The sequence below is a fragment of the Phyllobates terribilis genome, unplaced genomic scaffold (genome assembly GCF_046119375.1).
Source record: "Phyllobates terribilis strain yellow unplaced genomic scaffold, ASM4611937v1 Scaffold_5__5_contigs__length_657084704, whole genome shotgun sequence".
Classification (NCBI taxonomy): domain Eukaryota; kingdom Metazoa; phylum Chordata; class Amphibia; order Anura; family Dendrobatidae; genus Phyllobates; species Phyllobates terribilis.
The window spans coordinates 196,708,615-196,981,085 of record NW_027362765.1 but is presented as its reverse complement, the minus strand read 5'-3'; the positions used below and the strand labels follow the sequence as shown (position 1 = coordinate 196,981,085).

Here is a 272,471-nt window from a genome sequence, read left to right as displayed (position 1 = left end):
CCTGATCCTGTGCTCTCGCAGGATATAAGAGATAACAGAAGTGTCTGGCAGCAGTTCACCCCCCTTCTCCTATTGGAATAAGCATGCATGCTCAGCCTACCAAGCATGCATGTTTGTGGTAGAGTCTGGGCAGCTGACAGCTATTTTATGTGTATGGCCAGCATCCAAACTTCCCACATAGGTATAATATGTGTTTTAAAAATATGAAGACGGTATTTAATCTGTGGGATTGCAAAAATTTAGTTTGCAGCCTAAATTTTCTGGCCAAGGCAAAGTGACTTATCCCATGGTATACAAGCACCATGCCCTGCCAGCTCCCCCCCTGCACTTGCCATTAATGTTCTATCTATGCAGAATGTGGTAAATCTTAATTTAAGTGGATTATAATGATTAAGACAGGAGGGTTGAAACGCGTCAGCAAGTTTTTTGCTGTCTTGCCATCACAATATTTTAAATGAATTTTTAATAAAGAAGATTCATTTTATCGGCTTTCTAATTGGACTATATTATCTGATAGATATTGAATATTATTGACTGCCACATATTTACCCATAACACCATATTGGTAATCACTATCACATTGATATAAGTATAGGAGAGGCAATGGTTCTGGTTGCACCTGGTCCCTGTCGTCTGGGTGTCTAGAAGGTTCCTTTACCCCATTGAGGTTAGTGTCTCTTATGATTTGGGGAGGCCTGTTATATATTTTGCATCGGGTCCATATTACACCTCTGTATACTAATATACCTTTTGTATACATTAATTTCCTTTATTCTGCTTAGCAGCTAGGAATTAGACACAAGCCAGTTGTAAAATCATCCAGATGTGTCCATGGATTGCCGGGGAAGCATTGGGGACATTATATTCCCCATTGGCTTCCCTGTTGTATTACCAAATCATTCATGCACAAGAAGAGCAATTCTGATAATAGACATGTATTATACAATTCCTGTGTGTACAGTTCTCTCATAAAGTATATAGGTGAACTAAGTATAGGTGAACTATAGAGGTCAGTAGTGGGGACGGACTTCCTGGACCATCAGTGACTACCCACATTGGAAAGCTACATAGTCTCTCTTTCTGAAGCACTTAGTATAAGGACAGCTCATTGATTTCAAGGACACTGTGTAATGCTTCATTCATCCTGTGGAGGTACTGTAGGATAATTCTGCACTTGCTGGCAGATTCACTATGCTGGTTACATCTAATCCCTGTGGGAAGTCCCAACAAAAATTTAGTGGAAACATTTTATCATAATTTTAATAAAAAAAATGAATGTCTAAGTGGACAACCCCTTTAAGCACAATAACAGTATCATTTTCTTCTATAATTGTGACCAGTGCTTTAGTGTCTATTTCTAGGGGTTAGTGATACTGTTCTGTGGCCGTGACTTCTGTCTTGCAGGGTGATCCATGTAACTGAGGTGCTTTGTGGCTCTGATAAAGCAGAGACCACTAAGGAAATGTGCACACAATGTCATTTTCAGGTGGATTCTGCTCCTGAAAAAGTGTTAACTAACTGCTTAAATCAATGAACATAAGCATTTCTATGTAAACATGGCTTTCTGTTCTCACGTTCAGTCTTTTGAATGTCTTTTAACCACCTCAGATTTCTAAAGCCACCAAGCTGTTAAAACGAGGGACCTGATCATTCTTCATGAGTTTTCAGCTAGGAAGACAATCTGTGCTTTATAATGGAAGTCAATGGGAAGTCTCAAAAGGTGCCAGGAAAGTGCCAGGGTATCTTTTTAAGTGTGCAAAAAAACACTAGAAAGTTTCTTCATTATTCAATGGAGTTAAAAAAAAATAAATGGGAAAATAGCAGTAAAAAAGTCGCCCCCAAAACTACCGGAAAATGCTAAAAAAAACAACTGGTGGCCAAGATCATCAAAGGTGCACTCAGGAAATGAGCAAAAATATATAAAAATTATGATTCAGGAAAAAAGATGCCAGTGTTTCCTGAAGTGTCTTCTTCTTGGAGATCTCTTCCTGAAGTGTCTTCTTGGAGATCTCCATAGGTTTGTCTGCCTGAAAAAGATGTGGTGTGCTTAAGATTGCTTATTTCTATCTGTGGAAATACAAGCCTTATCGTCAGATCACAAAAATCATGAAGGCAACTGAGGCAAGGGATAAAAATATAAAATAAAAGGAGAGAGAGAACAGTGGGAGACAAGTACTGAGTGCTTGACAGATGGATGTGCATTAATCAAATGCTTGGGTAAACAGATGAATGTTAAGTCTGCTTTTTTTAAGTATTTCCAGTGAGGAGGCCTCTCGGACTGTAGAGAAGAGGGAAATCAGGTGTAAGAGAGTAAGGCTCGGGCCCATATGAAGACAACTCACCTTGATTGCAGGAGTCATCATTACAAGTGAAGGACCTTGTTTCAGAATTATCAAGGTTGTCCGGTTTCTAAGCAAAATTTACCAGTGGCAGGGGTGTTTTGGAAATGATAAAATCTGTATTCTCACTACTTTAACCTATATGGAGACAATCCAGGCAGCTCCGATGGTCTCCACCTGGACACTATTTGATGATGTCCATTTCTTTGGTCCCCTGCTCTATTTGGTCTGCGATTGATCCAAGTGGTCAAGTGATCAGAATATTGATTCATTGGATGTGCCTCTAATAACATGATAATCCAGTCACCCGGCCCTGCAAGGCTGATTTTTGTATAGGGGTATTTAAATCACTGGAGTAATCCTCATTTTCAACGTCTGACAAGTAGACAGACAGGCATTCCTTATACATGGTAATAAAGCAGCAAGCAAGAATTGTAGTGTAGGTGGATGGAGCAAAAGTTAAGGCTGACAAGGTAAAGTGGACTTTATTACTCAGCCATAGGGTACTGTGGGAATTATTTCTTTAAATAGGAACTTTCAGCAATTTTTGCCTTAGAAATCTGCACATAGTAGCAGAAAAAAAAAACATTTGTACTTAGCTCATATGACATTTTTTACATGTTTTAGATACTTTTTCCCACTCTCTGTGCAAGACAATTTGGCTTTGTGTTAAATGGGGCATGGCCATGACTGTGCACCAAATTTTTGGAACAAATTTCTGACGCAAAGTAAGCCAACTGATAGATGTGTAGACATAGACCATACAATTTAAATATGCACCCATTTTAGCAAAATGTGTGAGCCATTTAGAGAAATCTGCCACATTTTAAAACTGTCTAAAAAAATTAAGACAGTTTAGTAAAGGAGCCCTATTGTCTTCTGATACGGAGCTGTCCATGGTCCTGAATTTAAAAAAATAGGGAAAGCAAGCATTGAACGTATGTCTGTATATACAGTATATCTCTTACATCTATACAGCTGTGTTTGGGTCCTTGATTTTCTAGCAACAATTCTGCTGTTCTGATGACGACCATGACACAATAAGTAAGAAATTGTTATAACCACCACGTAGCAATAAACTTCTTGAATGTGGTTTTGAGCACCTTGTGGGGTGCAGTTTTTAGAATGGTGTCACTTTTAGGTATTTTCTGTCATAAAGGCCCCTCAAAGTCACTTCAAATGTGATGTGGTCCCTAGAAAAATGTTTTTCTAAATTTTGTTGGAAAAATGAGAAATTGCTGGTCAACTTTTAACCCTTATAACTTCCTAATAAAAAGTTTTGGTTCCAAAATTGTGGTGATGTAAAGTAGACATGTGGGAAATGTTATTTAGTAACTATTGTGTGACAAATTTCTCTGATTTAAGGGCATGAAAATTAAAAGTTTGAAAATTGCCAAATGTTCTAAATTTTTGCCAAATTTCCGATTTTTTCACAAAGTAAAGCAAGTGATATCGAAGAAATTTTACCACTATCATGAAGTACAATAGTCTCAGAATCAGGGGGATCCATTGAAGTGTTCTAGAGTTATTACCTCATAAAGTGACAGTGGTCAGAATTGTAAAAATTGGCCTGGTCATTAACGTGCAAACCACCCTTGGGGGCAAAGAGGTTAAAGGGGTTGACTGCTAATAATTGCAGGTGTGGCTCCTTGGACTTTTGCCAATTAGCAGACATCACCTGGAGAAGTTTTGTTTCATCAGCTTTCACTATTCCTTGGTGTATTAGGTTGTCATGGCATCACAGTCTCATGCCTCATGGTGCAGCGTAGGACACTGCCTGTGTATTCGGGTAGGAGACTACTGTAGACTGCTTCATTGTTCTTGGTTTCCTAGAGATACTTTACAAACCCAACTCTGCCACATTGCTAGGTAACCCTGCCAAGCCGCTGGCAGCTGTGCCTAGGACTTTGTTACTAACCCAGCCTTGCTGTATCACTATGTAAGGGTGTGACACAGACTGTCGTGTACCTGCCCATGAAGACAACAAATTGTATAGTGTGAACTATGACATGCGTAAAGTGAAATGTGTAGAGTGTAATTTAACTAATGTATAGTGATATAGGTGCTGATGCTGCTGTGTGGGTACTGAAAGGTAACTCCTAAGGTAACTCTGGTACAGCTCAGGTTTAGGGAGAGTGTAGGACACAGTTTAAAGCATAGGTTAGAGTTTAGGGCCCAAAACAGTGACAAATAGAGCAAGATAGGTAGTGGTGGGCCTTAATAGTGAGCGTTAGTGAGAGTTAGTGAAAGTGTATGACATAGTTAAATATTAGGAACCAGCCCAGTATGGGAGGCAGAGAGGTCAAGTAAAAAGTGGAACTACTTCCTGGTTTGGCTAGGTAGAGTAAGTGTGAGGTTAGTGTGAAGATCAAATTCAAGGTGCAATGGTCTGGAGGAATTAGGAGTACATATTGTTCTGACAGCATGAGGTCGTACCAAATTTCCTGCGGACCTTCCTGCAACGTCCAGGGCCTATAGCCCAAACTAGGCACTGAGAGTGTGCCTTAATCCCTTCCACAGAGAGGAAGCCGGATGGGGAACCGTGTGAGGGAAACGTAAGGGATCTCGGGAATGCTGTGGTGCTGGATGAGGAGTACCTTCGGCTAACAGGAGTTGTTAAAGTAGGGACAGTCTAAGCTGTACATAAGCGGATGTTTGAAATGTATGGTGTTGATGAAAATGGAACCGCAGAGTGCTGTGCACTATACTGCGTGTTAAGGATTGATGTACTTGAACTGTCCAGTAAAGTTGAAACTTGTTAAAATGACCAGAGTGTCCCCTGATGTGTGTGCAGTTGATCCTGGAACCAAGGAGGTGGATGCAGTGGAGACCTCTGGCCTACAAGTGAGTGCAAAGCAAACTTCACAGCACAACACATACAGACTGGAACACTGCGCGTTTGTAAAGTGCCAGGGCGTGGAGGAGCAGCAGCTCTTCCACGGCTACCGCCCTGGGTACCTTACAACTACATAACTTGTTATACTACTGGTAAATTCTGCCTTTGACTCTGTTACAAACCCAGCTCTGATATATCTCTGCATAAAATTGCTACACTACTGGCCAGGTCTGCATTTGACTCTATGACAAACTAAGCTCTATTATATCACTGAGTTACCTCTGTCGTATTGCTGCCAGTGCTGAGTCTCCATTGCATCCTTGTAGATTACAACACTGTTACTCCTGTTGCCTTAATCTCAAATCTCCTCATCGGTGGCTCTTCCTGTTGCCACCCTGTCACAACAGTTTCCATTGTTTCATTTGGATCTTATTCACCTGGACCAAGGGATTTTAGCATCCACCTCACCAGATGAGACATAACATCTGCTCTAATTTAAAAAGGATATCCCCTCTATAGCATTCATTTACCCTATTAGGCTGTATGAATATTGGTTGGCTTGACACGACAACGCCTTTAAAAACATTTATTTTATATCCAGTATATGAAAATAATATCTCTTATGTTCTGCATGCATAATCTCCAACATAAGCTAAGCATACAGTATAAATCCTAAGAAACTGTCCTTAGAAAGAGATAATAGAGCCATTGTATGCAGCACAAAGGAGCGCACACAAGGTGACCGCACAAAACAAATGACCCACAGACAAAAACACAGGACTAAAATATAGATAAAGCGTTAATTAGACCCGCTGTTAAATTGACGGCCTTTGATTTAATTACAGGAAGGAAACTCGGCAGTATCCCTGATTAAATAAGACGTATAAAATAGGAACACCTAGTGCAAACATCAAAGTGCTGGAGATCCGATAAGATGGGAGACACATTTATGGAATCAACATCTTTTCTCGCATTTAACAAAATAGGTCAAACTGCAGAGACAGTATTTTTAGCATTTCAGTTAGAATCTTTTATCTACATCTACTTCCACTATAATTTTTTAGCAAATTAAAGTATTTATAACCTTTTTTTCTGTATTAAAAGGTCCTGAAAATGTGATAAAAGACATTCAAAATCGCAGGTATCTATATTTAATGTGCCAAAGATCTGAGCTCATCCATCTGCTTGTGTGTTAAGAACAGATTATAGCATGTCACCGGTGTTCAGCAGTTCACCCGGTTGGAAAGGATAATGCAGTTTTAGTTGTCTCAGACTGCGGTGTGTCTGGATATGATAATACTACATTACACACAAAGGTGGTACACATGGTCTGTATTCCTGTGTCATACTGTATATGCCTTTGTCTGGCCTTGGCTGTCAGTAAATCCAATCCCATGAGACCCTGACAAACAACAGATATCAATGGTGAGCAATGCATCAGTGATTGGCTGCAGCGGTCACATGTCCATACAATTTAAACAGGATATACAGAGATGGTCTGCATGCTTGGAAACTGGAAAGGGACAGGGACAGTGCCATAAGAGGAATGGCGAGCGATCTATGGGTGAGTAAATGTTTGTGTCATATTTACAACATGTGGGGCATGTTTTAGAAAAATATGTGGTGGACTAACCCTTTAATCAACATTTAGAATCAGTATTGCTTAAAGGGAATCTGTCACCAGGTTTTGGGCACTTCATCTGAGAGCAGCATGATGTAGACACAGAGACTCTGATTCCAATGATAAGCCACTTACTGGGCTGTTTTATCAGCAGGAGATTATCACTAGGGTACAAGAAAAACTTGCTGCTAGGAAGTCCTCCATATTCATGAGCTCTGTATAACCCTGCCTCCACCATTGATTGGCAGCTTTCTGCCTATGTACAGTGAGCACTGAAAGCGGCCAATCAGTAATGTGGGTGGGGTTATACAGAGCTCAGTATTTAGAGCACTGCTTGATCCGCAGCAGAAAAAACAGGGATTTTTTCAAAACTGCAGCAAGCAGCCCATTAATGGATACATACACTGACGAGCAAAAGGGTAACAATGTTTTGAACTTTTGACTTTCAGGCTCCATATCTCACCATCCACTACTGCTTCGAACGTGAGACTATCATCATTTTATAGACAATCATCTTGGCTATCTCATACATACATTTGACTGTAACTATTTAGCATATGATTAGATTTGCAGATTCTTGTCATGTCACTGCATTGTTACTGTTTTGCTCCTAAAAATCAAAATTTTAATATTTATTATTTTATTAGTATATTGTAAATCCACCTTTGGCTTTCAACACTGCCCGAATCCTTCTGGGCATGCTGTCAAACAGATTCAAACATGTCTCGACCGGAATCTGATCCTAGGTCTCTTCTACACGTTCCAAAAGTGGGTGCATACTGGTCGACTCACTTGGGCATATATACAGCTTTTTCTTCAATTCTGCCCAGTGCTTGATTGGGTTGAGGTCTGGAGACTGTGGGGGCCAATCCAGAACCTGTACTTCATTGTCATTTAATCATTTCTTTGCCAATCTCGACGTAAGCTTAGGGTCTTTGTCCTACTGCAACACTATGTCGTCCTTTTCGTACCCATAGTACTCAAGTGTAGAAGTAAGTAACTCGTCTTGTAAGATACTCACATATAGCTCAGCATTGAGACCACCATCGATCCTGATCGGGTATCCAACGACTTTGGCTGTGAAACAACCCCATATCATCAGGCTTCCTCCACTGAACTTGACAGTTCCTTCAATTTCTCTGTCCGTTAGCCCCTTTTTCCCTTGTTTCTTCAGACCCATTTACACCCATCAGAGCCTACTCTATTGACTTTCATTTCATCGCTCCAAATCACCCGTTTCTAATCTTCTGTCCACTTTTCATACTTTTTTGCAAACTTGAGCCGACGCTTCTTATGACATTATTGAAGTTGAGTCTTTTTCACATTTTTTCAAGCCACCATTCCAGCCTTGAGTAATATGTGTCGCACAGTGCTTGCATGGATGTCTGTGATCTCACTATTACGAAGAATACGAGCCACCTCCGCTGCTGTGTTTGTCTCACCAGAACTGATAGACCTTGTGATGAGGTGACTTATTGACTCCGATATTTTACCTGGACGTCCACCTCTTGGCTTTTGAATGGATGGACGGACTTATTTTGTATTCTTCCAACTGTTACGGCAATCACATGATGCAATTTGGCAATTTTCTTGACTGAGAGACAATTATCAAAGAGGAGGATGATGCTGTTTCTCTTTTCTTCATGGCTGCTCCTCGATTCCAACCAGTGACCTTTCGCTTAGGAATCAACTAGTAACACACTGAGCTATTAGAGAATGTGAGAATAGGTTGTATTTTGTAGTATACAGGAAAAAAAGATTTTTCCACCACCAGACGCAAAACAGTAATAATGCAGTGACATGACAAGAATCTGCATAACTAATTATATGCTAAATAGTTGCAAGTGAATTTTATGTATTAGATAGCCAAGATGATTGTCTATAAAATGATGGTAGTCTCATGTTCAAAACAGTAGTAGATGGTGAGATATGGAACCTGAAAGTGAAAAGTTCAAAACATTGTTAAACTTTTGCTCGCCAGTGTATTATACAGGTGCATCTCACAAAATTAGAATATCATCAAAAAGTTAATTTATTTCAGTTCTTCAATACAAAAAATGAAACTCATATATTATATAGTCATTACAAACAGAGTGATCTATTTCAAGTGTTTATTTCTGTTAATGTTGATGATTATGGCTTACAGCCAATGAAAACACAAAATTCATTATCTCAGTAAATTAGAATAATTAACAAAAAACACCTGCAAAGGCTTCCTAAGCATTTAAAAAGGTCCCTTAGTCTGTTTCAATAGGTTCCACAATCATGGGGAAGACTGCTGACTTGACAGATGTCCAGAAGGCAGTTATTGACACACTCCGCAAGGAGGGTAAGCCACAAAAGGTCATTGCTAAAGAAGCTGGCTGTTCACAGAATGCTGTATCCAAGCATAATAATGGAACTTTTTGATGATAATCTCATTTTGTGAAAAGCACCTGTAAATGTCTAATAAGGGTCCAACCTTGCACCTTCACAATACCATAACAAGGGTCCCCTAACCCTGCCCACCTGGTGAAATGGTCTCTGTATATGGCGTCATTTGCCCAGTTTTCTCCATTCACTTCAATGAGAGTTCCTTTTCTAAGACTGGATACAGTCTTCTTCCCAGCTAAGATCAGGACTTGGTATGTACGAGTTTACAGTCGTATTTTCATTCATTTGGAAATAACTATTATCTTGAATATGGTGAGTAATTAAAGCAGAAAGTTTATGATAAAGTTGTATTATTATTTAATTGACAAACTAATTAAGTTTTATCAACATTATAATACAAAATCCCTTTGAATAATATTTGCAGGATTTATTTTGAATGATTTGTAGAGGTCCAATGAATATTCTGATCATGAAGATGTATCTACCTCTTCTTAACCCCTTCACGACATGTAGCGGGTCTGCTGAAGACCCCTGTGCTTGTCAATACAGAACTCCCGTGAAACTCAGCCTATAGCCGGGCTTCAAAGGCGACCATGACTTTCACTATATGCAGCAATATCTTGCCATTGCTGTATATTGCACATTTGATCAGATGATTGCAGGTTATAGTCCCATAAGGAGACTAATAAGAACAGTGAAAAGTAAAAAAAAGTTTAAAAAAATATAAAAAAAACTAAAAAAAAACATAACAGTTCAAATCATACCTTTTTTTTAAAAATAAAGAAAAATGAAAGAATACACATATGGTATATAGTATCACCACATTCAGAAAAGTGTGATCTATCAAAATATAAATATAATTAACCCGATCAGTAAATACTGTAAACAGAAAAAATTCAAGAACGCCAAAATTAAGTTTTTTTGATCGCTGCAATACCACAAAAGATGTAACAAGTGAAAAAAATCATCACAAAATGTGATTTTCTGTTTTTATTTTTAGATTGTGTCTCTCACAGTTGTAGTGTACCTACGATAAAAATTACACACCTCTCCATTGTTTGTAGGTGGGAAAAAATTGCAAAATCGTCAGTGTACTTATTTTCCCCACTGTAGATAGCTGGATATGGGGTAAACCGATTATTACTAAACCATTAATAAAAAAAAACACACACAATAAAATACTTTATTTAAATAAACTCTCCCTGACACTTTCCCTGGTTCACCAATTTATTATAAAAAAAGTTCCCACGTAGGCCCGACGTGGTCCAGCGCTTCCCACAACCTATATGTGCCCTACACAGGTACAGTACAGACCAAAAGTTTGGACACACCTTCTCATTTAAAGATTTTTCTGTATTTTCATGACTATGAAAATTGTACATTCACACTGAAGGCATCAAAACTATGAATTAACACATGTGGAATTATATACTTAACAAAAAAGTGTGAAACAACTGAAAATATGTCTTATATTCTAGGTTCTTCAAAGTAGCCACCTTTTGCTTTGATGACTGCTTTGCACACTCTTGGCATTCTCTTGATGAGCTTCAAGAGGTAGTCACCGGAAATGGTCTTCCAACAATCTTGAAGGAGTTCCCAGAGATGCTTAGCACTTGTTGGCTCTTTTGCCTTCACTCTGCGGTCCAGTTCACCCCAAACCACCTCGATAGGGTTCAGGTCTGGTGACTGTGGAGGCCAGGTCATCTGGCGTAGCCCCCCATCACTCTCCTTCTTGGTCAAATAGCCCTTACACAGCCTGGAGGTGTGTTTGGGGTCATTGTCCTGTTGAAAAATAAATGAAAAGGTTAGACCTCTCTCTGGGTCTGTAGCAGTGCCAGTCGAATGAGACAAATGAACACAAGCCAACACACCTGATTAATGGGGCTCACTGGGCCCACATTTTGAATAGATGCTTATTTTTACCAACACCCCTCCCCCTTCCTCTTCTAGGGATTATTTGTTGTCTCCACTCTGAATACAGATGTTTTTTAGAATTCTCTAGACTGGAAAATAAGCAACAAGACTGCACTAAATGTGAACTAAATATCTACTGTCTCCTTATTAAGATAATAAATGGCCCTTTTTATTGTCCCCTTAGCATAATGTAATTTTATGGTAATTAAGAAATTTAGACAGATAATTTGCTTTACATGTAAGTGTGACACACAGTCATTTGGGCCTCCTTCAGGCTGTGTGCCCACGATGCGTTTTTTAAGCGTTTCCGCAGCGGCAATTCTGCTGCAGAAACGCTTAAAAAACGCTTGGTAGAAGGTCTGCCATGTTCCCCAATGATAATCCGCATGTGCTGTGCACATGCTGCGGAAATTTCCGCTGTGGATTATCATTGCGGAAAAAAACGCAGCACTACAAATTATTTTGCGGAAGTGCTGCGTTTTCGCCGCTATTGACTTGCATTAGAACGCTTGGATTCCGCATCAGTGCATCTGTACATGCGCATTCCATGATTTCCAATGTGCGGATGGTACCCAGGTCTAGAGAAGAGGAGACTCTCCTCCGGACCCGGGTACCATAGAAACTGTAAAAAAAGAATAAAATAAAAAATAAATGTTATATTTACCTTCTGACGGCCCCCGCTGCACTCGTCCTCCCATGCCGGCAGATCGCGATGGACTGAAGGACCTGCGCTGACGTCATAGTCATGTGACGGCAGGTCCTTCAGTGCAGTGTACCGCGATCTGCCGGCAGCCAGGACGGAGCGAAGCAAGACACCAGGGGCCATCGGAAGGTAAGTATAGATTCATTTTTTTATTTTTAACCATTCTTTAAGGTCACACTATATAAATCCATGCCGGTTGCATGGTTTTATATAGTGTGACCAAGTTGTCAAGCACTTTCCAAGTGATGCTAAAATCGATTGGAAAGCGCTTGAAAACCCGCATGCGGAAATGCATGTGAAGAACGCTTCACATCCGCTTGTCCCTGGCAGGAAAAACGCATGTACAATCCGCATGTACAATCCACATGTACAATCCGCATGCGTTTTTTTCTGCCAAGGAGATACAGAAACGCTCAGGAAAAATCCGGAGCATTTCTGCATCGTGGGCACTTAGCCTCACACACAGTTTTTGCAAACTGGACACATGATGTAAGATGTAATGGTGTCTGCAGAGCAGAATAAAACATAAGTTAATTTTCGTTAAGTCTATGTGGGCTTTATCAGATAGTTTTCACTGGGGGCATGTACTTCTTCACCCTGTGTGACATTACCCAATCATAAGCAGCAACACACAGGAGAAACAGACCACATGCTTCAATAGTTTAAAGCAAGTTTCTCACTGTGAGGCATATAATGACAGACAGTGAGATCTCACTACAGAGCAATTACAGGTTGCTGTGAGTATAGCAGACATGAGTGTGATTACTGTCACCTTTGAGCTTTCATCTGCAAATAGTCAGTGTGAAGAAAGGGGCAGTACAGCAGAGGTGACAGTACTATGAAAGGAGAAATGTTGATAGAAGGGTTTTTAATGAGGCACAGTTAAACTCACCTGTACTGCCCCAACTCCCACACAGACTGCCAGGAGATGAAAGCTCAAAAGTGTCAGTGATGACACTCAGGTCTGTTGTGCTCACAGCAACATGTAATCGCTCTGTAGTGAGAGCAGGGCTATCTGTCATTTTATGTCTGACACAGGAGAAAAACTTTTCTGTGCTATTGTGGGGGCATATTCTTTTTTTCTCCAATGTGTTGCTGCCTGCTTATGATTGCTCACTCCAAACTGGTTGAAAAAGTACATGCCTCTAGTGAAAACTCACTGCTAAAGGCCACTTGATCTTAATGAAAGTTAATTTATTAGGTGCTAAATACTTTGACTATAAATATATCAGTGCAACGGAGAGGCAAAATTAAAAAAAATAAAAATTGTTTTATTCTGCTCTGCAGCCACTATTTCATCGTGTCCAGTTCAACATGAAAAATGTAGTGAAAGGTCATCTTTAAGCATCTTTGAGATATGTGCAAACAACATCTTTTTCATGAGAATTCAGTCTGATAAATTGCTGCAAAAAAAATAAAAACGATATTGCTGAACACATGTTCAGTCTTTTATCACTTCTTTTAACCACTTCAAGATTCAGAAAACCTGAAGTGGTTAAAAGAAGTGGCATGTTCATTCTTTGGTAGCCGTTGGGTAGTTATAGTTCAAATTAGAGAAAAAAAGAGCCACGCCACAAAAACTACAGCAAAACTGACAGCCAAGCTTCCTCACGAAGATGAGCATTGACTTTTTCCTGAAGCGCCTCTGCCTAGGAAAACGTCGGTGTGCCGGTTTCCTAAAGATGCCATATGCACATATCCTTATAGCATTTTTACGAGGGCTTTTGGTGAGGTTTTTTATTTTGTGAAACTTAATACACGTATTCATTTCTAGCATTTGTCAAGTCCTATACAGAAGTCTATCAGAAAAATGTAAAAAAAACCCCAGAATATAATGAATTTTAAAGAAAAAAAAAATCACAAATGACAAAAATGCTACAAACATACAAAAAGCATAAATGCGTTCTATGTATTCTTTTCAAAAATTAACTGTAGATTTAAAGCATACTTGAAGTTTCCAAAACAGGGCTAGCATTGGTGTACATGTGGAATAAAATTATTTCTGACCTTTACTTTACTTGAATCCTGCATTTTTCACCAGTTTTTCCCTCTGTAGACTTTATCTCTAATTTTCAGATTCTTCTGTACTAGTGGGTGGTGAATAGCTGCCATAATGTTTCCTATACACTATACACACAGATAAGAATTCCTGCTCATAGTTCTATTTTTAGGACATGCTAAGAAGCTGCAAGATTGAAGGCATCATCTAGCAGTACTGAGCAGTGTAGCTGTGAATCCACTTCTGGAAAAAGCTAAATCACTCACTAACTTCACCATGATCTGCCAATTTCTGCCTCTGCTTGTTATCTCCCCGCTTGCTGCTGCTCATTTCTCCTCCCCTTTACCTGCCCATAGAGTTTAATTGGCTGTGTCATCTGTCCATCCTGCTTTGACCAAGATGGGATTGAGCTGATATTTTGATTGGATTGTGATTTCAGGCAGCAGGGTGAGGGTAACAAATGGCTCATAAGTGGAGAAAGAAGCAGATTTCTCTGGTAAGATATAATTGCAAAGCTTCTTATGATTTCTTGTTCTATTGATTAGTGACAAGTTTGTTGACACAATAGTATAGTGTTACTATAAGCCTGACACTATGAATATTGGGCATGATCACAAGTAGTGGCCATAGTATTCAAGGGTGGATCTTACATCAGAAGCTTCGCTAGATAAATATTAATTTCTTACCTCACCAATTTATATTCCACATCTAAGCATTCAGGGTCATATTATATTCTACTATATACAGTACTGTAGTCTCCTACATTGCTGAATTAAATTTTAGTACCAATGTGAGTACTGGTTGTGACCACACGTAGTTTAGAAGGAGTGGCCACAGTACTCAGGGGTGGGACTTGCATCAGTAGCTCTGCTGGATACATCTACTTTCCTTACTTAGGGCCCATACCAATGTATTCCACATCTAATCATTTAGGGTCAAAATCTGCTTCATTAAATACATAAGAGAAGTACACATTCAGTACTGTTGTCTGCTAGGTTGTTGAATTAAATGTTAGTATTAATATGAGTATTGGGTGTGACGACAAGACGTTTAGAAGGAGTGGCCATACTACTCAGGAGTGGGACTTGCACCAGAAGCTTTCAATTCTGCAGTCTTCTACGTTTCTGAATTAAATGTTAGAGCCAATATCGACCCAGTTGTACATTATCTCTGAGAGAAATTGTCGAAAAAATTGCAATATTTATGCAGCTATGCTGGCAGTCTCCCACCAGGTCACAGTTTTCATTCTTGTTCTACATATCCTGAATGTACAGAGAACAGTTTTTCTTTAGCTGATTTTCCAGGGTATTTTTGTTTTCTCTCTTTGCTTTCCAAATTTGCTGCTTTGAAATATTGTCTTTGTGAAACACGGATGAAACGTTGCCAGCTTTTCCCTTCACAAAGAAGGCACAATAGGCAGGAAATACTTGGACTCTCATATATCATCAGTGTTACCAAACACAATGAATACAGTACATGCAGGGTCGACGGCGTGATAATCTGACTTATCTTAATTGAAGTGTCATATTTGGTTTGTAGTGGGATAAAACAAGGGCTCTATAGGCGACTGTAAACTGAAGGCAATAATTTTTCTCTAGATAATAAGCAAACGACTTTACTAGGCTATAAATCCTGATGTATATATAGAATATGAATCTAAAATTCTAGTCCTGTCATTGATATGCGTATCATACTCTGGATCAATGTGTGGTGAGAAAACAAGGGACATGTTAGAAGGAATTTGAAGCTGTGAACTGAGATATAAAGATTCAGTGAAGTTTAGTTTAATTGCCATCACATAACAGAGCATATTTTCTTGCAGTCCCATGTAAAGCCATAGAACCCACAATGTGACCTCATTTTAGGTTCCTCCATATGACATCCACAGCTCTGCTGTATCTCAGTCACATACTCTGGATCAATGTGTGGTGAGTAGTGTTGAGCATTCCGATACTGAAATATCGGGTATCGGCCGATATTCACTGTATCGGAATTCCGATACTTAATTCCGATACTTTTATAATATCGAATACCGGAATCGGAAGTTCCCATAATGCCTGCGCTCTGCAGTGTCTCTGAAGGATGACAAGCTGGATGGCAGCGCTCAGCTGCGATCCAGCTTGTCATCAGAATGCCATCCCAGCGTGGGAGAATTCTCCTGATTGTTTAAAAGCCGGCGCGCGGTAAAAAGCCGCCGGCTTTTAAACAATCACGCAGCCCCATACTGCTTCCCCGCAGCCTCCCACCCCGATCCTCCGCTCCCCTCGCCACCTCCCATCCCGATCGTAAATTAGGACCGGGCGGGGAGCGCAGCACCAAGGAGCGAAGGACCCGGGCAGGGAAGCCGGCAGTGAAAAGACTTCACCGCCGGCTTTCCCGTTCTGTGCTGCGCTTTCCCGCCGGTTATTTCAAATGAACAGCTGAGGTATCAGGTGATGCCGATCAGCTGTTCATTTGAAGTAGCCGCGGTGCCCTCAGAGGGTTCATGTGAGTTCATGCTTGACTGCATTGCATGAACTCACATGAACTTTCCCACGGCCGCACAGGTCAGCCACACCTCCCAGACCCGTCATGATTAGTGTGTGCGGGGTGTGTGTGCGGGTGTGTGTGCGGGGTGTGTGTGTGCGGGTGTGTGTGCGGGTGTGTGTGCGGGCAGACATAGGCCGATGTGACACTACTACTCCCATCGGCCTATGTCTGTCCCCCGTCCACTCCTGCCAGCAGGATCAGCTCGATGGGAGCAGTAGTTCCCATCAGCCTGATCCTGCTATTTAAATTGCCCTACTGTGTCCCCAATAAATGTTAGATACATGTCATTGGTGGCCAGTGGTTACCTAAAAGAAATTAGTTCATACATTACCTGTCCCCGCCGATCGCCACCTAAAATAAAGTAAAAAATAAAAAACTACACCTATACTCACCAAGACACCTAATTCCCCGAAGCCATCGATCTCCTGTAATAAAATATAAAATAATAAACCACAACCTTATCCTTACCCCTCCGTAGCAGTCCACGAGTGTCCCACGAAGATCTCCAGTTCAGAGCAGCCACATAGAATGTGACCGCTCTGAACCGCTGCCGCCGCTAGAATGACGGGGCCGTAAGGGTTCACCGGAGTTCAGGCAGCGCTGCTCCGGTTAGCTCCTTTACGGCACTGCTGTATCGTGAGAAATTCCCACGGTACAGCACTGCCGTAAAGGAGGTCTCCGGAGCTGCGCTGCCTGAATGCACTCCGGTGACCTCAGTCAGTGGCTCCCGCTGCCGGGAGCGGACGTGTTCCCGGCAGCGTGAGCTTACAGCAGCCATGCACAGCTGTCACCATCTCCAGATGTGACAGCTGTGCATGGGAGATCAGCGCAGGAACGTGGACAGGTAACTATTTTTTTTTTAGTAAACTAAGAATTAAATAAAATGGTGTTTTATTTCAAATAAATTATTTTTTTCTGGGTGTAGTGTGTTTTTTCTTTTTAACACTTTGTAGGTTAGTAATGGGGGTGTCATATAGACGGCCATCATTACTAACCTGGGCTTCATGGCAGCTGGCGCTGACATGAACCCCACCACTATTACCCCCTGCCACCGCACCAGGGCAGCGTGGAAGAGCGAGGCTAAGTGCCAGAATTGGCGCATCCTATGGATGCGCCATTTCTGGGGCGGCTGACGGCTGGTGTTTCTAGCCTGGGAGGGGGCCAATATTCATGGCACCCTTCCTGAGCTATTAATATCAGCCCCCAGCTGTCTGCCTAGCCTTTGCTAGCTATTAAAATAGAGGGGACCCCACGTCATTTTTTTTGGGGGGGTCCCCCATTTTAATAGCTAGTAAAGGCTAGGTATTCAGCTGGGGGCTGATATTAGTAGCCTGGGAAGCTCCGTGGGTTTTACCCCCTTCCCAGGCTTCAAACATCTGCCCCAGCCGTCTGCTTAACCTCCGCTAGAGACTAAAATTATGGGGGATCCCACGCCATTTTTTTTTAAAATAAATCCTTTATTTTAACACTAAATGACATTTGAGGACTTAATAAAGATGCAGTCCCTAAATTATTATTTATTTTTTAATAAATTTTTCCCAAAACTTTTGACGTGGGCTTCGCCATATTTTTGTATGCCAGCCAGGTACAGCATCCAGCTTCTATGAACGCGCCATTTTCTGGGGCGGCCGCGGACTGCAATTTTCAGCGGGGGGGGGGAGGGCAGAAAGCTTGGGCCTCCCTGCGCTGCAGATTCCATCCCCCAGCTGCCTAGTTGTACCTGGCTGGACACAAAAATAGGGAGAAGCTCCACGTTTTTTTTTTTTAATTATTTCATGAAATTCATGGAATAATTAAGAAAAAAAGGGCTTCCCTATATTGTTGTGTCCGGCAAGGTACAAATATACAAATAGGCAGCTGGTGGTTGGGGGCAGCCAGTTCCTGCCTGCTGTACCTGGCTGGACACAAATATAGTGTGAAGCCCCACGTCAATTTTTTTTTAATTATTTCAGGAAATTCATGAAATAATTAAAAAAAAATTATGTGGGGCTTCGCCCTATAATTGTGTCCAGCCAGGTACAGCAGGCAGGAACGGGCTGCCCCCAACCACCAGCTGCCTATTTGTACCTAGCCGGACACAACAATATAGGGAAGCCCTTTTTTTCTTAATTATTCCATGAATTTCATGAAATAATTAAAAAAAAAATGTGTGGCGCTTCGCCCTATTTTTGTGTCCAGCCAGGTACAACTAGGCAGCTGGGGGCTGGAATCTGCAGCGCAGGGAGACCCAAGCTTTCTGCCCCCCCCCTCCCCCCGCTGAAAATTGCAGTCCGCAGCCACCCCGGAAAATAGCGCGTTCATAGAAGCTGGATGCTGTACCTGGCTGGCATACAAAAATATGGCGAAGCCCACGTCAAAAGTTTTGGGAAAAATTAATTAAAAAATAAATAATAATTTAGGGACTGCATCTTTATTAACTCCTCAAATGTCATTTAGTGTTAAAATAAAGGACTTAGTTTAAAAAAAATTGACGTGGGGCTTCGCCCTATATTTGTGTCCAGCCAGGTACAGCAGGCAGGAACAGGCTGCCCCCAACCACCAGCTGCCTATTTGTACCTGGCCGGACACAACAATATAGGGAAGCCCTTTTTTAAAAAAATTATTTCATGAAATAATTAAAAAAAAATTGACGTGGGGCTTCGCACTATATTTGTGTCCAGCCAGGTACAGCAGGCAGGAATGGGCTGCCCCCAACCACCAGCTGCCTATTTGTACCTGGTTGGACACAACAATATAGGGAAGCCCTTTTTTTCTTAATTATTCCATGAATTTCATGAAATAATTAAAAAAAAAAATGCGTGGGGCTTCGCCCTATTTTTGTGCCCAGCCAGATACAACTAGGCAGCTGGGGGCTGGAATCCGCAGCGCAGGGAGACCCAAGCTTTCTGGGCCACCCCCGCTGCAAATTGCAGTCCGCAGCCGCCCCAGAAAATGGCGCGTTCATAGAAGCGCCATCTTCTGGCGCTGTACCCAACTCATCCAGGGCCCTGGTGCGGTGGCTCACTGGGTAATAAAGGGGTTAAGGCCAGCTTGGCATTATCAGCTGGCCCTAAGCCCAAAATTCATGGGGTCACGCCAATATTAGACATGACCACCATGAATTTCTAGTAAAGTATTTAAAAAAACACAACACCCAGAAAAAAGTCCTTTAATTGAAATAAACACACAATTCTTTATTGTTCTAAATTAAACCATACTTACCACCACGCCCATTCCAGCTGAAGCCAACGATCTCCTGCAATAAAAGTAAAATAATAAAGCAACCTCATCCTTACCTTTCCATGGCTCCCACGACAGCTTCAGCTCTGCTACATCGAGATGACAGGCTGGACCGCAGCAGAACGCTGCCATCCATCCTGTCATCCCGCAGACACTGAGAAGCGCAGGCATACTTCCACTCCTCAGTGTCTGGCTGTGACGGCATCCAGATGAGCCGAGGTCATGTCCAATGAACTCCGCTCACTTCATGTACGTCACTGACAGCGTGGGAAAATTCTCCTGCACTCAGCACTTCAGCGTGAGAATTTTCCCACGCTGTCAGTGACGTGCATGAGGTGAGCTGAGTTCATTGGACATGACCTCACCTCATGTATGTCACTGACAGCGTGGGAGAATTCTCACGCTGAAGCGCTGAGTGCAGGAGAATTTTCCCACGCTGTCAGTGACGTGCATGAGGTGAGCTGAGTTCATTGGACATGAACTCGGCTCATCTGGATGACGTCACAGAGAGACACTGAGGAGCGCAAGCATGCCTGCGCTTCTCAGTGTCTGCGGGATGACAGGCTGGATGGCAGCGTTCTGCTGCGGTCCAGCCTGTCATCTCGATGTAGCAGAGCTGGAGCTGTCCTGGGAACCATGGAAAGGTAAGGATGAGGTTGCTTTATTATTTTTCTTTTATTGCAGGAGATCGTTGGCTTCAGCTGGAATGGGCGTGATGGTAAGTATGGTTTAATTTAGAACAATAAAGAATTGTGTCTTTATTTCAATTAAAGGACTTTACTCTGGGTGTTTGTGTTTTCTTTTAACTTTGACTATGGGGTTAGTAATGGGGGTGTCTTATAGACGCCTCTCCATTACTAACCTGGGCTTGATGTCAGCTGGCATTATAAGCTGACATCAACCCCAACCCTATTACCCCCTGCCACCGCACCAGGGCAGCGTGGAAGAGCGAGGCTAAGTGCCAGAATTGGCGCATCCTATGGATGCGCCATTTCTGGGGCGGCTGACGGCTGGTGTTTCTAGCCTGGGAGGGGGCCAATATTCATGGCACCCTTCCTGGGCTATTAATATCAGCCCCCAGCTGTCTGCCTAGCCTGTGCTAGCTATTAAATTAGGGGGGACCCCACGTCATTTTTTTTGGGGGGTCCCCCATTTTAATAGCTAGTAAAGGCTAGGTATTCAGCTGGGGGCTGATATTAGTAGCCTGGGAAGCTCCGTGGGTATTACCCCCTTCCCAGGCTTCAAACATTTGCCCCAGCCGTCTGCTTAACCTCCGCTAGAGCCTAAAATTAAGGGGAACCCCACGCCAATTTTTTTTTAAATAAATCCTTTATTTTAACACTAAATGACAAGTACAGTAATCAACACTGTCACTGTACTTCATATATATGTGACTGACATGTTTCTATCTATCTAATCTATGTGTGATTCTCTATTCCTTCTATTCTAAATTGTCGGGTACAGATGCTGAATTGCCGGCCGGCTTTCTTAAAGAGACGGTGCATGAAAACACTATTATTTTTTTAAATAAATCCTTTACACTAAATGACAAGTTCTGTAAGCAACACTGTCACTGTACTTCTTATATATGTGACTGACATGTTTCTATCTATCTAATCTATGTGTGAAGCTCTATTCTGTCTGTTATAAATTGTCGGGTACAGATGCTGAATTGCCGGCCGGCTTTTTTAAAGAGACGGTGCACGAAAACACTAATATTTTTTTTAATAAATCCTTTACACTAAATGACAAGTACAGTAAGCAACACTGTCACTGTACTTCATATATATGTGACTGACATGTTTCTATCTAATCTATGTGTGAAGCTCTATTCTTTCTGTTGTAAATTGTCGGGTACCGGTGAATGCCGCTGATGAATTGCCGGCTTTTCATGTCATTCTACATTATTCTTAGTTGTTTTACTTCATGTAGAATTAACCTACAAGGAAAGAAAGGGTTTATTTTCATTCCGATATTTGTGTCCCATTGACTTGCATTGGTTTCCGGTATCGGAATCGGCGATATCCGATACTTTTTGGGTATCGGCCCGATCCAATCCGATACGATATTTCCTGATATCGGAAGGTATCGCTCAACACTAGTCGTGTCTAACCAACATGTTGGAGTTCTAGGTGGAGGTAAGTGCAAATCTGGATGTTGATAATGGGGCTCATGTGATTTATCTGGACTTTGCAAAGGTATTTGATACTGTACCACATAACAGCCTTATACTGAAGCTACAGAAGCAAGGACTTGGGGGAACTATAAGCAGATGGGTAAGGAATTGGATAAATGATAGGAAACAAAGATTCGTCATAAATGGTACATTCTCTAAATAGGACATAGTCAGCAGTGGGCACCGCAGGGATCTGTGCTAGGGCCGATTCTTTTTAACCTCTATATTAATGACCTTGGGGATGGGATTGAGAGTAAAGTGTCAATCTTTGCCGATGACACCAAACTATGTAGGATATTAAAATCTGATCTTGATATTACGATATTACGATATTAGTGGTGAGTAGTGTTGAGCGATACCTTCCGATATCAGGAAATATCGTATCGGATTGGATCGGGCCGATACCCAAAAAGTATCGGATATCGCCGATTCCGATACCGGAAACCAATGCAAGTCAATGGGACACAAATATCGGAATGAAAATAAACCCTTTCTTTCCTTGTAGGTTAATTCTACATGAAGTAAAACAACTAAGAATAATGTAGAATGACATGAAAAGCCGGCAATTCATCAGCGGCATTCACCGGTACCCGACAATTTACAACAGAAAGAATAGAGCTTCACACATAGATTAGATAGATAGAAACATGTCAGTCACATATATATGAAGTACAGTGACAGTGTTGCTTACTGTACTTGTCATTTAGTGTAAAGGATTTATTAAAAAAAATATTAGTGTTTTCGTGCACCGTCTCTTTAAAAAAGCCGGCCGGCAATTCAGCATCTGTACCCGACAATTTATAACAGACAGAATAGAGCTTCACACATAGATTAGATAGATAGAAACATGTCAGTCACATATATAAGAAGTACAGTGACAGTGTTGCTTACAGAACTTGTCATTTAGTGTAAAGGATTTATTTAAAAAAATAATAGTGTTTTCATGCACCGTCTCTTTAAGAAAGCCGGCCGGCAATTCAGCATCTGTACCCGACAATTTAGAATAGAAGGAATAGAGAATCACACATAGATTAGATAGATAGAAACATGTCAGTCACATATATATGAAGTACAGTGACAGTGTTGATTACTGTACTTGTCATTTAGTGTTAAAATAAAGGATTTATTTAAAAAAAAATTGGCGTGGGGTTCCCCTTAATTTTAGGCTCTAGCGGAGGTTAAGCAGACGGCTGGGGCAAATGTTTGAAGCCTGGGAAGGGGGTAATACCCACGGAGCTTCCCAGGCTACTAATATCAGCCCCCAGCTGAATACCTAGCCTTTACTAGCTATTAAAATGGGGGACCCCCCAAAAAAAATGACGTGGGGTCCCCCCTAATTTAATAGCTAGCACAGGCTAGGCAGACAGCTGGGGGCTGATATTAATAGCCCAGGAAGGGTGCCATGAATATTGGCCCCCTCCCAGGCTAGAAACACCAGCCGTCAGCCGCCCCAGAAATGGCGCATCCATAGGATGCGCCAATTCTGGCACTTAGCCTCGCTCTTCCACGCTGCCCTGGTGCGGTGGCAGGGGGTAATAGGGTTGGGGTTGATGTCAGCTTATAATGCCAGCTGACATCAAGCCCAGGTTAGTAATGGAGAGGCGTCTATAAGACACCCCCATTACTAACCCCATAGTCAAAGTTAAAAGAAAACACAAACACCCAGAGTAAAGTCCTTTAATTGAAATAAAGACACAATTCTTTATTGTTCTAAATTAAACCATACTTACCATCACGCCCATTCCAGCTGAAGCCAACGATCTCCTGCAATAAAAGAAAAATAATAAAGCAACCTCATCCTTACCTTTCCATGGTTCCCAGGACAGCTCCAGCTCTGCTACATCGAGATGACAGGCTGGACCGCAGCAGAACGCTGCCATCCAGCCTGTCATCCCGCAGACACTGAGAAGCGCAGGCATGCTTGCGCTCCTCAGTGTCTCTCTGTGACGTCATCCAGATGAGCCGAGTTCATGTCCAATGAACTCAGCTCACCTCATGCACGTCACTGACAGCGTGGGAAAATTCTCCTGCACTCAGCGCTTCAGCGTGAGAATTCTCCCACGCTGTCAGTGACATACATGAGGTGAGGTCATGTCCAATGAACTCAGCTCACCTCATGCACGTCACTGACAGCGTGGGAAAATTCTCACGCTGAAGTGCTGAGTGCAGGAGAATTTTCCCACGCTGTCAGTGACGTACATGAAGTGAGCGGAGTTCATTGGACATGACCTCTGCTCATCTGGATGCCGTCACAGCCAGACACTGAGGAGTGGAAGTATGCCTGCGCTTCTCAGTGTCTGCGGGATGACAGGATGGATGGCAGCGTTCTGCTGCGGTCCAGCCTGTCATCTCGATGTAGCAGAGCTGAAGCTGTCGTGGGAGCCATGGAAAGGTAAGGATGAGGTTGCTTTATTATTTTACTTTTATTGCAGGAGATCGTTGGCTTCAGCTGGAATGGGCGTGGTGGTAAGTATGGTTTAATTTAGAACAATAAAGAATTGTGTGTTTATTTCAATTAAAGGACTTTTTTCTGGGTGTTGTGTTTTTTTAAATACTTTACTAGAAATTCATGGTGGTCATGTCTAATATTGGCGTGACCCCATGAATTTTGGGCTTAGGGCCAGCTGATAATGCCAAGCTGGCCTTAACCCCTTTATTACCCAGTGAGCCACCGCACCAGGGCCCTGGATGAGTTGGGTACAGCGCCAGAAGATGGCGCTTCTATGAACGCGCCATTTTCTGGGGCGGCTGCGGACTGCAATTTGCAGCGGGGGTGGCCCAGAAAGCTTGGGTCTCCCTGCGCTGCGGATTCCAGCCCCCAGCTGCCTAGTTGTATCTGGCTGGGCACAAAAATAGGGCGAAGCCCCACGCATTTTTTTTTTTAATTATTTCATGAAATTCATGGAATAATTAAGAAAAAAAGGGCTTCCCTATATTGTTGTGTCCAACCAGGTACAAATAGGCAGCTGGTGGTTGGGGGCAGCCCATTCCTGCCTGCTGTACCTGGCTGGACACAAATATAGTGCGAAGCCCCACGTCAATTTTTTTTAAATTATTTCATGAAATAATTTTTTTAAAAAAGGGCTTCCCTATATTGTTGTGTCCGGCCAGGTACAAATAGGCAGCTGGTGGTTGGGGGCAGCCTGTTCCTGCCTGCTGTACCTGGCTGGACACAAATATAGGGCGAAGCCCCACGTCAATTTTTTTTAAACTAAGTCCTTTATTTTAACACTAAATGACATTTGAGGAGTTAATAAAGATGCAGTCCCTAAATTATTATTTATTTTTTAATTAATTTTTCCCAAAACTTTTGACGTGGGCTTCGCCATATTTTTGTATGCCAGCCAGGTACAGCATCCAGCTTCTATGAACGCGCTATTTTCCGGGGTGGCTGCGGACTGCAATTTTCAGCGGGGGGAGGGGGGGGGGCAGAAAGCTTGGGTCTCCCTGCGCTGCAGATTCCAGCCCCCAGCTGCCTAGTTGTACCTGGCTGGACACAAAAATAGGGCGAAGCGCCACACATTTTTTTTTTAATTATTTCATGAAATTCATGGAATAATTAAGAAAAAAAGGGCTTCCCTATATTGTTGTGTCCGGCTAGGTACAAATAGGCAGCTGGTGGTTGGGGGCAGCCCGTTCCTGCCTGCTGTACCTGGCTGGACACAATTATAGGGCGAAGCCCCACATAATTTTTTTTTAATTATTTCATGAATTTCCTGAAATAATTAAAAAAAAATTGACGTGGGGCTTCACACTATATTTGTGTCCAGCCAGGTACAGCAGGCAGGAACTGGCTGCCCCCAACCACCAGCTGCCTATTTGTATATTTGTACCTTGCCGGACACAACAATATAGGGAAGCCCTTTTTTTCTTAATTATTCCATGAATTTCATGAAATAATTAAAAAAAAAAAAACGTGGAGCTTCTCCCTATTTTTGTGTCCAGCCAGGTACAACTAGGCAGCTGGGGGATGGAATCTGCAGCGCAGGGAGGCCCAAGCTTTCTGCCCTCCCCCCCCCCGCTGAAAATTGCAGTCCGCGGCCGCCCCAGAAAATGGCGCGTTCATAGAAGCTGGATGCTGTACCTGGCTGGCATACAAAAATATGGCGAAGCCCACGTCAAAAGTTTTGGGAAAAATTTATTAAAAAATAAATAATAATTTAGGGACTGCATCTTTATTAAGTCCTCAAATGTCATTTAGTGTTAAAATAAAGGATTTATTTTAAAAAAAAATGGCGTGGGATCCCCCATAATTTTAGTCTCTAGCGGAGGTTAAGCAGACGGCTGGGGCAGATGTTTGAAGCCTGGGAAGGGGGTAAAACCCACGGAGCTTCCCAGGCTACTAATATCAGCCCCCAGCTGAATACCTAGCCTTTACTAGCTATTAAAATGGGGGACCCCCCCAAAAAAAATGACGTGGGGTCCCCTCTATTTTAATAGCTAGCAAAGGCTAGGCAGACAGCTGGGGGCTGATATTAATAGCTCAGGAAGGGTGCCATGAATATTGGCCCCCTCCCAGGCTAGAAACACCAGCCGTCAGCCGCCCCAGAAATGGCGCATCCATAGGATGCGCCAATTCTGGCACTTAGCCTCGCTCTTCCACGCTGCCCTGGTGCGGTGGCAGGGGGTAATAGTGGTGGGGTTCATGTCAGCGCCAGCTGCCATGAAGCCCAGGTTAGTAATGATGGCCGTCTATATGACACCCCCATTACTAACCTACAAAGTGTTAAAAAGAAAAAACACACTACACCCAGAAAAAAATAATTTATTTGAAATAAAACACCATTTTATTTAATTCTTAGTTTACTAAAAAAAAAATAGTTACCTGTCCACGTTCCTGCGCTGATCTCCCATGCACAGCTGTCACATCTGGAGATGGTGACAGCTGTGCATGGCTGCTGTAAGCTCACGCTGCCGGGAACACGTCCGCTCCCGGCAGCGGGAGCCACTGACTGAGGTCACCGGAGTGCATTCAGGCAGCGCAGCTCCGGAGACCTCCTTTACGGCAGTGCTGTACCGTGGGAATTTCTCACGATACAGCAGTGCCGTAAAGGAGCTAACCGGAGCAGCGCTGCCTGAACTCCGGTGAACCCTTACGGCCCCGTCATTCTAGCGGCGGCAGCGGTTCAGAGCGGTCACATTCTATGTGGCTGCTCTGAACTGGAGATCTTCGTGGGACACTCGTGGACTGCTACGGAGGGGTAAGGATAAGGTTGTGGTTTATTATTTTATATTTTATTACAGGAGATCGATGGCTTCGGGGAATTAGGTGTCTTGGTGAGTATAGGTGTAGTTTTTTATTTTTTACTTTATTTTAGGTGGCGATCGGCGGGGACAGGTAATGTATGAACTAATTTCTTTTAGGTAACCACTGGCCACCAATGACATGTATCTAACATTTATTGGGGACACAGTAGGGCAATTTAAATAGCAGGATCAGGCTGATGGGAACTACTGCTCCCATCGAGCTGATCCTGCTGGCAGGAGTGGACGGGGGACAGACATAGGCCGATGGGAGTAGTAGTGTCACATCGGCCTATGTCTGCCCGCACACACACCCGCACACACACCCGCACACACACACCCCGCACACATCGCACACACACCCCGCACACACACACACCCCGCACACACTAATCATGACGGGTCCGGGAGGTGAGGCTGACCTGTGCGGCCGTGGGAAAGTTCATGTGAGTTCATGCAATGCAGTCAAGCATGAACTCACATGAACCCTCTGAGGGCACCGCGGCTACTTCAAATGAACAGCTGATCGGCATCACCTGATACCTCAGCTGTTCATTTGAAATAACCGGCGGGAAAGCGCAGCACAGAACGGGAAAGCCGGCGGTGAAGTCTTTTCACTGCCGGCTTCCCTGCCCGGGTCCTTCGCTCCTTGGTGCTGCGCTCCCCGCCCGGTCCTAATTTACGATCGGGATGGGAGGTGGCGAGGGGAGCGGAGGATCGGGGTGGGAGGCTGCGGGGAAGCAGTATGGGGCTGCGTGATTGTTTAAAAGCCGGCGGCTTTTTACCGCGCGCCGGCTTTTAAACAATCAGGAGAATTCTCCCACGCTGGGATGGCATTCTGATGACAAGCTGGATCGCAGCTGAGCGCTGCCATCCAGCTTGTCATCCTTCAGAGACACTGCAGAGCGCAGGCATTATGGGAACTTCCGATTCCGGTATTCGATATTATAAAAGTATCGGAATTAAGTATCGGAATTCCGATACAGTGAATATCGGCCGATACCCGATATTTCAGTATCGGAATGCTCAACACTAGTGGTGAGAAAACAAAGGACATGTTAGAAGGAATTTGAAGCTGTGAACTGGGATATAAAGATTCAGTGTTTAGTTTCATTGGCATCACATAACAGAGCATATTTTCTTGCAGTCCTATGTAAAGCCATAGAACCCCCATTGTGACCTCATTCTAGGTTCCGCCATGACATCCACAGCTCTGCCGTATCTCAGTCACCTAATATAAATCAAATTGTTGACAAGCCTATCTTACGGAAACCCAGCCTGGCTGTTTTCCTATACATTCACACCATGCTGACACTGACTTCAGAGTATGATTAATATGTGACATACCATCTGCATTCTCTAATTAATAACTAAGTATTCTTAGAAATCATAGATCACAAATCCTCCATAATTACAATCCATTAATCATCATTTGTGGGGAAAAAAAAATTCTTTATGTCCTGGTACCAAAGAGCTTTGGTGCAGCGTGAAATATAGAAGGGGTGTAAAAAAGTATTCTCAATTCTCTATACAGGGATACAGAGATAGGGATATCTTCTCTATATGTATAGTACATGTTGGGAGGACTTGTGCTATGAGTACAGTGTGTCCTATTCTGCCATTTGAATGAAGGCATCTTTGCCAGTGTCCCATCCCCCATTCAAAAATTAATTGAGTGGTGGATCGCATGATTGTTCATTACTCCATTCAAATTGGGGTCCAGTTCTTGGGATCACTGGTGGTCCAGGCAGTTGGGCTCTGAGCAATCGGGAAGTTATGTCCTATCTCAAGTTATCTCCTATTCATGGATGCTATGGATAGGGAATAACTTAAAAACTTGAGACAACCCTTTAATGGTTATCTCCTAGAAACCACAGAAATTAGATACTTAAGCTTCACGTTGTGAATGCTGCTTAACACTCTGGGAGCGTTATGGGAGTATAGTAAGTAGCCCAGGTCCATCACTTACTTAATTAATGAATCTTGATAAAGGATAAAGTGAAAATGTCGCCAGATTTCACAACACAAACTGCATATACTATTATATAGATCTCTCAGACGTGGTGAGACTTGTGTACTTACTTTGAAACTCCATGCCCGAATGCAAGAAAAAAAAAGGATAAAGTCGGTTCACCATTGGGGTGTGGTGCAATCTTTGCCTTTCTCGAATTTGGCCAGAGTAGCCTTGTTCATGAATCAGAAAATAACAGGAATGATCCAGCATATCACACTCTAAACTTGAATGAAACATAGCTTTTATTGAGCCATTAAAAATGCTGCTACCACCTTAATACAATTCTTGGTGCACTACAAGGATCTTGACCTACGCGTTTCGACGTGCAGTCTTAGTCATGGTCTGTCCGACTTGAGGGCTAGAGAGCATATAAAGGTAAGTTGTAATTAGAGCCAATAGTTTCCATGTGCTGACTAGCCTCTGAGGGCAGTATAATTAGCATATACAGAAGTGAAGAAAAAAACAAACAATCATTAGTAACACATATACATTGCTATCCTCTAAAATCAATATTATTAGCATATATATAGAAAAGGGTCATAAAAACATTTGTAATACATACATAATATTAATATAAAAAAAGCAATATAAAATGTCCAACCTATAAGCAAAATTATTATTAATATTGTAATATCAAATATTGTCTAAGATTAAGTCTAAAAGGTACTCGAGTTATTAACATAAATATCCAATACGATTCTCTGTTTAATAATTTTCGTCTGTGGTCTCCCCCCGGATAGGTCTACTCTATACACTTTCTCACTACCCTGAAATTTAAGTGCCGAGACCTCTCCTTTATGAAGCGTCCGAAAATGTTTTGATACCCTGAGACATTTGTAGCTAAGGGATTGGCCGTATCTGATATATGTCTTCTAATCCGTAGTTTTAATGGGTCTGTAGTACAACCAATATATTGGATCCTACATGCGGTGCATTCAAGGTATGTAACCCAGGGCATGCTGCAATTAATGAAATCGTGTATTTTATGCATGCGGTTACTATGTAGAGAGGAAAAAGTCTCCTTTTTGACTGCGTGTGTACTCGCTTTACAGCGGTTCGCTCCGCATTTAAAAAAACACTGAGATTTAACCAGGTACTAGACTCAGAATACCTGTGCTCTTCACTCTGGAAAAGGCTGGGGACCAAAGTAGTACCTAGCATCGGTGCTTTCTTTGCCACAAACCGGATATCTTTGGTAAGTATTTTATTAAGACCCGGATCCTGATGTAACATTGGTAACGTAAACGAAATATTCCATATGGAGAATTAAATAGGACCAGACGAAATTGTATAGATGATATTACGTTTGAGTTAGAGGCCTGTAAAGTCTTTGATAGACTGGCTAAGAGGGATTGGAATCTCAAAAAAGCATATAAAACGGTATCTAATTTACGTAAGAATCTTCTTAAAAATAAGAGGCGAAAAAAAGCTTTAAGATGTGAAACCTCAAGTGTTACATACTCCACAACTTATAGCCTGCAGTATAATAAAATTGTGCCCATTGTAAGGAAATATATCCCAATGTTACATCAGGACATTTGCTTCGGTATTTTGGCCTAAACAATGATGCAGTGTAATTTGTCTTGAAGTTGTATTTACCTAATTTTAATACTTTCTTAGATGTTGTTTTCATGTGCTAATACATACAACCATAGAATTAAAAGAGGGTGTACTTATTTTTCTCATACAGTAGAAGTGACATACTGTATTGTTTGATATAAGTAATATGAATTGTCATTAATTGTGGTTCAGAAGCAACATGTGGCTCTTGTGCATCTGATATATGGTACCTTCAGATAATTCACTAGTAGTATTACGGGTCATGTCATGATTTCATAGCAAAACAGAAATGCTGTATTAGGGTCAAAACTATAAAAATAGTATAAGAGCCATATATTGCTGTTATATCTTTAAAAGGGCTGATCATTAATGGGCAACACCTTATTGATATCTCCAAGGTGCTATACTTACCAATTGGACTAGTGTTCCTCCTTCTCCACTCTCAGCCCTTTGTCCCCTGCCAGTCGCTTGACATAATGCCATGTGATCACTGCAGCCAATCAATGGGCCTGATTCCATCTATGACAATATCATCTGAGTGGAAGAACAGTTTTTCTTCCGCTTGGATGGAAATGTGAAGGCTCTAGCTGAGACTATAGAGGACCCAGGGCTGAGACTGGAGGAAAGGCGCCAGTCTGAGAGGTAAGTATAGAGTTTTTTTACATTCATGCAGCATGCTGGGGTCATTAATTAAGGGGTCATCCAATAGACAACAACGTCTTTAATGCCAGCACCAGTTGTCAAATTTGAATATGGCTATTGGGTGTCATTTTTGTAAAGTAGACTATCGTAATTATTTTTTTTATTGACCATCCTGCCTTTGGCTCTGAAATTACCGAAAGCAGGCAAATGTGGGGTTTGGCTGTTTTCATCAATGACACAGGCTGCAAACCTAAGTACAGCTCCAATCAGACTTCACCTAGCCAGAGCATTGTACCTGGGAAAAAATGAGATAACTGGGGTAACAATGGGAGGTTCACTGCAGGTGGACTTCCACTAATCCATTAAATAGGTGATAAATACTTTGGTCTGTAATACCCTTTTAACTATTAGTAACAATATAATTATCCATTATAAGTTATTTATCTCCAAACCTCTGGCTTCAAAGCAAAATTAGCAAATTAAAAAAAAAACACTCAACATAGCTAGTGTACCGTTTTTCTAATCTGAATTAAAAATTCTGCTGCAACAGCACAAAGCATAACCAATTAAAATAGCAATTTCTAAATGCTCAACGGTCTTTTAATCTTAACGATAATTATGTAGAGTACTAAAGAAACACAAGCAAACAGCTTACGGCTACTGTGTAATCTAAATTGAGATATACAGTATTTGGGGTCCCTAAAATGTGTATGAAGAAGTAGTTGTTCAGCATTGCCACCTTCTAAATGCACTGTACATTTACTTTAGGCATCATACACACACTGGAGTCATTGAACCAGTATGGTGACACATGGAGCCCATACACGTCTCGCCGTGTGGCTAAGCAGTACTGTACAGCCACATATGGGATATTGCAACGTTAAGCAGTCATTGCGTGACAAATTTTGGTGCCATTTTACCCATTTCCCTGTGTAAAAATATAAAATCTGGGGCTAAAACTATTTTTTTTGTGGCAAAAATGTAATTATTTTTTTGTCACCGCCCTATAGTATAAAATTATTTGACACAACTGGGGTGTCAATATGATCATTTCACCCTTAGATGAATTCATTGAGAGGTGTAGTTTCTAAAATGAGGTCACTTATTGGAGGTTCTACTATTCTGGCACCTCAGGGGCTCTGCCAATGTGTCATGACACCCTTTAACCAGTCCAGCAAAATCTGCACTACAATATGGTGCTCATTACCATCTGAGCTTTGCACTGTGCCTCAAAAGTCGTTTTTGACCACGTATGGGGTATTGGCACAATCAGGAGAAATTGCATAACAAATTATGCCATTAATTTTCTCCTATTATCCCTTCTGAAAATTGAAAACTTGGGGCCAAAATAACATTTTAATGGAAAAATTGTAATTTTCCATTGACTATGCCCAATGCTATAAAATTTTACAAATCGCCTGAAGGGTAAAAATGCTCAGCTCATTCCTAGATGAATTCATCAAGAGGTGTTGTTTCCAACTTGTGGGGGTTTCTGCTGTTTTGGCATGTCAGGGGCTCTTCTAATATGGCATGGCATCCGCAATCTATTCCTGCCAAAATTGCGCTCCAGAATTCAATTGGCACTCCTTCCTTTCCGAACCCTGCCATGTGATCAAACAGTAGTTTTTCACCACATATGGAGTTTTGGTGTACTCAGGAGAAATTGCACAACAAATGCATGGTCCATGAAAAATTGGTGCTGAAGCAACATTTTTGTTGGAAAAATGTATTTTTTCATTTTCATGACTCAAAGTTACAAAATTCTGTGACGCACCTGGGTGTTCAAGGGGTTCGCCACACCTCTAGATAGGTTCCCTGAGGTGTGTAGTTTCCAAAATGGAGTCATTTGTGGGTGAGTTTCCACTGTTTAGGCATGTCAGTAGCTCTGCAAATCTGACATCCATTATCTATTCCAGCCAGTTTTGCACTCCAAAAGTCAAATGGCGCTCCTTCCGTTCCTATCCCTGCCATGCGCCCAAACAGTAGTTTTCCACCACATATGGGGTATCGACGTACTCAGGAGAAATTGTGCAACAAATTATGTGGTTCATTTTCTTCTGTTACCCTTGTAAAAATCCAAAATTTGGGGAAAAATTAAAATGGTCATTTTTTTCTTCTACATTGCTCTAAGTCCTGTAAAGCACCAAAAGGGTTAATGAACTTCTTGAATGTGGTTTTGAGCACTTTGAGGAGTGTAGTTTTTAAAATGGTGTCACTTTTGGGTATTTTTTTTGTCACATAGGCCCCTCAAAGTCACTTCAAACATGATATGGTCCCTAAAAAATGTTTTTGTAAATTTTGTTGGAAAAATTAGAAATTTCTGGTAAACTTTTAACCCTTCTAACTTCCTAACAAAATAAAATTATGTTTCAAAAATGATGCTGATATAAAGTAGACATATGTGAAATGTTGTTTATAAACTAATTTGTACAGCATGACTAACTGGTTTAAGGATATAAAAAATTGAGTATTTGAAAATCGCTACATTTTCCCAAAATTCTGATATTTTACAAATTTCAATCCAAATTTACCACTAACATAAAGTACAATATGTCACAAAAAAAACAATCTCAGAATCACTGGGATTTGTTTAAACATTCCTGAATTATTGCCACATAAAGTGACACTGGTCAGAATTGTAAAATTTGGTCTGGCCAGTAAGAGTGACCATATATGTTAGATGGCTATTGTCCAAGACCAAAAACTATTCCGCTCAATCACTCCATGTATGAACAATTTATGCAGATAATGCATGTGTTTCACAAAAGTAGGTTGATGAACAACCATTATGCAAACGATAATGTGGTGAACAATCGTTCTTTCGACAAAGGTATAAACATCGTAATCTATATTGGCCAGTATAGTCATTGAAACTGTCTACACATAGTTAAAGACACAGGACATAAAATATAATGAATAATTCTGAGAAAGTTCTGGAACTGTTCTTTCAGAAAGCTCTTTCGTGGACTATAGAGCTGGAGATGACTGTCTGTCATTGGTTTGTTATAATGATCAAAATGTGTTAATTTTCAGCTGCCAAAAGATAATTTTAGTAGAAAATGACCATTTTGATCAATTTAGATTATTATGTATAGAAACATTGTAGGATCTGGCATCGGCTTATCTTCCCTGAGAACAAAAGAATCAGACATATTGAAATATAACTGCCCTATCGTTCTCTCCCCAGATGGCCAGCTTATCAGGTGGGAAAAGGAAAAATGTATTTCCTGCGCTGCTGGTGAGGATCCAAATGAAGAAGCAATGAGACATGGATAATAGCAATGTAGTTTATTTTTTACGCATTTTCAAGTAATCCAACTTCTTCATCAACCCATGTTTCGTTTTCCCACCTGATATTACATTGGTTATTGTAACCTATGGTGCTGTAGCATTTCCATGCCATTTTAGTGTTGTGTTTTACACAAGTCAACCAGGTGAGCATAACCACTATGACCTTCCCTGTTATCCAGTTAAAACACTATTGCCCTATCTTGTTCTTTAGCCTAGTTACTCCTCAGATGGCTAGTTTTTCACATATGGTTGTCACATACTGTATGGAATTTCTATCATGACCTGTTTGATTTTTTGCGATGATCAGAACATTGTCTTTTGAAGAGGTCCAGGGAAATTTTTAGATATTAGAACTGGATTCCCTGTTAAGATATTTCAAGTTGCATCCAGAGTAAACAATTAATAATTTATGATTAGGGCAGGGGTCGGGGCCCTTTTTTCTGCCAGGGGCCATTTGGATGGAGTTTTATAACCTCGTTCGGGGGTCGTACAAAATTATCAACTTGAAATTTATAACAAGTGATCAACATTTTAATTAACTCACCACTAGTATGATGTCTGGAGCGCATTTCTTTGGTGTGATGGATGATGTTGCTACTCGCAACTAATTTTCCAGGTTTGCATCGGTCTGGAGTGCAGTCAACTCTCTGCGATGAATTTTGAAAAGAACTCACAGCAGTAAGTTCTGAACACAGATATATATTACTGTAAAGCTCTGCTCACAGTGGGAAATTCATTACTTTTCACGTTACATTTATAGAACTCAAGCAGTGGGAAGTCTGCAGTATACATCATATAGGAGTCACTGAGTCTGCTCTATATGCTTCACATAGGAGACATAATGCTGCAGTATATCCATCACATAAGAGACACCAGGGCTGCAGCATATACAGGAGATACTAGGGTTGGTGCAAGTATACCACATAGGAGACACAGGTGCAGGTGCATTTTCATTACACAGGAGATGCTGAGATTGGAGCATGTACATCACATAGGATACACTGGTTTGGGGAATATACATCACAGGAGAGGCTGGGGCATATGCATCACAGGAGAAGCTGGGGCATATACAGTACATCACAGGAGTTGCTGGGGCATATACATCACAGGAGATGCTGGGGCATATACATCACAGGAGACGCTGGGGCATATACATCACAGCTGTCTTCATCGTTGTTTGGGACTAGAGCACAGAGCGTGCTGACTCCGCCCACATAGTATGTCCTGACACTAGCACTGGCCAGCGTAAGGGTGTAATCTTTTACTGCACTTGCTGCAGCATTCAGTAGTGAATATTGTGTGCGCGTGATCCTAGTGTCAGAAGCAAGGTCGGCAAAGCGCATCCCCGGCCAGCAAGCACTGAAATCCCCATCCTAGCACTGCAGCCTCCAGGAATCTACCTGGGGGCCAGAGAAAAGGATGTCACCAGCTAAAAACTGCCTTCGGGCTAGAGGTTCCCCACCCCTGCTTTAGGTATAGAATCATTGAGCACAGGGCTTCCCAGCTGAGAGCATCTATAATTTGGATTATTTAAAGATAAAATTTGGTGGAGAAAATCTTCACTTTATAACCTGTCTATAAAAGATATACGGTATATGAAAGATACAAAACAATTGATTGTACAGTACTTAGGGACTGCCACTTATTATTCACCGATTTATAGCTCAAACAAGTGTAAAAGGTGGGACAATTTCATTCTACATTGCTTGCTATCATGGCATTTCTGGTGAGTGGAAGCCCTGCACATAGTTGCACCAAAAATTGGAGGGGTCGATAGGCCAAACATTAGATGGGGCTCTCCCTTCCTTGATGCTACAGCTTGAGGTACTTTCTTTAAAATGTATGCATACGTGGTCTGTGCTAGTGCTAATCGTATGGAGATATTTGCCCTCTATGTCATACAAAGGTAATAACAGAATAATTCCAACAATTCTACACTACAATTGCATTTTCCCTTTAACTATAACAGTGAAAATAGATTTTCCTTGAGAACAACGCAATGTCTAGTCAGGAGTGGGCGATAACTCTTGTGGCAATGTGATTTAGTGAAGAGGACACATTTCAGGACATTGAAAGTCTTATTTCAATAAAATGATGTGTTTAAAAAGCCAAAGAACAGGAAATGATTAAAGATTAGTGATGAGCGAGCATGCTAGCTACTGCTCGGTGCTCTCCCGAGCATCTCACTGCTCGAGATGCTCGGCACTCGCCAAGTATTTCCGGGTTGCTCGGGAGGGAACTCGGGTCCCCTCCCTGCATGTTTGGCGCTCTTTAGAGAGCCAATGAACATGCAGGGATTGCCTGCCATGCATTATAATTCCGTAGCCATGTTGGTTGTGGGTATTACAGTGATTGGCTGGCCGCACAGCGTCATCAGGTCTATATCAGACCTGGCGCTGCCATGCTCATCACAGTCACTCCGGATCAGACAGTGTAGGGAGGGCTGCTGCTACGTCAGGGAGAGATTTGATTGTGTATTAGGTAGTGTAGGGAGAAAAAACGTACATACACATATCCATCTTAACAAACAGTCCTTCTGAGGACTAATCCATCTGCAGAGATATCAGGCAGGCAGGGTGTATAGGCAGGCAGTGTATATAGTAGACTGCAGTGCATATAGCACAAGAGGCTCCATTCCAATTCTGCCTCCTGCTGCTGTTAAATATTTCTATACAAAGGTCCAGGTCTCAGGGGCCAGGAAAACTTAATCCTCATTATTTGCTTAAAAGCAATCCAGAGAACACCGTTTTTCTGCGCCATTTGCTTGTGTAGGGAGAGGTGCTGCTGTGTCAGGGACAGATTTGCTTGTGTATTAGGTAGTGTAGGGAGATAAACCGTACATTACACATATCCATCTTAACAAACAGTCCTTCTGAGGACTAATCCATCTGCAGAGATATCAGGCAGGGTGTATAGGCAGGCAGTGTATATAGCAGACTGCAGTGCATATGGCACAAGAGGGTCCATTCCAATTCTGCCTTCTGCTGCTGTTAGATATTTCTATACAAAGGCCCAGGTCTCAGGGGCCAGGAATACTTTTCTTTGGATCTTAATCCTCATTATTTGCTTAAAAAGCAATCCAGAGAACACCATTTTTTCTGCGCCATTTGCCTCCATTAAAAATTTCCTTTAGTGTGTCATTGAAGCAATTCACCGCAGTTTGCTGTTCAAACTACTTACCTACAGGCCAGGTATTTAAAACTCTGTTTTCTCCGTCACACGGATCACATATACGTTGTCAGAAAATACTGCAATTTCTGGCCTCCATTAAAAATTTCCTTTAGTGTGTCATTGAAGCAATTCACCGCAGTTTGCTGTTCAAACTACTTACCTACAGGCCAGGTATTTAAAACTCTGTTTTCTCCATCACACAGATCACATATACATTGTCAGAAAATATTGCCATTTCTGACCTCCATTAAAAATTTCTTTCAGTGTGTCAGTGAAGCAATTCACCGCAGTTTGCTGTTCAAACTACTTACCTACAGGCCAGGTATTTAAAACTGTTTTCTCCATCACACGGATCACATATAAGTTCGCTCCAAACTCAGTCATTTGTAGTGAGGGTGGAAGATACTGTCCTCCATTTAAAATGGGCAAGGCACGGGGAACTGGACGTGATGGTAATGGTGCATGCAGAGGCCGAGGACAAGACCGTGGGCAAGCCGAAATTGTGCCACAACACCCACATCTTCTCGCCTGACCTTCCTGTCCCAATTTCTAGGGGACCGTAGCACACCACTATTGAACCCAGAGCAGTGTCAAAAGGTTGTTGGTTGGATAGCGGATAATGCTTCCAGTCACTTAGCCGCCACCACCACCACCCTGTCTTCCACACGGTCAAGTATCAGTAGCCGTGAGTCTGGACTGCATATTCCTCACCCTGATCCTCCTTCCTCCCACCATGCCAAGTACCCAGAGACAACTGATCCTACACTTGGACACTCTGAAGAGCTGTTCACTTTTCCATTTATAGATTCGGGCCTCTCGCCCGGTCCACTTGAAGCAAGGCAAGAGGAGATTGCGTGTAGCGATGCCAAAATATTTGAGCAGCGACGGTCACACGAAGGCGACGGTGGGAAAGTGTCACAAGAGGTGGACGATGATGAGACACAATTGCCAGAAAGTCAGGAGGAGGACCAGGGTGCGGAAGTGGAAGACGAGGTGGTGGATGATATAGTAACTGACCCAACCTGGCAGGAGGACAGCAGCACACAGGGGGAGGGAGGCAGAGCACCCCAACAGGCAGGAAGAAGCAGTGTGATGGCCGCAGACAGAAGGCAGGCAACCGTTCCCCGTAACACCAACATTAAGGAAGTTGCCAGTACAACTGTTAGGTCTTCCCAAGTCTGGTTGTTTTTTAAAGACTCTGCCGATAAACCCAAAAAGGCCATTTGCACCACCTGCCAGGCCAGAATCAGCAGCGGTGGCAAAACGACCAGCCTAACCACCACCAGCATGATCAGGCACATGGCAGCAAAGCACTCGACTTTGTGGGCCGAACCCTAGGGTCCAGGAACAGTGTCTGCGGGTGGCACCATTGCTTTTTCCGCTGTTGTGCATGCAAGCCAATCCCTTTTCTATGGTGCATGCGAAGACGCCTCCTGCCCTACTCCTGTCATTGCACACTCTCAAGTAGCAGCATCAGGAAGCACATCCATGTCCTTGTTCAGTTGTCCATACCCCAGTCCTTGGAACGCAAGCGCAAATATGCAGCCAACGCCCCACAGGCCACACTACTAAATTCTCACATTTCACAACTTCTTGCGCTCGAAATGTTGCCTTTTAGGCTTGTGGAGACGGAAGCATTCCGCAACCTGATGGCGGCCGCCGGCCCTCGGTACTCGGTCCCCAGCCGCCACTATTTCTCCCGGTGTGCCGTCCCCGCATTACACACGCACGTGTCCCAAAACATTAGCCAGGCTCTCAACAACGCAGTTACCGGTTAAGTCCACCTAACCACGGACACGTGGACAAGTGTTTGTGGGCAGGGACGGTACATCTCACTGACGGCACACTGGGTTAACATAGTGGAATCCGGGACCCAGCCGGACCTTGGGACGGAACACGTCCTCCCGACGCCAAGGATTGCGGGCCCTAGATCAATCAGGGTTGCCCCCATGGTCTACAGCTCCTGCACCTCATCCTCCTCCGCCTCCTCCTCCTCTAAAGCCTCCATCTCCGAAATGACCACATCAGTCACAAGCTGGAAGCACTGCAGCACTGCCTCGGCCAAGCGGCAACAGGCTGTGCTGAAGCTAATAGGCTTAGCTGAAAAACCGCACAATGCTGAAGAGTTGAGGACAGCTCTGAAAGAGCAGGCAGATCTGTGGCTCACACCGCTGAACCTACAGTCAGGCATGGTCGTGTGTGACAATGGCCGGAACCTGGTGGCGGCTCTGAGGCGAGGCGAGCTCACACACGTACCATGCCTGGCCCATGTGCTTAACCTCGTGGTTCAGCGGTTTCTCAAATCCTACCCGTAGCTGCTGGATCTGCTTGTTAAAGTACGCCGCCTGTGTGCCCATTTTAGAAAGTGAGCTACAGCTTCCGCCGCCCTTGCCGTGCTTCAGCAGCGTTTGCAGCTTCCGGCTCACAGACTGGTGTGTGATGTCCCCACGGGTTGGAACTCTACACTGCAGATGTTGGGAAGGATTTGTGAGAAGAGGGCAGTTGTTGAGTACCAGCATCAACAAGGCCGTCGGTATTCAGTTCAGACTCCACACATAAGACCTCAGGAGTGGACATGGATGTCAGACATATCTACCATCCTCCAAAACTTTGAGGACTCCACCAAGATGGTGAGCGACGATGACGCCATAATTAGCGTGACCATCTCGCTTCTCTGTCGTCTGAAACGCTCTCTGCTCACAATCAAAGAGGATGCATTGCAGGCGGAGCACAATGAGATGGAGCAAGGAACCATACAGGGTGATTACACACAGCCAAGCCTTGTCTCATCCCAAAGTGAATTGGGTGACAATGAGGAAGAGGAGGAGGAGGAGGAAGGACAGGAGCTAGTTTCATGCACTATAGACGATACTACCTGCACAGCTGTCATACCGTCTATTCAGCGTGGATGGCCAGAGGATAGAGAGGAGGAGGAGGAGGAGAGCATGGTCAGTCATCCTCTTGGTGAGGACACAGAAGTCTTGCCTGTTAGTAGTCTGGCACGCATGGCTAAGTTTATGTTACGCTGCCTTTCCCATGACCCTCACGTTCTCAAAATTTTGGGTGACAGTCATTACTGGTTGGTGACACTTCTAGTCCATGCTACAAAGAGAACTTTCTATCTCTTATTCCTGAGGTGGACAGGTCTACAAAAATGGGGCTGTACCAGAAGGCCCTTGTTGCGGAACTATTAAAGAAATTCCCATCTGAAAACGCTGGTGGCAAATGGCACACTTATTTGGACAACCAAGGAGTACAGGCGAGAGAGACACAACTTCAATCCAGCAGAGGCAGGGCAACACTGTCAAAGTTCTGGGAGAGTTTTCTCAGACTCTCCCATCGCACAGGCCCTGAGGCGCGGGATACTTTCACAAGGAGTGCAAAGTTTGGGAAGATGCTGAGGGAGTACCTTACCGACCTTACCAATGTCCTCCGTGTTTCCTCTGTGCCTTATAATTATTGGGTATCCAAGCTGGATACGTGGAATGAACTGGCTCTCTATGCCTTGGGGGTCCTGGCCTGCCCTGCCGCCAGCGTTTTATCAGAGCGGGTTTTTAGTGCCGCTGGTGGAATTATAACTGATAAGTGCTTTGAGCCAGACTTCTCAACACCACCGAATGATAGCAGCATAACATAAACTCAAATCCAGTGTCTTTTCTTGGGAGGTGTATTCCCATGAACCTTTTCACACCCACACATGGGTATACGCTTCCTGATTTTGGCTATTTGCTCTTGTCCTCCTCCTCCTCATCCTCCACCACCATATCACCAGGGTGACTGTGGTCCGTGATGCAACATAATTTTTTTAAAGGGTGTTTATGATGCCCATAAAAAAAAAAAAATGTATACAGTATGTTCATGTATACCCCCCAGGGGTAAATGTTTGTCAGCCCATATACTTAGTGCATGGGCATTACAAGTATAGGAGCCCGCTCCTTTCTAATGGGAACATTTTTTTATGAGGCCCTCCTCCACGTCTCTTCCAAGGGTCATTGAAGTGCCTCCAAATTTTTGGCAGCCCTTGCATTCACTGCATAGGCCAGTACTATGGGAGACTCTCTCCTTTCTAATGGGAATTTGTCGTTACTGTGGCCCTGCTCTATGTGTCTTTAAATTCTTAGTGGGTTTTTTCCTAAAATTGGTCAGTCGTTGGACTCCCTGCATACCCTGTAACTGTACAGCAGATCCGCTCCTTTCTAATGGGAACATGTCGTACTTTGTTACTGTGGCCCTGCTCTATGTGTCTTTAAATTCTTAGTGGGGTTTTTCCTAAAATTGGTCAGCTGTTGGACTCACTGTATACCCCATAACTGTATAGCAGACCCTCTCCTTTCTAATGGGAATTTGTCGTTACTGTGGCCCTGCTCTATGTGTCTTTAATTTCTTAGTGGGGTTTTTCCTAAAATTGGTCAGCCGTTGGACTCATTGCATACCTTATAACTGTATAGCAGACCCTCTCCTTTCTAATGGGAACATGTCGCACTTGTTACTGTGGCCCTGCTCTGTGTGTCTTTAAATTCTTAGTGGGGTATTTCCTAAAATTGGTCAGCTGTTGGACTCACTGCATACCCTATAACTGTATAGCAGACTGTCTCCTTTCTAATGGGAACATGTCGTACCTTGTTACTGTGGCCCTGCTCCGTGTGTCTTTAAATTCTTAGTGGGGTTTTTCCTAAAATTGATCACTCGTTGGACTCACTGCATACCCTATAACTGTATAGCAGACCCTCTCCTTTCTAATGGGAACATGTCGTACCTTGTTACTGTGACCCTGCTCCGTGCGTCTTTAAATTCTTAATGTGATTTTTCCTAAAATTGGTCAGCCGTTGGACTCACTGCATACCCTATAACTGTATAGCAGACCCTCTCCTTTCTATTGGGAACATGTCGTACCTTGTTACTGTGGCCCTGCTCTGTGTGTCTTTAAATTCTTAGTGGGTTTTTTCCTAAATTTGATCAGCCGTTGGACTCACTGCATACCCTATAACTGTATAGCAGACTCTCTCCTTTCTAAATGGAATTTGTCATTACTGTGGCCCTGCTCTATGTGTCTTTAAATTCTTAGTGGGGTTTTTCCATATTTTGGCAGCCCTTGCAGTCACAGCATGGGCATTACCACCCGCTCCTTTATAATGGGAACATTTTTTTTACTGAGACCCTCCTCTATGTCTCTTCAAAGATGTATTGGGTTGCGTTTAAATTTTTGGCAGCCCTTGCAGTCACTGGATACGCAATAACATTATAGGAGACCCACTTGTTAATAATGGGAACAACAAAGCATAGCGGGCTGATTGCTCTCTAACAATAGCGAGGGCCGACTGCTGGCCTTTTAAGAATAGTAAAGGCCGTCTGATGGCCCTATAAAAATAGGCTTTATGACTCTCAGAGTCCTTCCATCATAAATAAAACAGGATGCGTCTGATGATGTGTCACACACAACATTGCCAGCTAAGGATGTAAAATGTTAAAATGACATTTCCCGGTGAATGCATTTGTCTTAAAAAATAACGTAAAAAAAACAAAACAATAGGATCTTTCTTTAGTATAAAAAACAGCGTCACCAATTTAACCTCAATGTAATCACATTGCTCAGCTCATGCACCTCCTCCTCCATCTCCGAAATGACTACATCAGTCACAAGCTGACAGCACTGCAGCACTTCCTTGGCCAAGCGGCAACAGGCTTAATGCTTAATTGACAAACCACCCAGCGCTGCAGAGTTGTTGAAAGCTGTAACACAGCAGCCTGATCTGTGGCTCTCACCGCTGAGCATACAGCCAGGCATGGTCGTATGTGACAATGGACTGAACCTGGTGACGGAGAAATGACACCCAGAGTAGATACGATTTCCCTCTATGCCAGTCCTTTCACCGAGCTAAAGAATATGGCTGTGGTGAAATACAACTTCGCAAAAAAAGCTTTGGACTGGCTCCGTACCGTTCCTGACCACATTCACCTGTCCACCTGCTTGTGGTTAGGCTGTCCTTCCCAGTAAGTGCAATGGGGAGGACACGGGTAATGTTGTGGGACCTGTGCTTGTAGAAGGCGGAGACGACATCGGGAGGAAACACTGGCGGCTGGGGACAGAGTATGGGACAGAGTATGGACACCCGGCCGCCGCCGACATGAGGTTGTGAAAAGCTTCCGCCTCCACGAGCTTAAAAGGCCACATTTCAAGTGCAAGCAGCTGTCAAAAATTTGGCAATATAGTATTGCAGCCTGTGGGTGGGTGGGTGGCTGCCTCCTGCTCCATACTTGTGCTTGCAGTCCAAGGAATGGGGTAGGGACAACTTAACTCTACAGTGGGACAAGGATGTGGACGGTGATTGTTGTAAGTCTGCAACGACAGGTGCATGGTGGGAGGCATCTTCGCATGCGCCAAGGATCACTTATGATGGGCATGTCTTTTCAGCACTGTATGCATGTGTCTGATGATGTGTCACACACCACATGGCCAGATAAGGCTATAAAATGTTAAAATGACATTTCCTGGTGAATGCATTTACCTTGGTTGAAATCAATGCAAAAGTGCAAAAACGCATCAAAAACGCCAAGTTGTGGAGGAGTATTTTTGTTTTTGGTTATTTATTTTGCCTTATATACAAGTCATTACCCTGGAAAGGATGTTCCTTAATATATTTCCCAGGAAAATTCATTTTGGTTTCGTTTTTGTATGTTTTATTGTGAGTTCGTAAAAGTGGTGTAATACTCTGAACACGTTGCTGACAGCAGTGATCTGGGAGTCAGAGATGCTTCCAGGGGTCTTCCCCATGCTGTTCCCATGTCATTTGAGCACTGTTCCCATCGATTTGGGCAATTTTTAGGCCCTCTGCAGACCGTCAGGGGGAGCCGCCTGAAAAATGCTCGAGTTTCCCATAGACTTACATTGGGCTCGTTGCTCGGGTCAAGCTCCCGAGTATTCCAATTTTCTCGACCCGAGCAACGAGTACCCGAGCATTTTAGTGCTCGCTCATCACTATTAGAGATCACTTGCAAAGTGGACAAACCTAAAGATGTTTGTTTTCAAGTGGAAGAAGAAGATGAGTGGGTGCATGTATAGGAACAAAATGTAAAAATATAGAGGACTACTAGCAATGATAAAGAGCTCACCTTTTTAATGACCCCTCGTTCCCCAAGTCATAGGTCACTTATTTCTTATATCTTTATATACATACACAATGTGCGAAATGATTTGGCAATTTGTATTTTTGCTGATTAACTTTATTATTGAACAACTATAGTGCTGTTGGTCAATCCAAAATGTCAATAAACCTGAAGCCTGAATATTGAAGAAATAAAAATGAGGTTTTGTCTTTCTTAGGAGATAATCTATGTGTGCCGAATTATTGGGCAACTAAATGAAAAACGTAAATTTTTCCATCTCGATTTTTATTTTCATTTGGTAATGTGAGAATAGTGACCAAACAAGTCAAATGTACAAAAATACATGTCTGACATTTCACAAAAATGTAAGTGACCAATATAACCTCCCTTCTTTTAAATAATAGTCATTAGCCTTTCATCCATGGAGTCAGTTTCTTAATCTGTTGACTATCAACTTTTTGGGCAGAACCAACCACAGCCTCCCAGTCACAGTTCAGAGAGATGTACTATTTTCTTTCACCAGAAATCTCCCTCTTACACCCTATTGGGAACCTGTGAGCCCTTAAGTCAGATGAGGAAGGGGCCACGTCATTGTTCTTTCATCATTAAAGCCTTTACTACCAGCCAAGCAGTGGAGGACTTCGATGCATGCGATGGAGCATTGTCTTGCATGAAAATCATGGTTTTCTTGAAAGGTGCAAGCTTCTTCTTGTACCACTGCTTGACGAAAGTGTCTTCAAAAACTGGCAACAGGTTTGGGAGTTGATTTTGAGTCCATCACCAACAAACCCATAGCACTCCAATTTACTGGCATCTGAGTTGAAGTGGGGGGGTTTGTGCCCATTACTGATCCTCTCATTTCATCAGTCATACATTCAACACTTCACTGGATCTGTTGTCATAGCATACATATAAGCTATTAGGCATCGGGCTGTTGCTGGATTCGAAATGGATCCAAAACCTTCTGTGGTCTCCCATTGCAGTCCAGCCAGGGCTGATGCTGCTCAGCATCATCATCAGCCCCAACACCTAGCTGGTCCATGAGATGTACAGATTGTCTCTTGGGTATTTGTGCCTAGCAATGTTAAGCATAGGTTGCGGAGGGAGACAGGGCTGTTGGGGTCTAAGTCCAGGATTCTCGGCACTGAGCATGCCCGTGACCTGGCGGACCATGATTGGTGGTTTGGCAACCACCTGACCCGATGACCTGGCACCGCCTGATTGGTCCACGGGTGGCATCACCAATGGTGCGACGGTCGGCAGGGCTTAGTCTTTAAAAGGCCCGCCCACAAACATGGCGGCGCGCTCTGATCATTGAGCAGTATGCTGTTGTGTGGACGACTGTGTTCCACGTGTAGTTTCCATAGGCAGGTGTAGTGTAAATAGGCAGGTAGCTTCGTCTAGCAGTCTGGCTCTGCCAAGGGGGTCGCCTAACACCCCGAGCAGCCTGCAGACGTCCTATCCACGGTTATCGCCTGTCAGCCACGTGGAGTAGTATCCTTCAGTCTGGTAGCACGCCGGCTGGAGGCACGTGTACCCGTCGGCGTAGTCACACACGCATCCTAGCGCCGCCAGTGTAGTCCCTGTGCTGTAACAGGACTACAGATAGTTTTTTACCGCATATCTCTCGTGCTGCTAACGGAGATAGTGCGAATTCCTATACCCGTTCCAGTGTGCTGTAACACGGAGGGGATTGATATTCTGTTAGTTTTTTCCTTCACACCCAGAAGGAGTTCGGCAGCAGTCCAGCAGGCTGCATCGCGGACCCCGGGTTCGGTTGCGTTCCATTATAATAAAGTTGTCTGCAACCGTCCCCTTAACAGTATCAGAGCGCCAGGGTCTTGCCGAACATGGCTGACAATCAGCAACTGCAGCGCTATATACAGCAGCTTGAGGCCAGACTTAGGACTCTGGAACAAGCTGATCCGGTAGCTGATATCACTGCAGTAGCTACCCAGGCGGCTTCTCAAGCAGCCAATCTGGTTAACTCGGCTGTGATAAATGCTGCGACAGCTGCAACTGCCCCATTACCCCATTTTGCTCTCCTGGAAAAATTTTCTGGGGGCAGTAAATCCTGCAGGGGTTTTATTAATTTATGCTCCATTCACTTGGAGATGATGGAGGCATGGTTCCCCTCCGAAAGAGCCAAAGTGGGTTATGTCATCTCGTTACTCTCCCACAGGGCTCTGGAGTGGGCTACTCCTCTGTGGAAGCGCAATGACCCGGTAGTGGCTAATGCGGGTCTCTTTCTCAAAGCCCTAAAGAGTGTATTCCTTGGTCCTCAGGTCACGCATGATACGGCTCTTAATCATCTTGCGCTTATCCAGGGTTCGGCCACCGCAAGCCACTATGCCATCCAATTCAGAACCTTAGCGGCTGAATTGGATTGGTCTGAGAAGTCTTTAATCCTGGTGTTCTGGAAGGGTCTGGCTGGGCATATTAAAAATGCTCTATCTGCTAGAGAGATTCCAACCTCCCTGGAGGAGTTAATATCTCTCGCTAACCGAATAGATTTGCGTCATGCAGAACACAAGTTAGAGCTGGAGGTCTCCAGACCTCAGTATCGGTTGGCACCATCCTTCTCTAGACCCATTTCCAAACCCGAGACTCCCGACCCGGAGCCTGAGGCTATGGATATATCCCGAACTGAGTCTAGCTCTTCTCGTTCCCGACCTGCACATCTCTTGGAGTCCCCCTTTAATAAGGGTTCCAAGAAGTCGGGTAAACGAGTGTGTCTAACCACTGTTGGAAGAGGTGTGTTAGATTCTAGGGCTTCTTCCTCCAAATTATTGTATAAGGTGTCCTTGTCCTTCAGAGCAACTGCGGTTACTGCCAAGGCGTGGGTGGATTCTGGCGCCGACGGCAATTTTTTGGCATCTACGTTTGCCCAGAGGCATGCCATCCCTATAGAGTTACTGCCAAGACCAATGAACATTAGGGTAGTCGACGGTTCACTCCTGGACACACAAATCACCCATCAGTTGATTCCCCTCACCATGTAATTTCCTCAGGGTCACCGGGAGGTTATCTCCTTTCTTATTATTCCCGGGGGATTAGATGAGGTGTTATTGGGTCTTCCATGGTTACGTTGTCACACTCCACACACTGACTGGAATACGGGGAGAATTTGTTCCTCGAGTTAGAATTGTGTGTCTCAGTGTATGGTTACAGTCACCCGGAGGGTAGTCTCTGACCCTTCTACCGATGTGGCTCCCGGCACAGATCCTCTGTCTGTCCCCGAGACCCAGGTCTTGTTAGATTATGTCAAAAAGAACCAGGTTCCTTCAGGGAGGACATTTGTTCCTCCTAATCTACAAAATGAGGTGCTTTCCTGGGTTCATGCCCCTAAGATCGGAGCCCATCTTGGGGTCAAACGTACCACAAAGTCCCTTCAACGGTCCTATTGGTGGCCCCGGTGGCGCCAGGACGTTAAGGAATATGTTCTTGCGTGTGCCTTCTGTGCGAGAGATAAATCTCCCCGTCAAAGTCCCGCTGGCTTTGTCCACCCGTTACCCGTGGCGGACTCCACAGATAGAGAGTCGGCTGACACTCTTCTTCGTCTTGCTCCCGTATTCTACCCGGGCGACAGAGTGTGGCTCTTGGCTCGCAATACTAGATTATGCGGGAGATCTGCTAAGTTTGCTCCTCGATTTATTGGCCCATTCAAACTTTTGGCCCAGGTAAACTCTGTAATGTACCGGTTACAGTTACCACGACACCTGAGGAGTCACGACTAGTGTTGAGCGAACATGCTCGACACTGCTCGGTACTCGCCCGAGCATCACGCTACTCGGGATGTTCGGCGAGCACCGAGCATTTCCGGGTTACTCGGGCGGGAGCTCGGGTCTCCGCCCTGCATGTTTGGCGCTCTTTACAGAGCCAATGAACATGCAGGGATTGCCAGCCAGTCACTGTAATGCTGCAGCCATGTTGGTTGTGGGCATTACAGTGATTGGCTGGCCGCACAGCGTCACCTCGAGTATTTAAAACGGGGCGCCGCCATCTTGGACACAGTCGCTCCGGCTTAGACAGTGTAGGGACAGCGCTGCTGATTTAGGGAGAGATTTAAACTGCGAAATAGTTAGTGTAGGGTCTGTAAAGGCTGCCAGAACAAACAAACAGTCCTTTTCAGGACTAATATCCATCCCAGATACCAGGCAGGCAGACTGTATAGGAGACACAGTGGTTATACCAGCAAACGCTGCATTACAGTCCTGTGTGCTCCTGTTGCTGAAATTGCTGGACTTAGCACCAGGTGTCGGGGGCCAGGAAAAATCCTTTTTTTTCCATCTAAATCCTCCTTTTTTTTTCCTCCTTCACACTGTACAAATACCCGTCTTATTAACCTTTTGGTGTGTCCCCCCCCCCAAAAAAAAAGCATGTCTCTGATTTTTTAGACACAAATATAACTGTTGAAAATAGTCTGGTGTAGGCTAGAGAAACAGAAGTGTTGTTTTGCACTTCCACGGTTCAAACCTCTGTATTATCTATTTTGGGCCATTTGTATCTAAAAAAAAAAACAGTTTGAGTGTGTCGCTCACTGTTCAGCCGCAAATATCTCTATTTAAAAAAGTGTGGTATACCCCAGTAAACAATAACTGTGGTTTTGCCATCCCACGGTAAAAAATCTATTATTCAGCTTTTGGTAGTTTTTTCCGTAAAGATAAACAGTAGTTTCTCCTGACTGTTGTGACACAAAAATATATCTGTTGAAAATAGTCTTGTGTAGGCCCGACATCCCAATGTGGTTTCGCAGTTCCACGGGTCAAATCGCTGTACTATCCAGTTTTGGGCCTTTGGTATCTAAAAAAAAAGCAGTTTGAGTGTGTCGCTCACTGTTCAGCCGCAAATATCTCTATTTAAAAAAGTGTGGTATACCCCAGTAAACAATAACTGTGGTTTTCCTCTTCCACGGTTCTAATCTACTCTTTATTACCCTTTTTCCATTGATAGTGCAAGTGTAAGCTATTTTACTTCATTTACAATGGGCAAGGCGCGTGGCAAGGGACGTGGAAGTGGACGTTCTGGTGATGGTTCGTGCAGAGGACGGGGCCGTGGCCAAGGTGAAAATGTGCCACAACCAACAGCCACATCTTCTCGCTCCCACTTCTTGACCGAATTACTAGGGAAGCACAGAACAACACCAGTATTGAGAACTGATCAGTGTGAACAGGTTATTAATTGGATAGCAGACAATACTTCCAGTTACCTGGGCACCACCACCTCCGATCTGTCTTCCACACGGTCAACTCTTAGTAGCCGTGAGTCTCGACCGCATACTCCTCCTCACCCTGATGTTCCTTCCTCCCACCATGCCGAGTGTCGTCAGACAGCAAGTGATCCCACACTTGGACACTCTGAAGAGCTGTTCACTGGTCCATTTCCATATTTGGGCCCCTCGCCTGATACGCTTGAAGTGGTGGAAGAGGAGATCCCATGTTGCGATGCCCAAATATTTGAACAGCCACAGCCACAGGAAGTCGACGTTGGCAATCTATCACAAGAGGTGGACGATGACGAGACACAATTGCCAGGAAGTGAGGAGGAGGATCGTGGTGCGCAAGTGGAAGAGGAGGAGGTGGTGGATGATCTAGTAACTGACCCAACGTGGAAGGAGGACATGCAGAGTGAGGCCAGCAGCACACAGGGGGAGGGAGGCAGAGTACCCCAACAGGCAGGAAGAAGCAGTGTGGTGCCGCAGACAGAAGGCAGGCAACCGTTCCCCGTAACACCAACACGAGGGACATTGCCAGTACAAGCGGTAGGTCTTCCAGAGTCTGGAATTTTTTTAAAGACTCTGCTGATAACCCCAAAAAGGCTATATGTTCCACCTGCAATGCCAGCATCAGCAGGGGTGACAAAACTACCAGCCTGACCACCACCAGCATGATCAGGCACATGGCAGCAAAGCACCCAAATTTGTGGGGCGAAACCCAGGGTCCACGACCAGTGTCAGCGGGTGTCACCACTGCTTCTTCCACTGTTGTGCGTGCAATAGAACCCCCTGTTGTGTGTGCAAGGCAATCCCCTGTCCATACTGCATGTAAAGATGCCCCCTCCTCTCAGTCTTCACTTGTTATGGCAGTTTCTCAAGAAACAGCATCAACGTCCACATCCACGTCCCACCGCAGCGTTCAATTGTCCATATCCCAGACCTGTGAACGAAAGCGGAAATTCGCAGCTAACGCCCCACAGGCCACAGTCCTAAATTCGCACATTTCACGACTGCTTGCATTGGAAATGCTGCCTTTTAGGCTGGTGGAGACGGAATCCTTCCGCAATCTTATGGCGGTGGCCGTCCCTCGGTACTCGGTCCCCAACCGACACTATTTTGCCCGGTGTGCCATCCCCGCACTACACAAGCACGTGTCCCAAAGCATCTGCCGTGCCCTCAACAACGCAGCTACTGGGAGAGTCCACCTGACAACGGACACGTGGACAAGTGCTTGTGGCCAGGGACGATACATCTCTCTGACGGCACACTGGGTAAACATAGTGGAGGCCGGGACCCAGTCGGACCTTGGGACGGAACACATCCTCCCCACACCAAGGATTGCGGGCCCTATGTCAGTCAGAGTTGCCCCCACAGTGTACAGCTCCTGCGCATCCTCCTCCTCCTCCTCCTCATGTTCAGCCTCCATCTCAGATATCACCACATCAGTTACAAGCTGGAAGCATTGCAGTACTGCCTCCGCCAAGCGGCAACAGGCTGTGCTGAAACTCATAAGCTTAGGTGATAAACCTCACACTGCTTGTGAGTTGTGGACAGCTGTGAAAGAGCAGTCAGATCTGTGGCTGAGACCGCTGAACCTACATCCTGGCATGGTCGTGTGTGACAATGGCCGTAACCTGGTGGCGGCTCTGAGGCGAGGTGAGATCACACACGTACCATGCCTGGCTCATGTGCTTAACCTCGTGGTTCAGCGGTTTCTTAAATCGTACCCCGAGTTGCCAGATCTGCTCGTGAAAGTACGCCGCCTGTCAGCTCATTTTCGCAAGTTGGCTACAGCTTCCGCCGCCCTTGCTGTGTTGCAGCAGCGTTTGCAGCTTCCGGCACACCGGCAGGTGTGTGATGTCCCCACACGTTGGAACTCTACCCTCCACATGTTGCAAAGGATTTGTGAGCAGAAGAGAGCAGTTGTGGAGTACCAGCTGCAACAAGGCCGTCGATATTCAGGTCAGACTCCACACATAAGACCTCAGGAGTGGACCTGGATGTCTGACATATGTACCATCCTGACAAACTTTGAGGAGGCCACCAAGATGGTGAGTGGCAATGACGCCATCATTAGTGTCAGCATCCCACTTGTCTGTCTTTTGCAACGCTCTCTGCAGAGAATTAAAGAGGAGGCATTGCAGCCAGAGTATGATGAGATGGATCAAGAAGCCGTAGCGGGTGATTACACACAGCCCAGCCTCATCTCATCCCAACGTGCATTGGGGGATAATGAGGGAGAGGAGGAGGAGGAGGAGGAGGAGGAAGAACAGGAGCTGCTATCATGCGTTGTAGACGGTAGTACCTGTACAAGTGTCATACCGTCGGTTCAGCGTGGGTGGCCTGAGGACAGGGGGGAGGAGGAAGAGGAGGAGGAGGAGGAGAGCATGGTCAGTCGTCATCTTGGTGAGGACACGGAAATCTTGCCCGTTACCAGTCTGGCACGCATGGCTGACTTTATGTTACGCTGCCTTAACCGTGAGCCTCGCGTTGTCAAAATGTTGGGTGACAGTCATTACTGGTTGGTGACACTTGTAGACCCCCGCTACAAGGAGAACTTTCACTCTTTTATTCCTGAGGTGGAGAGGTCTACAAAAATGGGGCAATACCAGAAGGCCCTTGCTGCAGAACTCTTAAAAAAATTCCCATCTGAACACGCTAGCGGCAGAGGTCACAGTTCGTTGCCCAACCAAGGCGTACAGGCGAGAGAGATGCAACTCCAATCCAGCAGAGGCAGGGGAACACTGTCAACGTTCTGGGACAGTTTTCTGACACCCGCCCAGCTTACAGGCCCTGAGACGCGGAGTACTCTCACAAGGAGTGGAAAGTTTCAAAAGATGGTGAGGGAGTACCATGCCGATCGTACCAGCGTCCTCCGTGATTCCTCTGTGCCTTTTAATTATTGGGTATCCAAGCTGGACACTTGGAATGAATTCTCTCTGTACGCCTTGGAGGTCCTGGCCTGCCCTGCCGCTAGCGTGTTATCGGAGCGTGTTTTTAGTGCCGCTGGGGGAATTATAACTGATAAGCGCACTCGCCTGTCAACTGACAATGCTGACAAGCTGACCCTTATCAAAATGAACAAGGGCTGGATTGGGCCAGACTTCTCATCACCACCAAATGACAGCAGAGTAACATAAAGTCAAATCCACTGTGTTATTTCGGGAGGTGTATTCACATGCACCGCTTCACACCCACACATGGGTATACGCTTCCTCGTTTCGGCTGTTTAATCTTCTTCTCCTTATCCTCAGCCTCCACCACCACTATACCACCAGGGTGCCAGCATTGTAAGTTCCTCCAGCCTTATTTTTGGCAGCTTTTGCTTGCAAGGCATAAGCAAATACTATGGGACACTCACTCCCCAATAATGGGACTTATGTTTGTAATATGCTGTACTGCATGGCTCTTGTAAGGGGCATTGCAAGTTGCTCCGTCCTAATTTTTGGCAGCTTTTGCTGGGAAAGCATAAGCAAATACTCTGGGACACCCACTCCCCAATAATGGGACTTATGTTTGTAATATGCTGTACTGCATGGCTCTTGTAAGGGGCATTGCAAGTTGCTCCATCCTAATTTTTGGCAGCTTTTGCTTGGAAAGCATAAGCAAATACTATGGGACACCCACTCCCCAATAATGGGACTTATGTTTGTAATATGCTGTACTGCATGGCTCTTGTAAGGGGCATTGCAAGTTGCTCTGTCCTAATTTTTGGCAGCTTTTGCTGGGAAAGCATAAGCAAATACTATGGGACACCCACTCCCCAATAATGGGACTTATGTTTGTAATATGCTGTACTGCATGGCTCTTGTAAGGGGCATTGCAAGTTGCTCGGTCCTAATTTTTGGCAGCTTTTGCTGGGAAACCATAAGCAAATACTATGGGACACCCACTCCCCAATAATGGGACTTATGTTTGTAATATGCTGTACTGCATGGCTCTTGTAAGGGGCATTGCAAGTTGCTCCGTCCTAATTTTTGGCAGCTTTTGCTGGGAAAGCATAAGCAAATACTATGGGACACCCACTCCCCAATAATGGGACTTATGTTTGTAATATGCTGTACTGCATGGCTCTTGTAAGGGGCATTGCAAGTTGCTCCGTCCTAATTTTTGGCAGCTTTTGCTGGGAAAGCATAAGCAAATACTATGGGACACCCACTCCCCAATAATGGGACTTATGTTTGTAATATGCTGTACTGCATGGCTCTTGTAAGGGGCATTGCAAGTTGCTCCGTCCTAATTTTTGGCAGCTTTTGCTGGGAAAGCATAAGCAAATACTATGGGACACCCACTCCCCAATAATGGGACTTATGTTTGTAATATGCTGTACTGCATGGCTCTTGTAAGGGGCATTGCAAGTTGCTCCGTCCTAATTTTTGGCAGCTTTTGCTGGGAAAGCATAAGCAAATACTATGGGACACCCACTCCCCAATAATGGGACTTATGTTTGTAATATGCTGTACTGCATGGCTCTTGTAAGGGGCATTGCAAGTTGCTCCGTCCTAATTTTTGGCAGCTTTTGCTGGGAAAGCATAAGCAAATACTATGGGACTCCCACTCCCCAATAATGGGACTTATGTTTGTAATATGCTGTACTGCATGGCTCTTGTAAGGGGCATTGCAAGTTGCTCCGTCCTAATTTTTGGCAGCTTTTGCTGGGAAAGCATAAGCAAATACCATGGGACACCCACTCCCCAATAATGGGACTTATGTTTGTAATATGCTGTACTGCATGGCTCTTGTAAGGGGCATTGCAAGTTGCTCCGTCCTAATTTTTGGCAGCTTTTGCTTGGCAAAGCATAAGCAAATACTATGGGACACCCACTCCCCAATAATGGGACTTATGTTTGTAATATGCTGTACTGCATGGCTCTTGTAAGGGGCATTGCAAGTTGCTCCGTCCTAATTTTTGGCAGCTTTTGCTGGGAAAGCATAAGCAAATACTATGGGACACCCACTCCCCAATAATGGGACTTAAGTTTGTAATATGCTGTACTGCATGGCTGTTGTAAGGGGCATTGCAAGTTGCTCCGTCCTAATTTTTGGCAGCTTTTGCTGGGAAACTATAAGCAAATACTATGGGACACCCACTCCCCAATAATGGGACTTATGTTTGTAATATGCTGTACTGCATGTGACGCGCCCCCTGGGCCGTGTGTACACGTGTGTGGGATACCCGGTGCCGGGTCTCTGGGGTCTGTTGTCTCCGTGGCGGTGACCCGGTCCCGTGGCTCAGGCTGGTCAAACCAGTGGCAGTCTTTCTTAGGTTTTGAGGTTAATTGTCCGACTGCGCCACCCGTGGATTGCGGTCAGGGAGTACCACCGCTGCGAGGCAGACCGCTGAGGCTGGTGTTGTGTGCGCAGCATAGAATGGGATAACTCCCCTCGGGAGGAGTATAGCCTCAGGGCAGTGAGTGTGGATGATTGGGGTGATGGTGCACGAGCGCAGCAGGAATGACTCAGAGTCTTTGCAGTGCAGTTCAGGGTCTTTACTGATGATTATAAGGTAGACCCTCCCGGAAGTACTGGCTAGCATAAGAGGCCTGGTCAGTCTGTGAGCAAGCAGGAGTTCCCCTGGCCAGGTGAAGTTGTAGGCCTCCCCGTCTGTCTGCACTCTTCCTGGCTACCTTGCTGTAAGCGGGTAGAAGTAGCCCACGTCCCTGAGTGTACCGTGTAGTGCTCACCCATATGGCTGGTGACTTGGGGCCTTCTGTTAGCCTCCGCTCCACGACGGCGGTGCTGGTCCCTTGCTTGTGACTGAGCCTCCGGGCTTCTATGGCCAGAGGACCTGAAATCCCCTGCCGGCTGGTTTCTGCTGCTGGATATATAAGTCCTCACAGCTTCGGACTCCTGTGTCCGGTTCCTATTGTCTTCTGCCAGGGCGAGCTCTGCTCAGCTTCCAGCCCCTGGTCTTTAGCTCCTAGCTCCTACAGAGCTCCTTGCTGTTACTTTCCCTTGCTCTCACTCTGACTCTGACTGTTCTCTGACTCATTCAACCCCGCCCCAGATCCAGTTTATAAGGGCAGAATTCTCCCCTCCCAGGATTGGGGCAGGAGGATGTTGCATGTTTAAGGGATCCTGACCAGGAAACCTCCCACTTGCTCTCCGACGTAATATCTCTATTACTGTGGTGACCAGACCCCTGGGGTGCCACACATGGCTCTTGTAAGGGGCATTGCAGTTCCTCATAATTTTTGGAAGCCTTCCATTCACTGCTTAGGCCAACAGTGCACGGGAGACCCAGTTGCTATAAATGGAAAAAAAGGTTTAGTTAACGCCCTCTGACCTCCATGTCATTTCCAAGGGGCATTGGAGTGGCTCGAAATTTTTGGTAGGCATTGCACTCACTGTATGCCCTATAACTGTGTAGCCGAACCGTTCCTTTTGTTACAGAAACATATCCTACAAGACGTATCTGGTTGACTGGCCTGATATTGATGTGAATGGTCCCTGTTCCTCCTGCTCTTTCTCCTTTGCCACTACCTCATCCATCATTTATCACCTGAAGCTTTGTTTTAACGGGAGTCATAGAACTTGGATAGTAGCAGGAAAACATCCAGCAATCCTCGGAGGAGGTAGGATATGCGCCAAAACGCTGACCACCTCTGGCCTAGCCGCTACTACATACATGCGCTTGCATTACAACAAAACAAAGCAGATGCTAACTTCTATCATCCTCATCATGCTCCTCACCTTGGCACTCTCAACTCCCCTGATGGAGAAGCCGGGGCCCACCGGAGGAGTCTGATAGTCCGGTGGGCTCGGCCAATGCTGCCCTAAAGCAGGCCAGGCTAAGAAAAGTGTGGGAAAGGTTACCGGGACAAATAGGGGTGGCTGGGGACCGAGTATGGACACCCGGCCACCCCCTGGAGGCTGGGGAGCAAGCGGGGACACCCGGCCACCAGGCGGCTGGGGACTGAGTATGGATACCAGGCCGCCGACACAGCCATGGCGTGGTGGCCAGATTCCGCCTCCACATGCCTAAAAGGCCCAATTTCAAGTTCAAGCAAGCAAGCAGTATGGTATTGCAGCCTGGGGGTGGGTGGCAGGCTGCATACTTGAGCTTATATTGCAAGGAATGGGGGAGGTACAATTGAACACTGCCCTGGGACTAGAACTTGCATGGGGATAGTTGCAAGTCTGCATCTTCTGATGCGGTAAGGATCACTTATGATGGGCACACTTTTAGACAGTGACCTGGGAGTCAGAGATGCTTCCAGGGGTCTTCCCCATGCTGTTCCCTTGTCTTTTCAGCACTTTATGCATGTGTCACACAGCACATGGCCAGATAAGGTTGTAAAATGTTAAAATGACATTTCACGGTGAATGCATTTGTCATAGTTGAAAGCAATACAAAAGTGCATAAAAAATGCTACTTGTGAACATAGCCGAAGGTGTGGAGGAGTATTTTGGTTTTTGGTCATTTATTTTAACTTATACACAAGTCTTTACCCTGGAAAGGATGTTCCTTAACATATTTCACAGGAAAAAAGTTTCACTTTCGTTTTTGAAAGTTTTATTGTGAGCCTGTAAAAGTGGCTTAATACCTCTGACCACGTTGTTGACAGCAGTGACCTGGGGGTCAGGAATGCTTCCTGGAGCGATCCCCATGCTGTCCCCATGTCATTTGAGCACTATCGTTTTGGGCACTTGTTAGGTTTTTAAAAGACTGCCGGGGTGCCACCGCAAAAATGCTCGAGTCTCCCATAGACTAACATTGGGCTCTTTGCTCGGGTCGAGCACCCGAGTATCACGGCGAGCTCGGCCCGAGCTTCGAGCACCCGAGCATTTTAGTGCTCGCTCAACACTAGTCACGACACTTTCCATGTGTTGCTCCTTAGACCCGTTCACCTGTCAAAACTCGCTGAATCCCAACCTGCTACAGACACCAGGGGTGATAATCTCAAGCTGCAGGCTATTATGGGGTCTAAGATGGTTCGTGGGAAAAAAGGGTACCCTGTACACCGGAGGGATCACAGATCTGAGGATCTTCACTGTGAACCAGTGGACCACATTCATGCTCCCTTGCTCATTGAGGAAAATGAGCATCAAGTGGAGGGGGATAATGTTAGGTGTCGGGCTGTTGCTGGATTCGAAATGGATGCAGAACCTTCTGTGGTCTCCCATTGCTGTCCAGCCAGGGCTGATGCTGCTCAGCATCATCATCAGCCCCAACACCTAGCTGGTCCATGAGATGTACAGATTGTCTCTTGGGTATTTGTGCCTAGCAATGTTAAGCATAGGTTGCAGAGGGAGACAGGGCTGTTGGGGTCTAAGTCCAGGATTCTCGGCACTGAGCATGCCCGTGACCTGGCGGACCATGATTGGTGGTTTGGCAACCACCTGACCCGGTGACCTGGCACCGCCTGATTGGTCCACGGGTGGCGTCACCAATGGTGCGACGGTCGGCAGGGCTTAGTCTTTAAAAGGCCCGCCCACAAACATGGCGGCGCGCTCTGATCATTGAGCAGTATGCTGTTGTGTGGACGACTGTGTTCCACGTGTAGTTTCCATAGGCAGGTTTAGTGGAACTAGGCAGGTAGCTTCGTCTAGCAGTCTGGCTCTGCCAAGGGGGTCGCCTAACACCCCGAGCAGCCTGCAGACGTCCTATCCACGGTTATCGCCTGTCAGCCACGTGGAGTAGTACCCTTCAGTCTGGTAGCACGCCGGCTGGAGGCACGAGTACCCGTCGGCGTAGTCACACACGCATCCTAGCGCCGCCAGTGTAGTCCCTGTGCTGTTACAGGACTACAGATAGTTTTTTACCGCATATCTCTCGTGCTGCTAAAGGAGTTAGTGCGAATTCCTATACCCGTTCCAGTGTGCTGTAACACGGAGGGGATTGATATTCTGTTAGTTTTTTCCTTCACACCCAGAAGGAGTTCGGCAGCAGTCCAGCAGGCTCCATCGCGGACCCCGGGTTCGGTTGCGTTCCATTATAATAAAGTTGTCTGCAACCGTCCCCTTAACATAAACACACAGCATAGTACATCATAATTAGGGATGAGCGGACTCATTGATGTTCGGGTTCGTCGGGTTCAGTCGAACTGTAGTCCAAAGTTTGGTTCGGGCACCAGAACGTGACCCTGAACCAATAGAAGCCAATGGGGACCCAAACTTTTGTGCTGTAAAATGGTGGTAGTAAATTGTATGGGGCTGCAAAAGGAAGCAAAATGGGGGTAAGAGCAGGACAATTGCCCTGCAAAAAAATGTGGATAGGGAATTGACTTAAAATAACATAAAATAGTAATAATAATAATAATAATCTTGAACCAGGAGGCCAAAGTCCAAGTGGAAGAGGAGTTGGAGATAGACATGGCAGTGTAGGTGAGAGGCAGAAGAGGAGGTAGCCAACGCTGTTTCTGTGGGGTTTTTTTTTTTTTTTTTATATGGAAATTACCTAAAATAACATAGAATAAAGAAAATTAAAAAGGATAATCTTGAACCAGGAGGCGGAGGTCCAAATGGAGGAGGAAGTTGAGGAGGAGGTGGACGTGGCGGTGTAGGTGGAAGAGACAGAAGAGGAGGTAGCCAATACTGTTTTTGTGGGGGGTTTTTTGTTTTGGAAAATGAATTAAAATAACAAAGAAAAAAAAGTAAAAAGTAATAATCTGAAACCAGGAGTTGGAGGTCCAAGTGGAGGAGGAGGTAGAAGTGGAGGTGGCAGCGTAGATGGAAGAGGCGGAGGAGGAGGTACCCAACACTGTTTTTGTGTTTTTTTGTTTGTTTTTGTTTGTTTAGGGAAATGACTTAAAATAACAAAGGATAGAAAATAAATAATAATCTTGAACCAGGTGGTGAAGGACTAAGTGGAGGAGGTGGTTGAGGAGGATGTGGAGGTATGGAGGTAGACGTGTCAGTGTAGATGGAAGAAGAAGAGGAGGAGGTAGCCAACACTGTTTTTGTGTGTTTTTACTTTTTTTTGTTGTTGATTTCTTTTAATTTGGGGAGGCCCCAAAACATTGGGAATGGCAAATAGAAGGAATAAATTGTGGTGGAATAACACAGACAAGTCCTATGGGATCCGCGCTTGGTTCATTTTAATGAATGTGAGTTTGCTCATGTTGGCTGTGGACAGGCGGATGCTCTTGTCTGTGATCACACTTCCTGCCATGCTAAACACATTTTCCCACAGTACAGTTGCCATAGGGAAGGCCAGCACCTCCAAGGCGTAAAGTGAAAGCTCAGGCCATGTGTCCAGTTTGGAGACATAATAGTTAAATGGGCAGACCCATATTTCAGTGTGTGGAGACGTGTGGACTCGTATTCTTCCAACATGTTGTTGAAATGCTGACTCCTGCTAATATGGACCGTATCAGATGAACATTGAGACACAACCAGGATATCATCATTTGTGAGGCAGATATAGGAGGTAATTTGGTGATCTGGCTCACGGACATATATGTTCGAGAGACTAAACGCCAATTGAATAATTCCTCATGTTATCAGAAACTACCTTCTGACAGCACTTCCTTCATTAACACTAGACTGGATGAATTGCTCCGCACTGCATTCCAATTGAACATACTTAACAAAAAGGAATTGGATTTTCTCACAAACCCGCCATTAGTGATGAGCAAGCACTAAAATGCTCGGGTACTCATTGCTCGGGTTGAGCAAATTGGAATGCTCGAGTGCTCGATCTGAGCTACAAGCCCGATGTAAGTCTATGGGAAACTCGAGCATTTTACCGACACCACTCCTCCCTGAAGGTCTGCAGAGGGTCTAAAAATTGCCCAAATCAATGGGAACAGTGTTCAAAAGACCCCTGGAAGCATCTCTGACTCCCAGGTCACTGCTATCAACAATGTTGTCAGAGTATTATGCCATTTTTACGGACTCACAATAAAACATAAAAAAACAAAACCAAAATGGATTTTCCTGAGAAAAATGTTAAGGAACATTCTTTCCAGGGTAATGACTTGTATATAAGGCAAAATAAATAACCAAAAACAAAAGTGCTCCTCCACACCTTGAGCTATGTTCACACATAGCATTTTTGATGCATTTTTGCACTTTTGCATTAGTAAATGTAATTTTAACATTTTACTACTTTATCTGGCCATTTGGTGTGTGAGACATGATCAGACACATCCTGTTTCATTTATGAAGGAGGGACTCTGAAAGTCACAAATCCTATTTTTATAGGACCATCAGGCGGCCTTTACTATTCTTAAAGGGCCAGCAGTCGGCCCTCACAATTGTTAGAGAGCCATCAGCCGGCCATGATTTGTTATTCCCATTATTAAAGAGTGGGTCTCCTATCCTATACTGTTATTGCATATGCAGTGACTGCAAAGGCTGCCAAAAATTTGGACGCAACCCAATACCCCTTTGAAGAGACATAGAGGAGGGCCTCAGTAAAAAAAAATGTTCCCATTAGAAAGGAGTGGGTCTCCTATAGTGGTAATGCCCATGCAGTGACTGCAAGGGCTGCCTAAATTTGTGAAATACCCCAGTACCAATTTGAAGACACATAGAGGTGGGCCTCAGTAACGACATGTTCCCATTAGAAAGGAGCGGTTCTGCTATACAGTTATTGCGTATGTAGTGAGTACAACGGCTGCCTAAATTTGGGAAAAACCCCAATACCAATTTAAAGACACATAGAGGTGGGCCTCAGTAATGACATGTTCCTATTAGAAAGGAGCTGGTCTCTTATACTGTTCTTGCATATGCAGTGACTGCAACGGCTGCCAAAAATGTGGACGCACTCCAATGCCCCTTGCAAGAAAAGTAGAGGAGGGCCTCATGAAAAAAATGTTACCATTATTAGGAAGTGGGTCTCCCATACTGTTATTGCCTATACAGTGAATGGAAGGGCTGCCAAAAATTTGGACGCAATCCAATGCCCCTTGGAAGAGAGGTGTAGAGGTGAGCGTTATGAAAAAAAATGTCCCATTATTAGGAAGTGGGTCTCCCATACTGTTATTGTCTATGCAATGAATGCAAGGGCTGCCAAAAATTTGGACGTACTCCAATGCCCCTTAGAAGAGAGATGTAGAGGAGTGCCTTATGTTTTTTTTTTTTCCTATTATTAGGAAGTGGTTCTCCCATACTGTTATTGCCTATGCAGTAAATGCAAGGGCTGCCAAAAATTTGGAGGCACTCCAATACCCCTTACAAGAGACGTAGAGGAGGGCCTCATGAAAAAAAATGTTCCCATTATTAGGAAGTGGGTCTCCCATACTGTTATTGCCTATGCACTGAATGCAAGGGCTGCCAAAAATTTGGAGGCTCTCCAATGCCCCTTGCAAGAGACGTGGATATCGTGATATGGTAGATATGATGGTAATATAGTGGTGGAGAATAGGGATGAGAAGAAGGAGGAGGACAAAAGCAAATAGACAAAATCAGGAAGCGTATACCCATGTCTGGGTATGAAGAGGTGCATGGGAATAGACCTCCCAAAAAAAAAGACACTGTATTTGAGTTTATGTTACGCTGCTATCGTTTGGTGGTGTTGAAAAGTCTGGCCCAATCCAGCCCTTGTTCATTTTTATAAGAGTCAGCCTGTCAGCATTTTCAGTTGACAGGCGGATGCGCCTATCAGTTATAATTCCCCCGGCGGCACTAAAAACCTGCTCAGACAAAACACTAGCGGTCAGGGCAGGCCAGGACCTCCAAGGCGTAGAGAGCCAGTTCATACCACGTGTCCAGTTTGGATACCCAATAATTATAAGGCACAGAGGAATCACGGAGGACTTTGGTATGGTTGGCAAGGTACTCCTTCAGCATCTTCCCAAACTCTTCCCTTCTTGTGAGACTACCCCCGCATTAGTGCTTGTGCGATGGTAGGGTTTAAGAAAACTGTCCCAGAACTTTGACAGTGTTCCCCTGCCTCTGCTGAATTGGATTTGTGTCTCTCTCATTTGTACTCCTTGGTTGTCCACCGAACTGTGACCTCTGATGCCAGCATTTGCTGATGGGAATTTTTTAAATAATTCTTCAGCAAGGGCTTCCTGGAACTGCCCCATTTTAGCAGACCTGTCCGGCACAGGAATAAGAGATAGAAAGTTCTCCTTGTAGTGTGGGTCTAGAAGTGTCACCAACCAGTAATGACTGTCACTTAAAATTTGGACAACGCGACGGTCACGGGAATGGCAGTGTAACATAAACTCAGCCATGTGTGCCAGACTGCTAATAGGCAAGACTGCCGTGTCCTCACCAAGAGGACGATTGACCATGTTCTCTTCCTCATCCTCCTCCTCCCTCTCCTCAGACTATCCATGCTGAACAGATGGTATGACAATTGTGTGGGTAGTACTGTCTATAACGCAGGAAAATAGCTCCTGTTCTTCCTCCTCCTCCTCCTCTTCCTCATTATCACCCAATCCACGTTGGGATGAGATGAGGCTGGGCTGTATGGAATCACCATGTATGGTTCCTTGCTCTATCTTATCGTGTTCCGCCTGCAATGCCTCCTCTTTAGAGGATAGAGAAGCGGGATGGTGATGCTAATTATGGCGTCATCGCCGCTCACCATCTTGTTTGAGTCCTCAAAGTTTTGGAGGACGGCACAGATGTCTGACATCCATGCCCACTCCTGAGGTCTTATTTGTGGAGGCTGACCTGAATACCAATGGCCGTTTTGATGCTGGTAGTCAATAATTGCCCTCTGCTGCTCACAAATCCTTCCCAACATCTGCAACGTTGAGTTCCAACGCGTGGGGACATCGCAAACCAGTCTGTGAGCTGGAAGCTGCAAATGCTGCTGAAGCACGGCAAGGGCGGCGGAAGCTGTAGCTGACTTTCTAAAATTGGCACACACGCTGCGTACTTTGACAAGCAGATCTGACAGATCGGGGTAAGTTTTGAGAAACCGCTGGACCACGAGGTTAAGCACGTGGGCCAGGCATGGTACATGAGTGAGCTCGCCTCGCTTCAGAGCCGCCACCAGGTTCCGGCCATTGTCACACATGACCATGCCTAGCTGTAGATTCAGTGGTGTCATCCACAGAACTCTTCAGCGTTGTGCGGTTTGTCACCTAAGCATATTAGCTTCAGCACAACCTGTTGCCGATTGGGCGAGGCAGTAGTGCTGCAGTGCTTTCAGATTGTGATGGGTGTGGTCATTTCGGACATGAAGGCTGAAGAGGAGGAGGAGGTGCAGGAGCTGTAGAATGTGGGGGCAACCCTGATTGACCCAGGGTCCACAATCCTCGGCGTCAGGAAGACGTGTTCCGTCCCAAGGTCCGACTGGGTCCCGGCTTCCACTATATTATCCCAGTGTGCCATCAGTGGGATGTACCGTCCCTGCCCACAAGCACTTGTCCACGTGTCCGTGGTTAGGTGAACCTTCTCAGTAACTGCGTTGTTGAGGGCACGGCTAATGTTATGGGACAAGTGCTTGTGCAATGTGGGGACGGCACACTGAGAAATAGTGGCGGCTGAGGACTGAGTACCGAGAGATGGCCGCCTCCATCAGATTGCGGAAAGCTTCCGTCTTCACGAGCCTAAAAGGCAACATTTCAAGCGCAAGCATTCACGATATGTGTGAGTTTAGTAGTGTGGCCTGTGGGGCGTTGGCTGCGTATTTGCGCTTGCATTCCAAGGACTGGGGTAGGGACAACTGAACGCTGCGCTGGGACAAGGACGTGAACGTGGTTGCTGATGGTGCTAGTTGAGAGTGTGCAACGACAGGTGCAGGGCGGGAGACATCTTCGCATCCGCCATGGACAGGGGATTGACATGCACGCACAACAGAGGATCAAGCAGTGGTGTCACCCGCAAACATTGTTGCTGGACCCTGGGGTTCGGCCCACTTAGTTGGGTGCTTTGCTGCCATGTGCCTGATCATGCTGGTGGTGGTCAGGTTGCTAGTTTTGTTACCCCTGCTGATGCTGGTCTGGCAGATGGTTCAAATGGCCTTTTTGGGGTTATCTGCAGAGTATTTAAAAAACAACCAGACTCGGGAAGACCTAACAGTTGTACTTGCAACGTCCGTTGTGTTGGTGTTCCGGGGAACAGTTGCCCGCCTTGTGTCTGTTGCCACCACACTGTTTGTTCCTGCCTATTGTGGTGCTACGCCTCCCTCCCCCTGTGTGCTGCTGTCCTCGCTTTGTATGTCACCTTGCCAGGTTGAGTCAGTGACTTCATCGTCCACTACCTCGTCTTCCACTTCCGCATCCTGATCCTCCTCCTGACTTTCTGGCAATTGTGTCTCATCATCATCCACCTCTTGTGACAGTAATTGCACTTTCCCACCATTGCCTGCGTGTGACTGGGGCTGCTCAAATATTTGGGCATCGCTACACGCGTTCTCCTCTTGCCCCGCTTGAAGCTTGCTGGGCGAGAGACCCGAATCTACAAATGGAAAAGTGAACAGCTCTTTGGAGTGTCAAATTGTGGAATCAGTAGTCTCTGGGCACTCGGCATGGTGGAAAGAAGGTAGATCAGGGTGAGGAATATGCGGTCCAGACTCAGGGCTACTGAAACTTGACCATGTGGGCATAGGCGGATTATAATGAGGGCAATCCGGGCTACCGCCCGGGGCCTCGGGCCTCCATGGGGCCCGGGACTCCAGGGTGTCTATGGCCGGATTGTCCTCATTATATGTATGGCGCTGCAGCACATACTGGCAGACAGTGGCAGGGGGGCCCCCGGACCGCTCCTCCAGCAGCGGCGTACGGACGCTGCTTCTTCTCCGGCCAGGCCAGCACTGCAGCAGTTAACTTCCCTGTGTGCTGGCCCGGTCACATCACTGCTAGGAGACACGGCCCTGTGCGCAGCCTTGTCTCCTAGCTGTGATGTCACGCAGTGCGCGCCCGGCCTGCAGTGCTGCACCGGAGAGGACTGGAGCCGAGCCAGGGGATGGTGAGTCTGTGTGTGTCTGTGTGTGTGTGTGTCTGTGTGTGAGAGTGTGTGTGTGTGAGAGAGTGTGTATGTGTGAGAGTGAGTGTGTGTATGTGTGATTGAGTGTGTGCAGGCAGATATCATTGTGTGATGTCTGTTTATATGTATTTTTGTGTTTCAAATGTGTTTATGCGTGTATGTATATGTCTGTATATGTTTGTGTGTGCGTGACTGCGTGCGGCCTCCCGCTGTCTCTGGGGGGTCGCCGTGCGGCCTCCTGCTGTGTATAGATGGTGCTGTGCGGCCTCCTGCTGTGTATAGATGGTGCTGTGCGGCCTCCTGCTGTGTATAGATGGCGCTGTGCGGCCTCCTGCTGTGTATATGACTCGCCCCCTGGGCCGTGGGGTTCCCGGAACCGGGCTTCTGTATGATGCTGGGGGTAGTAGTGGCAACCCGATCCCGTGGCTCAGGGTGGTCAGACCAAATTGTGGCAGTCTATTTATCAGTGTTTTGGAATGTTCGACTACGCCACCCGTGGATTGCGGTCAGGGATGACCGCCGCTGCAAGGCAGACCGCTGAGGCTGGTGTTGGTGTGCAGCACTGGGGTAGGATAACTCCCCACGGGAAGAGTGTAGCCTCAGGGCAGAGTAGGTGAATGCTGGGGGTGATAGTGCAGGCCGCAATAGTAAGAGTTCAGAGTCAGCTTCAAACAGTCCAGGGTCTTTATTGCAGATGTTATTACTGATCCAACTGGAGTACCGCTTAGGAATGGGTCTGGGTATCTGAGAGCATTCGGGCGAGCCCCACTGGTCAGGGTGAGTGTGTAGGCCTACCGTTCTCTCTATGCTCTTGCTGACTATCCCCCTTTTCGTCGTGTAATAGCCCATGTCCCTGAGCTGGCCGTGTACTTCGCCTGTATGGCTTGTGACTCGGGCCTTGGGTACCTTTTGCTTCTCCTTGCTGTACTGGTCCCTCTGTGTGGCGGAGCCTCCAGGCTTCTTAGGCCAAGGGACCTGAAATCCTTCGCGGGTTGGTTCTCTGCTGCTGGGCTTGCAACCCTGACAGCCTCGGACCCCAATGTCCGGTTGTGTACTTTTCTCAGCCAGGACCGGCTCTCGTCGCCTCTGTCCCTGGCTCGCAGTCTCTCCTCTGCCTCACGGACTCCTCAGCTGCTGCTGACCTGTCCCTCTTCTCTGAGAACCCTTCTGGACACTTCAGAAGTGGGTTCTGGTCTCTCTAACCTTGCCCCAGTTCCAGCTTTTATAGGGGCAGCCTGCTCCCCCTACTGGCCTGGGACAGGAGGTGCTGCATGCTAATGGTCCCTGACCAGGGAACCTCCCTCCTGCTCTCAGACACAGACTTTAATATTTGTGGCATCCAGGCCTGGGGTGACACATATAGATGGCACTGTGCGGCCTCCTGCTGTGTATAGATGGCACTGTGCGGCCTCCTGCTGTGTATAGATGGTGCTGTGCGGCCTCCTGCTGTGTATAGATGGCGCTGTGTGGCCTCCTGCTGTGTATAGATGGCGCTGTGCGGCCTCCTGCTGTGTATAGATGGCGCTGTGCGGCTTCCTGCTGTGCATAGATGGCTACGTGCGGCCTCCTGCTGTGTATAGATGGCTACGTGCGGCCTCCCGCTGTGTATAGATAGCGCCGTGCGGCCTCCCGCTGTGTATAGATGGCGCCGTGCGGCCTCCTGCTGTGTATAGATGGCTACGTGCGGCCACCCGCTGTGTATAGATGGCTACGTGCGGCCTCCCGCTGTGTATAGATAGCGCCGTGCAGATGCAGTGATGTGGATTACATGCGTTCCAATGCAAGTCAATGGCGGCGAAAACGACGAACTTCCGCAAAATAATTGGTTGTGCTGTGGATTTTTACACAATGATAGTACACAGCGGAAATTTCCGCAGCATGTGCACAGCACATGCGGATTATCATTGGGGAACATGGCAGACCTTCTACCAAGCGTTCTTTAAGCGTTGCTGCAGCGGAATTGCTTTAAAAAACGCATAGTGGGCACACAGCCTAAAAAAAATTATTATAATTAATATTGTGCCAAATTAATTTCACGTGAACTATCACATGATCTATCACAGGGGATCATGTGACATGTGATACATCAGGTGTGTGTGTGTGTGGGGGGGGGGGCCGCGCCTTCTAAACTGCCCGGGGCCCTTGCTACTCTTAATCCACCCCTGCATGTGGGAGACAGGGTGGTGGCAAAGTGACTGGAAGCATTATCTGTTATCCAACCAGCAACCTTTTGACACTGCTCTGGGTTCAATAGTGGTGTGCTGCAGTCACCTAGTAATTGGGACAGGAAGGTCAGGCGCCAAGATGTGGGTGTTTGTTGTGGCGCAATTTCAGCTGTCCACAGCCTCAGCCTCGGCCTCTACATGCACCATCACATCCACTTCCCCATCCCTTGCCACGCGCCTTGCCCATTTTAAATGGAGGATAATATTTTCCACGTTCACTACAAATGGCTGGATTTGTACCACAGTTATGTGTGATACGTCTGACGGACACCCACGGTTTTAAATAGCAGCCCTGCAGTTGAATATTCCTGGCAGCGACCACGTGTGAATAGCTTCACTGACATACAGCTACAAACTGTAAATGGTGGACATTATTTTCCACATTCACTACAAATAGCTGGATTTGTACTGCAGTTTTATGTGATATATGTGACGGACACCCACGGTTTTAAATAGCGCGCTTGTAGTTTACTTTTCTTCACAGCGATTTCGTGTGAATAGCTTCACTGACATACTGATGCAAAACTCTAAATGGAGGACATTATTTTCCACGTCCACTACAAATTTCTGGATTTTTATTGCTGTAATATGCAATCACGTCGGATGATGGAAAAGGCTGGCTGTATTCTGCAGTGCTAACAAGCAAATGGAGCACTAAAATCGTATACTCTGGATTGCATTTTAAGCAAATAATCAGGATTAAGATAAAAAAATTAGCCCTGGCCCCTGATATCTGGGGCTATGTCTACGGATATCTGTAACATCAGGAACAGACAGAATGTGCAATGGACCCTCTTGTGCTGTATACACTGCCACAAACCCTGCCTGCCTAACTCCTGCTATCACCACTGAAGATATGCAGCTGGATTAGTTCTCAGAAGGACTGTTAGTTCAGATGGATACATAGATATGTTGTGGAATACCTATACTAACTAATAAACAAGCAAATCTCTCTCTCACTCCGCATCAGCTCTCCCTACTCTGCCTGTTTCCGGGTTAGACTGTGACGAGCATAGGGGCACCAGGTCTTATATAGACCCGATGATGCTATGCGGCCAGCCAATCACTGTAATGCCACAACCAACATGGCTACGACATTACAGTGCGTGGCAGGCAATCCCTGCATATTCATTGGCTCTCTAAAGAGCACCAAACATGCAGGACGGAGACCCAAGCTACCACCTGAGCAACCCGGAAATACTCGCCGAGCGCCAAGCATGTCGAGCAGTGAGATGCTCGGGCGACTACCGAGCAGTGGCGAGTATACTCGCTCATCACTGCTCACCTTTTATAATCTAGACAGTCATTCTGTCCCAAACAGTCTAAATGGTGCTTCATCAGTGAAAATAACTTAGCAGGAAGTACAGTACAGGGATTGGACTGCAGAGGACTGGAGTTAAGTTATTTTCTCTAATGAAGCTCTCTTTAGACTATTTAGGACATTTGGAAGAATGATTTTCTGGAGAAGAAAAGGGGAGCATGACCATGAGTACTGTGTCATCATGTTAACAGTAAAGCGTCCTGAGATCATTCATGTGTCAAGTTGCTTTTTATCCAAGGGAGTGGGCTCACTCACAGTTTTGCTTAAGATTAAGAACACTGTTCATTCACTTAATTGCATTTTCTTAAATAATAAAAAAACAAACACTGCTGTCTTTGCAAGTGTTCTTACTTTGCAGCATTTTTTCCACATCTGCCTAAAACTCCTGAACAGTGCTTTATATATCCTCTTACCCTTTTTTTGATGCATCACTAGCAGCGGCCCATTTGCTGCAAACTGTGTGTGTAATTTCTAAGAATAAGCTTTAATAACCGGAAAATAAAATAAAATTGGTTTTCGTATTATAACATATGTTTACTAGTAAATAGAATATAGAAAATCATATTAACTTCATTATTTTACACAATATAAGCCTAACATTTATTAAATAGAGAAAATTAAATGTGTCTGGAATGGTTAAGGAAAACTGAAATACTATGTAGATCCACTCAAGTATAGTTTCCGTGAATTCGTCGCAAGACTTAATGACAACCCGATTGGTCTACTATTTACATCGGAAGTGAATAGAACAAAATTGGCCTTTTTAGATGTATTGGTTCACAGAGAGGCTAATGGCGAATTAAGGACAGAAACCTTTAGAAAACCAACAGCAACTAATACCCTCCTGAGATGGGAAAGCAATCATCCAGTCCCACTCAAAAGAGGTATCCCAAAGGGTCAATTTTTAAGGCTCAGGAGGAATTGCTCTGATGTTAATGACTATGAAAGACAAGCTTGGGACTTGAGAAACAGATTTCTAGATAGAGGATACCCTAAAAAGGTTCTGAATCAGGCCTATAGAGAGTCTTTGGTGAGAGAGAGAAGTGAGCTATTGGTTCCAAAATCCAAACATCAAGAAGAGTCTACAATTAGATTCATAACACGATTCTGTAATAAATCTCAACAGGTCAAACAGATTTTTAAGAAACATTGGGGTATCCTTCGTATGGATGAGGACGTTGGAGATAAATTGGCCTCACAACCACAAATTACCTATCGTAGAGGGAGGTCCCTTAGGGATCGTCTCGTCCATAGTCATTTTATGTCTGAGCGTAGTCCCACATGGTTGGATCGAGGGGTTTCTGGCTGCTATCGGTGTAATAACTGCAAGGCATGTTCTGCCATGACCCAGGGTAATACTTTCAGGAGCTTTGTCAAGGGGAGGGAGTTCAAGATTAGGGAACTCATAAATTGTCGATCGAAGGGAGTGATATACAAAGCGACTTGTATATGCAAATTGGAATATATTGGGAAGACACGAAGGGAGTTTAAGAAAAGGATATTAGAACACTTACGTGATATAAAAAACAAGAAAGATACCCCAATAGCTAATCATGTAAACACTATGCACCAGGGGGATGCCAATGTCATTAAATTTATGGGCATTGCAAAGGTGACACCTTCGATAAGAGGAGGAAACTGGGATTTACGCATTTTACAAAAGGAAACTCGTTGGATCTTTACCCTGGGCACCACTACCCCACTTGGTATGAATGAGATTCTTTCCTTTGCCCCATTCCTTCCAGAATAGGGACAGAATAGGGTTAAGTAGATAGGGAAAGCCACCGTAGAGTGGGGGCGCCATTTGCGCAGGATTTGTAGGGTGCCAACCTCCACGTAGGTAGGGTAAGCAGATTAGTTATTACTATAGTTGTTTCATTAGGGCCTCCCCCCCTTTTTCTTCTGTTTCTCTTGAGAGGTCCGCTGTGGCTTTGGTGATTGATTAATATATTAATTATTTGTCCCACGGGAACCCCCATGTAACATACCGAAGCATTGCACTTATATGGTCTTTTCTATCTCGATAAAAACCTTTTTAATCCATGATCTATTTGTATAAATTTATGGAGAGAACTGTACGTGTTTACTTAGACAATTAGGCAGTTTTTCTGGTGACTAACAGATAGAGCCTTCTTACACATTATTATTATTTGGGGTATTTGTTTTGATAGAGATGTGGACAACGGAGGGTGGCCTTTTCCCGCTGTTGAAAATCCTTTATCCCACTTAATATGATTGCTGGATCGCATGGGGGAGGAACCTGTGGGTTCCAGCATGGCGTGAGGCGGCACCACGTATTGGTAAGGTGATGCGTGTTTCCTAGCAGCACGCTTGCGTTCCATATCCATGGGAACGCGTGACGTTGACTTCCGGTAACGGGGTATTCTGGGACCGGAAGTGCGTTCCATGCCCATGGTAACGCGTGATGTTTACTTCCGGCAGTGTGGTATTCTGGGACCGGAAACACGTCACGGTCAGCGCGGTAATTATGAAGGAGCGCGGCTTAACGCACGCATATAAAGCAGGGCATAATATGTACCCACTTGAGGCATTAGGATATGATTAAGGAACCAATGCAGGAATGAGGAATGATATACCCTTAATGAAGAGGAACTATATACCCCTGATGAAGGATTGAAACGCGTCGGGATGTTCCGTGGACAAACTGATCACCTATAATGTAAAGGGGGAGCAGACATAAAAAGACCCCGGGTGAGATGTTTCCATGTTCTATGAGGATTTAAATGCCTGGATGGTAATAGAAGGCTCCTCATAGTTCTATTTCTGTATACATACCTACCATTTAATAATGGCTTGTTATGTCTATGGGTATATGCAGATATAGGTATGATCACCGTATATATTGCTATATGGGTATTTGGTGAGATATACCTCGGCTTGGGATGTTCCATGGATTAACTCATCACCTGGAATGTAAAGGGGGAGCAGATATATATAAAAAGACCCCGGGTGAGATGTTTCCATGTTTTATGAGGATTGAGTGCCTGGATGATAATAGAAGGCCCCTCATAGCTCTATTTGATTGTATACTTATTTACCATTTAATAATGGCTGGTTTTGTCTATGGGTATACACAGATATAGGTGTAATCACCGTCTATATTGCTATATGGGCATTTGGTGAGATATACCTTGTTTTTTGCGTATCTGTGGGGTTCTCTTTTTGGACTTCATAGCTTGAATACCTTCATTATTCTTACTTATGCTGGACCTAATAGGGCCTGATATTCTGTCCAGCTATATTGTAGATATTTATATCTTTTTACTTATGATATACCATATGGGCATCATGTTATAAATTTCTTTTTAGACTTTTCATTAATAAAAGTTATATTTTATGTACTTATTTGCTATATCTACCACTCAAGTATAACCCTGCATGTTGGCATACTGGATGTGCTGGCACGATACTGGATAGCGTTTTCTTTCTGCTGCTGTTCTTCGGTGGAATTGTACTGCAAGATGCAGCCATGGTTTACACAGCATACGGTAGGTGTCACTGTTGAACTCCCTTGAACAAATATATTCAAGCATTACAGGAGGGAAATAAAGAATATAGTTATTTTAGATACGTAGCAAAGCAGAAGAAGCTGCCAGAGTATATGCTAAGTGATAGATGAGGCACATTGGCACGTTCAGACACATTGTAGAGAACAGGAATAAAAATGTAAATAAACCAAAATAAACACATAAACATTACTTAGAGATTAATTTTCATGACACAATTTGTCACTTATTTCTATCACTTTTATTTGCTGTGTATTTTACGATGTAGTTAAATCCCAAGGTAAAGTAGAGGGAGTGAGCATTAGAACCGAGTGTCATGACAATATTAATTTAGGCCCAAATATAAATATATTTAACCCCTTTCTGACGTATCCATACGTCAAGGTGGCCTGGTACTTTCTGTCCTTGGCCCTATGGATACGTGTAGGCGATTTTGCGCTCACAGAGGTTGTGGGCGCGCGATCGGCGCCTTGTGTCAGTTGATTCTGACAGCAGATACCCGGCTCTCAATGCCAGGAGCGGTGCCCGCACCACTACCGGTACTTTAAACCCTAAATGCTGCGATCGCAGCATTTAGCAAGCAGGCAGAGGGACAGAAGCCCCTCTGCTCTTGGAACAGAGACCCCACGACGTCATCGCAGGGTCCTGATTGTTGCCTTGGTAACCCGATGTCGTCATGATGACATCTGGGTCATCAGGCACTAGCAACATAGTTAGAGCATGCGCAGTGCATGATGTAACTAACTTGTGTCACGGGTGTGTCAGATCTGACAGAAAGTCATTCTGGATCCGGCTGTAGAAGGTCGCTGCACTTGGCCTTGCAGACACCTTCTTGACCCTTTGACCATCCCTCCCTCTTTAGGACCCAGGGTGAGCTTCACTTTCTGCTGCTAATTAACACACACTTGCTGGACCTTTAAATAACACCCAGTCTCTCCAGAGAATCGTTGGTGAAGGAAGTATTTTCCTCTGTTCAGGCCGGGAGTTCTAGCAGTCAGCTAGTTTCCTCTTGGAGTTCCTTTGTGGATTTTAGCCATGATCTTTCTGGTGTCTTTTCAAAGCTAAGTGTTTCCCCTTTTCTGTTTCCTTTGTTTGTCTTTAGTTGCAGTGGGGCTGACTAGTGCTCGCCCTTCCCACTCCCTACTTAGCGCCTAGCTCTAGGGTCAGTCAGGGATTAGGTATCCCGCTTGGCTATAGGTGAGGAACCTATTTAGGGACAGTAGGGGAGCCAGGGTGTTGTAAGATCTACCTAGGGGTCTCCACTCTCCCTTTCTCTAGCTGCTGGGCTCCCCCTTCCCCCTCTTCCCATCATCGTATGCTGGGTCCGTCCCATATCTTGCATGACAGCCTGCAGGGCTGACAGCTATAAGGCATAGCAGTAATCCTGCATTGCTATGTATTATAACTGTGATCAGACTGCAGAAAGTGAAAGTCCCATTGTGGGACAAAGTGAAAAAGTTAATAAAAAGTTGTAAAAATATTTTACAAAAAACACAAAATAATAATAATAAAAAAAAATGTATTGTACCCATAAATAAATATTATTATAAAAGAAAAAAGAATAATAGTATACATATTTGTTATCGCCGCGTCTGGAACAACCCAACCTATATAACTGCCCCACTAGTTAACCCCTTTAGTGAACACCGTAAAAAAAGAGGCAAAAAGTATGCTTTATCATCATACCGCCAAACATAAAAAGCGATAAAAAAAACAAATGTAAATAAAAATGGTATTGATGAAAATGTCATCTTGTCCCGCAAAAAAACAAGCCACCATACAGCTCCATCAGCAGAAAAAAAAGTTATAGCTCTCAGAATAAAGCGATGCAAAAATAATATTTTTTCTACAAAATAGTTTTTATTGTGTAAAAGCAGCAAAACAAAAAAACGACATAAATGTGGTATTGCTGTTAATCATACTGACCCGAAGAGTAAAGCTGCCTTACCAATTTTACCAAAAAAACAATTCCTGAATTGTTGGTTTTTGTTTATTGTATCTCCCAAAAATCGGAATAGAAAGCAATCAAAAAATGTCCGAAAATGTTACCTATAAAAACATCAACACGGCCCTCAAAAAACAAACCTTCACATGACTCTGTCGGCAGAAATAGGGAAAAATTATAGCTCTCAAAATATGGTGATGGAAAAACTAGTTTTTGCAAAAAAAAAAAGCGTCTTTTAGTGTGTAACAGCAGCCAAACATAAAAACTCTATATAAATCTGGTATTGCTGTAATCGCATCTTCCAGAAGAATAAAATCGCCTAATCACTTATAGCACACGAGGAATGGCGTAAAAAAAATAAATAAAACCAATTCTCACCTGCTGTTGATTTGTTCATTCTGCCTCCCAAAGGTTGCAGTAAAGCGTGGCTCACATTTATCCTGTGCTCTGCGCTGAGCGCTTACACCGGGGTTTTCGTGTAAATCTCTGAAATACGTGATTCAGATGGAAGCCCCGGTGGAAGATTACCTATAATGAGGCAGATGGAGACACTGTGGACGCCGTCTGCCCTGTGATCCGGCTGTGTACATCTTCTTAGGTGTGCATAAAAGCTCCGTCGGCCACAGTTTTGTTCACCTCTGAAAAAAAGGACAAAGCTGAACAGAGGCCAGAAGGAGTCCAGAGTAACTCGGCTGCCTCATTATAGTGAGTGGATCCCTCGGGGTTTCATCTGAATTACGTCACTTGGAGATTTAAATGGAAACCCTGATATCAGTGCTCAGTATAGAGCACAGGATAAATGGGAACATTTTACATAACATTTTGGATCACAATAAAAGCTTCGACTCAATCCACAAAAAGAGCAAGTTGCCACTCAGGTCTGTCATCTGTTAACATAAATATAGGGGGCTTCCATGTTACTAGTAGCACAAAGGCTCTGGAAAAGAGAAATGCCCCTTGCACCCCAAAAGAAATTCAGCAAATTCTGTATTTCAAAATCCAAATGTCACCCTCCCTTCTGAGCCCCAGTGTGCCTAAACCGCATCTTTGGCATTTCTGTAGTCATGAGAGCCTGCCTAATTTACGGGTGCATGTCTCCAGAAGCACGAGCTGGGCATAATGTTTTCCAGAAACAAGCACTGCTGCTTGTTTCTGGAAAACACCCATGTAGTTAAAATCCTCATCACGCCTGTAGATAAATTCCCAAAGAGATATAATTTCCAAAGTGGGGTCAAAAGAGGGGGGATTCTGTTCTTCTAGCACATAGGGGCTCTTTATATGGAGTTTGCAAACTATTCTAGAAAAATCTGCGCTCCAGGAGGCAACTAGCACTCCGTCCCTCCCAAGTCTCGCCGTGTGGCTAAGCAGTGCTGTACAGCCACATATGGGGTATTTCATACATTTAGCAGAAATTGTGTGGCAAATTTTGGTGCTATTTGTACCCATTTCCCAATGTCAAAATGTAAAATCTGGGGCTAAAACAAAACTTTGGTGGTAAAAATTTAATTATTCTTTCTTCACTGCCCAATGGTATAAAATTCTGTGAGGCACATGTGGTGTCAACATGCTCACTGCACGCCTAGATGAATTAATTGAGAGGTGTAGTTTGTAAAACAGGGTCTCTTATGGGGGGTTCTGGAACCTCAGGGGCTCTGCCAATGTGACATGGCACCATCAAACCAGTCCAGCAAACTATGAACTCCAATATGGCGCTCCTTCCCGTCTGAACTTTTTTGACCATATATGGGGTATCGGCATACTCAAGTGAAATTGCTCAGCAAATGTTGGGGTCCATTTTCTCCTGCTATCCTTGTGAAAATAAAAAATTGGGGGCTAGAACAACATTTTTGTGGGAAAAATATATTTTTATTTTATATTATTATTTTTTAATTTTCACAGATCAACATTGTAAAATTCTGTGAAGCACCTGTGGGTTCAAGGTGCTCACTACACATCTAGATAAATTCCTCGAGGAGTCTAGTTTGCAAAATGGGGTCACTTGGGGTTTTCCACTGTTTAGGCACATCAGGGGCTCTCCAAACGTGACATGACACCTGCAGATCATTCCATCAAAGTCTGCATTCCAAACCGCCACTCCTTCTTATCTGAGCTCTGCCGTGTGCCCAAACAGTGGTTTATCCCCACATGTGGGATATATGCTTACTCAAGAGAAATTGCCCAACAAATTTTGGGCTCCACTTTCTTCTGTTACCCTTGTGAAAATAAAAAAATGGTGTGAAAAGAACATTTTTGTGGAAAAATTATTTTTTTATATTTTCACAACTCTATATTATAAACTTCTGTGAAGCATCTGGGGGTTCAAGGTGCTCACCACACATCTAGATAAGTTCCCTGAGGGGTCTAGATTCCAAAATGGTGTCACTTGTGGAGGGGTTTTCACTGTTTAGGCACCTCAGGGACTCTCCAAATGCGACATGGCATCTGCTAATTATTCAAGCAAATTTTGCATTCAGAAAGTCATATGGCGCTCCTTCCCTTCCAGGCCCTGCAGTGCACCCAAATAAAAAAACACAAAATTTGAGCTTGGTTAAGTTGGTATACATGCAGCACATAAATGCATGTTTCACAACGGCCATGAATCAGAAAAACCTACAAGAAGCAAAATGAACATAAACCCTGCTGTAAATAAATAAAAAGCAAGTGCATTTAAACGAAATAGGGTTCTTAGTAACACTGTTTTTGATCAAAAATAGTATATAAGCCATCCCACCATTGACAAGGTGAACGTGTTCGGGACGGGTCCTACACTGTCTAATATTAAAAACCTTACCATGTGTCAAAGTTGACCTCAATCTGTGAATAAGGGCAGACAAAGGACTGCATCCCAAACTGTGAACTTGCATCACTTGCAAGCTAATGCATCACTTAATATTGAGCAGAATTAAGTATGCTGACATCTCCCTATATATCGCTTGAACCTGAGTACAGTCCCTTCTATATATCGTATGAGCCCCCACACAGCGTGTGCCCCACACAGCCTCCCCATATACAGCGTGAGCCCCCACACAACCTCCCCATATACAGCGTGAGCCCCCACAGAGCCTCCCCATATACAGCGTGAGCCCCCACTCCCTCCCCATATACAGTGTGAGCCCCCACACAGCTTCCCCATATACAGATTGAGCCCACACACAGCATTCCCATATACGGCGTGAGCCCCCACACAGCCTCCCCATATACAGCGTGAGCCCCACACAACCTCCCCATATATAGCATGAGCCCCCACACAGCCTTCCCATATACAGCATGAGCCCCCACACAGCCTCCCCATATACAGAGTGAGCCCCACACAGCCTCCCCATATATAGCATGAGCCCCCACACAGCATTCCCATATACAGCGTGAGCCTCCACACAGCGTCTCCATATACAGTGTGAGCCCCCACACAGCCTTCCCATATACAATGTGAGCCCCCACACAGCCTCCCCCATGCTCAGCATGAGAGCCCCACACAGCCTTCCCCATGCTTAGCATGAGAACCCCATAATCTGCCCCATGCTCAGCATAAGAGCCCCATAGCCTGCCCCATGCTCAGCATGAGAGCCCCATGGCACCATAGAGAGCACCATACTCACTTTGCTTCCCCCGGGCCGGCACTATGCCTCTGCCACTGTGTCATGGGTGTGTCAGAGGTGACAGACAGTTGCCCTGCAGTTGATTTCAGGAGATCTCTACGTTTGGCATTACAGACATCTTCTTAGAGTCTGGTTGTCTCTAGGACCCAGCAGCTACCTCCCTCTGGCTAATTAGCTCCCTGGCCTTGGTGTATAAATATGTGGTGTGTCTGAGAGGGAGGTGCTGGCGATATTCATTACTACTTGTGAGGCTTTAGCAAGAGCAGTACTTCGTCCTCTCTGGAGCTTGAGGCCGTGTGAGCATCACCACAGCATCTTGCAGCGGCATGCTATTCCATCCAGTTTGCATTTAGTTGGACCATCATTTAATTTTCAACAGGACAATGACCCCAAACACACCTCCAGGCTGTGTAAGGGCTATTTGACCAAGAAGGAGAGTGATGGGGTGCTACGCCAGATGACCTGGCCTCCACAGTCACCAGACCTGAACCCAATCGAGATGGTTTGGGGTGAGCTGGACCGAGGAGTGAAGGCAAAAGGGCCAACAAGTGCTAAGCATCTCTGGGAACTCCTTCAAGTTTGTTGGAAGACCATTTCCAGTGACTACCTCTTGAAGCTCATCAAGAGAATGCCAAGAGTGTGCAAAGCAGTCATCAAAGCAAAAGGTGGCTACTTTGAAGAACCTAGAATATAAGACATATTTTCAGTTGTTTCACACTTTTTTGTTAAGTATATAATTCCACATGTGTTAATTCATAGTTTTGATGCCTTCAGTGTGAATGTACAATTTTCATAGTCATGAAAATACAGAAAAATCTTTAAATGAGAAGGTGTGTCCAAACTTTTAGTTTGTACTGTATGTCACTTGACAAATGGTAAGGTTTTTAATATTAGAGTTAGGACTGTCCCATAAGGGTTGCCGTGACGTGGCGGGATAGCTTTTACATTATTTTGATCAAAATTATGTTAACTAAATACCCTTTATTATTTATTAGCATTTTTGCACTGTGTGATCTACCCATTTACTTCCAGTTATTTGGGTATTTTTCTTGTCTTTGGTTTTTCTCTGTCTAATGGCCTTGTGTGAACATGCATTTACATTTTGCATGCACATCAATTTACGTTTCAGTTCAGACCTCCAGGTTTCTTTGTAGTTCAGTGTGTTTTAGTGCATATAAAAGGGTGTGGCCGCCCTTTGTCTGAGCTGAGACGCCTATTCTGCCTCAGGTCTATGCTTATACTTGGGATCCAGTCTCTCTGCCCTTGTCCATATGTATGTCACTTGACAAATGGTAAGGTTTTTAATATTAGAGTTAGGACTGTCATAAGGATTGCCGTGACGTGGCGGGATAGCTTTTACATTATTTTGATCAAAATTATGTTAACTAAATACCCTTTATTATTTATTATTATTTTTGCACTTCCAGTTATTTGGGTATTTTTCTTGTCTTTGTTTTTCTCTGTCTAATGGCCTTGTGTGAACATGCATTTACATTTTGCATGCACATCAATTTACGTTTCAGTTCAGACCTCCAGGTTTCAATGTTCACCATCCAACCTGACGCAACTGGAGAGAATCTGCAAGGAAGGATGGCAGAGGATCCCCAAATCCAGGTGTGAAAAACTTGTTGCATCATTCCCAAGAAGACACCTGGCTGTACTAGCTCAAAAGGGTGCTTCTACTCAATAATGAGCAAAGGGTCTGAATACTTATGACCATGTGATATTTCAGTTTTTCTTTTTTAATAAATTTGCAAAAGTTTCTACATTTCTGTTTTTTTCAGTCAAGACGGGGTGCAGAGTGTACATTAATGAGAAAAAAAAATAACTTTTTAGAATTTACCAAATGACTGCAATGAAACAAAGAGTGAAAAATTTAAAGGAGTCTGAATACTTTCCGTACCCACTGTAGCTTGATTGTACTTCTAGGCTCTTTGCTTTGTTTATTATTAGCAGACTGTTTAAACAGCTGAGCATCTTCTAGTTATTGTGTTTTACTCACATGTCTGATTTCTGTTCAGTCTTCTTACTTCTACTGTTTTAATTTTATCCAGTCCAAGTTTTCGAAAAAAAACTTTACTTTTTGTCAGTAATCTTACCAATCGCCTGAGTCTGTAAATTCATAAATTTTCATGTAGATATATGTAAAATATATGTAACATTTTGTAATTCAAAGCTTGCCTATTTTGATTCCTTTTTCGGTTTGGCTCTAATATTTCTTTCAAGCCTACTTAAGACCTCTTGTCCCGGACTGCTGTTTAGGCTTTCTAGGGGTCTGTTTCAGATACACAGTATACACCGGTTGGTATATACAGTGATTAAAATAAGTATTGAACACGTCACCAATTTTCTAAGTAAATATATTTCTAAAGGTACACTTGACATGAAATTATCACCAAATGTTAGTAACAATTCATCCAATCCAATCCAATTTTTAATTCAGTGTTTGAGCCCTTGTGACCTGTCAATAGTAAAATTACTTTCTCATGCGTGGCCTAGACATCATTCTACACAGAATTTAGTAGAATGCCATTGTTTCATTATTGTTTCATTATGTCCAGGTTCTAGACATAAAGCTTCTAAATATATATATGTATATGTATGTACACTGACGAGCAACAGAGTTTCAATGTTTTGAACTTTGACTTTCAAGCTCCGTGTTTCACCATCCACTCCTGCTTCGAACATGAGACTACCATCATTTTATAAACAATCCTCTTGGCTACCTCATACATAAATTTGACTTGCAACTATTTAGCATATGATTAGTTATGCAGATTCTTGTCATATCACTGCATTGTTACTGTTTTGTTCCTAAAAGTCTAAATTTAAATTTTTATTATTTTGTTAGTATTGTGTAAATCCACCTGTCATGACACCTCGTTTATTCTTAATAAAACCAGACGTATTATTCAGTAGGCCCAGGGACATGAGCTATTGTTCATATGAGCCTGAACTCTTGTTGTAGGTTGAATTGATGTTTGTTAATTTGGTGAATGCCTGCTGACTACCTATTGTATCAGTCCCTGCAGCTTGTTGTTCTGCCAACATTAAAGGACTAAATATGCAGGTTAATTGAACACTTGTACAATGAGAGATGACCTCCTCCCACCTCCCCCCAAACCTGTGGATATTAGCCTGAAGGACAACTGTGGGTATAAAAGAGATCTCTCTCCTTCTACAGAGAGGCTCTAATGTACAACAGCCAAGGCGCTGTGGCTACAACCGGAGGAATACAGATTTGATCCACTGGCCATCATGAACCCATGGAGACATTTAGAGAACCGAGCTTGGGGCAATAAGGTCACCTGGTCACATACCTCAATGGATTGTCAGCTTCCTAAGCTTGCTGCTACCTCCTCTTTGGGTGTCCACCAAAAGTGGGGTGCCACTGGATGGGGTAGTTAGCCCTGGAAGCACCCAAAGTCACAGATGTCACAGCGGAAGGGTGAAACTTTGTCATTTGCACCATCTTTTGTATTTGCTGGGACTGTACTATTTGTTGTTGACTGTTGGTGATCCAATAAATTATTACTGTAGTATGTTACCTTCACCCTGTGTTGTCTGAGTAGTATTCTGCCCACAGGAAAGGAGTACGGGCGTTCATTGGCATGAGCACTGGTCCATGCTGTCTTTCTAAAGACAGCCAGGCCAGTGGACGAGAGTACCCACTGACCCTTGGATCCCCACACTTGGTGACAGCTACTCAGCCCGGTTGATCCTATCCGGGAAGCTGCAGGGGACTGGTGTTCGTAGATACAGTCCAAGGGCTCCACAACCAGGGAGGCAGATAGACAGACCCAGCAGACCATAGTTGAGGCATACACAACAGGTTTCGGATGCCACCATGTCCAACCCCACCTGCTGGGCCTTGAAAAGAGGACCAGAGTGAATATGCAGCCTCAACAGGAAACGGCAACTACAAGAGTTGTGCCATCTTCGATAGATTGAATACAGGGCCACCGACATTTGGTCAGATTTGATCCAGGAATTGATCCTTTGGGATGCCCAGAATGTCGTGGAGGATGATGTTTGACAAATAGGAATTGAACTGCCTGCCAAATCAAGGATCCAGTGGCAGTCTGAAAGCAAATACTCAGTCCCAAGCAGCCCAAATCCAGAAGTTGTTGGTTGCATCGGGACCCAGAGCCTCAAGCAGGAGAGGGAGCTTGAGGCGTTGTTCCATCAGTACAGGTGAATCTGTACCATCAAGCTGAAGAATCGCGGGGGAGGAGGTGCCACACCATTCACCTTCATCAGCTTCCAGGATCCACGGGATATGGAGGACGCTGTGAGTGGATGCAATGGATACGAGTTCGGTTCTCATTGATTACTTGTGCAGTTTCACAGGCCAAGCCAGGGACCAAGGGGAGGATATGGAGGACCCCGCAAGAGGAAAGGACCCCTGTCCCAGCGAACTGAATACAGAGTCCTCGTCTTAGGGTCTCCCCCATCAGAGAGTTGGCAGGATCTGAAAGATCATATGAGAAAAGCTGGAGATGTCTGCTATGCTGATGTACACAAGGACAGAATGGGGATTGTGGAGTTTATTCGCAAGGAAGACATGGAATATGCTTTGAGGAAACTGGGTGATACAAAGTTTCGTTCTCATGAAGGTGAAACCTCTTACATTCGTATCTGTGCTGAAAGAAATGCTGATGGACTGTCCCCAACAAGTGGAGAAGGATGATTGGAAGCCTATCACGTCTGGCTAATTAAGAAAGGGGAGTAATGTGATGACGCCAGACATATTATTCAGTAGGCCCAGGGACATGAGCTATTGTTCATATAAGCCTGAATGTTGATTCTTGTTGTAGGTTGAATTGATGTTTGTTAAATTGTTGAATGTTTGCTGACTACCTATTGTATCAGTCCCTACAGCTTATTGTTCTGGTGTACTTGAGGGACAAAGATGCAGGTTAATTGAACAATCAATGTTTGCTAATTTGGTGAATGTCTGCTGACTACCTATTGTATCAGTCTCTGCAGCTTGTTGTTCTGCAAACACTGAAAGACAAAATATGTAGGTTAATTGAATAGTCGAATAATGAGAGATGATCCTCCTCCCACTTCTCCTCAAACCTGTAGATAATGGCCTGAAGGACAGCTATGGGTATAAAAGGGACCTTCTTCTTCTACAGACAGACTCTAGAGGATAGTAGCCAATGCACCATGGCTCTAACCAGAGGCATACAGATTAGATCCACTGCCCATCACAGAACGTACCAAGACATTTGGAGAACCCAGGTTGGGACAACCAGGTCACCTGGCAACATACCTCAATGAATTGTCAGGTTCTTAAGCTTGCCACTACCTGCTCTCTGTGGGTGCCTGCCCAAAGTGGAGTGCCACTGGTTGGGGTAGTTGGCCCTGGAAGCCCCGAAGCCACAGATGTTCTAATTCCTGACGAGTCAGCGGAAGGATGAGACTCTGTCATTTGCACCATCTTGTATATTTGCTGGGACTGTACTATGTGTTATTGTCTCTAGGTCGTTCAATAAAGTATTGCCACACTGTGTTACTTATCCTGTGTTGTCTGAATAGTATTCTTCCCACGGGAAAGGAGGCTAATTAAATACAAAAAATACTTATTTTTTAATTTCTGATTTTCTCCATGAAGCCATGAGTCTAGATATCCCTGAGTATTAGGATAAGAGTTTGGTACTGGGTAAAAGAAAAAATGGCTAACAAATTTGGAGTGGTTCTGAAACTATTAAAGAAGCACTTGTCAGTCTAGATATTCAAATAATGTATGTAATTTATGTATAATGTATAATCCAGATATTGTATCTTTTAGCTGTCATCCCAACTATTATTTACAACAGATGTCTGTAGTATGCTGCATTATAAATAGTAAAGAAATTGTGGGCTGGAAGCTATTTCCCAATTGAACAAACCACAAACCATTGCAGATTGTGAACAACATCTACTCAAGATAACCCTTATTCTCAGGTCTTCATTATCAAATGAGTCATAAGCAACAGATGGAAATGAAAAGTAGTAGAACCGCTATACTGTTCATTGGCAATGATGTCTAACGTTGAATCTTTCATGTGTGGCTTGGATGCTGATAGTAAATACAGATCTAGTGTATTTGGTATGTTTCTAGCAATCAGAGCATGATAAGAATTTTTGTATGCACGGTCCATGTCTTTTTCTACAGCTATGGTTTGTTTCCTCCTGGCCGGATTTGTATGAGCACAGTGCCGCAGTGCTCTATTGCGCAGGTGCCGAGGAGTCACTGTGACTTCCGCTCCAGTGACTTCCGGCGCATAACAAGAAAGTTTTCTGCGGCACTGTGCTCATACAAACCCGGCCGGGAGGAAACACAGCGCGGTGCATGAGCCGGGAGGTGAGGAAGGAAAGCGCACGTCACAGCGCCCTGTGACGTGCGGGGGAGGGAAAATGGTAACTAGGCTGATAGTCGGCGATTTAGGGTAATAATAATGAGATAAGCGGGCGTTAGTTGGCGTCCCCCGGATGCCAAGCCTGTTGAAAACCGTAAAGATAAAACTACTTTTCTCTGCAAGCAGACCTCTGCTTTGGGCCATACAGGTAAGTATATATTTACTTTTCTATAGCCTGTATGGCCATAGTAGCGATCTGATATCTCCCAGGGGGTGACACTACCTTTAATTAGCAGGAGACTGCACTGCAAGAGGGGTTCTGCCTATTTTTGCTCCCAGTTCACAGTCTGAGAGCTTGTAGAATGTGACTGTTTTTGCTCCTTTCACTTGGTGCGGATGCTGTGTGGTGGACATTGTTGACATTCATGAGAACTGGGCTTGTGAACTCATTCCATATCCTTAGGGACGTCATCCAAGCCATTTAAGGTGGGAATAAGACATGGACAACTCCTTGACTAGATGGAAGAACAGTGTTTAGCTTATGACACCTGCAGGCGTTAAACCTCATATTTAACAAAATAACATATTGACTGAAGCTACTAAGGAGAGAACAGTTAGTGGTGGCACTATGGAGGCAAAAACCTTCTGACAGGTTCCCTTTACTAACAATTCCAAAGTATCCCCTACCAAGTCTTTTCCAACATCAACTTAAAGCATTTGCATTCTTAAAACATGAGAAGTGGGATGAGGTTGATAAAAAGAGATGTGATGAATAATTTAGAAGGAAATATTTCAAGGGTCAAGGACTTAAAACATTTGAATACAAACATAGTAAATTGTTCCAGTTTGAACTTGGTACCGTGGCGAGAAGTATCTGATTGTAAACTGACACAAAACAAAGAACCATATCACTAACATTTTGCTTTAAGGTCATGATCTCCACACTGTAGTCAGACGTGGTGTTTTTACACTGAAATTTTCTTTACGTCACTTTAATAAGGTGTTTAATAATGTATGTCATAGACTACATGCTTTAATAGTTAATGTGGCTTAGCACCACTTATATTAGACAGTGTTAATAGCAACCATCGGAAGCAAACAAATAAAAGTGTAGATGAATCAGTATTTCAGGAACAGCTGGAGGCCATCTTGCTATGCACATTTTATAGCCATTTTTATTTCGCCAATATTGTTATATAGAATTTACTATTATCATCTATGATGATAAATTGACGAGTAGACTGTGAGACATGTAAAAAAACAAACAAAAAAACCTGAGAATTACATAATCATAAAAATATTCTTTTTTATGCAGTTCCTTTTATTTTACTCATGGAGAATTGTGGCTCCAGGCGCTAATCTTCATGTAACAGCAGGTTTTTATGCCACTCATTTGTTCTGCATATAAAAAGTAAAATGGTATAAATGTGTGATACAATAAAACACACAAATGCATGTAATAACTTCTGTGCTATACCTATATAACAGTGTGTGTCAATGGACATATTTAAAGTGGATATGTCATCAGATTTGACTATACTAATTGCATACATTATTAAATCATTTCAGAATGGCTGTATAATCTTGATATCAAAAGGAATCTAGCTCTAAAAAGAAATAGGTCATGAGTTAAAATTCATTCAGTCTCCGCCCACCCATTCTGACTGACAGCAGCAGCTTGTACTGAGCAGTGTGAGATCTCAGCAGGGAGGAGGGACACTGAGGAGCTTTCAACCAGACTGCTGTAGGTGGGTGAAAATAAGTTTAAACTTCCATAAAGGATAAAAAAGCTATTCTGACATGGATTTTCAAAGTAAATACAGTATCCACATCAGGTCTAGGAGATCTATTTAGTACTGTATGCAGTTTGTTTTGTGAAATTTGGTGACTACCACTCTCATGAGACAGAAACACACACACCTACCATTACTTATGAATTATTAAAGAGGCTTAGAAGGCAAACATTGGAAAAACACAGAACTTCAGTTAGGCCTTGGTTGGCATCAAATCCAGGTCTAGTTGCGAGGCATTAGTTTCAACCACTGAGCCAGCATGCTGCAATGTGTCACCTGAGTAGCATTGGCACAAGACACTTAAATGAAAGCACTGAAAATAAATCCTAAAACTGCAGTATAGCATGGCAGGTAGTTTATGCCAGTTTTTACTGGTCATGGTTAGCACAAACTTCAACTGTGACTTCATACAGTACAGTATAGAATCCCTGGAATGATGGCAAAACTTTTTAGGAAATAAAGTTTTTGACCCAGAGATTCTCTTACTCTTTTCTTACTGCGGATCACCACCTGCTGGGTTAATAGCATGCTATATTGGCAATTATGTCAATGAGATGGAATAAAACTAAACTGTACATGTGGACAACACTGGGTAAGTAAGGGCTAAACAGGTGTCTTCTACATTCATGCAGTGTGCTGACTAGTGACATGTTCTAGTTTTCTTTCTATTGGTTAATAGTCATGAAACACACAAATGTCATACCTTGGTCAGAGCATGGTGAGAAGACGTGTGCTGCAGGAATTTTCTTGTAGCCTAGATTGAAGTAAGAAAACACAAGATCCATTGAAAACCACTTCCTACCAAACTATCAGACAGCACTAAAATTTTGCTTTTCTTCAGAGTGTATTGAGTTTGACATATTAATGCATGTTTTTGTGAGCTAGCCAGGAAAATTCTAATATTAAACAAATCGAACCGAGCTGAAGTTGGACTTATTATATCCCTTAATAACAATGACAAATTGTCTTTCCAAGTTGCTTCTGTCTCTGATCATTCTCTGTTGCAAATGCGGATTTATGGCGTAATGCATGATTATGTGTAGTTGTTTTCATGGAAGTTGCCCAAAGAAGAATTTTACCATTTGTGCATGGATTTTAAACAATTTCATAAAATAACATTATAACACGCCATCAAATACCAGAATAGATCAGCTGATATTTAACTACCACAAATTAACCTCCACATCCTTAAGGCTGCATTCACATCATGTTCTGCTGCCAACTGAACACTACATTGGGGTGTCCATCTGCATAACCCAAAAAAAAACAGTATGCATATGTAGCACCCTGAGGACTCGGCTGCTACAGGGGTATTGCACCTCACTCCAGAGGTGTGGTATTCCACTCCCGGGTAAGGATGGAGTGTGGGACTGAGCTCAGACAGCTGCATGCACTGCACTCATCCCATTTCCGGGGGACAGAACTACGGTACTCCCACCAGTTAGATGTGCAGGTACGACAGCGTCTGTCCCTGGCTGGAGTGGGAGGGGGGGAGGAACATCCCAGTAGTGTAGGGGCAGATAGGGGAGGGACTCTGGGCATAGAGGTAGGAGCCCATTGGGTGCTAGTCACCTGGGCTCACACATAGAGGGAGTATATATGGTGGGCACCATCTTAGGACAGGGTCAGTCAGACTGAGGAGGAGCAGAGCAGAGGAGCTCAGCCAGGAGGGCTGACAGGGAGCTGTGGCTCCGGCTGGGCCCAGCTCCAGGGCCAGGCCTGTAGTGGAGAGAAGGAGGAAGAAAGGCCCAGAGACACAAGACAAGAGGGAACCCTGAGATCCCAGAAGTAAACCAAAAGGGTGAGGGGTTGGCAGAAACGGGTACCGGAACCCTAACTGGCAGAGGCTAATGATCCTTAGCCAGGAACCGGAGGTCGTGGTTAAGTTTTGCCACGACCCTCACCACATCCACCAGGAAGGCACACCACGAATAGGGTCAGGAAAGCCAGAGAAGGTTTTACCACCAAGAGGCCCGAGGGAGCCGGACAAAGGTGGATCCCTGGTGGGAACGGCCAGCAGAGAGAGAGAGAGAAGGGAGCTCAGGACCACGCTCTGGACTGCCTGGGAGTTGGCCGAGTCCCACACCTGGTGGACGCAGCACGGCTCGGGTGGTCACTCAAGGCCGGAGTGACCGGAGCAACACCTGTGAGTAAAAACCCTGAAACTGCATCACCTGTCTCTGAGCTTCCTTGCTGCACCATCACAACCACCAACTTCCACATCTGCTGCCCTGAGGCCATACCCCTCCCATTGGGGGTTATACCATCCTTGCTGCACAAACCTACCACCGGCCTCAGCGGTCTGCTCTGCAGCGGCGGCCTCCTAGCCGCAATCAACGGGTGGCGTAGTCGACACTCAAACAACATCTACAAAGACTGCCACACACTTAGTTTGACCACCCTGGGCACGGACCGGGTCACCGCCACAAGGACTACTACCCCTATCCAGATCCGGCTCCGGGTGTCCCTTGAACATGGCCCAGGGGGCGCGTCAACTGTGGCGTAGTCGGCAGGATTACGTGCCCGCAACCACCGGGTACTGCGTGCCTGAAGAAAAGTTCATATTTACCGTAAGAAGAAGTCTCCCGCCGGTTCCGGAGGGTCCCCGCCATCGGACGCCATCTCGGGTCGTTTCCCGCCGTTTGCCCATCTGCAGCCTTTTCCCGCCATCCACGGAGTTTCCCGCCATTAGGAGACGATTCCCGCCATCTGAGACGATTTCCCGCCCTGGCAGAGCGGACGCCATTATGGGCGTGCCAGAGGGTGGCAAGAGGCCACCTCCCATCGTGGGCCAGGTCCAGGAATGGCGCCAAAAGCGGAAACCGCCCCCACCAGCAGAGACTGCAATGGTAGAAATGTCCATCAGCGTGAGAGGGCTGCCCCTGGAACTGACAATCACCAAGTTGCCCCAGGACCGCCCTCAGGATGGGCGGATCAGGAACAAAAGAGAGAGGATGGGTGCAGCCTGGAGGAGTCTGGAGAGAACGCACCCGGAGATGGAGGGAGAGTCAGGCAGCACCGACCCGATGGTCAGGAGCCTGCTGCAGGCCGCCACCCCAGAAGGCCTGGTGGAGATCCTGGCACAGCTCCCCAAAGATCGGGAGCATGCACAGACCGCGCTGCAGGGCTTGGCTCGGAAGATGGCCCGAGTGCAGCAAGAAGTACTGGCCGAGTGGAGCAGAGAAATGGCCCTGCAGGCTGGAACCCGCCAGCATAGGACGCCATCCGCAACGAGGAGCACGCCTGCCTCTGAGGATGGTGCAGGAGGGACGAAGGCCGGAGACGACGCCGTGGAAGGAGCTGAAGAGATGGAAGCAGGTAAAGGGGGCGTCATCACCCCGAGCCCAGAAGCCGTAAGCCTGCCCCAGCTCCCCGTCGCAGAGCCCGAAGTCCCACTGATCGTTCCTGTTGCTACACCGCCACCGCTCCAAACTAGGCCTCAAGCGGCAGGAGCCGCGGCCACGCCCCCTGTGACGTCACACGCCTTGACCCTGAGCGCGGCCAAGCAGGAAACGCCACCGGCCTGGTCGCAAGGCCTGGTGCATCCGGGCGCCGCTACCACCACCGCGCCCTCAACCTCCACTGTGCTACCCTTGGGTGAAGACCTGTTCACGCAACATACTTGCCCGGATGGGCAGCCCTTTGAGTGGCCACCGGAGTACCTCAATCTCCGACTCCGGAAGGAAAGACCCCTATGTGAGCCCCTGATCCCGGCTCCGGCGCCCGCCAAGATCACACCACTCCCGTTGGAGGAGGCGCAGTTAGAATGGGACCCCACCGGCGAAAACCTCATGGGGTTCACCCAGGAGACCCGGGCGGCCGCAGCCCAGCGTGTGGAGTGCTGCCGTCAGCAGCTGGAGGTCTTTCAGAGGGAACGGCGAGAGAGGCGGATCCGCGAGGAGCGGCTGCAGGTCCAGAGCGCGGAGCAGAAAAGCCGGACCCGGCGAGACCGCCGTGCGGCCCACGGTCCCCGCGCCACCGGGACTGTCATCAAGTTCCAACTGGAGCACGGTTGGGGCTTTATCAGGGATCACAGAACCCCCGGCGACGTCTTTGTCACCCGCAGGGATGTCGAGTCTCATCTGCCGGAGGGACACCGTGGTCGTGACCTTTACCTGGGTGACGAGGTCACCTTCACCCGGCATCAGTGTGCCAAAGGACCGTACGCCCTTCATGTGCACCGATTGACGGAAGAAGAGCTGCGGTATGGAGGAGAACAAGAGGACCCGGACGGGTCTGAAAATTACCTTCAGGAAGGAGCAGGAGGGCATCGTTACCACTGAACGGTAAAGAGAACTGTATAAAGTTACCCTTCGGGGTATGAGAACTGTTACAAGAACTGTTATGTGAATTGCTGCTAAGTGAAGTGTGGTCCCTGTTGGGACTAGTGTGAACTGTTACCTGTGTGCCCCTTTTCCCCACAGGCTGAGGACTGTGAGCAGCCATCCCTTTTCCCCACAGGCTGAGGACTGTGAGCAGCCATCCCTTTTCCCCACAGGCTGAGGACTGTGAGCAGCCATCCCTTTTCCCCACTGACCGAGGACTGAGAGCGGTCGTTCTTTCCCTCTACCTGGCCGAGGACTGAGAGCGGCCATAACCTGTACATAGTTGCGCTTCCCAAGGCGCCCCCTACCGGTTTTATAGGAAAACTGCTGTTTTCTTCTAGTGACTGTGGCCCTTTACCTGGTCACAATTTGCACAGTGGCCAGAAGCTTAAGAACATTTTATATGAAAAGTTTTATATCAAAAGTTATATTGCTAAAATAATATATGAGAAGTTACCTGTCATATTATATGTGTTTATAATGTTTTATATGTTAGTGTATGTTTTAAAAAGTTTGTATGTTTTGGTATGTTTTTATTCTTTTACAGCCCGAGGATGTGCTGTGATTTACCAGGGGGGAATGTAGCACCCTGAGGACTCGGCTGCTACAGGGGTATTGCACCTCACTCCAGAGGTGTGGTATTCCACTCCCGGGTAAGGATGGAGTGTGGGACTGAGCTCAGACAGCTGCATGCACTACACTCATCCCATTTCCGGGGGACAGAACTACGGTACTCCCACCAGTTAGATGTGCAGGTACGACAGCGTCTGTCCCTGGCTGGAGTGGGAGGGGGGGAGGAACATCCCAGTAGTGTAGGGGCAGATAGGGGAGGGACTCTGGGCATAGAGGTAGGAGCCCATTGGGTGCTAGTCACCTGGGCTCACACATAGAGGGAGTATATATGGTGGGCACCATCTTAGGACAGGGTCAGTCAGACTGAGGAGGAGCAGAGCAGAGGAGCTCAGCCAGGAGGGCTGACAGGGAGCTGTGGCTCCGGCTGGGCCCAGCTCCAGGGCCAGGCCTGTAGTGGAGAGAAGGAGGAAGAAAGGCCCAGAGACACAAGACAAGAGGGAACCCTGAGATCCCAGAAGTAAACCAAAAGGGTGAAGGGTTGGCAGAAATGGGTACCGGAACCCTAACTGGCAGAGGCTAATGATCCTTAGCCAGGAACCGGAGGTCGTGGTTAAGTTTTGCCACGACCCTCACCACATCCACCAGGAAGGCACACCACGAATAGGGTCAGGAAAGCCAGAGAAGGTTTTACCACCAAGAGGCCCGAGGGAGCCGGACAAAGGTGGATCCCTGGTGGGAACGGCCAGCAGAGAGAGAGAGAGAAGGGAGCTCAGGACCACGCTCTGGATTGCCTGGGAGTTGGCCGAGTCCCACACCTGGTGGACGCAGCACGGCTCGGGTGGTCACTCAAGGCCGGAGTGACCGGAGCAACACCTGTGAGTAAAAACCCTGAAACTGCATCACCTGTCTCTGAGCTTCCTTGCTGCACCATCACAACCACCAACTTCCACATCTGCTGCCCTGAGGCCATACCCCTCCCGTTGGGGGTTATACTATCCTTGCTGCACAAACCTACCACCGGCCTCAGCGGTCTGCTCTGCAGCGGCGGCATCCTAGCCGCAATCAACGGGTGGCGTAGTCGACACTCAAACAACATCTACAAAGACTGCCACACACTTAGTTTGACCACCCTGGGCACGGACCGGGTCACCGCCACAAGGACTACTACCCCTATCCAGATCCGGCTCCGGGTGTCCCTTGAACATGGCCCAGGGGGCGCGTCAACTGTGGCGTAGTCGGCAGGATTACGTGCCCGCAACCACCGGGTACTGCGTGCCTGAAGAAAAGTTCATATTTACCGTAAGAAGAAGTCTCCTGCCGGTTCCAGAGGGTCCCCGCCATCGGACGCCATCTCGGGTCGTTTCCCGCCGTTTGCCCGCCATCTGCAGCCTTTTCCCGCCATCCACGGAGTTTCCCGCCATTAGGAGACGATTCCCGCCATCTGAGACGATTTCCCGCCCTGGCAGAGCGGACGCCATTATGGGCGTGCCAGAGGGTGGCAAGAGGCCACCTCCCATCGTGGGCCAGGTCCAGGAATGGCGCCAAAAGCGGAAACCGCCCCCACCAGCAGAGACTGCAATGGTAGAAATGTCCATCAGCGTGAGAGGGCTGCCCCTGGAACTGACAATCACCAAGTTGCCCCAGGACCGCCCTCAGGATGGGCGGATCAGGAACAAAAGAGAGAGGATGGGTGCAGCCTGGAGGAGTCTGGAGAGAACGCACCCGGAGATGGAGGGAGAGTCAGGCAGCACCGACCCGATGGTCAGGAGCCTGCTGCAGGCCGCCACCCCAGAAGGCCTCGTGGAGATCCTGGCACAGCTCCCCAAAGATCGGGAGCATGCACAGACCGCGCTGGAGGGCTTGGCTCGGAAGATGGCCCGAGTGCAGCAAGAAGTACTGGCCGAGTGGAGCAGAGAAATGGCCCTGCAGGCTGGAACCCGCCAGCATAGGACGCCACCCGCAACGAGGAGCACGCCTGCCTCTGAGGATGGTGCAGGAGGGACGAAGGCCGGAGACGACGCCGTGGAAGGAGCTGAAGAGATGGAAGCAGGTAAAGGGGACGTCATCACCCCGAGCCCAGAAGCCGTAAGCCTGCCCCAGCTCCCCGTCGCAGAGCCCGAAGTCCCACTGATCGTTCCTGTTGCTACACCGCCACCGCTCCAAACTAGGCCTCAAGCGGCAGGAGCCGCGGCCACGCCCCCTGTGATGTCACACGCCTTGACCCTGAGCGCGGCCAAGCAGGAAACGCCACCGGCCTGGTCGCAAGGCCTGGTGCATCCGGGCGCCGCTACCACCACCGCGCCCTCAACCTCCACTGTGCTACCCTTGGGTGAAGACCTGTTCACGCAACATACTTGCCCGGATGGGCAGCCCTTTGAGTGGCCACCGGAGTACCTCAATCTCCGACTCCGGAAGGAAAGACCCCTATGTGAGCCCCTGATCCCGGCTCCGGCGCCCGCCAAGATCACCCCACTCCCGTTGGAGGAGGCGCAGTTAGAATGGGACCCCACCGGCGAAAACCTCATGGGGTTCACCCAGGAGACCCGGGCGGCCGCAGCCCAGCGTGCGGAGTGCTGCCGTCAGCAGCTGGAGGTCTTTCAGAGGGAACGGCGAGAGAGGCGGATCCGCGAGGAGCGGCTGCAGGTCCAGAGCGCGGAGCAGAAAAGCCGGACCCGGCGAGACCGCCGTGTGGCCCACGGTCCCCGCGCCACCGGGACTGTCATCAAGTTCCAACTGGAGCACGGTTGGGGCTTTATCAGGTATCACAGAACCCCCGGCGACGTCTTTGTCACCCGCAGGGATGTCGAGTCTCATCTGCCGGAGGGACACCGTGGTCGTGACCTTTACCTGGGTGACGAGGTCACCTTCACCCGGCATCAGTGTGCCAAAGGACCGTACGCCCTTCATGTGCACCGATTGACGGAAGAAGAGCTGCGGTATGGAGGAGAACAAGAGGACCCGGACGGGTCTGAAAATTACCTTCAGGAAGGAGCAGGAGGGCATCGTTACCACTGAACGGTAAAGAGAACTGTATAAAGTTACCCGTCGGGGTATGAGAACTGTTACAAGAACTGTTATGTGAATTGCTGCTAAGTGAAGTGTGGTCCCCGTTGGGACTAGTGTGAACTGTTACCTGTGTGCCCCTTTTCCCCACAGGCTGAGGACTGTGAGCAGCCATCCCTTTTCCCCACAGGCTGAGGACTGTGAGCAGCCATCCCTTTTCCCCACAGGCTGAGGACTGTGAGCAGCCATCCCTTTTCCCCACTGACCGAGGACTGAGAGCGGTCGTTCTTTCCCTCTACCTGGCCGAGGACTGAGAGCGGCCATAACCTGTACATAGTTGCGCTTCCCAAGGCGCCCCCTACCGGTTTTATAGGAAAACTGCTGTTTTCTTCTAGTGACTGTGGCCCTTTACCTGGTCACAATTTGCACAGTGGCCAGAAGCTTAAGAACATTTTATATGAAAAGTTTTATATCAAAAGTTATATTGCTAAAATAATATATGAGAAGTTACCTGTCATATTATATGTGTTTATAATGTTTTATATGTTAGTGTATGTTTTAAAAAGTTTGTATGTTTTGGTATGTTTTTATTCTTTTACAGCCCGAGGATGTGCTGTGATTTACCAGGGGGGAATGTAGCACCCTGAGGACTCGGCTGCTACAGGGGTATTGCACCTCACTCCAGAGGTGTGGTATTCCACTCCCGGGTAAGGATGGAGTGTGGGACTGAGCTCAGACAGCTGCATGCACTACACTCATCCCATTTCCGGGGGACAGAACTACGGTACTCCCACCAGTTAGATGTGCAGGTATGACAGCGTCTGTCCCTGGCTGGAGTGGGAGGGGGGGAGGAACATCCCAGTAGTGTAGGGGCAGATAGGGGAGGGACTCTGGGCATAGAGGTAGGAGCCCATTGGGTGCTAGTCACCTGGGCTCACACATAGAGGGAGTATATATGGTGGGCACCATCTTAGGACAGGGTCAGTCAGACTGAGGAGGAGCAGAGCAGAGGAGCTCAGCCAGGAGGGCTGACAGGGAGCTGTGGCTCCGGCTGGGCCCAGCTCCAGGGCCAGGCCTGTAGTGGAGAGAAGGAGGAAGAAAGGCCCAGAGACACAAGACAAGAGGGAACCCTGAGATCCCAGAAGTAAACCAAAAGGGTGAAGGGTTGGCAGAAACGGGTACCAGAACCCTAACTGGCAGAGGCTAATGATCCTTAGCCAGGAACCGGAGGTCGTGGTTAAGTTTTGCCACGACCCTCACCACATCCACCAGGAAGGCACACCACGAATAGGGTCAGGAAAGCCAGAGAAAGTTTTACCACCAAGAGGCCCGAGGGAGCCGGACAAAGGTGGATCCCTGGTGGGAACGGCCAGCAGAGAGAGAGAGAGAAGGGAGCTCAGGACCACGCTCTGGATTGCCTGGGAGTTGGCCGAGTCCCACACCTGGTGGACGCAGCACGGCTCGGGTGGTCACTCAAGGCCGGAGTGACCGGAGCAACACCTGTGAGTAAAAACCCTGAAACTGCATCACCTGTCTCTGAGCTTCCTTGCTGCACCATCACAACCACCAACTTCCACATCTGCTGCCCTGAGGCCATACCCCTCCCGTTGGGGGTTATACCATCCTTGCTGCACAAACCTACCACCGGCCTCAGCGGTCTGCTCTGCAGCGGCGGCATCCTAGCCGCAATCAACGGGTGGCGTAGTCGACACTCAAACAACATCTACAAAGACTGCCACACACTTAGTTTGACCACCCTGGGCACGGACCGGGTCACCGCCACAAGGACTACTACCCCTATCCAGATCCGGCTCCGGGTGTCCCTTGAACATGGCCCAGGGGGCGCGTCAACTGTGGCGTAGTCGGCAGGATTACGTGCCCGCAACCACCGGGTACTGCGTGCCTGAAGAAAAGTTCATATTTACCGTAAGAAGTCTCCCGCCGGTTCCAGAGGGTCCCCGCCATCGGACGCCATCTCGGGTCGTTTCCCGCCGTTTGCCCGCCATCTGCAGCCTTTTCCCACCATCCACGGAGTTTCCCGCCATTAGGAGACGATTCCCGCCATCTGAGACGATTTCCCGCCCTGGCAGAGCGGACGCCATTATGGGCGTGCCAGAGGGTGGCAAGAGGCCACCTCCCATCGTGGGCCAGGTCCAGGAATGGCGCCAAAAGCGGAAACCGCCCCCACCAGCAGAGACTGCAATGGTAGAAATGTCCATCAGCGTGAGAGGGCTGCCCCTGGAACTGACAATCACCAAGTTGCCCCAGGACCGCCCTCAGGATGGGCGGATCAGGAACAAAAGAGAGAGGATGGGTGCAGCCTGGAGGAGTCTGGAGAGAACGCACCCGGAGATGGAAGGAGAGTCAGGCAGCACCGACCCGATGGTCAGGAGCCTGCTGCAGGCCGCCACCCCAGAAGGCCTGGTGGAGATCCTGGCACAGCTCCCCAAAGATCGGGAGCATGCACAGACCGCGCTGGAGGGCTTGGCTCGGAAGATGGCCCGAGTGCAGCAAGAAGTACTGGCCAAGTGGAGCAGAGAAATGGCCCTGCAGGCTGGAACCCGCCAGCATAGGACGCCACCCGCAACGAGGAGCACGCCTGCCTCTGAGGATGGTGCAGGAGGGACGAAGGCCGGAGACGACGCCGTGGAAGGAGCTGAAGAGATGGAAGCAGGTAAAGGGGACGTCATCACCCCGAGCCCAGAAGCCGTAAGCCTGCCCCAGCTCCCCGTCGCAGAGCCCGAAGTCCCACTGATCGTTCCTGTTGCTACACCGCCACCGCTCCAAACTAGGCCTCAAGCGGCAGGAGCCGCGGCCACGCCCCCTGTGACGTCACACGCCTTGACCCTGAGCGCGGCCAAGCAGGAAACGCCACCGGCCTGGTCGCAAGGCCTGGTGCATCCGGGCGCCGCTACCACCACCGCGCCCTCAACCTCCACTGTGCTACCCTTGGGTGAAGACCTGTTCACGCAACATACTTGCCCGGATGGGCAGCCCTTTGAGTGGCCACCGGAGTACCTCAATCTCCGACTCCGGAAGGAAAGACCCCTATGTGAGCCCCTGATCCCGGCTCTGGCGCCCGCCAAGATCACCCCACTCCCGTTGGAGGAGGCGCAGTTAGAATGGGACCCCACCGGCGAAAACCTCATGGGGTTCACCCAGGAGACCCGGGCGGCCGCAGCCCAGCGTGCGGAGTGCTGCCGTCAGCAGCTGGAGGTCTTTCAGAGGGAACGGCGAGAGAGGCGGATCCGCGAGGAGCGGCTGCAGGTCCAGAGCGCGGAGCAGAAAAGCCGGACCCGGCGAGAACGCCGTGCGGCCCACGGTCCCCGCGCCACCGGGACTGTCATCAAGTTCCAACTGGAGCACGGTTGGGGCTTTATCAGGGATCACAGAACCCCCGGCGACGTCTTTGTCACCCGCAGGGATGTCGAGTCTCATCTGCCGGAGGGACACCGTGGTCGTGACCTTTACCTGGGTGACGAGGTCACCTTCACCCGGCATCAGTGTGCCAAAGGACCGTACGCCCTTCATGTGCACCGATTGACGGAAGAAGAGCTGCGGTATGGAGGAGAACAAGAGGACCCGGACGGGTCTGAAAATTACATTCAGGAAGGAGCAGGAGGGCATCGTTACCACTGAACGGTAAAGAGAACTGTATAAAGTTACCCGTCGGGGTATGAGAACTGTTACAAGAACTGTTATGTGAATTGCTGCTAAGTGAAGTGTGGTCCCCGTTGGGACTAGTGTGAACTGTTACCTGTGTGCCCCTTTTCCCCACAGGCTGAGGACTGTGAGCAGCCATCCCTTTTCCCCACAGGCTGAGGACTGTGAGCAGCCATCCCTTTTCCCCACAGGCTGAGGACTGTGAGCAGCCATGCCTTTTCCCCACTGACCGAGGACTGAGAGCGGTCGTTCTTTCCCTCTACCTGGCCGAGGACTGAGAGCGGCCATAACCTGTACATAGTTGCGCTTCCCAAGGCGCCCCCTACCAGTTTTATAGGAAAACTGCTGTTTTCTTCTAGTGACTGTGGCCCTTTACCTGGTCACAATTTGCACAGTGGCCAGAAGCTTAAGAACATTTTATATGAAAAGTTTTATATCAAAAGTTATATTGCTAAAATAATATATGAGAAGTTACCTGTCATATTATATGTGTTTATAATGTTTTATATGTTAGTGTATGTTTTAAAAAGTTTGTATGTTTTGGTATGTTTTTATTCTTTTACAGCCCGAGGACGTGCTGTGATTTACCAGGGGGGAATGTAGCACCCTGAGGACTCGGCTGCTACAGGGGTATTGCACCTCACTCCAGAGGTGTGGTATTCCACTCCCGGGTAAGGATGGAGTGTGGGACTGAGCTCAGACAGCTGCATGCACTACACTCATCCCATTTCCGGGGGACAGAACTACGGTACTCCCACCAGTTAGATGTGCAGGTATGACAGCGTCTGTCCCTGGCTGGAGTGGGAGGGGGGGAGGAACATCCCAGTAGTGTAGGGGCAGATAGGGGAGGGACTCTGGGCATAGAGGTAGGAGCCCATTGGGTGCTAGTCACCTGGGCTCACACATAGAGGGAGTATATATGGTGGGCACCATCTTAGGACAGGGTCAGTCAGACTGAGGAGGAGCAGAGCAGAGGAGCTCAGCCAGGAGGGCTGACAGGGAGCTGTGGCTCCGGCTGGGCCCAGCTCCAGGGCCAGGCCTGTAGTGGAGAGAAGGAGGAAGAAAGGCCCAGAGACACAAGACAAGAGGGAACCCTGAGATCCCAGAAGTAAACCAAAAGGGTGAAGGGTTGGCAGAAATGGGTACCGGAACCCTAACTGGCAGAGGCTAATGATCCTTAGCCAGGAACCGGAGGTCGTGGTTAAGTTTTGCCACGACCCTCACCACATCCACCAGGAAGGCACACCACGAATAGGGTCAGGAAAGCCAGAGAAGGTTTTACCACCAAGAGGCCCGAGGGAGCCGGACAAAGGTGGATCCCTGGTGGGAACGGCCAGCAGAGAGAGAGAGAGAAGGGAGCTCAGGACCACGCTCTGGATTGCCTGGGAGTTGGCCGAGTCCCACACTTGGTGGACGCAGCACGGCTCGGGTGGTCACTCAAGGCCGGAGTGACCGGAGCAACACCTGTGAGTAAAAACCCTGAAACTGCATCACCTGTCTCTGAGCTTCCTTGCTGCACCATCACAACCACCAACTTCCACATCTGCTGCCCTGAGGCCATACCCCTCCCGTTGGGGGTTATACCATCCTTGCTGCACAAACCTACCACCGGCCTCAGCAGTCTGCTCTGCAGCGGCGGCATCCTAGCCGCAATCAACGGGTGGCGTAGTCGACACTCAAACAACATCTACAAAGACTGCCACACACTTAGTTTGACCACCCTGGGCACGGACCGGGTCACCGCCACAAGGACTACTACCCCTATCCAGATCCGGCTCCGGGTGTCCCTTGAACATGGCCCAGGGGGCGCGTCACATACATTTCTCCACCATCAGTCTACCACGCTATTGTGTCCGGAAAGGTTAAATGGTGTACAAAATTCATATTTTAGACGCTGCTTATCTCATTCAAGTATATGGCTACGTTGGGGAAATGTCTGAATCTCATTTTTCAGCTTCTGAGACAGAAGCCCCCAAAGGAGTATTAATATAATTGCATTGTATATATGCCTAAATGTGTGAACAGATAATTTTTTAAAAATGTCTGTATAGCAGGGGATGTGAAAAACGAAATAACTTATACTCATAGTGAATCCCCAGTGGATCCAGCACCACCTCTATTGTGGTCCCATCAGACTTTGTTAGCTGTTCTCCACCGATGATGTTTCAACATCCCGCATGTACTGTAACTGCTGCAGCAATTAGTGGCCTCAGTGGTCACATGCTGATCTCGCTACCTTCCCAGCTGAGTCCAGTAATTGGTGATCGGCGTTAAAATGGAGGTAGTAGGAATGTCATTATTGCAGAACATCTAACAAAGACTAAGGGAACCAATAGATTGGTGGCATTGGAGTGCTGAAGGATTTACCTGATGAGTTATATTGTTATTTTATCACATCCCCTGATAGATGGCCACTTTTAAAAAGTCTCGATCAATGCCTTTAACGCTTTCAATCTGACTTGCAGGTGATTGTATACCACCGGGATAAGCCATCACCTGCTTATTGTCAAGGAATCTAAAGAATTGGGGCTGTGTTGTAATACCAAGCTCCAGGGCATTGCTGAACGGGTTATGATAATTATGAGAAGCCATGAAGATGAATGGACAGCAAAGAAACCTATCTTTCTAATCACAATCTGCATTTCACGATACAGACCTTTACGGATCTCTGGAAAATTAATCACTGGTCTAACTATTAGTAAATAAGAGTTATAGATGCAAACCATTAGTATTGTCCCTATCATGTAGTCTAACAGATAGTCCTAAGGTACCATTCCTCCCCAGCCTGTTGGGTTCATGTGCAGCAGCACAGGTTTCAAATGCGTCATATCCACCCCTAAAGCTAGAGAACTATTATACTATTGGTCATATATGGTCTCATCTGATTGAATAATACTACAGTAATTTGTCATGATTTGCTGAGGTGGGATCTAAATCTGCAAATCAACACAACCCAAATCAAGTCTTTGGTTGTTGGGACCAGAGATGCTAGTGGTTAAAATCAATACATGCTACCAGTCCTAATAATGATCACTAACTACCATTATTTGGTCTCCAGATTGAGGTCTGGTCGAGGGTTATGATGACCCCACAGGTCTGATGAGCATTCTACATCAACTAAGGAATGTGCTCTTCAGACCTGTGGGGTCATCACAACCCTGGACCAGACCTCAATCACAGGATAATAAAACTTTCACATTCCTTATCTACAGGTGCTTCTCAATAAATTAGAATATCATCAAAAAGTTAATTAATTTCAGTTCTTCAATACAAAACGTGAAGCTTATGTATTATATAGAGTAATTACAAACAAAGTGATTTATTTCAAGTATTTATTCCTGTTAATGTTGATGATTATGGCTTACAGCCAAAAAAACACAAAAGTCATTATCTTAGTAAATTAGAATACTTTAGAACAAGAGCTTGAAAAATGTTTTTAAAATCGGAAATGTTGGCCTACTGAAATGTATGTTCAGTAAATGCTCTCAATACTTGGTCAGGGCTCCTTTTGCATCAATTACTGCATCAATATGGCGTGGCATTGAGGCGATCAGCTGTGGCACTGCTGAGGTGTTATGGAAGCCCAGGTTGCTTTGGTAGCAGCCTTCAGCTCGTCTGTATTGTTGGGTCTGGTGTCTCTCATCTTCCTCTTGACAATACCCCAGAGATTCTCTATGGGGTTAAGGTCAGGCGAGTTTCTTGGCCAATCCAGCACAGTGATACTGTTGTTTTTAAACCAGGTATTGGTACTTTTGGCAGTGTGGACAGGTGCCAAGTCCTGCTGGAGAATGAAATATCTATCTCCAAAAAGCTTGTCAGCAGAGGGAAGCATGAAGTGCTCTAAAATTTCCTGGTAGACGACTGCGCTGACTTTGGTCTTGATAAAACACAGTGGATCTACACCAGCAGATGACATGGCTCCCCAAACCATCACTGATTGTGGAAACTTCACACTAGACCTCAAGCAGCTTAGATTGTGTGCCTCTCCACTCTTCCTCCAGACTCTGGGACCTTGATTTCCAAATGAAATGCAAAATTTACTTTCATCTGTAAAAACAACACCTTGGACCACTGAGCAACAGTCCAGATCTTTTTTTCCTTGGCCCAGGTAAGACGCTTCTGGCGTTGTCTATTGGTCATGAGTGGCTTGACACAAGGAATGCGACACTTGTAGCCCATGTCCTGGATACGTCTGTGTGTGATGGCTCTTGAAGCTATGACTCCAGCAGCAGTCCTCTCCTTGTGAATCTCTGCCAAATTTTTGAATAGTCTTTTCTTAAGAATCCTTTCAAGGCTGCGGTTATCTCGGTTGCTTGTGCACCTTTTCCTTCCACACTTTTTCCTTCCACTCAACTTTCCATTAATATGGTTGGATACAGCACTCTGTGAACAGCTAGCTTCTTTAGCAATGACCTTTTGTGGCTTACTCTCCTCGTGGAGTGTGTCAATGACTACCTTCTGGACATCTGTCAAGTCAGTAGTCTTCCCCATGATTGTGGAGCCTACTGAAACAGACTAAGGGACCTTTTTAAATGCATCAGAAGCCTTTGCAGGTGTTTTTTGTTAATTATTCTAATTTACTGAGATAATGACTTTTGTGTTTTCAGTGGCTGTAAGCCATAATCATCAACATTAACAGAAATAAACACTTGAAATAGATCACTCTGTTTGTAATGACTCTATATAATATATGAGTTTCACTTTTTGAATTGAAGAGCTGAAATAAATTAACTTTTTGATGATATTCTAAATTAGTGAGAAGCATTTGTATGTGTTTATCTTGCTCCAATAGTAACAGCTCTGCTTTACATAACTTGTCTCATCTATTGCATTATTTCTGTGTCTTGCTGTGTATAAATATGTGACTCTTCAGATTTTGTGGTATATTAGCCTGATGAAGAAACCTGAGTAGTTTTGAAAGCTTGCAGTTTGTTACCATCTTTTCAGTTAGCCATTAAAAGGTATCAACAACTGAGGACTCTCAAATCTAAATATTTTTTTAATATAAGGAGAAATTCTGTTACAAGTGAGCTTCATATCCAGCATTTAAGGAACTATTCTAGCAATTCTACCAGATTTATTGACTTCAAAGAATAACACTAAACAAGACACCCATGAGTACTCATTAGAGATCTCATCCTCTGCTTATCAGAGAGTGAACAGATGGGAGTGATGCTTTTGTTGTTTTGTATGGACGATGTTGCATGAAAGGTGTTGTATGCAGCTCATTGTACCAAGTGACACTGGCCCAGAAAGTACTGATTAATTATAACAAAACTACTAATGATGCAGTTTCAAGATGCCTCTTGATATGTGCAGTTCAGTAGCAATATGATTCATCATGGTCTGAACCTCATTCCTGTGATGTTCCTAGGTCATTGGGGGCATCTCCCATAGGTACTGTTAGCTCCATTTATAACACTATTTCAATACATATATGAAATCACCTTCCATTCACGTTCCCATTTCTTGTGATCATAGTATGGCTTGCTATCCAGAATCTTCTTGTGTATTGCCTGGTTCTCTGCTGTAATCCTTACAATTTCTCCGTTCCGTCTGTTGCTATTAATACTGTGAAAGAGAAAGAAGTGAAAAAAAATCAATAATCATCCATATTCCTTTCTTGACAGGGCGATTTTCCATTTTTTGCGCTTTTATTTTTTCCTCCTTTCTTCCAAGAGCCATTTTAATTTTTCTGTATGAGGGCTTGTTTTTTTGCAGGACGAGTTGTTGTTTTGATTGACACCATTTATTTTATCATTCAATGCATTGGAAAACGGTAAACAAAAATTTGGTGAAAAAAAATGCAGAAAAAAACCCGCAATTGATTTTTGGGGTTTGTTTTTATGGCATTCACAATGCTGTAAAAATGACTTTGTGATATGATTAAGTAAGTACAATTAGAGATACCAATTTTTTTTTAAGTGGTGAAAAAAATTGGGAAATTTGTAAAGATAAAATTAGTTTGTCACCATTTTCCAAGACCAGGACTGTGGAGTCGGTAAGCCAAACCTCCAACTCCGACTCCTCAATTTCCATGACACTGACTCCACGACTCCACGACTCCGACTCCTTCATACATGGCTCATATTTAAGTGATAAATTTACTGCAGCACAGATTCATCTCAGCTAAAAGTCTAGACCCTTAGATCAGGAATAGGACAGACATTTATAGGACATTTCATGACTTTCCCAAATTCTTATGAAAAAATATTCCACACAAACTGCATTGAACTACTGTACCCCATTTATTATATATTTTAGGAGTCTGAGTCGGTCCATTTTATACCGACTTCGACACCACCAAAATGGGCTCTGACTCCGACTCCACAGCCCTGCTAAGAACTGTGTGAGGGCTTGTTTTTGTGTGTGGAAAACTGACATTTTCAAAGATACAACTTTGGGGTGGATATGACATTTTGATCGCTTCTTATTGCATTTTTTGGCTGAGTTTCCATGACCAAAAAAAAGCAATTCTCACTTTTCCATTTTTTTTTTCTTAACGGCGTTTACCGATCAGGTTAATACATTTGATATTTTTGATTCAGGGATACCAAATATGTTAATTTTTAAGATTTTTACATTTTTTTAATGACTGAAAATAGTGGTGCTTCGAATTTAAATATTTAATTTATTAGTTTTTTCATTATTTTTTTTATTTTTTAGTCTCCTTAGGATCTTGAATCTGCGCTTATAAGTCTGCTTGTACTATATACTGCAATACTAATGTATTGCAATATACAGTGGGTACGGAAAGTATTCAGACCCCTTTAAATTTTTCACTCTTTGTTTCATTGCTGCCATTTTAAAAAGTTCATTTTTTTTCTCATTACACTCTGCGCCCCATCTTGACTGAAAAAAAACAGAAATGTAGAAACTTTTGCAAATTTATTAAAAAAGAAAAAATTAAACATCACATGGTCATAAGTATTCAGACCCTTTGCTCAGACACTCATATTTAAGTCACATGCTGTCCATTTCCTTGTGATCCTTGGAGTCCAGCTGTGTTTAATTAAACTTATAGGATTTGATTTGGAAAGGCACACACCTGTCTATATAAGACCTCACAGCTCACAGTGCATGTCAGACCAAATGAGAATCATGAGCTCAAAGGAACTGCCCAAGGAGCTCAGAGAATTGTGGCAAGGCACAGATCTGGCCAAGGTTACAAAAGAATTTCTGCAGTACTCAAGGTTTCTAAGAGCACAGTGGCCTCCATAATCCTTAAATGGAAGACGTTTGTGACCACCAGAAGTCTTCCTAGACCTGGCCGTCCAGCCAAACTGAGCAATAGTGGGAGAAGAGCCTTGGTGAGAGAGGTAGAGAAGAACCCCAAGATCACTGTGGCTGAGCTCCAGAGATGCAGTAGGGAGATGGGAGAAAGTACCACAAAGTCAACCATCACTGCAGCCCTCTAACTGTCGGGCCTTTGTGGCAGAGTGGCCCAACGGAAGTCTCTCCTCAGTGCAAGACATATGAAAGCCCGCATAGAGTTTGCTCAAAAATACACAAAGGACTCCCAGACTATGAGACATAAGATTCTCTGGTCTGATGAGACAAAGATAGAACTTTTTGGCTTTTAAGCGGTATGTGTGGAGAAAACCAGGCACTTCTCATCACCTGCCCAATACAATCCCAACAGTGAAACATGGTGGTGGCAGCATCATGCTATGGGGGTGTTTTTCAGCTGCAGGGACAGAATGAATGAATTGCAATTGAAGGAAACATGAATGTGGCCAAGTACAGAGATATCCGGGATGAAAACCTCTTCTAGAGTGCTGTGGACCTCAGACTTGGCTGATGGTTCACCTTCCAACAAGACAATGACCCTAAGCACACAGCTAAAATAACAAAGCAGTGGCTTCAAAACAACCCTGTGACCATTCTTGACTGGCCCAGCCAGAGCCCTGACCTAAACCCAATTGAGCATCTCTGAAGAGACCTGAAAATGGCTGTTCACCAACGTTCACCATCCAACCTAACGGAACTGGAGAGAATCTGCAAGGAAGAATGGCAGAGGATCCCCAAATCTAGGTGTGAAAAACTTGTTGCATCATTCCCAAGAAGACTCATGGCTGTACTAGCTCAAAAGGGTGTTTCTACTCAATACTGAGCAAAGGGTCTGAATACTTATGACCATGTAATATTTCAGTTTTTCTTTTTTAATAAATTTGCAAAAATTTCCCACATTTGTGTTTTTTTTCAGTCAAGAGTGCAGAGTGTACTTTAATGAGAAAAAATTAACTTTTTAGAATTTACCAAATGGCTGCAATGAAACAAAGAGTGAAAAATTTAAAGGGGTCTGAATACTTTCCGTACCCACTATATAATAAAAATTGCAGTCTCCTATGAAGTCCAGTCATAGTATGGTCTTCACAGGAGCACCATCATGGCAGGCACGGGGGAATTCAGCAGTCCCCTAAAACAAGGATATAAAACTCTATAAACTAGGTCTACAAAATCAGTACCCTGAGAGACGTGCGAGAAACAGGAGTTTAACGTCTTAGTGACCAATAGACGTCTTTTTACTGACCTGCGGTATAAGAGACTAGCGTTCCCCGGCAGGTGACAATCCTGTAGTTGTCACCTGTACGTTATAGCTGACAACTTGCTGTATCAGCCACGATCAGTGTTAGCACCGACCATGGACATTTAACCCCTTAGATTCTGCTGTCAATAGTGACTACAGAATCTAAATAATTAACTGAGTGTCGGGGCTCCCACTTTAACCTCATCGACACTCTGAGATCTTGATTGTGTGGTCCTGATGTTTGCGATGACTATTCATGGCCAAATAACGGCCTTAGAATCTGCCTGCTATAACGGCCTGTTCATAAGTTATCAAACTTTAGGTGGTAAAAATAAACTTTTTCATTCTTGTCATGCCACTTTCCATTACTTCCTGAAAAGAACCAGAAGGGTTAAACAACTGCCTGAAAGCAATTTTAAATATGTTGAGGGGTGCGGTTTTTATAATGGTATGACTTTTGGGTGGTTTCCCACATAAAGGACCCCCAAAGTCACTTCAAAGCTAAACAGGTACCTATAAAAACAAGTTTTGTAAATGTCCTTGAAAAAATGAAAAATTACTGCTACATTTTTAAACCTTCTAAAATGCTAACAAAATAAAGCAACACTTTACCAATGGTGCTGATGTAAAGCAGACATGAGGGAAATGTTATTTCTTAATGTTTTTGTGTGGTATGACAATTGGGATTAAAGGGATAGTCATTCAAAGTTTGAAAATTGCAATTTTTAAAACTTTTTTTTTCAAATTTCAGATATTTTTATAAATAAATGCAAAACATATCAACCTAAATTTAAATTCTGCGAAACGCGCGTTGAGGCCACTACCTGTCTGCCCCCACCCTGGTTCTTACAACCCAATCTTTTGTGATAAGGTAAAATAATTTATTGTGTTTACTCTGGCGTTGCCACATGACAATTATATGTAGATGTCACCTTACCCTGCTTGTGCTACCTGCACTGCACTTTAGTGCAATGAGAGTTGATTCTGTGTTTCAGGTTGATGGGCCGGTTTATTCTCATTGCTGTCATTTTTCTTTTTTGAGTTTTTTTTTTGTAACGTTAACAATTGTATTGTAATATAATAAATGTATTTTTATATACCAGTTAAACTCCCATTTCCCGCATGTCTCTCATAGTACTTTGGAGTTGGTATGCCCTTATGTACCACGGCACTACGATGTGCCTCATACGTTTTCTGTATGCTGTGGTTTGGGGCGCGTTTGTATTAAAAATCAGTACCCTGAAGCAAGTATATTATCATTACAGGAAAGATGACAGGTTGTTTCTGTCGTTTACCTTTTATGACGTTTATGATCCTGATGCTGCCATCTTAATTATCATTGCGGCCTCTCAACGTAACAGTGTTGTATGTTTTTCTAAGGCTACGTTCATTTCATATTTTAGCCACACGTCAGTGGATTCTGTCTGATTCCCTTAAAAACGGGATTCAGGTATACCCGCTGACTTTAATAAAGCAGACAGAGAGACTTTATTCTCTGTGTAACCTAATTTTCAGCAGTGTCTGACTTTTTGAGGTGGGGACAAAAGCGCAGTTGACCACGCTTTTGTGCATGACTCAAAAATGGACACTGCTAAAAATGAGGTTAGACAGAGCACAAAGTGACTCCAACTGCATTATAAAAGTCAATGGCTCTGTCACCTCATTGGCAGATATGGCTGAATCCCATTTTTCAGGGCTTCAGATGGACACCTCGACAGAGTCACTCATGCGTGGCTACAACGTGATGTGAACCCATCCTAAACCATTCCTAGGTATTAAAACTTTGGAAAACTATGACAGCGTGGCTCTTTAGTATAATTTTCCTTTACATGCTCAATAGGTCTAATACAGCCCTTTTATTCTTAATGAATATATATGTTCCCAATGCCCTTTAAAAAAGGGGAGATAGTTTTTCCAATATTGAAGAACTGGCATAGACATAAAGTAACAAAAACACCAGGTGATAAAGTGCATAACATTAAGATGTACCACCCCCGTGGACTGACTATAGGAACAGTGTCCACATCAATAGCTCCCCTTTGTTTTTAAATTCTTAATTCAATTTTGCTTGTAACTTTTATATTGACCTCTGAAAAGTTTATCCCTCAAGGTTTTACACCTTCTAGTTGACACAAATAGCAGGAGTTTTACCCGTTCAGCCAAATCCTCGTCCGCTTCGATTATATGCCAATATTTACAGATATTATTTGTAATATTATCCGCTTTGGATCTATATTTAAGTAAAAAAAATTTAAGGGAAAAAATAATCTCTTATTTTTTTATTTTTTTTTACCCCTTGAACACAATAAAAAGTTGAAATCCTGATTAATCAAACTGGTAAAGGCTTTGGAGATAACTGTTTCACTATAGTATCTGCGACATGTGCATTATTGATCCTTCTGATCCTAAGGAACTGTCCAAAAGGGACTGAATATAGTCCGAGTGCTATCTGTCCTCCCTCCTTTTTATTCCTGTTTTGCAATTTCAGTAAAATAATGGAGAGAATTATTAGTATTGGATGAGTGCAATGGGACTGCCTTTAAATTGTATTAAATCACATTTCCATGAGCATACTACAGATACTTCTTATTTAAAAGCGACAGTTTCACAGATTTAATGAGCTTGGCTAGCCAATGTATGAACATGGCAATTGTGCCAATAACATGATAGTACAAATAGCAATTGACCATTAGACAACCATTACAAGGAGAAGTTGGGTCAGTGGTGGAGCTTTTTGATGTTCTAAAACCCTTGACTTGGGCATCAAAATGACTTTGAAAAAAAACACTGTCAACTGCATTACACCAAATGTGTTGTCATATATTGGGCATAATTATCTATTACTACATATATAGCGCTCAGCATAAATGTGTACAACCCTTTTGAAAAGTTAAATTTCAATCAATATCTCACTGAACACAAGAACAATTTCCAAAATTTTGACAAGATTTAGTTTTTATAGAACATTTTTTAACCTATAACAAATGCAAGGTTAAAAAATATAACTTTCATTAGAAAATGTTCAGTTTTACTCAAATTAGTTGATGCAAAAATGAATGCACCCCACATCAAAAAGTACTACATCTATAATTGTCTATTTCCTTCTTTTTTGTAATGACAGCACCAATTCTTCTAGGCATAGAGTGAACAAGTTGGCGACATCTTACAAAATCTATCTTTTTCTATTCTTCAAGAATGTCCTCTTTTAGAGCCTGGATGCTGGATGACCTCAACTTGTTTCTTCAGAATTCCACATAGCTGTTCCATTGGGTTCAGATCAGGAAACATACTTGGCCACTGAATCACTTTCACCCTGTTCTTCTGCAGCAGTGGCTTTAGATGTTTGTTTTGGATCCTTGTCATGTTGGAAAGTGCACGACTACCACGAACACGGAGTTATGGTAGCACCTTTTCTCTTTCAATATAAGTCAGTACATCTATTAATTCATGATACCATCAATGAAATGTAGCTCCCCAACACCAGGAGCACTTATGCAAACCCACATAAGGACACTACCAACACCATGTTTCACTATAGACACCATGCAATTTTCTTTGTACTCCTCACATTTGCAACACCATATAGTTTTGAAGTCATCAGTTCCAAAAACACTCATCTTGGTCTCATCACTCCAGAGTATAGCATCCCAGTAGCCTTCAGATTTTTCAGCATGGACCCTGGCAAATTTTAGGCATTTTGTGCAAGGGCTTTAGGAGAGGCTTTCTTCGTGGATGACACCCATGCATGCCATTTCTTTGCAGTGTACGCTGTATTGTGTCATGGAAGACACTCACTCTGATTTGGCTTTCTATTTCTTTAGCTAACTGCATTGCACTTGCATATCGATTTTCTTCAACCCTTTTCATAAGAAGATGCTCCTATTTAGGTGTTAACTTTCGTTGTCGGCCTGGATGTCTCTGTGAGATGGTTGCAGTTCCTTCTTTGTTAAATTTTTGTAGCTCTTTTGCTACATTATCCTGACTGAAAATTAAAGCTTTGCTGATCTTTTTGTAGCCTTCACCTTTTTTGTATAAAGAAATTATTTCTTTCTCAGGTCTTGTGACATTTCTCTTCCATATGGTGCCATTGCTGGCAGCTTGGAATGTGAAGGGATTTCTTTGTTAAGTAACGCCCTTTTATAGTTAACTGTCTGCTGAACTTCTGTTTAATGAATAATTAGACTTACCTGTGGTTGAATTCTTGTTAATTAGAATTTTGTAGTCTAAACTTTAGTTTTGCTCTAATGACTTCCATTGGGGTGTACTCGTTTTTGGAGCATGGTCTTGAACTGAATTTGTGAGGAAAATTACTTTTTTAGGTGTGCAAAATAACAAATTTTGTTTGCAATCAATGGCCCACATTTGTGGGAGTATTTTGTAATATGGAGTCCCATAGAAATTGTTGATTCTGAAAAGAAACTAAATGTTTTCTGACAAATCTGTGGGGGGGTGCGGGACTCATTTATGCTGATCAACCTGTTTTTCTAACCATTGATTCAGGAGCCATATGTAGCTTCTACTGCATGTTGTTCACCAGTTCTTGGCAGCTGCAGATATTGTTGTGCACAAGTGCCACCAGTACCATTTTAAAGTGAGCTATGACTTAGAAAAAGTGGAATATCTATCATAACCTACAATACAGCAGACCTGTCTTGTGACAGATCCACATTAAAAAGACAGAACATAAATGGAACAATGATCATCCATATATCACATCTGAAAAAGTTCACACAGTCCCTGGTCAGTCTTCTTTTTCAAGTGAATCAAATACTTTTCAAGAGACATAGCTTTCCCAATAATTGCTGATTACCACTCATAGCATCTTACAAAAGCACAGCACTTAGCAATCGCAGTTTATTGTATTCTTCATCATAGATGTGTTCTTGCCCCTAGGAAAGTACAATTTCCCAGCACTGTTAGGAGAGCCATCAGTAGAGAAAAGAAAAAAATGAAAGGCAAAGTAGCTCACACCAGCCAAACCAGAGACTAATCTGTAGACAGCGCTGTTTGATGTTCTTGCCCCTCATCAGTACAGAGCAGTATGCTGGTTAGCTAAGTTTCACACTACACTTTTGTAACTATTGGAATTTTTATATTCTAAACAAAAAAACCTGATCTGTTGTAAAACTGATGCAGATGGAAGTAATATAAAAAGAATGTCAATAGATCACGTGACTTGTTTTTTGGGCGGAAAAAACATGAAAAATCTCAATAATGGATGCAAACGTATGACAGTATGTTTGCAACTGTCTTCCATAGACTGCAATGTTATAAAAACTGATCTGTCTTTTCATCCGTATTTTAAAGGATGAAAATGCGCTGCAGATTGTGTTTTTGCATCCTGTAAAAAATCAGATTGAATCAGATAAGTACATGTTACCCAAACTGAAAAAATTATAAACTGATACCCATTTGACAAATGATTTTACTATTGTACTCTATGGAAATACATGACGTATCCATTTGAGTACGTATTTTTGCTTTACAAATGGTCAAATACACCACAAAAATGTGACCTGAACTAGACATTAAAGCGATTGTCCACTACTCGGACAACCCCTTCTCAATCCGTATGTTTCAACCTTTATAAAATAATAACACTTTAAATCACCACCGGGGCTGGCACAGTTCCAGCACTGTCGGCACTGGCTCTCTTGGTGATCGCATAACAGTATGACGTCATGCGAATTCTGCAGCCAATCGACGGCTGCTTCACTCTCCTCACCTTTGGACGTATCACATAAATCCGGAGGAAGATAGAGCAGCAGTGCTTTGTCCGAAGGTGGGAAGAGTGAAGCGGCCGCTAATTAGTGATGTCACACTGTTATGCGACAACCCCTTTAATGAGATGCTTTAGATGCAGCTCAGGGATGATATTGACTATCACTGAAGAGACCCAACTCACTATGAAAACTTATTTTCAAGGTAATACTCCATTGGAAATATAATATGCAAAGTATAAGCCAAACCAGAGACCAATCTGTAGACAGCACTGTTTAAGGTTTCTTGCCCCTCATCAGTACAGAACCAGTATTCCCCCTGAGCCCCAGCTAAGGCATCATATTTAGTCAACCAGTACCCTGCACTGTACTGATGAAGGACAAAAACCCTAAAACAGTGCTTTCTGTACATGGGTCTCTGGTTTGGTTAGCATGTGCTACTTTGCATATTCTTTTTCCAGTGGAGTGTGGCCTTGAAAATAGATCGAGTTGGACCTGTTTATTCAGGTCCAGTATCCCTTTAAGTTAAAAAAAACCACCGGAGAAATCCATTAAGGCTTTATAAGTCTGTAGTGTATTGTGTGAATAAGTAAAATGAGATGGAGGCTGTGATGATGCAAAGATGCTGAAAACTAATTTACTAGGATCAGGGGTGTAGATGTAGGTGTTGCAGAGCAGGCATATCTGACAGAACCAAAACAGGGCCCATAGCCACCTACAGTATATATGTACCATGTATGGTTAGTATTGGGGCCCTATAGAGAGATCTCAGGTAAGAGAAGCTGAGATGCTGATTTTCCAGTAGTAGTAGAAGAGATAGTAATCCTTTTCTATGTTAGAAATTGCTATTAGAAGAAAACTTATTTTTAAAGTGTTAGCAATGAATACCTTCATTTAAGATTTAGATATATTTCATCAATCTCTGCTCTTTTATCACAAAATCAGAAGTTCTGTAGTTATTTCTCTCTCGACAAGAACTGCTCCCATACGGGGATGTTAGTGGGCCATGTGACTGAAGGAGTTTGGCTATGTTTTGAGGTGCTCCAAATTGCACTCCTTAAACCCAGCCTCCTAAGCAAGGTCTTCCATAGCACTTATGTTTCGGCTTCCCTAGGTCTCTGCCCACCTTGTCCCCTCCTTGTTGTTCTGGCATCGCCCCTGAGCAATATCATTTAATGCTGACAAGTAATGCTATGTAGCCCAGGACACATAGAGGAGATCCTATTCATTACCGAACAGGCAGCTCCTGCCACCCGTCATCTGCGTCAAGTGTTACAGTTGTCTGTGGTTTGTTTCCACTCCTTGCTAAGAAAGGATGGTATCACCTTAGGGTCATTCCCCTTCTCTCCTTCCCTAATGTTGTGATGCCTATTGAATGTAGGTGTCTTTGTTATACTTTCAGCAGACTCCATCATGCAGATTACACCCTTGAAGCTTATGTTCGACAAGTCAATAGAAGAAAAACAAAGCGCAATCTGTGCACATTAGCAAACATGTAATGTTCTTGTACGGGCCGCTGTGCCCTGTAATGTGGAGATAAAAGAGGCAATCTAGCGGTTTGCGGCACATGACAGATAGATGTAAGAAATCTAATTATAATATTGTGGAAAAAAATCTAATCTCCATTATGTGAAGAATTTACCAGAACAGAATCTCATCTGAAGTCAGATTCCAATGCTTTGGCTTCTGGATACTTTGATAAATTATAATGGAAAACTACTACAGCAAAGAACACTAAGCTGAGTACTCTTTTATATCTAATGATCTACTTTTATCTGTTTCCTGATACTAAACTCTGACTTGTTAGCATCAAGATTTTTGATTTTTGAATGACCATTAGGGTCCAATCGATGGGTCAGTGGCACAGTAATGTCACAGTGACATCCAAACTATTGTAGTTGTGCCCCAGCCCATTTAACTGAATGAGGTTCAGCCGGCCAAAACTGCAGTGCCAGGCACAGTCACATTCATGTAGATTTCACTCACTGTGCCTAGTACTGGAATAAAAGGACTAATGTTGGAGTTAGGTTGTTCCTTTTTTTTCCCTCCGGGAAATGTATGAATAAATTGGCAACAAAGCAATAATATACCCCATGTGATGGAAGTGTAAACTTATGGACAATGTCCAACAGTACTAAAAGGCTATGTGTCCACGATGCAGATTTGAAGCAGAAATTTCCTGAGCATTTCTGCATCTCCTTGGCAGAATAAACACATGCAGATTTTACCTGCATTTTTTAGCGTTTTTACATGCGTTTATGCATGCGTTTTTTTTCAAGCGTTTTTCCAAGAGATTTTGAGCATCACTTGGAAAAGAGCTTGACAAGTTGGTCACACATTATAAATCTATGCAACTGGCATGGATTTATATTGTGTGACCAACTTATGAGGAGATTTCTGCTTCAAATCATGCATCTAGTGTAAACAAAAAGAATTAAAAAGTAAAAAGAAAGAAAAAACCTTATACTCACCTCTCCGGCGGCCCCTGGACTCCTCCCGGCGGCGATCCTCTCTCCTCGGCGTCCCGCGTCATGCGACCATCAGCTGATTAAATGACGTCACCGCAGGTCCTGCCAGTACACCGCGGGTCGCCAAGGAGAGAGGATCGCCGCCAGGAGGAGACCGGGGGTCGCTGGAGAGGTGAGTATGAATATTTTTTACTTTATAATTCTTTTTTAACTTGCAGGTACAATGGTACCTGGGTCGGATGAGAGTCTCCTCTTCTCCCAACCCAGGTACCATCCGCGCATTGAACCGCATAACATCCGCATGTATACATTTCGGATGTTATGCGGTTCAATGCAAGTCAATGGGCGCGATTTCGGGGCGAAATTGGTTGTGCTGCGGATTTTTCCGCAATGATAATACGCAGCGGAAATTTCCGCAGCATGTGCACAGCACATGCGGATTATCATTGGGAAACATGGCAGACATCTTAACAAGCGATTTTAATGCGTTTCCGTGGTGGAAATGCCACCGCGGAAACGCATTAAATCTGCATCGTGGGCACACAGCCAAAGTGTTAAAATGTGTAGACACATATGTCAAAGGGAATAGTAGTACCTAAATATCAATTTATGTATACATTTCAAGGAGGAATGATGCAAATAGAGCAGAAATGAAATTTCATAGGAAATAAGAGTTTACAGATAAGCTAAGAAAGCTGAAAGCTCCTGTCAGTAGGATCAATCCTCCTAAGCCGTCTATATGGGCATGCAGGTGTTAGGAAGCTGAATAAAATGATACTTTGATATCTGCGATCCAATGTCTCATTCTAGAGATATCTGTATTTTTCTTATATGTAATTGAGCTGTTCAGAACTATGGGACAGACACTGATCTGCATGAGAATCTGCCTTCAGAGATCGTTATAAATGAAAGGGGGAGTTACCTGTGTGATGTGTGAGATATGTAACTAAATGTAACTAAGGCTGCGTTCACACACTGCGTATTTTCGCGCGCTTTTTTGCGTGCGCTTTTTCAAAATACGCAATGTGCCTTGTGTCTGCCAGCAAAGTGAATGGGAAATTCACTTTGCCGTTCAGACACTGTGTAATTTTACGCAGCGCGAAAGCGCAGCTGCGTAAAGAATTGACATGTCAATTCTTTACGCAGCTGCGTCCTGCGCATTCTCCTATTGTGCCCATTATAAGCGATGGAATTACGCAGCGGTGTTCACACACTGCGTAATTCCAGCGCTTTTTTATTGAGGCGCAGGAGAAACTATGGATACTCACCTATCCGATGGATGGGAGAGGCGTCCACTCCGGTCCCGCGGCTTCCAGCATCTGCCGGAGAACCGTTCAGCTGACTGTAGCTTACCGGCTTCCGGTCAGCTGATTTACAAGCCGGTCAGCTGACAGTCAGCTGATCGCTTCACGGCAGATGCTGGAAACCGCGGGACGGGAGCGGACGCCTCTCCCATCCATTGGATAGGTGAATATCCATAGTTTTTTTCTTTTAAAGCAGTGTATGTACTGCAGCCAGAAGCTGTCTGTACATACACTGCTAGGGGGACACTCACACACACGACACATAGACACAGACAGGACACACAGACACATACATTACATTACATACAGGTGTCCATGCTCCTCACACTTCATTTCTCCTGCACCTGCGTAAAAAAACGCAGGAAAAAACGCAGTGTGTGAATGGAGGTGCAGTTTTTACCTGCGTAAAAAAACGCAGGTAAAAACTGCAGGAAAATACGTGCGCGTAAAAAATACGCAATGTGTGAGCGCAGCCTAACACAGAACAGTAGAACTGAACTTTGTCCCATAGCAAACAGGTTAGAAGCTGCAGCTCTTACAGCTCTGCTGTATTGCAACAATATTGCAACCTTGTCTGCCTGTGAGATGGAAGCTGAAGCAGAGAGGAACCAGCAGATGTGTCAGGTATAATCACACACAGCTCTGCAGTGAGATCAGGAGAGCAGAGAGCGGCCATTACACATCACACTGGTAACCATTACACATCACACTGGTAATGCCTCTTTTCATTGAACGTAATCTCTGAAGGCAGATTCTCATGGAGATCAGTGTCTGGCCCATAATCCTGAACAGCTACTGTACATATAAGAAAAATGTGTATTTCTCTGGAATAAGACATTGGATTGCAGATATCAAGGTGTAATTTTATTTAGCTTCCTATGTCCTGAGTGCCAATATACACTGTGTTCCAAATTATTATGCAAATAATATTTTCTCAGATTTTCCCAAATTACCTATATGAATTGCAGTCATTGTAATTTTCCAGTCAAATAACTATTAGAGTACAATTGAAAGGTTTTAGTACAAACTGCCTATGATAACAGTATATTTTAAAAAAAATAAAACACTCAAAATGCATGTTCCAAATTATTATGCACAGCAGAGTTTTCAACCTTTTCATTTTAATAAAGAAAAAAATGGTCATTTTTGAAATTATAAGCATTAGCAGGTTATTACAAACTGAAATCAAACAGTTTTCAACTCAAAACTTTATTCTAGGTGATGTAACATTTGCACATAGGACCCCTTGTTCGAAAGGAGATTCTGAACTCTCTCATTCATTGAATTTGTCAGGTTTTGGATGGTTTCTGCTTTAATTGTTTTGCATGAGGACAGAATACCCTCCCAGAGCTGTTGCTTAGCTGTGAACTGCCTCCTGCCATCATAGACACTCCTTTTGATGATGCTCCAGAGGTTCTCAATGGGGTTGAGGTCAGGGGAGCATGGGGGCCACACCATAAGTTTGTCCCCTTTTATGCCCACAGCAGCCAGAGATGCAGATGTGTTATGTGCAGCATGAGACGGGGCATTATCATGCATGAAATGATCTCGATGGTCCAGATGGATGGAGTGGAGGATGGCTGTTTGATGGACACCCCATGCAAACACGGCTACGACGCCAACAAGGAGGAGGTGGAGTAATGTTTTGGGCTGGAATCATGGGGAGAGAGATTGTCAGCCCTTTTAGGATCCCTGAAGGGGTAAAGATGAACTCCATAATGTATGTTGAGTTTCTCAAACAGCACTTCCTTCCATGGTTCAAGAAGAAGAACCGTGCATTCCGCAGCAAGATCATTTTCATGCATGATAATGCCCCGTCTCATGCTGCACATAATACATCTGCATCTCTGGCTGATATGGGCATAAAAGGGGACAAACTTATGGTGTGACCCCCATGCTCCCCTGACCTCAACCCCATTGAGAACCTCTGGAGCATCATCAAAAGGAGTGTCTATGATGGCGGGAAGCAGTTCACATCTAAGCAACAGCTCTGGGAGGGTATTCTGTCCTTATGCAAAACAATTGAAGCAGAAACCATCCAAAACCTGACAAATTCAATGAATGAGAGAGTTCAGAAGCTCCTTTTGAACAAGGGGTCCTATTTGCAAATGTTACATCACCTAGAATAAAGTTTTGAGTTGAAAACTGTTTGATTTCAGTTTGTAATAACCTGCTAATGCTTATAATTTCAAAAATGACCATTTTTTTGTTCTTTATTAAAATGAAAAGGTTGAAAACTCTGCTGTGCATAATAATTTGGAACATGCATTTTGAGTGCAGTTTGAGTGTTTTATTTTTTTAAATATATACTGTTGTCATAGGCAGTTTGTACAAAAACCTTTCAATTGTACTCTAATAGTTATTTGACTGGAAAATTACAATGACTGCAATTCATATAGGTAATTTGGGAAAATCTGAGAAAATATTATTTGCATAATAATTTGGAACACAGTGCACAGTGGGGAAAATAAGTATTTGATACACTGCCGATTTTGCAAGTTTTCCCACCTACAAAGGTCTGTCATTTTTATCGTAAGCACACTTCAACTGTGAGAGACAGAATCTTAAAAAATCCAGAAAATCATATTGTATGATTTTTACATAATTAATGTGCATTTTATTGCATGAAATAAGTATTTGATACAAAAGAAAAACAGAACTTAATATTTGTTACAGAAACCTTTGTTTGCAATTACAGAGGTCAGAAGTTTCCTGTAGTTCTTGACCAAGTTTGCACATAATGCAGCAGATATTTTGGCCCAGTCCTAAATACAGATATTCTCCAGATCTTTCAAGTTTCAGGGCTGTTGCTGGGCAACATTGAGTTTCAGTTCCCTCCAAAGATTTTCTATTGGGTTCAGGTCTGGAGACTGGCTAGGCAACTCCAGGACCTTGAAATGCTTTTTACGGAGCTACTCCTTAGTTGCCCTGGCTGTGTGTTTTGGATCATTGTCATGCTAGAAGACCCAGCCACGCCCCATCTTCAATGCTCTTACTGAGGGAAGGAGGTTGTCGGGCAAAATCTCGCGATACATGACCCCTTCCATCCTTCCTTCAATATGGTGCAGTCGTCCTGTCCCCTTTGCAGAAACACCCCCCCAAATTATGATGTTTCCCCCACCATGCTTCATGGTTAGGATGGTTTTCTTGGGTTTGTACTCATTAGTGATGAGCGAGTGTGCTCGTTTAACCCTTTCACCAAGCACGCTAGTGTGCTTCCTGAGTATCTTCGGTGTTCTCTTATATTATGTTCCAGTCCCTGCGTCTCCATGATTTATGGCTGTTAGACAGCTTCAACACATGCAGGAATTGCCTGTTTGTTAGGGAATCCTCACAAGTGTTGAAGCTGTCTAACAGCCATAAATCATGCAGACGCATGGACTGGAACATAATATATGAGCAAGCCAAAGATACTCGGAAAGCACTTGAGCGTGCTCGGTGAAAGAGTTAAACGAGCACACTTGCTCATCACTAGTACTCATCCTTCTTCCTCCAAGCACGGCGAGTGCATTTGATACCAAAAAGTTCTATTTTGGTGTCATTTGACCACATGATCTCCCATACCTTCTCTGGATTATTCAGATGATCATTGGCGAACTTTATACAGGCCTGAACATGTCCTGGCGTGAGCGGGAGAACCTTGCGTGCCCTGCAGGATTTTAATCCATGACGGTGTAGTGTATTACTAACGGTAATATTTCAGATTGTGATCCCAGCTTTCTTCAGGTCATGGACCAGGTCCTCCCATGTAGTTCTGGACTGTTTCCTGACCTTTCTCAGAATCATCCTTAACCCACGAGGCGAGATCTTGCATGGAGCCCCAGACCAAGGAAGATTAACAATCATCTTTGTGTTTCTTTGTTCCAACAGTTGTTGCCTTCTTACCAAGCTGCTTGCCTATTGTTCTGTAGCCCATCCCAGGCTTGTGCAGGTCTAAAATTTTTTCCCTGGTGCCGTTAGACAGTGCTTTGGTCTTGGCCGTCATGGAGAGGTTGGAGTGTGATTGAGTGTGTGGACAGGTGTCTTTTATACAGGTAACAAGTTCAAACAGGTACAATTAATACAGGTAATGAGTGCAGGGTAGAAGGGCTTCTTAAAGAAAAACTAACAGGTCTGTGAGAGCCAGAATTCTTGCTGGTTGGTAGGTGAGCAAATACTTATTTCATGCAATAAAATGCAAATTAATTATGTAAAAATCATACAATGTGATTTTCTGGATTTTTTTTTTAAGATTCTGTTTCTCACAGTCGAAGTGTACGATACAAATTACATACTTCTCCATTCTTTGTAGGTGGGAAAACTTGCAAAATCGTCAGTGTATCAAATACTTATTTTCCCCACTGTAGATGGGAATAGTTGTGTTGATTCTACTGAAAGATACCTTTTAAATGGAACCTGTCATGTTTAAAAATAAGTTTAAAAATAAGTCTGATCTGCCAACATCACATTATAGAGCAGGAGGAGCTGAGCAGATTATTGTTTGGGATCTTTTATTTTATATTTTAAATCCCTACTCATTGGTAGCTCAGAGGTCCAGTGGGCAGTCATATCAGTTAATGACAGCCTGCCATGTAAATGTATGCAATCAAATACAGATGTCAGTCACTGATTAGGACCACTCACTGGACCTCTGAGTTAAAACTAGGCAGAATTTAAATAAATAAAATAAGTTATATAAAATAATTTCCAAATAAGCTATGTCTCAGTCTACTTGGGTCCCTCTGCTTTATTTTAAAATAGAATACTGGACAGCTTTCCATGGGGACATATTCCCTATAGCTATGGTGGCGCAGGTATTTGGGGTGAATTCTATGCTTCATATTAAAATTGTTACAGACACAGTAGTCTTTCCAAACTTTATGATAATACAATATTTGATATAATTTGCTAGAATGCTGTCCTTGACAGCAACAAATGAAAGTGAAGAGAAATGATCAAAATGCATTTGCATGGCAGAAACTGCAAATTGGTCCCCACGCAATCCTGTGACATTCACTTTATTCTAATCAATACAAAGAATGGATTTTTTACATGACATTTTTATCCACTTATATTGATTGTTTTCTGTATAAGCTGCCACTGTGTAGTCATTCTGGTAAAGCTATATCTGCTCAGAGATTTATTTTAGGGGACAAGCTAATCTATTAGTGTTAGATAGTCCAAATTTGATGTGCAAAATTATATTTTTACATTTTGGATGATAATTACATAAACCTACCAAAGTTTTAAATGGTTAAGGATAGAAGTTTTGTCCCTCCAGGCATAAAATCTGATTGGACCTAAAATCGAGCATATAAAGATGCAACTACACACTTAATGATGACCATCTGACAACAAGCAAGTACTGCCACGGGTTAATCTAAAATAAGATTTATTAAAATGGCCTACAGCTGCTACAGACTACAGCTGCTATGCAACTTATTAGTGATGAGCGAACGTGCTTGCCACTGCTCGGTACTCGCCCGAGCATCGCGGTGCTCGACAAGCTCGGCGCTCGTCGAGTATTTCCGGGTTTGCTCAGGCGGGAACTCGGGTTCCCTCCCTGCATGTTTGGTGCTTTTAGAGAGCCAATGAAAATGCAGGGATGGCCTGCCACTCACTGTAATGCCGTAGCCATGTTGGTTGTGGGCATTACAGTGATTGGATGGCCGCACAGAGTCATCAGGTCTATATAAGACCTGACGCCGCTATGCTTGTCACAGTCTACTCCGGAATCAGGCAGAGTAGGGAGAGGTGCTGCTGCGTCAGGGAGAGATTTGCTTGTTTATAGTTAAAACAGGTATTCCACAACATATATATATATCCAACTGAACTAACAGTCCTTCTGAGGACTAACTAGGCAGGAGTTAGGAAGGCAGGCAGGGTATGTGGCAGACTGCGGTACATATAGTGCAAGAGGGTCCATTGAACATCCTGTTAGTATAGGTATTCCACAACATATATATATATATCCATCTGAGCTAACAGTCCTTCTGAGGACTAATCCAGCTGAATATAATCAGTGCTAGGCAGGAGTTAGGAAGGCAGGCAGTGTGTGTGGCAGACTGCAGTGCATATAGCGCAAGAGGGTCCATTGAATGTCCTGTCTGCTGCTACTGTAATAATTACAGATATTTGTAGACATAGCCCCAGATATCAGGGGCCAGGGCAATATATTTTTATCTTAATCCTGGTTATTTGCTTAAAAAGCAATCTAGAGTATACCATTTTCTGCTCTATTTGCTTGTTAGCACTGCAGAAAACAGCCAGATCTGTTCCATATTTCAGCAATAAAAATCCAGAAATTTGAACTGGACATGGAAAATATAGGTCTTCTTTTCCATTCTGTTGCAGTGTGTCGGTCAAGCTATTCACACTAGATGTCTGTGAAGAATAGTATTAGTAAATTACAGGCCAGCTATTTAAAACCGTGGTTCTCTGTCAGACATATCACCTATAAGACTGCTACAAAATCAGACATTTCTTCCATTTCCATTCTGTTGCAGTGTGTCGGTCAAGCTATTCACACTAGGTGTCTGTGAAGAATAGTATTAGTAAATTACAGGCCTGCTATTTAAAACTGTGGTTCTCTGTCAGACATATCACCTATAAAACTGTTCCAAAATCAGACATTTCTTCCACTTCCATTCTGTTGCAGTGTGTCGGTCAAGCTATTCACACTAGGTTTCTGTGTAGAATAATATTAGTAAATTACAGGCCTGCTATTTAAAATCGTGGTTCTCTGTCAGACGTATCACATATAACTGCGTTCCAAAATCAGCCATTTCTCGTGAACACCTCCTCCATTTATAATGGTCAAGGTGCATGGCAAGGGATGGGGAATTGAATGTGATGGTGCATGCAGAGGCCGAGGACGTGGCCGTGGGCAAGCTGAAATTGTGCCACAACAAACACCCATATCTTGTCTCTCGACCTTAGTGTCCCAATTACTAGGGGACCGCAGTACACCACTATTGAACCCAGAGCAATGTCAAAAGGTTGTTGGTTGGATAGCAGATAATGCTTCCAGTCACTTTGCCACCACCACCACCCTGTCTTCCACACAGTCAAGTCTGAGGAGCCCTGAGTCTGGACCGCATATTCCTCACCCTGATCCTCCTTCCTCCCACCATGCTGAGTGCCTGGAGACAACTGATCCCACACTTGGACACTCAGAAGAGCTGTTCACTATTCCATTTGCAGATTCAGGCCTCTCGCCCGGCCAGCTTCAAGTGAGTCAAGAGGAGAACGCATGTGATGATGATGAGACACAATTGCCAGAAAGTCAGGAGAAGGACCAGCGTGTGGAAGTGGAAGACGAGATGGTGGATGATATAGTAACTGACCCAACCTGGCAGGGGGACTTACAGAACGAGGATAGCAGCACACAGGGGAAGGGAGGCGTAGCACCCAACAGGCAGGAAGAAGCAGTGTGATGGCCGCAGACACAAGGCGGGAAAGCGTTCTTCGTAACGCCAACACAATGGAAGTTGCAGTACAACTGTTAGGTCTTCCCGAGTCTGGTTATTTTTTAAAGACTCTGCAGATAACCCCAAAAAGGCCATTTGCACCACCTGCCAGGCCAGCATCAGCAGGGATAGTAAAACTAGCAGCCTGACCACCACCAGCGTAGTAACATAGTAACATAGTTTTTAAGGTTGAAGGAAGACTAAGTCCATCTAGTTCAACCCATAGCCTAACATGTTGATCCAGAGGAAGGCAAAAAAAAACGCATGTGGCAAACACCAAGCTCCACATTGGGGAAAAAAATTCCTTCCTGACTCCATATGACAATCAGACTAGTTCCCTGGATCAACGTCCTATCAAGGAATCTAGTATATATAACCTGTATTATTATACTTTTCAAGAAAGGCATCCATGCCCTTCTTAAATTTTAGTAGTGAATCACTCATTACAACATCATGCGGCAGAGAGTTCCATAGTTTCACTGCTCTTACAGTAAAGAATCCGCGTCTGTGATTATGATTAAACCTTCTTTCCTCCAGACGTAGAAGATGCCCCCTTGTCCCCGTCTCAGGCCTCAGAGTAAAAAGATCAGTAGAAAGGTCTTTGTACTGTCCCCTCATATACTTGTACATAGTAATAAGATCACCCCTAAGCCTTCGTTTTTCCAAAGTAAATAATCCCAAGTGTAATAACCTGTCTTGGTATTGCAGACCCCAGTCCTCTAATAACCTTGGTCGCTCTTCTCTGCACCCTCTCTAGTTCAGCTATGTCTTTCTTATACACCGGAGACCAGAACTGTACACAGTATTCTAAGTGTGGTCGCACTAATGACTTGTATAGAGGTAAAATTATGTTCTCCTCATGAGCATCTATGCCTCTTTTAATGCATCCCATTATTTTATTTGCCTTTGAAGCAGCTGCCCGACACTGGCCACCAAACGTAAACTTGTCTTCCACCAATACACCCAGGTCTTTTTCAGTGACAGTTTTGCCCAGTATTTTACAATTAAGCATATAATTATACATTTTATTTCCTCTACCCAAGTGCATCACCTTACATTTATCCCCATTAAAGCTCATTTGCCATTTATTAGCCCAAGCTACTAGTTTACATAGATCCTCCTGTAATATAAAATTGTCCTCCTCTATTTTGATTACCTTGCAGAGTTTAGTGTAATCTGCAAATATTGAAATACTACTGTGTATGCTTACTACAAGGTCATTAATAAATATGTTAAAAAGAAGCGGGCCCTATAACCATTGTTCTCATTTTATGCATCAACCTTTTGTGAGGAACCGTATCAAAAGCTTTTGAAAAGTCCATATACACAACATCCACTGCATTTCCTTGGCCCAGTCCAGAACTTGCCTCCTCATAAAAGCTAATCAGATTAGTTTGACAGGAATGGTCCCTCGTAAACCCATGTTGATATTGGGTCATGAGGTTATTCTTCTTCAGATACTCTAGTATAGCATCTCTTAGGAAACCCTCCAGGATTTTACCCACAGTAGAGGTTAAGCTTACTGGCCTATAATTTCCAAGTTCGGTTTTTGTCCCCTTTTTGAATATTGGCACCACATTTGCTATACACCAGTCCTGTGGTACATATCCTGTTATTATGGAATCTTTAAAGATTAAAAATAATGGTCTATCTATGACGTTACTTAATTCCTGCAGTACTCGCGGGTGTATCCCATCCGGGCCCGGGTATTTGTCAACTTTAGGGATTTTTAGACGCCTCCGTACTTCCTGCTGGGTTAAGCAAGTAACATTTAATGGAGAATTTTTGTCATCACTAATCATGTTTTCTGTCATGCCATTTTCTTGTGTAAATACTGTTGAAAAAAAAATCATTTAGCATATTGGCTTTTTCCTCATCTTCATCCACCATTTCACCCAGACTATTTTTAAGGGGGCCAACACTATCATTTTTTAGTTTTTTACTATTTATGTAGTTAAAGAATATTTTGGGATTATTTTTGCCTTGATTTGGTTTTTACAGAATTTATTTAATTTTCTGTATTTATTTAATGCCTCATCACTACCTACTTGCTTTAGTTCTCTAAATGCTTTCTTTTTGTCACTTATTGCGCCCCTTACAGCTCTATTTAGCCATAGTGGTTTCCTCCCATTTCTAGCATGTTTATTCCCATAGGGTATATATTGTGCACAGGTCCTATTCAGGATGCTAATAAATGTCTCCCATTTGCTTTGTGTAGTTTTATGTCTCAGGATATCGTCCCAGTTTATTGCACTAAGATCATCTCTCAACCGTTGGAAATTTGCCTTCCTAAAGTTTAGTGTCCTTGTAACCCCTCTACTACACATCTTATTAAAGGATAAATGAAAATGTATTATTTTGTGATCACTATTACCCAAGTGACCCCCAACTCGTATATTTGATATGCGGTCTGGCCTGTTGGTTAATATTAGGTCTAGCAGTGCCCCCTTCTTGTTGGGTCCTGAACCAGTTGGGAAAGGTAATTGTCTCTCAAAGTTGTCTAAAACCTATTACCTTTGCTTGAACTACAGGTTTCTGTTCCCCAATGTATTTCAGTGTAGTTGAAGTCCCCCATAATAATGACTTCTCCTTGAGTCACTGCTTCATTTATTTGCTTTCTGAGGATATTCTCCGCTGCTTCCATTATTTTTGGAGACTTATAACAAACCCCTATCAGTAATTTATTATTTTTTTCCCCCTCCCCTTATGTCCACCCACAGGGACTCTACATTTTCATTAGATTCACATATATTCTCACGCAAGATGGGTTTTAAGGATGATTTTACATATAAACACCCCCCCCTTGCTTGTTTGTACGGTCATTTTTGAACAGACTATAGCCCTGTAAATTAACTGCCCAGTCATGGCTCTCGTCCAGCCATGTCTCAGATATCCCCACCATGTCATAATTATTTTCCAACAAAATTAATTCAAATTCCTCCATTTTGTTGGTGAGGCTTCTGGCATTAGTGTACATGCATTTTATGTATCTCTCTGTACCTCTATTCCTTCTTACTATATTGACTCTTCTAACCAAACACCCAATTTCTTTATTTGAGCCCAGGTCACTATCTGCACTATCTTCCCCACCTATAAAATGAATACCCTCCCCCCAATCCCTAGTTTAAACACTCCTCCAACCTTCTAGCCATTTTCTCCCCCAGCACAGCTGCACCCTCCCCATTGAGGTGCAACCCTTCCCTAGCGTAGAATCTGTAGCCAACTGAGAAGTCGGCCCAATTCTCCAGAAATCCAAACCCCTCCTTCCTACACGAGTTCCTGAGCTACTTTTTTATCTCCCTAATCTCCCGTTGCCTCTTTGTCGTGGTACAGGTAGTATTTCAGAGAATACCACCTTGGAAGTCCTTGCTTTAAGCTTGCAGCCTAATTCCCTGAAATCATCTTTAAGGACCTTCCACCTACCTCTAACTTTGTCATTTGTGCCAATGTGCACCATGACCGCAGGGTCCCCACCAGCCCCTCCCAGTAATCTGTCGATCAGCAATGTCACGGACTCGAGCGCCAGGTAGGCAGCACACTGTTCGATGATCCCTGTCTTTGTGACAGATTGCCCTATCTGTTCCCCTAATAATTGAGTCCACCACTACCAGCACCTGCCTGGCCTGCCCTGCTCTCCTATTTCCCCCTTTACTGGAGCTGACACTCCTCCGGCTTTCAGAGGACATGCCTTGCTGCAGCAGTGCTACCCCTGTACCGACACCCCCCTCATCTGCCAACTTTGCAAACTTATTGGGGTGTGCCAGATCAGGACTAGCCTCCCTGGCACTCTTCCCTCTCCCCCCCTCTTCTAACTGTCACCCAGCTAGATGCCTCACTGTCCTGCAGCTCCCTACTACCACCCTCCCCCACATCTTCCCCAGTGAGCAGCTGCTCAGTGAGCAGCAGACTCCTTTCCATATTGTCAATGGATCTCAGTGTTGCCAGCTGTTCATTTAGATCCGGTACCTGGGCTTCCAAACGCACAACGTGCACACATCTCGCACAGCAGTATGCCTCCATGACTGCATACTGTCTGCATACTGTCGACTGCACACGGCTGTTCACGGATTGCATACATGTAGCAAGATGTACACTGGATAGCATTGTCAATAATGGAGCTCATTTCCTAATGGGGATTGCCCTAGAAAGAAATGTTAAGTAAAAAGAAATTAATTAATAAAATACAGACAGCAATTCAGTCCAAATTCAATGATCAGGCACATGGCAGCAAAGCACCCGACTAAGTGGGCCAAATCCCAAGGTCCAGCAACATTGTCTGCAGGTGACACCACTGCTTTTTCCACTGTTGGGCGTGCACGCCAATCTCCTGTCCATGGCACATGCCAAGATTCCTCCCGCTCTGCACCTGTCTTTGCACACTCTCAAGTAGCACCATCAGCAAGCACGTCCACGTCCTTGTCCCAGCACAGCGTTCAGTTGTCCCTACCCCATCCTTGGAACACAAGCGCAAATAAGCAGCCAACAACCCACAGGCCACACTACTAAATTCACACATTTCGCGAATGCTTGCGCTCGAAATGTTGCCTTTTAGGCTCATGGAGACGGAAGCTTTCCGCAACCTGATGGCGGTGACCGTTCCTCGGTACTCGGTCCCCAGCCACCACAATTTCTCCCAGTGTACCGTCCAAGTATTACACGAGCACGTGTCCCACAACATTAGCCGTGCCCTAAACAACGCAGTTACTGGGAAAGTCCACCCAACCACGGACACTTGGACCAGTGCTTGTGGGCAGGGACGGTACATCTCGCTGACGGCACACTGGGTTAATATAGTGGAAGCCGAGACCCAGTCAGACCTTGGGACGGAACACGTCCTCCCGCCGCTTAGGATTGCGGGCCCTGGGTCAATTAGGGTTGCCCCCATATTCTACAGCTCCTGCACCTCCTCCTCCTCCTCTTCAGCCTCCATCTCCGAAATGACCACATCAGTCGCAAGCTGGAAGCACTGCAAGGCTGCCTTGGCCAAGCGGCAACAGGCTGTTCTGAAGCTAATATGCTTAGGTGACAAACTGCACAATGCTGAAGAGTTGTGGACAGCTCTGAAAGAGGAGGCAGATCTATGGCTGACGCCGCTGACCTTACAGCCAGGCATGGTCATGTGTGACAATGGCCGGAACCTGGTGGTGGCTCTGAGGCGAGGCGAGCTCACACATGTACCATGCCTGGCCCATGTGCTTAACATCGTGGTTCAGCAGTTTCTCAAAACCTACCCAGATGTGTCAGATCTGCTTGTCAAAGTACGCCGCCTGTGTGCCCATTTTAGAAAGTCAGCTACAGTTTCTGCTGCCCTTGCCGTGCTTCAGCAGCGTTCCAGTGTGATGTCCCCACGCATTGGGACTCTACATTGCAGATATTGGGAAGGATTTGTGAGCAGAAGACGGCAGTTGTTGACTAACAGCATCAACAAGGCCGTCAGTATTCAGTTCAGACTCCACACATAAGATCTCAGGAGTGGACATGGATGTCAGACATACTGTATGTACCATCCTCCAAAACTTTGAGCACTCCACCAAGATGGTGAGCGGTGATGACGACATAATTAGTGTCACCATCCCGCTTCTCTGTCTTCTGAAATGCTCTCTGCTCACAATCATAGAGGATGCATTGCAGGCGGAGCACGATGAGATGGAGCAAGGAACCATACAGGGTGATTACACACAGCCCAGCCTCATCTCATCCCAACGTGGATTGGGTGACAATGAGGAAGAGGAGGAGGAAGAACAGGAGCTAGTTTTCTGCGCTATAGAGTACTACTTGCACAACTGTCATACCGTCTGTTCAACGTGGACGGCCTGAGGACAGGGAGGAAGAGGAGGAGGAGGTTGAGAACAGAGCATGGTCAGTCGTCCTTTTGGTGAGGACACGGAAGCTGAGTTTATGTTACACTGCCTTTCCTGTGACCCTCGCATTGTCCAAATTTTGGGTGACAGTCATTACTGGTTGGTGACACATCTAGACCCATGCTACAAGGAGAACTTTCTGTCTCTTTTTCCCGGGCAGGACAGGCCTATTAAAATGGTGCAGTACGAGAAGGCCCTTGTCGTGGAATTATTAAAAAAATTCCCATCTGAAAACGCTGGCGGTAGAGGTTACAGGTCCTTGGACAACCAAGGAGTACAAGCAAGAAAGATACAAATGCAATCCATCATAGGAAGGGGAACACTGTCAAAGTTCTGGGACAGTTTTCTCAGACCCTCCCATCGCACAGGCCCTGAGGCGCGGGGTACACTCACAAGGAGGGAAAAGTTTCGGAAGATGGTGAGTACCTTGCTAACTGTACCAACGTCCTCCATGATTCCTCTGTGCCTTATAATTATTGGGTATCCAAGCTGGACACGTGGCATGAACTGGCTCTCTATGCCTTGGAGGTCCTGGCCTGCCCTGCCGTTAGCATTTTGTCAGAACGGGTTTTTAGTGCCGCCGGTGGAATTATAACCGATAGGCGCATCCTCCTGGCAACTGGAAATGCCGACAGGTTGACTCTTATAAAAATGAACAAGGGCTGGATTGGGCCTGACTTCTCAACACCACCGAATGATAGCAGCGTAACATAAACTCAAATACAGTGGTTTTTTTTTGGGAGGTCTAACTCTATTCCCATGCACCTGTGTCTTCACAGCTAGACATGGGTATATGCTTCCTCATTTTGTCTATTTGCTCTTGTCCTCCTCCTTCTCCTCATCCTCCTCCATATCACCACCATATCTACCATATCACCATATCTACGTCTCTTGCAAGGAACATTGGAGTTCCTCCAAATTTTTGACAGCCGTTGCATTCACTGCATAGGCAAACAGTATGGGAGACCCACTTCCTAATAATGGGAACATTGTTTTCAGGAGGCCCTCCGACCTCTACGTCTCTTGCAAGGCACATTGAAGGTCCTCCAAATTTTTGGCAGCCGTTGCATTCACTGCATAGGCAAACAGTATGGCAGACACACTCCTTTTTAAAGGGAACATGTCATACTCGTTACTGTAGTCCAGCTCCATGTGACTTTAAATTGTTAGTAGGGTTTATCCTAACTTTTGGCAGCCGTTGGACTCACTGCATACCCTATAACTGGATAGCAGAGCCTCTCCTTTCTAATGGGAACATATCGTTACTGTGGCCCAGTGTTGTGTCTTTAAATTGTTATTGGGTTTTTGCCAAATTTTGGCAGGCATTGCAGTCATTGCATGGGCATTACCAGTATAGGAGACCCAATCCTTTATAATGGGAACATTTTTTTTACTGAGACCCTCCTCTATGTCTCTTCAAAGGGGTATTGGGGTGCGTCCAAATTTTTCGCAGCCCTTGCAGTTGCAATAAGAGTATAGGAGACCCACTCTTTAATTATGGGAACAACAAAGCATAGCCAACTGCTGGCCCTTTAAGAATAGTAAGGCTGTAAAAATAGTGTTTGTGACTTTCACAATCCCTCCTTCATAAATGAAACAGGATGTGTCTAATGATGTTTCACACACCACATGGCCAGATAAGGTTGTAAAGTGTTAAAATGACATTTCCTGGTGAATGCATTTGTCTTGGTTGAAAGCAATGCAAAAGTGCAAAAACATATCAAAAACGCTATGTGTGAACATAGCCCAAAGTTGTAGAGAAGCATTTTTGCTTTTGGTTATTTATTTTGCCTTATATACAAGTCATTATCTTGGAAAGGATGTTCCTTAACATATTTCCCAAGAAAATCCACTTTGGTTTCGTTTTTCTATGTTTTATTGTGAGTCCGTAAAAGTGGCGTAATACCTCTGACAACGTTGTTGACAGCAGTGACCTGGGTGTCAGAAATGCTTCCAGGGGTCTTCCCCATGCTGTTCCTATGTCATTTGAGCACTGTTCCCATCAATTTGGGCAATTTTTAGGCCCTCTGCAGACCGCCGGGGGGAGCCGCCTGAAAAATGCTCGAGTTTCCCATAGACTTACATTGGGCTCATTGCTCGGGTCGAGCACCCGAGTATTCCAATTTGCTCAACCCGAGCAACGAGTACCCAAGTATTTTAGTGCTCGCTCATCACTACAACTTATATATCTCCATGGTGACAGACAACAAACAAAGCCAGTGTAGTCTGATCCAATATTTATAAGGAGAATTTATCATTCCCTCTACACCAAATATGGGCAAAGTAGGGCCCGAGACAGCTGAAGGGCTGAAAACAATGGCCCATGGGCAGCATCAGCTCTTTCCTGCCCACGTCAAAATTTCAATGCTATCTGTATCCTCAAAATGCAGAAAGCGGTGAATATATTGGTGGAGGAGGGAGCTGCCTTCTTCCTCCATTTAGTGTGTGTGACTGAGACAGCAGACGTGATAAAGTCACTACATCGTATCTGCTGTGCAGAAAGTAGGTGCACACAACAAAGATCGGAGCAGAGCACCGAGGGAACAGGAGCAAAGTGACTATTTGGTTTGCTTTTAAATGTGTAATTGTGTGGTAGCATCATACCATTTGGGGAGCTGTGTGTGGCCTCATACTGTATATAGGGGGACTGTGTGTGGGCTTATACTGTTTATAGGTGGCTGTGTGTGGACTCATACTATATATAGAGAGGATGTATGGGTAGAACTGTGGCTCAGAGGTTAGCACTGCAGCCTTGCAGTGCTGGGGTACCTGGTTCAAATCCCACCACAGACTACATTTGCAAGGAGTTTGTATGTTCTCCCCATGTTTGCGTGGGTTTCCTCCGGGTTCTCCGGAAAACATAGTGATAAGGGATCAAGATTTTGAGCCCCAATGGGGACAGTGGTGATTATGTTTGTAAAGTGCTGTGGAATTAATTGTGCTATATAAGTTAGTAAAATAAATAAATGTGTGTGGGCTCATATTGTGTGTAGGGGTGCTTGTGTGGGATCATACTGCATATAGGGGCACAAGTGTTTTCATACTGTTTAAATGGGAGCTGTGAGGACCCCTGTGACGGTTTTGGTGGCCATCATACTGTGTGGGGTCATACTGCATATATGGGCCTGTGAGGACCATCATATCATGTGTGGGGAGCTCTGAGGACCATCATACTGTGTGTGGTACGATCTGAGGAGCACTGTGTGTGGGGCACTGTGAGGACCTTCATACTGTATGTGGCGGGCTGTGAGGACCCTTATAGCGTGTGTGGGGAGGGCTGTGAGAACATCATACTGTGATTGGAGCTGTTGATCAAGGTACAATGGCAGAATAAGAGGAGCACTATGATTTACAAACTTAGTAAAAAGCTGTATAATATATGGTGTTGATTAGTTGCTGCAGGTAAGAATACATGTTACAACAAGCCCTATCGAAACATGTACTAGTACTAGCAGTGAGTCAGCAGACTTAATTCTACTCAATATTAATTGATACAATAAAAATATACCAAATAATAACTATAATTAACATGCTAATAAAATTGATATCAAGCTGAATTAATTTCAGCCTATTGGTTTCACCCTCCACAATAGCCATGGTATCTCATGTGGCCCCTCAGGAAAATGATTTGCCCGCTCCTGTTCCACTATACACACCAGACTAGCGCATGTAAATGCAGGCAGCGCCTGCACCCTTCTACCATGTGTATGAACACACAACGCTGCACATGGAGACAGTCACATCGGTAATTTATATTTTTCTCTTTATTTTCATACAGTCATCTCAACTTGCTTTAAGGTGTTAATTTTATCTTATATTTTACATTTTTTTTTATATTTTCAAAACATTTTTTTTTACTTTTTAATTGCTTCAGTAGTCTCCATGGGAGACTAGAAGTTGCGATCTTCTAATCGCTTGTGTTACACATAGCAAGGCTTCAGCCCCGCTATATGAAACAAAAATGCCCATCTGTTTTGAACGCCGACGGCTGGGCGGCGCTCATAGAAGATTGGCTATGGCAATCATAGAGGTCTCCTGCAGACCCCGGATTGTCATGCCAACCCATCGGTGGCCTGCGATCATATGACGGGTGCGCCGATGGGCGGGTTTTATGACGTGCTTCCAGCACGGCCATGTTAAATCCCGCTGTTGGAGTTTGACATGTTAACAGCTGCAGGTGGATCGCGATTCCATCTCTGGCTGTTAGAGGCACATGACAGCTGATCAGATCAGCTGTCATGTGCCTGGTAAAATGTGGGCTCAGCGCCAAAGCCTTCATCAAAGTGGGAGACACGACATGTGCCGTATATACACACTGTGTTCCAAATTATTATGCCAATAATATTTTCTCAGATTTTCCCAAATTACCTATATGAATTGCAGTCATTGTAATTTTCCAGTCAAATAACTATTAGAGTACAATTGAAAGGTTTTTGTACAAACTGCCTATGATAATAGTATATTTTTAAAAAAATAAAACACTCAAACTGCACTCAAAATGCATGTTCCAAATTATTATGCACAGCAGAGTTTTCAACCTTTTCATTTTAATAAAGAACAAAAAAATGGTCATTTTTGAAATTATAAACATTAGCAGGTTATTACAAACTGAAATCAAACAGTTTTCAACTCAAAACTTTATTCTAGGTGATGTTACATTTGCACATAGGACCCCTTGTTCGAAAGGAGCTTCTGAACTCTCTAATCCATTGAATTTGTCAGGTTTTGGATGGTTTCTGCTTCAATTGTTTTGCATGAGGACAGAATACCCTCCCAGAGCTGTTGCTTAGATGTGAACTGCCTCTCGCCATCATAGACACTCCTTTTGATGATGCTCCAGAGGTTCTCAATGGGGTTGAAGTCAGGAGAGCATGGGGGCCACACCATAAGTTTGTCCCCTTTTATGCCCACAGCAGCCAGAGATGCAGATGTGTTATGTGCAGCATGAGACGGGGCATTATCATGCATGAAATGATCTCGATGGTCCAGATGGATGGAGTGGAGGATGGCTGGTTGATGGACACCCCATGCAAACACGGCTATGCCACCAACAAGGAGGAGGTGGAGTAATGTTTTGGGCTGGAATCATGGGGAGAGATTGTCGGCCCCTTTAGGATTCCTGAAGGGGTAAAGATGAACTCCATAATGTATGTTGAGTTTCTCAAACAGCACTTCCTGCCATGGTTCAAGAAGAAGAACCGTGCATTCCGCAGCAAGATCATTTTCATGCATGATAATGCCCCGTCTCATGCTGCACATAACACATCTGCATCTCTGGCTGCTGTGGGCATAAAAGGGGACAAACTTATGTTGTGGCCCCCATGCTCCCCTGACCTCAACCCCATTGAGAACCTCTGGAGCATCATCAAACGGAGTGTCTATGATGGCGGGAGGCAGTTCACATCTAAGCAACAGCTCTGGGAGGGTATTCTGTCCTCATGCAAAACAATTGAAGCAGAAACCATCCAAAACCTGACAAATTCAATGGACGAGAGAGATCAGAAGCTCCTTTCGAACAAGGGGTCCTATGTGCAAATGTAACATCACCTAGAATAAAGTTTTGAGTTGAAAACTGTTTGATTTCAGTTTGTAATAACCTGCTAATGCTTATAATTTCAAAAATGACCATTTTTTTGTTCTTTATTAAAATGAAAAGGTTGAAAACTCTGCTGTGCATAATAATTTGGAACATGCATTTTGAGTGCAGTTTGAGTTTTTTATTTTTTAAAAAATATACTGTTATCATAGGCAGTTTGTACAAAAACCTTTCAATTGTACTCTAATAGTTATTTCGCTGGAAAATTACAATGACTGCAATTCATATAGGTAATTTGGGAAAATCTGAGAAAATATTATTTGCATAATAATTTGGAACACAGTGTACAGCGCATGTCATGAAGGGGTTAAGTCCTTCACCACCCCAAGCCTATTTTCACCTTCCTGACGTCACCAAATTTTACAATTCTGACCACTGTGACTTTATGAGGTAATAACTCTGGAACACTTCAACAAATCCCAGTGATTCTGAAAACATTTTTTCGCGACATTTTTTACTTCATGTCAGTGGTAAATTTAGGCCGATATTGTTTGCGTGTATTTGTGAAAATATCGGAATTTTGGCAAAAATTTTGCCGTTTTCAACTTTTAATTCTTATGTCCTTAAACCAGAGAGCTATGTCGCACAAAATAGTTAATAAATAACATTTACCACATGTCTACAATAACATCAGCATCATTTTTTTTTATATATATATTCTTTTTCTCATGAAGTTAGAAAGGTTAAAAGTTGATCAGCAATTTTTACATTTTCCAAACAAAATTTATAAAACCAATTTTTGTAGGGACCACATCACATTTGAAGTGACTTTGAGGGGCCTATATGACAAAAATTCCCAAAATTGACACCATTCTAAAAACTGCACCCCTCAAAGTGCTCAAAAACACATTCAATATGTTTATTAACCCTTCATGTGCTTCACAGGAATTAAAGAGAAATGTACCATATAATTTGTTATGTAATTTCTCCTGAGTACGCCAATACCCCATATGTGGTGGAAAACTACCGTTTGGGTGCACAGAAGGGCTAGGAAGGGAAGGAGCACCTATTGACTTTTGGAGCGCAAAATTGGCTGGAACAGATAGTGAATGCCATGTCGCGTTTGCAGAGCCCCTGTTGTGCCTAAACAGTGGAAAACCCTCACAAAAGACACCATTTTGGAAATTATTTCCTCTTTAGGAATTCATTTAGAGGTGTAGTGAGCACCTTGAACCCACAGGTGTTTCACAGAATTTTAGAATGTTGAGCCGTGAAAATGAAAAAATATTTTTTTTCTGCAAAAATGTTGGTTTTGCCCCAAATTTTTCATTTTCACAAGTGTAACAGGAGAAAATGGATCTTACAATTTGTTGTGCAATTTATCCTGAGTACCCCAATACCCCATATGTGGTGGAAAACTACTGTTTGGGCACATGGCAGGACTTGGAAGGGAAGGAGCGCCTTTTGACTTTTGGAGTACAAAATTGGCTGGAATAGATAGCGGATGCCATGTTATGTTTGCAGAGCCCATCATGTGCCTCAACAGTGGAAAAGCCACACAAATTACCCAATTTTGAAAACTAAACCTCTTGAGGAATTCATCTTGGGGTATAGTGAGAATTTTTAACCTTCAGGCAATTCACAGAATTGTATAACATTAGGCTGAGAATATGGAAAATTACCATTTTTTCCACTAAATGTTGCTTTGGCCTCAAGTTTTTAATTTTTAAAAGGATTATAGGAGAAAATGAACAATACAATTTGTTACACAATTTCTCCGCAGTACGTCATATGTGGTAGAAAACTACTTTTGAAGCACAGTGCAAAGCTCAGAAGGGAAGGAGCCCCATATTGGAGTTCAGATTTTGCTGGAATAGTTTGAGGCTGCCATGTCACATTGGCAGAAACCCTGAGGTGCCAGAACAGCAGAACTCCACCATAAGTAAACCCGTTTTACAAACTAGACCCCCCAGTGAATTCATTAAGTGGTTCATTGAACATGTTGACAACACATGTGCCTCACAGAATTTTATACCATTGGGCGATGAAGAAAGAATCATTACATTTTTACCACTAAAATGTTGTTTTAGCCCTAACTTTTTAATTTTTATAAGGGCTGATAGGATAAAATGGACCTCTCAGTTTGTTGTGCAATTTCTCCTGAGTGCGCCAATACCCTACATGTAATTTGGAATTACTTTTTAGGTACAATCGAAAGCGCAGAAGGGAAGGAGCACCATATTATAGTGCAGATTTTACTATTATGGTTTGCGGGTGCTATGACCCACTGGGAGAGCCCCTGAGGTGCCAGAACAGCAGAACCTCCCCAACCTCAATGAATTTATCTAAGGGTGCAGTGATCATATTGACACCACAGGTGTCTCACAGAATTTTATACCATTGGGCAGTAAAGAAATAATTACATTTTTACTTCAAAAATGTAGTTTTAGCCCCAATATTTGAATTTTCACAAGGGGAAATGGGTAAAAATGGCACCAAAATTTGTCATACAATTTTTGCTTTATGTGGCAATATCCCATATGTGGCTGTACAGTACTACTTAGCCACACAGCGAGACTTGGGAGGGAAGGAGCGCTATTTGACTCTTGGAAAACAAATTATCATAGAATAGTTTGCAGACTACATATACAGAGCCCCTAAGTTCTAGAAGAGCAGAATTCCTTATCTACTAACCCCATTTTGAAGATTACATTTGGGTGTTCACTGAAGAGGTTAAATAGTGTGACAGTTTTATAGGTCGGTTTGTTCTGGATGCGGCAATACTAAATATCTGTATTTTTTTTTTTATTTTTTTACATAAATATACTTATTTATTGGTTTAATATTTTTTTTTCATTTTTTTGTTTATTTATTTTATGGTTTTTCAAAAATATTTTTACAATTTTTTTTTGTACTTAGTCCCTCTATGGGATTTTAACTTTTATTAGTCTGATTGCTGGTATAAAGCATTGCAATGCACCAGCACTGCAATGCATTATGCCTATCAGTGCTGCACTGACAGAAGCATGTCGGAGGTGCCGATCTGAAGGGAGAGGGAGCCCCTTCCTTTTCTCTGCCATCTAAGTTCTGCGAGCCCTATTGATCGTGGCATTTAGAGGGTTAAATGACCTGGGGTGGTGCGAGCAGCGCTCCTAGCTATGACAGTCGAGGCTTGGCTTTCACTTAAGCCGAGCTCCTGGCAGCAATCATGGGGACACCACTTCTGTGCCCGCAAGATCGCTATGACATAAATTCATGTCATTTTGTGGGAACCCCTTCCAGACCATGACGTAAACTTATGCCAAATGTTGTGAAGGGGTTAAAGAAAATGTTGCAGACATTGCGCCAAATCTGTAATCACCCACCATAACATAATGTTTTTCTGAAAAGAAAGGGAAAGGGACAAGAGCAAAGCAGGAGCCTTTTTTTATACAAACCTTTTAAATGGATACTGCCACCAGGTGTTTGCTACCTCATCTGAGAGCAGAATAATGTAACAAAAGAGACCCTGATTCCAGAGATGTATCACTTAGTTTACTGGGCGCAGTAGTTGTGACACAATCAGAGATTTTAGCTGTAGGATGTAGCAAAGCTCAAAAGCTAATCCCGTCCACACCACAGCTTTCTGCATACATTGTCTATTGACAGTGAGCTGCTTATCAGAGTGTAACATACCTGGCGGCGTCCTTGCATAGTGGTCCATCTCCCACTGTGCAAGAGCGCGCACTTGATCTCCAATCCAGAATGTCTCTCTGGCTTCACTCCTTGCTGTCTGTTTGCTTCTGTTTTTGCTGCTTAAGGGCGGCGCCCGATCACTTCCTGCTTTTTGTACCTGCTGCAGGCACTCTCCTTGTGTGTCCTCAGCCTATTGCTGTCTGTCACCCAATTAACCCATGTCTGAGCATCTTGCCCTGTCAGTTGGCTTCCTGTCTCTGACATGCCAGGTCCTGTGTATGTTACCTGTCTTGCAGTATCTGTTCCCGTGTCTGTACTGTGTCCTACCTGTGTACTCTAACCTGCAGTCTGTACACGCTCTCTAGCCTGTTGTCTTCTGCCTATCCTGGAGGCTGTATTTCCAGGCCAGTGTGAACACGCTCCTAGCCTGTTCTTTCCGCCTTCTAGGGGCCGCATACCTAGACCTGTTCCTGTATCTTGCCTGTTCTTGTCTGTATACTCTCCTAGCCTGTTACCTGTTTTTCTCCATGTCCGTACCTTCCCTTTTCTTGCAGAATCTGATCCCGTACCTATCTCCTACTCGTTGTCTCTGTACTCCCGTTTGTGAGTTTAGAGTTCACTCGCTACTTCATTGCAAGTATCCTGTGTGCACCTGGTTCTGCCTTTCCCTTCCAGTCTGTTCCGTGTGAACAGAGCCCTGTCCCCTCTGCTCTGCCTTGCTTACCGCTCTGGCGGTTCTTGCCCGCTCTGCCCTGTCCACCGCTCTGCGGTTTCGCTTTGCTCAGCCCTGTCCACCGCGTCTGCGGTTTCGCTTTGCTCAGCCCTGTCCGCCGCGTCTGCGGTTTCGCTTTGCTCAGCCCTGTCCGCCGCGTCTGCGGTTTCGCTTTGCTCAGCCCTGTCCGCCGCGTCTGCGGTTTCGCTTTGCTCAGCCCTGTCCGCCGCGTCTGCGGTTTCGCTTTGCTCAGCCCTGTCCGCCGCGTCTGCGGTTTCGCTTTGCTCAGCCCTGTCCGCCGCGTGTGCGGTTTCGCTTTGCTCAGCCCTGTCCGCCGCGTCTGCGGTTTCGCTTTGCTCAGCCCTGTCCGCCGCGTCTGCGGTTTCGCTTTGCTCAGCCCTGTCCGCCGCGTCTGCGGTTTCGCTTTGCTCAGCCCTGTCCGCCGCGTCTGCGGTTTCGCTTTGCTCAGCCCTGTCCGCCGCGTCTGCGGTTTCGCTTTGCTCAGCCCTGTCCACCGCGTCTGCGGTTTCGCTTTTCTCAGCAATGTCCACCGCGTCAGCGGTTTCGCTTTTCTCAGCAATGTCCACCGCGTCTGCGGTTTCGCTTTGCTCAGCCCTATCCACCGCATCTGCGGTTTCGCTTTGCTCAGCCCTGTCCACCGCGTCTGCTGTTTCGCTTTGCTCAGCCCTGTCCACCGCGTCTGCGGTTTCGCTTTGCTCAGCCCTGTCCACCGCGTCTGCGGTTTCGCTTTGCTCAGTCCTGTCCACCGCGCCTGCGGTTTCGCTTTGCTCAGCCCTGTCCACCGTGTCTGCGGTTTCGCTTTGCTCAGCCCTGTCCACCGCGTCTGCGGTTTCGCTTTGCTCAGCCCTGTCCACCGCGTCTGCGGTTTCGCTTTGCTCAGCCCTGTCCACCGCGTCTGCGGTTTCGCTTTGCTCAGCCCTGTCCACCGCGTCTGCGGTTTCGCTTTGCTCAGCCCTGTCCACCGCTTCTGCGGTTTCGCTTTGCTCAGCCCTGTCCACCGCGTCTGCGGTTTCGCTTTGCTCAGCCTTGTCCACCGCATCTGCGGTTTTGCTCTGCTCGGCCTTGTCTACCGCGTCTGCGGTTTTGCTCTGCTCTGCCTTGTCTACCGCGTCTGCGGTTCTGCTCTGCTCGGCCTTGACTACCGCACCTGCAGTTTCGCTTTACTCTGTTTGTTTACCGCATCTGCGACTCCGAATTTGTCTCCCAGTCTGTACTGGACCCTACCCAGCCTACGCTCTAGTCTGCCTGTTCCTGTATTCCCCGGTGTGGGTCAACAGCCGTGTCCGGAGTCTGACCTGGAGTAGACCCTGGTTCCTCTGCTCGGTTCCTCCCTGGTGCACTGGCGTCGTATGCCGTCGTGCGACCTTGGTCGGATCGGGCAGATTCTTAGTTACGCCCCTCCAGGCACTCTCCGGTTCATGGCACAGTGGAACCACTAAACACGCACACGCCAGTCAGTCCGGGCGTGTGCATTACACAGAGAAGGGGGCGTGATCAGACCAGGGTTTATGTGCACTGTAGTCCAGGCAGTGATTATCTCCTGGTGATAAAACCTTGAATGTATGGAAACAGCCCACAGCCTAATAAGTGTCACATTGCTGAAATCTGTGTTTCGACCCGTACCTCATGCTGCCATCAGATTACATAGCAGAAACATGGTGACAGATTCCCTTTAAATTCCATAATCTGTAGATGTCAAAGGTCAAGAAAAAGTGGAACAAGCTCAACAAGAATTACGGTAAAGGACATTTAATAAATGTTTTATGAAGAAAATCATTTTTTATAATGTTCGGCATTTTAGCAGCCTGAGTGATGACACATAAAAGCTTTGACGAGAAAAGGATTTACCACATAGAGTGACGTTTGTGATAAAAAAATAATCAAAATGTTATCTTTACTTGAAAATAAAAAGCTTGAATATGCGGCTGTTTCTCCATCCATTAAATTTTCACTCTTTTATAATAGAGGCTTAACTCAGTCTATTATGCTACATAATGTATGGTACTAAGGCGATATAATGAAGTGGGATCTACAAAAAAACCTGGATGAACAGAGGCAAGATGTAGATAGGGCTCAACTCACTGGTATTTTGCATGGTTTCAAGTTTTATATTTTGTTTACTTCTGAATTTTTTATTATATTAATTTTATTTTATTTCTTTGATACAAAATGTACGCTGGATTCCCATAATACAAAGCAGCCACTCAATCCCTGAGAGGGAGGAGGTAGATTAAACAGGCAGAGTGAATACAGTGAAAAACACAACCATCAACTGTAATCTTTCTTAGCTCCTATTAGCCAAATGAACAGTGGCCCACATTTACTAATGATATTTAAAAGTTAAAGGGAATTTGTCATCAAAAAATTATCTATTGTTTAAATCAGTTTTTTGTAAAAATAGTTTTTTTGTTAAATGCTTGGTCATTTTTTTATTTCTCTCAACATAATCTATACTATATTAAAAAATTACAATTTTCACTTTGGCCACTGGGGTTATACTGTTCTTTCTGGAAGACTGACTCAGGCCCTATCTTTTGTATTGAAGCAACTCCTGAGCATGTGTGTTACACGCACACCGCCTAAGTTTAGATAGGGGCGAGATGGGTTTCATGAATTCGTTGGAATCCTGGGGGAACCGTTACTCAGGGCGACCATACGCTGCAGCTTCTCTCAGGTACACGATAGATTCAATTGCTGACCAGACACATCTGACAAGAGTCTTTTTCAACAGTTTCTCTTCGGCTTCAGCCAGACTACAATAACAAGTTCCCCACAATCCACCTGGGTGGCAGGGACGCTGTTCCCCTCACCCATCTGCTCCGAGCCCGGCGTCCTTTCCCACTCTGCTGGCAGCGCGCGCTCCTTCCCTCTTAAAGGGGCCGCGCGCGCCGTCCTAAGGAGTCCCCGGCCAATGGCCGGAGGACTTCACCATATATAAGGCACCTCCTCCAAAATGGAGGTGCCCGAGCAATGTTGTTGCACTGTTCACTACTCTGCTTCAGCCCTCAGGTCCCGTTGCCTGTTACCTGCCTGTTACATGCCTGTTACCTGCCAGTTACCTGCCAGTTTCCTGCCAGCTTGCTGCCTGAGGTCCGACGGTCTGCCTTCCGACTCCTGTCAGTCTGTCTATGAACCAGCTTGCCCGCTCACCTGGGAGCGCTCACCTGCTACCTGTCTGTTAGCCTACCTGGAGGCTCCGCCGTCACATGCTGTGACCACCTGCTTATCCAGAGACTCTCGCCTGCTCACCTGGGAGCACTCATCTGCATCCGCCTGTTAGCCTACCTGGAGGCTCCGCCGTCACATGCTGTGACCACCTGCTTATCCAGAGACTCTCGCCTGCTCACCTGGGAGCACTTATCTGCATCCGCCTGTTAGCCTACCTGGAGGCTCTGCCGTCACATGCTGTGACCACCTGCTTATCCAGAGACTCTCGCCTGCTCACACTCATCTGCATCCGCCTGTTAGCCTACCTGGAGGCTCCGCCGTCACATGCTGTGACCACCTGCTTATCCAGAGACTCTCGCCTGCTCACCTGGGAGCACTCATCTGCATCCGCCTGCTAGCCTACCTGGAGGCTCAGCCGTCACAGGTCGTACCTACCCTATACCCAGAGACTGTCCCGGTCACTTGCTGTGACCTCCTGCCCGTTCACCTAGAGACTGCCCCGGTCACTTGCTGTGACCTCCTGCCCGTTCACCCAGAGACTGCCCCGGTCACTTGCTGTGACCTCCTGCCCGTTTACCCAGAGACTGTCCCGGTCACTTGCCGTGACCTCCTGCCCGTTTACCCAGAGACTGTCCCGGTCACCTGCTGTGACTACCTGCCCGTCTTCCCTGGTCACCACCCGCTTCCTTACAAGGACCGCCCCCTTGTATAGTAGCTCAGAAGTTCCGCCTCCCAGACCCGTTACAGTTTGCTCGGGCCATGGAACCCGGTGGTACCCAAGCTTCCTCGCTCTCGGACCTATGTCATGAACTGTCCCGTCAGAGGTCCCAACAGGAGTCCATCCTGGGTCACCTGCGGAATGTCAACACACGCCTGGACACTCTGACTGCTCCACCAGCAACCACCGCTAATGTCATGACACGCAACCCGGCAGCGCCGCTGCCCACCAATACCATGGTATCCTGCTCCGGACCCCGGCTTTCTGCACCTCCTCGCTTCGGAGGCGACTCCGCTCAGGCTCGGGGCTTCATAAACCAGTGCACCCTGCACTTTGAACTCCTGTCCCACCAGTTTAATTCCGACCGGGCCAAAGTAGCCTTCATCATGTCCCATCTCACGGGGGAGGCCCTGGCTTGGCTGAATCCTCTATGGGAGAGAGGAGACCCCCTGGTGTCCGACTTACCTGCCTTTCTCACGGCTTTCCGGAAAGTCTTCGACGAACCCGGACGGAAGACCTCATCCGCATCGTCTCTGCTACGCCTCCGTCAGGGAAGTCTCACCGTGGGCCAATATGCCATACGGTTCCGTACCCTTGCCTCGGAGCTGGCCTGGGATAATGACGCTCTGGTATCTGTCTTCTGGGAGGGTCTGTCCGGCCGTATTAAAGATGAACTCGCCGGTCGGGACATTCCTACCACTCTCGATGATTTAATAACTCTTGCCACCCGGATTGACCTACGGTTCCAGGAGCGTGCCAAAGAGGTCACCCGTGAGAGGAGGTTTCCACGTCTAGCTCCTTCCTTCCAGAAACCCGTCACTCCCTCCGTTTCTCCCCAGGTACACCCTCCTGAGCCTATGCAGGTCGACCAGACCAAGATGGTCAAAACCCGTCAGGACTTACGCCGTGCCGAGGGGAGCTGCTTCTACTGTGGCAGTAAGGAGCACCGGATCCGTACCTGCCCGGAGAGGTCGGGAAATGCCTGTGTCTAGGTTCGCTCAGAGAGGTCGACCTAGACAAGAATAAATCCTCTCCATCTCTGCTGCTGTCAGTCTCAATCGTCTGCGGGGAGAACCGTTATTTCGAACTAGCCCAATTTGACTCTGGAGCAGCCGGGAATCTTATTTCACAGTCCCTGGTAGAGAAATACCACATCCCCACCAAACCTCTGGCTGTACCCTTGTCTGTTGCTGCCGTGGATGGGGGCCTCTTACCACGTCCCATCCAACTCATCACCGAATCCATTACTCTGCAGGTGGGAATGCTGCATTCTGAGAGTATCTCCTTTCATGTTCTGCCTGGACTCTCTCACGCCCTCTTGCTAGGCCTACCTTGGCTCCAGAGACATGCACCCGTGCTTGACTGGCAGACCGGAGAAGTCCTTCGCTGGGGACAGGACTGTCATAAGACTTGTCTGGTTCCCGTCCATCCCGTCCATCCTTCTCCTACCCCAGCTAATCTACCTGGACTTCCGATTCCTTATTGGTCATATGCTGATGTCTTTAATAAAAAGGAGGCAGAGACACTACCCCCTCATAGACCATACGACTGCCCTATCGACCTGTTACCCGGTACTACTCCTCCCCGTGGGCGTATTTACCCATTGTCCGCTGCTGGGACCCGGTCTATGTCCGAGTATATTGAGGAGAATCTGGCCCGGGGATTTATCCGGAAATCTACCTCCCCGGCGGGAGCAGGCTTCTTCTTTGTTAAAAAGAAGGACGGCTCTCTCCGTCCCTGCATAGACTATAGAGGCCTAAACCAGATCACGGTGAAGAATAAGTACCCCCTTCCGCTCATTCCGGAATTATTTGAACGTCTGAGGGGGGCTAGAATCTTCACCAAACTGGACCTCCGTGGGGCGTACAACCTGGTCCGTATCCGTCAAGGGGATGAATGGAAGACGGCATTCAACACCCGGGACGGCCACTACGAATATCTGGTAATGCCCTTCGGTCTCTGTAACGCTCCCGCCGTCTTTCAAGAGTTGGTCAATGACATCTTCCGGGACCTTCTCTACTCCTGCGTGGTGGTGTACCTGGACGACATCTTGGTCTTCTCTCCGGATCTCCAGACTCACCGGAGGGATGTTCGTCAGGTCCTGCTCAGGCTCAGGCAGAACCACCTCTTCGCTAAATATGAGAAGTGCCTCTTTGAGCAGACCTCGCTTCCGTTTTTGGGCTACATAATTTCTCAGACCGGCCTACGAATGGATCCTGAGAAACTGTCTGCCATCGAGAAGTGGCCTCGACTGGAGGGGTTGAAGGCCATTCAGCGGTTCCTGGGCTTCGCCAACTACTACCGCCTCTTCATACCGCACTTCTCTTCCCGGACTGCCCCAATTTCCGCGCTCACCCGTAAGGGCACTAATCCCAGAGAGTGGCCGCCCGAAGCAGAGGAGGCCTTTCTTTCCTTAAAACAGGCCTTCTCTTCCGCCCCGGTGCTGCATCCCCCTGATGGCAACAAGCAGTTCTTCCTGGAGGTTGACGCCTCCTCCTCTGGAGCCGGAGCGGTACTTACCCAAAAATCGTCTTCCGGGAGAATGGTAACTTGTGGCTTCTTCTCCAAACTCTTCTCCTCTACTGAGCGCAACTATTCCATAGGAAATCGAGAGTTATTGGCCATCAAGCTGGCATTGGAGGAGTGGCGTTACCTGCTCGAAGGGGCTCTTCACCCGGTAATAATTTACACTGACCACAAGAACTTGGCTTACCTCCAGCATGCCCAGAGACTTAACCCGCGCCAAGCCCGGTGGTCCTTGTTTTTTGCTCGCTTTGATTTTGTTCTTCATTTTCGCCCGGCTGACAAAAACATCAAGGCGGACGCCTTATCCCGATCCTTTCTGGTGTCTGATCTCGAGGAAGAACCGAAACACATCATCGATCCCGCCAGAGTAATGCAGGTGGCTCCCGTGAGTCTAAATCGTCTCCCTCCCGGTAAGACGTTCGTATCAGTACCTGATCGGGAGAAGATCCTACACTGGGGTCACTCGTCTAAATTAGCTGGCCACGCCGGTCAGAAAAAGACCCTCCAGCTTATTACCCGGCACTACTGGTGGCCTACCCTGCACAAGGACGTAATAGACTTTGTTTCTGCCTGTGTGTCCTGCGCCCGCAACAAGGTTCCGAGACATCTGCCTGCCGGTCGCCTCCTTCCGCTTCCAGTACCTGCTGCCCCCTGGCAGCATATAGCAATGGACTTTATAACTGATCTCCCCGTCTCTGCCGGTTGTACGGTCATTTGGGTGGTCGCTGACCGCTTTTCCAAGATGGCTCATTTCGTTCCCCTGCCAGGCCTCCCGTCTGCACCCGAGCTGGCTAAAGACTTTATCCGCCACATCTTCCGTCTTCATGGACTGCCCCTCCACATAGTGTCGGATCGTGGGGTACAGTTCACCTCACGCTTCTGGAGAGCCACTTGTAAACTGCTAGACGTCACCCTGGACTTCTCCTCCGCTTACCACCCACAGTCTAATGGTCAAGTGGAGCGGATCAATCAGAACCTGACCAGTTACCTCCGGCACTTCGTTAATGCCCACCATTCAGACTGGGTGGATCTCCTGCCATGGGCCGAATTTTCTTACAACAATCACGAGAGCGAATCTTCCTCCAAATCCCCGTTTTTAGTAGTCTTCGGTCAGCATCCTCGGATCCCATTTCCCGTCTCCACCTCGGTGGACAATCCGGCTGCGGAATCTCTTGTTAACAAATTTTCCTCCATATGGGAGAGTACCCGGTCCGCACTCCTTCTGTCATCCGAGCGTATGAAAAGACATGCTGACAAAAAACGTCTGGATCCTCCTCAATTCCGTCCAGGGGATAAGGTCTGGCTCTCGTCCAAGTATGTCCTGCTCAAGATTCCTTCCTATAAGTTAGGGCCTCGGTTCATCGGTCCTCTGGAGGTCATCAGTCAGATCAACCCGGTGGCCTATAAATTGAAACTCCCGGCCAACTTGCGTATCCCTAACTCCTTCCATGTATCTCTCCTCAAACCTGTGGTACTTAACTCCTTTTCCAAGTCTACAGGTACGCCTCCTGCTCCGGTTTCCGCTGAAAACGAATTTGAGGTAGAGAACATTCTGGCCACCAAAAGGGTAAGAGGGAAGACCTTTTTTCTAGTAGATTGGACGGGGTTTGGTCCTGAAGAGAGAACGTGGGAGCCCCGGGAGAACATCCATGCCCCTCTCATCCTAGCTAAATTTCTCTCTGGCCTAAAAAAGGGGGGGCCTAAAGGGGGGGGTACTGTAGCGCCGGCGTCCCTGCCCTCTGCTAGGCAGGGACGCTGTTCCCCTCACCCCTCTGCTCCGAGCCCGGCGTCCTCTCCCGCTCTGCTGGCAGCGTGCGCTCCTTCCCTCTTAAAGAGGCCGCGCGCGCCGTCCTAAGGAGTCCCCGGCCAATGGCCGGAGGACTTCACCATATATAAGGCACCTCCTCCAAAATGGAGGTGCCCGAGCAATGTTATTGCACTGTTCACTACTCTGCTTCAGCCCTCAGGTCCCGTTGCCTGTTACCTGCCAGTTACCTGCCAGTTACCTGCCAGTTTCCTGCCAGCTTGCTGCCTGAGGTCCGACGGTCTGCCTTCCGACTCCTGTCAGTCTGTCTATGGACCAGCTTGCCCGCTCACCTGGGAGCGCTCACCTGCTACCTGTCTGTTAGCCTACCTGGAGGCTCCGCCGTCACATGCTGTGACCACCTGCTTATCCAGAGACTCTCGCCTGCTCACCTGGGAGCACTCATCTGCATCCGCCTGTTAGCCTACCTGGAGGCTCCGCCGTCACATGCTGTGACCACCTGCTTATCCAGAGACTCTCGCCTGCTCACCTGGGAGCACTCATCTGCATCCGCCTGCTAGCCTACCTGGAGGCTCAGCCGTCACAGGTCGTACCTACCCTATACCCAGAGACTGTCCCGGTCACTTGCTGTGACCTCCTGCCCGTTCACCCAGAGACTGCCCCGGTCACTTGCTGTGACCTCCTGCCCGTTCACCCAGAGACTGCCCCGGTCACTTGCTGTGACCTCCTGCCCGTTTACCCAGAGACTGTCCCGGTCACTTGCCGTGACCTCCTGCCCGTTTACCCAGAGACTGTCCCGGTCATCTGCTGTGACTACCTGCCCGTCTTCCCTGGTCACCACCCGCTTCCTTACAAGGACCGCCCCCTTGTATAGTAGCTCAGAGGTTCCGCCTCCCAGACCCGTTACACTGGGGCTCTGCTAAAACACTTCCTGTCTCCTGTGACTGTGTTAACCCCTCTAATTGCTGGATGCTTCTGAAGCACAACACTTCCTGTCTCCTGTGCTTGTGTTATTTCTAACAGTTGCTGGGTGCTTTTAAAGCAACAGCACTACTTTGGCATGTCACATGTGCAAAGGTTATTTTGAAAAGAGGGGAAGTTGTTATATCAACAATTGTGATTGGTGGATCCTGTGTTATCAGCTGTATGATGAAAATGAGACGTTTGAAAAGTTTTCTGGAAAAAAAGGAAGTATACCGTAATTTTAACATAGCACTAGAGAGCATTGGGATAATAGCAAGATTTCTATTTTTTATCTGGATTGTGACTGTGATTTGTTACAAATATTTTTAACACAAATTCCTGATTTAAACAATTAGTCATTTTTTTATGCTACTTTCCTTAGGGATACTGTCACCAGGTTTTTTCTCCCTGATCTGAGAGTATCATAATGTAGGAACAGAGACCCTGATTCCAACGATGTATCATTTAGTTTACTGGGTGCAGCAGTTGTGATACAACCACACCCCAACTTTCTGTGTACAGTGCATTGTGAAAGTATTTGGCCCCCACTTGAACTTTTCTACCTTTTACCACATTTCTGGCTTTAAACATGAAGATATAAAATTCTAATTTTTTGGGGAAGAATCAACAACAAGTGGGACACAATCGTGAAGTGGAACGAAATTTATTGGATATTTTAAACTTTTTTAACAAATTAAAAACTGAAAAGTGGTTGTGCAATATTATTCGGCCACTTTACTTTCAGTGCAGCAAACTCACTCCAGAAGTTCAGTGAGGATCTCTGAATGATCCAATGTTGTCCTAAATGACTGGTAATGATAAATAGAATCCCCCTGTGTATAATCAAGTCTCCGTATAAATGCACCTGCTCTGTGATAGTCTCAGGGTTCTGTTTCAAGTGCAGAGAGCATCATGAAGACCAAGGAACACACCAGGCAGGTCCGAGATACTGTTGTGGTGAAGTTTAAAGCCGGATTTGGATACAAAAAGATTTCCCTAGTTTTAACCCCTTTAAAGCCCATGACGTATTAATACGCGTCTGTGCCCAGGGCTTTAAGAGCCTGACCCGTATTAATACGTCATATCTTTAAAGCGGCACCGCGACCGAAGTCGCGGTGATCGCATTAAATTTCCACCGCCATCTTACCTCTGGGTAGATGGCGCTGTCATCCCGGGGGGTGTTGCCGCCCCACCGCACCAGCGATCACTGTGATTGGCTGTTCAAATCTGAACAGCCAATCACAGCATTTCTCACTGTATCCGGCAATGTGATTGCAGGAAACAGTGATCTGCAGCCTAGGATCGGTGCTCTTATGAGCACCGATCCTAGGCTGTTGCTAGGACACCCCAGCCCTGGACCCAAAGTGCTAAGATCGGTGCGATCGCACCGATCGTAGGGCGACCGCGCGGTGACAGGGCAGTCATGGGGCGGTGACCGGCTTGTGACCTGCCTGTCAACGCCCCATGACCCCCTGTAATGTGATCCAAGCCCCCAGACTGCTGTGATTGGAGCGATCGATGATGACTTCGATCACTTCAATCAGAGTACCTGAATACAGGTGACCGGGCAGTCACTTGGTGAGGATTTCTGCAGAGCGGTCACATCTGATCTGTCTGTCGCTGGGCCTTGTAGTGCCACAGAATATTCTGTGACACCACAAGACAATCTACTCACCTGCTCCAGTCGCTGCTGCTGCTGCTGCTCCTGGATCTTCTTCTTCAGAGTCCTGGGTATCCTGCTCCTGACCTGCTGTGGTTCCTGATCCAGAGCCTGCTGCTGATCCTACTGCTGATCCTGCAGAGAAGACTTTGGTAAGTCTGTTCTCCCCTCATCCACCCCAATCTCCCCTCCCCCCTCTTTTTACTCCCCCTTACCACCATTTTTTTTTTTTGCGTCCTGCAGCGGTCTCCAGTTCCAGTCCCGGTCTCCAGCTCCGCTCCCGGTCACCAGCTCCACTCCCGGTCACTAGCGCCGGGCTCCTGCTCCAGGCTCCCACTCACCAGGGCCGGGCTCCCGCTCACCAGTGCCGGGCTCCCAGCCTCCTGCTCCGGGCTCCCAGTCACCAGCGCCGGGCTCCGGGCTCCCGGTCACCCGCATCGGGCTCCTGCTCCGGGCTCCTGGCCACCAGCGCCGCGCTCCTGGGCTCCTGCTCCGGGCTCCCGGTCACCAGCCCCGGGCTCCGGGCTCCCAGTCACCAGCGCCGGGCTCCTGCTCCGGGCTCCCGGTCACCAGCGCCGGGCTCCTGCTCCGGGCTCCCAGTCACCAGGGCCGGGCTCCCGCTCACCAGCGCCGGGCTCCCAGCCTCCTGCTCCGGGCTCCCAGTCACCAGCGCCGGGCTCCCGGTCACCCGCGCCGGGCTCCTGCTCCGGGCTCCCGGTCACCAGCGCCGGGCTCCTGCTCTGGGCTCCCAGTCACCAGCTCCGCTCCCGGTCACCAGCGCCGGGCTCCTGCTCCGGGCTCCCAGTCACCAGGGCCGGGCTCCTGCTCACCAGCGCTGGGCTCCCAGCCTCCTGCTCCGGGCTCCCAGTCACCAGTGCCGGGCTCCCGGTCACCCGCGCCGGGCTCCTGCTCCGGGCTCCTGGTCACCAGCGCCGGGCTCCTGCTCCAGGCTCCCGGTCACCAGCGCCGGGCTCCCGGTCACCAGCGCCAGGCTCCTACTCTGGGCTTCCGGTCACCAGCGCCGGGCTCCCAGTCACCAGCGCCGGGCTCCATGCTCCCAGTCACCAGCGACGGGCTCCTGCTCTGGGCTCCCCGTCACTTGCACCGGGCTCCAGCTCTGGGCTCCCGGTCACCAGCGCCGGGCTCTCGCTCTGGGCTCCCGATCTCCTGCTCTGGGCTCCCAGTCTCCTGCTCCGGGCTCCCGGTCACCAGCGCCGGTCTCCTGCTCCGGGCTCCGTCTCCTGTTCTGGTCCTGCTGCTGATCCTGCTGACCCCTTGGTAGGTCCATCTCTGATCTCCCCTCATCCACCCCAATCCCCCTCTACCCACTCCCCCCGTCTTTTTACCCTCTTCCCACCCCAATCCCCCTCACCCCAGTGTCCCTGTTAATTCTCTCAGTTCTGGTCTCCAGCTCTAGTACCGGTCTCCTGCTCCAGGCTCCCGGTCTCCTGCTCCGGGCACCCGGTCTCCTGCTCCAGGTCTTCTGTTCCAGTCCTGCTGACCCTTTGGTAAGTCCATCTCTGATCTCCCCTCATCCACCCCAATCCCCCTCTCCCCACTCCACTGTCTTTTTACCCTCCTTCCCACCCCAATCCCCCTCATCCCAGTGTCCCTGTTAATTCTCTTGGTTCTGATCTCCAGATCCAGTACTGGTCTCCTGCTCTGGGCTCCTGGTCTCCTGCTCCGGGGTCCCGGTCTCCTGCTCCGGGCTTCCAGTCACCAGCGCCGGGCTCCTGCTCCGGGCACCAGCGCCGGACTCCAGGCTCCCGGTCACCAGCTCCGGGCTCCCGGTCACCAGCGCCAGGCTCCTGGGCTCAAGCTCCGGGCTCCCGGTCACCAGCACTGGGCTCCTGGCCACCAGCGCCGGGCTCCCGGTTACCAGCGCCGGGCTCCTGCTCCGGGCTCCCGGTCAATTGCGCCGGGCTCCTGCTCTGGGCTCCCCGTCACCAGCGCCGGGCTCCTGCTCCGAGCTCCCGGTCACCAGCGCCGGGCTCCTGGTCACCAGCGCCGGGCTCCCGGTTACCAGCGCCGGGCTCCAGGGCGGTTGCTCCGGGCTCGCGGTCACTTACGCCGGGCTCCTGCTCTGGGCTCCCAGTCACCAGCGCCGGGCTCCCTGTCACCAGCGCTGGGCTCCTGCTCTGGGCTCCTGGTTACCAGCGCCGGGCTCCTGGTCACCAGCGCCGGGCTCCGGGCTCCAGGGTACCAGCACCGGGCTCCTGCTCCGGGCTACCGGTCACTTGTGCTGGGCTCCTGCTCTGGGCTCCCAGTCACCAGCACCGGGCTCCCGGGCTCCTGATCCGGGCTCCCGTTCACCAGCGCCGGGCTCCTGCTCCGGTCTCCCAGTCACCAGCGCCGGGCTCCCGGTCACCAGCACCGGGCCCTGCTCCGGGCTCCCAGTCACCAGCGCCAGGCTCCTGCTCTGGGCTCCCGGTCACCAGCGCCGGGCTCCTGCTCCGGGCTCCCGGTCACCAGCGCTGGGCTCCTGCTCTGGGCTCCCGGTCACCAGCGCCCGGCTCCTGCTCTGGGCTCCCAGTCACCAGCGCCGGGCTCCCGGTCACCAGCGCCGGGCTCCTGCTCCGGGCTCCCAGTCACCAGCGCCGGGCTCCTGCTCTGGGCTCCCGGTCACCAGCGCCGGGCTCCTGGTCACCAGCGCCGGGCTCCGGGCTCCTGGTCACCAGGGCCGGGCTCCCGGTCACCAGTGCCGGGCTCCCGGTCACCAGCGTCGGGCTCCTGCTCCGGGCTCCCTGTCATCAGCACCGGGCTCCCGGGCTCCTGCTCGGGCTCCCGGTCACCAGCGTCGGGCTCCAGGCTCCCGGTCACCAGTGCCGGGCTCCCGGTCACCAGCGCCGGGCTCCGGGCTACCGGCTCCCGGTCACCAGCGTCGGGCTCCTGCTCCGGGCTCCCGGTCATCAGCGCCGGGCTCCTGCTCCGGGCCCCCGGTCACCAGCACCGTGCTCCTGTTCCGGGCTCCCGGTCACCAGCACCGGGCTCCCGGGCTCCTGCTCCTGGCTCCCGGTCACCAGCGCCGGGTTCCTGCTCCGGGCTCCCGGTCACCAGCACCGGGCTCCTGCTCCGGGCTCCCAGTCACCAGAGCCGGGCTCCCAGTCACCAGCGCCGGGCTCCCGGGCTCCTGCTCTGACACACACACACTGTAAATAAAGTATTGACACACACGCACCACATGCATAACAAAAAATGTCACACTCATCCCAAACTCGCTATTCAGCGGAGGAGGCATATGCTTTTTTTGCCTCCGTCACTGACAGCGAGGGCGAGGATCCCACATTTCTTTATTTTTCCGACATCTCGTCGTCTTCTTTCTCCTCTTCCTCCTCAGGTGCTGCTGGACCGCCCCGCAGTCGTCACAGAAGAGAAGATGATCCAGCGCCCCCCACTGCTGACCCCGTATGGACCTCGCCCCTCGAAAATGATGAGCCATTGATTCCTGATTTCATGGCGGAATCAGGAATCAAGTTTGACACCACCGGCCTCACAGAACTAGACGTTTTCAAAGTCTTTTTCTCTGAGGATTTTGTAAACCTCATGGTGGGCCAAACTAATTTATACGCTCATCAATTTTTGGAACAAAACCCCTCTTCATCATTTTCTAACTGGTCTCCTGTAGACGCAGTAGAAATTCTGAAGTTTTGGGGCCTGGTCCTTCATAAGGGGATCCTGAAGAAGCCAGAGCTTCGGCAATACTGGAGTGTTGACGTTTTGTATAACACTCCAGTGTTCCGAATGGTCATGATCCGGAGACGCTTTCAGGCCATCCACAAGTTTGTGCATTACCAAGATGATGCAAGGTGTCCAGCACGCAATGACCAGAACTTTGATCGTCTTTTCAAAGTTAGGCCGGTCATCGAACACTTCAACAACAAGTTTGCTGAAGTGTACGTGCCCCAAAGGGACATCTGCATGGATGAGTCCTTAATCTCTTTTAAGGGGCGGCTTGGATTCCGGCAGTGCCTGCCCAGTAAGAGGGCAAGGTACGGGATCAAGCTGTATAAACTTTGTGAGAGTACCTCAGGGTACACTCACAAGTTTAGAGTTTATGAAGGGAAGGACTCCCGGATTGAACCCCCTGAATGCCCCCCTGTTCTGGGAGTGAGTGGGAAAATTGTGTGGGACTTGGTGCACCCATTGCGAGATAAATGTTATCACCTGTATGTGGATAACTTTTATACAAGTATCCCGCTCTTCAAGTCCCTCTCTGCGCGACGTACCGCAGCCTGCTGTACTGTCCGCAAAAATCAGAGAGGCCTCCCAAAGACGCTAATTGGGCAGTTGCTCAGAAGGGGTGAGAGCAGAGCCCAATGTAGCGACCACCTGCTGGTGGTCAAGTACAAGGACAAGAGGAATGTCCTTTTCTTGACCACCATACATGGTGATGGCAGCACCCTCAGCACTGTACGAGGTTCCACTACACAGGTCGCCAAACCAGACTGTGTAGTGGGGTACAACAAGTACATGGGGGGAGTTGATCTCTCTGATCAAGTCCTCCAGCCGTACAGTGCTTTGAGAAAGGCTAAGGTATGGGATAAGATGCTGGCCGTGCACATTGTACAAATGGCAATACACAACGCTTTCCTTCTGTCACAATGTGCAGGCCAGACTTCTACGTCGTATCTTCACTTCCAGGAGACAGTTATCAAGGCCCTGATATTTGGCAGCGGTGACGGAGCAGGCCCCAGTACTTCCGGAACTGAAGGACCTTGAATTGTACCAGGCCAGCATTTCCCAGGGGAGATCCCTCACAGCGGAAAAAAAGAAAAGTCTCAAAAGAGGTGCAGAGTGTGTTATAAAAGGGGAATACGTAAGGACACCATTTATCAATGTGACACCTGCCCTGACAAACCTGGCCTGTGCATGAAAGACTGCTTCAAAAGGTACCATACTTCCATGGACTATTATATTAATTTCTGAAATATGACAACCTGACGAACACTACACAGCTGACGTAGTGTTCGTCAGGTTGTCATATGTCAGTTTTGTAGTGTTCGTCAGGTTGTCATACGTCAGTTTTGTAGTGTTCGTCAGGTTGTCCTACACAACTGACGTATGACACTACATTACAAAATAAAAAAATCAGCTACCACTTCCAAAAAGGGGGCACTTACTGGGCATTTCCACTGTTTAGGCACATCAGGGGCTCTGAGAACGTGACATGACGCCCGCAGACAATTCCATCAAAGTCTGCATTCAAAAGTGTCACTCCTTCCTTTCCGAGCCCTGACATGCGCCCAAACAGTAGTTTTCTCCAACACATGGGGTATCAGCGTACTCATGAGAAATTGCACAACAACTTATGGGGTGCAATTTCTCCTGGTACCCTTGTGAAAATATTTTTTTTTGCATTTTTGTGGAAAAAATGTTTTTTTTTATTTTCACAAGTCAACATTATAATTTTCCGTGAAGCACCTGGGGGTTCAATGGGTTCACCACACATCTAGATAAATTCATTGGGGGTCTAGTTTCCAAAAAGGGGGCACTTATTAGGCATTTCCACTGTTTAGGCACATCAGGGGCTCTGAGAATGTGACATGACGCCCGCAGACGATTCCATCAAAGTCTGCATTCAAAAGCATCAATCCTTCCCTTCCGAGCCCTGACATGCACCCAAACAGTAGTTTTCTCCAACACATGGAGTATCTGCGTACTCAGGAGAAATTGCACAACAACTTTTGGTGTCCAATTTCTCATAGTACCCTCGTGAAAATATTGTTTTGTTTTTTTTTCACGGCTCTACGTCATAAACCTTTGCAAAACACTTGGGGGTTAAAAGTGCTCACCACACATCTAAATAAGTTCCCTGATGGGTCTAGTTTCCAAAATGGGGTCAGTTGTGGGGGGTTTCCACTGTTTAGGCACATCAGGGCCTCTCCAAACGCAACATGGGGTCCGCTGTCAATTCCAGCGAGTTTTGCATTGAAAACGTCAAATGGCGCTCCTTCCCTTCCGAGCCCTGCCGTGCACCCAAACAATGGCTGTCCCCCACATATGAGGTATCAGCGTACTCAGGAGAAATTGGAGAACAACTTTTGGTGTCCAATTTCTCCTGGTGCCCTTGTGAAAATAAAAGTATTGCGGCTAAAAGATCGCTTTTGTGGAAAAAAATGATTTTGGCTCTATGTCATAAACCTTTGCAAAACATTTGGGGGTTTAAAGTGCTCACCACACATCTAAATAAGTTCCTTAAGGGGTCTAGTTTCCAAAATGGGGTCACTTGTGGGGGGTTTCCACTGTTTAGGCACATCAGGGGCTCTCCAAACGCGACATGGGGTCCGCTGTCAATTCCAGCGAGTTTTGCATTGAAAATGTCAATTGGCGCTTCTTCCCTTCCGAGCCCTGCCGTGCGCCCAAACAATGGTTTACTCCCACATATGAGGTATCAGCGTACTCAGTAGAAATTGCACTACAACTTTTGGAGTCCAATTTCTCCTAGTACCCTTGTGAAAATAAAAATATTGCGGCTAAAAGATTGTTTTGGCTCTACGTCATAAACCTTTGCAAAAGACTTGGGGGTTCAAAGTGCTCACCAGTCACCACACATCTAAATAAGTTCCTTAAGGAGTCTAGTTTTCAAAATGGGGTCACTTGTGGGGGGGTTTCCACTATTTAGGTACATCAGGGGCTCTCCAAACGCGACATGGGGTCCGCTGTCAATTCCAGCGAGTTTTACATTGAAAACGTCAATTGGCGCTCCTTCCCTTCCGAGCCCTGCTGTGCGCTCAAACAATGGCTTTCCCCCACATATGAGATATCGGCGTACTCAGTAGAAATTGCACAACAACTTTTGGGGTCCAATTTCTCCTGGTACCCTTGTGAAAATAAAAAATTGGGGTCTAAAATAAAATGTTAGTGAAAAAAGTTAAATGTTCATTTCTTCCTTTCACGTTCAATTAATTGGTGTGAAGCACCTGAAGGGTTAATAAATTTATTGAATCTGGTTTTGAGCACCTTGAAGGGTGCAGTTTTTAGAATGGTGTCACTTTGGGTATTTTATGTCATATAGATCCCTCAAAGTGACTTCAAATGTGATGTGGTCCCTAAAAAAAAAATGGTTTTGTAAATTTTGTTGGAAAAATGAGAAATCGCTGGTCAACTTTTAACCCTTATAGCTCCCTAATAAAAAAAAAATGTTTCCAAAATTGTGCTGATGTAAAGTAGACATGTGGGAAATGTTATTTATTAACTATTTTGTGTGACATATCTCTCTGATTTAAGGGCATAAAAAATAAAATTTTGAAAATTGCAAAATTTTCAAAAATTTAGCCAAATTTCTGTTTTTTTCACAAATAAACGCAAGTGATATCAAAGAAATCTTACCACTATCATGAATTAAAATATGTCATGAAAAAACAGTCTCAGAATCAGGGGGATCCGTTGAGGTGTTCCACAGTAATTACCTCATAAAGTGACAGTGGTCAGAATTGTAAAAATTGGCCTGGTCATTAACGTGCAAACCAACTCGGGTTGTAAAGGGGTTAAACATCTCAAGGAGCACTGTGCAAGCGATCATATTGAAATGGAAGGAGTATCAGACCACTGCAAATCTACCAAGACCCGGCCGTCCCTCTAAACTTTCATCTCGAACAAGGAGAAGACTGATCAGAGATGCAGCCAAAACTGGATCAACTGCAGAGATCTACAGCTGAGTTGGGAGAGTCTGTCCATAGGACAACAATCAGTCGTACACTGCACAAATCTGGCCTTTATGGAAGAGTGACAAGAAGAAAGCCATTTCTCAAAGATATCCATAAAAAGTCTCGTTTGAAGTTTGCCACAAGCCACCTGGGAGACACACCAAACATGTGGAATAAGGTGCTCTGGTCAAATAAAACCAAAATCGGCCACAATGCAAAACGATATGTTTGGCGTAAAAGCAACACAGCTCATCACCCTCAAAACACCATCCCCACTGTCAAACATAGTGGTGGCAGCATCATGGTTTGGGCCTGCTTTTCTTCAGCAGGGACCGGAAGATGGTTAAAATTGATGGGAAGATGGACGGAGCCAAATACAGGACCATTCTGGAAGAAAACCTGTTGGAGTCTGCAAAAGACCTGAGACTGAGATGGAGATTTATCTTCCAACAAGACAATGATCCCAAACATAAAGCAAAATCTACAATGGAATGGTTCAAAAATAAACCTATCCAGGTGTTAGAATGGCCAAGTCAAACTCCAGACCTGAATCCAATCGAGAATCTGTGGAAAGAGCTGAAAACTGCTGTTCACAAACACCCTCCATCCAACCTCAATGAGCTCAAGCTGTTTTGCAAGGAAGAATGGGCAAGAATTTCAGCCTCTCGATGTGCAAAACTGATAGAGACATACCCCAAGCGACTTACAGCTGTAATCGCAGCAAAAGGTGGCGCTACAAAGTATTAACTCAAGGGGGCCAAATAATATTGCACGCCCCACTTTTCAGTTTTTAATTTGTTAAAAAAGTTTAAAATATCCAATAAATTTTGCTCCACTTCACGATTGTGTCCCACTTGTTATTGATTCTTCCCCTAAAAATTAGAATTTTATATCTTTATGTTTGAAGCCAGAAATGTGGCAAAAGGTAGAAAAGTTCAAGGGGGCCAAATACTTTCACAATACACTGTATATACAGAAAGCTGTGGTGTGGGCAGGGTCAGCTTTCTTACTGTCCATTGACAGTAAGCTGCTAATCAGTGCTGGGGCGTGCCTCCAGCCCCAAAGCCCCCAATACTCTTCTTACTTAGCGATAGATTTAACACGTAAAACAAACTTTTGGCATCTGATTTCTTAGCTAACATTATGTCAGAAGCTATGTATCCAAATAGGCACTGATACACTTTAAACCATCTGTTTAATCAAGGATTTGTTACCATTGATCATAATGGTTTTCAAATAGTTGCACGCTATGTGCTATATGCATTAATGTACTTTATATACGTAATGTCTAAATGTGACAAAGTATTAATATAATGCCATAATCTATCTTGATTGTGTTACGTATACACACAAGTTATTTCTTATATGAAGGAAAAGAAAAAAATGGAGTAGACATAAACCACCAATAAATATAAAAATTCATTATTTATTGAAAAATATTAATAAAACAATCACGATCAATACATAGATATGTCAGATAAGGAGAAACAAACAGTGGAGAGCAAATGTTGGATCCAATATTGTAAACTATACTGCAATGTGCAGCACCTACACAGCCAGTCTCAACATGACATGTAAAACAGAAGGTACTATAGCCATGAGTATGAGGTGAGACAGAAGGAGTAGGTTAAAAATGGTATTGCTTACCCATGGTACGGAGGGATCACTGTTAAGACCGCCAGCACTACCCCGACGCGTGTTTCGCGTGTAGTTTTCTCAAGGGGGGGTGTGATTGTTTTAATAATATTTTTCAATAAATTCTGAATTTTTATATTTATTAGTGGTTATGGCTACTCCATTCTTTTCTTTTCCTTCGTATATTGTGTTTGGAGTACTTCACCGCATTATATTGCGGTATTAATTCATTTTTGTGGTAGGACGCTAAACGCTAGTCCTTTACCTGAATAATGATTGTGTGCTATATGAATTTTCCCTTATTCGTACAAGTTATTTCTTGTTGACATTTTGCACTATAATTAGTTTTACAAGCACGTGCACTTTTAATTTGGAAAAGCCAAATGCAATCTGCGGGCCAGATTAAATCATTACCATTTACCACCCTTATTCTTTTGTGAGCTTTTTCAAGTAGTGATAAAAGCATAAAAGATCAAGAGCATTCAGCTCAGTTAAATTTGCCATTGATCACATCCTACTTGATAGCAATTTGTGTCAATTTAATTTGTTGTCTCACTGGCAGTATTATGCGTCATATCCTTATAGGTGAAAAGCATTAGCTATCTGGATAGAATTAATAAGACCATAAGTTTTATTACTTGCCTGTATTGCTATCATTTTGTCGAGCTCTAGCCCTTCATCTTTTCTAGTACCTATTCCTGATTTTTATTTATATTTTCAATACAATCTTCTAATAAAAAAAATGTTTTTATAAGTAATTTATTGGTCACTTCTAGTTTTTACACACCTGGTGAATCTGTGTTTAAAAGAAGTGCAGCCCAGATATTTAGGGCCATTCTTGAAAGGACAATTGGTGTTATATATTATTAGTTAAAGGATTTTATATAATATTAGTTCCAGGATAATGCATGAGATTTATTGCCACAAACTATATCTGCAGCATAAATTGACGGGAACTGTGGGTTTAAGATCTGTAGCATGTGAATTTATGCTGTGGATGTAGGTGCGAATTTCCGGGCAAAAGGTGAAAGGTGTGTTTTCCCTGCACCTTTTTTGCAGTAAGCCCATGGCCCCACTATCAGTATTCGGTCAGTATTTTTTCTCAGGAGTGGGAGCCAAAACCAGGTGACGAACAATCAGAGAAAAGGTATAATAGAAACAAGTCACCAATTCTGCATTTATCACGCACTCCTGGTTTTGGCTCCCAGTCCTGAAAAAAAATACTGACTGAATACTGACCAAATACTGACAGTGGAGCCGTGGCCTAACATTCGCCGTGGTAGATACCACTGTAGAAGTCACTGCGAGACTGCTGCTGCTGGAGGTCCGCAGTAAGCACTTTCCATGGAACTGTAGCCTTAGTCTCCATTCACACATCTGTGTGACATGTCCTAGAGCTGATAATATTTTTATCAGACAGCAGTTGGACTCAGAGTAGAATGAATGTATTATTCATTCATTCTGAGTATGAGATCCATGAGACTCAGAGCATGTCCTAATCTGATCAGATTTTTCAGATCAGACTCAGGGTTCTATAAAGATGTAACACGCTGATATAGACTTTGTACTTCAGTTTTCCATTCAAGTTTAATCTGTGTTTAACTGATCCATTGTTAAGAATTAATGAATAAAAAGGTTTAGCCAGTCCACCTGCATCAGTGAAAGAAAAAAACGAATGCTCCAAGGATGTTAACAGAAAAAAAATTGATACATTTCTTTCAGATGAACAACACTCACTTACCCCAATTCTTAGGCTGTGTGCCCACGATGTGTTTTTTAAGCGTTTCCGCAGCCGCAAAAACGCTGCAGAAACGCTTAAAAAATGCTTGGTAGAAGGCCTGCCATGTTCCCCAATGATAATCCGCATGTGCTGTGCACATGCTGCGGAAATTTCCGCTGCGGATTATCATTGCGGAAATACCCGCAGCACTACCAATTATTTTGCGGAAGTGCTGCTTTTTCTGCACCATTGACTTGCATTAGATCACATGCATTCCGCTTCACTAGATAAGGACATGCGGAATGCACAATGTGCGGATGGTACCCGGGTCTGGAGGACAGGAGACTCTCCTCCTGACCCGGGTACCATAAGAACTGTGAAAAAAAGAATAAAATAAAAATAAAGATTATACTTACCTTCTGGCGGCCCCCGCTGCACTCGTCCTTTCATGCCGGCAGCTAGTGATGGACTGAAGGACCTGCAATGACGTCATAGTCATGTGACGGGTCACGCGACGCTGACGTTGGCAGGTCCTTCAGTGTACCGCGAGCTGCCGGCAACCAGGACGGAGCAAAGCAAGACTGCGGGGGCAATCAGAGGGTAAGTATAGATTTATTTTTTTATTTTTTACCATTCTTTCGGTCACACTATATAAATCCATCCCGTTTGCATGGATTTATATAGTGTGACCAAGTTGTCAAGCACTTTTCAAGTGATGCTAAAATCGCTTGGAAAGCGCTTGACAGCCCGCATGCAGAAATGCAAGTGAAGAACGCTTCACATCCGCATGTCCCTGGCAGGAAAACGCATGTACAATCCGCATGTACAATCCGCATGTACAATCCGCATGTACAATCCACATGTACAATCCACATGTACAATCCACATGTACAATCCGCATGTACAATCCACATGTACAATCCACATGTACAATCCACATGTACAATCCGCATGTACAATCCACATGTACAATCCGCATATACAATCCGCATGTACTATCTGCATGTACTATCTGCATGCGTTTTTTCTGCCAGGGAGATGCAGAAACGCTCAGGAAAAAATCCTGAGCATTTCTGCATCGTGGGCACATAGCCTTAGTGTTAAAGGAGTTTTCCCATGAACAAAAGTTCATTTTAAAAATTGTCTGTGTCTGACCGTGTATGGAACACTGTCTGATCATACTACATCTCCTGGGAAGGGGAGGAAGCTAAAGACAATACAGACAGGACAGCACGAGATCGCAAAGGATTCATTTTGTGAGGTAAAATATTTGTTTAAAAACAGGCAGGAAAATATTTTACCTCACAAAAATGAATCCTCTGCCATCCCGTGCTGTAATATCTGTACACTCTTTTGATTCCTCCCCTGCCCATGAGATGTGGTATGTTCCATACACGGTCAGACACTGACAATTTTTAAAATGAACTTTTGTTCATGGGAAAACCCCTTTAAGTAAAAAAAAATAGCACTAAATAAATGACGCACATGAATAAAAAATTGAGTGTTAATTATAATAATGTCTCCACTTAACCATACCCACATTTGAGCCAAAATAAAATTCTCAGATTATTCTTTTGTGGTGCAAAAGTTTAATAAGTCTCTATATAGAAATCTTTGCAAAAAAAACAGTTATTGCCATTTGTGATGAGCGAACGTGCTCGCCACTGCTTGGTACTCGCCCGAGTATCACCGTCCTCGACAAGCTCGGCACTGGGCGAGTATTTCCGGGTTGCACGGGCGAGAACTCGGGTCCCCGCCCTGCATGTTGGCGCTCTTTAGGGAGCCAATGAACATGCAGGGATTGCTTGCCATGCACTGTAATGCTGTAGCCATGTTGGTTGTGGACATTACAATATAAGACCTGGCGCCGCTATGCTCGTCACAGTCTACCAGGCAGAGTAGGGAGAGCTGCTGCTGAGTCAGGGAGAGATTTGCTTGTTTATAGTTAGTATAGGTATTCCACAACATATATATATATCCATCTGATCTAACAGTCCTTCTGAGGACTAATCCAGCTGCATATATTCACTGGTGATAGCAGGAGTTAGGCAGGAAGGCAGTGTATGTGGCAGACTGCAGTGCATGATACAGCACACGAGGGTCCATTGTCTGCTCCTGCTGCTGTTCTTACAGATATTTGTAGACATAGCCCCAGGTATCAGGGGCCAGGGCAAATTTTTTTTTTATCTTAATCCTGGTTATTTGCTTAAAAACCAAGGCAGGCAGGGTATGTGACAGACTGCAGTACATGATACAGCACAAGAGGGTTCATTGCATGTTCAACTTCTGACTGATACTGCTGTTACAGATATTTGTAGACATAGCCCCATATATCAGGGGCGAGGGCAATTTTTTTAATCTTAATCCTGGCTATTTGCTTAAAAGCAATCCAGAGTACACCATTTTTCTACTCCATTTGCTTGTTAGCACTGCAGAATACAGCCAGATCTTTTCCATATTACAGCGCAAAAAATCCAGAAATTTTAACTGAACGTGGAAAATATTGGCCTCCGTTTCCATTTTGTTGCAGTGTGTTGGTCAAGCTATTCACATTAGGTCTCTGTGTAGAATAGTATTAGTAAACTACAGGCCTGTTTTTTAAAACTGTGGTTTTCTGTCAGACATATCACATATAACAGAGTTCCAAAATCAGCCATTTCTGGCTTGCATTTACATTTCGTTGCAGTGTGTCGTTCAAGCTATTCACACTAGGTCTCTGTGAAGAATAGTATTCGTAAACTACAGGCCTGTTTTTTAAAACCGTGGTTTTCTGTCAGACGTATCACGTATAACAGCATTCTAAAATTAGTCATTTTGGCTTCCATTTCGTTGCAGTGTGTTGGTCAAGCAATTCACACTAGGTCTCTGTGAAGAACAGTATTAGTAAACTACAGGCCAGCTATTTAAAACCGTGGTTCTCCGTCACACGTATCACATATAACTGCGGTTAAAATCCAGCCATTTGTAGTGAACGTGGAAAATATTGTCCTCCATTTATAGATTGCAGCAGTGTGTCAGAGTACACCATTTTACAGCTCCATTTCCTTGTTTGCAGAATACAGCCAGATTTTTTTAGTTTTATTCATATTACGGTATTGTGGAAGCAGAACTTTTTTCAATAATCAGACGCACGTGATCCATATGACTGCTGTAACAATAATACAAAAATTTTGTGGAGCGTGCCAAATATTCCACTCCATTTAAAGTTAGCTACTTGTATTTTGTTGAACCAATTGACACTTGATCACTGACAAATACCATACTATTAGGCGACTGCCTGAAACCGTGGCCATCAGACATTATCCCATATAACTGCCCTAATAATCCAGCAATTATTGTGAGCGTGTCAAATATTACACTCCATTTAAAGTATTGCAGCTGTGGGTTCAAACTTATTCACAGTTGGCCGCTTACAAATAGCATATCTGTGAACAATGCTAACAGAGTATTGCGCCACTTTCACAGACTTACAAAAAAACATGCAAAAAGCAAGCTAAAATGGAAAAAATGTTAAGAAAAATTCTTTCCAGGGTAATGACTTGTATATAAGGCCAAAGAAATAAAAAAAATAAAGTTATGGACTGTGGAAGACAGTTATGCAACCAGAATGAACACTCATCTGTAGCTTGTGATGATACCACCTAGCAGCACCTGTCCCTATTGTAAATGCATCTAACAGCGTTATCGATAGGGAATAGAATAGATTTTACAATTTTTTGGGCAGCACCAGCAGCATGCAGTATAAGGCAATAATACCTGGCTGGATTGATGTAATACACTATTCATACTGCGATACCTCACCTTTAAAAGAATTTCAGATAAGACAATATTCTAGAATATAGAATCTATTTGAATTGTCCTTCCCATTATTAAGGAGTGTGTCTCCTATACTGTTATTGCATATGCAACAATTTCAAGGGTTGCCAAAAATTAGGACGAACTCCAGTACACATTTGAAGAGACGTAAAAAAAATAAAATAAATAAATAAAAACACAGTAGGATCTTTTTAGTATAAAAACCAGACTCATCAATGTAACCTCAATGTAATCACATTGTTCAGCTCCTGCACCTCCTCCTCCTCCTGTTCGGCCTCCATCTCGGAATTGACCACATCAGTCACAAGCTGGAAGCATTGAAGCACTGCCTTGGCTAAGCGGCAACAAGCTGTGCTGAAGATAATATGCTTAATGCTTAGGTGACAAACCGCCCACCGCTGCAGAGTTGTTGAAGGCTGTAACACAGCAGCCTGATCTGTGGCTCTCACCACTGAACATACAGCCAGGCATGGTTGTGTGTGAAAATGGGCAGAACCTGGTGGCGGAGAAATGACAGCTGGAGTAGATATGGTTTCCCCCTATACCAGTCCTTTCACTGAGCTAAAGAATATGGCTGTGGTGAAATACAACTCTTACCGAGAAGCATGTTCAGATTGAAAAACATTGGGCCCACCAGAGGATTTGATTCTGAGGGCCAACCTTTCTCCCTCGCTCAAGAGGCCCATAGCAGCTGCAAAATTTGCGCTATCATGAACTCTCCTGATGGAGAAGCCGAGGAATCTGGTTCCTGGACACTCTATGGATGCTTTTTTACTGAGGGGGAAACCCACACAAACAAGAGGAGAACATACAAAATCCTTGCAGATGTTGTCGTTGGGGGGATTTGAAAACAGGACCCCAACACTGCAACGCTTTATTGCTAACCATTGAGCCACTGTGCTGCCCTCTTTGTTCTCCCTCTGATGTCTAACATGCTGGAGAAACTTGCACCTACTTCCACTCATTATCTTCAGCTCCTTTGTGAGAAACTAATGTATTTGGGCAGCCATTCAGTCTACCAAATAAAATTCCTGAGAAGGAAATTGTGGATGGTTTCTCTACTGGTACTGGGGGCACTGCTAATACCATCGCATCGTGCCATAGTTCACTGGAAATATTCCAGGCTGGTTGGAACCAAGCTGATTCCCATAGAAAAGTACCAGCAGCAAGCTAAGGAGATGGTGGCCTCTATCATCATCACGACCTCACCTCGGCACTATGAACTCTCCTGAAGGAGAAGCCAGGGCCCACTAGGGGATTCTCCGGTTCTTTGGTGGGCCTGTCCAACCCTGCCGAGAAGCAGCTCTGGTTAAGAAGTGTGTGGGAAAGTTCCCGGACACTCTATGGCTGTTTTTTTTACTGTGGACTGGCTCTGTACCATCCGTGGCCACATTTACTTGTCCACGTGTTTGTGGTTAGGCGGTCCTTCCTAGTAAGTGCACTGGGGAGGAAACAGGTAATGTTCTGGGACCCGTAATTGTGGAAGGCGGAGATGACACATCTGTTTCAGCCATGATTAGCTGATCAAGATGAGCACGGACCACTGCCCTCTGGTACACAGCTAAATGCATTCTGTGGCACATGTATTGTGAACTAGGAGTCTGTTGGACTTTGGTCTGTGTCCATCACCTTGGGTGTGGCCATTGCTGAAGTGTGAGGAAATATGAATTAATCCTGAATTGAACCTGAAGGGAACTGAAGGTAACTGGATGCTAAATCACAGTAAACAATGTTTGTCTTTGTATTCACTCTCACCCCCTTAATCCTTCACCTTTTCCAACCACCCCTAATCCCTACACCTAGTAATAAACTCTTCATCTCTCCCTCCATTCTCCCCACCCATCTCACCTCCTCCTCAGAGCTATTCCTCAACATACAATCCTTTGTATCCAAACGCAGACAGCCACCTCATGCCTTCTCCTGCTCCCACCTACTAACGCTTTCTCTGCTCCTCCTCACTGCCAGCGACAACTCTCCACATCCCGGCCCTCCTCACCTCATCCCTACAATCACTTCCACCTCCTACCCACGATCTATCCCAAACTCTCGTAACCCTTCTAACCTTATACCCATCCGCCCAGCCCCCGCTTCCCCAGTCCCTCTAACAGGAGCTCTATGGAAAGCTTGCTCCATCCACAACAAACTTTCCTACATTCACGACCTCTTCATCACTAACCAGCTTTCCTTCCTCGGCATCACTGAAACCTGGCTCACCCCCTCTGACACTGCCTCTCCTGCTACACTTTCGTATGGCAGATTCCACCTCTCCCATACCCCCCCCCCCCCCACTGGCAAGCATGGTGGAGGAATAGGTTTCCTCCTCTCAGATAACTGCTCCTTCACCCATATCCCACTGCCGCCCTCCATTACGCTCGACTCTTTTGAAGTGCACTACTGCGTGCACATCTACCCCCCCTCCAACCTCCAACTGGCTGTCATTTACCGTCCCCCAGGATCACCCACCACTTTCTTTGACCACTTCACCACTTGGCTACTTCATTTCCTCTCCTTTGACATCCCCACTATCCTCATGGGCGACTTTAACATCCCCATTGACACTTCCCTCTCAGCTGCCTCTAAGCTTCTATCCCTCACTTCCTCCTTCGGTCTTACTCAGTGGTCTTCCACACCCACCCACAAAGACGGCGACACACTGGACCTCATCTTCACCCGCCTCTGTTCCCTATCTAACCTCTTTAACTCACCTCTCCCTCTCTCTGACCACAACCTACTTACAGTCTCTACCCTCTCCTCTCCAGGGCAAAAATCCCCACTCCACAAAATTGCATACCCTCGCAGAAAACTCAAACATCTTGACCTACACTCACTCTCTGAATCCCTTCTCCCTCTTACAGACATTAGCTCCTTACATGATGCAGATGTTGCTGCCACTTTATACAACACCACAACATCTGCAGCTCTCGATTCAGTCTCCCCCCTCACACATACCAAAACTCTCACAATCAACAGACAATCCTGGCACACCAGCCTAACTAAAGAACTGCGACGGGCCTCCAGGGTTGCTGAGCGTAGACGGAAAAGGTCCCACTCCAATGAGCACTTCATTGCATTCAAACAGTCCCTCACTACCTTCAAGTCCACACTCACTGCAGCAAAACAAACATACTTCGCATCTCTCATATCCTCCCTGTCTCACAACCCCAAACAACTATTCAGCACCTTCAATTCTCTCCTCTGTCCCCCTGTGCCTCCTCCCTCTCCTCTTATTTCAGCCGAAGACTTTGCCTCATTCTTCACACAGAAGATTGACACCATCAGACAAAGCTTTTGCCTAAAGCGCCCACAGCCCCTCCCCACACCTACTCAACCCTCCTCCTCCAAAACCACCTTCTCCACCATTACGGAAGATCAACTTTCCTCTTTACTCTCCAAATCACACCTCACCACCTGTAAACTTGACCCAATCCCATCCCACCTCTTCCCAAACCATACCACTATCTTCATCCCACCCCTAGCCCACCTCTTCAACCTGTCACTAACAACTGGTGTCTTCCCCTCATGCTTCAAACATGCCTCAATCACACCCATCCTCAAAAAGCCCTCCCTTGACCCATCCTCTCTGACTAGCTATCGCCCCATATCACTTCTCCCCAATGCCTCAAAACTACTGGAACAACACGTCCATTCTGAGCTGTCCTTCCACCTCTCCTCCTGCTCCCTCTTCGACCGCCTACAATCTGGTTTCCGACCGCACCATTCTGCTGAAACTGCACTGACTAAAGTCACCAACAACCTACTGACCGCGAAATCCAAGCTACACTACTCTGTCCTCCTACCCCTAGACCTGTCATCTGCCTTCGACACAGTGGACCATTCCCTCTTGCTACAAACTTTCTCATCTCTCGGCATCACAGACCGGACATTCAGTGTCTCCCACTCACATACCACCTCCTCATCTCACCCCTTATCTGTCGGTGTCCCCCAAGGTTCAGTTCTAGGACCCCTACTCTTCTCCATCTACACCTTAGGCCTGGGACAGCTCATAGAGTCTCATGGCTTTCATTATCACCTCTATGCTGATGACACACAGATCTACCTCTCTGGACCCGATATCACCTCCTTACTAACCAAAATCCCACAATGTCTGTCTGCTATTTCATCCTTCTTCTCTGCTAGATTTCTAAAACTTAACATGGACAAAATAGAATTCATCATCTTTCCGCCATCTCATTCAACCCCCCCAACTGACCTATCTATCAACGTCAATGGCTGCCCACTCTCCCCAGTTCCTCAAGCTCGCTGCCTTGGGGTAACCCTGGACTCTGAACTCTTCTTCAAACCACATATCCAAGCCCTTTCCACTTCCTGTCGACTCCAACTCAAAAATATCTCCCGGATCCGCACATTCCTCGACCATGAATCTGCAAAAACACTAGTGCACGCCCTCATCATCTCCCGCCTTGACTACTGCAACCTCCTGCTCTGTGGCCTCTCTTCCAACATCCTCGCACCCTTCAATCTATCCTAAACTCTGCTGCTCGACTAATCCACTTGTCCCCCCGCCATTCACCGGCTTCTCCTCTCTGTCAATCTCTTCACTGGCTCCCCATTGCTCAGAGACTCCAGTTCAAAACCCTAACCATGGCATACAAAGCCATTCACAACCTGTCTCCTCCATATATCTCTGACCTAGTCTACAGTTACATACCTGCAAGCAACCTCCGATCCTCACAAGATCTCCTTCTCTACTCCCCTCTTATCTCCTCCCACAATCGCATACAAGATTTCTCCCGTGCTTTCCCCCTACTCTGGAACTCTCTACCCCAACACATCAGACTATCGTCGACCGTGGAAACCTTCAAAAGGAGCCTGAAGACCCACCTCTTCAGACAAGCCTACAACCTGCAGTAACCACCGCTCCACCATACCGCTGCACGACCAGCTCTACCCTCACCTACTGTATCCTCACCCATCCCTTGTAGATTGTGAGCCCTCGCGGGCAGGGTCCTCGCTCCTCCTGTACCAGTCGCTGCCACATTGTGTTCAAGATTATTGTAATTGTTTTTGCTATGTATACCCCTTTTTCACATGTAAAGCGCCATGTAATAAATGGCGCTATAATAATTAATAATACTAATAATAATGACACCGGAAGAAATAGTGGCGGCTGGGGACAGAGTATGGACACCCGGCCGCCGCCATGAGGTTGTGGAAAGCTTCAGACTCTACGAGCCAAAAAGGCAACATTTCAAGTGCAAGCAGTCCAGAAATGTGGCAGTTTAGTATTGCGGCCTGTTTGGCTGGCTGCATACTTGTGCTTGCATTACAAGTAACAGAAACTATTGGAAATTGATGGCCTCATCATCATCACAACCTGCAAGGTTTGCGCTATGAACTCTCCTGATGGAGAAGCCAGGGCCCACCGGCTGTTTTTTTTTTACTGTGGAATGGCTCCGTACCATCCCTGGCCACATTCACCTGTTCACGTGTTTGTGGTTAGGCGGTTGTTCCCAGTAAGCGCACTGGGGAGAGCACGGGTAATTTTCTGGGACCCGTGCTTGTGGAAGGCGGGGACGACACCAGGAGAAATAGTGGCAACTGGGGACCGAGTATGGACACCTGCCTGCCGGGTGGGTGGGTGGTTGGCTGCATACTTGCATTTGCATTCCAAGGACTGTGATAGGGATAACTAAATGCTGCAAAGGGACAAGGATGTGGACGGTGATGGTTGCAGGGCGGGAGACATCTTCGCATGCGCCATGGACAGGGGATTGGCGTGCACGCACAACAGCAGAAGAGGCAGTGGTGTCACCAGCAGACACTGTTTCTGGACCTTGGTGTTTGGCCCAGCTAGTTTGGTGCTTTGCTGTCATGTGCCTGAGCATGCTGGTGGTGGTCAGGCTGGTAATTTTGGTGCTCTTGCTGATGCTGGCCTGGCAGATGTTGCAAATGGGGTTATCTGAACAGTCTTTAAAAAAGAACCAGACTTGGGAAGACCTAACAGTTGTCCTGGCAACTTCTGTCTTGTTGGTGTTCGGGGGAGCAGTTGCCTGCTTTGTGTCTGTGGCCACCACGCTGCTTGTTCCTGCCTATTGTGGTGCTACGCCTCCCTCCCCCTGTGTGCTGCTGTCCTCGTTCTGCATGTCCCCTTGCAAGGTTGGGTCAGTGACTTCATCGTCCACCGCTTTGTCTTCCACTTCTGCACCCTAGTCCAGCTCCTGACTTTCTGTCCATTGTGTCTCATCATTATCCACCTCTTGCGACAGTAATTACACTTTCCCACCTTCACCTTTGAGTGACCATGGCTGCTCAAATCGCTACATGCGATCTTCTGTTGCCCTGCTTGAAGCTGGCCTTTCAAGAGACCCAAATCTATCAATGGAAAAGTGAACAGCTCTTGGGGTAACCCTGGACTTTAATCTCTTCTTGAAACCACATATCCAAGCTCTTTCCACTTCCGAGAAGACCGAGTGAGAGGCCAGAATCTATAAATGGAAAGATTAACAAAACAGCTCTTCGGCGTGTCCAATTGTGGGATCAGTTGTCTCAGGGCACTCGAAATGGTGGGAGGAAGAAAGATCATGGTGAGGAAGATGCTGACTTCAAGTAAAAAAAATCTCCCAGATCTACACATTCCTCAACCACGAATGTACAAAAACACTAGTGCACGCCCTCATCATCTCCCTTCTCGACGACTGCAACCTCCTGCTCTGTGGCCTCCCTTCTAACACTCTTGCATTCCTCCAATCTATCCTAAACTTTGTTGCCCAACTAATCCACCTGTCCCCTCACTACTCCCTGGCCTCTCCTCTCTGTCAATCCCTTCACTGGGTCCCCATTACCCAGAGACTCCAGTTCAAAACCCTAACCTTGGCATGCAAAGCCATCCACAACCTGTCTCCTCCATACATCTGTGACCTAGTCTACCGGTACTTACCTGCACGCAACCTCCGATCTTCATAAGATCTCCTTCTCTACTCCCCTCTTATCTCCTCTTCCCACAATCGCATACAAGATTTCTCCCGTGCATCCCCCCTTCTCTGGAACTCTCTACAACTCTCGCCTACTGTTGAAACCTTCAAAAAGCACCTGAAGACCCACCTCTTGTGACATGTGTAGAACCTGCAGTAACCCTTGCTCCACCATACCGCTGCACGACGAGCTCTATCCTCACCTACTGTATCCTCACGTATCCCTTGTAGACTGTGAGCCCTCACGGGCAGGGTCATCCCTCCTCTTGTACTAGTCGCTGTCACATTTTTGTTCAAGATTATTGTAATTGTTTTTACGATGTATACCCCTTTTTCACATGCAAAGCGCCATGGAATAAATAGCGATAAAGTAATAATAATAATGTGGTCCAGACTCACATCTTTTGAGACTGGACCATATGGAACACAGGGTGGTGGTAGCAAACTGACTGGAAGCTTTATCTGCTATCCAACCAACAACCTTTTCACACTGCTCTGGCTTCAATAGTCGTGTTCCAAGGCCCCCTAGAAATTGGGACAGGAAGGTAGTTCGACATGACGTGAGTGTTTGTTGTGCTCCCTCAGCAGGCATAGTTTCATCTTGCCCACGGCCTCTGCGTGACCTATCACCATCACCATAACGTCCACTTCCCCGTCCCTTGACACACACCTTGCCCATTTTAAGTGGAGTTTAAGATTTGTCACAATGCCAAAATTGTCTGTATTATTACAGCAGTAATATAGGATCACGTCTGAAGAGATGACCACAGTTTTAGGTAGTGTCCTGGGAGTCAGGGATGCTTCCAGGGGTCTTTCCCATGCTGTTCCCATGTCTTTTCAGCACTGTATGAATATGTCTGATGATGTGTCACACACCACATGGTCAGATACAGTAGTAAAATGTTAAAATGACATTTCCCAGTGAATGCATTTTTCACAGTTAAAAGCAATGCAAAAGTGCAAAACCGCATCAAAAACACTACGTGTAAACATAGCCCAAGGTGTGGAGGAACAATTTTGTTTTTGTATATTTATTTTGCCTTATATACAAGTCATTGCCCTTTCAAAGGATGTTCCTTAACATTTTTCCCAGGAAAATCTATTTTGGTTTCGTTTTTATATGTTTTATTGTGAGTCCGTAAAAGTGGCGCAAAAACCTCTGACAACATTGTTGACAACACTGACCTGGGAGTCAGAGATACTTCCAGGGGTCTTCCCCATGCTGGTCCCATGTCATTTGAGCACTGTTACCATCGATTTGGGCAATTTTTAGGCCCTCTGCAGACCGCCGGGGGGGATGGAAAAATGCTTGCGTTTCCAATAGACTTACATTGGGCTCATTGCTCGGACCGAGCACTTGAGCATTTCAATTTGCTCGACCCAAGCAATGAGTACCCATGCATTTTAGTGTTCGCTCATCACTAATTGCCATCTTAATACATGTGAGGCAATATTTTTTTTTTATTTTGGGTATTAGGAGACTTGTCATGCCATTGTCATTTATTTTTAGGTGACCAGATCCGCTTTAAAAAGGTTATCTCAACCAAGCAACCACTTTTATCAAATACATAGACCATCTGAGTCCACTATATGAACAGCTCCTGCCTTTTAGCTGCTCATTACTCATTACCCCACAGATCAATGCAAGGAAGCCACTGTTTACACATAGGTCCTTTCATACAGAAGGCAATGTCTGCTACTGTAGCTCAGATAATGCGACTGACGTGTGGCACCAGGACCAATTATACTTGTATGTATGGCGCTGTATCTATTTGTAACAGGTAAGGGGCTGGGACACCACACCCCTCTTTCTGCCTATACAAGTCCTATAATAGTCAATGGGGTCTAAAAATACAGATCTCTAATTTACATTTCATTGACTTTAAAGTAGTTGTCCAGTCTAAAATGAAAAGTCTGCAGTCACACTATGTGACTCCAAACGTTTGAATCCTCCCAGCGCATGCACTGTGCGCTGCGAGGATTCGCTGGTTTCGACCCGGGAATGGCAGTGATATATGCGATATACATACTCCCAGGCAGAAGCCGTCTAGTGGGCGCGGCCCCGCTCTATGTGGAGCTAGGCCGTGCCCACTAGATGGCCTCGCCCACTGGACATCCACACCCACTAGACGTCCGCTCCCCTGCTCGATATACTTGTATGGAGTTTGGCTGTGCCCACTAGACACTTCTGCATGGGAGTATGCATTTCACATACATCACCGACGTTCCCGGCTCAGAAACTGGCGAATCCTCGCACTGCGGGGATTCAAAAGTCTGCAGTCACACAGACTGCAAACTTTTCATACTAGATCGAACAATCCTTTTAATATAAAAAAGACAGATCTGTAATATGGAGGCATACAGTATTTTATTTTCCCTATAGATGTAAATGAGTTTAAAAAATAGAATCAAGTAATTTATAACTCATTTCTACCATTTACCATTTTTGAGATCAATTTCTTGTTTACGAGGCTGACGTCAAGTTGAAAGTTTGTGCGGACCTCGCACATTTCACTGCTGCAGTTTTTTTGCAATGTGTCAATCAGATGACAAGGCTTAGGGCAGTAGATGTGCTTAGCTCACATAATGATTTGAAAGCTCCATTAGCAGTAGTAAGGGATTGTGCACGCAACATCTTTTTCAGGTGGGTCCATCTGGAAAAGCACTGGTCAGCACGATTTTGTAATGTAAAGTAAAGCCATGGCTGTAATGTCACTGTAATACTGATTGCATTGACACCTTTGGTGATGAAATCCGCTATTTTGTTCTTTTGTAATCACCATTTGAAGTTTTTTGCTAATTAGATTTCGGTGCACAGGGGCCGGACTGTACTCTGGGTCTTCTCCTCCCTGTCTGTGATTCCCCACCGACCCCTCTGCCTCCGGTCTGTGAATGATCTGCCTCTGTTTGAAATCTCAGCCGTAACCTGTCATTCAAAGACCAGAGGCAGGTGGAGGGGCCCAGAAGTTACAGACAGGGAGGAGAAGACCCAGGGTATAGTCCAGGCCCTGTGCACTGAAATCTAATTTGCAAAAAACTTCAAATGGTGGGAAGGACAACAAAAGCAGGTTTCTTCACCAAAGGTATCAATGCAATCAGTGTTACAGCGCCATTACATTATAAAAGTATGTTGACAGGTTCTCTTTAATAAATGCTTAAATGAATGAATATATGCACTACAATGTTAAAATAAGCAGCTGTGTGTGTGTTCAGGCTTTTGATCTTCTTTCAACCATTTCAGTCTTCAAAAGACGCAAAACGATTAAAAAGAAGTGGCTGACCATTATTTGGCTATCAATTAGGTTAAAAGGGCTGGTGCTGGGAAGGAAAACAACCTAGGGGGAAAGACGCTCTGTCACGCCCAGAGCATTTAATACCTCATTTGCATATGATTTTATATGATTGACAGATTCCATTTAATTATAGTGAGTAAACAATTAAAAAATTATATAAAATTGGACATCACCTTCTTAAAACACAAGTGTTCCAGTTGTCCACTGTTCCTCCAGTGCGCATAATGAGAGCAATTTTCTCCATGAGCAGCCGATTATCCTTTTCTATCTCGGCCAATCGTTCTTGTTCCTTCTGTATGAACAAGGGTGATGCAGAAAATGGGCCTATTAGACAAATCCCCACTCGGATGACTGTAATAACATTGTAATCAAGTTCCAGCTAATGTGATATGTGGGGTGACTAAAACTACAGATGCTAAAATATCAAGGTCATAAGAACTAATATCGGAGTAGATGGCTGCTTTCTTTTAAATGCAAGGAAAAATAAATGTATTTAATAAACCAGCAAAGTTGCAAACACATGCACAGTATAAAGTATACGTCACAAAACATAACTTGCTTTTTGGACCTTCTAAATAAAGTTGCAGTTGTATTATAATTATTTTTTTCACTAATCTCCATTCCACTAATTATTTGACTTCTAAACTTTTACACTGTTGATGAAAGTGTTGGTCCTTTTAAAAAAAAAATAAAAAATTGATGGATATCCCAAAAATAAACTGAGCACATAATGTACATCTCTAGTTATTAACACTAAAGGGGTTGTAGGACTTTCCCAATTTTTTTTTAAAATGCTGGGTATGTGAGAAAATATCAAAAGAACCTATACTTGCTGTTTGTAACACCCTTTGCGCCAACTGAAGCCGCGCTGGTGGTCGCTGATGGGGCAAAAATCGATGATGCCCCATTCTTCACCTAACACCCTGAGACTTGTGATTGGCTGCAGATTTCAGGCATCTGGAATGGGACATCTTCTGAGGCTTATCGGATAATGTGCTGTTCTAGTCACCTGACCGCTGCTGGCAAAATCAGGCTTCAGGAATCAGGTGGTCAAAAATGTTATCACTTCTTAGATCTGTCTGGGCTAGGTTAATGGGCGCTACAGCCATGAGAATAGCGTTTATTATTATTTTATCACATGACTTGCCTTTTTTCAATATTTTCTGGGAGGGTAGACAACCCCTTTAGTTTGTTGGAAAAGCCAAGTGCTCCAAACCTGGAAAATAGGTCTCCCATCCTGGTATACATTGGGTACGGAAAGTATTCAGACCCCTTTAAATTGTCCACTGTTTGTTTCATTGCAGCCATTTGGTAAATTCTAAAAAGTTCATTTTTTTATCTCAATAAAGTACACTCTGCACCCAATCTTGACTGAAAAAAAAACAGAAATGTAGAACTTTTTGCAAATTTATTAAAAAAGAAAAACTGCAATATCACATGCTTATAAGTATTCAGACCCTTTGCTCAGACACTCATATTTAAGTTACATGCTGTCCATTTCCTTGTGATCCTCCTTGAGATGGTTCTACTCCGTCAATGGAGTCCAGCCGTGTTTAATTAAACTGATAGAACTTGATTTGGAAACGCACACACCTGTCTATATAAGACCTCACAGCTCACAGTGCATGTCAGACCAAATGAGAATCATGAGGTCAAAGGAACTGTCCAAGGAGCTCAGAGACAGAACTGTGGCAAGGCTCAGATCTGGCCAAGGTTATAAAAGAATTTCTGCATTACTTAAGGTTCATAAGAGCACAGAGGTCTCCATAATCCACTAAGGGGTCTGAATAATTTACCCACTGTGGGTAGCTCTATATATATATATATATATATATATATATATATATATATATAGTAACATCCCTGGCGGCGTGCTGGCATGGCTTACCATCTCCCACCATGCAAGACCGCCAACTTACCTACCAGTCCAGGCTGTGCACTATGCTCCTCTACTTGCTGTGTGCATGGCTCTTGTCTGCAGGCTTAGGGCTGCAGCGCTGGAACTTCCTGATTCTTAAAGTTACAGTGTGCGCAGTCCTAATGCGTCCCCAGCCTATTGCTGTGAGTCACTGGATACTTAAACCTCCTCCACCCAGTGGGAGGTGCCTGAGCAACACTTTCTTACAGTGTGTTCTGTGCAACTGTGAGTTGCCAGGTCCTATCCTGAATCTTGCCTGTTTCTGTCACCCTGGGGGCTGAGCACCCAGGCCCATTACCTGTATCTGTGGCTTCTAGTCTGTTTCAGCCACCCTGGAGCTGAGTACCCAGGCCTGTTAACTGTATCTGTGACTTCTAGTCTATTTCCGCCACCCTGGGGGCTGAATGCCCAGGCTCGTTCCTGTATCTTGTTCCTGTGTCAGTTTCTGTCTGAACTGTGTCCTAGCCCGTTACCTGTTTGTCTCCATGTCCGATCCTTCCCTTTTTCCTGTAGTGTCTGAACCAGTACCTAACTCCTACTCGTTCGCTTCCCCTCCGCACCTGCAGCTCTGCTCTGCTCTGTTCCGTCTCCCCTCCGCACCCGCGGCTCTGCTCTACCCTGCTCCGCTTCCCTTCTGCACCTGCGGCTCTGCTCTGCTCCACTTCCCCTTCGCACCTGCGGCTCTGCTCTGCTTCCCCTCTGTACCTGCGGCTCTGCTTTGTTCTGCCCTGCTTTGCTTCCCCTCCGCACCTGCGGCTCTGCTCTGCTCCACTTCCCCTCCGCACCTGCGGCTCTGCTTCCCCTCTGCACCTGCGGCTCTGCTCTGCTTCACCTCCGCACCTGCGGCTCTGCTCTGCCCTGCTGCGCTTCCCCTCCGCACCTTTGGTTCTGCTTTGCTCTGCCCTGCTTCACTTCCCCTCCGCACCTGCGGCTCTGCTCTGTTCTGCCCTGCTCCGCTTCCCATCTGCACCTGCGGCTCTGCTCTGCTTCCCCTCCGCACCTGGGGCTCTGCTCTGTTCTGCCTGCTCCGCTTCCCATCCGCATCTGCGGCTCTGCTCTGCCGTGCTCTGCTTCCCCTCCGCACCTGCGGCTCTGCTCTGCCCTGCTGCGCTTTCCCTCCGCACCTGAGGCTCTGCTCTGCTCTGCCCTGCTCCGCTTCCCCTCTGCACCTGCGGTTCTGTTCCTGTATCCCAGTCTGTACTGGTCCCTATCCAGCCTGTTTATCTACCTGCCAGTACTGGCTATGCCAGCCGTGCCTGCCAGTACCCGCCTGTCTACATACAAGCCGTGCCTGCCAGTACCCGCCTGTCTGCATACCAGCCGTGCCTGCCAGTACCTGCCTGTCTGCATACCAGCCGTGCCTGCCAGTACCTGCCTGTCTGCATACCAGTCAAACCTGCCCGTTCCTGCATTCCCCGGTGTGGGTCAACAGCTGTGTGACCGGGGTCTGACCTGGAGTAGCACCTGGGCCACCTCCCACGTCCCTCCTCGGACCATGGAGTCGATTAAGCCATCGTGCGTCCGTGGTCAGATCTGGTGAGGTCCCTAGTCACGCCCCTCCAGGCACTCCTCGGTTTGTCGCCAAGTGGGACCACTAACCACGCTCACGCCAAACAGTCCGGGCGTGAGCGGAACAGTTTGCTCAGGCCATGGTCCCCACTGAGTCCCACGGTCCTTCGCTCTCAGAGACATTTGAATCCTTGTCTGGCGAATACATGCACCAAGGAAATTTTTTTTTCCAAGCTGAGGTCCAGTCGATTTACGCACCAGCCCAAATGGAGCTATCAGCACTCGTTCGTGCGGATCCACCACGGTACTATGGGAAACGAAAACAAAGCCGTGTGTTTGTGGAGCAATGCATGCTACATTTTAAATTCTATGCCAACTATTTTCCCACCGATTGGGTTGAAGTGGCATTTCTGATGTCCTACCTAGCAGATGATGCCTTACATTGGGTCACCCCCCTATGGGAAGCAAGGGATCCTATTGTCTCTGACCTGCAGGCCTTCCTGGTGGCCTTTCTAATGGTCTTCGATGACCCTAACCCTGAATCTTCTGCTAAAGCTTTCCTTCCCAATATCCTGGAGCAGTCCAAATGGGTGATGCGTGTAGGTAGCCCACCAGTTCACCAGCATGAAGAGGCTGTTGCCCATGCAGAATCCACAGAGGATGACAATGCTCCGCAGAATACTTCCCTTCCCAACCTCAAGAGGCAGTCCAGACGAGCAAGGCATAGAGGTAAACCATCACGTCATCCTGTCCTCCCAAAGACCTCCTATTCCCCAGCCGGTAGAGGCACCTACCCACGCAGAATCCATGAAGGTTGACCATGTTCATCAGGCAAAGCAGGGGCCGTAACTCAGTCATAAAATCGGATTGCGGACCCGCTGCAGTTGTTTGGAACACCCTGACGGTCTTTGTACGGTGAAGGTTGGAGAGTCCCAAGACATTAGGCCTGTAGGAGAGGCTGCCCTTGGCGTTAGTGTTTCCTCTCCACAGATGACTGTGACTGTCTCCGTGGCAAGTGGAGGCTTCGGTTTGACCAGAAGTATTGGGCTGAAAGCTGTGAAGAGTCGGTGTCTGATCCCCGTCCGACAACTCCAGAATCCGGTTTGGGCATTGTCAGGGGAAGGACGAGCCCTACTCTGAAACAGTCTAAATATGTCTGTCCAAATTAAGCTCCAGATTGAAGCATTATACATGAAGAAGTTCACATTCCAGGTGCTGTCTGGTTTACCCACAGGTCGTCCAGAGCCGAGAGCTCTAGTGCCCGCTCAGGTTTGGAGATCCTGCATGGTGTTTCCTGTGTGACTGCTGAGGTACAAGGGGTGTCCAGTCCCCATACCTTCAGGACAGTCAGCAATGTCTTCTTCACCAGATCTGCTAGTCGCTGACTCGCTGTGTGCTGAAGTCTCCCAAGGAAGGGAAGCGGAGGTGATGTCCCCACAGTCTCGACGATTGTTCCAATGATCTGGCTTCAGGTACCGCCCGGCCTCGTAGACGTGTCATCTCAGAGACCAGACTGATAATGGTCCCGAAGCAAGGATCTTCCATCTCTAATAAGTCTGGCAATAAGTCCATCAAGGCGGTGGCTACCCCCAAGTCTCTGCATCCCTCCAACCAGGCGGAGGACCTCCAGTTGTCTCTTGAATCCTCCGGAGTGCTAACTGATGTTAAAAATGGAGAGAGACTTTCCTACACCCTGTTCCTGGTACTTCACCCACTTCATTCAGTAAGCTTGGCAAAGTGTACGTCAAGGCGGTGGTTACCCCCGAGTCTCTGCACCCCTCCAACCCGGTGGAGGATCTCCAGTTGTTCCTTGAGTCTTTTGGGGTGCTACCCGATATTATCAAATGGAGAGAGACTTTCCTATGTCCTGTTCCTGGTACTTCGTCCACTTCATCTGATGCTGAGGATGGCTCGATGGGAGGAAGCATCCTAGTCACCAAGATGGTGAGACCTGTCTCGTTCCCTCTAGTGAACAGAAGAGGTAGTCTTCTTGAAGAGAAGTCATGGGAGTCCATTGAGAAGGATCGGCCTCCAACTTCTCTGCAGAAAATCCTTGCAGGCTTGAAGAAGAGGGGGCGTAAAGGGGGGGTACTGTAACATCCCTGGCGGCGTGCTGGCATGGCTTACCATCTCCCACCATGCAAGACCGCCAACTTACCTACCAGTCCAGGCTGTGCACTATGCTCCTCTATTTGCTGTGTGCATGTCTATTGTCTTCTGGCTTAGGGCGGCGGCGCTGGAACTTCCTGATTCTTAAAGTTGCAGTGTGCGCAGTCCTATTGCGTCCCCAGCCTATTGCTGTGAGTCACTGGATACTTAAACTTCCTCCACACAGTGGAAGGTGCCTGAGCAACACTTTCTTACAGTGTGTTCTGTGCAACTGTAAGTTGCCAGGTCCTGTCCTGAATCTTGCCTGTTTCAGCCACCCTGGGGGCTGAGCACCCAGGCCCATTACCTGTATCTGTGACTTCTAGTCTGTTTCCGCCACCCTGGGGGCTGAGTACCCAGGCCCATTACCTGTATCTGTGACTTCTAGTCTATTTCCGCCACCCTGGGGGCTGAATGCCCAGGCTCATTCCTGTATCTCGTTCCTGTGTCAGTACCTGTCTGAACTGTGTCCTAGCCTGTTACCTCTTTGTCTCCATGTCCGATCCTTCCCTTTTTCCTGCAGTGTCTGAACCAGTACCTAACTCCTCCTTGTCATCTCTGTACTTCTGTTTGTGAGTTTTGTGTCCAATAACTACTTCATAGCAAGTACCTTGTGTGTATCTGGTTCTGCTTCTCCCATTTCCATGCCTCCGTATCTACCTCCTGTGTTCTAGCTATCTTCCTGTGTTTACTTGTCCCTGTCTGTTCCATGTGAACAGAGCCCTGACCTGTCTGTCCGCTCCTGTGGCACTGCTCTGCTCCTCTTCCCCTCCGCACCTGCGGCTCTGCTCTGCTCTGTTCCATCTCCCCTCTGCACTTGCGGCTCTGCCCTGCTCCGCTTCCCCTCCGCACCTGCAGCTCTGCTCTGCTCTGCCCTGCTCCACTTCCCCTCCGCACCTGTGGCTCTGCTCTGCCCTGCTCCACTTCCCCTCTGCACCTGCAACTCTGCTCTGCCCTGCTCCGCTTCCCCTCTGCACCTGCAGCTCTGCTCTGTTCTGCCCTTCTCCGCTTCCCCTCCGCACCTGTGGCTCTGCACTGCCCTGCTCTGCTTCCACTCCGCACCTGCGGCTCTGCTCTGTCCTGCTCCGCTTCCCCTCCGCACCTGCGGCTCTGCTCTGCTCCGCTTCCTCTCCGCACCTGTGGCTCTGCTCTGCTTCGCTTCCCCTCCGCATCTGCGGTTCTGTTCCTGTATCTGGTCCCTATCCAGCCTGTTTACCTACCTGCCAGTACCCGCCTGCCTGTATACCAGCCGTGCCTGCCAGTACCCGCCTGTCTGCATACCAGCCGTGCCTGCTAGTACCCGCCTGTCTGCATACCAGTCAAACCTGCCCGTTCCTGCATTCCCCGATGTGGGTCAACAGCTGTGTTACCAGGGTCTGACCTGGAGTAGCAACTGGGCCACCTCCCACGTCTCTCCTCGGACCACAAAGTCGATTAAGCTGCCGTGCGTCCGTGGTCGGATATGGCCAGGTCCCTAGTCACGCCCCTCCAGGCACTCCTCAGTTCGTGGCCCAGTGGGACCACTAACCACGCTCACGCCAAACAGTCCGGGCGTGAGCGTAACATATATATATATGTCCATAATCTCATGATATATATGTCCCCATCCTTGGTATATATGTCCGCCATCCTGGTATATGTTTTCCCATCCTGGGCCCATCCTGGTATATATATCTCCCATCCTGGTATATATGTTCCCCATCCTGGTATATATTTGCCCGTCCTGGTATATATGTCCCTCGTCCTAGTATATATTCTCCCATCCTGGGTCCTATCCAGGTATATATGTCTCCCATCCTGGTATATATGTCCCTCGTCCTGGTATATATTCTCCCATCCTGGGCCCATCCTAGTAGATATGCCTCCCATCCTGATATATATGCCCCCCATCCTCGTCCCCTTTCTTGTATATATGTTCCCCGTTCTGCATAAAAAAAGAACATTCTTCTCACCTTCCTTCACTACATCGATGTGTGGCATCCTCTTTCGGGCTCGTGCGGGAGGAGAGCGATCTGGAAGTCACAACGTAATGCAAGCCTATGAGAGCCAGAAGAAAGCGCTCATAGATTTACAATGAGAGCTTGTGACCGTTACCTCTGACTTTCAGTCAATCAGAAGTCGTGGTCACAAAATGGCGGCCCAGGAACGTAATGGCACAGGGAAAAGATGAAGACAGTGGCTGGTAAATAAAAGACTATGATCAAAGAACTTAGATTAGTGACACCACTCCTGCTCTTAAATGAAAAAAAATTGCAGAGGCTGCAATATTTATGCCAAGCTTACTTTATATACCTGGCAGAAAGCAGGCACAGGTTTCTAATCATATACAACCCCTTCAGGTATTCTTTAAGTTAACCATTGTTATTAAATATGAACAGTTTTTATACCTGGATTTTTTTAGTTTGGACATGATGGTGGAGAAATATCCTTGGAGGCTTATTGTCCACTTCAGATTTGACTGTAAAACATAATGAAAGAGTACATATGATAACTAATAGACATATATTCAACGTCAATATATACAGTGCCTACAAGTAGTATTCAACCCCCTGCAGATTTAGCTGGTTGACACATGCGGAATTAACTTGGCATTGTGACATTTGTACTGTAGATCAGCCTGGAAGTGGGAAATGCACCGCAGCAAATTTTGTTTTTGCTTTTTTTTTTTTTTTTTTTTTTAAACGTTAAAAGTTAATTCAGAGTGTCATTTATTATTCAACCCCTCAAACCACAAGAATTCTGTTTGGTCCCCCTAAAGTATTAAGAAGTAGTTCAGGCACCAAGAATAATGAGCTTCACATGTGTGGATTAAAGATCTCTTTTGCCAGCCTTTTCTGACTATTTAAGACCCTCCCCAAACTTGTGAACAGCACTCAGACATGGTCAACATGGGAAAGACAAAGGAGCATTCCAAGGCCATCAGAGACAAGATCGTGGAGGGTCACAAGGCTGGCAAGGGGTACAAAACCCTTTCCAAGGAGTTGGGCCTACCTGTCTCCACTGTTGGGAGCATCATCCGTAAGTGGAAGGCTTATGGAACTACTGTTAGCCTTCCACGGCCAGGACAGCCTTTGAAAGTGTCCTCCCGTGCCGAGGCCAGGCTTGTCCGAAGAGTCAAGGCTAACACAAGGACAACAAGGAAGGAGCTCCGGGAAGATCTCATGGCAGTGGGGACATTGGTTTCAGTCAATACCATAAGTAACGTACTCCACCGCAATGGTCTCCGTTCCAGACGAGCCCGTAAGGTACCTTTACTTTCAAAGCGTCATGTCAAGGCTCGTCTACAGTTTGCTCATGATCACTTGGAGGACTCTGAGACAGACTGGTTCAAGGTTCTATGGTCTGATGAGACCAAGATCGAGATCTTTGGTGCCAACCACACATGTGACGTTTGGAGACTGGATGGCACTGCATACGACCCCAAGAATACCATCCCTACAGTCAAGCATGGTGGTGGCAGCATCATGCTGTGGGGCTGTTTCTCTGCCAAGGGGTATGGCCATCTGGTCCGCATCCATGGGAAGATGGATAGCACGGCCTACCTGGAGATTTTGGCCAAGAACCTCCGCTCCTCCATCAAGGATCTTAAGATGGGTCGTAATTTCATCTTCCAACAAGACAACGACCCAAAGCACACAGCCAAGAAAACCAAGGCCTTGTTCAAGAGGGAAAAAGTCAAGGTGTTGGAGTGGCCTAGTCAGTCTCCTGACCTTAACCCAATTGAAAACTTGTGGAAGGAGCTCAAGAATAAAGTCCACATGAGACACCCAAAGAACCTAGATAACTTGGAGAAGATCTGCATGGAGGAGTGGGCCAAGATAACTCCACAGACCTGTGCCGGCCTGATCAGGTCTTATAAAAGACGATTATTAGCTGTAATTGCAAACAAGGGTTATTCCACAAAATATTAAACATAGGGGTTGAATAATAATTGACCCACACTTTTATGTTTAAAATTTAATAAAATTCAACTGAGCAGCATAACTTTTTGGTTTGTAAGATTTATGGTTCTGTTCATAAAACCTACTCTCGTTTGCAGTTTGAAGGCTCTAACTTATTTGCATCTTATCAAACCAGCTAAATCTGCAGGGGGTTGAATACTACTTGTAGGCACTGTATATACACATCTACCCAGTTAAGGCTTCACCCTGTACAATTTTTCTACAATTATATTTTCTCCATTCATTCAGCTGCAATAATTTTGAGATAATTCATTACTATGCCTGATGAAGAAAACTGAGTAGTTTCGAAAGCTTGCAATTTGTTACCATCTTTTCAGTTAGCCATTAAAAGGTATCAACCACTGAGGACTCTCAAATCTAAATATTTTTCTATCTACTGGCTAAGGCTATGTGCCCACGATGCAGAAATGAAGCAGAAAATTTCTGCAGCATTTCTGCATCTCCCTGGCAGAAAAAACGCATGCGGATTGTACATGCATTTTTCCTGCATAATACATGCGGATTCACATGCGTTTCCGCATGCGGATTGACAAGCGCTTTCAAAGCGATTTTAGCATCACTTGGAAAGTGCTTGATAACTAGGTCACACTATATAAATCCATGCAAACAGCATGGATTTATATAGTGTGACCTTTAGAATGGTTAAAAATAAAAAAATAAACCTTGATACTTACCTTCCGATGGCCCAGCGTGTGTTGCTGCGCTCCTTCCTGGCTGCCAGCTGATCGCGGGACACTGCACTGAAAGACCTGCGGTCACATGACTGTGACGTCAGCGCAGGTCCTTCAGTCCTGCCCGCAAGCACAGGGAAGGAGACCGGGGGCCGTCGGAAGGTGAATATAATCTTTTTTTATTTTATTCTTTTTTTTTACAGTTTCTATGGTAACTGGGTGTGGAGGAGAGTCTTCTCTTCTCCACACCCGAGTACCATCCGCACATTAGAATGCGCCAATTACGCAAGTACAGATGCAGTCTTGCGGAATTGGCGCGTTCTAATGCAAGTCAATGGCGAAGAAAACGCAGCGCTTCCGCAAAATTAATGGACATGCTGCGGATTTTTGAGCGCAGCATAAACGCTGCGGAAAAATATGCAGCATGGGCATTGAAAGTGCGGAATTGCATAGGGGACCATGGCAGAAGGCTTACCATGCGTTTTCCAAGCATTTACGCTGCGGAAAATTCCGCAGCAAAAACGCTTGAAAAACGCATCGTGGGCACACAGCCTAACACAGTACAAAGATATATATTTTTCCTGTATCAGATAACGCATATACAGTGCTACAAGCAAGACCCCAGTGCCCTGTTCAAACCCCCCCCCCTCTATTACACAAAGTGAGAAGCCACCATACAGAGTTGCTGCTGCTCTGCTTATCATCCATGGGTTTAGTGTTCGAGAGAGTGTGGGGACAAATGGGGCAACCTCTCTAAATCAGCACAATCATTTTGTCTACTACATATTAAACTAATATAAATACTAATATATGATTGAACATACAGTGGCATGTAAAACTTTGGGCACCCCTGGTCAAAATTACTGTTATTGTGAACAGTTAAGCAAGTTGAAGACAAAATGATCTCTAAAAGGCCTAAAGTTAAAGATGACACATTTCCTTTGTATTTTAGGCAAAAAAAATATTGTCATTTTTTACATTTTAAAAACTACAAAAAGGAAAATGGGCCAATGCAAAAGTTTGGGCACCCTTGGAGATTTGTGTGCTCAGGTAACTTTGCCCAAGGTTTCAGACCTTAATTAGTCTGTTAGGGTTATGGCTTGTTCACTATCATTGTTAGAAAAGGCCAGGTAATGCAAATTTCCCAGCTTTATAAAAACTCAGCCTCCTCTAACCTTGTGCCAAGAAACAGCAGCCATAGGTTCTTCTAAGCAGCTGCCTAGCACTCTGAAAATGAAAATGGTGGCGGCCCACAAAGTCGGAGAAGGCTATAAGAAGATAGCAAAGCGTTTTCAAATTGCCCTTTCCTCAATTTGAAATGTAATTAAGAAATAGCAGTCAACAGAAACAGTGGAGGTCAAGATAAGGTCTGGAAGACAAAGCAAAATTTCAGTGAGAGCTGCTTGCAGGATTGCTAGAGAGGCAAATCAGAACCCCCGCTTGACTGAAAAAGACCTTCAGAAAGATTTAGCAGACTCAGGAGTTTTGGTACATTGTTCTACTGTTCAGAGACACCTGCAGAAATATGACCTTCATGGAAGAGTCATCAGAAGAAAACCTCTCCTGCTTCCTCACCATAAAATTCAGTGTCAGAAGTATGCAAAAGAACATCTAAACAAGCCTGATGCATTTTGGAAACAAGTCCTGTGGAACGATGAGGTTAAAATAGAACTCTTTAGCCACAATGATCAAAGATATGTGTGGAGAAAACAGGGCACATAATTTCAGGAAAGGAACATCTCGCCAACCATTAAGCATGGGGGTGGATCAATCATGCTTTGGGGTTGTGTTGCAGCCAATGGCACAGGGAACATTTCACGGTAGAGGGAAGAATGGATTCAATGAAATTTCAACAAATTCTTGATGCAAACATAATACCATCTGTGAAAAAGCTGAAGTTGAAAAGAGGATGGCTTCTACAAATGGATAATGATCCTAAACAGAGATCGAAATCCACAATAGACTACCTCAAAAAGCGCAAGCTGAAGGTTTTACAATGGCCCTCACAGTCGCCTGATCTGAACATCATTGAAAATCTGTGGCTAGACCTCAAAATAGCAGTGCATGCAAAACAACCAAGGAATCTCACAGAGCTGAAAGAATTTTCCAAGGAAGAATGGATGAAAATCCCTCAAACAAAAACTGAAAGACTCTTGGATGGCTACAAAAAGTGTTTACAAGCTGTGATACTTTCAAAAGGGGGTGCTACTAGGAACTAACCATGCAGGGTGCCCAAACTTTTGCATCGGCCCATTTTCCTTATTGTAATTTTTAAATTGTAAAAGATAATATATTTTTTTGGCCTAAAATACAAATGAAATGTGTCATCTTTAACTTTAGGCCTTTTAGAGATTATTTCATCTTCAACTTGATTAACTGTTCACAATAACAGTAATTTTGACCAGGGGTGCCCAAATTTTTACATGCCACTTTAATCTGAGCGCTATCTCCATCAGTCCCATGGACAGTAAATAGAGATGTTGTGGTTGCACTTGTGCACAATTACACTATGCATATTGGGGATCAGGGCCAGCTCCAGGTTTTCGTCGGCCCCGGGCGAAAGAGTTTCAATGGGCCCCTTTAAAGGGGTTGTCTGGTCCAAATCGATAAGTCTGCAGTCACTTTGTGTGACTGCAGACTTATAAATCCCCCCCCGGCGCACGCACTGTGTGCTGCGAGATTTTGCAAGTTTCTGACTGGATGGTATGTATGCGTTATACATACTCCCAGACAGAGCAAATCAGCAAATCCAGTGGGTGCGGCATTGCTCCATACACTTGTATGGAGTGAGGTCGTGCCCTCTAGTCAACCATGCCCACTGGACTGTCGCGTCACCAGTCAGGGCATTGCTTCGCTTTACACAAGTGTATGGAGCGAGGCTGCGCCAACTGGACAGGCTCTCGCTGAGAGTATGTATAACTCCAGTTCTAGCTCAGAAGGTGGCAAATCCTTGAAGCGCACAGTGCTTGCTTTGGGGGATGCATAAGTCTGCAGTCACACAAAGTAACTGCAGACTTATCGATTTGAACCTATAATAGAAGGAATGTATCCCAATATTAACATATATAAAGGTGCAATTTCTTGAACTACTCAAGCAGACAAAAAGTGATATGACCATAGAAAACTACCTGGAGTAATCAAAACATTCAAAATTAATTAACAAATCCATAGCTTTATTAAAAACACCAAAATGACAGGACAAATTTAAAAAACATAGCAATACAAGACATGATAAAACCACACAAAGAATACTAAAATAAGGAGGCGGAGGGACATCAACAGCGTGAACCTAGTATGGTCCAGTTAGAAAAAAAGTGATAAATATGTAAAGTGTAAGTGCATATAGAGATTGATAAGGCAACAATGCCAATTAGGTATATAGAAAAACCATAATGTGAATCGTCAGTGAGTAAATAAAGTTACTGACCCGGGTTCATGCTACTGCCGCCTCACACACTTATAGATTTGGACCGGGCAACCCCTTTAAGTATTATGGGCCTCCATACAGTATTATGGGCACCACATAGTCCTCCATACAGTATTATGGGCACCACATAGTCCTCTATACAGTATTATGGGCACCACATAGTCCTCCATACAGTATTATGGGCACCACATAGTCCTCCATAAGGTATTATGGGCACCACATAGTCCTCCATATGGTATTATGGGCACCACATAGTCCTCCAAGCAGTATTATGGGCAACATTTAGTTCTCCATACTGTATTATGGGCACCACATAGTCCTCCATACAGTATTATTGGCAACATTTAGTCCTCCATACAGCATAATGGGCCCCATATATTGCTCCACACAGTATAATGGGCCCCATATATTGCTCCATACAGTATAATGGGCCCCCTCTGCGCTGAGACCTCACAGAGCTCCGACACAGAGGGGGAATGATGGGAGAGGAAGCATAAGCTGATGCTCCTTCTCCCATCATTATTTTCAACTGCATCGGCTTCCAGGATGCCGAAACAGTTGAAAGTACGATACGAGAGGGTGTTGCCGACAAGGGTACCGTGCTCCCTCGACTCACGAGCCCCACAGTCATTTTCCCGACGGCGAGTGAGCACCCCCGTTTGTCCAGGACCCCAGAACTTGCCTGGGTGCATCGGGTGGTGATGCCGGCCCTGCTGGGGACTTAGTGACCCACATTTTTGTAAATTATGAGGGTCCTAGAAGTCAGACCATCAGCAATCACACATTTAATACTGGGGATAATTTATAAATGTTATTTATGGTAGATCCTCTTCACTCCTGTGAAGATCTGAGGTTGTGAGCTGTAATAATCACCAGGGCAGGTTAACAATGCAACTAGTTTTTATTCCTTACATCCATGGTCTTACAGCAATTCTGGGTAGATGGTCACAATGCAATGTCCCCAGTCCAACAGATCCCATCCTGGGGCTGCTAGTCCCACTGCCCCCATACCAGGCGATACTCACTGTCTCCCAACTTTAAAGTGGCATTAAAAGTCTCCTCGCTGTGACATGCTTAACATGTCACTCTCCATAAGGAGAAATGTTACCCCTTAGATACCGGTCTGACACCTCTCACCCAGCCAAACCAGAACTCACACTTTGCACTGACGAGGGGCAGTACCCCGAAACACTGTCTGCAAATTGAGTTTCTGGCTTATATCCTAAGTCATGTGATAAGGCTCGTTAAAGGGTCACTATTGACTTTTAGGATTGCTACTTCCTGTAGGTGGCACCAGAGTTCTGGTCCTCTTCCTCTCTGAAGAGGAAATTTGCATATTTCCCAGAGGAGCATTGCGGCATTAAAAGTCTCCTCACCATGACATGCTTAACATGTCGCTCTCTGTAAGGAAAAATGTTACCCCTTAGATACCGGTCTGACGCCTCTCACCCAGCCAAACCAGAACTCACACTTTGCACTAACGAGGGGCAGTACCCCGAAACATAGTGTCTGCAAATTGAGTTTCTAGTTCTGGCTTATATCCTAAGTCATGTAATAAGGCTCGCTAAAGGGTCACTATTGACTTTTAGGATTGCTACTTCATGTAGGTGGCACTAGAGTTCTGGTCCTCTTCCTCTCTGAAGAGACAATTAACAACTGTTCTAACTTTCTAACTTCATCCCAACCTTTCCTGTAATTGTTACTTTGAATGTGTCACAGGGACACTGTATGTGGTCGCTTGGAAGCTCTTAATATGGCTTAGCACTAAGTACAAGATCTCAAGGGTTGCCCTAGCTTTCACCCTTAAAGCGCACCTGTCAGCAGGATTGTGCTCAGTAAACTACATACACTGTTAGGTGGACGACATTACACTGATTAATATGATACCTTGGTCGATTGTTAGAATCTATGTTGTTTTACTTTTCGGCCATATTTTTGTGGTTTGCTGACTTCTAGTCTTTTCCTCTGGTGCTGGGTGTCTTGGTCACGTGATCTCCTCACTCTTTATTACTCAGCACCTGTCTCCCATTCCCCGCTGGACACCAGTGTTGTTTTGCTTGTGCTCTGGCTAAGTTGCCTTGTTAGTTCTTTGTGCTTAGGACAATTGATATCCTGGGACTTCTTGTTCCACCAGTTTTGTTTTACTTTTGTCTTTGTTTCTGCAACTAACTTTTCTTTTAGGAGGTCTCCAGTTTTTGCTCCCAGTCCTTAGATCTTTTAGGGACACCCTTTCCCCTTCCTTCAGGTCTACCTTTGAGCTCAGTGCAGGATCGTCGGTGGGGCTAGTCACAAGTAATAGGGCACCCACCCCAGCGTAGGGTTTTAGCAGAGTCTCAGTGCAGGGACAGCTTTTCCCTTCTATTCCTTAGTTCTTAGTTGCAGAACATAACAGTATGTCCAGCCAGTTTTTTTTTCCCTCCTCTCCTCTTCCTGGGTTTTCTTCAGCATGAGTACCATCCAGGAGCTTGCTCAATGCTTGCAAATTTGACTCTGGAGGTTGCCGGTCTTCAGCAGTACGTGAGTAAATACCCTGCAGAACGCTATGAAGAACCAAAGGTAAGATTACCTTAGTGTTTCTCAGGGAAACTACAGGATTTTTTTTCATTTAAAAAAGCTTGTTTGTTGTATTTTCGGCTCAGACCTAGATCTTCTGGGAGTGAACTACAGTGTGTAGGGATTATTATGTCTCTATTGCGTAAAGAACCTCAAATCTGGGCGTTTTACTTGTCTCCTGAAGATCATTGTTTGAGGTCTCTGGAGGAATTTTTTGATGACATGGGTCTGCTGTATGATGATCCTGATCGGGTTACATCAGCTGAGGCAGAGCTCAGTCGTCTCAAACAGGGTTCTCTTGATGCTGAGAGCTATTGCACCCTGTTCAGATGATGGTCTGCAGAGGTCAAGTGGAACGACCCTGCACTCAAGTTTCAGATTCTGGCAGGCTTGAGTGAAAGGGTTAAAGATTTGCTCATTGCATTCCCTGCACCTGATACTTTGCAAGTTGCCATGCAGTTAGCTATCCGTGTGGATAGAAGGTTGAGGGCCAGACGGAATGAGGAGAAGTTTCCTATAGTGCTGGATTCTGTTTCTCACGATAATCCTGCCGACACGGGAGAACCCATGCAGGTGGGGGCAATGTCATCCCATTCCAAGGAGAGGGACAGGAGGTTCTCTGAGGGACTTTGCTTGTACTGCGGTAAGGCTGATCATTTTTTAAAGCAATGCGAGGTTCGCTTAAGGAAAGAAAAAAAAATGGTCAGTAGAAATAACACTCCCGTTCGCATTGAGTTTTTACGTTCTGCTGGGGTGTTTTTTCCTGGTAATACCAGCTGTCAGGGTCGTTCGATTAAGTTTCAGGCAATGGTGGATTGTGGTTCTGCACTTAATTTGATGGATCAACAATTTCTTGAAAAGTATAAGTTTGGTTCTGAACCTTTGTTGTCTCCTTTTCCTGTGGTGGCGATAGGATAATACTCTGCTGGAGCATGGGAGCATTCTTCGAAAGGTCACTGGGTTTCCGCTTACTATGAATATGGAACATCAGGAGCAGACTGACTTATTTGTACTTGGTAAATTGCCTTCCCCGGTCGTCCTGGGGTTGCCCTGGTTAAAAGTGCATAATCCTTTGCCGGACTGGTCATCTGGTTCCATAAGATCCTGGGGTCAGGGGTGTTATGGTAAGTGTTGTAATGTTCACATTGTGGCTGTTGTGAAGGGGGAGTTACCTGAACCCATTCAGGATTTTTGGAGGGTTTTTTCGGAGGTGGAGTCGAAAGCTTTACCACCTCATAGAGATTACGATTGCGCTATTGAGTTCGTCCCTGATGCTAAGCTCCCTAAGAGTGTGTTGTTTAATCTGACAATTCCCGAGATGGAGGCTTTGAAATAATACCTTCAGACTAGTTTAGCTGCAGGTCACATAAGACCCTCTAAGTCTCCTGTCGCGGTTGGGTTCTTTTTGTCAAAAAGAAGGATGGGGGTTTTAGGCCATGTCTGGATTTTCGGGAAATTAATAAGATCACTGTGAGCAATCCTTACCGGTTACCACTTATTCCGGATTTTTTTAACCAATTGACCGGAGCTAAATGGTTTTCTAAGATTGACCTTCGTGGGGCATATAATTTGCTTCGGGTGAAGGACGGAGATGAATGGAAGACAGCTTTTAACACCCCGGAAGGTCATTTTGAGTGTTTGGTGATGCCTTTTGGGCTTACTAACGTGACTGCATTTTTTCAAAATTTCATCAATGACATTCTGAGACCCTTGATCAGTAGGAGTGTTATTGTTTATCTGGATGATATTTTGATTTATTCATCGGATCTTGAGTCTCATTGGCAGAGAGTCTGCGAAGTTCTTCAGATACTGAGAGATAACATACTCTTTGCTAAATTGGAGAAGTGTCAGTTTGCTGTCCAGAAAATTAGTTTTTTGGGTTACTTTGTCTCCTGTGATGGTTTTGAAATGGACCCGGTGAAAGTTCAGGCTGTGCTGGAGTGGCCGAGGCCTGAAGGTTTGAAGTCCGTACAGAGGTTTTTGGGGTTTGCCAATTATTACAGGAAATTCATAAAGAATTTCTTTGTCATCGCTAAACCCATTACTGATCTGACCAAGAAGGGTGCTAATACAGTCCAATTGTCCACTGAGGCTATTGAAGCTTTTGAGTATCTCAAGGACAGGTTCAGCTCTGCTCCTGTTCTTATCCAGACTGATGAGACCAAGCCATTTTTGGTTGAGGTGGATGCCTCATCTATAGGCGTAGGGGCAGTTCTGTCCCAGGAGGAAGAGGATGGGGTGCATCCCTGTGCTTTCTTTTCAAAAAAATTTTCTGAGACAGAGCTCAACTATGATGTTGGGAATTGTGAGTTGTTGGCTATTAAACTCGTGTTCGAGCATTGGTGACATTTTTTGGAGGGGGCTCAACATCCTATACAGGTTTTCACTGATCATACGAATTTGATTTATCTGGATGCAGCTAAACGTTTGACTGCCCGTCAGGCTAGGTGGGCACTGTTTTTTGCCCGGTTCAATTTTTCCGTAACCTTTGTCCCAGGGACAAAGAATGTTAAGCCTGACGCTTTGTCTAGTAGTTTCTCTCCAGCGGTGAATGCTGAGAGGGAGGAGTGTATTTTGCAGAGAGGGGTGGTGGTGGCCGCATTGGATTCTGAGTTGGAGAATAGCATTCTAGGAGCTCAGAGTGCGGCACCAAGTAACACTCCGTGTGGTAAATTGTTTGTGTCTAGAGCCTTGAGGAGAGCGTTGTTTGCTGAATGTCATGAGTATCGGTTGGCGGGTCACCCAGGGATTTCGGAAACTAGGAAGTCTATCGCTCGTAGTTTCTGGTGGCCAGGGTTGCAAAGAGAAGTCATCAAGTGGGTGCGTCAGTGTTCTGTGTGCGCTAGGTCAAAGGCCTCTCACGCTCCGGCTGCGGGGTTGCTGTGCCCCTTGGAAGTTCCTAGTTCGCCATGGACGCACCTTGCCATGGATTTTATCACCGATCGGCCTGTATCGGAGGGGTTTTCTGTCATCTGGGTTGTTGTGGACCGGTTTAGTAAAATGTGTCATCTGGTTCTGTTCAACAAGTTACCTTGCACCAAGACTCTTCCTAAGGCTTTTGTGAAAGAGATTGTCAGGCTCCATAGTGTTCTCACGGACATTGTTTCCAGTAGAGGACCACAGTTTGTGGCTCACTTTTGGTGGGCCTTTTGTGACAGATTGAAAATTCATTTGTCATTCTCGTTGGGTTATCATCCAGAGTCCAATGGACAAACTGAAAGGAAGAACCAGGATGTTGAGCAGTTTTTGAGATGTTTTGTGGCAGACAATCAGGAAATGTGGTTGGAATTTCTACTCCTTGCGGAGTTTGCCCTTAATAATCATACTTCTTCCTCGGCTGGTTATTCTCCTTTTTTTTGTTGTACTGGCAGGTATCCATCTTTTGGTCCATTTTCCAAAGTTGGGGCTGCTGCACCGGAGGAGGACAATTTTTCTGGTGATTTGGAGAGGGTTTGGACCAGTGTACGCCTGAATCTTAAAGAGGTTAACAGGAGATCAAAAAGGTATTTCGACGAAAAAAGAAAGGAGTCCTTGTTTGCTGTTGGGGACATGGTTTGGTTGTTCTCTAGGAATCTTCGTTTGATAATTCCTTCTAAAAAACTGGGGCTTAAATGTGTGGGTCCTTTCAAAGTGGTTCAGATTGTCAACTCGGCAGCAGTGAGGTTGGTCATTCCCTCGTCCTGGAGGATTAATTCTGTGTTTCATGTGTCGTTACTGAAGAAGGTGGACACACCTGATAAGCAGGCGAAGCCTACTGTTATGCCTGTTGATGAGGACGGTGAATTTGAGATTTCTCACATTTTGGATTCCAGGTGGCATAGAGGAAGATTACAGTATCTTGTGTCCTGGAGAGGTTTTGACCCCGAGGATAATTCCTGGGTGAAGGCCGAGAACGTCTCGGCCTCAAGGCTAATTAAGGCTTTTCACAGGAGATTTCCTGGTAAGGCTTGGCCTAGAGGATCCAGAGGATCCTCGTAAAAGGGGAGGTACTGTTAGAATCTATGTTGTTTTACTTTTCGGCCATCTTTTTGTGGTTTGCTGGCTTCTAGTCTTTTCCTCTGGTGCTGGGTGTCTTGGTCACGTGATCTCCTCACTCTTTATTACTCAGCACCTGTCTCCCATTCCCCGCTGGACACCAGTGTTGCTTCACTTGTGCTCTGGCTAAGTTGCCTTGTTAGTTCTTTGTGCTTAGGACAATTGATATCCTGGGACTTCTTGTTCCACCAGTTTTGTTTTCCTTTTGTCTTCGTTTCTGCAACTAACTTTTCTTTTAGGAAGTCTCTAGTTTTTGCTCTCAGTCCTTAGATCTTTTAGGGACACCCTTTCCCCTTCCTTCAGGTCTTCGTTTGAGTTCAGTGCAGGATCGTCGGTGGGGCTATTCACAAGGAATAGGGCACCCACCCCAGCGTAGGGTTTTAGCAGAGTCTCAGTGCAGGGCTTTTCCCTTCTATTCCTTAGTTCTTAGTTGCAGAACATAACATTGATGAAAGCGGTCCTGTGGTTCTAGTATAATCTTTACTTTCAGTTTGGAGATAATGATATGCCCGTGCTCCGGGGCGGGCTGTGGGGTGGGCTCTATATTACATATTCATCTGTATGCTCTTATGTCAGCTCACTGTGCCTTCACTGACCTGCCTCCTATTTTACCTAGCCCTGCACTACTAGATGCATTATGCAAACTAGGAGGCAGGTCAGTGAATGATCCGTGAGCTGTCATAAAAGCATACAGATGAATATGTAAGCAGAGCACCAGATAGAACCCCCCCACAGGCCGCCCCGGAGCATGGGCATATCATTATCTCCAAACTGAAAGTAATGACTACACAAGAACCACAGGATGGATTTTTATCAACCAAGATATCATATTAATCAGTGCAATGTCGCCCACCTAACAGTGTATGTAGTTTACTGAACACAATCCTGCTGACAGGTGCCCTTTAAATTCCTGTACAGGTGTACAGGTTTGACTTATATAGGGGCACCTAGGTTGGGTCCAAAGAGTAACTGCTGGCAGGTGGAGTGGGCTGGAAAAGAATGGTAATGAAGCCAAGTCAATACCAGTAGATCCGGAACAGGGACAGAATAGTCAGTGAGAAGTATAATCTATACATAGGCTGAGGTCAGAAACGGGAATCAAACAAGCTGAATAGGAACTGCGGTCGAGTGATAAGGTCAGTTTTACTTATTTTTTTTGTTTAACTGCATTCTGAGAGTTTTCTTTACTACATTTTAAGTACCTGGCCAACCCCTTTAAAGGGTGATTTACAACATTAATAATTATCAATTATCCAAATGACAGGTGATGATTTACAGATCGGTAGGGTCCAATAGTTGGGAACCGAGAACGTGGCTGTGAAATGCTCTGTTGGAATTTAGCCACACATGTGCACCTCCATTTCATTAATTCTCCAAGGAACTGCTGGAGATAGCCTAGCACTATACTTGGTTATCTTTGGCATTTCCATAGGCAATACAGTTTATTGGGGCATTTTAGAGCCAGCAGTTATTATTACTTTTGACAGCAAGCATAGTGTTGCATGCAAGACAACCCAATGGCTGCATCATTCACATTTCGGATCCATTGTTTGAACGGAGCACCATGAAAAATAAAGCAATGATACAGAATAAAAGTATGTATTTTTCTTAATTACTGTCAAAAAAAGATATTAATTACCAGGAATATGTTGTGGATTTAATTAACTTACTTGTTCACGTAGTTTCACCTTGGGGATATTTCTGTGCTCTGGAATCAGTGTCTGTGAAGGTTTTCTAATCCAAGTTGGGATAGTAAAATGTATGATCTGTGCAGGCAGATGCTGTAAATACTATATCAGTATATAAACTATTTAAGAAGCTGGATTAATGAGATGTAAATCGCACCTTCCGAGGTATCATTCCCAGTCACTGTGCAGAATACCATAGCATAACGTGCTTACCTTCATGCTTTGTGTAGGAGTAGTTTAGATGCTAATCTAGTGTTTTAATTACAGATCCACTTTTCTGCTTAGTTTTAGGGCATTTGTAAAGTAATTTATTAATTGTCTCAAAAAAATGAATTCTAATTTTTTAAATATTCTGAATGATTAGATTGAAGATGTCTAAGGGCAAAATGCTAACAATGAATAGAATTTTGTACATATGACATTTATCTTCTGAACTCTTCAATGCTGAGAAAGCTTCATGAGGTCAGAGGTATGTTCTGCATGAGCTTGATTATTCCATTGCATCAGCATTTTCCTCTTGCATGCTTGTTCTTTTTGCAGGTTCATCAGTTAAGCTTTAACCTCTTAAAGCCCAGCTATTTTGGGCCTTGAGGCGAGGCAGGTTTTTTTTTGCTCAATTTTGCATCACTGCATCCCAAGAGTCATAACTTTTTTTTATTTATCAATGTAGCCTTATGAGCACTTGTATTTTTACAAAATGTGTTCAGTTTTTTAATGTCACCATTTTTGGTTATATATGTTGTCTTAAGAAGTAGCATTTCGGCATTATTTTTTTTTTACAGTATTCATTTGTTTTTGTGATGCCATATTCAGACAGCTATACATTTTTTATTTTTTTTATCGATGGAGCTATGTTGGGGGTTGTTTTCTGTGGGGCAAATTGTAGTTTTATTAAAACCATTAAGAAGTATATTCAAATTTTAATCACTTTTTATATTTTTTAGGTGACCAAAAAACAGCAATTATGACTTTTTGTTTGAGGGAATAGGTATGAGGGGAAGTAGGATCATTAATATAAGTAATAAGATGATAGTAAAAAGATATCCCATTTAAAATATACATGCCCAAATGCTTATATACTTCTAAAATAATATACACAAATAGTACTCGCCCTTCTCAGTATTTTGGCAGCAGCGGTGACAACACATCAACAACTCACATCATCCCCGCAGCCAATCATTTTGCTCAGCAGCTAATGCCGTCTACTCCGTTAGAGCTGCTGAGCTCATTGATTGGCTGCAGTAGTGTTGTACACAGTAGTCGTGACATCACTGCTGCAGCCAGAAAACAAAGACCCGATCATCAGCGGACTGCGGGTGTTGCACTAGGGGAGGATGAACACTATCTGTGTTATAGAACAGTGGTCCCAATCTTTCTTACCATGAGAGCCACATAAACATCTGAGAAAGTCGTGAGCCACATTCAGCACCCCCTCCGCCCACACTAGTGACACCAAGAACCGGGTATAAAGACAGCCAAAGCTTCCAAAGAAAAAGCACATTGTGACCTTGTGCCCCTTCCCTTACATGCAGGATACTTACATCTGGGAATGCCCACTTTATCCCCATTCAGTATTCTTACATCAAGCATACTTACCACACTGTTGTATCCAAGTTCAACCACCCCTCTAACTGACAATTTCATTCTATTTCCATCTTACCATATTTATCTACCGTGACCCGGTATGTGAGCATCCAATCCTGCTCTTACGTTTGAGGCTACTCAGCAAAGTCACCCTCTGGAGAACTTACTCCATAGCTATTTGTTAGACCTGGTGCTAATTATTATTCTTCTTATTATTTATTCTTATTATTTTTCATTATAGCGCCATTTATTTCATGGCACATTACATGTGAAAAAGGGTATATACATAATACAAAACAAGTAAAATAATCTTAAACAATACAAGTCACTGACTGGTACAGGAGGAGAGAGGACCTGGCCCGCGAGGGCTCACAGTCTACAAGAGATGGGTAAAGATACAGTAGGTGAGGGTAGAGCTTGTCATGTAGCAGTATGGTGAAAAGAAGGTTATCGCAGGTTGTAGGCTTGTCGGAAGAGGTGAGTCTTCAGGTTTCTTTTGAAGGTTTAAACGGTAGGCAAAAGTCTGATAGGTTGGAGTTGAGAGTTCTTGAGAATGGGGGATGCACAGGAGAAATCTTGTATGCTATTGTGGGAAGAGGAGATAAGAGGGGAGTAGAGAAGGAGATCTTGTGAGGATCGGAGATTGCGTGCAGGTAAGTACAGGGAGACTAGGTCACAGATGTATGGAGGAGACAGGTTGTGGATGGCTTTCTATGTCATGGTTAGGGTTTTTAACTGGAGTCTCTGGGCAATGGGGAGCCAGTCCAGGGATTGACAGAGGGGAGAGGCCAGGGAATAGCGGGGGGACAGGTGAATTAGTCGGGAAGCAGAGTTTAGGAGTGTTAGAAGGGAGGTCACAGAGCAGAAGGTTGCAGTAGTCACGGTTGTAAGCCAGATTGTAAGCAGTCAAAGAGGGAGCAGGAGGAGAGGTGGGAGGACAGTTCAAGATGGACATGTTGTTCCAGTAGTTTTGAGGCTGTGATAAAGTCACTGGTAAGGTGATAGAGGGAAGATATGGTTCGCGGAGGCTATTAGCTTCCGTGAATTGAAACCATGACGTGTGCTCCAGGATGTTATTTGCTGATAGGGTTAAACCTCCATTGTAAAAGACAGTGTTTTTTGTGAATGGCCATTGTGAAGGGTGGGAGGCCATTCACCATATCTCCACCTCAGGGTGTGGTCTGGGCTTTAAATACTCGGCCTGTAAAGCCATTCAGTGTTCAGTAGGTTTGAAGAGAGGAACTCCAGATCTGTTTGCGTGGAGCTATCCTGAACCATGTGAAGTTGCTGAACTCTAAGCAGGCGGATCGATGCTACCACAAAGACTGTGCTTTCGTGTTACCATATTGCTTTGCTTCCCTGGTTTGTCCAAGGGGCTGTGTTTTCTTTTATGGACTCAATGTTGGTTTACGCTGCATTTTAATAAACCAACCCAAAGTTTTAAAGTACCTGTGTCTACCTCCATGTGCAGATGAGTGAGTGATCTACCACAAGGCATAGAGGAGAAGTAATATGGGGCAATAGCTAGACACAGAGGATTGGTCAAGGAAGGGCTTTTTGAGAATGGGTGTGATTGAGGTATGTTTGAAGCATGAGGGAATAACACCAGTTGTTAGTGACAGGTTGAAAAGATAGGTTAGGGTTGGGATGAAGACTGTGGTGAGGTTTGGAATGAGGTGGGAAGGGATCGGGTCGAGAGCACAGGTTGTGAGATGTGATCTTGATAGTAGAGAGGAAAGTTGATCTTCTATAATCGTTGAGAAGCTGGTTTTGGAAGAGGAGGGCTGATGCTCCAAGCTAGCAGACAGCTGAGCTGTGAGCCACACATCATGAGCCTGTGAGAAACACGTGGCTCCAGAGTCACAGGTTGATGACCCTTGTTTTAGAAGCATACAAACATTTTACCAATTTTTTTTCAATGTGAAAAGTCCCTATAAGAGTGGAGCATAGAGACCATTTTTGTCATTGAGTCAAATATTGAAAATTAACAAAAGAAAGTGAGAGAGGAAAGGGGATAAATGGTACCTGGGGACTGAGAGAAAACATAATGCCTGTTTCTCTTAACTTTGAAATAAGACGCCAGACCTTAGTCAGCTGACCAAGTGTGATAGCCATCTACAAATTAGAGGGAGTAAAAAGTGTCAACGCGTATACATCTCATAGATTGTAAACTTGAGAGCAGGGCCCTCTCTCCTCCTGGTATATGTTGATTTATGTGATTATTGTTATTCTGTAATGTCTTTTATTGTCTGTACAAGTCCCCTCTAAAATGTAAAGTGCTGCGGAATATTTTGGCGCTATAAAATAATAGTAATAAAAAATGTAAGTTAGGCCTGTTTGGCATGGTGGAGGGCAACTGTGTTAGGAGGCTTGGAGTGTAGAGGGCACTTCTTAAGCCAAAGCCTTCTCAGGAGTTTCATTATAGTGTTTGACAGAAGAGGGAAGTCAATGGGGACAATGAAGGCTGTAAAACTTGTATTTCTTTATGAGTGTTAGGTAGACGTATACTGAGAAGGTTGAGAATGTTTGATAGTCATGGAAAAAAAATGAGCAGAGGCAGAAGAAGAGTTGTCAAAAACCTAGGGAGGAGATTAAAGATAGAAAATGAGAGGTTGATGAGAAGATTGGGGATTTTAAAGTTTCTTATAATAAGAGCTATTTTACAAAATAAGAAATGGGGAAGCCAAGCAATATAGTGATCAAGAAACTGGTGGGTAATCCCAGAGGCAGTGAATAATTGCCACTCAGTGGAAGAGTGTAAAGGCCCCCACACCCATTAAACTAATGTTGGCCGAATCTGCCAATATTGATGTGTTTGGCTCATAGGCTAATGTGTATGGGAGCATCGGCCGACTGATCATTGGATAAGATGTTACTTGGACATGTCCAAATTTGGACTGCCAATTGCATTGTTCTCCCGGAGATAAGAATTGTTGGCCAGCGGCTTCCTCATAGAGAACACAGGAGCACTCGGGACGAACAAGCGCTCTTGTGTATGGGAGAGTCGACTGGCCAACATACATCTAATGTGTATGACTGGCTTTTGGGTAAGGACTTCAAAGGAGGGTAATATGACAGGGAAATAAATTGGAAAGATTGTCGCATTATAAAAATATGCCTTGTCCTCCCCCATGCTCATACTCTGGTCTATGGGTTTGAGAAGAGTATAAACCACCATGAGCTGAAGTAGCGGGGTTAGTAGTCAGTCTGATGAAGACATGTTTCTATGAGAGTCAGTATACTAAAAGAGTTTGAAAGAAAAAAAGTCAGAAATAAGGTCTCATTGAGATGTCTGTGTATTTGTTTGAGTGCTATCCGTGGTTTTCACATATAGCATTTGTACCTGTATAGTCTTATAGTCTATGGGACCATTGACATGTTCGTGACTGGTCGCAGACTGAGTGGTCCGCAGAAAATCATGGAGGCATGTGCGATTTTGAGGGTTGGATTAAAAATCAGCAATACAAGTCTATGGGTCCTTGAAAAAATTGGACCGCATTCAGATGACATTTGAGTGCGGTCCGATTTTCACGGACTGTTAGAAAGGAAAAGGTGGAAAAGTCTTTTTTCTCTATGTATAGAAACCACAGGTCAACCTCTGATGAAAGTCTGATCAAAATAATCGGTCCGTTTTTCTCTTATGTGAGAAAAACAGACATCTGAATCAAGCCTAAGCCTAAGTGCCCACGATGCAGAAATGGTCCGGATTTTTCCTGAGCGTTTCTGCATCTCCCTGGCAGAAAAAACGCATGCGGATTTTACATGCGTTTTTTCAGCCAGGGACAAGCATTTGTCACGCGTTTTGCACATGAGATTTCGCATGCGGGTTGTCAAGCGCTTTCCAAGCGATTTTAGCATCACTTGGAAAAGTGCTTGACAACTTGGTCACACTATATACAGTAAATCCATGCAACCAGCATGGATTTTATATAGTGTGACCAAGTTAGTTAATTAAAAGAATAAAAATGGTAAAAAATAAAAAAAAAACATTATACTTACCTTCTGATGGCCCCCGGTCTCCTTCTCCGGTCTCCCTGGTAGCTCCCCGAGAGCTTGAGGGAAGGTGAGTTACAATGCTCCTTTCATGTGGGTTGGTGCAGTGTGTCGGCCATTGTTGCTCTGGTTTTGTTCTTGTGGGGCGGCGTGGCCTGGAGTTGTGGGGACTCGGTCTTGCAGCATGGGTGCTGTGAGGCACCGGGCCGCCCGCCCTGCTGGTGCATTGTCGCTGTGGTGGCGGTTGGCGCACGGCTCCGCTCCCGTTCAGGTAGGAAATGTTAGGACCCACTACGAGGTTTGCCGTGACGTGGCAGTGGGCTTCATACAGTCTGATCAGAATGTTAAACTAAGAACATCATGTCCAGTAATGTATATTTTTGCCAAGAGACATTAGATCAAATGTATGATTTTTTGGAGGTGCGGTCCATGCCCCTTTTTTTGCATAGAAAAGCAAAAGCCTAACTCTAATTGTGGTGTACTACTGAAGTATTGAAGCACATAGACTGAGACTACCAGTCCCATTTTCAATGTCCACGTTCACATGTTCAGTATTTGGTCAGTATTTTACACCAGTATTTGTAAGCAACAACCAGGAGTAAGTGAAAAATGAAGAAGTGGTGCACGTGTTTCTATTATACTATTTCTCTGATTGTTCAACTCCTGATTTTGTCTTACAAATACTGATGTAAAGTACTAACCAAATACTGAAAGTGTGAATGTGGCCTAATAATCCAAAGATTCAAGTGATATAGTGAAGTGCATGACCTGCAGAGTCAGTGTGACTGTGAATTGATTGATCTGTGATATACTGCAGCAACATCACCTAAATAACAACATTTTATTTATTCTTCACACTCTGCAAACAAGGACAGCAATTTAATTACCCTCTGTCCTAATTTTGCTACTAAAGAAAAATTTTGAAACTTGTGTGGGTGATGTGCCTTGTGTTACACCCACGCTGCTAGGCTCAGATAGGGTAAAGACCGGTTACATGAATTCGTTGGAATCCTGGGGCAACCCTTACTCAGGGCGACCATAGGCTGCAGCTTTTCTCAGGCACACGATAGATTCAATTGCTGACCAGACACATCTGACAAAAGTCTTCATAAACAGTTGAACAGTGGAGTTTAATTAAGTATGGCCAGTACCATTTAACTCTTTGAAGCAACAGACTTCACCACAATACAGTCTATTAAAGCAGGCACAGTAACGTCAGTTTCTTCCGTAGCATAATACAGCACAGATTAGATCTCTTTGCAGCACACTTCTATGCATACACAACCACAGGTTTTTCCTTCACAAGGACACAACAGTGCACAGCATTCTTTATCCTGCATGGAGATGGAGGGGGTGAGGGTTTGATGAGGGAAATGATCCCTGTGACATGATTCCTTCCAGTCCTTATCTTTCTGCCCTATAATACTCTGCACTATTAGTTCAGGGAGTCTATCTGACCTGTGTTTAGCTTCCCTCCTGACTTGAATTCTGTTCACTTGCCTTTTGTGAGATACAGATCATACACCACCTTTCTCTTCAGCTCTAGCCAGACTAATAAACAAGTTCCCCACAATCCCCATGAGGCTCTGCTAAACACTCCTTGTCTCCTGTGACTGTGTTAACCCCTCTAGTTTCTGGATGCTTCTGAAGCACAACACTTCCTGTCTCTTGTGACTGTTTTAACTCTTATGGATGCTGGATGCTTTTGAAGCAACAGCACTACTTCTGCATGTCACACTTGCTATGTTCCTTTTGTTAACCTTATCTGTTCCCACCCCCACCCAAGAAGGTGTGAGGCCCAAGTGTATAGGATTACACTAACCAGATAGAAAAGGGAAGACAGGGATAAATGAAAACTACAACTTTAACATCCCTAGCGGCGTGCTGGCATGGCTTACCACCTCCCACCATGCAAGACCGCTATCTTACCTATCAGTCAAGGCTGCACACTTTGCTGCAGTACCTGCTGTGTGCATGTCTCTTGTCTGATTGCTTAGGGCGGCGGCGCGGTTACTGCCTGTTTCTTATAGTTACTGTGTGCACAGTCCTAATGCGTCCCCAGCCTATTGCTGTGAGTTCCCAGGCTCGTTCCTGTATCTTGTTCCTGGTTCAGTTCCTGTCTGAACAGTGTCCTAGCCCGTTACTTGTTTGTCTCTATGTCCGTATCTTCCCTTTTCCTGCAGTGTCTGAACCTGCACCTAACTCCAACTTGTTGTCTCTGTACTTCTGTTTGTGAGTTTTGTGTCCACTCGCTACTTCATTGTAAGTACCTTGTGTGCATCTGGTTCTGCTTGTCCAGTTTCAATGCCTCCGTATCTACCTCCTGTGTTCTAACTATCATCCTGTGTTTTCCAGTCTGTTCGATGTGAACAGAGCCCTGTCCTGTCTGCCTGCATCTTCTGCTCTGCTTGTCCACCTGCGGTTTCACTCTGCTCTGCTTGTCTACCAAATCTGCGGTTTCGCTCTGCTCTGCTTGTTCACCGCACCTGCAGTTTCGCTCTGCTCTGCTTGTTCACCGCACCTGCGGTTTCGCTCTGCTCTGCTTGTTCACCGCACCTGCGGTTTCGCTCTGCTCTGCCTGTTCACCGCACCTGCGGTTTTGCTGTGCTCTGCTTGTTCACCGCACCTGCGGTTTTGCTCTGCTCTGCTTGTTCACCGCACCTGCGGTTCTCGCTCTGCTCTGCTTGTTCACCGCACTTGCGGGTTTTGCTCTGCTCTGCTTGTCTACCGCACTTGCGGGTTTCGCTCTGCTCTGCTTGTCTACCGCACTTGCGGGTTTTGCTCTGCTCTGCTTGTCTATCGCACCTGCGGGTGTTGCTCTGTTCTGCTTGTCTACCACACCTGCGGGTTTTGCTCTGCTCTGCTTGTCTACTGCACCTGCGGGTTTTGCTCTGCTCTGCTTGTCTACCGCATCTGCGGGTTTTGGTCTGCTCTGCTTATCTACCGTATTTTCGGGTTTTGCTCTGCTCTGCTTGTCTACTGCATCTGCGGGTTTTGCTCTGCTCTGCTTGTCTACCGCACCTGCGGGTTTCGCTCTGCTCTGCTTGTCTACCGCACCTGCGGGTTTTGCTCTGCTCTGCTTGTCTACCGCACCTGCGGGTTTTGCTCTGCTCTGCTTGTCTACCGCACCTGCGGGTTTTGCTCTGCTCTGCTTGTCTACCGCACCTGCGGCTCTGTCCCTCTGTACTGGTCCCTATCCTGACTTCGTTCCTACCTGCCAGTATCCACCTGTCTGCATGCCAGCCGTGCCAGCCAGTACCTACCTGTCTGCATACCAGCCGTGCCTGTCAGTACCCACCTGTCTGTATGCCAGCCTAACCTGCCTGTTCCTGCATTCTCCAGTGTGGGTCAACAGCTGTGACTGGGGTCTGACCTGGAGTAGCACCTGGTCCCTCTGCTCGGTTCCTCCCTGGTCCACGGAGTCGACTGAGCCGCCGTGTGACCTTGGTCAGACCGAGTTGATACTTATTCACGCCCCTCCAGGCACTCATCGGTTCATGGTCCAGTGGGATCACTAAGCACGCTCACGCCAGTCAGTCCGGGCGTGTGCGTAACAACAACTACAATCATACAAAATACACTCACCAAGCAACAGAGTGGTACACAGGGGAGGGTAAGGTAAATTAAATCAATTAGGAGAGGATGGGAATGAGCACGCTAACAAACCCCATGCAGAAATCTCCAGAACAACTTTCCAACCGCCAACTCCAAACATGAACTACTCCTCCAACTCCAAACTAGGCAGAATGAACTAGCACTGGCAATTCCCAAATGCAAGTGGCAAGCATATACTGTATACCAGAGGGTAGTGTCCAACACAGAACAGCTGAGGCAATCTAATATGGAGAGCTCCAGGAGATCAACTCAACAGATTAACCCTAGCAATGCCAGAGCAAAGAAAACCTGCACGGTTTAGGAGACAGGTGAAGCAGTTCTAACCAGTGTAGGATTTCGGGTGACCAGATGCCACGATCTTCTGACCCCTCTCTGTCGCAGTATCCCTGTGACACCGACACACAAAACAGAATAAAAAGTGATCAAAAAATCATATTCCAAAAAAATGGTATGAATAAAAACGTCATCCCGTCCAGCAAAAAACAAATCCTTTTAAAGCTCTGTCTGCAAAAAAATTAAAAAGTTACAGCTATCAGAATATGACGATGGATAAAAAACTTATTTGTAAAAAATAGATTTTAGTGTGCAAAAGAAGCAAAATATAAAAAAAACTATATAAATGTGGTAGCACTGAGATCGTAATGACCTGAAGAATAAAGTTGTCTGATCAGTTTTACTGCTCGGTAAATTGGGTGAAAAAATAAAAATAAAAAACATTTAAAAATTGTTGGTTTTTGCTCTACTATCCAAATATCGAAAAAAAAAAAGCGATCAAAAAATGTTATGTAGTCCAAAATGGTAAGAATAAAAACATCAACAGCCCACAGACAGCATGTTCAGCAGAAAAATAAAAAGGTTATAGGTCTCAGAATATGGCAATGCAAAAACAAATACTTTTTTTTTTAAATCCGTGTTATTCCCGTGCTAAAATAGCAAATCATAAAAATACTATATAATTCTGGTATCGCTGTAATTGTACTGACCCGAAGAGTAAAGTCGCCTTATCGCATTTACCGCACGATGAACAGTGTAAATTGGTGTAAAAAAACAAAATTAAGGACAATTCTTGAATTGCTTTTTATTTTTTAATTCTGTTTCTAAAAAACTGGAATAAAAAGCAAATAAAAACTGAAATTCCATATCGCCACAAGCATTGGTTGTGGAAAATGGCAAACATGGATCAATGAGAGACAGACTGTCATGTAAAGAAACTTATCCCACTGTGATATTACTATTTTAATGAGCTGGAGATTCACTCTCTTAACAAAGTGTTTTGTACTTTAGAATATACTATAGAGTTGTCAGCACGATTATTTCTCAAATTACAAAACAGAAAGGCCAGAAGAAACAAAGTGAACCGGAAAATAGGAGATGTATTTTAAGCCCATCTCTGTTGTAAGAGGGCAATCCTTCTTACAGCAAGGGTCTATAATTATTGTTAAAACCCTTTTCTCCATGATATACCCACACTTACTAAATAAAGACTTTCACTAATGTCACTGAGAATAATTACTTTCAGAGACAAGGACTTAAAATAGGATTCAAAGAATGGTACAGGCTGAAACATAAAGATATAGTTCTGCAATAAGTATAGGTTTTCACTGAAAAATAACAGATTCCTATTGGAAATATAACAATACAAACAGTCCTTTCTTTCAGAGAGTGAGTGGATTTAGGAAGAACGTGGAGCCGCATGAGGATGTCTGGCCATGGAATATTCCAGCCACGTTTCGTGATGCTTGTACTATGATAAGTGTAACTTTTTTACTTATCATCACTCTTCATAACTATTTATCTGTGATTGCATGCAACTAGATCAATACACCATATACCATGGCCGACAGTTATGTGCAACCCCTTTATGGAATCAAGGGCACATTTAAAGAGGTTGTCCACTAATAGGACAACCTGTTCTCGATCTGAATGTTTGCCCCCATGTGTGAGGTTGTTATGTCACGTGAGCCCTGAGCCCAATTAGGGCTGGCGTCACTCTCCCTGCATTCGAATGTATACATAATCAAGAGGAAGTGAGTGCTGCCGCTCGCTTTCTCTTGATTACTTAGGCGGGGACAGTGACGCCAACGCTAATTGGGCACATGGCTCACGTGTCATAACAACCTCACACGAGGCCCGAGAACACGAGTGCCGACACTGCTGGAACAGAGGTGAGTGTTTTTATTTTCATGGTGGCAAACATTCAGATCGAGAACGGGTTGTCCCAGTAATGGACAACCCCTATAAGACCCTATAAAAATGCAAATTTATCACCACTGCTCTCTACACTGTTAAGATTAAGTAATGAAGTGTCTACCACTATCAGAAAGGAGTCACAACCTCTGTAATTTTTATCCCTGGCACAGGTTATGTTCATGGGCGCTAAAGCTCCCTCCCAATAAAACCCATGAACAAGAATGGTACAGTGTCTGCAGAAAAGCAGAAGGGTTTCCACCACAGTAACCTTCCTACACTGGCAATATAAGAAAACTTGTAGATACAGCTCACCCTATCAGATATATATATGTATGTTGTCCAACCTAGTTCCTGTGCAATCCACTCTACTGTGTGCAGATAAGGCTTGTTAGTAGAGATGAACGAACCCAAACTGTAAAGTTTAGGGTTCATAACAGTGTTGAACTTCGAACACAGACTTCTCCTGGAAGACCATTTTACAGTTCGGGAGGAGAGATGTACATTATCATGATAGCTTAATTTGGCCTTTTTAAGAATTGTAGCGATTAAGGCAGTAAACCTCTATTTTAGAGATATCTTCAGGTAGTACAAAAATTGTGACACTCATTGATCAACAAAATATTTTTGGAGCCGATTTGTCAAAGCGCTTACGAAAGAAAACTGGCGTAAAAGGTTTGAAAAGTCACAAAGTTTTTGTGAAACTCCCCATGCCAGAAAAATATTGTGATTTTGATAGTTTTCACACCAGTTTAATTCAGCTCCATCAAAATGGGTGGAGATGGGAAGATAAGTGGCGGGACAAGATTATGGCCACGCCCGCCTGTCAAATTCAGAGAGTGCTGGTATTTTGTATTCAGAAAATACTATTATGGCACACACTGGAGCGCAGCACTCAGAAGAGGCGTTGAATTCATTAAGTGGCGTGAGCCTCTTAAAGAGGTTCTCAGAGAATTGTTGTAAAATAAATAAATGAAATAAATAATACACATTTAAATAAAATAACTTCTGCAACGTTTCTGTATCTTTTGGCAGCAAAAATGCATTGGAAAATCTGCTACATTTTTGGGCATTTTTACATGCTTTATTTGCATGCTTTTTTTGCAGTGCATTCAATGGGTGAAAAACGCAGGCAAAAATGCACAAAGAATTGACATGTTGCGGATTTTTAAGCACAGCAAATCCTGAAAGGAAAAATATTGATTATGTGCACTGCACTTCAGGATTCTTATTGACTGGCATAAGGATTCCCTAGCTTTTTTGGGCCAATTCCATGCAGGAAAAAAACGTATCAAAAACGCACCATGTGCACACAGCCTTACAATCCTGCCAGAACTAATTACATAAAGCATACTTTTTTTGCTAAATAAGGGTATTTAAAAAAATGTTTAATATTTAAAAGTATTTTATTTACTTTGTAACATTTATTGGAGAACCCCTTTAATGAACTTGAAGCCTTCTACTACAATACGAAGGGTAGCGCGAACGTGAATTGACCCCCTTCTTTTATTTTATATGTTCGTGACCATGTTCAGGAGAAATTACATAACAAAATTTGAGGCCATTTTTACCTATTACCCTTTGTGAAAATGAAAAATCTGGACCTAAAACATTGTATGTCTATCTATCTAAAGTTCGCAATTTTTGAATATTTCAGAATTTTCAGCAAATTTCAGATAATTTTATAAATGAATGCAAATCATAGCGACCTAAATTTATCAATAATATAATGTATAATTTGAAAAACATTTATAGAATCACAGTGACATATAGAGACAATCCAGAGTTATTACTATATAAAGTGACACGTCAGATTTGAAAAATTTGGCCTGGTCATGAAGGTAAAAGCTGTCTTTGGTGGGATGGGGTTAAACGTACAGAATAAAGAGCAAATGTTTTATTGATCAGTGAGTGCGTCTGTGCGTCTACTACCTGAAGAATGAAACTATACTGTTTGCTAAGCATGCTGCCAGATACCAGTGTATGAACCTTTTGAATGGTTTTCCGGAGGGCTGGTATTGTGGTCTCTGTTTTAGAGACATTTTAAATGTGGTACCCATGGTGCAATTAGAGGGTCGCGTGGTAAGGTTTGTTAGGGCTCACTATGTGCACATCAGTGAATGAGCACATGCTGTACCCATACAGAAGATTTTAATAGCATGGCCATATTTAGTGGCTGGTCCGTCAAGTGACTATAAGGTATGCTGCCCATCAGTAGGGCTCTTTAGAGTCTTTTTAAGTCCTGTACCTGTAGTTGTTGCATCTTAAGTCTGACAAACCTGCCAATTTCATCAAAAAGAGTCAATGATCTAATGTGTAATGGGGCCATTTGACTGTCCCCCGATGACAGATGCGTGTGTGGGAAGAAGAATTAGAAATGCTGGATTTCAACAAGTTGGATCCTTTCTTACGAGTTACAAAGGACAAGCACAGGCGAAGCAGACTCAAGAGTACCTGCCTGCAGATGTATCAGGAGAGACAAATGTTTGCCAAAGTAATCTACTTTGTACGCCCCCTTATCCTGCCACTCCACGCTGTATGGTATGCAAGCATGGACTGTATTTTTGGCCTATGCAATATTTTTGATTCTTCATTTTTTTCATCTTTATAGTTATTCTCATATTTTAAAAAATTGCAAACTGCTTGTAAAAAAAAGCAATATTGCAATTTATTTGTTACTAAAAATCTCTTTGTTCTTAAGAATGGGTGGGTTTTAAATTAATTGTTTACTGCTCATTGCCTAGGTTACCAGTCTCCACTGCAGTCTATCAGCGGTGGCTGAACATGCACAGTTAGTGCCTATAAGCACTTTCCGATAGAGCTCGAAAGCGCTGCTCTGAAGCTAGTCATCGGTATTCCGCACTGTTAACTTCCGATCAGGCTAGCTTCAGTGCCACTGCTCTCCTCTGATGCTGCAGAGGCAAAAGTTTTGCCTCTGCTTGCCCAGTTTGGGTTAGTAGGGTGATGATGCTGCTGGTCTGATGTCAATCAAGCAGGAGTCCACTGCTCCCCTGACAATTAGAAAGCTGGGAGGCAGGGGAGCAGTGGGCTCCTGCAGAAGATTAGACAATGCCTATCTCACATCCCCTACACAGCAATATAAACTAGGTAAATGAATAATTTCATAATGAATTGTAACTGAAGAGTCCACGTTGCTAAAAGGAAGTTTTGATAAAATCCCTGTTTTCTGTTCTGTAGATGTAACAGTTCTCTGAATGATGAGCTCTGTATAACCCTGCAAAAACCCACTGAATGTCAGCTTTGGGTGTACACTGTGCATAGCCAGAGAGCTGCTAATTAGTTGAGGGGGTGCGGTTACAAAAATTACCTGGACTAATTGGCACAATACACCTAGTCCTGCAATAATAATCTGATGCTATATTGAAACTAGAACAAACTGCTGAGCAAGTGACACATCCCTGGAATAAGGCTCTGAACCTACCTCATGCTGCTCACAGATTACATAGCAAAAACCTGCTGACAGATTCCCTTTAATCATAATATCCATTTACTGTTGCATACCTCAATTCAACTGTTTATAATAATAACTGGCTGGGTTATTACAATCCTCGGAGGATTCTGCAGTAATAGGCTGTTGATTTCTCACGTTGTAAAATCATTATTTTGTTGGAATAATACAAGGTTAATGAGGACAAGACACTTCATTAACTTTACAACATAAATAACACATTTCTAAGCGTGAACAAGACAAGTAATTGACTTCATGGGACATTATTTTTGCTTTGGATCTTGCAGGCTTTGATTGTATAATTCTTAAGCACACTATTGTACAGTATAATGCATGTTCTGAGGGATAGGCATTAAATATTCTATAAAGGGCTTTGACTTCCGCCACCCCTATGATCAGCTGATGGAGGAGGCTGCAGTGCTTTGCAAGTGCATCATTATCTTCATTCTTTTACAGGCACAGCTCCATACATTCACTAGTGGCTGTGCATGGTACTGCAGCGCCTTCTGCTCAATCCCATTCAAGTGAATGGACCAAGCTTCATTAACAGGCACAGCCATGACACAATGCACAGAGATGTGCCTGTAAAACAATAATCGGGATCAAGTATTTGCTGAGCACCATAGCCCTTTCAACCAGTTAAAGAAGCACTCCTCTCATCAAAATTGTTATCCTCTTAATATATTGCAGCCATCATATTATATAGACCTGTGTACTTACAATTTTGCTCTTCTACACAGTTAATTCTTCTCTTTTTCATTATCTCTGACATCAGATGATTAAAAACTGACTAGCTCAATCCTAAGCGCTATGTAGAAAGAGGAAGTCCCTTTTTCCTGTATGAGGCATCACTGCAAAAGTCCCAGAGCAGCTAGATCAGGAGTTGAAAAGGGAGATGACTCATGGAGTGAAAAGAGACTTCCAGCTTCTACATAGCAGAGAAAAGAGAAGAATTAACTGGTAGAAAGCCAAAATGATCAATTGTAAGTAAACAGTGCTATATAATATGATGATTGCAATATATCAAGAGCATAAAAAAATTGATGCTGAGAGGAAGTGGGGACCAAACCTTCTTGTTGCGCACACCGGAGGTCACTGGAGCGGAAGTCACAGTGACTCCCCAGCCCCTTCGCAACAGACCACTGCAGGGTAAATGGAGCCGGAGGCAAAAAAAAAAGCGTGCCTCCTTGTAGAGGCGTTTTGCGCATGCGTAGGATATGAACAAGAAGAGTGCATGTCACAGGGCCCTGTGAAGTACAAGGGAGGAGAGGAATATGGAAATTAGGCACATAGGCGGGGATTTCTTGGCATCTCCCGGGCACGAAGCATGTGAAAAAGGATTTTATAAAAAAGACATTTCTCTGCAATCAGACCTCTACTATGGGCCATACAGGTAAGTATAGATTTACATTTCTATAACCTGTATGCCCATAGTGGAAGTCTCATATCTCCCAGGGGGGTGACAGATTCCCTTTAATTGTTGGTATTTCAGACCTCCCACTAATCTGTAATTGATATCTTTAGGATATGCCATCAATATCCACAACATGGTAAACAATTTAGGAAGGTATTTTATTAAGAATAAAAACTACAAAAACTACCGCGCTGTACAGGGAGTGAGATTGACAACTCAGTTTTGATGTATATAAAAATCGGTACATGGAAAGACAGGACTGGGAAGAAAAAATGATTTAAAACTTCCGTCCTGTACATTGAGTGTAACTAAACACTAGTAATCCTGCAGCAAATGCGAACCACGAACCCCTTCGAATTCTCACATCCGTTAGCTGTAAATTTGAAAGTTGGTATTGCCAGTGCCCAGCGGATGGCATACAATAGGGGCCACACAGGCAATTGGTAAGGGAAATAAGGAGGGAAGGGAAGCCTGGTTTTGTATTCTCTATTTTGTTAAGATGTGTAACCCAGGTGTGTTACAGAGTGAATAAAAATGAATGTAAATTGCTATCAATGTTCTGATCCTGTTGTAGTGTATGGATATGAGAACGAGCTGATGAATTATTTAGCATTATTATGGATGATTTTTAGGCAGACATTGGGTGGATCAGGGAAATCAGGCATATTCGGAATTACGCATACAAATAAAAGGGGCAGAGGTCATGAGAATGTGCGTGATTGCACTGCAAAATTTGCATTTATGTGGATGCACGGCACAGATAGTGGTGTAATAAGCATTCTTGGTGGTTAAAGAGCAGCACAAGACAAAGTCAGGCAGCGAGCAACTGGATGATGAACATAACCCCAGCAGGTGATAAGTTTACACAAGCCTTTGGTATAGGAAGATACATATTAACTACATTAATTTCAGTTCCCCATTTTTTTTCAAATGAACTAAAATTAGTTTAATTCTTTAAACACATTAGATTCTTTCTATTTAATAGGACGCTCAGGCAGTGAAACCTCTGTGAGATCGCCGCCCAAAATTGCATTGAGAAGTGGTCTCCAAAAAGAATGGTGCAGAAATATGGCCCCACTATCAGTATTCAGTCAGTATTTTTTCTCAGGAGTGGGAGACAAAACCAGGCGTGGGTGATAAATGCAGAATTGGTGACTTGTTTCTTTTATACCTTTTCTCTGATTGTTCCTCACCTGGTTTTGGCTCCCACTCCTCAGAAAAAATACTGACTGCATACTGACCAAATACTGATAGTGGGGCCATGGCCTTAGATGGCCAGTCTGCTCCTCTGTCAGAGAAATCAGTTAGAATTGATATGCTTATGAGGCTGAAGAACTATTTCTAGATCTGAAGCCTCTGTCACTCCAGCTCTATTGCCCGCCCAGCGCCGCCTGCGCATGGCTGACGATTCCTTTGCCTGAGATCACACAGCATAGAAGCAGTCAGGCAAGCAATAGGAGGTGACGCTGGACAGGGAATAGAGCTGGAGTGATGGAGGCTTCAGATCTACAGCCTCATTTGCATATCCGTTCAAACTCTAATTTTTCAGTAATGAAAGAACAGACTGGCCATGTAAAGGTATTGCTGGACTTGTCTTTAAAAAAGCTGTATGCACATATAAATAGTTTGGGGGGTGATATCCTGCTGACAGGTTTCCCGTAATTGAGAAGCCTCAATTTGCGCTAGTGGAATTGATTATTAAGGAGGTTGTATGATACTTTTTGTAAATGAAGACCCACTGTTGGATCGCTACGGGACTGAAAGCTGAACGCCCATCTAAGAGGGAAGATGCAGGCCGATGCACATAAGAGATCACCCCAAAAATTACATTGTCATTGTTGAGTGGTGGGGTTTTGTGGCACAATGATGCCCAAATGATTCACTAGGGCATATGTACAGGATTTGCCTTCCTTGAAAAATGTTTTGTATATAAGATATACAAAAAGGCAACTAGTGGCTGAATATCAAAGCAGCTGTATACTAGAAAGGTACGTATATGGCAAAATAATTACAAGAATTGAATACCAGTAGTTGATTTCATAACCCCGTAGTTAATGTGGTATTCTTCCAGGGCTGTTATCCATGGGCTGTTGTAGGCATTGAAGCTTAACCACTTTTACCTTAAAGAGAACATGTCATGTAAAATAATGTTATTAACCTGCAGATATGGGGTTAATCTGCAGGTTAATTACATTTTGACACTGTGCGGCACCCGCACTGAAAGCCCCGCTGCCAGGAGGAAATAACTTTATTCTTCTCGGCAGGGTCACTCTTTCAATCATAGCGGTGGGGCCGGCACCCTTTCAGTCACTGCTCTGTGCATAGAGAGTGGCAGCTGTAACCGCGACCCCTGCACTGACTGACAGTCTCTATGCATTTACTTGAACCATGCTGGCGCCACTGCTATGACTGAAAGAGCGAGCCTGCAGGAGGAAACAAGTTATTTCCTCCTGGTATAGGGTCTCTCAGTGTGGGCACTGCACTGTGTCAAAAATGCTATTAACCTGCAGATTAACCCCATATCTGCAGGTTAATAGCGTTATTTTTAGTGATGAGTGAGTATGTTCTGTTAACCCTTTCGGCGAGCAAGCTCGCCGAGTATGTTCAGCGTGCTCGGGTGTTATGTTTTATTCACTCCATGCGCATGATTTGCGACTGTTTGACAGTTTTAATACATGTGAGGAATGCCTAAGAAATGGGTATTCCTCACATGTTTTAAAGCTGTCAAGCAGTCGAAAATCATGTGCACGGCGTGACTCAAACATAACACCTGAGCACACTGAAGATACTCGGAAAACACCCGAGCATGCTTGTAAATCTCGAGGATCAAGCATGCTCGCTCATCACTAGTTATTTTACATGCCAGGTTCCCTTTAAAGACAATGGTGGTGTTTATGAATAGAAATTAGACCCTTTATTCTAATCTAAGTAATTCCCTACTAATTTTAATTGTTTAATCTGTTTATTGATAAGGGACCATTAGTATCGTTTTATTTATGACATTGGGCCACAATTACCTCAGATGGGATATAGACACAAGCAATATGGGCAAACCCTGTGAAAACCAATGGTTTAATAAAATTCCCATTGTAGACTTTCCCATAGAAGTCTATTGACATGCAGGTTTGCATTGTGCTTGTAGTCTTGATGTAGAAGGATGATGGACTTTGTATATTCCACAGCGTCGGACAGAAATGGAATTACTAAATGTTCCTTGTACTATAATAAAATTCAGCCAATGAAAAATACAATATTGCAATAATTTCCACCCCCCTGCAAAACTGACTGATGATGTTCACTCTGACCAAACCAATCTGTCACATTACTGCCTTGCAGCTGTTGCAGATTTCCATTACTGCTTACACTGCACATATTACATTATATTGTTGGCAGCTGTCATAATGCACAAACTTTCGCTTTCCTGGTTTCCTAATCTAATTAACTCATTTTCTGCCAGACAGTCTGCGTCTCAGTTCACTGTAAAAACTACTAGCTGAAAATGGGCAGTGACCAATATGCCAATATGTCAGAAGAATTGTCTTAATTAGTCCTTTGAATACATATTTTTAATGTAGCCACATTGTATATTCAGTTGCCTAGATCTAGGAGCATAAGATACATGAATGTAGTGAGAGGGAGGCTAACCAAAATATGATAATTATTATGAAACTAATTAGATCGGACTGATATTCCTTATAATAATATATTATACATTATCTTTCATTATACCCTTATAGTATCTTACATTATACCCCATATTATATTACATTATATATTTTCTTTCTACTATTTCCTGCAGGGGTGGAACTACCAGTGTAGCAGTTTCAGCAGATGATTAAGACAACCCACAAGCAGCTCTAGATGACACTGAAAGTGGGGTCTAAAATATGTGATAGGACTATAATTAAACAATAATGGAGAGTATGAATTGCTAAGTGTTTAGGACTTTTAAAGTGTCCCTCCACCCCTGAAATTAAAGAAAACTGTCAGTATGATCAACCCTCCTAAGTCATCTATATAAGCATGTAGGTTACAGGAAGATGAATAAAATGATACCTTGATATCTGCATTCCGAGAAATCCACGTTTTTCTTACATGTATATGAGCTCTTAAGGGCTATGGGTTGGACACCAATCTGCATGAGAATCTGCCTCCAAAGCTTATTTTAAATAAAAGGGGGAGTTACCAGTGTAAGACATGTAAGTAACACAGAATGTCACGCACACTTGTGGATTGTGGAAAACCCACTGTGCCATGGACCGGACTTACCCGGGAGGGGCGTGACTAAGCGACCACGTGGTTTTTCACTAGAGCTTGAACTAAAGTTAGACTTGAACCAAAGGTGGTTGCCAGGTACCACTTCCAGGGCAGTGTCCGGTACCGCAGTTGCTTACTCCAAGGGAGGTATGCAGGCTCTGAGCTAGAGTAATTGGCTGGACAGGAACTGGTTAACAGAAGGAATGGATGCTGTATGGCTGATAGACAGAATGGATACTGGATCAGGCACGGACAAGATAGGTTCAGGAGCACAGAGCGGACTCGGGAGCAGGAATACAGGTGCTGGTTCAGACTGGATAGGTGAGGGTAGCAGTACAGGTGCGGACTAGGTGGATCAGGGTCAGGGCTAGGTATAGGCAGGATGGGTTCAGGAACAGGCACAGCAGAACAGACAGGACCAAGTTCAGACAGGACAGACAGGAACAGATTCAAGGAGAACTGAGTAACTGGCAGGAGAGGTACAGGACAGCAGGTTCGAACAGACAAGGAACCGCAGGTGCGGACAGACAGGGAACCGCAAGTGCAGACAGACAGTGAACTGAAGGTGTGGACAGATACAGAACCGCAGGTGCGGATAGACACGGAACTGCAGGGGCGAACAGACATGGAACCACAGGTGCGGACACAAGGTTCAGGAAACAGGTTTTAGTTCAGAATAAACCAGAACAAGAAAAGATTCAGTATCAGACAGAGGAAACTCAGGCTAAAGTTAAAGGTACTTGTTCAGACACTACAGGTTTAGAGGTGGGTTCTGATGCAGACTCAGCAGGTCAAGAAATAGGTACTGATTCATATATTGCAGGTTTAGAGAGGTCCTGGTTCAGACACAACAGGTTCAAGTATAGATCCTGGTTCAGACACAACAGGTTCAGAGTTGAGGCCTAGGCCAGACAGGCCCAGGGAAAGCAGGTTCAGACAGACAAGATTTGATAACGGACTTAGCAGCCTCAAAACAAGTTAGACACTAAAGTCCTAGATATTGAACAGGCACCCCCCAATAGGTGAGATCAGGAGAGCAGAGAGCGGCCATTACACATCACATTGGTAACACACCCTTATATTTAAAATAAGCTCTGGATGCAGATTTTCATACAGATCTATGTCTGGCCCATAGTCCTGAACGACTCATTTACATATAAGAAAAATGTGGATTTCTCTGGAATAAGACATTGGATCACAGATATCAAGGCATTATTTTATTCAGCTTCCTTTGACCTTTGGGCCCATAGGAGGTTTGATCCTACTGATAGTTTCCCTTTAAATATGACTATACATTACACAACTTCCGCCATTCTGCTGCCACTTCATTCCTATGTAAGATTGCTGGCCTATTCTTCTCCAAAATGACCACTGCAGAGGCATGGGGAGTTCAGTGGAAAGTCTAAGGCACCTCTCTTCCACAGGAGGACAGAGCATCGTCATCATTGGCAATTGTCCATTCCATACTAATGGAAAATCAAAGGCGATGTGTTACAGAGCTTCCACATCGTGGTCCATGCATAGGAGTAACTATTGCCATAGCAGCCATATCAGCTGTTACAGTATGCAACCCGAAAGTTGAGTAGGCCCACTAAAGTGCAATAAAACGGTATCAACCTTGTCACATGACCTAGGATAGAAAGCCAAACCAGAAAAGACTTTCCTTTTCAGACAGCTGTTTCAGGGTTCTTGCCCCTCTTCAGCGTAAGTAGCAACTTGACGGTTTCCTTCTTAACCCTAGAACGCATACCTGGGGCCTCGCAGGCCCGCCCTGTTAATTGTTTTCTATTTTCCGCAAGATTACTTTAGTTAGAATTTTGAAACTCTAGGTATTCCTCAGGTATATAGTTGTTTGTCATTTTTGTTTGAGTTATTCCATGTTATTTGCACACGGGCCTAAAAGGCCCCAGGTATGTGAAAGTGTAGATTTTTATGGTCATGCGTTCTAGGGTTAAGTAAGTAGTAGGAACACCTTGGCTATTTCTGTTGCTGGCCTATCGGGCAGCAGGCAACACAAATAGCGTAAGCATCCTACCATACTGCAGAAGTGTGATGCAGCTGTCATATTGGCTGTCACTTTTGAATATTATTTCTCAAAGGTTTTAGTAGTTCTTATTGATTCAGTGAAGGTGTCTTTGCATGAGTGCCCAACTCATCTGAACAGGCATGGCACCCACTATCAATTCTCAAAAGCCAGGAGCCCTGCAGTCTGCAAGGCCTGACTTTCCCGACAATTTTATTTATTGATTGATCATATCATGATTTTCTTTTTTTAAATATGTCTTTGGTTAATCTCTTCAATCCATATTGCTGCACATTTTCAACTATGGTAAAGCTGCTAGACCCGACTCATGTGACGCGGGTGGGGGGACATGACTGATTGACACATCATATCATTCATTCATGTCATTTAAAGGCAGAAACACTGCAGTCAATGAGGTCTATCATCTATCTATCTATCTATCTATCTATCTATCTATCTATCCTTCTATTTATCTATAATCTATTTATCTATCCTTCTATTTCCTATCTATCTATCTATCTATCTATCTATCTATCCTTCTATTTATCTATAATCTATTTATCTATCCTTCTATTTCCTATCTATCTATCTATCTATCTATCCTTCTATTTATCTATAATCTATTTATCTATCCTTCTATTTCCTATCTATCTATCTATCTATCTATCTATCTATCTATCTATCTATCTATCTATCTATCTTTCCCTGTGGGGTATACACATAGCATGCACTGTTATACACTGTCAAATAAAGTGTTTGTAAATGTAAACCTACCAGCTCTGACCCTTGACACGTGGCACTGGTAATGGTAGTTGTCCCATTTTTTCTTCAGGATGTTATTTTGTCTGTGATTGGTAACTATTAGAGGAAAAGCCAAATAATCTACAGTGTTCATCCTTTTTCAATCACAGGTAAGAAGTGAGCAGCTGATTCGTCGGGTAGCTTCACATAACTATTCTTGGAGGGTTACTATGGCAACCTGTATAGTGACATCAATGATGAGGGCCATCGCTGGCAAGTAAAATTGCACAGTACAATACATGTAATGGGGTACCAAGGTCTGTGCAGAAAAGAAAAATTACATCAACTATAGGCTACAGAAAGCATCGACGTGTGCAGTAAGTAGAGGGATAATCAATTACTATTCCAAATTGTATCAGAAATGCACAATGTCATGACTACACAATGTACCGTCCCCTGACATACTATAATATCATGTCGTAATGGCTCTTTTGTACAAAAAGCCCTAAAGAATTGTTAGCAGGCACTGCTGATGTATTATAGCTTGTGCCGCTTAAAGAGATTGTCCACCATCAGACAACCTATTATTAATAATACAAAGGTGCTGCAAAAAATGTAAAAAATCTATCTTAATTCTCAGGCCGGCGCTGTCCCTCTGCTCTCAGCCCTGTGTCCCCTGCCGGTTTGCTGATATGAATAATCTCATATGACCGCTGCAGACAATCATCGGTCACTGATCTACTACAGCCTTAACTATTCCATTTGAAGAAGAACAGTCCCTCTTGTACAGGACCTGATCTGCAGTACAGCACTGTTCAGTCAGTGATTAGATCCGGCTGCAGGTGGAGCTAAGAACAGAACAGCTGATTAGTGGGGGGTACCAAGTGTCGGACCTCAACCAATCCTGAACTGAACTCAACAGCTTTAAGGGCATATACGAGGCTGTTGAGTTCCAGTCAGGAGACCCACAGGCATTCAGTAAATTGGGGTCCAAACACAGACAGTGAATGTTGGATTTGTAAATGCAGCCTAAGGCCTCATTCAGACCTCCATGATTTTTCTCATTTGTAAAAACACAGACCGTTTTTCATCACTGTTTTGGATCTGATTTTTATCAGTGCTTAGTCCGTGTGTCAGTTTTTACCTTTATTAATGGTTTTCACAGATGAAAACATCAACATATTTATTGTAAATCTTCTTCTATTCATTGCCATGTTATTCACAGACAAAACACATATTATACACTGATGCCAGTCGGGTGTGTCACGGATCCCTAGAATTGTGTCGGTAATTTTGATCCGTGATTTTGATCAAATCTAGACATGTTGCCATGATTTTTGCGTAAAAAACATGGACATTTGATCAACTCCATAGACTATAATGGGTATCTGTTCTATCCGTAAAAAACCCAGATACAACAGGTACATGACTCACGGATGTCTGAATGAGCCCTTATATTGAGACATTTTGTAGTGCTACTGAGCTTAACTATCTAGCAACAAAAGACTGCAGACAACTCAGTTTATTCATTTGGACTGCAGCTGTAGCTCAATGGTTAAAATCAATAAGTAGCGCTACAAAATCTCAGTGTATTTGAAGCTTCCATCATTTTGTCTCATTAATAATTCATTTGTCATTGTTTTGTTGGTATAAATTATTTAAAACCCAAATTATATTCACCTGCATGGATTTATAGAGGTGATTGTATTTCATTAGCTGCTGGGATGTATTAAAGATGAGCTCCACACAGAGGGGGCCATTAACTATGTTAAATGGCCATCTAAATAAAAGTAAACAAGCTCTGATCAACTTCTCGTATTATTGATTGGCGTATGTTAAGGGCGATTTATTGGTCCATGTAAAAGAACTCTTACTGCTGTCTGCACCTTCTTTTTGCTATCCCACTGTATGTTGGGAAGAAGGAAACACGATTTATGATGTAGGATCAGGATGTAGAGTCTGTAAGGCCAGGTTCACACGAGCGTATAAAGAACCGCTCAGTTTCATCAGATTATTTTTTTCTCACTTGTCATGCGTGTGCAGTCTGTGTACAATCCATTTTTTTTTACATCAGCGGTTATTAATCATTTACAGTTTCCTATGTTAAAGAATTGCAATGTATCCGTAAAAATCGGATGCTATACTGTGTCTCCCTATGGAATTAGATTTTTTTCACACACCATAAACTTGAGTCACCAAGTCTCATCTGATTTATGAAAGAAAACAGAGACAGCACTCGGACCAATGTTATTCACTGCCCCATTGAATAACATTGGTCTCCGTTTTTTTTCATGGACAACACTTGGACTGAAAATACGCTCGTGTGAACAAGCCCTAACTATGAAGAGACATACTGTAGGTCTGCAAAGGAGCTGTGTACAGTACTATGACAGCATTTTTTTTTACAAAAAGACCATTTGTTTTATTTGTTTGGTTTTTCTTGTTTAGATGCTTTGGAGCCATAAACAAGTTGCAAAACTTAATGGACTCTTTAAAGACATAATATATAACTTTTACTACATCGGAGATTGTCACAATGTGCGGGCTGCGCTTGCGGGAATAAAGATGTCCTGAGAGTATAGTCAAGGTTTTTTATTTACACCACCGCATTTCAGAACCGAACCGGCAACTTTATCAAGGTAAAAAACCAAGTGTGTTCAAACTTTTTTGACTTGATACAACACTGATCTGGTGCTAAAACGCATCGGGGTGAATAAAAAACCTTGACTATACTCTTAGGATATCTTTATTCTCGCAAGTGCAGCCCGCACATCGTATAGTTGTTGTGTCCTCACATAACCCTTACAGGTGAGCGCTACCATCATCCTCACCTCCATCCTGCTCCCTTTGGCACTGCCCTAATTGTGCACTTTTGTCCCATTAAGATTTACGCAATGTTTCATTTTTGTCTCTTCATCCCTCCAGCACAGGTCCTACCATTTTTCTTATAATAATATAGTGGTTTAGTATTTTTGCATTGTTATTAAAGATATACAAATACAATCCTTTCAATTAACCCCTTAAGGACCAAGCCACTTTGTACGTTAATCATCAAGCCTCATTTTTTAAATCTGACCAGTTTCAATCTATGAGGCAATAACTCTGGAATGATTCAACGGATCCCAGTGATTATTTTTACATGACATATTATACTTCATGACAGTGGTAAAAATTTGTCCGATATGACTTGCATTTATTTGTGAAAATATCAGAAATTTGGAGAAAATTTTTCAATTTTCAAACTTAATTATTATGCCCTTAAATCAGAGTTATGTCACACAAAATAGTTAAAAAATAGCATTTACCACATGTCTACTTTACCATATTATATACATCATTTTTATAACATCATTTTTTTTGGTTAGGAAGTTAGAAGGATTAAAAGTTCATCAGCAATTTCTAATTTTTCCAACAAAATTTACAAAACCATTTTTTTAGGGACCACATCACATTTGAAGTGAGTTTGGGGGCCTATATGACAGAAAATGTGACACCATTCTAAAATCTGTACCCCTCAAGGTCCTCAAAGCCACATTCAAGAAGTTTATTAACCCTGCAGGTGCTTCACGGGAATTAATACTTTAATAACATTTTACTTTTTTTCACAAAAATTTTACTTTAGCCCCAAATTTTTTTCATTTTCACAAGGGTAACAGGAGAAAATGGACCCCAAAATTTGTTGTGCGATTTTCCTGAGTATGGCGATACCCCATATGGGGGGAAAACTACTTTTTGTGGACACGGCAGGGCTCGGAATGGAAGGAGCACTGTTTGACTTTTTAAACGTGAAAATGGCTGGAATCGAGATTGAATGCCATGTAGCATTTGGAGAGCCTCTGATATGCCTTAAAAGTGGAAAGCCTCTACAAATAACACCATTTTGGAAACTAGACCCCTCAAGGAATGTATTTAGATGTGTGGTGAGCACCTTGAATCGCCACATTTCTAGCTATGTTCATACAGAATTTTATAATATAGAGCCGTGAAAATAAAAAATCACATTTTCCCACAAAAACATTCTTTTAGCCCCAATTTTTTTTATTTTACCAAGGGTAACAGGAAAAAATGGACCCCAAAATTTGTTGTGCTATTTCTCCTGAGTACGCTGATACCTCATATGTGGGGGAAAACTACTGTTTGAGTGTACAGCAGGGCTCAGAAGGGAAGGAGCACCGTTTGATTTTTTGAAAGCAAAAATGGCTGGACTTGAGAGCGAACGCCATGTCGTGTTTGAAGAGCCCCTGATGTGCCTAAACAGTGGAAACCCCCCACAAGTGGCCTTATTTTGTAAACTAGACCCTTCAAGGAATGTATGTAGATGTGTGGTGAGCACCTTGAAGCCCCAGATGCTTCACAGAAGTTTATAATATTTAGCTGAGAAAATTAAAAATCATATTTTTCCCACAAAAATGTTGTTTTAGCCCTAAATTTAGCATTTTCACAAGGGTAACAGGGGAAAATGTACAATTGAGTTTCCCACAAAAATGTACAATTTGTTGAGCAATTTCTAATGAGTACACAGATACACCATATGTTGTAAATACTTACTCAATACTCAAAATACTTTTGAGGTACAGTGACAAAACTCAGAAAAGAAGAATCGCCATATTGAACTTCACATTTTGCTGGAATGGTTTGAAGGTGCCACGTCAAATTGGCAGAGCCCCTGAGGTGCCAGAACAGCAGTACAGTACTGCTTAGCCACACGGCAAGATTTGGAATGGAAGGAGTGCTATTTGCCTCTTGGTGCGCAGATATTCCTAGAATAGTTTGTGGACTCCATATACAGAACCCCTACATGCTAGAAGAGCAGAATACCTCTCTCAAGTGACCCCATTTTGGAAATTATACTCCTTTGGGAACTTATCTACAGGTGTAGTAATTATTTGACTCCATGAGTGGTTTCCAGAAACAAGCAGCAGTGCATATTGTTGAGTGAAAATTGCAAATCTGCTATTGTAGTGCCCGTACATTTTAGTGCCCAGTATATTGTAGTGCCCAGTACATTATGCCAGCTCGTGCTTCTGGAGACATGCACCCGTAAATTAGGCTAGAGAAATGTCAAACATGTGGACGCTAAATTTGGTTTAGGCTCAGAAGTGAGGGGGCAATTTGGATTTGGCAGTGCAGAATTTGCTGGATTTCTTTTGGGGAATGAGGAGCCATAGCGCTTCTCCAGAGCCTTTGTACCACCAGTAACGTGGAAGCCCACTAGATTTTCATTCACAGATGACGGACCTGAGTGGGGACTTGTTTTTTTTGTGGATTGAGTTGAAGATTTTGTTGGGAACATTTTACATAACATCACGTTTATCCTGTGCTCTATGCTGAGCACTTAGGCTATGTGCCCACGATGCAGAAATGCTCCAGATTTTTCCTGAGCATTTCTGCATCTCCCTGGCAGAAAAAACGCATGCGGATTGTACATGCGTTTTTTCTGCCAGGAACAAGCGTATGTCACGCGTATTGCACATGCGATTTCGCATGCGGGTTGTCAAGCGCTTTTCCAAGCGATTTTAGCATCACTTGGAAAAGTGCTTGACAACTTGGTAACACTAAATAAATCCATGCAACCGGCATGGATTTATATAGTGTGACCAAGTTAATAGTTAAAAAAAGAATAAAAATGGTAAAAAAAAAAAAATTATACTCACCTTCCGATGGCCCCCGGTCTCCTTCTCCGGTGCGTCCGGTGTCTTGGGCGGCTCGTGGTAGTGTAAAAGGACCTTCCATAACGTCATTTAGTCATGTGACAGGTCACGTGACCGCCGACGTCAGAGGTCGTGTGACCTGTCACATGACTAAATGGCGTCATGGAAGGTCCTTTTACACCATCGCGAGCCGTCGGGGAGCCAGCACGCACCGGAGAGAAGATCGCGGACCATCAGAAGGTGAGTATAATGTTTATTTTTTATTTTAAATTCTTTTTTTTACAGGTACTATGGTACCCGGGTCTGGAGGAGAGTCTCCTCTTTTCCAGACCCGGTTCCCATCCGCACATTGAATCACAGAATATCCGCATGTGCACATGTAGTCATGCGGATATTAAGCGATTCAATGCTGCAGATTTTTCTGCAATGATATTTCCGCAGCATGTGCACAGCACATTCAGATTATCATTGGGGAACATTGCAAACCTTCTACCAAGCGTTTTTTAAGCGTTTCTGTGGCGTAATTGCCGCTGCGGAGATGCTTAAAAAAAACATTTTGGGCACACAGCCTTACATCGAGGTTTCCATCTAAATCTCCAAGTGACGTGATTCAGATGAAACCCCCAAGGGATCCAATTACTATAATGAGGCAACAGAGTTACTCTGGACTCTGGCCTCTGTTCAGCAGTGTCCTTCTTTTCAGAAGTGCACCAAACTGTGGCGGACCAAGCTTTTATGTTCTAAAAGAGAGACACCGCTGGATCATAGACCAGACGGCGTCCACAGTGCCTCCATCTGTGTCATTATAGGAAATCTTCTGCCTGAGGTTCTGTTATGATCTGCAACATGAACTAAGGAAAGATAGGGGAAAGCTGTCCCTACAGTAAGACTAAGCTGAATCCCTACGATGTAGCGGGCTGCCTGTTCCTAGCGAACAGACCCGCCTTAGTCCTCGGCTAGTCTGAACGAAGACCAATAGTATTAAGGGTCCCTAAAAGAACTAAGGACTGGGACAAAAATGGGACACCTCCTAAACCGAAAAGTAGTTGCAGAAAACAAAAAGACAAACTGACAAAAAGTACTAGAGGTCCCAGAAGGACCAAGCGAACTGACAGGGAAAGGCACAGAAGCACCTGGCTAGAGAAACAGCCAAACACTGAAGTCCAGCACAGCCAGGAGGGCGGAGCTGGAATATAAAGGCAGATGGTCACATGACCACAAAACACAAGATGGAAAAAACAAACAGGAGGGTTCTAACAGTACCCCCTTTTTTATGAGGATCCTCCGGATCCTCCAGGCCTATCCGGAAACCTCCTGTGGAAAGCTTTAACAAGCCTAGGAGCAGAGACATGATCCGTCCTTACCCAGGAGTTATCTTCGGGACCGAAACCCTTCCAGGAGACAAGATACTGTAATCTCCCTCTATGCCATCTAGAATTCAAGATACGAGAAATTTCATATTGGCCATCTTCCACCACAGGAGGAACTGTGACAGTGGCGTCCCTATCAGATACATCAGCCTTTTTCAACAAGGAAACATGAAACACAGGATTAATCTTCCAGGAAGTAGGGACATCCAACCTAACAGCAGACGGGTTAACAACCTGAAGCACTTTAAATGGACCCACAAACTTAGGACCCAGTTTTTTAGAGGGAATCCTCAACCGCAGGTTCTTCAAGGACAACCAAACCATGTCACCCACAGAAAACAAAACCTCCTTTACGTTTCCTGTCCAAATACTTCTTGGACTTCTTGTTAGCCTCTTGAAGGTTGCAACGTACATTAGTCCAAACTCTCTCCAAATCACCGGAAAAATTCTCCTCCTCCGGCACCGCTGACCCCAATTTGGAGAACAAACCAAAAGACGGATGTCTCCCAGTGCAAGAAAAAAAAGGAGAACACCCAGCAGAGGAGGATGTATGATTGCTAAGAGCAAATTCTGTGAGAGGCAGAAACTCAGACCACACCTCTTGATTGTCCGCCACAAAACAACGCAAAAACTGTTCAACATCCTGGTTCTTTCTTTCAGTGTGTCCATTAGATTCAGGATGATAACTAGACGAAAATGACAAATGGACTCCCAACCTGTCACAAAAAGCACACCAAAAGCGAGCCACAAACTGAGGTCCTCTATCAGAAACAATATCCGTGGGAACGCCATGGAACTTGACAATCTCCTTAACAAACGCCTTAGCGAGTTTCTTGGCGCAGGGCAACTTAATGAATGGAACCAAATGACACATCTTACTAAAACGGTCCACGACCACCCAGATGACAGTAAAACCCTTGGACACAGGAAGATCAGTAATAAAATCCATTGTGAAATGCGTCCAAGGCGCACTAGGAACCTCCAGAGGGCAAAGCAATCCCGCAGCAGGAGTATGTGAAGCCTTTGACCTAGCACACACAGTACACTGACGCACCCACTTGATGACTTCCTGCTGCCATCCAGGTCACCAAAAACTGCGACTGATAAGTCTCTTAGTCTCCGAAATTCTTGGATGACCTGCCAACCGAGACTCATGACACTCCACAAACAAATCTCTCCTAAACGCTCTAGGCACGAACAACCTCCCATGGGGAGTGTTAGATGGAGCATCATTTTGAGCTTTCAGAATCCCATTCTCCAAAACAGAGTCCAATGCCGCCACCACAACTCCTTTCTGTAAAATGCTCTCCTCCTCCTCGGTAGTGTTGAGCCACCCCCGTAGTGTTCGAGTTCGGTTCGGTTCGTCGAACACCCGTGTGATCGCCGAACTGTTCGTCGAACTGTTCGTCGAACACCTTCGAACACCGTTAAAACCAATGGCAGGCAAACAAAAACACATAGAAACACATAGAAAACACCTTCAAAGGTGTCCAAAAGCTGACAAACTGCTCAGAAGACACAACTAACACATGGAAAAGTGACAAGTACATATAGTCATGAGAAAAGAAAAGAGGTGGAGGAGTAAAAGGAGGGGGAGACACAGATATAGGCATGTCATGCCCTTCTAAAATCCAAAAAGTGAGAAGCCGACACGTTCAGTCCGCTCCTGCCCGTGCCACCTCCGTGTCGCCGGGTTTGTGCCAGAGCCGCGGTGAACCCTGACGGCCAGCCCCCCTCTCCCAATACTGGTGCCTGTCCGCTGGTGGGTCGAGCGAGCCCCCCTGTGGTGGAGGCAGCTCTAAGCTTTTTAATTTAAATTGTCTCTCTAATTTGAATGAATACACTTTAAATCCATTTACAAGGATCTATTGGAGGGCAAGTCTCATGCCAGGAGCCGCGTAATTCCAGCTCCAGTAGCGTCCACTAAAGCTGCTGCAGTTAAAAAGCTTTTATAAGGATCGAGCTCGGCTGTCCACCGCAAGGCATCCTACTGCCAGTCCCAGCCCCTATGCCTTGGGGTGCCTCCTGATGCTCTTCACTGAGTATCCCGTGGTCCCGAAGCATTTCCTTTGAAAAAATTAAGTGTCCAAACTACAGGTGGTGTAGCTTGCTTAACAGCCGGGATAATCCGCTGACTAGCAGACACTGCTACTAGGCACAAAGTATTTCCTGGGCTAGATGCAGTTAAAAATTTGTAATTAGATACTCTCGTTGGATGCTGAGAAAGCATTCCATAGAGTCTCCTGGCACGCCATATATGATTCTCTTAAAAAGCTTGGGGTAGGGGTCTAGGGGACCCTTTTATAGCCAAAATCACGGCCCTGTATCGCAATACGTCACCTAGGCTGAAGATAAATGGAACTGTAGCACCCTGAGGGCTCGGTTGCTACAGAGGTATTGAACCTCACCCAGAGGTGTGATATCTCACTCTCAGGTAAGGATGGAGTGTGGATCAGGACCCGACACCTGCATGCATTACACCACATTGCCGTGGGGCAGGACGACCAATATGCCCCTGAGATGGGCACGACAGTCCCTGTCCCTGGCTGGAGTGGGGGGAGGGAACACTGAGGAAGGGGAACCCTGTAGTGCAGGAGCAGGGAGGAAGCATTTCCTGGGTGCATTGAGAAGGGAGTATAAAAGGTGGGCACCATCTTAGTTCAGTGCAGAGAAGTCTGAGCAGAAGTGGCAGGGAGCAGGGGCCCTGCATGAGCTCTGCTCCGGAGGCGGGCCTAGTAACAGAGGCCCAGGCCTGGAAGAGGGAGAAAGAAGGAAGAGGAGCGGAGAAGGCTCCAGGAACGAGGAACGAAGGGATCCCAGGGGTGCGGACGGGCGAGTCGCCACCGCACGCCCAAATCCACCTGCATGGAGGGGTCAGGCCAAAGGGGGAGACCGGTCCCCGAAACTAGTGGAGGCAGGAAACGACCCTCAGCTAGAAACCGGAGGCTGTGACATTTTATGTGGCGCAGCCCCTCGCTACACCCGCTAGGAGGGCAGCACATAGGGTCAGGGAAACTGGCGCCAAGTTTACCAAGAGGAGGCCCGAGGCAGCCGGACAGAAGGGTTGGTAAGAAAGGCCAGACAAAGGACACACAAAGGGGGTCCTGTGAAGCGCTCCAAAGTTATCTGGGAGTTGTCTGAGCCCCTCACCTGGTGAGCACAGTACGACGTGGGCAGCCGTTACCTGCAGATGTGGTCTGGATAATAAGAACTGTGAGTAAAGGCCCTGGACTGCATCACTGACTCCGTGTCGTTACTGCTGCTGCCCTGCACCATCACCCCCATCCTCCGCATACACTGCCCTGAGGCTATACTCCTCCCGTGGGGAGTTATGCTACGCTCTGCTGCACCCACAACACCAGCCTCAGCGGTCTGCCCTGCAGCGGCGGTTCACTCTGACCGCAATCCACGGGTGGCGTAGTCGGACATTTAAACATCAAAACCACATAAATAGTTCCGCCACTGGTTTGACCACCCTGAGCCACGGAACCGGGTCGCCGCCACGAAGACTACAACCACCAGCATCCACCAAAAAGGGTCCGGCTCCGGGTGTCCCAAGGCCCAGGGGGTGCATCAGAACATTTTCATCACCTTTCACAATCACCAATGGGACAAGGCAGGGATGTCCTCTGTCCCCTCTCTTATACATCCTAGTGACGGAGCACCTGCTCTCATCAATTCGCCATAACCCCAATATTAGGTGGATTGAGGTGGGAGGCACCGAGTACAAGTGCTCTCTATTTGCTGATGATGTACTAGTATATATCACTCAATCACATATATCCATCCATGCTGTTATGGCTGAAATAGATTACTTTGTTACATGGTCAAATTTTAAAATCAATGCAGCGAAGTCTGAGGCCCTCGATGTCTCCCTCCCCAAATCCATATAGGATTCCATCCAGTCCAACTTTCCCTTTGCCTGGCCCTCACAGGGTATCAAATACTTAGGAATTCCTATTCATAGAGACCTCTCCCATCTATGTTATCTTAATTTTGGGCCCTTTATTGAACAACTCCATACAGACCACGGTTGGCAAGTTAGAACTGTAAGATTCACTACGTGAACCACTGGTGTTTTGTGGAAAAGCACATGTACACTGTGTTCCAAATTATTATGCAAAAAGTGTTTAGGAGTGATAAGGGAAGAATTTGTTTGTTTGTCAGTTAAACTCATTGATGGTGATGTGTGTCAGGGCTCTTTATATCACTGTAAGCAATTGCAGACACCTGTGCTAATTAGTTTGGCAGGTGTGTCCAATGAAAGGCAAGACTACTTAAGAAGGCTGTCTCACATTATTAAGCAGCCTACATTTTCTGCCAAAATGGGAAAGAAAAAGGATGTGTCGGCTGCTGAGAAGCAACAAATTGTGGAGTGTTTAGGTCAAGGCATGACTACAATCAACATTGTGCGATGATCAGGATGAAGTGTCTTGGCAATCAAGAAGTATGTAGCTGATTCACAGTACACACGTGTGCGTGCTGATAAGGGCAAATTGAGGACTCTTTCCTGCAGGCAATTACGTCAGGTTAAAAGAGCAGCGGCAAAAAAGCCTTGTCATAGCAGCAGACAAGTTTTTGAAGCTGCTGGTGCCTCCAACGTCCCCCGAACAACAAGATGCAGGGTCCTTCAGAGGTTTGCAGCTCTGCATATGCCATCCTGTTGACCTCCTCTATCCACTTCACACAAGCAGAAACGGCACCAGTGGGCCAAACATTACATGAAGACTGATTTCAAAACTGTTTTGTTCACGGATGAGTGCCGTGCAGCGCTCGATGGTCCAGATGGATGGAGTGGAGGATGGCTGGTTGATGGACACCCCACGCAAACACGGCTACAGCGCCAACAAGGAGGAGGTGGAGTAATGTTTTGGGCTGGAATCATGTGGAGAGAGATTGTCGGCCCCTTTAGGATCCCTGAAGGCGCTAAAGATGAACTCCATAATGTATGTGGATTTTCTCAAACAGCACTTCCTGCCATGGTTCAAGAAGAAGAACCATGTATTTCACAGCAAGATCATTTTTTTGCATGATAATGCACCATCTCATGCTGCACATAAAACATCTGCATCTCTGGCTGATATGGGCATAAAAGGGGACAAACTTATGGTGTGACCCCCATGCTCCCCTGACCTCTACCCCATTCAGAACCTCTGGAGCATCATCAAAAGGAGTGTCTATGATGGCGGGAGGCAGTTCACATCTAAGCAACAGCTCTGGGATGGTATTCTGTCCTCATGCAAAACAATTGAAGCAGAAACCATCCAAAACCTGACAAATTCAATGGACGAGAGAGTTCAGAAGCTCCTTTCGAACAAGGGGTCCTATGTGAAAATGTAACATCACCTAGAATAAAGTTTTGAGTTGAAAACTGTTTGATTTCAGTTTCTAATAACCTGCTAATGCTTATAATTTCAAAAATGACCATTTTTTTGGTCTTTATTAAAATGAAAAGGTTGATCGAAAAGTTTGGGGGATCTAAGAGTGTGGCAACCCAGTAGTCATGATTACTTCGAATTCTGACAATATGAGGGTCATGTTGCAGGTAGTGCAGCAAGAAGGCACTTATGTGTCTTGCGCATCTCGGAGCCCCAAAATTATTTTCCGGGCTAGATGCAGCTAAAAATTATAATTAATTTTAAATCTGGTGGAGCTTAGTATAGATGGGCTAATAGGATCAGTGCTGCACACTGCTACAAAGCCCAAATTATTTTCCAGCCAAGATACAGATAAACATGATTAGTAATTTGAAAGCTTAAAACGGTTGGTAGGGTGATTTTAACCAATCATCAAGCTTTTACTCTCCCCAGGATGACACAGGGGTAGAAAAGTCGTTTCGGATCCATGATTTGTTCATCTTTATGAACGTGAGTCTGTCTACATTATCAGTGGAGAGCCGCGTGCGCTTATCTGTCAGCACACCACCAGCAGCGCTGAACACACGTTCAGACAGAACGCTGGCTGCGGGGCATGACAAGATCTCCAAGGCGTAAGTGGCTAGCTCCGGCCATTTATCCAGATTGGAAGCCCAAAAAGAGCAAGGGTCCAGTGACACAGTCATGGCTTCAATGTTTACTTGGAGATACTCCTGTACCATCGTCTCTAGGCGTTGACTATGTGTCAGACTTCTTGTCTCCTGTGGCCTTGCAAAGGATGGGCTAAAAAAGTGGTGAAATGATTCCGCAAAATTGATGTTACCAGCAGATACTGTGGTTCTGTTACGGTTTGAGTGCTGAACACTTGACGGTCCCACGGTTGGCAAGTTGGAACTGTGAGATTCACTACGTGCACCACTGGTGTTTTGTGGAAAAGCACATGTAAGATTCTGCAACAGTCTCTGCTGATACTCCTGCATGCGTGCATCCCTTTCTATGGCAGGAATAATTTCTGCAAATTTACTTTTGTACCGGGGATCTAACAGTGTGGCAACCCAGTAGTCAGGATTATTTCTAATTCTCACAATTCGAGGGTCATGTTGCAGGTAGTGCAGCAAGAAGGCACTCATGTGTGTTGCGCATCCAGGAGCACCAAGTCCCTGTTGTGTTGGTGGCGAGGTAACAATCATGCTTCCTTCCTCTGTCCTCTCCCCCCAACCTCGCACAACAGAAATGTGATCAAGGTCTCCCTCATCTGATGAGTCTTCCATCAGTTCGTCCTCCACTTCTTCCTGGGCTCCTGCACCTTCCTCACTAGTTTGGCTGCTACCATGCGCCCTGGTAAAACCATCTCCCCCACCCTCACATGCCTGCCGCCTTGGTGCTGCCGACCGTCTGGACCTTGCAGATGTTAGCCCTTCCGCATACAACTCCTCCTCCTCTACTTCCTCCACCTCCTCTTGTGCCACCACCTGACTCCGAATTCTGTTTAACATGTGCTCCAGCATGTAAATCACCGGAATAGTCATGCTGATAATGGCATCGTCAGCACTAAACATCTTCGTCGCCATTTCAAAACTGTGCAGAAGGGTGCATAGGTCCCTGATCTGAGACCACTCCTCCAGCGTGATTTGCCCCACCTCCGGATCTCGTTGGCCCAGGCTATACGTCAGAACGTATTGCACCAGGGCTTGTCGGTGCTGCCACAGTCGCTGCAACATGTGCAGAGTTGAATTCCACCGGGTAGGCACATCGCATTTTAGCCGGTGAAGTGGCAGGCCCAACGACTTCTGTAGAGATGTAAGTCGCTGAGCTGCGGGATGCGAACGGCAAAAGTGAGCACACAGCGACCGTGCCCTCTGCAGAAGGCCATCTAGTCTGGGATAGTGGGCTAAAAATTGCTGGACAACCAGGTTCAACACGTGAGCCATACAAGGCACGTGTGTGACATTGCCCCGGCGAAGGGCCGTACCCAGATTTGCAGCATTGTCGCACACGGCCTTCCCTGGTTTCAGGTCCAGTGGAGACAACCATTCATGAAATTGGTTCTCCAGAGCTGACCACAACTCCTCAGCTGTGTGACTCACATTTCCCAGACATTTCAAAGTAAAAACCGCCTGATGACGTTGAGCCCTACTGCCAGCATAGTAAGGAGGTGTGCAGGATCCCTTCTGCGCAGTTAGAAAGCTTGTGGCATGACCAGACAGGCTTTGGGTGCAGGTGGAAGACCGAGAGGAGGTTGAGGAGGCAGAAGCAGTGGAGGAACTTTGACATAAAGAGGATTGACGCACAACTCGTGGGGACGGCAAGACTTGGACAGCAGCCCCTTGTCCTGCTGTCACCATAGTTACCCAGTGCCCAGTCAGCGACATGTAACGCCCCTGTCCATGCCTACTCGTCCAAGTGTCTGTGGTGAAATGCACCCTGTCACACACAGAGTTTCTCAAAGAAGCGGTGATGTTGTGTGCGACATGCTGGTGGAGCGCAGGCACACCTTTCTTTGAGAAGTAGTGCCGACTGGGCATCTGGTACTGGGGCACTGCGACGGACATAAGGTCTCGAAAATCCTCTGTGTCCACCAGGCGGAAAGGCAGCATTTCTGTAGCTAAGAGCTTGCAGATGGTGAAATTCAACCTCTTAGCTTTCTCATGGCTAGGCGGAAATGGTCTTTTACTTGTCCACATCTGAGGGACCGAGGGCTGGCTACTGTGCTTAGACGGGGTTGATAAGGGTGTCCCCGGCAAACTGCCGGTCTGTGAGGAAGATGCAGGCGGACATGTTAGGTTGCCTTGATCCAAAGGTGGTGCTATCGATGTCGGACAGCGCTCAACACCAGCTGGTGTTACCACCTCCAAAGAAAATGATGACCTGCCAATCACGCTGGCTGTTGCGGGTAAAGAGGTGGCAGGTCTGCGCCCCAAAACAGGTGTGACTGCTGTCCCCCCAGTCACAGAGGATGAAGAGGCCGCGGATGCACAAGATATGGCAGACGGTGGTTGGCCCGGCCGGCTAGGCCGCATTGTAGCACACTGAGCTTCCCACTGCAACTTATGCTTCATGTCCATGTGCCGGTTCATGCATGAAGTACTCAAACTATGTATTTTTTGGCCTCTACTTAGCTTTTGCTGACAAATGTTACAGATTACACGAGTTGGGTCATCTTTATCGATCTGAAAAAATGCCCAGGCTATGCAAGGCTTAGCACCCATGCGACCTGAAGAGCCACCACGACTTGTGGTGAGAGGCAGAGTTGTGTTTGAGGATGCAGTTGTTGACGTGCTTCCAGTACTACGTCTCTGTCCAGGAAGGCGCAACCTGACCTCGTCGTCACTAGCATCTTCCTCCACCTCCTCTGCTGACCTCATCTCTTGGCTGACTGTGGGTTGACAGTAAGTGGGATCTCCAACCTCATCATCATCACCCTGTGCGTTATCACACCCGTCGTCCTCAGAGCCAACCTGTTCCTGCCCTGACAAAAAACTAAAGTTGTCGCTCCAATCAGGTATTTGAGTCTCATCATCGTCTTCCTCATTGTCTCCACCAACAGGAGTTACAGTTTGGGAATGAGGGTCTACATTATGGTCAGAACCTTCTGCGTCTGGTCCTGGATCCGATTCATAAAGATTCTGGGCATCAGTGCAGATCATTTCCTCGTCTGGATTCACAGAAGCGCTGGAGTCGACCTCTGATTCCCAGGCTATAGTATGAGTAAACAGCTCTGCAGACTCAACCATCTGTTCTACCTCATACTCAGACGGGCAGCTGGAGATTTGGGAGCTGTGAGGAAGCAAGTGCGATTGGGGTGACACCTTTGAGGACTGGAGTATTTGTGATGTTGAAGTTGATGTGGAGGAGAGCCCACTTAAAGGAGCACTTGATATCCGTTGAAGCACCTGCTGTTTTTGTGCCTCATCTGGAATTTGTAGCGATTGGCGTGGCCGTAAGAAAGGGATCTTATCACATTGTCCGCTAAAAGAAGTAGACATTTTAGTTTGGCTGGAAGATGGTCTTTCTTCTGCAGATGTTACTGTTGCTTTAACACCTACCCCACGGACACAACCTTTTTTCCCCTTCCCAACACGCCTATTCCCCTTTCCACCAGCAGCAGGCCTTTTTCCACTCATTTTGGTGGTTAACTAATTCACAACTCTGGAGTTGTTTGCACAAAAAAACAATGGATGGGAACCGAGCAGAGCTGAGTGGCCAAACTGTGGTATTAGGCCAAAACTATTGGCTGGGTTAGATGCAGAAAAAAATGATATTCAGTTTGCAACCTGATGGAGGTCAGTATAGATGGACTAATAGAGAAAGTCCCACACACAGCTAGAAGCCCAAATATGTTTTCAGAGGTAGATGCAGAAAAAAAATATATTCAGTTTGCAACCTGATGGAGGTCAGTATAGATGGACTAATAGAGAAAGTCCCACACACTGCTAGAAGGCCAAATATTTTTTCAGAGCTGGATGCAGATAAAAATTATTTTTAATTTGCAACCTGATGGAGGTCAGTATAGATGGACTAATAGAGAAAGTCCCACACACTGCTAGAAGGCCAAATATTTTTTCAGAGCTGGATGCAGATAAAAATTATTTTTAATTTGCAACCTGATGGAGGTCAGTATAGATGGACTAATAGAGAAAGTCCCACACACTGCTAGAAGGCCAAATATTTTTTCAGAGCTAGATGCAGAAAAAAATTATATTCAGTTTGCAACCTGATGGAGGTCAGTATAGATGGACTAATAGAACAAGTCCCACACACAGCTAGAAGCCCAAATATTTTTTCAGAGGTAGATGCAGATAAAAATTATTTTCAGTTTGCAACCTGATGGAGGTCAGTATAGATGGACTAATAGAACAAGTCCCACACACAGCTAGAAGCCCAAATATTTTTTCAGAGGTAGATGCAGAAAAAAATTATATTTAGTTTGCAACCTGATGGAGGTCTGTATAGATGGATTAATAGAACAAGTCCCACACAAAGCTAGAAGCCCAATATTTTTTCAGAGGTAGATGCAGAAAAAAAATATATTCAGTTTGCAACTTGATGGAGGTCAGTATAGATAGACTAATAGAGAAAGTCCCACACACTGCTAGAAGGCCAAATATTTTTTCAGAGCTGGATGCAGACAAAAATAATTTATAATTTGCAACCTGATGGAGGTCAGTATAGATGGACTAATAGAGAAAGTCCCACACACTGCTAGAAGGCCAAATATTTTTTCAGAGCTGGATGCAGATAAAAATTATTTTTAATTTGCAACCTGATGGAGGTCAGTATAGATGGACTAATAGAACAAGTCCCACACACAGCTAGAAGCCCAATATTTTTTCAGAGGTAGATGCAGAAAAAAAATATATTCAGTTTGCAACCTGATGGAGGTCAGTATAGATGGACTAATAGAACAAGTCCCACACACTGCTAGAAGCCCAAATATTTTTTCAGAGGTAGATGCAGAAAAAATTATATTCAGTTTGCAACCTGATGGAGGTCTGTATAGATGGATTAATAGAACAAGTCCCACACACAGCTAGAAGCCCAATATTTTTTCAGAGGTAGATGCAGAAAAAAAATATATTCAGTTTGCAACCTGATGGAGGTCAGTATAGATGGACTAATAGAGAAAGTCCCACACACTGCTAGAAGGCCAAATATTTTTTCAGAGCTAGATGCAGAAAAAAATTATATTCAGTTTGCAACCTGATGGAGGTCAGTATAGATGGACTAATAGAACAAGTCCCACACACTGCTAGAAGCCCAAATATTTTTTCAGAGCTAGATGCAGAAAAAAATTATATTCAATTTGCAACCTGATGGAGGTCAGTATAGATGGACTAATAGAATGATGCTATGCCCAAAAGATTTTACTTCACTAGGTGCAGTAAAAAAATTGGTATTCTATACACAGGTGGTATATCTTGCAACACAGATAGGCTACTCCACTGACTAACACACTCTGCAATAGGCCAAAAAGATTAGCTTTGCTAGATTCAGCCAAATGCTGTGAAAAAAACTTGCACAGCACTGGCACAGACCTGCCTGGCAAAAACTGATAGGAACTGATGTAACCTAGTCCTGAAAAGGACTGCAATTACAATTAGTCTTTACTCCCACAATCTATCTATTTAAGAGCACAGACCTGCCTGATAAAAGTCGTAGGAAATGCTGTAACCTAGTCCTTAAAAGGACTGCAATCACAACTATTCCCTACTCCCAAGATATCTGTAGATTTGTGCGAAAATTGGCTTGAAATTAACAAGGTATAGCGCACACAGCAACAGCGGTGCCGTCTAACACGCAGCTGCAGCAGTGAGAAAATGGTGGCGACGGGGAAAATGGCTTGGTCTTATAGGGCAAGGACATGTGACATACACTGACAATGACACATGCCCTTGCTTGTGTGAAAAAAGCACTTCGCTCCGTGTGTGCGCTGCTGATAGGCTGACAGATTGCACCTCCCCACTGTAAATGCGGGAAAGAGAAAAAAAAATGGAGATCTTCATTATTCCTGCAGCGATCCATCCCCTGCCCCTCCCCCCACCCCGCTGTACACTCAAACTGCGTATTAACATTAATTTTCATCATTACTGAGAAAAAATCCAGTTATGATTTTGGTGCACGAACAGTTATCGAACATAACCTCGAACAGCCGAATTTTTCTCAAATCGTTCGTGTTCGCCGAACGGCTCGAACACCGCCCAAAACAGCTCGAATTTGAGATTGGCGAACAGTTCGAGTAGAACAACGCTCATCTCTACTCCTCGGCACCGACCGTAGGAGAGAAGCTGTGAGATAAAGCATCGGCTTTAACATTCTTAGTACCAGGGATATAGGTAACAGAAAAATGAAACCGAGAAAAAAAAAGTGCCCACCTAGCTTGACGGACATTCAAATGCTTGGCCGCATCCAGATAGATCAAATTCTTATGATCTGTGAACACCTGAATAGGAAATCTAGCGCCTTCCAAAAAATGACGCCAATGTTCAAACGCGAGTTTAATAGCCAGCAACTCCCAATTTCCAACATCATAATTCAGTTCGGTTTCCGAAATTTTTTTCGAAAAGAAGGCACAAGGATGTACTCCACCCTTGTTCTCCTGAGACAAAATTGCTCCGACCCCCACCAATGAAGCATCGACCTCAACCAAAAAAGGCTTGGTCTCATCAGGTTGCATAAGGATAGGGGCAGAACTGAACCTCTCTTTGAGATACTCAAACGCTTCAATGGCCTCAGTAGTCCACTGGGTCGTATTCGCACCTTTCCTGGTGAGATCGGTTAGAGGTTTAACAATTACAGAAAAATTCTTAATGAATTTCCTGTGATAATTGGCAAAACCCCAAAACTCTGTATAGATTTCAAGCCAATAGGCCTAGGCCATTCCTGCACAGCCTGAACCTTCACAGGGTCCTTCTCAAAGCCCTCGCTGGAGACAATGTAGCCCAAAAAACTAATTTTCTGCACAGCGAACTCACATTTCTCCAGCTTAGCAAAGAGTGAATTATCACTCAATAACGGAAAAAATTCACGTACACTCTGCCAATGGGACTCTAGATCTGGTGAGTAAATCAAAATGTCATCCAAATACACAACCACATTCTTACCAATCAAAGGTCTCAGGATGTCATTAATAAGGTTCTGAAAAAATGCAGGTGCATTGGTAAGAACAAAAGGCATCACCAGATTCTCAAAATGACCTACCGAAGTGTTAAGAGCAGTTTTCCATTCATCACCCTCCTTCACTCGTAACAAATTGTATGCCCCCCGGAGATCAATTTTAGAGAACCACTTGGCCCCCACTAACTGGTTAAACAAGTCAGGAATTAACGGCAATGGGTAGGGATTGCGTACGGTAATCTTATTAATTTCACGAAAATCCAGACATGGACGTAAACCCCCGTCCTTTTTTTTAACAAAGAAAAATCCAACTGCCACAGGCAACTTAGAAGGTCTAATGTGATCAGCAGCCATGCTAGTCTGTATGTATTCCTCCAAGGCCTTTCTTTCAGGAATGGTCAGATTAAACAAGCGACTCTTGGGTAGAGTAGCTCCAGGAACAAATTCAATGGTGCAATCATAATCCCTATGAGGAGGTAAAACTTGCGACTCCTCCTCCGAAAAAGCCCTCCAAAAATCTTGAATAGGTACAGGTAATTCCCCTTTTTCCACAGCCGCAATGCGACCATTACAACATTTATCATAGCACTTCGGACTCCAATACTTAATCACATTAGTAGACCAGTCCAGTAAAGGATTGTGCAGTTTTAACCAAGGCAATCCTAGAACAACTGGAGAGGGTAAATTATCTAAAACAACCAAGTCCAAAATTTCTGGGTGAACTCCATTGATAGTGAGGGGAAATGCAGCAGCCTTGTGAGTAATACATTTCAAGGGAGTGTTATCAATTGCAATCACAGAAATAGGTGATGACAAAGGTTTGGATTTCAATTTAAGGTTTTCCAAAAACTCTTTATCAATCACATTAAGTGTTGAACCACAATCCACAAATACTTGAAATTCAATCAAATCTTCCTGCAAAGTAGTACTCCCAGAAAGAAATACTCCTGCAGAGCGTAAACAAGCGTAACTGACCTTTTTTTTTTCTTTACTTAAACGACGCTCACAATACTTAATCAAATCATCAGCTTTACCACAATAAAGACACAATCCCTCTGCGAACCTCCGGTCTCTTTCCTGAGAGCGGAGTGACATCGCCCCAACCTCCATCGGTTCTCCGCCATCTCAGCAGATTTTCTGAGGACTAGGAACTGACATTACAGGAGTCTTTACCTCATTCAGCCTGCACCTCAGCCTCCTGTCCACACGAACAGCTAATGGCATGGCATCCTGCAGAGTCTCAGGTGCAGGGAATGCAATTAGCAGATCCTTAAGCTTTTCACTCAGACCAGCAAGAAATAAACATTTCAGCGCAGGATCATTCCATTTAACTTCTGAGGCCCATCTCCTAAAGTGTGTGCAATAATTTTCAACATCACCTGACCCCTGATTCAAACGCCTGAGTTCTGTCTCAGCAGATGACATTCGATCAGGATCATCATATAACAGCCCTATAGCAGAAAAAAATTCTTCAACAGACCTTAAACATGGATCATTAAGTTGGAGAGAAAAAGCCCACCCCTGTGGTTCATCGCGCAAAAGTGACAAAATAAAACCAATGTGCTGTGATTCATTCCCAGAGGACCTTGGTATCAAATGAAAATATAACGAATAAGTATTTTTAAAGGAAAAAAAATCTTGCTGTTTACCATAAAAAACATCAGGCAGTCCTACCTTGGGTTCGACAAAATGCGCTCCAGAACAGCTACTCACGTGCTGCTGAAGCTCGGCCACCTCCAGAGACAATCCCTGCAGGCATTGAGCCAAATCCTGGACGGAAACCATACTGATCCCCGAATTTCTTTCCTTTTAGTTTTTTGGGCTGGACTTACTGTTATGATCTGCAACATGAACTAAAGAAAGATAGGGGAAAGCTGTCCCTACAGTAAGACTAAGCTGAATCCCTACGATGTAGCGGGCTGCCTGTTCCTAGCGAACAGACCCGCCTTAGTCCTCGGCTAGTCTGACTGAAGCCCTATAGCATTAAGGGAGGGGTCCCTAAAAGAACTAAGGACTGGGACAAAAATGGGACACCTCATAAACCGAAAAGTAGTTGCAGAAAACAAAAAGACAAACTGACAAAAAGTACGAAAGGTCCTAGAAGGACCAAGCAAACTGACAGAGAAAGGCACAGTAGCACCTGGCTAGAGAAACAGTCAAACACTGAAGTCCAGCACAGCCATAAGGGCGGAGCTAGAATATAAAGGCAGATGGTCACATGACCACAAAACACAAGATGGAAAAAACAAACAGGAGGGCTCTAACAGGTTCCGTCTGAATCACGTATTTCAGAGACTTACATGGAAACCCCGGTGTAAGCGCTCAGCGGAGAGCAGAGGATAAATGTGAGCCGAGCCTTACTGCGATCTTTGGGAGGCAGAATGAACAAAGTAACAGCAGGTCAAGGATTGGCTTTATTTATTTTTTATGCCATTCCTCGTGTGGTATAAGTGATTAGATGACTATATTCTTCGGGTCGGAGCGATTACAGCGATACCAGGTTTATATTGTTTATTTCTGTTTGGCTGTTGTCACACACTAAAAGATGCTTTTTTTTGCGCATCTCCATATTTTGAGAGCTATAATTTTTGTATATTTCCACCGACAGAGTCATGTGAAGGCTTGACTTTTGCGGTACGAGTTGATATTTTTATTGGTACCATTTTCGGGCACATAACATTTTTTGATCGCTTTCTATTCCGATTTTTGGGAGGCAGAATGAACAAAAACCAGGAATTCAGGAATAGTTTTTTGGGGGTTCTTTTAATGCTGTTTCGAGTGTGGCAATATTAATAAGCCAGCTTTATTCCTCGGGTCAGTACAATTACAGTGATACCACATTCATATCATTTTTTTATGTTTTGGCGCTTTTACACAAGAAAAACTATTTTATAGAAAAAAAATATTTTTGCATCGCTGTATTCTGACAGCTATACATTATTTTTTCTTATCCTCTGATGTAGCTGTATGGTGGCTTGTTTTTTGCGGGACTAAGTGATATTTTTAGCAATACCATTTTTATTTACATTCGTCTTTTTTATTGCGTTTTATTTCACTTTATTTCACACTCCTGCGATATGATGAAAAACCATAGTTTCCCCCTTTTTTTTGTTATGGTGTTCACTTTAGGGGTTAACTAGTGTGACAGTTTTATAGATCGTGTCGTTCTGGACTCGACGATACCAAATATGTGTACTTTTTTTTTTTTTAAATAAAAATGTGTATTTGTTGGTATATTTTTTTATTATTTTGTAATTTTTTTAAAAATTATTTTTACATTTTTTTTTCCTTTTCTTTAAACTTTTTTCGCTTTGATCGCGGGTTTATACCTGTCAGTTCTGCACTGACAGAAACTTCTTAAACAATTCTCTGAGCATGGTCTAAGAGGCTTTCCGTAGCTTGGTGACCCGGTGGTCGTCATGATGACCTCGGGTTACCATGGCAACAATCAGACCCCCACGATGACGTTGGGGGCGCCGATCTGAAGGAAGAGGGAGCCACCTCCCTTGCCCAGCCTCCTAAATGCTGTGATAGCTCTCGGGGGTTATGCTGGCACCATTCCTGTCTGTCCCTGTATGATCTTGGCTGATAGCTGTGCCAAGCTCCTGGGGTGATCGGGCAGGAGATAATGATATTTCAGCCATCTGAGTGGGGGTACCGCTGGCATGGGTCCCCGCACCTCTTCCCGTGCTGCTCAGCTGTCAGTAACAGCTGTCGGCATGGAATTGTCACTGTGTGTTTACATGCAGTGATAAATTTAAATCATGACGCACATAGCATGTCATGATGCGTGAACTAACACCCGCTCATGACGTGCTATGCCTGCAATTGGTCGTTAAGGGATTAAAGCAGTTTATGTCAGCCATGACAATATTGCTACGTTCCCAAGACGAGCATTCAGTGAGTTTTTGATGCTGCAGAGTTTCTGTAGCATTTCAGCAACTATTAGGTAAATTAGGTTTCTTGAATTTTTTCATTGCATTTTTGACTTTTTTTTACATGCATTTTTATTGCATTTTTGATAAGCTGCTTTGTTTTGATAATTCCTGGTATTTGGCTCTGATAAACCTTTATTGATATAGTCATGTTTGGATAACATGCGTTTTTAATGCGTTTCCGAAGCAGAAATGCATTAAAAACGTACATGGGTTTCTGTAGGAAAAATCTGCTCATAAAACTCGGCAAGAGAAATTAATTCGCACCGTAGGTCAGTTTGGCATAAGATTTCTATAAATCTTAACCACTTTGCTGGAACTTAAACGCTGTGTTTTTTGCACAACGTAAATACGCAGCTTCAAAATCTCATCAAAAACTCAACATGGGAACTTACCCTAATAGTAGTTTTAATCAAATCATCATTTTTCAGCCCTTTGAAGACAATACATTATTTCTTAATACACTGTTTGGTTGGTCTCCTTATTAAAATACTTTGATACAACGCTTTTTATTATTGTTACTATTATATTATTTATCGAAGTAAAGAAATAATATGCTTTATGCAGCTAATTACATTTTACACCATATGAAACCTATGGCTGCAGTCTGGTAATCTGATTTTTGTGGCAGCTATAGAGAATTTATTAAATGTTTTAATGCAATTCCAAAAGTGGCTTGGTGTGTATAAAACATTATTTTTAGCTCCTCTTCAGGCAGCTGCTATTGTTGAGACATCACAGCACTGTAAAAGCCAAAAATCCTGTTAGTACAAACTGTAGTAATGCTAACAAGTTCCAGAAAGCAGGATGCTGAGAAATGTTCTAGCGAGAGCCTTCTACCATATGCTGTTACCTTTATTTCTTCCGCCTTATTTTATTATCTCTAATAACTTTACTCCTGCACAGCATTTACAGGGCACACAATGTACCATGGAATAGGAAAGTAGCGTATTATACCCAGCGATGTGCCAGCTTTCTTCAAGGCATAATAAAAATATTTTATTATTATTAGGACATCCACCTTTTGTTCAGTGCTGGGTCCAATAGTCATTATTACACAGAGATTGTATTTTGAACAAGTTTTTTGAGGGTTATATACCACTGAAATTTACTCCAGACCACGGAATAGTCTATGGATGAGCAATATCATAACGATAAAGTTTTGAACAAGTTTGCTGAGGGTTATATACCATGGTACGTTTTGAGAAACCGCTGAACTACCAAGTTGAGCACATGTGCCAAGCATGGTACGTGTGTCAGCTTGCCAAGCTTCACTGCCATCACCAGGTTATGCCCATTATCACACATGACCATGCCTGGTTCGAGGTTTAGCGGCAAAAAACACAGATCTGTCTGGTCTGTTATTCTTTTAAGTAACTCTGCCGCGGTGTGCTGTTTGTCTCCTAGGCAAATTAGCTTCAGCAGAGCCCGTTGCTGCTTTACTTAAGCAGTGCTACAAAGCTTCCAGCTTCCGGATGATATGGACGACATGCTCTGAGATAGCACATCGGAGATGGAAGATGATGAGGAGCAGGAAGGAGTGCCGGAACTGGTGTAGGAGGTGGAGGAAACAATGATAGAAGTAGGGCCAGCAATCCTCAGCATCTGGAGCACATGTGCCGTGCCAGGGTGTTACTCTGCACCAGCCTCCACAATGTTCACCCAGTGTGCTGTTAGGGAAATGTAGCATCCTTGGCCACAAGCGCCTGTCCACGTGTCAGTCATTAAGTGGACAATGCCAGTAACTACGTTGGTAAGGGCACGGGTGATGTTCCTGGACACGTGCTGGTACAAGGTGGGAATGCCACACCAGGAGAAAAAGTGGCAGCTGGGGACTGAGTGCCAAGGGACGGCTGCTGCCATGAGTTGGCGAAAATCCTCCATGTATACCACCCTAAATGGCAACATTTCCACAGCAAGCAGCCTAGAAATGTGCCCATTTAGTGTTTGGGCCTGTGGGTGGGAGGCTGGGAACTTTTTTTTTCGATCCAAGGCCTGGCGTAGGGATAGCGGAACACTGTGCTGGGACAAGGATTTGGAAGCGCCTGACGATGGTGCCTCAGAATGTGCCAGGACAGGTCCAAGGCGAGAGGCATCTGTGCCAGTGTCATGGACAGGAGAGTGGGAAGCACCTAGCACAGGAGAAGAGGCAGTGGTGCCACCCACTGGTACCAATCGTGGACCCAGACATTCGGCCCATTGATTCAGGTGCTTATATGACATGTCCCTGATCATGCTGGTTGTGGTTAGGTTCTTAGTGGTCAGGCCCCTGCTGATCTTGGCATGGCACACATTGCAAATGGCCATTTTGTTACTCTCAGGACTTTCTTTAAAAAAGTCCCAGACTGGGGAACACCTAACTCTTTGATGGAGAAATTCACGAGTGTCGGTGCTCTGCGAAACATTTTACCGCCTTCTCCCTCTGGTCACCCCACTGCCTCTTCCTGTCTGTTTCGGTGCTGCCAATCTCTCTCCTTCAGCACTGCTGGCCTTGCTCTGCATGCCAGCTTCCCAGGTTGACTTCGTTATCCACCACCTCATCTTCCACCACCGCACCCTGGTGCTCCTGACTTTGTGACTTAACAACAACAAGACTTAACGGCAACTATGTCTCATTATCATCTTCATCCTTATCCAAAATTTTCCATTCCCTACCATCATGTTCCTAGGGCTGTGGCTGCTCTAAGTTTTGTGCATCACTAAACTCCTCCTGTCCCTCTTGGAGCATGCTAGTTGAGAGGCCACTATCAAAAAAATATGTTGTAAAGAGCTCCTCAGAGTGTCCTGGGATCATTAGTCTCCTATGAGTCAACATGGCGGGAGGATGGATGATCAAGGTGAGGATCAAGTGATCCAGATTTTAGGCTGGTGAGACTGGACCGTGTGGAAGACTGGGTGGTGCTGCCAAGCCTGCTGGAAGCATTATTTGCTATCCAACTGACCACCTGTTTGCACTGCTCTGGCTTCAGAAGTGGTGTATCGTGACTCCCTGCAAAGTGGGACAGGAACGTATGTGTTGTGGATGGGCGTGTTTCTTTTTTCTAGAGCGCGTGCTCTAGCAACAGGCGTAGTCGCACCGGCCCCTCGTCCTCTGCATCTGTGTGCACCATAATCAGCACTTCCACTTCCCCGTCTCTTAACGCACGCCTTACACATTTTGTAATTGATAGGTCTTTTGAAACCAAGTTTATTTTTTATAAAAGAAAAAAATTGGTCACCTGCAGCAATCAGAGTGGTTGTTTGGAGTTTACTCCATTGTAATGTAACAGAAAGAACGCAAAAGTGTATGGATGACAATCATATTCAAGCCAGAAAAATGTTTAGCTTTTTTTCAGTCTTAGAGATCTCAGAAATGTACCCAGACCACATAACACTGTATGACTCAGAAATGGAACCCTACAACATTTTTAAAAGCTTTTTTCAGTTTTAGAGATCACAGAAATGTTCGCAGACCACGTCACACTGTATGGCTGAGAAATGGAACCCTAAAAAATTTATAACAGCTTTTTCTCAGTTTTAGAGATCACAGAAATGTTCACCGACCACTGAACACTGTATGGCGGAGAAATGAAACCCTACAAAATTTTTACAAGCTTTTTTCAGTTCTAGAGATCAAAGAAATGTTCACAGACCACGTGACACTGTATGGCTCAGAAATGGAACCCTACAAAAATTTTAAAAGCTTTTTTTCAGTTTTAGAGATCACAGAAATGTTCACAGACCATGTCACACTGTATGGCTGAGAAATGGAACCCTACAAAATTTTTAAAAGCTTTTCAGTTTTAGAGATTACAGGAATGTACCCAGACCACGTAACATTGTATGGCTCAGAAATAGAGCCCTACAAAATTTTTACAAGCTTTTTTTCAGTTTTAGAAATCATAGAAATGTAGAAATGTTCACAGACCATGTCACACTGTATGACTGAGAAATGGAACCTTAAAAAAATTATAACAGCATTTTCTCAGTTTTAGAGATCACAGAAATGTTCACGGACCACTGAACACTGTATGGCGGAGAAATGAAACCCTATAAAATTTTTACAAGCTTTTTTTTAGAGATCACAGAAATGTTTACAGACCATGTCACACTGTATGGCTCAGTAATGGAACCCTACAAAATTTTTACAAGCTTTTTTCAGTTGTAGAGATCAAAGAAATGTTCACAGACCACGTCACACTGTATGGCTCAGAAATGGAACCCTACAAAAATTTTAAAAGCTTTTTTTCAGTTTTAGAGATCACAGGAATGTACCCAGATCCCGTAACATTGTATGGCTCAGAAATAGAACCCTACAAAATTTTTACAAGCTTTTTTTTCAGTTTTAGAGATCACAGAAATATTCACAGACCACTGAACACTGTATGGCTGACAAATGGAACCATACAAAATTTTTAACAGCTTTTTGTCAGTTTTATAGAACACAGAAATGTTCACAGACCACTGAACACTGTATGGCTGAGAAATGGAATCCTACAACATTTTTAAAAGCTTTTTCTCAGTTTTAGAAATCACAGAAATGTACCCAGACCACGTCACACTGTATGGCTGAGAAGCGGAACCCAGGAAAATGTTTCAACGATTTTTGGGAGTGTTATATACCACAAAAAGGACGTCAAAGCACGTAATACTTGATGGATCAAAATATATTCAACTTTTTCAGCTCCAACAAAAAATGCTGCAGCTATATATTGGCCAACGGACTGCACAGGTCTAATTCCAGACTACAAACTGTATTCTGTCACTCTCCCTGCTCCTGCAACTCTCTCCCTGCCTACACTAAATGCACAATGTATGTGATACCAACAGCAAAACAAATGATTCGCCCTGACAAGGGCTGTTAGTATGATGGTTCAGCTTCAGCATCAGTATCAACAGTACAGGACTCTGAATCGTTATACTGTGCACACACGCCTGTACAAGCACTCTCTCCCTCCAATACGAACTGTCACTGAGCTGTGCAATGGCGTCAGTGTAGCAAGCCTGGAGCTGCCTGGTCTTTTATAATCTCTGATGAGCTCAGATGGCCTGCCAATCACAGTAATGCCACTACCAAGATGGCTACGGCATTACAGTGACACACAGACAATCCCCGCATGCTTATTGGCTGCGTAACAGGTGCCAAAGACGTGGGGCGGGGATTTGAGTTTGAATTTGAGCACCGCCCATTGCTTGCTGAGTAACGAGCACATCCGAGCACCGTGATATTCGAGTGATAACCGAGTATCACCGAGCACGTTTGCTCATCCCTAGTTATTAGTATTGCTATGTTACGCTTTATGTATTTCTTAGTTGCAGAAAAGTAATGTGGGCACTAGCCCTAATGCATAGCGATGGCTCTTATGCATTACAATTGTAAGTGATGCAGGCGCTGGATCTTTACATGGATTTTCCGGTCCTTTTTTTTTTTTCAATAAACCACCCTAGTAAGGCTAAAAAAAATAATAGAAATATATAGTGACCTGTTGATGCCCCTCTATTTTGAGAACGGGGTCCAGCGTGCCCTACTCAATAAATTAATTTGTATGAGAGTACCGAAAACTGCAGAGTTTGCTAGTTTGTTAACTTTTAAAACTACCATATAAGTAAATGGAGATACTATAGATATACTAAAAATGTTAAAAATGTTTAAGCTGGAAATAACCCTTTAATGCTGTCATGTCTGTGTCAGTCACTGTCACATGTTAGTGTGAAAGTCGTTTTTGGATTTAAGAGCTGCACACAAAAACTGACTAGCTTATGCTCTTTGTAAAGAAGGAAAATAGGCTATCATAATAACGGTGCTTCTAGAAATTGAACCTATCTTTATGTTCGGTGTACTGGCCCTTTAACAGATTTTTATGCTCATTCCTCAAACTTTAATAAAGGATCTTCACATGGACTTTCTACCTTTATGATTACATTTATGGTGTGCGGAAATCCTTTACGACATTTTATGACTACCTTGTGATCGTACTTCTCATGTCTCCACGCGGAGCGGAGCTGGGTCAGGCTAATTCAACTGTGCATTTCTGACAAGTGTGATATTTATCTATCCTGCAGTCATACATGCTCAACCAATAAGAAGGAAAAAAACTGGGCCAATTATGGGATGTTATTCCATCTTATGTACTGTGCACACAGCCCACCCATTCTCCCTGGCATTCATCCCTAGTCACAATGCAAGTATCTGTAATATATGTTGCATGAAAGGAGATTCATGTGCAACCAGTCACAACAGACCCTGCCTGATATTTATGGACATGTCTGCAGGCTTGTAAAGTAGGGTAACACATTATTGCCTTATTTAAAGGAAACTTATCACTAACTGGTCCACTATTAAATACAGGCATTTACGATATGCCCTTAATTAGCAACAAAAAGCAGCAAAGGGGCCTACATACACATTAGGCCTTATTCAGACAGTCATTTTTCACAGATAGTACACATACCTATTCCAGCCTATGGAGCTGTTCATATGTCCGTGTTTTTTTAGTAGGCCGTGTCCACAAAATAATATCACACAGACGTATCTGATTTTGATCTGAGTTACAAATCAAAATCACCCATACAATTCAAGGTGTCTGTGAAAAATCACCTCACTCATTGCAATTTACGTGCTGTCTGTTTTTTTTACATTGTAATGGGTAGGAGAATTTTAGTTTTCCGATCAGAAAATCACTGATGGTAAAAAGTGAAACACTGACCAAACACTGGTGAAAATCTGATCCAAAACACTGTTGACAATTCAACCTCTTTTTGAATACAAGAAAAATCAGTTATGTCTGAATGGAACCTTAGACTAATATTTTCCAAACCTACCTGTTGTAGAGAAAAATTAAAAATCCATAAAGATATTTACAGAGAGGGGACATATCACCCTCACATTGAACATATGGGATTAATTATAAATGGGGAACTGAAAGAGAGAGCTGACTCTTTAACCTTTATTGAAGCAGGGATCTCCTGCAGTGACAAAGTAATTACAGAAAAGATCTGCTCTGGGAAGACTGGGACTTGTTTACGCAGAGGCGAAGAAGTACACTTCTGAGGCAAGAGCTTCCTCTGTTCAAAGGGCTTGTCTGAGACACTTTGGAGCCAGTGGTCAGTGATGGATATTGGGGTTTGCATTGATCCGATATTTATGGGAGATATATTTTAGGTGTCATAGCGAAGGGATGAACATAACGCATTAACTCACATCACCGTAAGGCCATTCTTCAACATAATATTGGTCTGATTGATGATGCTATCCATGCCATGTTTCATCTCTATTGAAAGGTAAAATCGCAATAGGAAACATGACGAGAATATTTGCCGCCTGGAACCTCCAGAGGCAAAGATGTCCTGAATGTTAGGGATCTCATAAAATTCTAACAGATCTAGCACATCCCACAACCAGCCCCCATATGAGCTTAAAAAGGAGAGATATGAGGGTGTAACCGTGAGCTAATAAAAATCGGAGTTTGGATTTCTGTCAATGTTCATTCTGGAAGACATGGTTCTCTGTGAAAGTGGTTCATTTTCCTAATCAGAGTGCTTCCCTCCATAAAGATAAGAGCGATTCATGCAACATCAGGTTTAGTACTTCTCTTTCGTTATTCCTTTTATGTTATGTAATTGTATATACCGTATTGTTTTTTTCCCATTTTGTAACATCTTTTGTATATTTTTATAAACAGGGCCTACCTTTCCGGATTAAATATATAAAATTTAACAGCTCTGTTCCTCTTGCTCTGTAAAGCACACCCCTGAAGCCATACGCTACCTGTAATGGGTGTCCAATTGGCCTGTATAAACGATTGGTGGTGGCAGCTAGTAGCTCCTTTTTGTTATTGTGGAGTTGGCAGTGACGTACCAGAGTACATATATATATTCCATGAGTTCTCCAATAACTGGCCGAGTAGTGGAAGCAGCCATGGCCTTGCCCATCACTCATCAGTCAAGTGCATAATTGTCCTGACAATTGAAGGCAGTGGAGTTGCGTTCCCTGACAAACTGGTGACAGCGGTGGGATCTGCGTGATCTCCTCGATGTCATCCATGACACTACCGATATCAGTCTAATGTTTATGGGAGCCTCACAACATTCCCTCAGATGATGTCAAGTGACAGAAGGGTGCTGCATATCCGCTTTTGGACTCTTTTTGTTCTTGGTGAAATAAACCGCTGGCAGAGCAGTCTGGCAGTGCTTCTCTCACAGAGCACAAGGTGCTAGGAGAGATGTAAAGTGAAAAGTTGGTTGAGCTATCATTCGGCTGACAGCTATGTATTGTGTGTAGCGTCGGCGTCCCTGCCTCCTGCTAGGCAGGGACGCCGTTCCCCTCACCTCTCCGCTCCGTGCCCGGCGTCTTCCTCCCGCTCTGCTGGCAGCGCGCGCTGCTTCCCGGCCTCTGTGCTTAGGGCGCGCGCGCTCCCCCTCTCTTAAAGGGGCCGCGCGCGCCGTCCTAAGGAGTCCCCGGCCAATGGCCGGAGGACCTCACCATATATAAGGCACCTCCTCCAAAATGGAGGTGCCTGAGCAATGTTGTTGCAAAGCCTTTCAACTCTGCTTCAGCCCTCAGGTCCCGTTACCAGTTACCTGCCAGTCATCTGCCAGATTCCTGCTTGATACCTGCCTGATATCTGCTTGCTATCCTGTGGTCCGACAGTCTGCCTACCAGCACCTGCCAGTCTGTCTATGGATCAGTCCGCCTGCGGACCAGGAAGTACCTGCCAGATACTTGCCTGATACCTGCCTGCCTGTCCAGAGACTCTTACTCGCTCACCTGGGAGCGCTCACCTGCTACCTGCCTGCTAGCCTACCTGGAGGCTTAGCCGTCACTTGCTGTGACCACCTGCCTGTCCAGAGACTCTTACTCGCTCACCTGGGAGCGCTTACCTGCTACCTACCTGCTAGCCTACCTGGAGGCTTAGCCGTCACTTGTCGTGACCACCTGCCTGTCCAGAGACTCTTGCCCGCTCACCTGGGATCGCTCACCTGCTACCTGCCTGCTAGCCTACCTGGAGGCTCTGCCGTCACTTGCCGTGACCACCTGCCTGTCCAGAGACTCTTGCCCGCTCACCTGGGAGCGCTCACCTGCTACCTGCCTGCTAGCCTATCTAGAGACTCTTTCCCTGCTGTCACTTGCCGTGACCACCTGCCCGTCTAGAGACTCTTTCCCTGCTGTCACTTGCCGTGACCATCCGCCTGTCAAGAGACTGTCCCTGTCACTTGCCGTGACTTCCTGCCCTTCTACCCAGAGACTGTCCCTGTCACTTGCCGTGACTACCTGCCCACCTTCCCTGGGAGCCACCCGCTTCCTTACAAGGACTGCCCCTTTGTAAAGTTGCTCAGAGGTTCCACCTCCCAGACCCGTTACATTGTGTATGTGGGGATTATGAGCACACAGCTTATTTGGCTTTCTCTCTGGAGGTATACATTCAGCATGGTATGCTGTTTTTGTGGTGGCCCTCTCTTTATAAAAGAGCAGTCCATTCTGCTTGCCTGTAAAGTTTAAAGGGAATCTGTCACCGCTTTGGCGTTATCAGACCTCTACTATGGCCATACAGGGTATAGAAAAGTACATTTATACGTACCTGAATGGCCCTTAGTAGAGGTCTGATTGCAGAGAAAAGCTATTTAATCAATTCTATTTTGTACAGGCTTGGCGTCCGGGGGAAGCCAAGCAATCCCCGCCTATGTGCTTATTATTCCCCCGAATCCCTGCCTGTATTGTCATATTCCCCCCCTACCCTGCACGTCACAGGGCCCTGTGATGTGCACTGTGCTCCCTGACTTCCCGGGCATGCACATAGCACGCGCTCTGCTTCATCCCGACCCCGTCTCTCTGCGCACTGCGCTGCAGGTTTCTATTGCGCAGGCGCCGGGAAGTGACAGTGACTCCCCGGTGCCTGCACAATAGAAACCTGCAGCGCAGTGCACAGAGAGACCGGGTCGGGATGAAGCAAAGCGCGCTCTATGTGAGCGGCGCTTTGTGCATGCCTGGGAAGTCAGGGAGCACAGTGCACATCACAGGGCCCTGTGACGTGCAGGGGAGGGGGGGGGATATGATAATTAAGCAGATAGGCATTTGGGGGAATAATAAGCACATAGGCGGGGATTGCTTGGCGTCCCCCGGACGCCAAGCCTGTACAAAGGAGAATTGATTAAAGCTTCTCTGCAATCAAACCTCTACTATGGGCCATACAGGTATGTATAGATTTATTTTTCTATACCCTGTATGCCCATAGTAGAGTTCTGATAACTCCAAAGTGGTGACAGATTCCCTTTAACGATTTACAAACACATACTGTCCGGACAGAGGTCAAAAGGACACAGATCCAAATGAATAGAGGACAATGGCAATGTTTGGCCACATTCACACATTCAGTATTTGGTGATTTTTTTACCTCAGTATCTGTAAGCCAAAACCAGGAGTGGAACAATCAGAGGAAAAGTACACTGCTCAAAAAAATAAAGGGAACACTTAAACAACAAAATATAACTCCAAGTAAATCAAACTTGTGTGAAATCAAACTGTCCACTTAGGAAGCAACACAGATTGATAATCAATTTCACATGCTGTTGTGCAAATGGAATAGACAATAGATGGAAATTATTGGCAATTATCAAGACACCCTCAATAAAGGAGTTGTTCTGCAGGTGGGAACCACAGACCACATCTCAGTACCAATGCTTTCTGGCTGATGTTTTAGTCACTTTTGAATGTTGGTTGTGCTTTCACACTCGTGGCAGCTTGAGACGGACTCTACAACCCACAGAAGTTGTTCAGGTAGTGCCGCTCATCCAGGATGGCACATCAATGCGAGCTGTGGCAAGAAGGTTTGCTGTGTTTGTCAGCATAGTGTCCAGAGGCTGGAAGCGCTACCAGGAGACAGGCCAGTACACCAGGAGACGTGGGGGAGACGTAGGAGGGCAACAACCCAGCAGCAGGATCGCTACCTCCGCCTTTGTGCAAGGAGGAACAGGAGGAGCACTGCCAGAGCCCTGCAAAATGACCTCCAGCAGGCCACAAATGTGCATGTGTCTGCACAAACAGTTAGAAACCAACTCCATGATGGTGGTATGAGGGCCCGACGTCCACAGATGGGGGCTGTGCTCACAGCCCAACACCGTGCAGGACGCTTGGCATTTGCCACAGAACACCAGGATTGGCAAAGTCGCCACTGGCGCCCTGTGCTCTTCACAGATGAAAGCAGGTTCACACTGAGCACATGTGACAGACGTGACAGAGTCTGGAGACGCCTTGGAGAGCGATCTGCTGCCTGCAACATCCTTCAGCATGACCGGTTTGGCAGTGGGTCAATAATGGTGTGGGGTGGCATTTCTTTGGAGGGTCGCACAGCCCTCCATGTGCTCACGAGAGATAGCCTGACTGCCATTAGGAACTGAGATGAGATCCTCAGACCCCTTGTGAGACCATATGCTGGTGCAGTTGGCCCTGGGTTCCTCCTAATGCAGGACAATGCCAGACCTCATGTGGCTGGAGTGTGTCAGCAGTTCCTGCAAGATGAAGGCATTGAAGCTATGGACTGGCCCGCCCATTCCCCAGACCTGAATCCGATTGAGCACATCTGGGACATCCTGTCTCGCTCCATCCACCAATGTCACGTTGCACCACAGACTGTCCAGGAGTTGGCGGATGCTTTAGTCCAGGTCTGGGAGGAGATCCCACAGGAGACCATCCGCAACCTCATCAGGAGCATGCCCAGGCGTTGTAGGGAGGTCATACAGGCACGTGGAGGCCACACACAATACTGAGCCTCATTTTGACTTGTTTTAAGAACATTACATCAAAGTTGGATCAGCCTGTAGTGTGTTTTTTCCACTTTAGTTTTGGGGGTGACTCCAAATCCAGGCCTCCATTGGTTAATAAATTTGATTTCCATTGATGATTTTTGTGTGATTTTGTTGTCAGCACATTCAGCTTTGTACAGAACAAAGTATTCAATGAGAATATTTCATTCATTCAGATCTAGGATGGGTTATTTCAGTGTTTCCTTTATTTTTTTGAGCAGTGTATAATAGAAACACGTCACCACTTCTGTATTTATCACCCACTCCTGGTTTTGGCTTACAAATACTGAGGTAAAATACTGACCAAATACTCAATGTGTGAATAGCCTTAAACGTCCGGCAAAATGCACAGACACAATGTATACTTAGCCTTACTGATAGAAATATATATAAAACTGAGGCACATATAATGTGGGACCCATAGAATTTCAGGTGTCTGTACTGTACCTCAGTGTGCTTCCAATGTTATGTAGAGGCACAGAGAAGAACAATATTGGGATGTTGTATTACAGGGGTATTTTCATTAGATAAGATTAGAGGCCCTATAGAGCACCGCATAGCGCCTATTAACCTGTTATATATGGATCTCTGGAGGCCATAGGTGTGCGCTGACCCAAAGGCATTGCGTGAACTCCTGCTCCCAGACCAGTGTCAGTCCATAATAGTGGAAACTCAAAAGTATAGAAATAGCAATGAAATCTAGATCATACGTCTTCACTTCCCACGTGAAACGCATTAAGTAAGCATCGTCATTGTGTGTCAGATTGTTTTCTCCTCTCAGCTCTTGCTTTGATATCCTTCAAAGTGACTGATTGTATGCTGTGTCTCAGCGCCGCTATTAAGGCACCTGCACGCCGCTACTCTGTGCTATCAATATACAGCTCAGGTTTAGCAGATCTTCAAAGGCCGAGGTCACTCTGAGATCTAAAATACTTCATTTCATGTAGATTCATGTCAGTAAAATATGAAATACCAGGATGTCAAGAGGCTGCACAGAAAGCAGCATGAAATGAGTGCTTCAGACTTACATCTCTATGGTAAGGTAGACTTTACTACGCTTTGCCCATGAGGTGCTCAATACTGGTGAAACTACATGAAAACTTTAAAGGGAAACCAATTTTTACCTATATAAAATTCTGAATGACTTTGTAAATCCTCTGTATTGCTCCTCTTACATGTTGTTTTTTCTGCATATATGCCCAAAGATATATAATAGGGTCTCTGTGGCTGGCTATGCTAATTGGAGACAATATGGCTGTGTGTATGTATGCGGCCTTGCAGCCTGGTATACATTTAAAAGGGGATCTTTATAGACTGTTATCACTGTATGGTAGTTTGCAGCAAGAGGCTCGATGGGTGGGTACGGACGAACCTCGATGCCTGCGCTGAATTCGCTCACCCTGGACCCTCTGTCTTCGATTGATTGGGCCGGGTCAGGGAGCTCACAGCAGACGCTGAGGGTAATCGTACCTACCCATTGGACTGCTTGGCACAATTGAGGGAGAGCGGAATATAAAGACCATTTTTAGAGGTGTGCCAGACTTTAGGGATCACAGAGTGGATCATTAGGATCCTAATTAGGAGGTACATAATGTGTTGGCAGCAGTTTAACAATGGGAAACCTGAAGAGTTTCCCTTTAATCTTCACTTACATTGATTTTGAGCTCATAAGAACTTTATGCATGTACAACGAGTTTCATTGGAGGTGGCCGATAGACATGTCTCATCACATGCCCTTCCATTTGCATCCATTTTGTTGACAAAAGAGTCTTGCAATCAGGACAAATGGTTTTTCTAAACACAGTGCGTGACTTAAAAAAGGTAATAAACACTGCAATACTATACAGATAACACTGTTCTACATATTTTTTCAAAAGTTATCAGATTCCGTTATGAAATTAGCTTTTTCTTAATGATTTTCACCTCCTGAATTCAAATCTGACAATGAAAATTTTTAGTTGACTCTTGTTTCTATGACATCAAAGAGTTTTCCTTTTACTGCTACATATTATTAGTGCATAACAGTTTCAGTACTTTGAAACATTATTACTTTTGCAAATATAAAGATGCAGAATATTTTGTTATGCCTATTTTCTGATATTTATTTAGAGGAAACTTAGCAACAATTCAAATAACTAAAACGAGTCTAAACACTATTGTGAATTATAAAGTTACATAAATTGCACTACAAAATTTGGTCCTCATTCAGTGACAACTCTTTTTTGCTTGTCTCTTGTACTCCTGCATCGGATCATCTCTTACAATTGTCCAACAGTAATCTGCAAGCATTGATGGATTCCATTTTCCTTAAAATCTTTTTTCCATAGCCGTAATATCTTGGTGAAATCTCTCACCATGCTCGTCACTCACTGCTCTACAGTTTGGTGGAAAAAAGTCTAGATGTGAATATAAGAAATTAATCTTTAAGGACAAGTTACAGCCAAGATCCTTATGTGTTTTGATTAAATTTTCCACCAATTCTTCATAATTATCTGCTCTTGAGTTTACCAAAAAATTAGTTACAGCTAATGTGAATGCTACCCATGCAGCCTTTTCCTTCCCTGCAACAAACGGAGAAAATCCTCATCTTGAAGAAGCTTACAAATCTAAGGTTCAATAAGGACTCCTTCCTTTATCTATGCTTCACTTAACCTTGGAAATTTATCAATGAATTACTTGAATGCTTTTGCATTTTTATATTTTGGCTTTACAAAGTTCTTCATTAGGCCCAACTCGATATTCAGTGGTGGTAACTGTTAGAACTCTCCTGTTAGGTTTTTTTTAGTTTGCTGGTCACACGACCATTTTTGCCTATTTAATCCGGCTCTGCCCTCCTGGTCTTGCTGGACTTCATTGTATTTACTACTCTTGAGCTAGCTTGGTGCTCTGTTGCCGTTCTCTGTTAGTTTTGCTAGGTCTTCTGACCTCTATGCTTTTTGTTGTGTGTTTGTCTTTGACTGCTACTATTTCTGCTAGGAGGTCTCCAACTTATCCCAGTCCCTAGTTCTTGTAGGGATCCCTCCCTTACATCTATAGGTCTTCGTTCAGACTAGCCGAGGACTTTAGCGGGTCTGATCGCAGGATCAGGTTCCCCGTTACATCGTAGGGATCTAGTTTAGTTCTATTGTAGGGACAGTTCTCCTGTCTTTCCTTAGTCCCTGTAGCAGATCATAACAGTAAGTCCAGCCCTAAAAGAAAAAAAAAAAATTTCTCTAAGGAAAGACCTCCAGTTTTCCATCATGGTCTCGGTTCAAGATTTGGCTCAACGCTTGCAGGGACTCTCTCTGGAGGTGGCCAAGCTCCAACAACACGTGAGTAGCTGTTCTGGAGCACATTTTGTGGAACCAAAGGTACGTCTGCCTGATTTATTTTTTGGCGAACAACAAGATTTTTTTTCTTTTAAAAATGCTTGTTTATTGCATTTTCGTTTGAGACCCGGATCCTCTGGTGATGAATCACAGCGCATAGGGTTCATAATGTCACTTTTGCGCAAAGATCCTCAGGGATGGGCCTTCTCTCTCCAACCTAGTGATCCGTGCTTTAGATCAGTGGATAGTTTTTTTTCTGCTTTGGGTTTGTTGTATGATGATCCTGATCGTGTCTCATCTGCTGAGTCTGAATTGAGACGTTTGAGGCAGGGATCAGGTAATGTGGAAAAATATTGTTCTCACTTCCGTCGGTGGTCTGCCCAGGTGGGGTGGAACGATTCAGCTTTGAAAAGCTTGTTTCTTGCAGGGCAAGGTGAAAGGGTTAAGGATTTACTGATTGCTTATCCCACACCTGGAAACTTGCAGGAGGCTATGCAATTAGCTATACGGGTGGACAGGAGACTGCGTGCAAGGGTTAATGAGAGCAAATCCTCTGCTATGTCAGCTCCGAGTCTTGAGAGGGTCTGTGCTGACAATGGAGAGCCGATGGAGATTGGGGCGATGGCACCCCGCTCTCAGGAAAAAGATCGCAGGCTTTCTGAAGGCTTGTGCTTCTATTGCGGAAATTCTGGTCATTTTATTAAGAACTGTGTGCTTCGTTTGAAGAAAGAAAAAAAAATGGTCAGTTATGCCCGTATTGCCTGTTTAAATTCTAAGGGAGTATTCCTATCTGCCACTACTGCTGCTCAGGATGAATTAATTGAATTTCGGGTATTTGTGGATTGTGGTTCTACTCTGAATGTGATTGATGGGGGATTCTTGGAAAAACTTAGATTAGAACCTAAAACTTTGTCATCCCCTATTGCTGTGGTTTCTGTTGATGGCTCTCCCTTGAAGAGTGTTACTCATAAGGTCTGTGAATTTCCCCTCACTATTAATGGTATTCACCAAGAAAATTTGGATTTGGTGGTATTGGATAATTTGCCTTCTCCAGTAATATTGGGGTTACCCTGGTTAAAATTGCACAATCCTGTACTGGATTGGTCTACCAATGAAATTAAGTCCTGGAGCCCTAAGTGTTATGACAAGTGTTGTAACGGACGTATTGCTGCTGTGGATAAAGGGGAATTGCCTGTACCTATTCAGGATTTTTGGAGAGTTTTTTCTGAGGAGGAGTCACAAATTTTGCCTCCCCATAGAGACTATGATTGTACCATTGAATTTGTCCCTGGAGCGACTCTTCCTAAAAGTCGTTTATTTAATCTTACTATTCCTGAGAGAAAGGCTTTGGAGGAATACATACAGACAAGCTTGGCCGCCGGTCACATTAGGCCTTCCAAGTCTCCTGTGGCTGTTGGATTTTTTTTTGTAAAAAAAAAAGATGGCGGTTTACGTCCTTGTCTGGACTTTCGTGAGATTATTAAAATTACTGTACGCAATCCTTACCCACTGCCATTGATTCCTGATTTATTTAACCAGTTAGTGGGGGCCAAGTGGTTCTCTAAAATTGATCTCTGGGGGTCATACAATTTTTTGCGCATGAAGGAGGGTGATGAATGGAAGACTGCTTTTAACACTCCTGTGGGTCATTTTGAGAATCTGGTTATGCCTTTTGGTCTTACCAATGCTCCAGCATTTTTTCAGAATCTTATTAATGACATCCTTAGACCTTTAATCGGCAAAAATGTGGTTGTGTATTTGGATGACATTCTGATTTATTCGCCTGATCTGGAGTCTCATTGGCGGAGCGTACGTGAGGTATTACAGTTATTAATGGACAATTCGCTTTTTGCTAAGCTGGAGAAATGTGAGTTCGCTGTACAGAGAATTAGTTTTTTGGGCTACATTATCTCCAGTGAAGGTTTTGAGATGGACCCGGTTAAAGTTCAAGCTGTGCAGGAATGGCCTAGGCCTATTGGTTTGAAATCGATACAGAGGTTTTTGGGTTTCGCCAATTATTACAGAAAATTCATAAAAAATTTTTCCATTATTGTCAAACCGCTGACCGATCTCACCAGGAAAGGTGCTAATGCGGTTCAGTGGACTTCTGAGGCCATTGAAGCTTTTGTGTTTCTAAAGGAGAGGTTCACCTCTGCTCCCATCCTTATGCAGCCTGATGTGACTAAGCCGTTTTTGGTTGAGGTTGATGCTTCTTCGGTGGGGGTCGGTGCGGTGTTGTCTCAGGAAAACAAGGATGGAGTACATCCCTGTGCCTTTTTTTCAAAAAAATTTTCTGAGACTGAACTTAATTACGATATTGGTAATCGGGAATTGCTGGCGATTAAACTCGCATTTGAACACTGGCGTCACCTCTTGGAAGGTGCTGAATTTCCCATTCAGGTTTTCACTGATCATAAAATTCTGATCTATCTTGATGCTGCCAAGCGCTTGAATGCCCGTCAGGCTAGGTGGGCACTTTTTTTCTCGCGGTTTAATTTTTCCGTTACTTACATCCCGGGTACCAAGAATGTTAAAGCGGATGCTTTGTCTCGCAGCTTTTCTCCCATGGTCGGTGTTGAGGAGGAAGAGGAGAGCATTTTACAAGAAGGTGTTGTGATTGCTGCTTTGGACTCCGTTTTGGAGGATGAGATTCTTAAAGCTCAGGAGAATGCCCCATCTAACACTCCCCATGGGAGGTTGTTTGTGCCTAGGACCTTTAGGAGAGATTTGTTTGTTGAGTGTCATGAGTCTCGGTTGGCAGGTCATCCAGGAATTTCTGAGACCAAGAGACTTGTGGGTCGCAGTTTTTGGTGGCCTGGATGGCAGAAGGAAGTCATTAAGTGGGTGCGCCAATGTACTGTGTGTGTTAGATCCAAGTCTTTGCATGCTCCTGCTGCGGGGTTGCTTTGCCCTCTGGAGGTTCCTAGTGCACCTTGCACACATCTGGCTATGGACTTTATTACTGACCTTCCCCCCTCTGAAGGTTTCACGGTCATCTGGGTGGTCATGGACCGTTTTAGCAAGATGTGTCACTTGGTTCCCTTCATCAAACTGCCTTGCGCTAAGACACTCGCTAAGGCCTTTGTCAAGGAAATTGTCAGACTACATGGTGTTCCTACTGACATTGTTTCTGATAGGGGACCTCAGTTCGTGGCTCGTTTTTGGCGTGCCTTTTGTGACAGGTTGGGAGTTCATTTGTCGTTTTCATCTGGCTATCATCCTGAGTCTAATGGCCAGACAGAAAGGAAGAACCAGGATGTTGAGCAGTTCTTGCGTTGTTTTGTGGCAGACAATCAAGAGGGGTGGTCTGAGTTTCTGCCGCTTGCTGAATTTGCTCTTAACAACCATACATCCTCTTCTGCTGGGTGTTCGCCTTTTTTTTGTTGTTCTGGGAGACATCCATCTTTTGGGTTATTCTCCAAATTGGTTTCGGCTGTACCTGAGGAGGAGAGTTTTTCCGGTGATTTGGAGAGAGTTTGGACGGATGTGCGTGGTAATCTTCAGGAGGCTAACAAAAAATCTAAGAGGTACTTTGATAGGAAACGGCAAGAGGTTTTGTTTGCTGTTGGTGACATGGTTTGGTTGTCCTCTAAGAATCTGCGATTGAGGATTCCTTCTAAAAAATTGGGTCCCAAGTTCGTAGGGCCCTTTAAGGTGCTTCAGATAGTTAACCAATCTGCTGTTAGGTTGGAGGTTCCTACGTCCTGGAAGATTAACCCGGTGTTTCATGTTTCTCTGTTGAAAAAAGCTGATGTGTCTGATGGTGACGCCTCTGCCACTGTTCCTCCGGTGGTGGAGGACGGGGAATATGAAATTTCCCGCATCCTAAATTCTAGACGGTATAGAGGGAGTTTGCAGTATCTCGTCGCTTGGAAGGGTTTCGGACCTGAGGATAACTCATGGGTGAGGGCGGATGATGTTTCTGCTTCCAGACTTGTCAGAGCGTTTCACAGGAGGTTTCCTGGTAAGCCTGGGCCTAGGGGATCCGGAGGATCCTCTTAGAAGAGGGGGTACTGTTAGAACTCTCCTGTTAGGTTTTTTTTCAGTTTGCTGGTCACATGACCATTTTTGCCTATTTAATCCGGCTCCGCCCTCCTGGTCTTGCTGGACTTCATTGTATTTACTACTCTTGAGCTAGCTTGGTGCTCTGTTGCCGTTCTCTGTTAGTTTTGCTAGGTCTTCTGACCTCTATGCTTTTTGTTGTGTGTTTGTCTTTGACTGCTACTATTTCTGCTAGGAGGTGTCAAACTTATCCCAGTCCCTAGTTCTTGTAGGGATCCCTCCCTCACATCTATAGGTCTTCGTTCAGACTAGCCGAGGACTTTAGCGGGTCTGATCGCAGGATCAGGTTCCCCGTTACATCGTAGGGATCGAGTTTAGTTCTATTGTAGGGACAGTTCTCCTGTCTTTCCTTAGTCCCTGTAGCAGATCATAACAGTAACAAAATCGTATGTGGATCAACAAGTGCTGAATGCAGGACATTTTTACTCCCTGGCTGAAGTGATTGTTGGAGAGGCCTCTCTTGCACGACTATCCCACTCAGAAAGCAGCAGTACTTTGTGTATCCACTCTGGAGACCAAGTAAAAGGGCAACCACCTTTAAGTCACTACAGAGGGGCCACAAATGTTGATCATAGTTCACCATCAACCTAACTCTCAACTACTCCTGTACTGAAATTAACTTTTTGGACACCATCATCAAGCTACAGAACAATGAAATAGAGACATCCCTGTACCGGAAGCCAATTGAACGTCCAACATACCTTAAATGGGACAGTTTCCATCCAAAACACATAAAAAACTCTATTGTCTACAGCCGAGCCATCAGATACAATCGGATATGTTACAACCCTATGGATAGAGACAAACACCTTGGTGGCCTCAGACAGACCTTTTTGAATCAGGGCTACCATCCAAGAACAATTGGGAACCAGATTACAAGAGCCACCAGAATATCAAGGAATCATCTCCTACATTACAAAACTAAACAAGAAAGCAACCAGGTACCTCTAGTAGTCCCCTACAATCCAAATCTGGAGGTGCTTAGGAGAGCTTCACAGAAACTTCAACCCTTACTACAAAAAGATGCCCGATTACAATCCATATTTCCAGACCCCCACTTCTGGGTATCAGGCAGCCCCCAAATTTAAGAAGCACCATTGTCAGAATCTCCCTGTATTCTCCACCAGCTACATGTACATTTCCCTGCAACCAGAAAAAAATGTAAAACCTGTCCATTTGTGATGACCACAGACAAGATAAAGATCTCCAATTCACATCTGTATTACAAGATCCCAGGTACTTTCAGCTGTATCACATCTAATGTAGTGTACTTAATTATATGTACCAAATGTCCAGCTGGGGGTCTGTATGTAGGGGAGACAGGGCAAAAACTTAGGACAAGGATGAATTCTCATCACCACACAATAAAAGAAGAAAAAATAGATCTAACTGTGGCCAAGCATTTTTGTTTCCCTGATCACATCACAGACATGAAACTATTGGTATTAAAAGGTAATTTCAGATCTCAGAGAGACAGAAAATGTTGGGAATATAAACTCATGGTGACTTTTGACACCTTTAGAGCAGGAACGAATGTGTCGCATGGATTTATGTCATTCTACATCTAAGGAATGTGGTCCTCAGAACTTTGGGGTCAGCATAACCCTGGACCAGACCTCAATCATTGATTCGTCCAACTTATGCAGCAGACTTGGTGCATAATGGCAATGCGCTACCTTCAATTTTCAGTTGGTTATGCAGTCCACAGGAAAGACTATGACAACATGAAACAGCTGTTGAGGTGCCTGAACTATGATCCAGGAAAAATATATATTTTTGTACCGTGTTCGCCAGTAGATAGAAAAATATTAAGATTTGAGAGTCCTCAGAGGTTGATACCTTTTAATGGCTAACTGAAAAGATGGTAACAAGTTGCAAGCTTTCGAGATTACTCAGGCCTCTTCATCAGGCATAGTATAACACAAAATCTGCCCCTACCTCCACGACTGAATACCGAATGCTGGCGGGGAGAATAAAGTTCATTTTCTCCCAGCTGCATTCGGCTGCGTGCAGGCGCCGGGCAGCATAATAACGCTGTTAACCTGAATATTAATTGCATATCTGCAGGTTAGCAGTGTTATTTCTGATGACAGGTTCTCTTTAATGGCTTTCTGTAATTGTGAGCCCTGAATTTGAAGGTCTAGCGACCTGGTAGTGAGGCAAGCAACATTCAGACTCCACTGTTCTGAGATACATTGTGTCTGGAGCAGAAAGCTGCTGCTGTCTTCTCACCAGTGCGTGCCACTCTCCACTGCCTCTGGTTTTATTTGATGCTTTGCACCACTCTCTCCTCTGCTCTTGTTGACCCTGTACAACTACACTTAGAATCAGACTTCTTGGATTGCCTCACCTGTTTCCTGAGCTCTGCAGTAGGCATACCAGAGCGAATCAATTTAGAAAAAAAAATTATTGCAGCCTTCAAAGAGTCTAAACTGGTTCATGGGAATGTGTCATTGGATAATTTATTATTAGTCATTAATTTATTATTTAAATCAGGTTTTTATGTTAATTTTTTTTCCAATTTCCTGTATCACTATTTCTATAAAATAAAAATCAGAAATGATGCGATTTTCACATTGGTCACAAATATTGATGAGCTAATCCTAGGAATTTCAAATTTTCAAGCTTTCATTTGCAGTCAATACATTTTCATCAAACCAAAAGTACTACAAAGCCTCCGAATGCTTTGAAAAGACATGCATGACACTCTGAGGTCTCCTAGGGCTGTATTCAACCTCATGTGAAAGATAGCCATAGAAGTGTAACCTCAACACATATGACTATGGGTAAAAGGATGATAACTATTAATATATAATAGCCAGTCTAATAACAAGTACAATGTCAGATTTCCTATGATTTTTAAAGTAAAAAAAAAAGCTTCAAAATACTGTATATCCCTTTTAAGGGAAGATGCCTGCTATGCCGGTGTTTATACAAATGCAGTATATATGGAAGAAGCAATGTTTTTTTTAACAAACAACAATCAAAAAATAATCCCTTTTTGTGGATTAGCACCAAATTTGGTGATTGGAAACTGAAGAAACTGAAGAAGCAATTGCTTAGCTTCTTCTAGCTCCAAAAAAACTATTAGCAACAAGTTGCCTGTTTGCTCATAATCTGAATAAGCAGCAGAGCCCAGAGAGAATGGCCTATGAAGGAGCATCGAGAAGCACTAGTCCAGACAGTATAATCCTGGAAAAAGTAATGCTTCACTAATATTTTAGCCACTGACATTTGACAAAATAATGTTTTTTCGACAGTAAAAGGTTTTTTTGCATATTTTTCCTTTCCTGCACTAAAAAATATTATAAAAGATGATGATAAAGCAATGACTTATTTCAGCAGCCCTTCGCAACAAACTGCAAAGGAGCAATAGATTATTTTAGCCAACAATTTAAAAAATATTTATTTTTGCCAGCAATAAAGTTCACTAAATAAAGTGAAAGAAAACTTGTGTTTCAGGGGATAAAATAAAAGGATGAAGAAGTACTGGCTTGTTATAGGAGTTAAACAAACTTGAAAATATTTTTGGCAGCACCAGCAATAAAAATTGTTATGTAACAATTGTAACCTTTTATGATCAGCAACAGGTTTGCTGTTTGGAATGTGAAAAACTATAATTTATTAAAAAAAGTGGCCCAAAAAGCACTCAAACCACTGAGCTCCAGCTCTCAATGAGGAACATAGGATAATTTGGTTATCTTGACTCTACAATGCAGGCAATAAATCCAAAAGCAGAGTATACATCTCCATAGAAATACATTGTGTATAACAATGTATGTTTATGGTGCCTGTATACTGAGCTGAAGAAAATGATTTTTTTTGGACCTACAGAGTAGGTTCTTCAAAGTAGCCACCTTTTGCTTTGATGACTGCTTTGCACACTCTTGGCATTCTCTTGATGAGCTTCAAGAGGTAGTCACCGGAAATGGTTTTCACTTCACATGTGTGCCCTGTCAGGTTTAATAAGTGGGATTTCTTGCCTTATAAATGGGGTTGGGACCATCAGTTGTGTTGTGCAGAAGTCTGGTGGATACACAGCTTGATAGTCCTACTGAATAGACTGTGTGAGGCAGTGACCAGGATCGTATACGAGGGACGTTATATATCCCCCAGAATGTGTACAGAGACCTATTAAATCCATTGGAGTGCATTGCAGTCACAGACACACCTGCGGCTGCAATGCAGGAATGAATGTGAGCAATGACCTGGTCAGGCTATCTGGCTAAGGCAGATTAAGTAAAACCCGGCAGGGCCTTCATTTCTTGGAGGAGGTCACAGGAAGGCAGTGGGGCGGCCTCCTCCCTCCAACCCGGGTTTTCCAGTGGCTCTTGCTACAGGTCCTTTAAAACTCCTGCACTAACTATTAGTGTTGTTCAGTGTTGCAACCTGCTGGGAGCATAGCAGGAAACCTCAGCAGTATTGAGGGAGGCTGAACCACTGCCTGGGAAGGCTCTGCACCTGTCAGGTTCTGAGCGGCCCGGTGTGGCTGTTGTCCCCGGCAACCATTGTGTATGGACTTTCTGGTAACCCGGCTGCGAACCGGAGGACTTTCTGTTAACCCGTGAGTTGCTGAAATAAAAGCTGTTTATGTTGGACTTGCTTGGGTCACTGCCTCAGTTACTGCACGGTGTGAACACCGCCGCCTTACAGCTTGGTGGAGAATGCGGGCAATGTGACGGAGGCATACCCCACCGGCAGCTGCATGACCACAATTCGGCCTGCCACCTTTCAGTTCCACCCCATGGACAAAATGGAGGAGCTGTTTAGGCAGCTGGTACTCACCCAGCAGCAGCAGATGCAGTCTCAGCGGCAACAGCAGGAGCAGTACCTGAGTCTCCAACGGCAACAGCAGGAGCAGCACCAGGATCTCCAACGGCAGCAGCAAAAAACAAATGAACTGATGATGCAACAGATTGCTGCCCTGCGGGAGACGCCGACAGCATCAGCCCCGGAACGTCGAGATGTCCGGGACAAGGTTCGCTCAGCGTTGAGGAAGATGGGACCGGAGGACAACGTGAAAGCCTTCCTTACCATCTACGAACGCACAGCAGAGCGGGAAAACCTGCCAGCCGACCAGTAGGCGGAAGTGGTGGCTCCGTTTTTGGTTGGCGATGCCCAGAAGGCCTGTTTCGACCTCAGTCGGGAGGACGCCCAGGACTACCAGAGGCTCAAAGGTGAGATCCTTGCCCGGCTGGGGGTCAATACATACGTGAGGGCTCAGCGTGTGTTTTCGTGGGCCTATGTGGAGACCCGACCTGCCCGGTCTCAGGCTTATGACCTCCTGCAGCTGGTAAAGAGGTGGCTCCAACCTGAGACTTTGTCTCCAGCCCAGATGGTGGAGAGGGTGGTGGTTGACCGGCTGGTGAGGACTCTGCCAGCCGCTATCCAACGTTGGGTGGGGCAAGGGGACCCCGGCACCCTCGACCAGGTGGTCAGTTTGGTCGAGCGCTACTCAGCCACTCAGGACTTCATTCGAGACTCCGCCCCCTCTCGGCTGTCACGCCGATCCCTGCCAACCCAGGAAGCGGGAAAGGGGTCGCGTCCCTCTGCAGGGGACAGTCAGCACCATACCCGTGCTGAAGGGGAACCCCGGAGTGAGAGTGGCAGGAGACCGGTTCCCTCCCAAACTGTCATAAGACCTAACAGTACCACCCTCAAACCGACGGGCTAGTAGAAAGGTTCAATAAAACCCTCAAGTCCATGTTAAAAAAGGTGGTTTCTAAGGATGGAAGGGATTGGGACATGTTGTTACCCTATTTGATGTTCGCCGTCCGTGAGGTACCCCAGGCTTCCACAGGGTTCTCTCCCTTTGAGTTATTGTACGGCAGACACCCTAGGGGTCTGTTGGACATAGCCAAAGAGACATAGGAACAAGAACCAACTCCGCATAGGAGTATAATTGAACACGTGGCTAGTATGCAGGACCGGATCACGGCGGTCATGCCCATCGTGAAAGAGCATCTGTTAGATGCCCAAGCAGCTCAGAGGCGCACATATAATAAAAGAGCCAGAGTCAGAACTTTTAACAAGGGTGATCGGGTGTTAGTACTGGTACCCACAGCTGAGAGTAAGTTCATGGCCAAGTGGCAAGGACCATATGAGATTCGAGAAAAAGTGGGGGAGGTAAATTACCGGGTGTATCAGCCCGGAAGGAGGAAACCCGAGCAGCTTTATCATGTAAACCTGTTAAATCCTTGGAAAGATCGAGAGTGTTTAGTTACAGACGTCACCCCGGGCATATCACCAGAGAATTCTCCACCTTCAGCCAGGGAAGCATCCGAGGGGGAGGTCAGGATAAGTGATGCCCTCACTAAACAGCAGTGACGGGAGGCTCGCTCGCTGGTGCAGCACAATACCGACGTGTTCTCAGAGCTACCAGGTAGGACTACGGTTATCCAACATGACATCGTCACCGAACCTGGGGTACGGGTACGAATAAGACCGTACCGGGTACCCGAGGCCCGGAGGCAAGCCATCACGGCTGAGGTAAAACAAATGCTTCAGTTAGGCGTCATAGAGGAATCACGGAGTGAGTGGGCTAGCCCCATAGTACGCTTCTGTAACGATTTCCGGAAATTGAATGAAGTGTCAAAGTTCGACCTTTATCCAATGCCCCGGGTGGACGAGCTGATTGAGAGACTGGGGCAGGCCCAGTACTTTACCACGCTCGATCTCACCAAGGGTTACTGGCAGGTACCTCTCACAGATTCGGCGAAGGAAAAGACCGCCTTCGTAACTCCAGAGGGTCTATACAACTATGTGGTCTTACCTTTTGGGTTACATGGGGCCCCGGCTACATTTCAGAGGTTGATGGACATAGTGCTCAAGCTTCATCAGGAGTACGCATCCGCGTATCTAGATGATATTATCATCTTTAGCACCAACTGGCATACGCACCTATCACAGGTACAAGCGGTGCTGGATTCTCTCAGAGCCGCAGGGTTAACGGCAAACCCCCAAAAATATGCGATAGGGCTAGAGGAAGCCCGATATTTGGGCTATGTGATAGGCCGAGGAACTATCAAGCCCCAAATCAATAAAGTTCAGGCTATAAAAAACTGGCCTAAACCGTCAAGTACAAAACAGGTGAGGGCGTTCCTTGGCATCCTTGGGTATTACCGCCGGTTTATACCTAATTTTGCTGGGCGAACGGCGGCCCTGACCGATCTCTTGAAGGGAAAAAAATTGATAATGGTTCGGTGGAACCCTCAGGCAGAAGAAGCTTTTCAGTCCATGAAGTTAGCGCTGTGTGGACAGCCGGTCCTCATCAGCCCCAACTACAAGGAAACCTTCATTGTACAGACAGATGCCTCGGAGGTAGGCCTAGGGGCGGTATTGTCACAAAAAGTGAATGGTGAAGAGCACCCGGTCACCTGCTTGAGTAGAAAACTTGTCCCGGCAGAGAAAAACTATAGCGTGGTAGAGAAGGAGTGTTTGGCTATTAAGTGAGCCTTGGAATCACTACGTTATTATTTACTCGGGCGTCAGTTCCGCTTGGTGACGGACCACTCACCCTTGGTATGGATGAGGAATGCCAAGGAGAGGAATGCGCGAGTCACCAGGTGGTTCCTGTCACTGCAAAATTTCAGTTTCTCTGTAGAACATCGCCCTGGGAAGTTGCAAGCAAACGCGGATGCCCTGTCCTGGGCACCCTGTATGGTGGCAAATGTTCAACTCCACAAGTTTGAACAGAGGGGGGGGGATATGTGAGGCAGTGACCGGGATCGTATACGAGGGACGTTATATATCCCCCAGAATGTGTACAGAGACCTATTAAATCCATTTGAGTGCATTGCAGTCACACACACAGCTGCGGCTGCAATGCAGGAATGAAGGTGAGCAATGACCTGGTCAGACTACCTGGCAAAGGCAGATTAAGTAAAACCCGGCAGGGCCTTCATTTCTTGGAGGAGGTCACAGGAGGCAGTGGGGCGGCCTCCTCCCTCCAACCCCGGTTTTCCAGCGGCTCTTGCCACAGGTCCTTTAAAACTCCTGCACTAACTATTAGTGTTGTTCAGTGTTGCAACCTGCTGGGAGCATAGCAGGAAACCTCAGCAGTATTGAGGGAGGCTGAACCACTGCCTCGGAAGGCTCTGCACCTGTCAGGTTCTGAGCGGCCCGGTGTGGCTGTTGTCCCCGGCAACCATTGTGTATGGACTTTTTGGTAACCCGGCTGCGAACCGGAGGACTTTCTGTTAACCCGTGAGTTGCTGAAATAAAAGCTGTTTATGTTGGACTTGCTTGGGTCACTGCCTCAGTTACTGCGTGGTGTGAACACCGCCGCCTTACAGCTGTTAGAGTTTGTATTATGGCAAGAAAAAAGCAGCTAAGTAAAGAAAAACGAGTGGCCATTATTACTTTAAGAAATGAAGGTCAGTCAGTCTGAAAAATTGGGAAAACTTTGAAAGTGCAGTTGCAAAAACCATCAAGCACTACGAAGAAACTGGCTCACATGAGGACCGCCCCAGGAAAGGAAGACCAAGAGTCACCTCTGCTTCTGAGGATAAGTTTATCCGAGTCACCAGCCTCAGAAATCGCAGGTTAACAGCTGCTCAGATTAGAGACCAGGTCAATGCCACACAGAGTTCTAGCAGCAGACACATCTCTTCAACAACTGTTAAGAGAAGACTTTGTGCAGCAGGCCTTCATGGTAAAATAGCTACTAGGAAACCACTGCTAAGGACAGGCAACAAGCAGAAGAGACTTGTTTGGGCTAAATAACACAAGGAATGGACATTAGACCAGTGGAAATCTGTGCTTTGGTCTGATGAGTCCAAATTTGAGATCTTTGGTTCCAACCACCGTGTCTTTATGCCTTTGTGCCTCGCAGAAAAGGTGAACGGATGGACTCTACATGCCTGGTTCTCACCGTGAAGCATGGAGGAGGAGGTGTGATGGTGTGGGGGTGCTTTGCTGGTGACACTGTTGGGGATTTATTCAAAATTGAAGGCATACTGAACCA

General features: G+C 45.1%; 1 protein-coding gene and 1 pseudogene across 1 annotated transcript; one reads left to right on the top strand and one right to left on the bottom strand.

Annotated features, from left to right (window-relative positions):
• Positions 1-29,891: 29,891 nt before the first annotated feature.
• LOC141271524 (serine/arginine-rich splicing factor 9-like) lies at positions 29,892-83,088 on the top strand (annotated as a pseudogene).
• Positions 83,089-85,762: 2,674 nt separating this feature from the next.
• Positions 85,763-220,648, bottom strand: CFAP97D1 (CFAP97 domain containing 1). Its single transcript, XM_073683659.1, has 6 exons — positions 220,447-220,648; positions 183,182-183,252; positions 175,393-175,511; positions 103,550-103,673; positions 87,242-87,292; positions 85,763-86,143 (listed from the first exon to the last, which is right to left on the bottom strand). The coding sequence occupies exons 1-6, from the start codon at positions 220,565-220,567 to the stop codon at positions 86,135-86,137; spliced, it is 495 nt and encodes a 164-aa protein (XP_073539760.1). The 5' UTR covers positions 220,568-220,648; the 3' UTR covers positions 85,763-86,134.
• Positions 220,649-272,471: the final 51,823 nt, after the last annotated feature.

Excerpts from the sequence above, each read along its gene's own strand:
- CFAP97D1 (XM_073683659.1), bottom strand. The coding sequence starts at position 220,567 with ATGAACACTGTAGATTATTTGGCTTTTCCTCTAATAGTTACCAATCAC. Across the intron at positions 183,253-220,446 it reads CGTGTCAAGGGTCAGAGCTG|TCAAATCTGAAGTGGACAAT; the intron begins GTAGGTTTACAT and ends TATGTTTTACAG. Across the intron at positions 175,512-183,181 it reads TCCAAACTAAAAAAATCCAG|AAGGAACAAGAACGATTGGC; the intron begins GTATAAAAACTG and ends TTGTTCATACAG.